This window comes from Schistocerca americana, chromosome 10 (assembly GCF_021461395.2).
Source record: "Schistocerca americana isolate TAMUIC-IGC-003095 chromosome 10, iqSchAmer2.1, whole genome shotgun sequence".
Lineage (NCBI taxonomy): Eukaryota > Metazoa > Arthropoda > Insecta > Orthoptera > Acrididae > Schistocerca > Schistocerca americana.
In genome coordinates, this window is record NC_060128.1 from 115264184 (window position 1) to 115552541 (window position 288358).

General features: G+C 43.8%; 1 protein-coding gene and 1 non-coding gene across 2 annotated transcripts; both read right to left on the reverse strand.

Moving 5' to 3' along the window:
- Window positions 1-86389: 86389 nt before the first annotated feature.
- On the reverse strand, window positions 86390-92398 carry LOC124552704 (ELAV-like protein 1). Its single transcript, XM_047127045.1, has one exon. It carries the CDS (start codon window positions 92342-92344, stop codon window positions 91217-91219), a length of 1128 nt encoding a protein of 375 aa, XP_046983001.1. The 5' UTR covers window positions 92345-92398; the 3' UTR covers window positions 86390-91216.
- Window positions 92399-249779: 157381 nt separating this feature from the next.
- Trnas-cga lies at window positions 249780-249854 on the reverse strand. Its single transcript has one exon. It is a non-coding gene; the product is annotated as a tRNA-Ser (tRNA).
- Between the last annotated feature and the right edge of the window lie 38504 nt (window positions 249855-288358).

Genomic DNA, 288358 nt, shown 5'->3' on the forward strand with positions numbered 1-288358 from the left:
CAGAGATGTTAGCATGAAAAATCAATGCTTCTGATTAACAAAATGGTAATCTAAAAATCCAGTAACAGAAGACCTCACTATCTTGAGAAACAGCTTAAAATTTATTACCATGCGATGTATTTTCATTTGTTATTTATTTTTATGTCTTCCTCTGTAATTAATATTCTTTGTAACTACATTTATAATTAACTCTGCAATTGTTTACGTCTCACAGTTTTCCAATTTCCAGAATTTGATGCCTTATTTGTGCATTTTATGCATGCAGCCGGATAAAGCACGAGCTCTCTACTATCATTCAATATTAGTAACCAAATCCAAACTGTAATTAATTACGTAACCAAAATAATACGAGAGACAGTATTGCAATTAAAGTTCAGAATGATTTTCTTGTGGAATCTTTACTATAAAAGATTGTCATTGAATATTGTATTTTATGCCTTATTCGGCTGTAACATCAGTTTCTTCACGTTTTGTAAATTTTAATTCTAACATCAAAATTGCACAAAATTAATAATGCTTTATTTTGGAAGTTATTGTTAAAATTCTATAAAAAGCGATGCAGCGATGGTGCGGGGAAAGTCAGTTTTTGAAGTTATTTTTGGAAGTGAAGGAGATGAGTGAAGTCTGTCCGTGTTTTTTTTACATGACGAGTGCGCAGTTCGGATGTCAATTAATATGAATAAATTTTGTAACGCACGAAAATTTCGCGTTCATTCATCAATGAACCAGCAAAAGAATCTTAAGTTAACCCTTTCAGGGGCAAAATTAATTTTTAATTTTACCTTGTGTTTACTGTATTAATTTTTATACAGTGAGACAGAAGAATGTAAAAATTAAATGAAATATACATAAACTGAACGCATACAGGGTCGTTTCAAATGGAACCACAACATTAACGGAAATAAATGCATTATTTTGGTTATTATTGCAGTACGTATAGTATTAAAGTAAACCGAACAGTATTTTGCATTTAATACATGCATAAATTTACCTAATACAGAAGAAAACACTCACAATTTGAAAACAAAGACGTTCGCTCACAGCGTACAAAAATGGCTATCCAACTCGCCTCACTACTTGCTAATATTTACAGATTTTGAAGCGGTTCCAGTGACAGCCGCTAGAGGGCAGCACCAACTAGGCTGCTGAATGGTGTCCCAAATGTAGCCGCTGCCCTTTTGCCACAAAATGAGAAAATTGTAGGTGGTTTCAAACGGAACCACTTCCCCTGAAAGGGTTAAGTAACATTCAACGTGAATCGTTACAGCACTGAAGTGGAAGTGCGCCTCATCTGAGAAAATTTTTCTTTTTATGAAATTCTCGTTCTCCGCTTTCGAACCAACACCCACTGAACAAATCGATGTCATTCGATCATCTGCAGGCCTCAACTATTGTGCAAGTTGAATCTTGTACGAATCTTATGAAAAGATGGATCGTAGATAACAAACAAGAAAAACCGCGGCTGCCAACCGTCATATAACAAAATGACGCGAATTTCGAATTCATCCTCGCTTCCCGGACACCCGTTAGAAGGGAAAGTATGATAGGATCTGTGTCTTAAAGTAAATGAAAGGGGCAAAAATGATAGAGGAAGACACAAATTGAAATGAACATGGCGTAGACGATAATTGTTCAGCCGGCCGAAGTGGCCGTGCGGTTAAAGGCGCTGCAGTCTGGAACCGCAAGACCGCTACGGTCGCAGGTTCGAATCCTGCCTCGGGCATGGATGTTTGTGATGTCCTTAGGTTAGTTAGGTTTAACTAGTTCTAAGTTCTAGGGGACTAATGACCTCAGCAGTTGAGTCCCATAGTGCTCAGAGCCATTTGAACCATTTTTTTGATAACTGTTCACACGTTATCACAGTAGTGTAAGTCAGTGGGTAACAGCCTAGTATAGAAACAAAAGAGGATGTTCAAGAGGTGAAAGTGGCTTCTGATACAGCAGGGAGCGCCATGGAATCGGTGAACAAGCCACCAATCAGAGAGCCGATGGTGGCCAGTTGGACATCAGTAGGAGGGAGAAAAATGGTTCAAATGGCTCTGAGCACTATGGGACTAAACATCAGAGGTCATGTCCCCTAGAACTTAGAACTACTCAAACCTAACTAACCTAAGTAGATCACACACATCCAGGGTGCCCGAGGCAGGATTCGAACCTGCGACCGCGCCTAGTAGGACGGAGGGAGGGAGGAACCAGAGACCACGAACACCACACGACAGACGCTCTGCACACGTCGCTGCTGCCAGCACACGATTCTACTCCCCGCGCCCTAATGGTCAGTTAGAAGCAGTGTGGCGAAACCGTGTCTGTCAGCGCCCTTTCCCAGGGCAAACGCCCTTTACGCTGAATTTATGGTTGAATCCGGCACACAGACCACGGGACAAATCACGGAGTACTGGCTGTGAATTGAGGTGTGAATAGAAATTTCTAATTAATAATAAAATTTCTAATTAACAGCTTCTAACTAACAATAAAATAACAATGAACAAAAAATAAAATAGGCAGGGTTTCGCAAAGGTCGATCATGCATCAGGCCGCGCGGGATTAGCCGAGCGGTCTCAGGCGCTGCAGTCATGGACTGTGCGGCTGATCCTGGCGGAGGTTCGAGTCCTCCCTCGGGCATGAGTGTGTGTGTGTTTGTCCTTAGGATAATTCAGCTTAAGTATTGCGTAAGCTTAGGGACTGATGACCTTAGCAGTTAAGTCCCATAAGATTTCACACACATTTGACATTCTTTTCGATCATGCATCAAACAGATACGAAACTTGAAAACAACTTCGCAAATGAGAAGGTGTACAAATACTGTGGTAACTTTTGTCGATTTTAAAAACGCTTACGATCTAATAGGTAGACGAACATCATTCCACACTTTAGAGTAGTTCAGGAAAGACAGGCAAACAAGGTCAATCATTCAACAGGCACTAACAGATAAAACCTCCAAAGTTAAATTCATGGGATTAACTGTTGTTCACCACGGAGATGGAATGTCCATCTTTCTATTTAACATGGTTCTGGAAAAAACTGTGAGGGCATGGGAAAAGGAAATAAAAGGAATTCAGCTTGGGATTAATAAAGAGCAGAGAATCAGGGTAAAGTGTCTGGCATTCGCGGACGATCTTGCCATTCTAACGAACAATAGAGAGGAAGGCAAACTTGCATTGGAAAAACTACACGAAATCTCACAGAAAACTGGGTTACAAACCTCCCACGAGAAAACACAGTATATGGAAAACAAGCATGTAGATAATCTCCCCATTACTACCCAATACGAGAAAGTGGTGCAAGTTGCCCACTTCAGATATCTGGGAGAGATAATCCAAACACCAGGGTTGAAAAAGATAGAACCTCCAGATTACAAAAAGCATATGAGGTCACTTGGAATCACTATAATAAGAAATCTACTTCTGTCAGTGCAAAACTAAGGCATTACTACAGAGTAGTTCTACCAGAAGCACTTTCTGCTGCGGAAGCTACAGTGATTCATTGTCGTACGAAGATCAGGGGGATTGAACAGAAGGAAAGAAAAATTCTGAGGTAAATACATGGACCAGTGCTTCGGGAAGGAATTTGGATGAGGAGGCCAGCTAGAGATATTTTCAAAGATATAGAAATAATAAGAGACACCATTAGAAAGAGAAGGATGAAATTTTATGGACATATCAGCAGGATGAATAAAAACAGGCTCACAAGGCAAATCTTTGAGATAGTAAACAAGAGCAAAAACAAGACAAAGTGGATCACTGCAACAGAAGAAGATATTAAAGAACTGGGGACTATTCAAGACAACATAAACAATAAGAACAATTTAGAAACATCATACAGAAACACACACTTAAACAAGAACACACGGATAGGAGAACGGGAAAAAGATGGTCGGAAGAACGCAAGAGAGAACACATCGAACGTATGAAGAGAATGTGGGAAGTACGAAGAAAGACTACTCAAGTTCAATTGCTCTCTTAAAAGGGAATAATCTAAAATAATAATAATAATAAAATTGTCCCTGTGCCTCCTCATACTGGAGGTGGCTTGCCGCATCGGTCGGAAACGCTCGGTTCAACTGTATCCTGCAAATGACAGCTTATCAGAGCTGGTTTAACTTTCGTGTGGAGCCACGGTCATATACAACTTTTTAAGAGGTATTACCGCCATCTGACTGTACAAAAGGTTTTATTCCACAATCTAGATTTCGGCCTTAGGCCATTACTCAGTGTCACAAGTCAATCACAGGTTTTAAACTTCGCTACACTGAGTCTAAACAACCGTGCAGCAGCTGTTTAGACACAGTGTAGCAAAGTTTAAAATCTGTGATTTGGTCATCTATTTTATTCCAGAACCGCATCAAGTGAAGAAGTCATGCTAATTCCAGTAATGTAGCTTGTTACACAAATGTTCTCGCGTTTACTGACAACATTGGTTGATATAACCGAATATGCATGGTTTCACGATGACTCGCGTAGAGCACAGATCTAGTAGTTTGTAATACTTGATAATGGTGTAAGGCTGAAATCTACATTGCGGAATAAAACCTCTTGTACGGTCAAATAGCTATTATATCTTTTAAAAAATCAGAGGTGAACTTGTGGGAGTGAACACCAACGAAGAGCTCTACGCAGCAATTAGTACGGATGACCCCATTATTGTTAACACACCGGGAAACTTCCTGGCAGATTAAAACTGTGTGCCGGACCGAGACTCGAACTCGGGACCTTTACCTTTCGCGGGCTAGTACGCACACTCCGCTGCACAGTGAAAATCTCATTCTGGAACACGCCGGGATTTTTACATTCGGTGTGGCAGACATTTCTTCGACGATATCAACTTCCTAACGATGTTGGAGACACGACTTTCCAGCATTTGCTGTATCGAAGTAAGATTCCACACAATAAATGAATCTGTAAAAATTTTATTTATTTTCATTTTTACCGTTTTCTTAGTCCATTGCTTGTGTTCAGCTGTATTTCTTATAATAGAAGGTCGTTCATGCTCTTTGCGCATTTGTAAAAATTAAAACGTCTGCCCTTTGCTGTCGTTATTTATGACACTGCATCATATGTCGACCATGTGATTATGCAGCTCTATCCTCTTCACAACTTAAAGGCAGTAGAGTACTTTTGGCATAGTCGATAACAGACAAGATTTACTCAGTTAACATTATTTACTTTTTTAGTTAGTTATTGGATTTTCCATAAATCAATTGAACGATTCCTTTATCGAGTGGTATGGAATACGTCAATTCGCAGGACATCTGCAACTCATTACTGTTAACATTAATAAACATATTTTTTAGCCCTACTCATTCGCCTAAACTTCAAACTTCGATTTTCTTTTTAAAAGCTACCAGTTTTTTTTTAAAAAAAAAGCTCTCTCATAGAGTAGAATGTGTCGAAGAGGAGAAATAATTTTAGGCTAGATTTAAAACTTTACTTTCTACCTATCATGCATTTTATTACACTGGACAAACGATCAAAATTTTTTGTTACTAAGTATTGCACATTGCTCTGGACCACAGACAGCTTTACAATCGGGAAATAAATGTCTGTTTTCCTCTAGTTCTGTAGGCATGGCCATCAAATTTTCGGGAGTTATTCGTGGCGAATTTCGTTTGAGAATATTTTTATTATGCTGGAACAGTTAATATGACTAGCTACTTGAACACGACGACGGTAACTGAACACCGCATATTGTTCTTATTATTCACCTTTGTCCTGTAAATACTTTCTAAGTGGTGAGTTATACAGACAAGTATTCGATAACACATTACTGAGTCGAAATATGACAGGAGGTTTATTCGTTTCTTCCAAGATTAGCCATTATACGAGGAGTAAAAGTAGCTGTACTTAATAGTTTGAGCATCTAAGTAGTTTACTTCTTCCACTTAAAGTTTTCATCAACATGTATGCCTACACAAAAATATGGAGTATTCTACCCTATTTACTGACACCTGCTCCTGTACTACATCAGTTGTTGGTATGATTCTATTTGTTGCAGAGATCCGAGTATAGTGTGTTTGCACAAAATATGGCAGAGTCCATTTTGAGAGGACCACTTAGTAATTCTTTGAAAAACATAATGAACAATCTGTTCTGTCGACGCTCATTATTAAATTCATTTCTGGATGCATTTATAAAATAATGATATAACTTGCACACTATTCTTCTTTTGTCAAGACAGTTTGTAACCTCTTTTGTTCTGTAATCTCATAGGAATGTGTTAGTACCGCAGAATGAATTAACAGGAGTGGGCATGACTCTGATGGAAACTGACGTGTTTTTAATTTTTGGAATAATGATGTAATTTTTGGTTTTATGAAAATGGAGACTGTGGAGTTGGTATGATATAGAAGAACGACATAAAATTAAAATAGTCATAGAAACTGAAACTATTTTACTCTGTCAACTGGAACCAATGAATTGAAAATTGCAGCCTCAATAATCTACCTCTGGACAACGAGAAAATGAAGATAAGTAAAAAAGGAATTGTATATCTTACGCCTCTCGAAGCTATTGCAGCTAGTGATGAGACTGAAAAGTTACTGGTGACGTGTGGGAGGGTAAGATTACACCAGTCACTACCATATTCTCCCCTTCGAACACGTGGGATGAAGCAGTACATTGGTTGACTCCTCTAAGAACATACGCTCTCGGAGTTTTGACAGTAGACCACACCCGTGATGCAGAGCGCCTCTCCTGCAGCGTCTGCCACTGGAGTTGGCTGAGCGTCTCCGTGCCGCTTCTGCGCTTACTATCTGAGTCTGTAACGAAACGCGCTGCTCTTCTTTGTATTTTCTCTACCAACCCTGTCTGGTTCGGATTCCATACTAACGAGCAATATTGAAGTACTGGTCGAACGAATGTTTTGTGAACTACACTCCTGGAAATGGAAAAAAGAACACATTGACACCGGTGTGTCAGACCCACCATACTTGCTCCAGACACTGCGAGAGGGCTGTACAAGCAATGATCACACGCACGGCACAGCGGACACACCAGGAACCGCGGTGTTGGCCGTCGAATGGCGCTAGCTGCGCAGCATTTGTGCACCGCCGCCGTCAGCGTCAGCCAGTTTGCCGTGGCATACGGAGCTCCATCGCAGTCTTTAACACTGGTAGCATGCCGCGACAGCGTGGACGTGAACCGTATGTGCAGTTGACGGACTTTGAGCGAGGGCGTATAGTGGGCATGGGGGAGGCCGGGTGGACGTACCGCCGAATTGCTCAACACGTGGGGCGTGAGGTCTCCACAGTACATCGATGTTGTCGCCAGTGGTCGGCGGAAGATGCACGTGCCGCTCGACCTGGGACCGGACCGCAGCGACGCACGGATGCACGCCAAGACCGTAGGATCCTACGCAGTGCCGTAGGGGACCGGACCGCCACTTCCCAGCAAATTAGGGACACTGTTGCTCCTGGGGTATCGACGAGGACCATTCGCAACCGTCTCCATGAAGCTGGGCTACGGTCCCGCACACCGTTAGGCCGTCTTCCGCTCACGCCCCAACATCGTGCAGCCCGCCTCCAGTGGTGTCGCGACAGGCGTGAATGGAGGGACGAATGGAGACGTGTCGTCTTCAGCGATGAGAGTCGCTTCTGCCTTGGTGCCAATGATGGTCGTATGCGTGTTTGGCGCCGTGCAGGTGAGCGCCACAATCAGGACTGCATACGACCGAGGCACACAGGGCCAACACCCGGCATCATGGTGTGGGGAGCGATCTCCTACACTGGCCGTACACCACTGGTGATCGTCGAGGGGACACTGAATAGTGCACGGTACATCCAAACCGTCATCGAACCCATCGTTCTACCATTCCTAGACCGGCAAGGGAACTTGCTGTTCCAACAGGACAATGCACGTCCGCATGTATCCCGTGCCACCCAACGTGCTCTAGAAGGTGTAAGTCAACTACCCTGGCCAGCAAGATCTCCGGATCTGTCCCCCATTGAGCATGTTTGGGACTGGATGAAGCGTCGTCTCACGCGGTCTGCACGTCCAGCACGAACGCTGGTCCAACTGAGGCGCCAGGTGGAAATGGCATGGCAAGCCGTTCCACAGGACTACATCCAGCATCTCTACGATCGTCTCCATGGGAGAATAGCAGCCTGCATTGCTGCGAAAGGTGGATATACATTGTACTAGTGCCGACATTGTGCATGCTCTGTTGCCTGTGTCTATGTGCCTGTGGTTCTGTCAGTGTGATCATGTGATGTATCTGACCCCAGGAATGTGTCAATAAAGTTTCCGCTTCCTGGGACAATGAATTCACGGTGTTCTTATTTCAATTTCCAGGAGTGTAATTCCTTTGCTGATGGACTACGTTCCCTGTGGTTTCTTCCAATGAATCTCAGTCTGGGACCTGCCTCACATGCGACTAAGTTTATGTGGTCGTTCCACTACAAATCCCTCCGTACGCATTCTGCTACATACACATCAGGTCATTAAAATTGCTAAACGAAGAAGAAATGCAGATGAGAAACGGGTATTCATTGAACAAATATATTATACTAGAAATGACGTGATTACATTTCTACGCAATTTGGGTGCTTAGATCTTGAGAAATCAGTATCAAGAACAACCACTTCTGGCCGTAATAACGGCCTTGATACGCCTGGGCATTGAGTGAAACAGAGCTTGGATGGCATGTACAAGTACAGCTACCCATGCAGCTTCAACACGATACCACAGTTCATCAAGAGTAGTGACTGGCATATTGTGACGAGCCAGTTGCTCGGCCACCATTGACCAGACGTTTTCAGTTAGTGAGAGATCTGGAGAACGTGCTGGCCAGGGCAGCAGACGAAAATTTTCTGTATCTAGAAAGGCCCGTACAGTACCTGTAACATTCGGTCGTGCATTATCCTGCTGAAATGTGGGGTTTCGCAGGGATCGAATGAAGGGTAGAGCCACGGGTCGTAACACATCTGAAATGTAACGTCCACTGTTCGAAGTGCCGTCAGTGCGAACAAGAGGTGACCGAGACGTGTAACCAATGGCACCCTATACCATCACGCCAGGTTATACGCCAGTATGGCGATGACGAATACACGCTTCCAATGTTCGTTCACCGCGATGTCGCCAAACACGGATGCGACCATCATGATGCTGTAAACAGAACCTGGATTCATCCGAAAAAATGAAGTTTTGCCATTCGTGCACCCAGGTTCTTCGCTGAGTACACCATCGCACGCGCTCCTGCCTGTGATGCAGCGTCAAGGGTAATCGCCGCCATGGTCTCCGAGCTGATAGTCCATGCTGCCGCAAACGTCGTCGAACAATTCGTGCACATGGTTGTTGTCTTGCAAACATCCCTATCTGTTGACTCAGAGATCGCGACGTTACAGCCATGCGGATAAGATGCCTGTCATCTCGACTGCTAGTGATACGAAGCCGTTGGGATCGAGCACGGCGTTCCGTATTACCCTCCTGAACCCACCGATTCCATATTCTGCTAACAGTCATTGGATCTCGACCAACTCGAGCAGCAATGTCGCGATACGATAAACCGCAATCGCGATAGGATAAAATCCGACCTTTATCAAAGTCGGAAACATGATGGTACGCATTTCTCCTCCTTACACGAGGCATCACAACAACGTTTCACCAGGTAACGCCGGTCAACTGACGTTTGTGTATGAGAAATCGGTTGGAAACTTTCCCCATGTCAGCACATTGTAGGTGTCGCCACCGGCGCCAACCTTGTGTGAATGCTCTGAAAAGCTAATCATTTGCATATCACAGGATCTTATTTCTGTCGGTTACATTTGGCGTCTAAAGCGCGTCATCTTCGTGGTGTAGCAATTTTAATGGCCAGTAGTGTATTTAATGGAAGCAACTGGGTCTTTCTCTCTATGTATTCTCAGTACTTTACATCTGTTTATGTTGAGTGTTAGTTGTCACTCCCTGCACCAAGAGTCGATCCTCTACACGTGTTCCTGTATTTCGCAACCATTTTCTAGCGTCGCAGCCTCTCTCTTCCCAATAGTATCATCTGTGTAAGGCGTTAACGGTATTTCCAGCATTATCGTTTAGGTAATTTATGTACTGCATGTCACTTTCACGCCTGAAGACTTCTATACATTCAGAATGACATGCTGTGTTCTGTTTGCTAGAAGTCTTCAGTCCGGTCACACTGTTGGTCTGATATTTCCGAGTTCCGCTTAATCTGTCAAGGATCCACTACACACAGGAAGTGGCGACACGGGAAGCGATGCCTGTGTGTGATGGCCTGGGCGGTTGTTTAGGTTACAAAAAATGGCTCTGAGCACCATAGGACTTAACTGCTGAGGTCATTAGTCCCCTAGAACTTAGAACTACTTAAACCTAAGGACATCACACACATCCATGCCCGAGGCAGGATTCGAATCTGCGATCGTAGCGGTCGGTGTTTAGGTTACAAGGTCTCGGGAAAGTGCAGAGAGGACTTTAGTTTCAAAGTGTGCAGTAGGAACGCAGGAAGAGGGTAGACAATGTAACAATCAGTACCGTATCTCAAATCGTACTAACAAGGGGAGGCCGCCAATTGTGAAATTCAGATTCGATTCATACTGCGCATAATAAAAGCTCATGGCCAGAGGTGTAATGTGGCAAAGCACCAAGATGCACTTCTCTGCCGTTGTCGAGAAAATCGACAGTTAAAAGAAACCGTTGCGGTGAAATACTCTCTACGATTAATAATTTTGCACAGCGTCGGGGCGCAGCGGTAAGCGCTCGGGCTCATAATCCGAAGGTCGCCGGATCGAATCTCGCGCCATGCAACCTTTTTTTTAGTATTTGTTTTTTGTAATTAAAATATATATATATATATATATATATATATATATATATATATATATATATATATATCGTGGGGTCTCTATTCTAATTCGAACGTTTGACTTACACTATAGGTATTCATTTCGGAATATCGTTTCTACGTCTTCCGTTAACTATACGTGGTAAGCATTATGAAGACAATAAGGCAATAACATTTGTGAAATACAACTTTGCGGAAAACATAATGATGTTCGAAGTCGCCAGTTTTTGCACGACAAACGACTTTCAACAACTTATTATATACATAATTGTTGCAACTGATTGCCGGGAATTATATATATATTCCCCGCAATCAGTTGCAACAATTATGCATATATATATATGAATTACAAAAACCAAATACAAAAAAAAAGGGTTGCATGGCGCGAGATTCGATCCGGCGACCTTCGGATTACGAACCCGAGCACTTACCGCTGCGCCACGACGCTATAGAAAATTATTAATCGTAGAGAGTATTTCACCGCAACGGTTTCTTTTAACTGTCGATTTTCTCGACAACGGCTGAGAAGTGCATCTTGGTGCTTTGACACATTACACCTCTGGCCATGAGCTTTTATTATGCGCAGTATGAATCGAATCTGAATTTCACAATTGGCGGCCTCCCCTTGGAAGCACGGAAAGCTGGTTAAAGGACCTAAATGTGTTAGGAAAGGATACATTAAACGCAGTTGGTGGTTAAGTGTTCATTTCTGTCAGAAGTAGTTTACCTTGCGGAAAAACTGAAGTAGATGGTTCTCGTGAGTTAGTAGGAGTACAGATCGTACTTGACAACCGTAACAAAATGATAATTACAATGAATGAAATCACAATTAAATCAGACCTTTAGCTGCTTACAGGCGTCGATAAATAGCAACGGGGACAGTTGAAAATGAATGATATAGATAAGACTTACCGGCCAATGATCTTCTTCAGTGTGGATGCACTTAGATTGCTGGAACTCTTACGGGAACGGTAGATTGACTGATGCGAGTAATGAGTATGGTAGCATTGGCACTTCGAATCTAGCCGGCACGGTAGCTCAGCGTGTTCTAATAACAAAAACTAAGTAAAGAAATCAACGATCAACTTGAACGGATGTTTTGTGACGTCCGCCCACACCAAACGCAACGAACTGTATCGAACAAAATGAAAGGAAAAGAAAGTCGGATAGAGAGTCTGCCAAGTAAGCAGGAGGTCCCGAGTTCGAGTCCCGGTCGGGGCACACAATTTTTCCAACTGCGCCCGTTGATATTTATCAAAGCCTTAAGCAGCTGAAGGTCTAAATGTCATTATAATTTCATTCTTCTAGAGCTGAAAGATCACCAGTGGTATCTGTACAGATACTAGCTTCATACACAGGGTGGTCCATGGATCGTGACCGGGTCAAATATCTCACGAAATAAGCGTCACACGAGAAAACTACAAAGAACGAAACTTGTCTAGCTTGAAAGGGAAACCAGATGGCGCTATGACTGGCTCGCTAGATGCGCTGCCATAGGTCAAACGGATATCATCGCCATCTATCACAAAGCGAAAAAAGTGGTCCAACTAAAACATTCATATTTCTTTGCGAACTACACGAATATGTAATAAAAAATGGGGGTTCCTATTTAAAAAACGCAGTTGATATGCGTTTGTAACTATGGCAGCGCCATCTAGCGGGCCAACCATAGCGCCCTCTGGTTTCCCCCTTCAAGCTAGACGAGTTTCGTTCTTCGTAGTTTTTTCGTTTGATGCTTACTTCGTGAGATATTTGGCCGAGTCACTATCAGTGGACCACCCTGTATATAAAAATAATAATTGGTTACTTTTACCGACCCCGTGATTCAGATAATACAGTTGCTGAACAGTTCAAAGAAAACCTGAATCTCATATCATACCCCACACTCATACAGTTACAGCTAGTAGTGACTTCAACAACCCTGGATATGCTAGTGAACATACATGTTTAGAGACGCTGTTGAGCATAAAACGTCGTCCGAAATTTTACTCAAAGTCTTCTGAGAACTTTATTTTGAATAATTAGTTCAAGAGCCCACTGGAAGTGTAAACGGCTGCGAAAACATACTTGATCTCTTAGCAACAGATAATCCTGAGCGAATACGGAGCGTCATGAAGGATACAGTGGTAAATTCAAATGGCTCTGAGCACTATTCGACTTAACTTCTGAGGTCATCAGTCGCCTACAACTTAGAACTAATTAAACCTAACTAACCTAAGGACATCACACACATCCATGCCTGAGGCAGGATTCGAACCTGCGACCGTTGCGGTCGCTCGGCTCCAGACTGTAGCGCCTAGAACCGCACGACAGTGATCAGTGACCACAGTGTTGTAGCCAGTCTGAATACCCTAGTATCCAAATCCACCAAAAATAAACGCCGACTACATCTATTTAAAAAAACAGAAAAAATATTCGGTTGAGACCTTCGTAAGAGACAGTCTCCACTACGTTCAGTGTGACTGTGTAAGCGCATACCAGATGTGTTTTGAATTTGAAGAAATGATATCGACGGCAATTGATATATATATATATATATATATATATATATATATATATATATATATATATATATATATACAGGGCTATTACAAATGAGCCGGCCGTGTAGCCGTGCGGTTCTAAGCGCGTCAGTTTGGAACCGCATGACCGCTACGGTCGCAGGTTCGAATCCTGCCTCGGGCATGGATGTGTGTGATGTCCTTAGGTTAGTTAGGTTTAAGTAGTTCTAAGTTCTAGGGGACTGATGACCTCAGTAGCTAAGTCCCATAGTGCTCAGAGCCATTTGAACCATTACAAATGATTGAAGCGATTTCATAAATTCACTGTAGCTCTATTCATTGACATATGATCACGACACACTACAGATACGTAGAAAAACTCCTGAAGTTTTGTTCGGCTGAAGCCGCACTTCAAGTTTCTGCCGCCAGAGCGCTCGAGAGCGCAGTGAGACAAAATGGCACCAGGAGCCGAGAAAGCGTATGTCGTGCTTGAAATGCACTCACATCAGTCAGTCATAACAGTGCAACGACACTTCAGGACGAAGTTCAACAAAGATCCACCAACTGCCAACTCCATTCGGCGATGGTATGCGCAGATTAAAGCTTCTGGATGCCTCTGTAAGGGGAAATCAACGGGTCGGCCTGCAGTGAGCGAAGAAACGGTTGAACGCGTGCGGGCAAGTTTCACGCGTAGCCCGCGGAAGTCGACGAATAAAGCAAGCAGGGAGCTAAACGTACCACAGCCGACGGTTTGGAAAATCTTACGGAAAAGGCTAAAGCAGAAGCCTTACCGTTTACAATTGCTACAAGCCCTGACACCCGATGACAAAGTCAAACGCTTTGAATTTTCGGCGCGGTTGCAACAACTCATGGAAGAGGATGCGTTCAGTGCGAAACTTGTTTTCAGTGATTAAGCAACATTTTTTCTGAATGGTGAAGTGAACAGACACAATGTGCGAATCTGGGCGGCAGAGAATCCTCACGCATTCGTGCAGCAAATTCGCAATTCACCAAAAGTTAACGTGTTTTATGCAATCTCACGGTTTTAAGTTTACGGCCCCTTTTTCTTCTGCGAAAAAAACGTTACAGGACACGTGTATCTGGGCATGCTGGAAAATTGGCTCATGCCACAACTGGAGACCGACAGCGCCGACTTCATCTTTCAACAGGATGGTGCTCCACCGCACTTCCATCATGATGTTCGGCCTTTCTTAAACAGGAGATTGGAAAACCGATGGATCGGTCGTGGTGGAGTTCATGATCAGCAATTCATGTTATGGCCTCCACGCTCTCCCGACGTAACCCCATGCGATTTCTTTCAGTGGGGTTATGTGAAAGATTCAGTGTTTAAACCTCCTCTACCAAGAAACGTGCCAGAACTGCGAGCTCGCATCAACGATGCTTTCGAACTCATTGATGGGGACATGCTGTGCCGAGTGTGGGAGGAACTTGATTATCGGCTTTATGTCTGCCGAATCACTAAAGGGGCACATATCGAACATTTGTGAATGTCTAAAAAAACTTTTTGAGTTTTTGTATGCGTGTGCAAAGCATTGTGAAAATATCTCAAATAATAAAGTTATTGTAGAGCTGTGAAATCGCTTCAGTCATTTGTAATAACCCTGTATGTATATATATATATAAAGTCAATTAATTAGAGATGGTACTGACACTCCATGGTACACCCAAGAGGACATAATTGTTGTAGAAGGAGCGGAAAATGCATACCGAATTTGAAAGAACGCAAATTGCTCAAGATTGTCGAAGTTTTACAGACGTTCGAAATCTTGCGCGACTTTCAGGGCGAAGCGCTGTTAATAATTTTCACAACGAAACTCTCTCTCGAAATCTGGCATAAACGCAAAGAGATTCTGGCCGTATCTTAAGTACAACAGCGACAAGAGACGATCACTACCTTCGCTAAGCAATGACAATGGTGATATTAATGATGACAGTGTCACTGAAGCATTCTCACTAAACATGGCTTCCCGGTTTTCCTAAATTATTTCACAAAAGAAGACAAGTGAGTATTCCGGAATTCTAATCAAGCAAACTGCCATCATGAGTAACTTAAAATAGACGTCTTCGGTGGAGCGAGGCAGCTTAAATCACTTACTAAAAGGAGGGCTTCTGGTCTATAATGTGTACCATTCAGGTTCCCTTCTGAGTGTGGTGATACAATAACCCCTACTTAACAGTCATATACAACCACTCACTTGTCAAAAGATCCGTCCCCGAAGACTGGAAGGTAGCCCAGGTCACATTAATACCCAAGAAGTAAAATAGACGTAATCCGCTGAATTACGGACACGTAACACTGATGTGGATTTGCAGTAGGATTTTGGAACATATACTGTGCCCGAAAATAGTGAAATACCTCCCAGGTAACGGTCTATTAACACATAGTCAGCACGAATTCAGGAAATATCTTTCTTGTGAAACAACTAATTCTTTATTCTCACAAAGGAATGAGTGTTATCGACATAGGACGTCAAATAGATACCACATTTTTTAGATTTCCAGAACGCTTTTGAGACCGTTCCTCACAAGCGACTTCTAATCAGTTTGCGTGGCTATGGTGTATCATCTCAGTTGTATGACTGGATTCCTGATTTCCTGCCAGGAAGGTTACAGTTCGTAATAACCGACGGAAAAATTATGGTCTAAAACAGAAGTAATATCTGGCGTACCCTCTGCTATCTCTGATCTACGTAAAATATTTAAGGAACAAACTGAGCAGCCTTCTTATATTGTTTGGAGATGATGCGGTCATTTACCGTGTTGTGAAGTCATGAGATGACCAAAACCAACTGCCAAATAATTTGGACCAAGTATCTATGGTGCGAAAACTGGCAGTTCATCCTCAATAATGGAAAATGTGATGTCATCCATATGAGCATTAAAATTAATCCGCAAAATTTCGGCCACAGAATTAATCACACAAATCTAAAGGCAGGGAATTTAACCAAATACTTAAGGATTACAATTACGAATAACTAAAATTGGAGCGATCACATAAATAATTTTGTGGAGAAAGCAAACCGAAGACTGCGATTAATTGGCAGAACAACTAGAAAATGCAAGAGATCTACTACACAGACTGCTTGTACTATGCTTGTCCGCTCTCTTCTTTCATATTGGTGTGCGGTGTGGGACCAGAATCAGACAGGATTGACGGAGGATATGGGAAAGTTCAAAGAACTGCAGCTCGTTTTGTGCTATCGCGAAATATTGAAGGAGGGGGAGAGCGCCATCGGTATCATATGCGAATTGGGGAGGCAGTTATTAAAACAAAGGCACTTTTCTATGCGAGAGTATCTTCTCATCAACTTTCTCTTCACAGGGTGAAAATACTTTGTTGGCTCTCACCTACGCAGAGAGAAATGATCATCACAATAAAACGAAAGAAATCAGAACTCGCGCAGAAACACGTGTTTTTGTTTCTCCCGCGCGCTTTAACTTTAAGGTGGTTCGATGACCTTCTCGAAGACACTCGATTGTGAATTGCAGAATTAGCACGTAGATGTACATTGAAGAGCTGAAGACTCTGGTACGCGTGCCTAATATCGTGTAGGGTCCCCGCAAACACGCAGAAGTGCCGCAACACGACGTCGCATGAACTCGACTAATGCCTGACGTAGTGCTGGGGCGAATTGACACCATCAATGCTGCAGGGCTGGAGATCTCTTCTGAACAGCACGTTGCAAGGCATCCCATATATGCTCAATAATGTTCAGGTCTTAGGGGGGGGGGGGTTGGTGGTCAGCGGAAGTGTTTCAACTCAGAGAAAGTTTCAAGAGCAACTCTGTAGCATTTCTGGACGTGTGTGGTGTCGCAGTGCCCTGCTGGAATCACCCAAGTCCGTCTGAATGCACAATTGACATGAATGGATGCAGGTGATCAGACAAGATGCTTACGTACGTGGTACCAGTCAGAGTCGTATCTGGACGTGACAGGGGTCCCATATCACTCCGACTGCACACCCCTCGCATCATTACAGAGCCTCCGCCAGCTTGATCAGTCCCTTGCTGACATGCAGGGTCCCTGGATTCACGAGGCTGTCTCCATACCCGTACACGTCCATCCGCTCGATACAATTTGAAACGAAACTCGTCCGACCAGGAAACATGTTTCCAGTCATCAACAGCCCAATGTCGCTATTGACGAGCCCAGACAAGGCGTAAAGCATTGTGTCATCAGGGTACAAGAGTGGACCTTCTGCTCCGAAAGCCCATATCGATTATGTTTCGTTGAATGGTTCTCACTCTTTTTCATGGCCCAGCACTGAAATCTGCAGCAATTTTGCGGAAGGGTTGCAATTCTGTCACGTTGAACGATTCTCTGCAGTCGTCGTTGGTCACGTTCTTGCAGGATCTTTTTCCGGCCGCATCGATGTCGGAGAGTCGATGTTTTACCGGATTCTGATACTCACGGTACGCGCGTGAAATGTTCGTACATAAAAATCCCCACTTCATCGCTATCTCAGAGATGCTGTGTCTCATCGCTCGTGCGTCTACCGTAAACAACGTTCGAACTTACTCAGATCGGTTACTTCTGCTACAATGTCAGGCTATCAAGATTTAACAACTGCGCCAGACACTTGTTGTATGATATGGGCGTTTCCGACCGCAGCGCCGTATTCTGCCCGTTTGCATACCTCTGTTTTGAATACGCATGCCTATATCAGTTTCTTTGGCGCTTCAGTGTAGATGTAGATATTCTTGACGTTAGTATTTTGTTCATTAGGCAGTAGTAGTTGGTTGGTTGTTTTGGGGAAGGAGACCAGACAGCGTGGTCATCGGTCTCATCGGATTAGGGAAGGATGGGGAAGGAAGTCGGCCGTGCCCTTTCAGAGGAACCATCCCGGCATTTGCCTGGAGTGATTTAGGGAAATCACGGAAAACCTAAATCAGGACGGCCGGACGCGGGATTGAACCGTCGTCCTCCCGAATGCGAGTCCAGTGTCTAACCACTGCGCCACCTCGCTCGGTAGACAGTAGTAGTATTAGAGTTATTTTTTGAGAATGTATGTTTAGCACATAGCATTACAAGAAACAGAGTCACATGGGAAAACGGGAAAAGAGGCGTATCGCTGCGTTTGAGACGTGCTGCTATAGGAGGATTTTAAGTATTGAGAGACTGACACAATAGCAAACGAAGTGGTTATCAGCAGAGCCGGCATCGTACAATATGCGTTAGATGAGCATGTGCCAATCAAGATCGTAAGAGATGGAAAACAGCCACCGTGGTACAACAACCGAGTTAGAAAACTGCTGCGGAAGCAAAGGGAACATCACAGCAAACATAAACATAGCCAAAGCCTTGCAGACAAACAAAAATTGCACAAAGCGAAATGTAGTGTAAGGAGGGCTATGCGAGAGGCGTTAAATGAATTCGAAACTAAAGTTCTATGTACTGACTTGGCAGAAAATCCTACGAAATTTTGGGCTTATGTCAAAACGGTAGGTGGATCAAAACAAAATGCCCAGACATGCTGTGACCAAAATGGAACTCAAACAGAGGATGACAGACTAAAGGCCGAAATACAAAATGTCTTTTTCCAAAGTTGTTTCACTGAGGAAGACTGCGCTGTAGTTCCTTCTCTAGATTGTCGCACAGGTGACAAAATGGTAGATATCGAAATAGGTGACAGAGGGATAGAAAAACAATTGAAATTGCTCAAAAAAGGAAAGGCCGCTGGACCTGATGGGATACCAGTTAGATTTTACACAGAGTACGCGAAGGAACTTGCCCCCCTTCTTTCAGCGGTGTGCCGTAGGTCTCTAGAACGCAGCGTTCCAAAAGATTGGAAAAGGGCACAGGTCATCCCCGTTTTCCGGAAGGGACGTCGAACAGATGTGCAGAACTATAGACCTGTATATCTAATGTCGATCAGTTGTAGAATTTTGGAACACGTATTATGTTCGAGTATAATGACTTTTCTGGAGACTACTCTGTAGGAATCAGCATGGATTTCGGAAAAGACGATCGTGTGAAACCCAGCTCGCGTTATTCGTACACAAGACTCAGAGGTCCATAGACACGGGTTCCCAGGTAGATTCTGTGTTTCTTGACTTCCGCAAGGCGTTCGATACAGTTCCCCACAGTCGTTTAATGAACAAAGTAAGAGCATGTGGACTATCAGACCAAATGTGTGATTGGATCGAAGAGTTCCTAGATAACAGAACGCAGCATGTCATACTCAATGGAGAGAAGTCTTCCGAAGCAAGAGTGATTTCAGGTGTGCCGTAGGGGAGTGTCGTAGGACCGTTGCTATTCAGAATATACATAAATGACCTTGTGGGTGACATCAGAAGTTCACTGAGGCTTTTGGCGGATGATTGGCTCTGAGCACTATGGGACTTAACATCTATGGTCATCAGTCCCCTAGAACTTAGAACTACTTAAACCTAACTAACCTAAGGACAGCACACAACACCCAGTCATCACGTTTTGGCGGATGATGCTGTGGTGTATCGAGAGGTTGTAACAACGGAAAATTGTACTGAGATGCAGGAGGATCTGCAACGAATTGACGCATGGTGCAGGGAATGGCAATTGAATCTCAATGTAGACAAGTGCAATGTGCTGCGAATACATAGAAAGATAGATCCCTTATCATTTAGCTACAAAATAGCAGGTCAGCAACTGGAAGCAGTTAATTCCATAAATTATCTGGGAGTAGGTATTAGGAGTGATTTAAAATGGAGTGACCATATAAAATTAATAGTCGGTAAAGCAGATGCCAGACTGAGATTCATTGGAAGAATCCTAAGGAAATGCAATCCGAAAACAAAATAGTTTACAGTACAGTTGTTCGCCCACTGCTTGAATACTGCTCACCGGTGTGAGATCCGTTCCAGATAGGGTTGATAGAAGAGATAGAGAAGATCCAACGGAGATCAGCGCGCTTCGTTACAGGATCATTTGGTAATCGCTAAAGCGTTACGGAAATGATAGATAAACTCCAGTGGAAGACTCTGCAAGAGAGACGCTCAGTAGCTCGGTACGGGCTTTTGTTGAAGTTTCGAGAACATACCTTCACCGAGGAGTCAAGCAGTATATTGCTCCCTTCTAAGTATATCTCTCGAGGAGACCATGAGGATAAAATCAGAGAGATTAGAGCCCACACAGAGGCATACCGACAATCTTTCTTTCCACGAATAATACGAGACTGGAATACAAGGGAGAACCGATAGAGGCACTCAAAGTACTCTCCGCCACACACCGTCAGGTGGCTTGCGGAGTATAGATGTAGATGTAGAAGAGGAATATGTGGAGCATACTGCCAAGACAAGCGGTTCTAGGCGCTTCTGTCCGGAATCGCGCGACTGCTTCGGTCGCAGGTCCGAATCATTCCTCGGGCATGGATGTGTGTGATGTCCTTAGGTTAGTTAGGTTTAAGTAGTTCTAAGTTCTAGGGGACTGATGACCTCAGATGTTAAGTCCCACAGTACTCAGATCCATTTGAATCACACTGCCAAGAAGGATGATAAGGAAGATAGGACATGTTTTAAAAGACAGGAAATAACTTCAGCGGTACTAATAAAAAATGCAGAGGGCAAAAACTGTAGGGAAATATATCCAACAAATAATTGATGACTTGGGGGTGCAAATGCTACTCCGAGATGAAGAGATTTACACAGAGGATGGAGTTCTGAGGGCCTGCATTAAACCTCTCAGACGACTTATGACCGGAAAAGTCACGACAATTAGTAAGCCGCTTCTGATGAAGGTGAAGCGGGGAAAACGGTCGAAAGGACGAATTTAAGCTCTTTTTGACAGGGATAGAAGACCGAGAAACATTTTACACAGCTTTCGCAAAGTGCGGCGACTTTTCTCGGAATCTGAACTAATTCCGCTATTATGCGCGCCCCGCTTTTCAGCGTAACTGCGGGCCACCATAGCAGCGGGACGACGAATTTTCGCCTGTATTTTCGGCAATAAAACGGATTGCAACAGTAATACATTAATGCCCGTACTCTATTAATTAGGTTGAAGGGTCGGGCGGCAAAGGGATCCACAGGGGATGAAGCCGGCACGCCCTCTTCGCGCTCAAACAAAATCCTCTACCGCAAATGGGCTTCGCGGAACAGAGAATAAACCGAAAAAGGGGGGGGAGGAGGGGTGGAAACGCACAAAACAGCTCGCCGGCCCACGCACGCGGTAATTAGCTGGTACGGCGCCGTTGTACAAATTGTAAGCCCATCGACGAGTATGTTCGCAGATTAAACAGCGACCGCATGATTTGCCTACTGCCGCCGCGATTCAAAAGGCGGGGTCGTAAATTAATAAGCTACGCCACCAAAGGTATCAACAGCAGCCGAGTCTTGAGAGCACCGCGGCAGTACTGGGAAACAGACACGTAACAATTGTTTTCCATTTTTACGGAAAAGGAAACTACATCTTCGGTTCGCATCTGCACTCCGTGGGCCACTGGATGGTGTGTGAGAGGATACGAATATCGCTATAGATCCTGGACGTAGCTCTGAAATTAAAGCCAAAGTGTATGGAGTACCTCAGGGACCTGTGCTTGGTGAGATAGTATTCAGTCTTTTTATAGACACTACAGAAGGCAAATGAGAAGGAATGCAGTGTGGTGCATCTTAGCGATCTATACTGGTTCACTATCATTCCAACCTTTTTGTAACTATTATCTAAGCCGCTGAGAAGGAACGCTGAAAGTCAAGGATCTGTACTTGCTCGACTATTACTCAACCATACTGTGTGATAAAGACATAATAATAGCGAACACAGAAAAAATTTGTAAGCGCTTGAAAGAAGCATTTTAATTTTGAAACATCCCCTTAGCAAAATTTATGAATTACTGTGCTGATAAACCTCTTATATTATTTGATTTTCAAACAGCTGAGCAGAACTTACTCAGCCATTTCGCTCTTTACCTACTCTGATCAACACTAAACTGACACACAATATTTTTTGCGCAACGCAATCTGACTTTCAATAATCTCTACAAAAGAATGGCCCTGACTAACAATAACGTATACCTTTCATGAATTACTTACCTCACAAAAATCTTCGTTACTCCAACTACTGCAATACAGCGAGCGCCAATACTGCCAGCTAAATAAAAGATTCTCACTACTGAAGGCACTAACTACTGATAGGCATAGTTAGCAAATGAAAGATTTTGATAGAGAACAAACGATGTATTTACCTTCATAGTGTTCAAAAGTCGTCATATATATATATATATATACACCAGTTCATGATATCCAGTCTTGCCAGCCGCTGGTGGCCGAGCGGTTCTAGGCGCTTCAGTCCGGATCCGCGCGACTGCTACTGTCGCAGGTTCGAATCCTGCCTCGGGCATGGATGTGTGTGATGTCCCTAGGTTAGTTAGGTTTAAGTAGTTCTAAGTTCTAGGGGACTGATGACCTCAGATGTTATGTCCCATAGTGCTCAGAGCCATTTTTTTGAACATCCAGTCTTACAAATTTACACACGTCCAGATGGTCCGCACTCAAAACTCCGCCATCTCTCTCCTCACATCCACCACTGCTAGCGGCTCACCTCCAACTGCCCAACGCTACGCGCTGTTCACATCCAACTGCCCAACACTACAATAGCGAATATTCCAACAATGCAAACCAGGCACAGACAGCACACAGCACCGTCAGTGATTTTCATACAGAGCGCTACATGGCGTTACCAACATAAGAACCTAAACAGCCTACTTACAATTTCAACAAATAGGACAATGTGCTTGTCATATGTACTGACTTCATTATAAATTAAAAAATGGGCGGTCTTTGTGAGCCATGCTGCGGCTCGCGTTGATGCTGTTTGTAGGATTCCTCCCTCTGTACCAGGCTAGCATCCTCGATTGTAGGCCGGTTGGAGATTCATCCACTCTGGTGGTACTGATTCCTTTCTCGTTCTGGGCGCTCTAAGCACAGTATTCTGGGGACGTAGGGGAAACCGCCGGTTCCGGCTTTGGCGTATTGTTCCATCGTCGCATTTCGTTTATCGGAGGTAGCTTCAGCATGATTATCATTAGTCATTAATTAGACTGCCACTAGGCTGAGTTAACATCTTGTGAAGTGAATGCAACTCTTGGCTGCCTATCTCATCGCTTGCAAAAGTGTTTGTTGCCGGACCTTCAAAGAGGTCGATTCCTGGAGCCACCGTCTGTGGCCCCTTGGTTCTTGTAAGACATGTGTGTTCTATAAGGAGGTCTGATGGCCAATAGTTCAGTGTAACGCTCCTTCAGTCCACGCCTTCTGCGGGTATAATCTGCCTCAGTACCCTATAAGGAACTTATGTACTGGTCCTTGTGTTTTATTATTGTATTATTTATTACAATACCTTGTAATACCTACATTAAAGGTTATATATGCCTAGTTAATAGTTCTGGTCGCCTTCTGGAATAAATCTAGCAGCGTAGTGTTCAGTGGATGTTAAGGATTCTGTTACAAAGTTTACTATCATCTTATTTCACCCGTTTGCTGATCAGTTGCTTGTTTTTTAATTAACCTTTGCTATTATATTTGCTGTTTTACAGCACGTTTCTAATTATTGCCGTTCCTGGCGTGTCACGCCTTCAGCCGTGACTGTGGTCATTTGCCTCAAAATTCTAGTTTGTTATTTGTATTTTAGCAGCAACCCTTAAAACCTTATTTACTGCCATTCCTGGCGTCTGGTGCCTTCTGCTGTGTTTGTGGTAACTTGCCTTTAGTATTTCAATACCTGTAAATTGTAAATTGCACCGAGTTTTAAACAATTCATAATTTATTGCCGTTCCTTGCGTGTAAGGCCTTCTGCCCAGATCACAGTGGCTTGCTTTATCTGTTTTTAAAGCTAATTTGCTAAATTGTAACTCACTGAAAACACTATTGTTTACACAGTTGTTAAATCCTTCATTAATAACGTATGGTAAATCCTTGGGTAACAGAAGAGATATTGAATTTAATTGATGAAAGGAGAAAATACAAAAATGCCGTAAGTGAAGCAGGCAGAAAGGAATACAAACGTCTCAAAAATGAGATCGACAGGAAGTGAAAAGTGGCTAAGCAGGATTAGCTAGAGGACAAATGTAAGGATGTAGAAGCATGTATCACTAGGGGTAAGATAGATACTGCCTACAGAAAAATTAGAGAGACCTTTGGAGAAAAAAGAACCACTTGCATGAATATCAAGAAGTCAGATGGAAACCCAGATCTAAGCAAAGAAGGGAAAGGAGAAAGGTGGAATGAGTATATAGAGGACAATTTTATGGAAATGGAAGAGGATGTAGAAGAAGATGAAATGGGAGATATGATACTGCGTGAAGAGTTTGACAGAGCACTGGAAGACCTGAGTCGAAACAAGGCCCCGGGAGTAGACAACATTCCATTAGAACTACTGACGGCCTTGGGAGAGCCAGCCCTGACAAAACTCTATACAAGATGTATGAGACAGGCGAAATACCCTCAGACTTCAAGAAGAATATAATAATTCCAATCCCAAAGAAAGCAGGTGTTGACAGATGTGAAATTACCGAACTATCAGTTTATCAAGCCACGGCTGCAAAATACTAACACGAATTCTTTACAGACGATTAGGAAAACTAGTAGAAGCCGACCTCGGGGAAGATCAGTTTGAATTCCGTAGAAATATTGGAACACGTGAGGCAATACTGACCCTACGACTTATCTTAGAGCCGCGCGGGACTAGCCGAGCGGCCTCAGGCGCTGCAGTCATGGACTGTGCGGCGGGTCCCAGCTGCGGTTCGAGTTCAAAATGTTCAAATGTGTGTGAAATCTTATGGGACTTAACTGCTAAGGTCATCAGTCCCTAAGCTTACACACTACTTAACCTAAATTATCCTAAGGACAAACACACACACCCATGCCCGAGGGAGGACCCGAACCTCCGACGGGAGGACCACGCGAACCGTGACAAGGCGCCCGAGACCACTTGGCACAAGCTAAATGTAGCATGTAAGTTTGGTTCCTGCATGAATTGAATGCTCGGGAACGGTACAAAGTGAATCAAATCAACAAAAAATGAGAACTCGAAATCAACAAAAAATGAGAACTCGAAATCAACAAAAAATGAGAACTCGAAATCAACAAAAAATGAGAACTCGAAATCAACAAAAAATGAGAACTCGAAATCAACAAAAAATGAGAACTCGAAATCAACAAAAAATGAGAACTCGAAATCAACAAAAAATGAGAACTCGAAATCAACAAAAAATGAGAACTCGCTTTCAAAAATCTAGCTTTATTCGGATTTTAAGTGCAAAATACATGTTTTGTGAGTTTTTTTACGTTCGCCGCTTCTGTGTTCCACACTTGAGAGATTCGCTTCAGATTTTGTAAGGACGTAGACAAATAACTGTAATTAATGGTCGTGCTGTGCTTTTGTCTTTGCTTTATCTGAAGCCACGATATAAGCAAGATGGTTCCGAAGACAATAAAAAAACTATACCGGATCATTCGCCACGCGAGTCAACAAAGATGTAAATCGGTTGCCTAGTCACGTCAGTCTGATGTCAAAATCATGGCGGAGTAAAAGTTGGGCAACGGAATGAAGAATACTCCTATGATAGCACAAAAAGGGCGAGTATGTTGTGCGCAGAGCTAAGGATGTGAAAGCAGGGAACTAGCTTTCCGATCTTCTGGCAGCTTCAGAGAAATTTAAGTCAAAACATCTTGACATGTGTGAGCCTTTTTAGGTGCTGAGCCTACTTTAACAGTGCATCCCCCCGCTACATGTCTGGCGAGTGGTATAAGAATAAATAGACACAAATTTGTATGCTTCGTCTACAGTAGGAAGTATCCGAAAGTGAGGGTGTAACCATAACTGGAAGTATCCCGAAGTGGGGAAGCATGCGTCTTGAAGTTTAACGTCACGCTGAGTCATATTGCATGACTTGACAAATGCCACGTTGGTCGACACGATGGCAAGTGTCGTGTTGTCAAAATGACATCAAGTATCTTGAAACTTTACATGACACTATGCATTATATTACGAGTACATGACTGGGTAGTAATACTAACAAGTAAAAAAGCGCGAATATGTGAAGATGTTTCGATCTAAACGTCTATGAAGCTGCCAGGTGAGTCGAAGTTCCGTTCTTTTACATCCCTAAATCTGCCCAGGACGTATCTGCCTTTTTCTGTGCTACGATAAGTGCATTACCCATTCTGGTTAACTAAAATGTGGGAAACCTCTGGAGAATTGGTAGAGTATTTAATAAGAAACAATGAAGTTCTGAAAGGGTACAGTACCGCCCGACATTGAAGATAGGTACAACATACTTCATTATTTTTGTCAGAACAACACATTTTTTTTGTAAAATAACTCAATTTCAATTAATACAGCGAAGCCGGATACCAGTGTGGGAAAGAATGACAATTTATTTATTTAATTGATCACATGTGCACTCCCACAAAGTAAATCCCTACATCCAGTTTGGTGAGATCTGTGAAATGAATGAATGTATGGTCGTCTGCTAACCGCAGATAGTGAATGTGAATATATGATCATCTTTGAGTCGATCCTTTGGCCACCTTTGGTGGGACCAAAGAGATGAAATTTGCCTGAGCTTTGAGCGCCTGAAATGTGGCTGACCAATGCGGTAGAAAGGTGCTCCCCCCACTTCAGCAGAGGTGGAGAGGACCTCGAGAACGGCCATGTTTCAGCACTCTGCCGCTGGATCCTGTGCTGTTAAGACCTGTTTCAGTTGTGCTCCGTAATGACGAAAGAGTGGAGACATGGTATGCATGTGGAATATTTAAGAGTAGTTTGAAATATTAATTTCTCTATTTCAGGAACTTTTGTGGGGAGAATTAAATGTCAGGCAGGTAATATTAATGGGATTGTAGTAATCTTCGGAAGTGACGAACGGTCACAATGAAACCACGTGTAGCAATAAGTTGAAATACTTCCGTGTGCTTAAGTTAAGCTGAATTAATAGCGTGTGTACAATAAGTTGAAATTTTTAAGAAATAGCGTGTGTACCATAAGTTGAAATATTTAAGAAGTGGTGTGTGCAGGACTTGAAATTAGAGACGAGTACTTCCACGTGGTGAGTACTGTGTGAGTCTCAAACTGTGTATGAGACAAAAGATAAAGAGAAGTACTCGTCCATGGTATCAGTTGAGGACTCGCGTTTGTGATGAATACGTTCTTAATATTACCTTGCGTGATATAATTCCGTGTGACGCTAGATTCAAACTCTGAGAGAGAAGCAAGGTGAGTCAGCCGTCTATCCAGCAACGCCACTTGGCTTGCATTGCACAGGAAGACGTGCATATATCTCCAGAGTTCATAGTAGGAAAGTAGAATTACGAAGTGGGGCAGTGTCGTGTGAAACTGGGATAAATACTAATTGAAGTGGGAAAGCTGAAAGTGATAATGTTGTGACTATTCTCTGTGTAGTATTTCATATTGTAGTGTGGTGTATGTCATGTAATTTGGGTATGTGTGGTTTGCGTGGGAGAGTAGCGAGGTAGTTTCAAAAGATTAGTGGGTTATGCTTGTTCCTTCGGTACCGCTCGGTCTGGAGGAAAGTTTAGTGATGATGATTGTGAGAGTCGAAGTGTGAGGTATAATAAAAGATCCCTCATCCTATCCAGAAAGTGCACTGTAGCGTTATAAATAATTACGAGACCATAATATAATTCACAAATGTAAAGTCATGCCCACTGGGCGGAATTTCTCATGTGTTATTGTTGTAGGTTATAGAATTTGTGTGTCTAGGTTAGTGAATTTATCGGAATAAATAAGATAGTGAAAAGAAAAAGATTGGTGGACTTTTCCTTCGAATTGTATGTTGTCATAATGTCCCGAATTTATAATGTGTGCACCATTCATATTCAGTGCAGTGGCCACGTGTTGACAAAAGCCGTTAAATAAAAGACAAAAAGGAAATGTGGTATTGCCAGTGCGTAGTGTACAGTCAGAGTTCTGTAAATTACAGATAGTCAGATGCGTCTTTCCATTGCGTATTAATCATATAGGAGGATAACTTATAACTTAAGTGTGAGTACTAGAGTTCATGTTACTCGATAAATAAGAATGAGTCCACTCGCTTGGCAGACCACTCATCTTGCAGGCCTGACTGCTTGATGCCACAGTATGAGCAAGGCATGTGGGTGCCTCTCAGTTCATACATACATACATATGGACAACAATTTTATTTTCTTATTTACAGACGCTTTTTTGTTTTGAGTCTTACAGCTTGATTCTACAGGTATTTCTTCTTATCAATATCTGTCTTTTAATAATTAAACGAAATCCTCAAAGTGTCTACCATTAGCTCTAACACAGGTTTCTAAACGCTGCATTATTGTTTTTCTTACTGGCTTTCATATTCCAACTGTCTGCTCGATCCTTCTTCAACACGCTGGTGAAGAAGGGCAACATTCGCAGTTGCTTCCAAACACACAGGGTCCTTCGAAGGTTCTCAAGACAAAAATCGAATAAAATGAGATCAGGAGATTGAGTAGGCTACCATTTTTCTTCCCCCGAGCTATCCTTGTATTTGGGAAACGCTGTTTTAAAACTGTTCTCGCTTGCAGAGCTAAACGAGGCGGTGCCTCATCGTGCATGAACGATATGTCCTGATGTAAGTGTAGCAGTATGTCTTTCAACAATATGTTTATATGTTTGATTAAAAATTCGCTATATGAGGCTTCACTCACCTTTCCATGGAAAATGAAAGATCTCCAATTATACCGGCTGATACAATAATACTGGAATGTTGTTGATATTTTGTTACCAAAACTGCCCATACACGAGTGTTGTGAAAATTCTGCACTCCATTCCTAGTAAACATTACTTCATCAGTGAATAGCATGGCAGACATATAACGTGGGTCCTGAGGGCGCTAATCGAGTAACCACGTACAAAAAGCTTTTCTGCACTGAATAACTGTTTCAGTAAGGCCTTGCGCTCTTAGTTAGTTGATTTGCGGGACGGGACCGAACAGCGAAGTCATCGGTCCCATACTTGCGTACTCTGAATATGGTTTGGATAAAGGGATTGCTTTCGTAACACTTTCCACTCTGCTGTATCACTCACATTCCCACTTTGTGCTGTTTCCCTGGCACTGATGACATTATTTTCCTCAACATGATGATGTACAGGATGATGTAAATCAGATCATAAAACACTATTTGGTTCTCCACAATGAAATCACCTATTCTCTAAAGAGCCTGTCTCCGCAAGACGTTCATGTACTTTTTAAAACTTCTTACTGTTCGGTAAATATCTATTAAGATATCTGTCAGGACTCGAACGTCTAGCTTCAGACACGCTGCAGTTTATAATTTCATGCAACCGGTCCATGTACGCCGTGTGCTGATTAGAATACATTCTAATCAGAAATGTACTAGTGCAATAAGAATACGGCCGACCACACGTCACGCTCGTTTCTGCAAGTCTGACGTAACACGTTGCACTTCAGCTGAGGTCGCTAATACATGCTTCTTCGGTGCGTCCCTCTTAGTAATTTCGATTCCTGGTGTGGGAAGAAGGTAATAAATGTCATGTGACTAGGGCCTCCCGTCGGGTAGACCGTTCGCCGGGTACAAGTCTTTCGATTTGGCGCTACTTCGGTGACTTGTGCGTCGATGGGGATGAAATGATGATGATTAGGACAACACAACACGCAGTCCCTGAGCAGAGAAAATCTACGACCCTGCCAGAATCGAACCCGGGCCCTTGGGATTGAAATTGTGTCGTGCTGACCGCTCAGCTACCGGGGGCGGACAGGAAGAAGGTTCAGTACACAGTAAACATAGCGCAGTTGAAACTGTAGACTAAGCTACCACTAATGACAGAGTTATCAATTTTAAAAGGATTTGTTTGTTTACTAGTGCCATGGCAACTAACTAAAACATAAAGCGGCTTCGACTTAACGCTTTCCAAAACAAGTATCACTCGAAAAGAAAAAGCATCTATAGAACCACGTTGAAAATTTGAAAACAGAAGAAACTAAGCAAGCGTGGAACAACAATAAAGTATCTGTGACTAAGGAAATAAAAATAGTTGGCCATACGTGTATGTAAGGCGATTCAGCTGCCCCTACCTATTCGTTTTAAGCAACCTGCATGACACCAGTGTCAGGAACGGTTAAATCCCTCTCAGAGTTTTGGCCTTGTTGGCTAACGAAATTATACAGTAAAAAATATAAGTGAAGATTGGCCATGAGTTACACAGTTTTTTTGGATGAAGATATACGTTATTTCTGTCGTATTTATCGATGTGTTTCCAGACTTACTTTGTGTAATTAGTGGTGTAGTCATGTAGGTTTCGGATGCCTGTGTAAGTTTATTCGGTTTATAGTAATTGATCTTTAGTAAATGGTTCAGAAATGTTGCCTTATAAAGTGCGTTTCACCACCGAACACAACGAAATTAACGAAGGTATCAAAATGGGAAGTATGGAAGTAATAAATTTTCAGAGCATACCTGTGAACGATTTACGAAAGATTATGTGTACTATAAACGGAGTAAATTTACAGGCATCCAAAACTTGTATGACTACAGTGTTAATCACACGAAGAAAGATTGGTGAGACTTAGTACAAAAATACAGTGTAAGTCATGGACAAACCTCACTTGTATTTTTTTTTTTTTTTTTTTTTTTTTTTTTACAGTGTGATTCTGCCTGGAGCTTGGAGAGGAACCTGTTACGTGGCTGTCGCCTGTCTAGATACCGTTCCTGATACAGATGTAGTGCGGGCTGCATAAAACCAATCAGTAGGGGCAGCTGAATCACCGTCTATGAAACCTTTTACTTCTTTCGAAGTCCTCTATCCATACCCTGGCGTTTCCCACACATTATTTGACACCTTTTTATATCCCTTAGCACTAGAAAACCACTGATGCGATGCAGTATCTCCCAAAATTTGTCAGTGAGGTTCCGACAAAGGCTTTAGTACACAATGTCCAGTGTAAGGTTGTGCAGAGCTACCTCACGGTCTTCGACGGCGCGGTCGCAGCACCGTTTCGTAAGAGGTTAAAGGTAGTCGCTGTAAAAACGCAGTGGCCTTAGAGCAGTGGGCGGGGCTACATAGTGAGAACGTAGCGTCGCCACAGACGCGTAACGAAACGGCGGGCGTGCTCGAGGGAAAGGCGGACGGGCTATCCGGCGCTCGTTGCCGCGTTTGCTTAATATCCGCTATAGCTGTGCAAACAACGCGTATTATACCGCGGCAGCAGCCACCAGCTAGCAGGTACGGCTAAGATGGATGGCGTTAGTCGCTGGCTACGGGCACATTTAATTACGCAGCCGGCACCCGTGTGTGTAGGCACGAGCGCAAATACGGCGACTGCCCGCGTGTCTGTGTGTGTCTGTGCAGGCGCGCGAGAGCGCGGTTTTTGCGGGCAGTTTGCACAGCGGCGGCCGTGCGCCTGATGGATTCGCAACCGGCGCGACGTCCTCTGTTTGTACACTCGCTTCACCCATCCTCTCACTCAACCCACTGCCTTTCCTCTCTAACTTACCCTCGCTACTTTTAAAATTCTTTGCTGGCGCGCTATCATTCTCTCTCTCTCTCTCTCTCTCTCTCTCTCTCTCTCTCACACACACACACACACACACACACACACACACACACACACACACACACACACACACACACTTTTCCTTTGCCCTCCCACTCCCCATCCTAACTCTCTCACACACACTCTCACTCTCTCCTTCTGTGTGCTCCTCTCCCTCTAGCTGTTACAGAAGACTCACTCAGTGACACACACTAATTTCTCCAGCTCATGTTGACCATCGTAGGAAAGAAGCTATCTTCGTTATGTAACTTGCTAGATATTTACACTTATTGAAGCACAGGCCCGCCCTCCCTCCCTCCCTCCCCCCCCCCCTCCATCAGCACCCTCTCCCACTCACTGTCTACCTTGTGAAGATAGGTCCCTTTGTAATTTCTCGAATTTATCCAGCTGATACTGAATGAGTGAGGAAAAAAGCAAGCTTTATCATTTTACTTGCCACATATTTAAGTTTAAAAAGGCACCTAATGCATACGATCACTAAAATACCACAATACACATGGGTTACCAGAGAAAGTCTCTTTCCGTTACAGTCTTAATTCTTCAGAATTCACTCTTGCATCCCTGAGAACAAACCACCCACCCTACCGTCCTTTTTACACCTCCAATTACGCTCCCTCGATTCTCCCTAGCTTTTATTGACACAGTGAGGACAGATGTTGTGTACATAGTTCCGCGTAGTCAGCACATACACAACTTTCCCACTAGAGCGCGCCCCGCTAAGCAGGCGCAGCGCTCGTCTGTCTCCGCACTATGAGATGGCGCTGCCATAGAGATGGACCAAATTCTGCTTCCGCCGATCCGCGTATTAATACGTAACGCAGCCAATGAGATTCATGCTAACGTAAAACATTTTCTCCTCGCGGATCACACTCACGCAGTGATACATGAACGCGCGAGGTATTATAACGAGTGTACATACCTCCGATTAGTCAGTCTGCATTTGTCTGCATTAGTCTGTACCAGTCTGCATTTGTCTGTACCAGTTTATAGTCAATTTTCAGTCTGCGCCTAATAACATTACCATATTCCGGTACATAGCCATGAAGATAAATGAATAGACACTTTGTCAAGCATCAGAAATATGTGAGAATAAGATTAACGTACCTAGACCAAAGGAACTTCAGACTCTCAACTGCAAACAGCATCCAGAATCAAGTTACATAATGTCTATGCTTTTTATTATTTTAGTAAATGTGTGTGAAAATTAATCAAGTTCTGTTTAAAGTTTGTCACCGTCAATGTGCTACTCTAAGTGTGCAAGTGGCATTTTTATCGTCTGACGTAACGGCAGAAGATAAACACGTCACAATAAGACCACGAGACATATTGCTGACACTCGCCTACTTCGTTAGAGCGACAAGTCAAATAATCTGATCGTGTGTGTGTGTACCGAAGGTCTTACAGTACGCATACCACAACAGAATAAGCCTTTGTCACACCGACTCCCTAGAAATTTGGACTGAAACTGTCATTTAGTAAATACTACCACCAAAGAAACGCTCTGTGGAAAGGGCGTCAGAACATGATATTCTTCCAATACTTATTTTAACTTTCAGAGGACATTCCGTCGTCCCAAAAAAATGGTCATCAAACAAACTCTTTCGTATTTACTCTCGGAACTGCGCCCACACATAATCTCTAATGCTTTAAGTGTTTCCTTCGTCGGATGGACATTTTACCTTGAAATTCAACGCTTGACATCGTGCAACGTAACGCCCAGCGCTGTTTAAGCTTTAGAGAGCGGCTACCGAACTGGAAACGTAGATTGCGAACGTATATGTCAGACCACATGCTTAGCAATTTAACGTAAAAGCTATGAATTGATACAAATATAGAGAAAGTCTTTTTTCTTTTGGCCTGAAGGCTATACAGCCATCTCTCAATCTCCTAGGAATTTTCGAGAATTTTATAGCGTAACGCCAGATCTATTTAAAAATTTCGTAAACAGATTTAAAACTGATATGCCAATGGTGAATATCGAAAAACTTTTTATGGTTCTGAGTTACGAGTGCTCTCGTATCCCGATACACAACTTGTAATACTTAACAGAAAACTGATTTCAAAGAAGGGCAGCACGTTTTGTATTATCGCGGAACAGGGGTGAGAGTTTCACTGAAATTATACAAAATTTGAGGTGGACATCATTAAAACAAAGGCGTTTTACGTTGTGCTGGAATATTCTCACGAAATTCCAGTCACCAACTTTCTCCTCCGAAGGCGAAAATATTTTTTTTGACAGCGATGTTACTTGCCACATATTTAAGTTCAAAAAGTCACCTAATGCATACCATCACTAAAATGTCACGCTACACATGGGTTACAGAGAAAAATAGGGAAAAACGGTCATCAAGATAAAATAAGGGAAATCAGAGCTCGTACGAAAAGATGTGTGTGTTCGTTCTTTCCGCACGCTATACGAGTTCGGAATAGCAGAGAGTTGTGAAGGTGGTTCACTGAACCCTCTGCCAGGCAGTTAAATGTGATGAATATCCATTCAGATGTACATGTAGACTTTAACACTTTTATCCATTATGGACATGGAGCACTGCGGCTGTGACGAACAGAGGTTTCCAGAGGCAACTGTAACCAGTCAGCTTCAATTTTCGTTTCTCATGACCGGTTTCGAATCGCCTAACGAGTCATCGTCAGATGCTTCATACTTGTAATGAATATATGTAGCACTTTGGGATACATGTAGAGTTATTAGGTTTATCCGCAGTGCACACATTATTCTGGAAAACAATTTATGCTTGCCATCTACCTATAGCGCTAAACAAACTTTGCCACAGGCAGCAGCCACTCCAACGTGCTTCACGGAATGCAAACAAACCAAATTCGTTTGTCGTCTATGTGCACTATTATACCATAGGGGTTTTACGAGCAATAATACAGAGAAGTTGTTTCGGCCTGGCGTTCCAAATAAAACATTTCGCACAGGTGTGTCGATACCTCACGATGTCTTACGACTGAGCGCCAACTTCATCAGGCAATCTATCATTGCTCTCCTCAGCGTCTGCAGATGAACCAACAGCGACAATTTCTTCATTAGGAACCATCATTTTCAAATAAGTCTACGATTTCATTTCGGTTAGTCTTCTAGTCTGAAACCGTTGAGCTTACAACACCAAATTCGGCAACAAGTGTTTTCAGTTGTTCCTGTTTACCCATGCTGTGGTGTGGATTATCTTTGGGCCCGTAGACTGTACAACCTTCTTTCTGTCGATTTCATTTTACATTCGCAACAATCGAGACCGTACCTTATAGTACGGCTCAGGGTCAACTTGTTACCTGCCACCGTGCCAGGTTCCTTGTACGACGGTTGGCTGGATTTAAATTTGAGGTTGTCGATTGTTGCCGCTATTACATCCGCAATATCAAATCTAGAGCGTCACCGTAGAGGAGACTGTTTCAGCTTGTAGCATCAGCGTTTCACCTCTAGCCAGTCCTGCAACATTATTCCATTTTGAAATCATAGAATTCACTTTAGGAAGCTACTGATTCACGTATGTTCTACATTTGTAATAAGTAATTTTGCAAGCAATTTTGTAAGCTTGCTTTGTACACCCTGATAAACACTACATGTATACCCTTATTATGCAGGGGCCTGAGGATAGCACAATGAAGTAATGAAACTGGTAGCCTTCAAAACAAATTAAATAAAGTTACACAGCTGTTGGTGAATTTCATTGACATTGACAATTACTTAATCAGCTGATGTACCCTGTCCACAACGGACCAACACACTAATGAACTGAATGCGTTTTGAGCAGAAGGGGTAACGGAAATTTAGCTATGGAAGAAAAGCTGACTCAAGATGTGATATTAGGATGTGCTTTCAACCCGAAGGACTTGAGCATCACAAAGAACAAACGCCTACAACTCTCATATCTTGGATTGAGGATTCCAAGCAGAATTCGCTGACAGAAGCCAACAACACAACGCTTGTAATATCACGAATCTGCAAGTCACATAGGCCGGCCGAGGTGGCCGAGCGGTTCTAGGCACTACGGTCTGGAACCGCTCGACCGCTACGGTCGCAGGTTCGAATCCTGCCTCGGGCATGGATGTGTGTGATGTCCTTAGGTTAGTTAGGTTTAAGTCATTCTAAAGTTCTAGGGGACTGATGACCTTAGAAGTTAAGTCCCATAGTGCTCAGAGCCATTTGAACCATTTTGCACGTCAGATAAAATCATCTTCGTCAGAAAACAACAGTCCAAGAAGCTAGTTATCATTTCTGTAATGTTCCAGACGGCTCAGAAGAAAATTTCAGCTACATCATCGGTGGCAGATACTACTCCGACACACTCCACGCCCTCGACAATGTCAGATATCTGTGCTATTTCTAAAGACAGTGATTCCAACCAAACTGCAGCAAATTCTTGTTAAGAAGTTTTGTTAACTGGCTTCTCGTTTATCTTCTCAAATCAGGGCGCTTATTTTATTTCTTTGCTCCCGTACAGAAGATTATTTTTGTACAGTGGACCGTCCTAGAACTCTGAACATTAAACTGATGTAACGGAGCATTATAATATTCGACTTTTAATTAATTTTGTTTTTACGGGAGAGTAACACAGACTTTTAATTTTTTATACTGTAATTTTCGCTGCTGGTCAGATAAACAGCAATTACTTTTTTGTTTGGTAAAAATTACAGATTGTCCTTATCTCACTTTTAAAAAAAACTTTTTTCTAAATGAATTTGATAATACGGCAGATCCCCAAGCATTTCCAATTATGGAGATCCTACTGGAGTTTCGAAAGAGCGCTGTCAATGTTAAATGTTAAAAAATGCACCATCAGTACTGGTGTGATTACTGTCTTATTCAAACGAAACTAGGATTCATACACACTGCACTGTGAATAAATGTGGTGGCACTAAGGATAGGTAGACTGGTTAAAACCGATACCGTTATTTTCGTTCTGAATAACAGGCGTTTTTCAGTATTTATTTGGTCTCTGTTATAGCAGGTATTTTTTTTAATAGTAAATCTCAATTAGCCATAGTAGCAGCGTTAAAATTTTTCGTTTTTTAATGAACCTTTTTCAAAAAAAGGAACTATTTTTATTTGTAAAATTTGCATTGGTTTGAAATATTGAGTTGTAGAATTTGGGGAAAGCGGTCAATGCTGTTTTGATAACAATACCGAGCAGCAAACACGTGGCGTAACAGCTGATACGGCACTGCTGAGACAATAGCGTCCCTGCTGGGTTGCCGTCTGTCGCGATATATCAGTACCGTCACCGTTATGAACATTCTTGTCCCGACATCTGAACAGGACACAATTTTGCTCAGATTTTGTAAAATACTGTTACGAGCTTGTCGCAAGTATTGAAGTAACGCTATCTGTTAGCGCAACGTGTAAATGCAGCCTCAGTTAATTTTATTTGTCAACAAGTTCAGGTTGACAAGATCGTCTCACAGATTGTAATGTAGCAAGTTATTAGGAGATAATATTCAATGCAGTAAGGCACACAGCCACGTAGCACGGTGGCTTCAGGATGGCTACGTTTTTTTCTTCGCGCTGACTCACAGCGCAGCTGACGTTACCAGCCGTGAGAACGGTCTCAAGTAACATTCAGTCAGTACGCAAATTCATACCCCCTACGAATCTAAATAAACCACAGTAATTATCGTCCGATTTTGTTCAAACTTCTACGCAATCTTTTGGTATTAAGGAAGGGATCCTGTCAAAATTTCAGATTTTTATCTATAATAGTTACAGACATTGATAAAATTAGTTAAATATCCTAAAATCGACACTTATTTTTCAAAACTCAGTTATGAACAATAACCAAATGTCTTTATTTATCATCTGAAGTCGTAACAAAGCTCACAGTATATAAAATCACTTAACTGAAATTTTCTTTTCGAAACTTTAATTACTCTATATTATGTTGTATAAAAAATCATTCAAAATTATTATTGGCTTATTATTTTTGGTGTGAATACATAGGAATGTATGAGAGTGTGTCTGCGGGACATACGTTAAAATTTAATGTAGTTTTATGTAAAACATTGTAAAACTGAACAGTGGGAAAATTGTGTTGCAACCACGATTCTGATGACGTATGTCGATGTGTGCTTGCTTTTGTAGGAGAGCAGCCAGAATAAAAAAGTCTGAAGCGGAAAAAGTTTCTGTATTAATTTTAAGAATATTTTGCATTTCGTTCTATTTTATTAAACAATGTATTAGAAATTGAAATTGTAATGACGTAAAAGACTATCTGATTAGTGACTGGCTAAGGCAAGTTTTGCCGCGAGAATGATTTGGAAGGATCATTCTGATTGGTCATTCAGATCTACAGCCAATCAGAATTAAGCGGTTCCCGCGTGCGGGTAGTGAGATAGGCAGAGAGGAGAGGAGCATCGAGAGACTTGCTCGCTAACCTGCTTCCTAGTAACACCGTGGTAGATGTCTCCGCGAAAATAGTATGTAAACTGAAGAACTAGGAAGTTCACTGTGTTTAGAACGTCTCGTTACTTCAAATGGTTCAAATGGCTCTGAGCACTATGGGACTCAACATCTATGGTCATAAGTCCCCTAGAACTTAGAACTACTTAAACCTAACTAACCTAAGGACAGCACACAAAACTCAGTCATTACGAGGCAGTCTCGTTACTAAAACGGCTTTAAGTTACGAACATTTTGATGAAAATGTGACATTTCTGACTGTGGCCGAGCGGTTATAGGCGCTTCAGTCTGGAACCGCGCCACCGCTACGGTCGCAGGTTCGAATCCTGCCTCGGGCATGGATGTGTGTGATGTCCTTAGGTTAGTTAGGTTTAAGTAGTTCTAAGTTCTAGGGGACTGATGACCTCCGATGTCAAGTCCCATAGTGCTCAGAGCCATTTGAACCATTTTTTGATATTTCTGAATTAATCAGTTGAAGTTTTGAGCGTGTGAAATTTTCGGTCATAGTGACAATTCCGAGTGGCAAATTCCGTGATCTTTGCGAGCACTTCTAACACAGAAGGCCACTGAAACGACCGAATCTTCAACTCGCTAATAGTGGTGGGTCAATGACTGTCAGATCGCAGAATTAATCGGGTCGGCCTTGCAGGAATTCTGGCTGCTTTTTTCGTGTGAAATATGTTGTATAGACGGTGAACTTATAATGATAGAGCATTTGCCTTATTAAATACAGACTTGACAGTCATTTCATGTGCTTCCTTATGAATAAAAAGACGTTAATAGGATTTTCAAATGCTGCATTCTCTTACCGCCCGAAATTTGTGAAAATGAACTTACAGGAACTGATTTGCAACTTGAGTTACGCGGCCTCTATGTGGTAGGTATTAGCTGGTGGTTTCATCGACACTGCTTTACACTGCCTAGCGTGTATTTACTACTGCAGAGTGAAGGGACGTCGGAAGGAAGAAATATAGAGGTAGGTGAACTGTTCGATGAGAGTTACTGGGACAGAGAGTAAGGAGACGAATGAACGACAGAACGACCCCACCCCGCTGCAAGATGACGTTGAATGTTGCGTATTCCATATCGAAGAAGCGAGCGCTATCTAGATCCAGTGCTACCATTCGAGAAAATACCAAACTTCTCCAGTAGTACAGGGTTGGACCTAACGGGTTGTTCGGAAAGTAACTACGCAGTGCCATGTAGTGATGTGCTAAGTAATGACTGATAGGATTCTCAATTATTAATGCAACATTTTCCATTGTTTAACATTTCTGAGCCATATTTGACCAGGTGTTCGCAGGTTCAAATGCTTCAAATGGCTCTAAGCACTATGGGGCTTAGCATCTGAGGTCATCAGTCCCCTAGACATAGAATTGCTTAAACCCAACTAACAGTATCACACACTTCCATGCCCGAGGCAAGATTCGAACCTGCGACCGTAGCAGCCGTGTGGTTCCGGACTGAAGCGCCTAGAACCGCTCGGCCACAGCGGCCGACTGTTCGCAGGTCCGGTCTGATTGAAGACCAACGTCTTGTGTGACATCATTGTGATCCAGGACATCATGCAGACGGTTGAACAAAGAATGTTTCTTGTGGAGCATGTGTTCCGCAATGGAGAAGTTTACCTCAGCAGTAGAGGCTGCATTTGCAGCAAAGTCCCCAGGAGTGAAGATGCCTAGCCGCAGTGCTGTACGGAATCTCATCAGCAAGTTTTGAAACACCAGAAGCGTTCATAATGCTCCGTTCATAATGCTTCAAAATCAGGCAGGCCATCCACATCCGAAGATAAGGTGGCGGAGGTGCAAAACACGTTGCTGCGAAGTTTAAAGAAATCGGTTAGACAACTAGCTCAGCAGGGCCACGTGTCCGTGGGTTCTGTTCACAATATTCACCGGAAGTCACTGTCCATGTATCCGTGCAAAATGTCGGTCGTGCATGAACTGAGAGAAACTGATCGCCCGGCGCCTGTGAACTTTTGGAACTGGTTTCTGTCCTTCCTGCAGAACAATGGTAAAGGGATTCTTGACACAGCGTTTTTCATGACTGAGGCGCGGTTTCATCTCTCCGGTTACCTTCTAACATTCTGCCTGGTGTCTGTTTGTTCTAAGTCGTGTCTCCCTACCACTTTCGCGCTACGACGCTCTGAGCGTGTTTTTTAGGGAATTGACTAGTTTGAACCTGGGACCTGTTGCTGGTCAGTAGACGCCAGACCACACATGACATGTAGAATTCAGAAGAGTTCAGTGAGACTAGCGATGATATAACCAAATACCTAATGATTTCAGCGTCAGCTCCACTGCACTCCCTGTAAAAGAATCTTAATACTAACTAAATTTAGTGGAAGGGGTTCAAGGCTTTCCTATTTTTAGTTAGCTGGTAAAATAACGTCGAAAAAGCAGTTAAGTTTACCATTGGAAATTTTATTCTACTGACAAAACATTGTTTATAAATTGCACTATAGATAAAAGGAAATGTTTTAATACAGGATGGTAAAGACCAACTGCGTTCAACAAAAATGTGAACGAATATTCCCTGAATGGGTTTCCAAGTTCTATAATGGATCGAAGGATGACCTATGCCATATCACATCTATAATCTAGGTTTAAATTACGTTTCACAAGAGAGAAAACTATCAAAATGGTCTACAGTGACCCTCAATTATTTTTAATTGCTTATCTAACTTGTCGTAAATTACAGTGGCTGATGTGGCTTCTCAATAACTATATAACAGAAAAATCATCGCGTTTCAGATTTTTACTTCAAGTGGCAAATGTGAACACCATGAGCTTTAATTGACGATCGACACTAGTATTACTCAAAAAGGGGGTGTAACAGATGAGACTTCTGCAGTTCTGAGTGAAGCCTGATGCGCTGTTATGCGGCATCGCGTCCGTTCATTACCTTGTCGGCGTTCGTCGGGGGGCAGCGGGCAGCACAGCTCTGCTCACCTCGCCGTCTCCGAAGCAACTCTCTCCTAACTTCTCCTTACTACAATTTACCGAAGTTGGTTTAAAAAAAAAAACTATCTGGCTGTGTTTTCATCTGACCAATCAGGGTCTCAATGTTAACCTTAAGCTCCGCCTACAAAAATTCTGCCTATCCAATGAGAAACGTTATACTTTTCGTGGTGGGGCAATGACGTTTGCAACATAACAGAGACGCGAAAAAGTCTCACGCTAAAACTTGCAGCTGGTGTGGTCCTTTTAGCGTTATCGTAAGATCTATACTGTTCTTCTGGAGGGCTCTATCTTTTAACATGGGCTGGGGGTGGTCCTGACGTAACAGAGATGAGAAAAAGTCTCACGCTAAAATCTTGCGGGTGGTGTGGCCCTTTTTGTGTTATCGCAAGATCTATACTGTTCTTCTGGAGGGCTCTAGCTTTTAACAAGGGCTGGGGGGTGGTCGCAGCGGTTAGCTGGCGACGTGGGTGTCCGTCTCTTATCGTAGGGCCTTCTCGCTTAACACGGTTCTGCTCTCGGCTTCTATTCTCGTTTCTCCCCTCGGAACTGCGTCTGTCTCACGGTGGGAAGGTATGACATGCATTTAGGCATTCTTGTGTTAGTCTGTGGTATTCCATTTGCTCACTCCTTAATCGTATTACTTTGGTTAATTTAATGTCACGATTTATTCGGAGCTGTGTGACATACTACTGGATTTGCTTATCATGTCAGGGTTTTCATGGAAGGTGTTGGATTTGCCTGACACCTTACAACCTGAATAGCGAGAATAGTCTTGTGTGGACCACAAAGAAACCGCATCAATTTGAGGTGTCTCCACAGCATGAACAAAGTGACTCGTAAACGCATCATTGGGTGGATCTTCTTTCAGGACACTATAAATGCAGAAAGGTACAGCACCTGAGTTCTGGAGCCCTTCCTAGCTGAGCAGAATGAGGACGAAATTGAGAATGCCTGGTTCCAACAGGATGGGGCGACTGCACACTGTGACGTCGCCTCTCCCCTTTTGTTGTTGTTGTTGTTGTTGCTGTTGATGTTGAGCCGCTACTGCTACAGCTCGGTCCGTGAAATGGAGACGCGACGCGCAGTGATGGTTGTCTGTCCCCATCGGATAACGTGAAACAGCACTTGAAAATCTGTTGAGCCGCGTCACGGCTCAGCATATTTGATTTACCCGCGAGATTGTTTCACTTGTTTTCGCCGCAGCGATAGGGGGCGTGGTCGCTGAGCGTTGTTGGTGCTGGTGCTCGAAGCAACAGTTTTTGGGGGGACGGCTCGGTCGGTATATGGCGACAGGACGGAAGCGGCGGGGAGTCAACTGGTGCCTGCCGGTTAAGGATTGCGATGAGTGTGGCTGTTTGCGAGCATGTGGGGGGGGACGGAATGCTCGCTTGCTTAGCGTGGTTCTCCATGACCAGCTGTTGTTTGTTGGGCCTAGCACTCCAGTGTAACAGGAAACCGCATTGGTGTGGTTCTCGTCATCTGGCTAAGGCCGAAATTTTCATATACTTTATTATATTTCATGATCATTACTTTATTATGGGGTTGCTACTTGGCAGCCAACATTTTGTGATTTGAAATACTTCAGAGAATATCATCACGTGCCAAGTGTCTACTGGGAATAATTCTTAATTTGTTTCATAGTGTATGGCACGGTATCCACTATCATCGATCATTTTATGAAAGTTCTGTCCAAATTATTATTACATTAGACTTTGTTAAAATTGGTGCGTTTAAATTGCAAATTTCCTAATTCTACTAATATTGCCTGGGATAAACCCATCTATTTCTTGATATTGCCATATTTGTGTATTAAGTTGTTTCTTCTCGAGACTGACTGAATTGATTTTGGAACACGTGGTGGGGGGGGGGGGGTGTATATAAAGGATAATTTGCTAGATAACACAACCGTCGTGAAATTGAAAAATTATTGACAATGTTTACTCATGTCACCAGTCGTTAATGGTATTTCTGACTTGTAGCTTACTTAACTGATATAAAATGATTTAGAAGAAATTTTGTTTATTTGTCACGAAAGGTGACCTGATGTCACAAGAGCCGGCCGAAGTGGCCGTGCGGTTAAAGGCGCTGCAGTTTGGAACCGCAAGACCGCTACGGTCGCAGGTTCGAATCCTGCCTCGGGCATGGATGTTTGTGATGTCCTTAGGTTAGTTAGGTTTAACTAGTTCTAAGTTCTAGGGGACTAATGACCTCAGCAGTTGAGTCCCATAGTGCTCAGAGCCATGTCACAAGACATTGACATTTGTGTAGGGTTTACGTAAGTGAAATCAAGAGGAAAAAAAAAAAAACGGATTATCATTGCTACATCTTTTTAGCAGGCAGTAGTAGCTAAAATTACAAGTGCAATGTTTTTCTGGTGTAATGGTTAATATTAGTACATGTTGCACTATTGTACGATATAATACTCCCTTTACTAACAGTACCTTTATGAAATGTTTCAGAGTGGGCCTGCATGTTCTTCTAGAGAATGTATTTAAAAAAAATTTTATTGCTAAAATTTCCTATAAACTGTTAATTATATTAACTTGTACGTATAACCAATTATTGTTTAATAATAAATTTGAGTCAACAAGGCTTGGACCAAATAAATGTGCCTACACCTTCCCCATCCTGGCTCTGCTACCGTCAGTACATCACATCTCTAAAGAAAATTGTTCCTCGCCTAATGTATGAAAGTCAGTTTGCAAGTCCGCACTGGCTTCTCAGCGATGCGAACTGCTTATTTTAATTGTCTGTTATGGTTTTATGATGATTTGCTGTGCCCGGTTAGTTAGTTATTGCAGTATTGAGTGAATCATTCATCACCGCCGTCGTTTCACACCACTGAAGCGAGAAAAAATTCATTTGCAGTTGAGTATCAGTAGTCGTTGTTAAGTTGCTGGCCAAAAATGTTCACTACGGCACGATGAAAATCCAGAGATAATCTATAATGCTATCGTGCGTCGTGATATTATTTCGGCAAAACACTCCTTTCAATGCTCAATGCTCATCAAGCGACTCTTTCAATTAAAATGTTCACAGTTAATTAATTTTGATCATCAACTATCACACAGTTCAATTAACGATGGAGCCAACACGTGAGATTTCAATTACTGACGAACAATTTTATTGTTTCTTCTTAGCAGTTACTTTATAATCACACCACACGCACACCGATGGATCACATCAATTACGATTCTTTTCAGTTCGGTGATCGTGACAATTACGACAACTTTTACAATCGGCGTATATGTATTATCTTCGTGTGTTCGTATTAATGTTTCCTACTCCAGGCTAATTAGGTACTGCAGTCTTCGGTACTATGTCCATTCTTCGTTGTAACTGTTCACTTTGATATATCTCCAATAATTAAAGTTCATTAACTCGTCGTTCAGTATCAGAATATGGCTTCAGTTCAAGTTCTCAAGTCAAAATAACTGAGAACAAAGTCCGCGCATCTCTATCACACAATATTTTTTTTTTAAAGAAACAATCTCGTAGCGTTCGGTTTGTAGTACTATAACAAACGGTGCTCTCTATCGACTTGATAGCTAACAAGCTAGGAAGCGACTAACTTTTCCATGATCGAGCGTTGTAGACGCATTGAATTTCCTTTTCGCCGCGTTTACAACTCTCTTTCACAGTAAATGATATCTCCGACTGACATATTACTTTGGACTTAACTTTCGTCGTACTGATTTGCAGTTATTACTAAGATGTTTGATAGCTAATTAAAAATAACCTTTCTTTCTTTCCAGCTTTATATCATGACATACTCAGTAATTACTGAAATTGGTGTTCATCAAGAAGGGATCGGTTGGTAGAACATGTTCTGAGGCATCAAGGGATCACCAATTTAGTATTGGAAGGCAATGTGGAGGGTAAAACAAATGGCAGGAATGGGGGAAAGAAATACAGTAGAAGAAGAATGGGTAGCTTTGAGGGATGAAGTAGTGAAGGCAGCAGAGGATCAAGTAGGTAAAAATACGAGGGCTAGTAGAAATCCTTGGGTAACAGAAGAGATATTGAATTTAATTGATGAAAGGAGAAAATATAAAAATGCAGTAAATGAAGCAGGCAAAAAGGAATACAAACGTCTCAAAAATGAGATCGACAGGAAGTGCAAAATGGCTAAGCAGGGATGGCTAGAGGACAAATGTAAGGATGTAGAGGCCTATCTCACTAGGGGTAAGATAGATACTGCCTACAGGAAAATTAAAGAGACCTTTGGAGATAAGAGAACGACTTGTATGAATATCAAGAGCTCAGATGGAAACCCCGTTCTAAGCAAAGAAGGGAAAGCAGAAAGGTGGAAGGAGTAGGAGGAGGAGATTAGTGTTTAACGTCCCGTCGACAACGTGGTCATTAGAGACGGAGCGCAAGCTCGGGGTACGGAAGGAAGTGGAAGGAAATCGGCCGTGCCCTTTCAGAGGAACCATCCCGGCATTTGCCTGAAACGATTTAGGGAAATGGAAGGAGTATATAGAGGGTCTATACAAGGGCGATGTACTTGAGGACAATATTATGGAAATGGAAGAGGACGTAGATGAAGATGAAATGGGAGATATGATACTGCGTGAAGAGTTCGACAGAGCACTGAAAGACCTGAGTCGAAACAAGGCCCTCGGAGTAGACAACATTCCATTCGAACTACTGACGGCCTTGGGAGAGCCAGTCCTGACAAAACTCTACCATCTGGTGAGCAAGATGTATGATACAGGCGAAATACCCTCAGACTTCAAGAAGAATATAATAATCCCAATCAGAAAGAAAGCAGGTGTTGACAGATGTGAAAGTTACCGAACTATCAGTTTAATAAGTCACGGCTGCAAAATACTAACGCGAATTCTTTACAGACGAATGGAAAAACTAGTAGAAGCCGACCTTGGGGAAGATCAGTTTGGATTCCGTAGAAATATTGGAACACGTGAGGCAATACTGACCCTACGGCTTATCTTAGAAACTAGATTAAGGAAAGGCAAACCTATGTTTCTAGCATTTGTAGACTTAGAGAAAGCTTTTGACAATAGTAACTGGAATACTCTCTTTCAAATTCTGAAGGTGGCAGGGGTAAAATATAGGGAGCGAAAGGCTATTTACAATTTGTATAGAAACCAAATGGCAGTTATAAGAGTTGAGGGGCATGAAAGGGAAGCAATGGGTGGGAAAGGGAGTGAGGCAGGGTTGTAGCCTCTCCCCGATGTTATTCAATCTGTATATTGAGCAATCAGTGAAGGAAACAAAAGAAAAATTCGGTGTAGGTACTAAAAACCACGGAGAAGAAATAAAAACTTTGAGGTTCGTCGATGACATTGTAATTCCCAGAGACAGCAAAGGACTTGGAAGAGCAGTTGAACGGAATGGACAGTGTCTTGAAAGGAGGGTATAAGATGAACATCAACAAAAGTAAAACGAGGATAATGGAATGTAGTCGAATTAAGTCGGGTGATGCTGAGGAATTAGATTAGGAAATGACACACTTAAAACAGTAAGTAAAGTAGTAAGTTTTGCTATTTGGGGAGCAAAATAACTGATGATGGTCGAAGTAGAGAGGATATAAAATGTAGACTGGCAATGGCAAGGAAAGCGTTTCTGAAGAAGAGAAATTTGTTAACATCGAGTATAGATTTAAGTGTCAGGAAGTCGTTTCTGAAAGTGTGTATGGAGTGTAGCCATGTATGGAAGTGAAACATGGACGATAAATAGTTTAGACAAGAAGAGAATAGAAGCTTTCGAAAGGTGGTGCTACAGAAGAATGCTGAAGATTGGATGGGTAGATCACATAACTAATGAGGAGGTGTTGAATAGGATTGGGGAGAAGAGAAGTTTGTGGCACAGCTTGACTAGAAGAAGGGACCGGTTGGTAGAACATGTTCTGAGGCATCAAGGGATCACCAATTTAGTATTGGAGGGCAGTGTGGTAGAGGGAGACCGAGAGATGAATACACCAAGCAGATTCAGAAGGATGTAGGTTGCAGTAGGTACTGGGAGGTGAAGAAGCTTGCACAGGATAGAGTAGCATGGGGAGCTGCATCAAACCAGTCTCAGGACTGAAGACCACAACAACAACAACAAAACTTTAATGTGTTATATTATTGTCAAAGTTGTCGTACCTGTCAGGATAACTCTGTCCCCTACTTCAAATTATCATGACATTCTTATTTGGGTTTTCGGGTTTCTTGCGGTGTTACAACATACAGGCGGTAAACCTTTCAAACGACATCTTCGGTGACCTCATCATATCTCGAGGACTCTGGCCTCCGAGTTCACCCGACATGGCTCCAACGGAGTACTTTCCGTGGCGTACGTTGAAGAGAAAGGCTTTTGAAGACAGTCCGCACACCGAACAAGAATTCCAAGCTGCACTGACACGTCACATTCGGAACATCACCCCCGATGTTCTGCACAACGTCTTCAAGAACACGCAGAAACGTGTACAACTGTGTCTTCAAGTTCAATGCAATCACTTCCAGCATTTCTTATAACTTCCATGTCTTTAATACGGCAAGTTATGAACTGGATAGTTACTTGTTGAACATCAGCGCCACTCTGAATAGTCGAGCAGTTCTATTTGAATAGAGATCTGGGAGGCGATTCTTTCTAAACCTAATAAGAACAACGAGTGCAACTTAGTAATGTTTGAAGTGCGAGAACGGTAACGATAAAGTTTTGTGCTATCCCCACCACGTCGTCCCAGCTCTAACAAGGCGACCAATGAAATGTCAGACCTGGAAGGCAAGTCAGAAAGCGTTGTGTTCCAATCACGTGCATGTTTATTTTCCTTTTCTTACTGAAGTTGTTTTTACCGCACTGAAGATTTATCACAAACGTGTCATCCTTAATAGCATTTCTTATAAATAAATATCAGCGAACAACGCATCGAGACAAAGACCATCAGAATATTTTAACATGAAAAATTACTGTTTCTTTTAGCCAACGTTTGCTTTGGCTCTGTGGCCAGAGGCAAGATATTACCGTGTAGAACGTCACAGGTTCGCAGCTTGTTGTACGTAAAATTTTGTTTATTTTTTTTCCATGTCCGCGTTTATGACGGATTTTAAGATCGGCAATGATATTTGTATTCTTACTTCCCAGAAGCTTTCGACTTTTTTTTTTTTAACTATTTGCGGTTTTCGTGAGTGTGGTTCGGCAGGCACCAAAGACAGAACTTCAGTTGCTGTTATTTAACGAGCAGCTATGACATTTAGACAGTATAATCGCTAGAAGTCGACCGCCATTTCGTTTTTACTTTAAAAAAATTGGAAATAGTAACAAAATATGTTTTAAATGGATGTATGTGTTATGCACCACTTACATTTTAGTAAAAGGAAATAAAGGAAAAGATCCATAATGAAACTTTCACTCTGCAGCAGAGGGTGCGCTGCTACGAAACTTCCAGGCAGATTAAAACTGTGTGCCGGACCGAGACTCGAACTCGAGACCTTTGCCCTTCGCAGGCAAGTGGTAGAGCACTTGCTTGCGAACGGCAAACGTCCCGAGTTCTAGTCTCGGTCCGGCACAGTTTTAATCCGCCGGGAAGTTTCAAAGGAAAAGATATTACGAAAAAAATATTTCAAGAAAACTTGACACTTAGCGAGTTCCAAAAATAGCTGCAAAAATCGCCTCCATGTACAAATAATCAAAATAGCACTAACCAAAATTAGAAGAAGATATTAAACCGGAGAAAACATGATTTAGTTTCAATGTAGGTATAACATAACACCTTCCAGGAAGTTACAGAATTAGTGCCTTCTCTTCGCTGAAACCAAAAGCCCTGTTATGGGATGTTTCTGTAGGATTTATTTCTGACACTTTCGTTGGTGCCGTTTAGCAACTACCCCACATTTTTCCAGAAATTTTGTCTCTGAATGGGTGTTCAATGTCATTTCTCTTTGCTAGGTGTATACTCATTCTTCACACGTCATTACGAGTAAGCATGAAAAAAAAAACTTAAATAGAAAGAAGACACAAAAACGGTTTTCTTCAAGATCCTCACCCAAAACTGTAGGTCTGTCTGTTTCCGTTTTTGCTGCTAGCTCAGGTGTACTGAACATCCTGTTGGACACCCTCACAAGAGTTATATTTGGAACATTGAACTGTTCACTGGCCTCCTTCCAACTCATTTGTTTTTGAACTACATCAATAACTTTAGTCATTTTAGACAGAATTCACTTTCTTCCATCAACCCTCCCTGTTACCCTCTTGGAATCAGCAAGAGAATTCAAGAGAATTGGAGTGTGTGCTAACAGAAGAAGACTTTAAACGTGAAATGTAAGGGGTCCAGTTCAAGCAACTTCAGGAGGTTCGGTATACGTGACTGAAGCCTACATTTTGTAACAGAATAATTTTGTAACCAAACATTTAAATCACTATCTGTATCAGTTTCTTAAACAACAAGTGCGTTTAAGTACAAGACATACGATGTGTGCGGATACCGTATCATACATTGCTATGATAAATACCAGTTTTCCACGTAGTGCTATGGCATTACACTCTGTGTAAGTAACTGCACTTCAAATAATTTATTTGGCGCCCATCTGATGGCATTCACGATACAGGCCTTGTTTTTACCACTGCGCTAACGAACATTCAGCTGTAAACTACTCCACACATTTCTGATAGAAATTGTTGTAAAAGCTGCAGATATCATAGCTTACGAAACTGCCTAACAATGGAAAGTGAGAGTGTCACTTTTCGGATGATTACACAGAATTGTGGTCTTTTGTCAACAAAGGACGCACCGATGGGGAAGCGTTGTGCGAGATATGTAACCGTTTCAGGTCAGTAATTCACGGCGATAAGGCAGATGTGAGGCATCATATTTCTGCAATGAACCATACAAACAGATTCATAGCAGCATCGGCATCAAAACCTATTTCCAAATTCACGATTAACGAAGATACTCCGGAAGAATTGCTTGCTGCTGCTGCAGACTAACAATAGCTTATAAAGTTGTCAAGCATCATCAGTTCTATTCCCCATGACTGTGTATCCCGACTCCAAAGTCGCCGCAAAGTAGTCTACAGCAGGACCAAAGATACAGCCATTGTTAAAAATATTCTCGCACCGCACTCCGTGTCTGAATGCATAAAACAACTGCAAGTAGTTTCATTTTACGATGTACGCACCGACGCATCGAACCACAAGACTGAAAAGATTTTTCCTTTAATTGTTCAATGCTTTACTAAAACAAACGGAATTGAACAGGAGGTGTTGAAGTTTGATTGGCTGAATAACGCAACATCCCAGAGAACTCCAAAGTTTTGTCAAGACAACTGTTAATTTCATTAGATAAATTAATCGCTTTTTGAGGAGACAGTACCAATGCCAACTTCGGAGGGTTTCATCGACGCGGCCTGGGGAGTGTGTTTCACGGAATCAAGGGAGAACTAGGAATAAAATGTAGAAGGAATTGAATGCCCTGCCCATATTCTCCGCAAAGCTGTATCACGCGCTGGTGGATTCTTAACTGTCGAAATCGAAATAATCGTCATGAAAATATTTGATTAGTTTTCAATATATACGGTAAGGACACAGAAGCTGACGGAGTTCTACCTGTAGGTTGACGTCAATCATCAGATTCTTCTACCTCACTCAAAAGCAAGAGGGCTGTCGTTAATGCCCGCAGTTGAAAGAATTCTTAATGTATATAAATCGTGGAGAGGGATAGTTTCGATAACTGAAGTAAGTAATATATTAATCGACAGTCAAAGATGTCTTAAATGAAAGAAAAGCCTGCCGATTTTATTATCATGCAAACCAAGATGAATTTGAACAAAATTAAAAATGAGAGCCCCAACCAACAAATAATTAATATGACTACGAAATTTGAGGAAGAGGCAATGGCTTTCTATACTATAGAATTTGATTATTTAGAGAAATGGGCTATTTCTTGTAATAAATATCAAGTATTTGATTGTATGACGCTAACTGAAACTCAACACTGGGTGATGATTGAAAACACTATTATACACCTGACTAAAAAGGATGTGGAGATTTCAGGCAACAATTGTTTTCAGGAATATATGTATCTAAAGAGCTATGAAGAAACTAAGCGTGTCTAGGAAGAATGCAAGTCTAAACAATCCGTGGAAGAAAGGTGGATTTAGTTTCATAAGGAAACCCAAAATCCTGAAAGCAAATGCCAGCTGCTAAAAATTAAATTTCTGTCCCTCCCTCCCCCCCATCCCCCACCCCCCACAACGCCACTGTGGAAAGAGTATTTTCGCTGCTGACCGCCCAGTGGACTGACGAAAGACATCGACTCCTGCTGGAATCAATCTTACAGCGCCAGTTTAATTACATGCTGTCATGCGCGGAGTTTTATAACTACGTAAAAGGGAAAACAGACTTGCTGAAAATGGCGAAATCTTCCGAAAAAATATGGTTTACAAACTACTTCTGCCGCAACAGGTTTCATGTAATAGTATTCTAGAGAAAAAGTAATTATATTAAATAATTTTTTTTACTTCATTTCTACATCCCCATCTCTGTGTGTGCCGACGATGTCCCAGCTAGAGATGGTAACCCTAGTTGTGTTGAAAAATGGCAACAATCACAAACTGAAAATGTTCGTAAGAATTGACGTAGCAATGTAGTACAATTCTTCATTTTCTTTAAGAGATTAAAGCTTTGCCTGGCTCATCTATGAAATTACAAAAGATTTAGGAAATTGGGGTAACAGTAATAAATCAAAAACTTAACAACGATTCATTCATAGTATACAATGAAAAGTAGTTGAACTGCTGCCTCTGGCTACAATAGAAACCTTTATCTGCTTGTAGCATTTCGAAAGGGATTAAAATTAACATGACAAATAGAGTTCTTCATCTTCAATGTTCACCCTTTAATAGTGCCTTTTCGTTATGCCCAAACAGTGGTACGATGCCTGATTACCACACGAGTTTTGAGCAGAGCTCCAACAGAATGAGAATTAATACGAGATTACAAGTGATCTTTTGTAGTATTCAACCAACCATCACTTTTCGAATAAACCAGCAATCTGTGTATGGACTAACATGTCTTTTACTTGCCTATTAAATTAAATATTTTGATTGTATCTATCTTGAAACTGAGAAGAGTTTCAATGTTTGTTTTATTTCTATGACTATTAAAGGAAGTGACAGGAATAAAAAACCGGACACTGATTATTTTACAAAGTGGTTTTTTGAGCGGTTTTAACAGGTTAAACTGGGGTGAAAAAAACGATATAACCAAAACTCCGTTGTTTCGGAGCGTAGCACGATTTCTCTTGTACGCCGTTACAGTCTTCGCTTTCTGTTAACACGACGCTGCTGTATAGCGTATCCCATACGTCAGATGAGTTGATGTTTCTCATAAATATTTTTGTTTCTTCGTTGCTCATCACAGTAATTTTCGTGGTTAATTCACATCATGCAACGTACACGTCTCAATGTAAAGGGGTATAATCCGTGACAAACAGCTGGAGACTGTGACATTCATTTTTTCTGTAGCATCTTTCGTTCTCCTGTATCGCCAGCGGATGGAGAAAAGAACGGCTATTTGTCTTAACTTATTCAAGCGCAAGGACGTATTGTAATTTCCGGAGACGAAGTCTGATATCAAGGAGGAAAGAACGCCATATAAAAGTAGATTATTACTTAACGACTGCCGTAGGTGTTTACAAGAACTTTGGGTGGCAACATATAACAAAAAAATTGTCTACAGGCCTGCTCTGTCTTGGAAATGCACGTTTATATTTCACAATACAATATCTGATTTCTTCGTATAAGCCATCAGTTGTAGTGTTCCTCGAAAGTGAAAATTATCACAAGAATTAGCTTCCCTCGTTCCACTCGTATCATTCCTGAGTAAAAACACTTCAGTCGCCACTCCGCCCAGGTAACAAGCACGCTTTTCCAAGTAATAAGATGTCCGTCACAGAGCGCCTAAATAACGGAATACCTCGAAATTAAGGAATGTTACTGGAAACGGACAAAAGTAGCGCTTGGTGAAGAATATTAGCGGCGTCCATAAACTCTCATTGACAAAAGAACTGAAGAAAAGGTAATACACGGGCCGAGGCCTATTCACGACGGCAGAATAACAACGGCGAGAGAAGTGCCAGTACGGGAAATCCGCGAATATACAAAGGGCATTGAAATAACGGCAGAAAAATATATTCTTCATAACAATAAAGACGATGTAAAAATTGAAAACAAGCTCTTATACGGAAGATCTGGAAGCTAAATAAATCTGAGATTTTCCATTGCGAAAACAGCATGTATACATTTTTTAATGAATCCTGGAGCATGACAGGTGGAAGAGAGAGACTGGTGTGGACGTGGGAGGGGGGGGGGGGTCATGGAAGGATTGTGGAATGGAAGGGGGAGGGAGGGAGTTATCGGCAAGAAATTGAAGAACGGCACGAAGTAGAAAAGAGTGAAGAGGAAGTATAGAATCAGGTCAGCGAATAAGATAGCATCCTACGAATGACAGAACGGTGCTCGTTATGGTAAATGTGTTCAATAAATACAAATGCAACAGTACCTCTTTTTTGCCTACTTCGGGATAACTCTTCCAAATGTGCTCAGAGCCATTTTGAACCAAGAATGGAATGGTTGAGCCTACACCAAGGAGTAACTATCCGACCTGCGCACATCGATAAAAGGTAATGTTATGCATCTGGCGGAATAGCGACCGTTTGGCATACTACGAATTGCTTCCCCAGGGTGTAACCACATCTGCTGAGATTTACTGTCAACAAATGAGAGGTATCGCAGACGCAGTCGAAGAACAACGACCAGGAAGGCTTCGTGAAGTGACGCTATTCCACGATAGCGATCGTCCGCATTCTGCTATGCTGACACAAAACACTATGCACAAGGTAAGCTGCGAATTCATTCCAACCCACCGTATTTACCTGATCTTTCACGCTCTGATTTTCACGTTTTCCGCTCTCTGTAGAAGAACCTTCAAGTAATTTCCTTTCCGAATGCAAATGCGCTCCGTAAGTTCTTCGCCTTAAAACCACTTGATTTCGACGGTCTAGTGAGTAAAATTCTGAATATTTTTTAAACTAGTTAGATAATGTGCAAATGGTTCAAATGGTTCTGAGCACTATGGGACTTAACATCTGAGGTTATCAGTCCCCTAGAACTTAGAACTACTTAAACCTAACTAACCTAAGGACCTCACACACATCCATGGCAGAGGCAGGATTCGAACATGTGACCGTAGCAGCAGCGCGGTTTTCGACTGAAGCGCCTAGAACCGCTCGGCCACAACGGCAGGCTCAAAACTACACAGGTTTCCATATTCAATACAGGTAAAATTGTGAAGAAATTAAAGAAACTCAGTTAATATCCAAGTATCGTATGTTCGATGGCAGAAAACCTCCTTCCATTTGAAGCTACAAGACTGCACGACCTACGTCCACATGTTACAAAAATAGTTTCAAAGCTATATTTATAGTTTTTCTTACTCACCGTGAAATTCTGTAACTGAAGAACTAGCAATACATTACAAATAGCTTCACTATATAATGCAACATTTTTATGTCTAGAGCTAAATATATTCACAAATTTTGCACGAAAGACAATCTCATGCGTTACAACAAAAGTACAACAGAAAATGCTAAAAACTACTTATTGATTTTTCTAGTGGCAAATCTTCATGTGATCCTATAATCTTTCATTAGACTGAATAGAATACCGACCAGGAAACATGAACAGTTCCTAAGTACAATGTCTTTCAGGCACAACACTCTCCCCACTTGTGAAAAAGATTAGTGTAACTAGAGGAAGGGTGTTCCTTTATGTGTCATGATTAAATACAAATTATAAATGTTCTCGTGCAGAAGATTTTGTGCGGCTGAAGACTATGAATAACAGAAATTCTACAGTCTAAATACGTCGTTAATGGATGCTACGAACAGAAGATTTCCAACCGAGAGACCGGGTAAATAAATGTTCTGAATTGAGATGAGAGATAAATATATGTACGGAGGGCCAATTTTGAGTGCAAGTGCTGTCTATAATGTGGTTTACGTTCAAATTTGTAATCCGCCAGTGATAGGAAGCACATCAGAAAAATAGTCGCCTTGCAATGTAGCTGGTCAATGGCCCATTTTCGCAACTAACTGTGTGTGTCAATTCCTAAGGGACCAAACTGCTGAGGTCATCGGTCCCTAGGCTTACACACTATTTAAACTAAGGACAACGTACACAGCCATGCCTGAGGGAGGACTAGAACCTTCGGCGAGAGGGGGCGCGCGATTCGTGACATAGCACTTCTGTTACACGCGACCATTCTATGCGCGCGACTTATTGTACTTATTGAGATACACAAAGAAATAAATTACACAATACACAAAAAATTTCAGAAATCATCAAAAATTGTATTTTTTAATTATAAATAATTAAATTGTGGAGAATTACTTTAATTACGCACAAGAGTAAGAAAAGTATAATGAGGAATTAATTCGAAAAGGTGTGATGAACAGATTGTCCACATTTGGAAAGACGTTCGAAATTATTATTATTATTTCTTTCTTGTCTCAGACGTTATGTCTGGTTAAAAAATGGAAGATAACGCGGACCTTGATCAAGCGTGACTTCCTTTTAACTGTACGGTATATGTCACATTGCATTTAGGAACTTTCGGGTAATTGAACAAGTGTCAATAATTACAGATTTCTGTAGTTGTATATATAAGTTTGGATGTAGCTGTATTGCATTGATGTACTGGTGGATATTGTGTGGTATGACTCCTGTAGTTGATAGTTGACATCATACCAATTATTATTATTATTATTATTATTATTCTTATTATCGATTACTCCCATTTAAGAGAGCGTTTGAACTTGAATTCCTTTATGATGATTGTTTATGTTTTTTCTGAGCCAAAATTTTCTTCATGAATTCACTGTGTTGTTTCTTTCGCTCCGCTGTCCATTTGCATCCTGGTCTCTTCTGTGTTGTGCTGTCAAATTCATGTGCTTTGATGATGTTCCTGAATTCAAATCTATTTACTGCATCGTTTACTGTTATGTGTGCTTGTCTGAGGTCCTCTTCAACTTCTTTTATCCATTTTGTTTTTCCCCTGCCTGAGTTGATGACTTTAAGAATTCGCTTTGAAATTCTGTTTTCATTCATCCTGTGGATATGTCCGTAGAACTGCATTCTTCTTTTCCTTATTGTATCCGTAATCATGTCTGTGTATTTATATAATTCTGATGTTGGTCTCTTCTTCCAGATTCCTTGCTCTTGTATGGGGCCAAAAATTTTCCTGAGAATTTTCCTTTCTTGTTTCTCTGTTTCTTTGATTTTAGTTTGCCCACCTATTTGTGTTGTTTCAGATGCATACAGTGCCTCCGGAAGCACGAAAGTGTTGTAGTGCCTCAATTTTGTGTTAATGGATACGGACTTTTTGTTATAATAGTTCCACGTGAGTTTATATCCTTTCTGTAGTTTTTTTATTCTTTCTTCATTGGCCTTTAGGTTGATCCCTGATGGCTGGATGATTTCTCCCAGGTACTTAAAATATGGTACTTGTACGATTTTCCCATGGGTTGTCACAATATGCAATTTGTCTTGTGGCACTCTTTCTATGTACTGGGTTTTCTCATATGAGATTTGCAGGCCAGTTCTTTGTGCAATTTCGTGTAACTTCTCTATGGCGTTAGTGGCTTCCTTTCTATTATTTGTGAGGATTGCAAGGTCATCCGCAAAAGCTAAACACTTCACATTGAATCTATTATCTTTTCTAATGCTAATTGGGATTCCTTTGAATTGTTTTTCCCATGTCCTGATAATTTTTTCAGGAATGATATTAAAGAGTAATGGTGAAAGTCCGTCACCCTGTCGCACTCCAGTTTGGATTTCAAATGGTTCCGAGATATCCCCCATAAATTTAACCTCGGAGACTGTGTCAGTTAATGTTTCCCGAATGATTGCTCTTGTCTTTCTGTCAATGCTGGCCGGCCGAAGTGGCCGTGCGGTTAAAGGCGCTGCAGTCTGGAACCGCGTGACCGCTACGGTCGCAGGTTCGAATCCTGCCTCGGGCATGGATGTTTGTGATGTCCTTAGGTTAGTTAGGTTTAACTAGTTCTAAGTTCTAGGGGACTAATGACCTCAGCAGTTGAGTCCCATAGTGCTCAGAGCCATTTGATTTTTTTTGTCAATGCTGAATTCTTCCAGCGTCTTGCAGAGCGCTACTCTGTCTACTGAGTCGTAGGCCTTTTTAAAATCTACAAAAGTGACCACTGCGTTTCGGGTGTTTCTCATCTGGAGAATCATTTTCAGATTCCAGATCTGCTCTGTGCAGGATCGTCCCTTGCGAAAACCAGCCTCGTATTCTTCTATTTGTGGGTCAGCTTGTTCTTCTAATCTACTCATGAGAACTTTTGATAGGATTTTGTATGTGACCGGCACGAGTGAGATACCCCTGTAATTATTTGGTTCAGTTTTGTCCCCTTTTTTGTGGAGTGGATGGATGAGTGCGCATTTCCATTCAGAAGGGATCTGTTCTGTTTCCCAAATGTTTAATATGATTTTGTGAATTTTTCCTGTTAGTCTTAAATCATTTAGTTTCCATAGTTCTGCAATAATTCCATCTTCTCCTGGGGCTCTATTGTTTTTCAGTGTCTTGATAATTTCTACTATTTCGTTGATGGTTGGCGGTTTAGCGTCAGGATTTGGTGTAGACGTCTCGTAGTGAATGTCCTCTGTAGGTCTTTCGCAGTTGAGAAGTTTGTTGAAATAGTCTGCGAGGATATGGCAGTTATTCTTCGTGTTAGTTTCTAGTGAACCATCCCGTTTCTTGAAGCAAAGATTGGGTGGCTGGTATCCTGCAATATGTTCTTTAAACGTCTTATAAAAATTCCTGGTGTTATTCTTCTTAAAGTCTTGTTCTATCTCATCTAGTCGCCGTTTGTCATAATTTCTTTTTTCCCTCTGAATAGTTTTCGATGTTTTTTTTCGGATTACTAGAAATTGTTGCCATTTTTCTGATTTTTTGTGACTATTGAAGTTCTTCCAGGCATTGGTCCCTTCTTCTATTGCTTGGTCACATATTATATTCCACCACCTGTGTTTTCTCCTTCTCGGGGGTTGACCCAATTTCATCGTGGATTTGAGGGCGTCCACAAGTTCTGTCCAGTTTGTGGTGTTTATCTGACTAATTTCCTGTAAGATGTTTTCCTTGTTGAGTTTTATGTATCCGGGGTCTGGTCTCAGCACTTTGTTTATTTTATTATTATTATTATTATTATTATTATTATTATTTCTGTAAATTTTTTGATAATAATTTGAAAACATTTGTACAGTCAACTGTTAGTTACACATAATTTTCTCTGAATGTATAGATCGATTCTTGTAATATCTCTGTATTGCAAGACTCACCGCTGGATTATCTTTGTAAGTTTTGGTGCGTGTTAATGGAGTTATGTCGGAGAAGTTATGTAGTTTAGTACCAATCCTGCTTTGTTATAATTTTGACTGTGATGTGCTGAGATTTTCTGGCCAAAGCGACAAATACTGACGATCAAAAAAGGCCGAACAATATTTTATTGTACAGCTTAGTGCAGAAATGGAGAAAATCTGGCGCTATTCTTGTGAAGTACAAACTTACCTAAATGGACACTGGCAGCCAACTGAAAGAAACTTCGAGAAGACTACATAGGAGAGACAAGCTAAGTAACATCGCTCCTCTTGGAGTATCCTGTTTGCTATTCCATTTTATTAACGCTTACGCCTATTGGAAATTTTTTAGTCCATTCCGCTGAACAGTTTTTCGAAAATATTTAAATTTGCTTTACTAACTGGCTCTGTTTTATTTATTAGTGCTTCTGTGGATTTTCGGTGTATTTTTTACATTTGTCACGAATTTTTGTTTCTTCATTTTTGAAATTCTCGGACCCACCTATTCGCTATCTTTCCAGAAGATTTATTTGAGGAACTGCTTCTGTTAGATGTTCTACAGTTCTGCAAAAGCCTAAAAACTTCCAACAATTCTATTTGTTTTCCTTCACTGAATTAGTGGTAGTTCTATGATATTTTGGCTCCAAATTCTAAATCCCTAGAATTATTTTTCGAAGGCGCAGCTAAATAGTAAAGCTGATAAGCGGTTCCCTAGTCTAACACCAGTTTTTATTTCAAATGCCTGAGACACTCCTTCAATCGAACTTTAGATATCATATTTGTTAGAGTTTCGAGAATGATGTTTTCATTTTATAGTATCTGTATTTCATTATTTGAGACTTGCTTGTACGTCGTGTTCTAAAGCTCTCACTCTGGTAATTTATCAAGGTGTGAAGCAGGAACCTGGTCTTGTCAATGGCCACAGCTAGACTGAAATTCTCAATTCGGAACACTCTTGACTCCCGTTTCTCCCTCGCCTACCGTTAAGACTTAACGAACGCTTAACTCTTAACGTAGCATGAGGAGGGTGGCCGGGGCGATGTCGGTTCACGTTTCTGTGGGTGTAAGATGTAGCTAGGGCAGCAGCAGTTCTTGCCTTCAGCATATAATCACGCGGGGGGGGGGGGGAGGGGGGGAGGAGTAAGGGCGTAGGCAATGTGCTTGCGCAGAACCGAGTTATTTCCTTCGTTGTGCGCGTTACATACTACCCGCTCAGCTAAGGCCGTGTCTGAAGTGAGTATGTTCTGTGGTGTTACTCTATTTTCTTTTTCTATTAGGTTCTTCGTTCTGTTTGATATGAACTGTGCCGAACTGACAGTGCGTTTACGTGAAAACGAAATTCAGAAAACTATTTTTCCAAGTATCCAGTAAGATGTTATAAATAGGTTCAGCTCTGTAGAGGAAATGAGGGCATCACTGTCAAAAATGCCATAATCTGTAGCATAATCTTAAAGAGGTCGATTATGTACGAGCTCTCCAGATCAAATTTTTCTTTATTTCCTTAAACTTAGATGTTAGACAGCAGTGCCTGCTTTGCAGTTTATTAAAGCTATTTCTACAGCTGTTCCATTGTATAGCAACCATGTGTCACAAAGAATTGACAGGAAAGCTCGTGAACAAGCACTTAACATACCAGCTTCACTGTCACCGAAGAAGAAAAAAATACGTCAAAGCACAGAAACAGGGAAAGGCCGTAATGAGGATGCAATTAAGAATCTTGAGAAAAAGCTGATAACTCGCAGAAACATATCAGCGTTTAATAATAACACAAAACAGTGCGCCGAGAGGAAGAAACAAATTGCTGACGCATGCTTTACCGAGAAAAGCAATGCCATGCGATATCCTCCAGTTTCGGCACTGCGTTTAAACTAATGAGTAAAATACTTCATATTTTACAAAAAGTCTTGATTGACATATAAATTAAGGGGAGACGTGTCAAAATACATTGCGTACATAAAACACCACGTAAAGTTTACTATTTTGGAGATAATTGAGCCAAATTGTGCAGATTTCCTCATTATCTTATTGGCTATAATCTGGATCATTTTTCAATTTTTTTGTCAAATAGTTTGCTCAGGACGTTGCTGGATACCTTTCGATCTCATACTATCACATGCACTTAGAACTCTCTCAACAATTTTTTAAATTTTTGTGTACGATACAAAGCAATTATTATTTCATAAAAATTCAAATAAGCTTGACAGTAATACACCTCGAAAAATTTTGTAGCACAGAACATTTAGTTATATTACGTACAAAGAGCGTAGCAAATTGCACCTCTTTATCTGCAGTGGTTCAGCAGAAAATGTTCCTTACATCCTGAGAGTTGCGGGAAATACAGAAAAAATATTTTATTAGCATTGATGCCAAAAACAAGTACCTTAATGTTTGACATAATAGTACAGTTCATCTTTTAGTCATCATGTAGCTCTTTTCTTGATATCTGAACGTTCTGGCGTGCCCTTTTGGCAATATCCTTCACTGACATCTCAGCACTAGCAATACGCACATCCGCAATGTTCGATAGGTTTTCAGTGTCGCAACCTGCATAAAATCATAGTCTTGTAAGGGTCACGATTCTTCCCGTGTTACAATCAGTGAACTCCAAGCCAGAATATGACGAAATTTTAACAACGTTGATGATGATGGTGAAGTCCCGTACTCTTTGACAGAGCATAGGGGACGATGCAGGAGACCAGCACCGCTGTATGAGGCAAGGTCCTAGCGGAGGTGGTTTGCCATCGCCTTCCTCCGACCGTAATGGGGATGAATGATGATGATGAAGACGACAGAACATCCAGTCATCTCGAGGCAGGCGAAAATCCCTGACCCCGCCGGGAATCAAACCCGGGACCCCATCTCGGGAAGCGACAACGTTACCGCGAGACCACGAGCTGCGGACATAACAACATAAGATGAACAAAATGTTGTCCTTGGGTTTGTCTTACAAATGAGGTTTTCGTTCAGCTTTTGTGTTCCACCATACGTGCACTTATTTAATGAACCGTGATTAATCACACCGTAAATGGTCTCACACCCTTCTATACTCTATAGACGTCTTCTCTGTTGGCACTAAATGATAAAACATTTTGCAAACGAGGACAGAGTATTGTAGAAAAGTGGGTGTGGCGCCGCGCATTGGTTGAAATTAGATGGCTTTCACACCATTCGTAGCACTAATTGAACGCTGAGAATTAGAGACCGTAATTCCAACGTGCTACAGAAGTACCTGGTTGAACAAAATTCATTTTTTACCGGTTTTTACATACATCCCCGTTTAAATATCTCGTCAGAATGTAAGAAGAGAACGCATTGGAGTCGGGAAGATATAAGAAAAACCTCACTTTCGTGCTTCTTGTCCAAGAAATCTTATATCTGGGTAAGTAACATGTTGTGTATATTATGACCAGGATTTTTGTCTTAAAAATATGGATATCTATTTTTATCGGCATCATGCTGGCATTTTTATTGGTGTCTATTAATCTCAATCTTCTGTATTATTATGTGTGTGACAGTGAAGACAGAAAACATTGAGTAATAGCATAACGCCTAGTACAGTCACTGTGTGTAGCCTTACTCTTGTTATCTAGATCTGCATCCAACTCTATAAACCACCCTGAAATGCATGGCAGAGGGTACGTCTTATTCCACCAGTTATTAGGATTCCTTTCCATTTCACTCACGCATGGAGCACGAGAAGACTGACTGACTGACTGACCGTATGTAATTATTCTAATCTTATCCTCACGATCCCTATGTGAGCGATACGTACGGGGTTGTAGTATACTCTTAGAGTCATCATTTAAAGCTGATTCTTGAAAGTTTGTTGGTAGACGTTCTCGGGATAGTATTAGTCTGTCTTCAAGAGTCTTCCACTTCATTTTCCTCAATATGTCTGTGACACATTCCTACAGACTAAACAAACTTGTGACAGTTCGTGTTGTCCTTTTCTGTATACGTTCGGTATCCCCAGTTGGTCCCTTCTGGTACGGGTCCCACACACTTCAGCAATATTCTAGAATCGGTCGCACGAGTGATTTGTAACCAATCTCCTTTGTAGGGTGCTTGCACTTCCCCAGTATTCTACCAACAAACAGAAGTCCATCACCTGATTTACCCACAACTGAGCCCATGTGATCGATCGATTTCATGCCCTACAATGTGCTACACCCAGGTATTTGTATGAGTTGTCCGATTCCAACAGTGACTCACTAATATTATAGTCATAGGATACTATGGTTTTTCGTTTTGTGAAGTATACAATTTTACATTTCTGAACGTTTAAGGGGAGACGGAAGGCAAGCCTGCTTCAAAAATTGTATGCTTAGATTTTAGCATATTTGAAATGCCTGATCTTTCCTACGTGAAACAGTTTTTGTTTTATATAAATATGACAATTTTTCGTGAGATATGGTGGTTTCCCTGACGCTCTGTGCAATCTGGCATTTAAATGCCGCGCCTTCCTTTTTGCGCCATGCGCAGATAATGCACATCATTCTTTTATTCCTTGTATATTATTTCATGCGTCTATAGTTTGTCCAGAAGAGAATGGGGTCCAGGTTGAGGCGATTATTGAAAGAGAAGTAAAAACTAGTATTGGAAAATGGTAAGAAGATAAGTGGTAAAGGTCGCCTGACAAATGTTGAAATAGATAGATTACAAAATTATTATGGCTTAGCCATAGAAGAAATGTAGGGAATTCAGAAAACATGAAAAAAGCTATATGCGCTATCTTTTTCCATAAGCTTTCCACAAATGAAACTCCAGTGCAAGGTCTTTGCCCGAATGATCTTGACACTTGGTGCACGTACAGGAGAAGTGCCAGATATGACCACAAACATTCTTTACCTGCATCAGTAATGAATGAAATGAAATCTACATTTAGAGACCTTTGTAAAGATACCTTGTTCAAGAAATGTCTTCATGGGAAAATCCAAAATTTAAACGAATGTGTGAATTCTGTCATTTGGAACCGGTTACCGAAAACTGTATTTGTTCAATTTACAACCCTCAAATTTGGTGTTTGTGATGCTATTTTATGCTTCAATGATGATGTAATTTGAAAATTGGATGTTTTGGAATTATTAGGCATAAGACCTAATGGAAATACTGCAAAATCCTTGGTGCAAATAGATGAAGAGAGAATCCGCAAAGCAGATAATGCTAATTTAAAATGCACAAAAGAAGCCAGACAGAAAAGAAGAGCGAGCAAGAGAAGATAAGATCAGTATGATTCATATGATGCCCAGTACGGTGCAGGAAAATATTAGTGGTAAGTAATTCTCAACAATAACTACACTAGAATTGCAATATTAAACTGTAAATTGATTTTTCTCAAAACTACTTTCAGGTACCATTATTTGATAAATTAAAGGGTGTTAGAAACATGAAATTTGGTCAGTTTGTACTGCAGATGGTAATAAGTTATCACAAGTAAATTGAGAACCACCAAACAATCAGAAACTGTTCTATATTAATTAGTTTCGTCGTTGTGTAAATGATTAACAAGGAGTAGTTTAATTAATGCTCACCTGATTCTCGTATTTTGCGTGTGCTGCTTGCGAGTCTAAACTTGACTCTCACTTTTGTCTGTTGATTTTAAGTGCATCGTCAAACACTGAATCCAATTAGTTACTTTTAATTAATTAGTTGGATTATTTCTTTCCTCGTCACGACGCGTATTAAATGGCAAAGTAGAATTGTGGACCTTAACTTGCTATCTCATTTGCGTGGCATCAATAACAGAGTCTAAGCTGTTAACTAATCAAGGCTTGTGGTAAACAAAGGTATTTAAGTATGTTGTTTTAAAATAATATCTGAAATGTGTCCATGATTTATGTTGCGCTAGTTGATTCTGGGGTATGAACGGAAGTGTTGGCACATCTGCCGTGTAAGGGAATCGTGCTAGTTTTGTTTCCGAAACTTCAATTGAGAGAGAAACTAGTGTGGTTTAGTCCTGCCTTGGATTAAGGCTATATTCGGGCTCTGGCATTTGTACTGCAAGCTGCAATATCATCCTATTGTTTCAGGGTTGTTTTGTTCTCAATCTACGTGTCTGCATTAAAAATGCTTTTGGCTTTCGCATTATACTTGGATTTCAGCTGAGTGTTCCGTCTATTGACTGTCGATCGACCTCCACATCGGTAATGGTCAACCTGTCATCAGTTGATTTCAATGCTGTAGTTGGTTGTAAATTAAGACTGGTTCGATTACCTTCTGACCAGGGTTCTTGCTCGACGATTGTCTTTAAATACGCCGCTAACCTGGTTAGCGTATGTTGTGGCTAGCTTAAATTAATCACTGCTCAATATCCCAACTCGGTTTGTCGGCCGTCAGAAGCAGTGTGTGTGTGTTATTTATTCCTTTATTCTAGTCGATCTATAAGCATGATATTCTTAATTTTGTTACTCTAGGTAGCCATTAAGTTGCCGTTTTTAGGGTTTTTTGATGGAGTGCGGCTCCTTTGAGTATAGGTTGGTCAATTTCCAATTTAGTGCTTCTCCACCAGTTTTTAATCGTGGTTATGCGCAATCTAAATGTTCTTTTATTACTATTGAGCTGCACTTAATCTCATATTGTAAAGAAAGGAACTTATTGGAGGGTAACTGTCGCTGTAAGGTGTTGAGGACGGTGCACTTTCTTGTTATTTACCTTAATGTTCTAGTCAATGTGTAAACTTGCTAAGTTCAAAAATGGCTCTGAGCACTATGGGACTTAACATCTGAGATCATCATCAGTCCCCTAGACTTAGAACTACTTAAATCTAACTAACCTAAGGACATCACACACATCCATGACCGAGGCAGAATTCGAACCTGCGACCGTAGCGGTCACGCGGTTCCAGACTGAAGCGCCTAGAACCGCAAGGCCACACCGGCCGGCTAAACTTGCTAAGTACTTTCCCTTTAAATGGAATGTGCCTCCCTTGATGTTATAAGTGACTGTTTGATAAGCAGGTCTTTAACGCACCTACGCGCATATTTATATTTATGCGAGAAAAGTGTGTTCCCATGTTGAACCTTAACCGAAGTGCAGAAAACTGAATCAGGTGTTTATTATTGTTCTAGTGCTATTATCTGTTTCAGTTGTTCCCGTGATTTCCTATCTCCGCATATAATATTTAATTCTTTGATGTAAGACTGAGTAAGCCTTTGTTGAAATATTGGAGGTGCGCGTGCCTCAATTACATTGTCATGAGCAAATTTCAATTAATTTTTTTTTTCCCCTCCCGGAAAACTAATTCACTCACCGAATTCCCTCTTGGTATCCTCCACAGCTTGCTCAAAATACAGGGCCCGGGGGTAAGCTACGATAGTTTCTCAAGCACTACTGAGCTGCCACTTCCCTTCCATGTCCTTCGATACTGGCCGGGCGCATATTGGGACGCAGCTGACGAAGAACAGGGCAAGGTAAGGCAAGGCAGTGAAGGAAATACCTGGCGACATGGAGCGTACTGGGAGGCAGTTCGCACTAACTCGCACACCCAGGGAGAGCACGTGGTCCGTATGCCGCCCGCCAGCTGCCGTCAACTGCGTCACGGACACAACGCGGAGAAGGTGGAAGGGGGCAATGTACTGCACTGCGCCTTTGTTTGCGCTGTTGTGTTTACGCTTGGGATGACGGGTACCGCTGTAACAACCGCTTTTCGGTTATATGCGATTATTCAACGCCAACTTGACCTGGATGTAAAAGCCGTTCAGAATAACCTGTTTCTGAAATCTACATCTACATTTATACTCCGCAAGTCACCCAACGGTGTGTGGCGGAGGGCACTTAACGTGCCACTGTCATTACCTCCCTTTCCTGTTCCACTCGCGTATGGTTCGCGGGAAGAACGACTGCCAGAAAGCCTCCGTGCGCGCTCTAATCTCTCTAATTTTACATTCGTGATCTCCGCGGGAGGTATAGGTAGGGGGAAGCAATATATTCGATACATCATCCAGAAACGCACCCTCTCGAAACCTGGCGAGCAAGCTACACCGCGATGCAGAACGCCTCTCTTGCAGAGTCTGCCACTTGAGTTTGCTAAACATCTCCATAACGCCATCACGCTTACCAAATAACCCTGTGACGAAACACGCCGCTCTTCTTTGGATCTTCTCTATCTCCTCTGTCAACCCGACCTGGTACGGATCCCACACTGAAGAGAAATACTCAAGTATAGGTCGAACGAGTGTTTTGTAAGCCACCCCCTTTGTTGAAAGATTTTCATTAGAAATCGAACAAAGATTTTGACTCTCTCAGTTGCAAGATACGTATCATGAAAATACTAAATTAAACGGGCAAATAAAACAAAACGTGGTGTGTCCGCTATTCGCTGCTTTTCCCGAAACGTGAAATGTGATTCGATACTACAAAAAATCACTTGTATTCTCCCACTGATACCAACTGTTGAAGTTCTGCTCAAAGATCATGCTATAATAGGGGATCGTATCACTATTGGCCCTTTAGGAACAGTCAATGCTAACTGGTGAAAACTGAAGTTGAAGATCTCTATTTTCCGTGTTAACTTGTTCGTTTTCAAGAGCCACATGCAATAAAGGAGTACTATCTAAACAAAGGCAACAGTTCACGTACTTTCAATGTAAACTCTAAGCTTTGAATGAATTCCTAATTTTTTAGTTTTCCGCTTATGCGATGTCGCAAGTTTGTTGTGGATCCTCCCATTCTTAACGTTTTAAAGGCAATGCAGTATTGTACTTCATTGGCACCGCTATTCGTAAAACACTTCCACACTAGGGATGCAGCGATTCTCTAATGATGTCCGACGGCAACAGTGTGAACCTCCCACACAGACCAGGTAGGGCAAGTCTTGAATACTACGTGTACATGCCTAACATGCAGTAGGTAACATCACATGGTACCAGGTGTATCATTCTCTCAACAGTGCGTCACCAAATCTTATCCAATGTGTTTGTTGCTCGGTTCTGTCGGCATTGTTATTCAAAAAAGCGCTGATCCGTTTTCCCTCTTTCCACGCTAACGCAATATTTCTAAGCAATGGAAAATTTACGAACAAAAATTACTCGTTCTTTAAATTGGTTTATTTAAAAAGGAAAATTTTTAGCTCTGCTGCTACGACTAATTGATATTCGGTTTTTTTAATCTGGTTATTAGTAACAAATAGACACCTTTTATAACAGAGTACCGGTTATTTAAAACTAAAGTAACTATATCGGTTTTAACCGTCGTTTTTTTCCATCCCTAGCTCACACTTGTCCTTCGTCGCCTGCGTCCCAAGGTTCGTCTGTACTTAACACTCGCATTCTAATTTCTGCAGAAGATGAAGATTACCTTGCACACTCTGTGTTTTGAGCGTGTTACAGTTAGAATTTCAAAATACTGTATGTATCCCAGTCATTGACGAAAGCTTTATGTAAACCTTTATATGCTATAAACGTAGGTTTGCCTTTGATTAACCTACCTTCTGAGGATGTGGCTCGATCTTCTTTCACGTATTCTGGATTACTCTGGGATCCAATCGGACCTTTCCCGAGCTCGGCTTCTACCAATTTTTGCCGTTCTCCTGTAAAGAATTCGTTAATATTTTGCAGCCATGACTTACTAAACTGATGGTCTGCTGCCTTTTTCGGAATTGAAATTACTACATTCTGCTCTAAGTCTGAGGGATTTTTCCTGTCTCATATCTCAATTGTATCGTTGCTCCCTTTAACAATTATTTTAATCATTACTCTGTAAAATTCTTGTCGCAATATCGTACCTTCCACCTGATCTTCATATACTACTTCCTCCGTTTCTATAAATCTGTCTCCATTTCCCATGTATAGCAAGTGTATGTATTGCTTCGAGCTGTTGCATTTGTGCTCTTGATGTTCATACATCTCTGTCTCATTATCCAAATATCTCTAGTTTTCGTATAGGCGGCGTGTTTCGCTCCGTTGGTAATGTGTGATTCTACAGCCTTGCATTTCTCCTCTAGCTATTCGTGCTTAAACCTTTTGCTCTTTTTCTCCATTTTATTTTTAAACATTTTTATTCATTTTTGCCTGTTTGACTTTCTGAACCTTTTTTTCTTTATTTCTTTCGCCAATCAGATTCCATCTCACGTGACATATAAGGATTTCTGCTAGTTCTTTTCACTTTGGCTGTTTGATTCTCTGCTGCCCTCTGTGTTTCATCTCCCAAAGCTACTGACATCTTCATTGTATTGGTTTCACCTGCTTCAGTCAATTGTTGCCGAGTGTCCTCTTTACAGCTCTCAACATTTTTCGATTTCTTTCCTGTTCTTCTCCTTTATTTACTATTTTTCTGCAGCTTCTTGACTTTTAATCTGCATTTCATAAGCAATAAACTATGGTTAGATTTCACAACAGACTCTGAAAATATTTTTCAACTTTATCAAATGGTTCTGAGCATTTATGGGACTTAACATCTGAGGTCATCACTGCGCTAGAACTTAGGACTACTTAAACCTAACTAACCTAAGGACATCACACACGTCCATGCCCGAGGCAGGATTCGAACCTGCGACCGTAGCGGTCGCGTGGTTCCAGGCTTAAGCGCCTCGAACCGCTCGGCCACAACGGCCGGCGCAGCTTAATCTCTAGTTTCGAAATGTCCGTCTTAACATTACACAGTACGAAACCTTCCTGGGCCTCGAGGTCTGTTCCACACACGCAATTTCTTCCATGGTTCTCAAACCATGTGCTGGCTACTCGACAATACTGTAAACCAATCATATTCTGACTGTAAGGTAAGAAACTTGCAATACTATTGCTTACTGACTAAATATCACTGGTTTCACGGGCGCATGGGTCGAATAATATTTTATTGTACAAATTTGAAGAGAAAAGAGAAGGAAAAGAAGAGAGTGATTTCAGCTGCATCCTAACTTTGTACGGTGTCAGCGACGACGAATGAAAATATGTGCCGGACCGGGATCTGAATCCGTGATCTCCTGCTTACTAAGCAATTACGTTAACCACTGTGCGGACTATCCCGGCACGCCTCTTTAAATTTAAGTACTCGTTTTTCCCGCGTGCCGTTCGACAATGCAACGGTAGAGAGACAGCATGAAGGTGGTTCATTGAACCCTCTGCCAGTCACTTTATTGTGAATAGCAGAGTAATCACGTATATGTAGATGGATGATCCTCCTTCCCATTTAGTGCCACCTATCCGCAGATCCTGTCTTGTCCTCCATGCTCGCTACTATGAGATACCCACAGGAAGTCGAACATAATTGTGCATCCGCACTGAAGGTGGTGAATTCACTGCCCATTGAGGCGAATCAGTTATACGAACGCGTGGTGTCTATTCTTCTGGGCATGTGCGGAAGACCAGACACCGCGCATTCATATAACTACGTGACAGACATGTCCTAGCTCACTTTTTTTTTAGGCGAGAGTTGCACGAAGTCTTCATTATCAAATGAAATGCATTCACCACTCATTTGTGCTATGTGCTTCTGTTTCTGCTTAACGTTTCCTAGAGGCATAGAACAAAAAACTAGCAATTAATGTAAGTAGTTGTTTCTAGATCCGAAACTGCCAAATTGATGGAGTTTTCGTAAAGCTGACACCAACGAATTATTTAATCACATCCAGTCCCTTTGCAGATGGATGTATCCACACTTCTTAAGAATTATGATGTAATCAAACATACTTTATTTTTTGCATTTTGTTTGCACGTCTTCAACATGTTTAGTTCTAAGATGCCTAAGTTTGGTTGACGTAAGGAAGGCAAAGTTGATGCTGTTTGTTGAAATTCTGTCTGTTTATTTTCGGTTATTAAGTTGATCTTGGACAGGCTGGTGTGCCTTTGGAGTAGTGTACTGTAAATATGGGCGGTTTCCGTCTTTATAAATTCTTCCGCAATACACTTGACTTCCAACCGCCGAGCTACGCGTTCAGATGGTAATTTTCTGCGTTTCATTCTCCATCTGCGGTGTGAATTAAGGTTAGGGGGGACTGAAACTGCTTGGAGCAAAGAAAACCAATTGACATGTTATATAAAATAGTCCCCCATTCGAATCTCCGGGCGGGGACTACTCAGGAGGACGTCGTTACCAGGAGAAAGAAAACTGGCGTTCTACGGATCGGAGCGTGGAATGTCAGATCCCTTAATCGGGCAGGTAGGTTAGAAAATTTAAAAAGGGAAATGGATAGGTTAAAGTTGGATATAGTGGGAATTAGTTAGGAAGTTCGGTGGTAGGAAGAACAAGACGTTTGGTCAGGCGAATACAGGGTTACAAATACAAAGTCAAATAGGGGTAATGCAGGAGTAGGTTTAATAATGAATAAAAAACTAGGAATGCGGGTAAGCTACTACAAACAGCATAGTGAACGCATTATTGTGGCCAAGGTAGATACGAAGCCCACGCCTGCCACAGTACTACAAGTTTATATGCCAACTAGCTCCACAGATGAAGAGATTGATGAAATGTATGATGAGATAAAAGAAATTATTCAGATAGTGAATGGAGATGAAAATTTAATAGTCATGGGTGACTGGAATTCGGTAGTAGGAAAAGGGAGAGAAGGAAACGTAGTAGGTGAATATGGATTGGGGGTAAGAAATGAAAGAGGAAGCCGCCTGGTAGAATTTTACACAGAGCACAACTTAATCATAGCTAACACTTGGTTCAAAAATCATAAAAGAAGGCTGTATACATGGAAGGAGCCTGGAGATACTGATAGATATCAGATAGATTATATAATGGTAAGACAGAGATTTAGGAACCAGGTTTTAAATTGTAAGACGTTTCCAGGGGCAGATGTGGACTCTGACCACAATCTATTTGTTATGAACTGTAGATTAAAACTGAAGAAACTGCAAAAAGGTGGGAATTTAAGGAGATGGGGCCTGGATAAACTGGCTAAACCAGAGGTTGTACAGAGTTTCAGGAAGAGCATAAGTGAACAACTGACAAGAATGGGGGAAAGAAATACAGTAGAAGAAGAATGGGTAGCTTTGAGGAATGAAGTAGGGAAGGCAGCAGAGGATTAAGTAGGTAAAAAGACGAGGGCTAGTAGAAATCCTTGGGTAACAGAAGAAATATTGAATTTAATTGACGGAAGGAGAAAATATAAAAATGCAGTAAATGAAGCTGGCAAAAAGGAATACAAACGTCTCAAAAATGAGATCGACAGGAAGTGCAAAATGGCTAAGCAGGCATGGCTAGAGGACAAATGTAAGGATGTAGAGGCTTATCTCACTAGGGGTAAGATAGATACTACCTAAAGGAAAATTAAAGAGACATTTGGAGAAAAGAGAACGACTTGTATGAATATCAAGAGCTCAGATGGGAACCCAGTTCTAAACAAAGAAGGGAAAGCAGAAAGGTGGAAGGAGTATATAGAGGGTCTATACAAGGGCGATGTGCTTGAGAGCAATGTTGTAGAAATGGAAGAGGATGTAGATGAAGATGAAATGGGAGATAGGACACTGCGTGAAGAGTTTGATAGAGCACTGTAAGACCTAAGTCGAAACAAGGCCCCAGGAGTAGACAACATTCCATTAGAACTACTGACAGCCTTGGGAGAGCCAGTCATGACAAAACTCTACCGTCTGGTGAGCAAGATGTATGAGACAGCCGAAATACCCTCAGACTTCAAGAAGAATATAATAATTCCAATCCCAAAGAAAGCAGGCATTGACAGATGTGAAAATTACCAAACAATCAGTTTAATAAGTCACAGCTGAAAAATACTAACTCGAATTCGTTACAGACGAATGGAACAACTAGTAGAAGCCGACCTTGGGGAAGATTAGTTTGGATTCCGTAGAAACATGGGAACATGTGAGGCAATACTGATCCTACGACTTATTTTAGAAGCTAGATTAAGAAAAGGCAAGCCTACGTTTCTAGCATTTGTAGACTTCGAGAAAGCTTTTGACAATGTTGACTGGAATACTCTCTCTCAAATTCTGAAGGTGGCAGGGGTAAAATACAGGGAGCGAAAGGCTATTTACAATTTGTACAGAAACCAGATGGCAGTTATAAGAGTCGAGGGGTATGAAAGGGAAGCAGTGGTTGGGAAGGGAGTGAGACAGGGTTGTAGCCTCTCCCCGATGTTGTTCAATCTGTATATTGAGCAAGCAGTAAAGGAAACAATAGAAAAATTCGGAGTAGGTATTAAAATCCATGGAGAAGAAATAAAAGCTTTCAGGTTGGCCGATGACATTGTAATTCTGTCGCAGACAGCAAAGGACTTGGAAGAGCAGTTGAACGGAGTGGACAGTGTCTTCAAAGAAGGATATAAGATGAACATCGACAAAAGCAAAACGAAGATAATGGAATGTAGTCGAATTAAGTCAGGTGATGGTGAGGGAATTAGATTGGAAAATGAGACACTTGAAGTGGTAAAGAAGTTTTGCTATTTTAGGAGCAAAATAACTGATGGTGGTTGTAGTAGAGAGGATATAAAATGTAGCCTGGCAATGGCAAGGAAAGCGTTTCTGAAGAAGAGAAATTTGTTAACATACAGTATAGATTTAAGTGTCAGGAAGTCGTTTCTGAAAGTATTTGTATGGCAGTGAAAGATGAACTATAGCTAGTTTAGACAAGAAGAGAATAGAAGCTTTCGAAATGGGGTGCTACAGAAGAATGCTGAAGATTAGATGGGTAGATCACATAATTAATGAGGAAGTATTGAATAGAATTGGGGAGAAGAGGAGTTTCTGGCACAACTTGACTAGAAGAAGGGATCGGTTGGTAGGACATGTTCTGAGGCATCAAGGGATCACCAATTTAGTATTGGAGGGCAGCGTGGAGGATAAAAATCGTAGAGCGAGACCAAGAGGTGAATACACTAAGCAGGTTCAGAGGGATGTAGGCTGCAGTACGTACTGGGAGATGAAAAAGCTTGCACAGGATAGAGTAGCGTGGAGAGCTGCATCAAACCAGTCTTTAGGACTGAAGACCAGTCTGTACGCCAAGTATCTGATTCTTCAGTATGTATGCCATACTGAAATGAGAAAATAAAATGCAGCCGTTGTAATACCTCATATTTTGTTATCTCAGCTATTTTTCTACCTATTCGCGCCACAGATTTAAATATTTGTCGCAGCGCCCTACAAGCTTCCCTATGCATTCTGCATATTCATTTGTTTTGACCAAGTCACTAACGTCATCTTCCATTTCATTGTCATTTTCATAGTTTTCTTCTGCCCAAAAAGTCTTCAGTTTCTGGAAGAAGAAAGCGTAAGGTGGATGTTCGGAAACTTCCCATTTAATTATTCGTCAACTCAGTAGAATGCTGGCGACGGTTACTGAGCAAAAGCATAATATCACTAGACAAAAATCCATAATGTATATTCCGATCGGTGTGGCGCAGAGAGTAGGCCACTGGCTCTCGTCTAGGCATGAAGCGTTGTACAGGATGCCATTTCGGACCCAAAATTCTATGGCCATAACCTGCTTGGTGCTCGGAAGTTTTTTGGCTCTCTTTTTTTACGTTTTTTGGTCATCCTTCCATTGACAGACTCTGTTTCAGGACTTTTACGCGAAACTTGGGTCTCCTCATCAGTAACAACGTAGTTCGGAAACTTCCCACCACCCTGTTCTTCCGAATGAGAAACATCAGTGCAGCTCACACTCCTTTATTGTAATGTTCATTTATTAAAATTTGTGGAACCTACCTGGTACACATTCTTCTATAGCGCAAATCACCGCTAACAGTTAGATACAAAACTGATCGTGAAATTTCAGGAAAGCGTAAGCTCAACCCAGTAATAGTGAAACGTTTATCCTCTTGAAATTTTCCTCATTCCTTGATTTGAGTCTGTCAATCACAACTGAAGGTCGGCACGATATATTCGTTCGTCCGCCATTAAATATGATGCAACAGTGTAGAAGCGGAGATTCATTATTATAACTACATCCACATCTATACTCTGCAAGCCATATTTCTGTGTATGAAGTAAGATGCTTTGTGTATGACTGTCACTTGCCCTTTCCCAGAGTGTATTATAGTCAGCAAAAACATTAAGATCGATTAATTACGTTATTTTGCCTTCTGCACTAAAAGCTGTTCAACACTGGCCGTAGTCTAGTTACCATATTGTCCCAAGAAGTAGTATTACTTCAAACCTCTCTGTGTGAAATGCAGCATCTCGTAGCTTCCACCACCTTACTCTGCCGTACAATTTTAGTGATAGCATCTCAGCAACGAGGGACGGCCATAAACATGTGTTCAGCATCGGCCAGAATATTTACCTGTGCTTTGATGAGTCTGGCGTCTTCTTCGGCGCAGCCAACGTGAATTAGCAACTGGTGTTCGGTGGACAGTGCGTTGATATCGATTGTGAGCTGAATTTCGTTCTGTGGTGAACGGTCTTCAGAAGTTGACCTTCACAACATCGGTAAACACTCGTGTGATGTACAGAATTTAACTATGAATAATATCAATTTCAAACACAAGTTGAAATCGTATCCCCTTTACATGACGTACTCCATAGAAGTGTTTCTGAAGGTGGCTGTGTGTGTGTGTGTGTGTGTGTGTGTGTGTGTGTGTGTGTGTGTGTGTGTGTGTGGTAGTAGTAGTAGTAGTAGTAGTAGTAGTAGTAGTAATTTGTCAATTGAAATGCTGACACTGTGAATAATGACCGCACTATCCGTGAGCAAAGTAGGTAACTAGATTGTGGAACAGGATTATCCGTTTAAGTTATGTGTTAACTTATTGTAAATCGAGTTATAATCACGAAAGTAAGGGGCGTAGAGCGATATCGATTGTACTGGAGCCCGGTGCTCACTAATGCTAAAAATTTAACTCAATACTGAACAGTGCAATTGTATCAACCCATAGTACCTACTGAGCCATGTGTTTGAATAAGGTCAGTTTTAAACGTATTTATACAAATGCATGTAAGTGCAACAGACGAAACTGAGGCGGTTGTTTAGGGATGTTTTCTGAGCGTTATGATGTAACGGAACCTTGGACTATACAGTAATTGCATTCCGTTGATTTTTTATCCATATGTATGTACTGCACTCCAAATAACCACACAACAGTGCGAGTTATGCAGTGTTTTGTGTGAAGCGTTTTGGTGATTGCGTATTACAGGGTTTGTCTATATTTTGAAGGTATTCTCTCAGAACCAAAGGCAACTGTGCTAAAAAAACCAAATATATCATAGTTATATTAACACTCTGTAACGAGCCACCAAAGAACCATAAAATATCCTTGGGCAACATCCGAAAGTTCGCCGGTAGTGATCGCGTTCTCCTCGTGCGTATGTAAGCGCTCGCTTCCCCCAGATCGCTATAGTCTCTAATAAGAGCCAACATATTCTTCTATTTGCCTTTCTGATACTCAGTGAGCAATGAAAGATAATTATTAGAATCTTTAATTATCTGGCACTTTGGAAAAAAGTACTAGTTCTGAGGTCCGTTTTCTTTCAGCAGAGCCAGTAGAAAACCTTATCTCTTGGATCAGCAATATCATTTCATTTGACACCGTATCTATCATCTTCTATATGAACTGGGTGTTACGTTGAAGTTAAGTGTACCATACTTACCTGTCTTGAGCTTTGCTCGGCGTACTGTTATCCACCTCTGATGCAGCGTTGAAAGTGCTGAAATGACGTAAGTAGGCTACTGATTGTATAGAGAATTTCTCTTTGAACATTGTCGACAGGTTTAGTAGGTGTGGCGTCATGCGACTTTAATTGCCTGTCATACAATACTACTGTCAGTGACCCTCACCAGTGTCCCACTGTGAAACGGGTCATTCGGGTCACACAACAGCGGACTGTGATCAAACAATTTCATCGTAATGGTACTTGCAATACTTGAAGACTGTACCAACCATAGCACTACGCTAAACATTCTTTGGTAAAATCTACGTATACAACAGCAGGCCTAATACTCACTGAATAATGATTGACACGGTTCGCTACTACGGAACCACGGCGTTCAGCCGTTCTCTCACGGGACGTGAAAACACACGCGGAAGAAGAGCAACGGACGTCACAGCATTGAATTCCACGTTCCACTAGACTTCTGAGCGTGAAATTTTTGAAGAGCACAACACGGGCAGTGAAATACGTCATTGTTTTCCATCAAAAGCATGACATAGCAGCCGCAGTACTGAATGAGGTTAAACCACGTATTTAGTGGGTTTTCTTTCTCGCAGAGTACGTGGTACGAATATAAGCTGTTTCAAAGTATCAGCAAATTAAGAATCTCTCGAAAACACGCCATTCAGCTACGATCTGTTGTAACACAATGATAGGAAACTACTTATCGGCAGGTAATGGCTTACTGTGCTTGATGCTTCTAGTGTTATGACTTGTGTGTCACGAATATTACGGAACAGTGGTGATCCGTCAAAAGCTCGTCTTAGCGCCGCTATTTGCAAAATTACTTACGAAATAATGATATATGTACCGGGTGATCAAATAGTCAGTATAAATTTGAAAACTGAATAAATCACGGAATAATGTAGATAGAGAGGTACAAATTGACACACATGCTTGGAATGACATGGGGTTTTATTAGAACCAAAAAAATACAAACGTTCAAACAATGTCCGACAGGTGGCGCTTCATGTGATCAGAATAGCAATAATTAGCATAATAAAGCAAGACAAAGCAAAGATGATGCTCTTTACAGGAAATGCTCAATATGTCCACCATCATTCCTCAACAATAGCTGTAGTCGAAGAATAATGTTGTGAACAGCACTGTAAAGCATGTCCGGAGTTATGGTGAGGCATTGGCGTCAGATGTTGTCTTTCAGCATCCCTAGAGATGACGGTCGATCACGATACACTTGCGACTTCAGGTAACCCCATAGCCAATAATCGCACGGACTGTGGTCTGGGGACCTGGGAGGCCAAGCATGACGAAAGTGGCGGCTGAGCACACGATCATCACCAAACGACGCGCGCAAGAGATCTTTCACGCGTCTAGCAATATGGTTTTTTTTTTGTTCTAATAAAACCCCATGTCATTCCAAGCATGTGTGTCAATTTTTACCTCTCTATCTACAGTATTCCGTGGTTTATTAAGTTTTCAAATTTATACCGACTTTTTGATCACCCGCTAGATACAGGATCTACAAAGTGTATATCATATACGGAAGCTATAGTCGAGCCGGTGTAAAAAGATCCCTGACGGCTAACAACATTGTCGGTAGCCGCCTTTGGGTGCGTAGCGCTGACGGCTGCAGGGGAAAAAATAGTCGTCTGTACAGGTGAACATTAATAAAACCGCCGAAGTCCAGGAATTTCCTGGCCGGAAAAGAAGGAAAGAAGGCCCTAAGAACATGCCACGGTAGATGGCGCTGACCAATGGCAGCTGTTCTAATCACGTGCTGTTGTGCCCCTTGCGTATTGTAGGCTGTGTGATTGAGGTAGCGTACTGTAACAACAGAAAGGTCCGGTATTCACGTCGGAAACAAGCTGGGTGTACGGTCAAGCAGATGAAAGCAATCGAGAGGCAGCACAGCTATACGAAAACAAGTACTTTTACAGACACCAACCGCGTCACACAACATTTGAAGGCCTGTGTGTGTGTGTGTGTGTGTGTGTGTGTGTGTGTGTGTGTGTGTGTGTGTGTGTGATCATGGATGCTTTCACACAGACGAACGTGCAGGGAGGTGGCGGACTGTGCGTAGACAAGATTTGGAGGATCAGTTTCTCCGAGATATCGAGACAAACACTAGTACAAGCTCCAGGTAAATGGCCCGCCAACGTGGTCTAGTCCAAAGTACCATTTTGTATATTCTGCATGAAACCGCTAGTATCCCTGTCACCTGTAACTACTGCGAGGATTACCAACAGTGGATTTCCCCTCTACTGGAAGGATTTTATCCATGGTTTTTGACCGCACTCCGTCCATTTCCCGGACACATGTTCATAGCACCTTTTTTCCCCTCCGTTTCCAGTCAGAAATCCTTCCCTGAGGTTTTCCCTTTCACTAACGTTCACCCCTGCATGGATACGAAGACAATGAGGCGTTGCTTTAGACACGTGTACGAATTCAGGTTACGTGTTTCCATGAGGTAGATACTCGAATCTGCGCCGCCCAGCCCATTGCAGCTGTGAGGGATCAATTCAACTGAGTCAGCTATAGGCTGGTGTATTCAGTCTCTACCGCAATTGATAGCGTTGTGTGCTGATGAATTGTGACGAGAGTTGTGGCAGATTCACTTCCACGTCTTTCCATTTTTTTTTTAAATTTAAGGTTCTGCGTCTTCCTTACTGATTAGATGAAAGTATTATGTCAAATTTCGGCGTTGTGTATTGTAAATAATGAATTTTCTGCAATTCTTGCTGCTAAGGCCAACGACTGTAAAGTCTCCGCAATAGCCAAGAATCTCAAAATGGCTGCTTGTCTCTGTCTGAAAATAGTCCAAGTTTCATACTAGAAGTTTATGCCATTACGAAACTTTCTGTAAAATATGTAAATCCATCTCGGAGTTTATGAACTGGGTCATGTTTGTATTTTCCTGGGAAATACCTTTTTCAGTGATGATGAGCAAATCTAAAAGCATGTCCTCTTCTGTTCGAATGAAATTACGAAACGAATCTCGGCCTTGAAAACTGTGTGACGAAGTACGATACTTCGGAGTACTGGTAGCCACTGCAACGTCGAGAATACGAATATTATGCATGCGCTAGCTGTTATTAGACACTGTTCAGTTTCAAATAAAAAATGAGGTCAAAATAAAATTGAGTTATCGAACAGATTCTACTAGTATACACTCCTGGAAATGGAAAAAAGAACACATTGAAACCGGTGTGTCAGACCCACCATACTTGCTCCGGACACTGCGAGAGGGCTGTACAAGCAATGATCACACGCACGGCACAGCGGACACACCAGGAACCGCGGTGTTGGCCGTCGAATGGCGCTAGCTGCGCAGCACTTGTGCACCGCCGCCGTCAGTGTCAGCCAGTTAGCCGTGGCATACGGAGCTCCATCGCAGTCTTTAACACTGGTAGCATGCCGCGACAGCGTGACGTGAACCGTATGTGCAGTTGACGGACTTGGAGCGAGGGCGTATAGTGGGCATGCGGGAGGCCGGGTGGACGTACCGCCGAATTGCTCAACACGTGGGGCGTGAGGTCACCACAGTACATCGATGTTGTCGCCAGTGGTCGGCGGAAGGTGCACGTGCCCGTCGACCTGAGACCGGACCGCAGCGACGCACGGATGCACGCCAAGACCGTAGGATCCTACGCAGTGCCGTAGGGGACCGCACCGCCACTTCCCAGCAAATTAGGGACACTGTTGCTCCTGGGGTATCGGCAAGGACCATTCGCAACCGTCTCCATGAAGCTGGGCTACGGTCCCGCACACCGTTAGGCCGTCTTCCGCTCACGCCCCAACATCGTGCAGCCCGCCTCCAGTGGTGTCGCGACAGGTGTGAATGGCGGGACGAATGGAGACGTGTCGTCTTCAGCGGTGAGAGTCGCTTCTGCCTTGGTGCCAATGATGGTCGTATGCGTGTTTGGCGCCGTGCAGGTGAGCGCCACAATCAGGACTGCATACGACCGAGCCACACAGGGCCAACACCCGGCATCATGGTGTGGGGAGCGATCTCCTACACTGGCCGTACACCACTGGTGATCGTCGAGGGGACACTGAATAGTGCACGGTACATCCAAACCGTCATCGAACCCATCGTTCTACCATTCCTAGACCGGCAAGGGAACTTGCTGTTCCAACAGGACAATGCACGTCCGCATGTATCCCGTGCCACCCAACGTGCTCTAGAAGGTGTAAGTCAACTACCCTGGCCAGCAAAATCTCCGGATCTGTCCCCCATTGAGCATGTTTGGGACTGGATGAAGCGTCGTCTCACGCGGTCTGCACGTCCAGCACGAACGCTGGTCCAACTGAGGCGCCAGGTGGAAATGGCATGGCAAGCCGTTCCACAGGACTACATCCAGCATCTCTACGATCGTCTCCATGGGGAATAGCAGCCTGCATTGCTGCGAAAGGTGGATATACACTGTACTAGTGCCGACATTGTGCATGCTCTGTTGCCTGTGTCTATGTGCCTGTGGTTCTGTCAGTGTGATCATGTGATGTATCTGACCCCAGGAATGTGTCAATAAAGTTTCCCCTTCCTGGGACAATGAATTCACGGTGTTCTTATTTCAATATCCAGGAGTGTAGTTCCGCAGTACCCCCACTGTATAAATCAATGTCATCTCGGTTCCATTTCCCCAGAGTGAATGCTACCATGCCGTCCATCATTCCTCGGTCACTGACCACATGTACTGTGTAAGCGAAAGTTGCCGGCCGAAGTGGCCGTGCGGTTAAAGGCGCTGCAGCCTGGAACCGCAAGACCGCTACGGTCGCAGGTTCGAATCCTGCCTCGGGCATGGATGTTTGTGATGTCCTTAGGTTAGTTAGGTTTAACTAGTTCTAGGTTCTAGGGGACTAATGACCTCAGCAGTTGAGTCCCATAGTGCTCAGAGCCATTAAGCGAAAGTTACCAGGAAACACTTAGTAAATTTCAATCGCTCATCGATCCATCTGAAGTCTTGTAGTTAGTTTCCGGCGCACATTTTCATTGCTCTGGCGTTACCGCAAGCGCCGGAACAAAGATGAAGAATGGAAGTGAAGAGGAGGCAGTGAAACGACGTCGGACAATGATGCGCTGATTAGGACCGCACCATGATACGAGCGGCGTCTAGCCAAAGTGAATATAAACACCGCTACTGCCAGCCTCGGCCAGACATAAGTGGACAGTATCTGCAGACCATTAGCACGGCCTGGCAGAGAGTGCTACGAGAACAGTTATTAGTGATCCACATCCATTACTTGTTTGGACTTTGTCCATAGCGAAGGACATTACTGTTTGCATGTCGACCATTGCTTGTGACACTTGTTCTAAATTCAAAGTCAAGTATTGTCAGTCTTTTTTATTGAAATATAGCTGCTACTGTTATTTGCTTGAATTGTTGTATAGCATTCCAAGAACGCAGCATCCCTTAGGCGCCATATGAGAGACGAGTGGGAACGACCCCACATTTGGCGTTGAGGACTCAATGTGATATAACCTGAGGCTAGAGTCAATTAATATATCTCACTTCAGAGGACTTGGCACTCAGGCAGAGTATGTTGAGCGCTGTTTTGTTCAATAGGAAACTCGCAGCTATGGAATGTCTCTGTCCTTGGGAAAAAGATCGCCCCATCAAAGAACCTGATACCCCAGTATTTAGGCGTATTGTATAGTCAAGAAATAATGGAAGTCTTTTAACGTAAATGGAAAACATATGTCAGTGCAAAAGCGTGTTGCAAATTCAAGCACCTGATGTACAGAATTTCCTAACTCCAGTGTTTATTACTCATTTTGACTCACCTGTAACTGACATGGTCACTAGCGAAAATGTGTGACTAGTCTTCACTGTTATTTCTCCTATAATGTTAAGTATTTACGCAGTGTTCACAATTTCGTAACGTTTCTTTATCACAATTAACATTTAGGCACAAGACTTCTGAAATATTTATGAGTTAGTTTTAATTCTGTAATGCCACGTCTTCGTACTAGTTGTTGATAGTAACTCCAGACGAGGGGAGAGCGGCTTGCAGCCGTTGTATCACTTTTTTCGAGTTCCTCTGTTGTGTGTGCAGAGTATTTAAATGCTGAAAGATGTGTGTGAGGAATACCACAACCTTCCACTACTACATCGAGCCTCTTTCTCCCTGCAAATGACTCTGTGCTGCTTTGAAATTTAATGGCAGATGAAAACTGTGTGCAAGGCTGAGAGTCGACCGTAGGACCTCTAACTTCGAAAGTAGGAGAGAGAAGTAATGGTACAAATATGGCTGTGAGGCGGTGACCAGAACTGCGCCTGGTTAGTTCACTCAAAAAGAAGGGTTCCTGGTTCGACTCTCGGCCCATCACACAATTTGAAACTGCCAGCGAGATTTAGCCCATCCTGTTGCACCTGCACTGATTACGCCATATAATTTTTTTAACTTGTCACAGAGGCTTCTTGGCAGCACACATAAGTTCAGTAATGGATGACTGAAATTATATCTTTGATGTCCAGTCAATATATCCCTTGTTTACAAAAAAGAGTGCAGGAAATGCAGTTCCCATTTCTAAGCTGTGTGAATTTGCACTGTTCCAGCTATTGAGGACAATGTAAATAATGTGTGAATCTCATTGTTACAACCTAGGAACTTTTTCAGTCAAATATATAGCAACTCAATGACATTGGCTGTGTGTGTGCTATCTGAAACAGAGTAATTTATCGTAGATAAGTTGATCGAGTGCTATGTACTTTGTTCAAAATGTCTCTCACAAATGCTCACATAGGAATTGAGAAATCATAATCTATACTTGATTTCATGGAATTAGTCGTGAACGCTTTTCAGCTTTTCCAACATGGCGTTTTTTCAATGGTAACTCCACTTTAGGAATCAGAAAATCATCGTGAGTACACAATAGTTCAACGATTTCGAAGTGCGTTTCTTTCCTCCTCCTTATTTGGCAGATGCCAAAGCTGCAAAATTTTGTCCACCAGTGGAGAAAGTTTTCGATAACCTCTTCAATACGCAATACAGAGTTTAGCAGCCACCATTTGCCTTGCAATCATTCTATAGTTGAGAGGATTTCCTTGCCTATTGGACTCCACAAATCGTTCTCTCTCCCTACTTTCTTTGCGCTTTCAGTCAGTAACTTCAGTATCTGGTTTCATTTCAGAACACATGACAAATGATCATCTTTTTGCAGCCCATTTTTACAAGTCAGTAATTTTGTTTCAAATCAGAAGCTTTCGTCTCTACATAGAACATAAATGGGGTGCTTTGACATCCGATTACACGCACAGTGCAAGTCAAGAAACGAACATTCGTGTTCTAGTTCTGAGTAGGGTCTGAGCAAGTGTCCCCATTACAGCAGTATACTTATCTGCCATCATACCCATTTCCTATATTCTGAACTATTTTTTCCACTTTTACCATCAATTGCAGCAAATTGTTACATGTGCAACGTCTAAGCGATGCAGCAGGGTAAGAGTAGTATTTACTTGAATGTTTCTTGTCTACCGTGAAGGTGAGGAGAAGAAATAAAACTAGTGGAGTATTTTCTCCACGCATGCTGTCAACCTGGTATATAGCACACATCATGTTGCTTGCCGGAACATTAACTATCTGATGACTTGCATCATTGGGGAGCACTTCGAATCATGTTTCGTCATCTGTTTCTGGTCCCTTCATTTCTGTAAATATCATTTGCAGTTTTCAGAGAGAAGAGCCGCAATTATTAAGACACTGGAAAGGTGGACTTAAAATCCTGTCCAACCAGCTCGATGTAACCTCTCAGTTGTTTTCAGGAATGATTTCAGACATGTACTGCGATGGTTCCTTCGATTATTTCATGGCATTATAAATGACATTTCTCATGGATTTCCTTCTACACCTTAGTAAACACTCGAACAGACTCCCTCTCGAACATAATCTATTTTCATATCCTGAGATGGTATTCCGTATGTACATCGTGGAGAAATGGATATCTGATTATCCGTCCATCATTTGTACAGCCATTTATCATCACTGACTCATCTTAATGGAAACATAAATGAACTGGACATTCAGATCTGTTATGGTTCTCAGTTTTTTCTGTACTGAATTTCTGTCAACCCATCTGTTGGGATTCCTGTCCATGGATTTGATATGCACCATAAAATTTTCTTCTCTTTAGTTCAGTTTCACGTTCGTATTTTTTCAAAATTTATATGTAACTCAGCATTAGTTTTCATTATAGTAACATGTTCTTCAGTTTTCTTCACAGACACAAATGCCACATCACTATTGCTCTTAACAGACACTGATCACTAACGATGTGTGTACATAATTTTTCGTTCTTGACTTTTACTGATCTCCAGTTCAAGACGCTTTTGGGTTCATGTATGCCATTTTGTTTTACTGTCACTGAAATAATTTTCAAGCCAATTTAAGTCTGAACATTGGCTGATTTTAATGGAAGCATTCAGTTATTGTGCCCATTATTACGTCTGGAGATGCTTCAGGAATTACAAGAACAATCGATTCGAACAACAACTTTATATTCATTTTAAAAATGTAATTTCATCATTTTTCTGATATTCAGTATTTTTTATAATCAGTCTGCCTCCTCATTTCCTGCTCACTATAGTTACATTTTATATTATCGTTTTCATATTAATTGGAATGAAATATTGTGTTTATTCTCATACTCATTGTACATCTATGAAATCAGTTTTTAGACTGAGGTGTTTCACTGGTGGAACGATGTATGTAGGCCGGTGGAATAATTTATATTTGTAAGATTATTTATGAGAATAACTGTAACCTTTACTTTGGTCTTAGATTTCTTTTTCATACACTGTGTAGTTCTGTCCTGTTTCAAGATAATGCATTGAATTTGCAAGTATGTTAACATGATGGACATTTGACTGTGGCCCACACTGCAGACTGTTTCAGTCTTCGTGAGCAGTGAAAATATTGTTTTAATTTATGGCATTGCATTGTTGTCTCTTCCTTGATTACACAAAGTAGGTATAAAGCTCTGTATCTAGAAAAACACACCTTGTACCTTTTGTTGCCTTAAAGGTACTGCTATCTACCAAACCAAACATCACTGTATTGTCATTTATGATTTTAGTTATGAGTAAAATTTCAGTTGCCACTTTTAATGTAACTTCACTTGTTATTCATTTTAGAAACTGAAAGAAATTCACAAACTTCTTAAGATCCCTGTCTTAAATAGATTTGCAGTAAATCTGATCTTCATAAATGGGCAGATTGTTTGCGGTACTTTCCATACAAAAAATCTGTCTTTTGTAAATCCTCTTATTGGCCTACATATGTTATTTAAGGAAATTTAGTGCACCACAATAATCACAGTCAATTAACTGTAAGACTCCATGAAGCATTTTCTGATTTAGGAAGAAACATTAAGAGAAATATTTCATGAGCAGTTCCAACTTGAGTGCATCTACAGATTTCTATTGACTTGAAACCAATTTTTTTATGTAACTTGTTAATCCTCTGACAATTCATAGCATAACCTGAATGTACAAGATCCTTATTGTTGTGTTAGTGTCTCTTCATTAGATCATTTAACTTGTTTGAAAGTTATATTTATCAGTGATCATTACTGACACTTATGTGTGGAACATGATGAAGCTTCTGCTTATTCTTACATCGTCTATAGCACACATAATAGATCATATGTCAGTCTGTTCTCTCTCTGTCGCTTGTTCTGTTTTGTGCAAATCGATCATAGTTATGCGTGTAAGGCTACTCATTAAAGTACATATTTCTTAATATTCCACATTTCACTTTGAGAATGTACATATTAGAGCATTGTGGCCTGTATTTTCTCTGACAAGTACGTTTCAGTTCATATTCTGTAATAAACAACTCTCCTTGCCATAGTTATCTTCAAATAACTCGTTATACTACAGTACGAATGGCAGTGCCCTTGTTCTACACATTTTCTTTTTGCAGATGTCAAAGATGATGATGATTATTTTTATATGTTCTAAATGTCTCAGTAAAAATTAGTTATTTTTCGGTACAAAATGATTGTCTTTGTGGTTGTTTCACATGAAAATCATGTTTCACAGGATATGTTTTTATATTTTTACACAACTCATTACTTTATGTTAGAACAAGTGGCTTACTTGGATACTACCTATACTGATTTTTGTGTTTCCTACCATACAAATATTTTAAAAATGTCCAGACAGAAAAGGACAAGACAATGGATGGCACAGAAAAATAAACAAGTTATATTTCTCTCTTCTGCATTTATAATTTTGTGGAATGTGCCCTTGACCTAGTCAGATTCATTTGCTACAAACATTGGCAAATTGAAAACACTGTGGAACACTTTTCATATGCGATATTCTCAAGCAGATTATTTAAGTAAAGATAAGAAGTCTTCATGGGCGAACATGTGAGAATAAAACAATAACTTTATACTGAGAAAAAATTTTATTTCATTTTATGATAAAAATCTTTCCCACATGAGCTATTCTATTATTTGTATAACAAGTTAATGTGAAAAAGTGTTTTTAAAAGTAAAATAAGAAGAGTCTCTTTACACAGTAGACCAGTAATACTTTCATGTCGCTGATAATCTCATCTTGTGCGCCCATGCTGCATATTAATTTATCTCTTTAAAGAAGGAGTACATAATCTAATTAATATAGTACAGATCATAAATACATGGCAAGAAATGGGCTGGACTACAGATCTCATGCATTATATTCATGCTCAAATATTGTACTTTTGATGAACATGACAGCTTCCTTCTGCTTTAATTCCAACCCATTATTTTGTTTGCCATTTTATGTAATAAATTACGAACATATTGAAAATGAACTAATTTACATCCACTGAATTTGCTAATGCAATTGTCTCATACAATATGGACTATCAATTACTTTTTATTTTATCTACTACAATAAACATACTAGGATTGGGCAAGATTTACGTGTCTGACATTATAATGTCAGTGGACTAATTGAATAAACAAATAAGCAATTCACAAGTACACATAAGCCAGAAAATTTCTAAAAAATGTATGTAATTATATAAATACGAGTACATATACAAAGAGAGGAAACAAGCATCCCAGTGCAGTCGGCTTGCCTGTACTTCTTGTAAGTTAGGTATTGCTTAGGCCAACAAATGTTATATTTCAGGCAAACCTCAGCACTTAAAACAGTCTCCTGACCACATGTGTCAATTTTGTGTTAAAAACTTCTGCAAGAGAAGCGCAATGAACTATTTCCAGTCAGTCATTATTTCTGTTCAATGACTCCCAAGTAAGTATGATAAACAAATTTAATCTGGAATAACATACATTTTTCCATAGCCATGTTTTCGTGCCATTTTGACACTTCATTCTTTATATCCTTAATGACACGTAAGTACATGTATTTCTTTGTCAATGTCAAATTAGTTACAGGAGTTTTATGAAAACCAAGTCCAGTAAAATCAGTACAACTGAATTGCAGCATGTTTGTAATCCATATGAACAACTGTTCCCCACTAGCAATTTCTCCCTCCCACTCTCATATCAACAAAAACTAGTTGCACACAGAAATAGAAGTGAAATCACTACTAACTGAAATTTTCCTTCCATCCATCCTGCTTACACTCACATAATATTTTTGCTATATTCTGTTGGAGTCATATACACTGACAATTACTGACAGAGGAACATTGCATGAAAGAGGAACTGGCAATATACTAATCGCCTAATGGGGTCAAGACAGTAGATTAAATCACAGGTACTTTCATTGAAATTACTTCAGTATTGCCTGCAGATACATTTTTCATTCAAGTTGCAATCAAAATACATAGCCTATGGTTCATCAACGTGTATTATTGTCTCTTTTAACCTATGTGATTTCATCATGAGCAAACAAAAAATTTTGTATGCTAAAAAACTGAAAGTACAAAAACATGAGAATTATTTCAACAATTTTTCTAAAGTAAGTAAAGAATAATCCAAATGACATAAATAAAAATGACCTGCACAGAAAATCAATATGCAATGTGTTTCATAACTACAAGCCAGGCAACATAACTTATCTGATGATCATGTGTGATATGTAGAAATAGCATAGGAAGTATATCAAAGTTGAGTTCCAGTGCATACTTCCTAAGTTCTCCATTCTTCCCACCTTCACTCCCCAAAATACTCATTTACTCCTCACTGTTTCACAAAATATGCTATGAACAATGAGCAAATACTGTATCAATCACATTAACTTCTGGATTTTATTTTTTACTGGATTTCTGAAAATATCCAATGACATCAACAATTTAATGGAACCTGTAAAACTTCAAAAGTTATGCAAGCTTGATAATCTCCACAGATATTGCCACAATCATAAAGCACATCTGGTCAATGACCACACCACTAAAATATGATTTAAACGTTATCTTTGTTATTAGCTTGTGCTAAAATTCAATATCTTATAAAACAGAGGATATGCACCAATTACTTGTCCCTCAGTCGTTGGAAAAGTCGCAAAAGTTTACTTTTTACAAAACAAATGTCATTAAACAGAGACAAATACTGATAATGTGATCTGTACATTCTAAGGCTACATTTCCCAGGTTTTGGAGAGCGAGTTGACCAACAACTAAGAACATCTGCATATCATAACACCATCCCTGGAGGCTAAGCTGTTACTCTCAACATCTAGATAAATTTTCATTATCAAAAAACATTTCTCTAGACTTTCCCTAGTCTCAGCAACATATATGTATATACATTTTTAAACGTGTAACATTTCTCATTGCGACCATGACAGGACAAAGTACATCAAAATGTTTAATTCAAAAACGCCACAAGAAAGGCATCACTGTGTCTTAAATAGTGTAAGCATTCTTACAAAAATACATTTCTCACATGGAAGAAAAGGTATCGATTTTGGCACCATGCTCTATGGGCTATCTCATTTGTAGTTTTATTATTCAATGGTAACACGCTGTTAGGTATTCGTTTGGTTCTTTGGAAACCGTTTATAATGCTATGTCACTCTGCCGGAAGAGTTTCTCTATAGCTGAGAAAATGAAACTATCTGAACAACATCTAGTAAAAATGGACACGCGACAGGCAGGAAGTACATTGGAACAATACATATTTTTGAAATATTTCAAGGAAAAGCTAGATACTACCAAAATACTCTAAAAATAGTATTATGTTTCATGAGGCAGAATACGAAACAGGAATTCGTACCTGCATCGCAAACTAATATTAGCTAATAATTTTGCGAAACACCCGACATACCGATGTCTTTTAACTGCGATTGACTTTACATTAGTGCCAGTACACATAAATATATTTTTATATTTATAAAAAGGATGAAATGCACCTACTATCGCTGCCACAGACACAGATAGATATAAGTTAAGCAATCTAACTACAAGAAAAGTTGATCAAATAAATAGGCTAGCAACAATACTATTCATAAAGAGAGACATAAATAATTTAGCCCTACACAGATGACACAGAGACTGCACAATGAGAATGATGATGGCTTGTGCAACTTATGAGACAGTATTACATATTTATAAAGAAATTCCCTGCAAGTGACGTTACTCCTTCACTACTGAAACTGCAATGCAGTCAGTATAGCATGGCCTACAAAGCAGAAACTGTGTCATCTTTGACAGAGCACACAATAAATAAATGGGAGTTGAGTACTTCAGTTGTCTGCCTTTTAGGGAAATGCCACAGAAGTGCTGGAAATTTTAGCTTTCTGCAGGTAGCAGAACATGAACACATGAGACCCTGAGATGGGTTATACCTACACTGTGTTTCGTTAGGGGTCCTGTGTTTAGTGGAAAAGGCAATAGAGTTAAAAATGGTTGAAACTGTAGCTTTGTCTCCCACAAAAACCTTTAGACACTAAGTCATATGCATTACTTAAATATATATTTTATGTCGAAGTGAGTGAGACAAACTTAAAGTTTAATAGAAAATATAATATAAGCCAAGACTACCGAAATTACAAGTTAAAAAAGCCAAACTACTGAGTGTAAGGCTGGTATTGCTAATGATTCCACTTTTATGCACAATATTTACACAACTGACCATGCAATCTTCATCAGCTATCACAAATAATGATCATAGTCAAGTAACCACATGTACATGCACACCTACAACACCTGGCGAAGAGTAGTAGGTCAGATGTAATTTGGCACATAACACTGGAATCATAAGCCTAGCTGGACACAGAAAATTATAATTCGGTTTACCAAAGTGGCGAAACTTTGGAACTGACATTTAATTCAGTATAAATAACAGTTATGGGAAAGACAGCAATGAGGCCTAATGACATGTGCTTAAGGTCCCCTGGAGAGCTAGATATTATGCCCTTCCAGAAATTGAACAGTCTGAAAGGGCCCAATTTAAAACTGGAAGCCAATTGATTTTGAAGAAATTATAAATTTGTTTCAAATATTAGGCCTAATACGTTGAAGAAATAAGAAGCCATCTCAAAGGTATTGCCATATATGCACTGTAATGATCTCTGTTCTATACTGGAAAAGCAAGTTGTGATGTAGTATTTTCATCTATGAAGTGGTGTCAAAGACACCAACTAAAGGAGACTTTTAGCAAAGCAGACTTCCTTATTAAATAAATCTCAGATACATGTTGCAGGGAAGTATGTATGTTGAAGTGGGGCTGATCTTGTATGCAGATATTATTGCTGTATGAAGTTCTGGAACATACTATAATTCCACTGTCATGTTACAGCGATTGGTCAGATTATTAAATTGTGTATGGGATTGGAGTGAGTTTGCAGTTGCAACCATCAGTCTGCCTCCAAATACTGAAATATCTATTGGAGAATTTTAGCCACCTTTATACACATAAGTTACTGTGTTATTGAGCTCTAGCATATGCTACAGTTTCAATGACCTATTGCAGAGATTAACCGTGATATCAAATGATACACAGTGGGAGTGTAGAACTGTACCCATCAGCTGGCTTCCAAATCTTCAAATCTTTACAGGCGATAATTAGCCAGAAAATTTTAGAATTTTGGACGGTTTTACACGGGTTGCATAGCAAGTGTCTCACGGGAGATGCCTAAATACTGGTGGGCTTCTGAGGGTCAGAGGAGAGCAGTACAGTACATCCAGCACTCTGGGGAAATTTCCCCAATACGGCAGAAATTGGAGAGGATGGAAAAGGGGCAGTCCGGCCTACGCGTGTTTGACTTTGGCTGTCTTGAAAGACACTTGCAGAACACGGTTACCGAGCGTGTACCCGTTGAGTGACTGGATAGCGACGACTGCCTCGTCGTAGTTGGTCATCGTGACAAAGCCGAAGCCCTTGCACTTATTGCTGTCTGCGTCGCGAATCACCTTCACGTTTTGGACGGCGCCGAAGGGCCCGAAGAGCTGCCACAGGACGTTCTCCTCCGCCTCGGGGGCCAGGTTGTAGACGAAGATGGACCAGCCGGCCGGGTCGCCCGGCAGCATCCCGGCGAGGTAGTCGCCGCCGGTGAGGGGCGAGTAGCGCTGCAGACCCTTGTTCATGGCGAGGATGGCCTTCTCGCCCGTGGCCCCCAGGGGCGAGAGGGGCAGATACCGGAAGCGGCTCCCGGGAGAGTGGATGGGTCCGGCGAAGCGGCGACCGTCGGGCGGGTAGTAGGCTGCTGCCGGGTGGTACAGTCCCAGTTGGGTGGTCGGCTTGTTGGCGAACTTGACCCCGAGGGGTTCGCCGGAGCCGGGCGGCGTGTACCCGTGCATTTCCTCGATGGCGCGCTCCGCCTCGGAGCGCTGGTCGAACCTGATGAAGCCCACCCCCTTGGAGAGGCCGGTCGAGTTGTCGCACAGGATGCGGGACGTGATGATGGTGCCGAAGCGGGAGAACATCTTCTCGAACTCGGCCGGGGTCACGTTCCTCGGCACGCCGCTGACGTACAGGTTGGCCCCCTTTATCGACTCGCTGCTGGGCCGCGCGTGCGACACCTTGATCACCTTGTTCTGGATGCGCAGGCCGGAGAGCGTGTTCACCGCCTTGACGGCGTCCTCCTCGGTGCGGTACTTGACGAAGCCGTAGCCGAGGCTCTGGCCCGTCGACTTGTCGCGGATCAGCTTGCAGTTCTCGAGCTCGCCGACGGTCGAGAACAGCGCCCGCATGTCGTCCTGCGTCATCGTCTGCGGCAGGTAGTTGACTATCAGGTTCGTCTTGCTGTTGTCGTCGGCGCCGCCGCCGCGCCCCGACGACGACGGGCTGTGCGAGTTGCAAGGCGACGAGGCCGGCGGTGGAGGCGCCTGCCCGTTGTGGTGGTGGGTGGCCGTCGCCGCTCCGCCATTTTGCTTCATCCCCGGGAAAAGTGCGCGGCGAGCCGAGGTTGCGGCGGTATCGATCTGCGCGGAGCTGGCCGGCCGCCGGTCGCACGCTCCTTCGTCACCCGTCGGCGGTCACCGGAGAACTGGGGCCCGGGCGCCGGCCGCACCCCGGCCACCCCCCTCCAGCCCCCGTTCGGCGCGCCGAGCGCCCACGGAAACGGCCGAACGGCTGCCCCGCGCGCCCGGGCGGCCGCTCGATACTACTGCGAGGCTCGCTAGCTAGCAAGGCTGCACGCGATGCACGGGCCCGATATCCCCGCCGAACGGGCCCAGAAAATTCTCGCTTCTTTGCGCAGCCCTTCTTTAACTGTTGATAGCAGAATAATTTGCGCAGCCCTTGATAACAGAGTAAGTGGAAAATTCTGTCGCTTAATATTACGGTATATTGATAATTTTTACTTATGGACCGTCTGACAGCAACTGAATAAAACACAATTTTAGTGCCATACGCGTTTCGCCTTTATTTTCTGCAAGGCATCATCAGTGGCAGGTTGCGTGGACAATTTCCTACATATTACGCTCCTGTTGCATTTTTGGTGTTGTTCTTCTTATGAATGCCAATTTGCGATTTTTTCCCCACATTTCACAGTACTATGAACTGAACGCTTCTTGAAACCGCAAATTGGCATTCATAAGAAGAAGAACAACACCAAAAATGCAACAGGAGCGTAATATGTAAAAAATTGTCCACGCAACCTGCCACTGATCATGCCTTGCAGAAAATAAAGGCGAAACGCGTTTGGCACTAAAATTGTGATTTATTCAGTTGCTGTCAGACGGTCCATAATTAAATGTTATCAGTATACCGTAATATTACACGCAACTGAAGAAGACAGGACTACAAAAGTTGAAGATGTCTGTCGCTTAATTATTGTTGCAACTCTATATCAATCCGCCTATCGATATTACCACTGTTTCAACAAGCGTTCAGTTCATAGTGCTGTGGAATGTGGGGGGAAAAAACCGCAAATTGGCATTCATAAGAAGAAGAACAACACCATAAATGCAACAGGAGCGTAATATGTAAGAAATTGTCCACGCAACCTGCCACTGATGCTGCCTTGCAGAAAATAAAGGCGAAGCGCGTATGGCACTAAAATTGTGTTTTATTCAGTTGCTGTCAGACGGTCCATAAGTAAAAATTATCAATATACCGTAATATTAGACGCAACTGAGGAAGACAGGACTACAAAACTTGAAGATGTCTGTCGCTTAATTATTGTTGCAACTCTATATCAATCCGCCTACCGGTATTACGACTGTCGTGAACATTTTATTCCGCCTTCAGTAGACCTCTTTCTCACACGAATTGCTCACTTAATGGAATCAGTACCGCAGAAGTCACATACTTTGGTCCAAATAAGCGCCATTCACTAAGGAACGATAGCCTAACAACCACAGCTGCTTAAGATTTATGATAATTATGCACCTCAGATTTTTGTCTCATATCCCACAACCAAGAGGAACATTTAATGTAGGATCTGTGGAAGTAACGTTAGTATGTCTCGTACCTTTTAATTACGTATTATGTATTCTTGTTGTATGACTTGCTATACATCCATGATTTATCCGTAATGATCGGTAACATTTAATTCGCATTCCGTAAAATTATATTTTATAAGCTGCGACATCGTAGCGAAGAAACACAGTGACCCGTAAATGTAATAAGTTTCCTTTAATTTTCGTCTTTGGTCACAATCTTTTCTGTTTAACAGATTACCGGTTTCGGTCTTTAATGACCATCATCAGATCAGCTCTGAAGATCGGCAGGTCTTGTTACTACCAGATGCATCAGTATTCAAGAAAGAGGTTGAATTAATAGTAGAAAGACGGCGCAGAGATTACATCGCTATAGCGCGCTCTTCGTTTGCTAATGTTTCCAGTGTAGCTCATGGAACATATATTCGTGTTTCTTCTTTGTTCCAGACTTGTCTTCCTAGTCATCATATTAAAGAACGACACTGAATAGATGAACTACATCAGGATACGTCACTATGGTCTGTGATCACGCTGGAAACATTAGCAAGCGAAAAGCGCGCTATACCGATGTAATCTGCGCCGTCTTTCTACTATTAATTCAACCTCTTTCTTGAATACGGATGCATCTGGTAGTAACAAGACCTGCCGATCTTCAGAGCTGATCTGATGACGGTCATTAAAGACCGAAACCGGTAATCTGTTAAACGGGAAAGATTGTGACCATAGACGAAAATTAAAGGAAACTTATTATATTTTATAAGTAGTGACATGTAACTGAATGTCTGTCGTAAATGCCCTGATTAATAAGGAAAAAGAACCATTACTACTTGGAGGCGACATTTCCATGCTATTTCAGCCAGATTCTGAGAGAAAGACGACTCTCACAGCACAATTACATTCCAACTAATGACCGCACGAACTTCTTGCCTCTTCCCAAAACCGTTGATTAACACGTGCAGACCATCCTGTCATCATTTCTGGAGCGTAATTCTATGCTGCACACATGTGTAGGCGCCTCTTGTGGTTTTACGGCTTCTGCAAACATTTTATTCCTGTTTTAGTTTGCGTAATAACAAACTGTAGTAACTTTAACATTTTTCCGCGATTTCCACCAGATCCCTGCCCTAACTGTGGATATTGACCTGCGAATCGTGTAATTCGCCGATCAGTATTCCCAGTGAAGGTAGCGCAGAATATGGTCTGTCTCTACACATCTGTGACCTTGCGTCTTTTCAGAAAGGCTGTTTAACTGAACTAGCAGATGCTCTTCCGAAATCTGACGCGTAAGTAGTTTGCTGCAGCCGTGTTTTATTTCGCTAAGTGATGTTACGATTGTCGTCAACATTTTGTGTCTTACTGTTTCTAAAGACATAGTCGGCAACTGCTCGTATGTTAATCTTAGTGTAATCAGTCTTCCCCACACACAGTGTCCCTCATGTTCGGAAACATATAATTTGTGTTATTTTATACTTAATGTCAACATGAAACTCCAGGTCTGTAGTAAAGACGATGATTAACAAGTACGTACTAATAACTACAACTTTAAATAGCATTGTTATGCAGATTCCGATAGATAACCAGAAACACTACACACCAATATTCGCCATGAGAGGAGTGGAGAAATGTATCTTCCCGTTGCTCATATTTTTCAGTCTTTTTTCATCTTTCCCCAGATATAGTTTAACTCTGGTAACAGGTCCTGATGCGATATCTAACGCGTAATTCTGTTCAGCATCCACGTCTCATTTTCCTTAGTGGAACGCTTCGTTCTTGTTTTCATACACATCTTCGTCAAACCAATCGCTAACCACATGGAACCAACGGCGTACTAAAAATAAGAGCGATCTTCATTATGATTCAAAATCACTTACTCTGATCCCTACAGCTGTCCTCGATTCAGGAACTCCCCAATTCTATTCAATACCTCCTCATTAGTTATGTGATCTACCCATCTAATCTTCAGCATTCTTCTGTAGCACCACATTTCAAAAGCTTCTATTCTCTTGTCCAAACTATTTATCGTCCATGTTTCACTTCCATACATGGCTACACTCCATACAAATACTTTCAGGAACGACTCCCTGACACACTCGATGTCTTCTTCAGAAACGCTTTCCTTGCCATTGCCAGTCTACATTTTATATCTTTTCTACTTCGAGCATCATCAGTTATTTTGCTCCCCAAATAGCAAAACTCATCTACTACTACATTTCCTAATCTAATTCCCTCAGCATCAGCTGACGTAATTCGACTACATTCCATCATCCTCGTTTTGCTTTTGTTGATGTTCATCTTATATCCTCGTTTCAAGACACTGTCCGTTCCGTTTAACTACTCTTCCAAGTACTTTGCTGTCTCTGACAGAATTACAATGTCATCGGCGAACCTGAAAGTTTTCATTTCTTCTCCATGGATTTTAATACCTACTCCGAATTTTTCTTTTGTTTCCTTTACTGCTTGCTCAATATACATATTGAATAGCATCGGGGAGAGGCTATAACCCTGTCTCACTCCCTTTCCAACCACTGCTTCCCTTTCATGTCCCTTGACTCTTATAACTGCCATCTGGTTTCTGTACAAATCGTAAATAGCCTTTCGCTCCCTATATTTTACCCCTGCCACCTTTTCCTAATACGGAACGAAAATGTTTGTTATTCGCGGTTGAACAAAAACATGCACCCGCCTGAAATCGGCCTTTTCACGCACCAGTTTTTTTTTCTTTCGGAGGACGTGTTATTGTACCGGTGCTTTGGAGAAAACACACAAAATTCAAAAGAACGTTTGATTGCGTATGTTTGAAAGTTAGTCCCCAAGCATTTACATTCTGGTGCGAAGATTGTGGAGACTGCGACTTTCCTGGCAGTGAGCAGCTACAACAAAGGGTATTCAGCAATTCTGAAGATTGTGACAACGATGGACGTCACCCTGGGACTCTATTCGACGTAGTTCGCCAAGCGTTCGGACGACCACCGGATTCAAGCGGCCGATAACCGCTTGTCACCGGCCGTACGAGCGGCTCTGGAGCAGCGAAGGATGGCCCAGATCGAGAAGAACGCCCTCTGTGAGGAATGGGAAGGACTAGTTTATGGCTCCGGAATAGCAGATTGAACGTAAGTTGCATAATATGCATTTATATGTAGTCAAAACTTCAAACGCGTTTCTCGAAATGACTTTTTTTCTATCGCGCGGTATGGTAACTTCAAATCTACTGAACCGATTGACATGATTCTTTGTTTCCGACGAAGCTAACTAAATTGTCTAGGAGTTGTACCACTTTTTTCCGATCGATAAACTACAAATATTTTTACTTGGCCGACGAAGTCGAAAAATCGATGAAGAAACCCTTTTTTTTCAAATGGCCGCCATTTTGTTTCGTATGGTCAAAATAACTTAAGCGAGGTCCAACTCCTAAAGAATTTTATATACTTCGCTAACGTCGACTCTGTTTTGATTTCAGACGAGCCACCTGACCTGTGACGTACCGCGCGTGGATGTCTACATCGAAATTTTGTTTCGTTCCGACGGCACTTCCGCCTCTGCCCTTCGACATTTCCCGTTAAAAAATTCCAGTATATAGAGGAAATGTCAATGAATAGTTTGACCAAATTTGACATTGATATCTATAATACATCCCGAGAAAAAAATTCTCAAAGAACATGCTTTCTTCGGGAAAGATAGTAAACCTCCCCTTAAGATAGACATTTCTCCCTTCGTAGCTGACAGTCACCAAAAAGTTTAGTATTCGAAGGAGAATGTACAGCACTGAAATTTGCTGAAATACTCTCGCCGCAATTAAAACCTTTTTTATTTGAAGGATTTCACTGTCGAATCGCCTATCACATACGTGCCAGCATTTTCCATTTCGCGAAAAAACTAAACGAGCTGCCCTTCTATTAGCTTTTTCGCCAATCCTGCCTGGTAAGAATCTCAAAGCGCGCAGCAGTGCTCCAGCAAAACACAGACAATAGTAGTGAAGGCAGTCTCGTTAGTAGACCTGTTCCATCTTCCAAGTGTACAGCTAATCGAACGCAGTCTTTGGTTCACCTTCCCCACAACATTTTCTGTGTGATGGTTGTAGTTTAAGATTTTTGTAGATGTTATGCTTAGGTACTTAGTTGAACCGACAACCTTTACATTAGTGTGCTTTATCGTACAACCGAAATTTTGACGGAATTTTTTTGGTAGTCACTTGGAAAGCCTCTCAATTTTTATCGTTAGCGGTCAATTGCCACCTTTCAAACCATGCAAATACATTGTCTACATTTTTTTGTAATTCGTTTTGGTCTTGTGATGATTTTACTTGACGGTAAACGACAGCAGTATCAGCAAAAATTCGAACAGAGCTGTTCTGATTGTCTCCTGACTTTATACGTATTATAACAATGAAGCTGTATGTATATATAGTCTTAAGTAAGAGCGTCGTTGGCATTACACACAAGTGGTGAAAGATATAGCCTCATTTCTTTCACAGCCCAACACAGGAAACCTTTGTGGTTCATAAAAATGCCCATAAAGGACTAGCTTACTTTGAATTCCTGACTGGGATACACAAGAAAAGACACGAGTATAGTTTACGCATCACGAATATCGAAGATGTTTGGTGCCGACTGCCAATTGTTGGTTCATCTACAAAAATAAAGATTCGATATTCCAGGAGGACAATGGCACCACAGGAGACTGCAGCGACTGGAAAAAGGAGAAAGGTGTGCAGGTATGGGGTTTGCCCTCGGTCTCCTGACTATAACCCTATTTAAAGTGTATGGCCTTAAATGAAGTAAAAGCTGCAGGGAAGAAAGATCTTCACTTTGAAACAGCTGCCTACGGAAATTCGACGCCATTTGGCGGGCTCTTCCACGTGAATTCGCGGAAAACTTTGTTTCTGGCATGTCTCGGAGAAGCCAAACAATTATCGACGCTGTGCGTGCCTGGGCGTATTACTACTATCACTGCATTTTTCTTTTGTCGATATTGATGTATGTATATGTTTTAGTTTGTTGCCAAATACATTTTTCTACTGGCTAACCTGATCACGGTCTTACTTAACAGACTGTGTTCCGCATCTCCTCCTAAACCACTGGACTAATTTCAGCCAAACTTGGCACACACATCACTTACTGTCCGGAGAGAATCGCTGTGGGGGTAACGAACATATACCTCTCAATATGAAACCTTTATGAGACTTTTCCTCGCTCAGAACCCATACGAAATGAAGAAAGAAAAAATGTTTATCGCTTACTACAGCTTCACTGTCCATGCAGCGAAACTGTCGCTTGAAGCACGGCGTTTTAATTTATTGCTTCTTTACTACTATAGTTTGAGTCACGAACGATGATGGTCGATTTTAGACTCGTTCTGCGCGGCGACGTCTCGTAGTCCTCAACAGCCAGTGAGCGTTCGGAGTTTTCTGACCTCTCGCTAATGCGAGCATTAAACGTGATCGCAGTGAGTTGCTTACTGCATTTCTATTTCATTTTTTGCTAGTTGTCATCGCTGATTGTGGTGGTAAATAATAAATTCTGCAAAAGCAAGCGAGAGACGTAATTTGCAGCTTGTACGCTTTCTTCCAGCGTAAAGCATGCGCAGGCGCGTATTGAAAATGGCGCTTAGAATCGCCAACAATGTCGTCTCCGTCCGTGCCTCGATATGTGCGAACCGCCATCGTTAGTGGATCGGACTATAACTGTGTTCGCGGCACGTTTTGCAGACAGTGTTCACAAACACTACTGAATGTTCCAGCTAACGTAAGTCACTGTATGTCACATAGTTCAGGAGAAATGGCGTGAGAAACACTGAGATGCGTGAAAAACTGCCGCAGCAAGCATATCAATTTATTACTTCTTTGCCATCAGCTCTAGTCACAACGCATTTCGCGTATACCATTGAAGTTTCATAAAAAATTATCACTGCACAACACACAGTTCATGAGATACGACGTCATAAACACTGAGCTGCGTTAAAATGTAATTATCGGACGAAATTGGCTAGAGGCACATGTGAAATATGCGTTCAAATACGTGTGAAGAAGTTAAACATAAATTAAATATATTTGACATGAGCGTATTCTGCCATAGTCACGGGTTAAAAGCTCATGCTAATCTCCTGGAAGGTCTTCAGCCAAATTTGGTACATATATTAGTTACGATCTGAGAAGAAATACTGTGGGGATGAGAACCAGCAGCCTCCCATTAGGACTGGAGTGATAGGATGGAGGGGGGAGGGGGAAGGGGAAAATGGCAGGCAGAGGGGGGAAAGGAAGAGATAACTACAGATATTGGAGCAAGAGGAGGTGGACACAGGGAGTGGGAGGACGAAATGGAAGGGAAGAGGAGGAAACTGACAGAGAGAGGAGCGAGGATGGTATGGACAGAGAGAGGAAGTAGGGAGAGACGGACAGAGAGAGAGAGAGAGAGTAGGGAGATCAAAAGATAGACAGCGAGAGCGGGGGTGAGGAGATTGACAGAGGGGGAAGGAGCAGATCGACAGAGGGGACCGAGGAGATGGACAGAGAGAAGAGGGAAGAGAGAAAATACAGAGGGAAGTGTAAAGGACGATATACAGAGAAAAACGTCGATGTAGAGCTAATGCTTAAACCTTCCTCTTTCATTTGCAGGTGATTCCTTTGTTCTCCGGTAGTTCGTGCCAGCAGACGTTCCAAAATGGACCCCGTATGGACGCGCCTGTAAAACAGTGTTGTGTCATTGGATTGCTCACTACTCAAGAAATTGCGCCGATTGAAACCCATAGACGCTTGCTGAAGGTGTATGGAGACGACGCAATAGACGTGAGAAATGTGAGGCGGTGGGTGTGGCATTTTCAACGCGGTGAAAAAGGGTGTGCATTCAGGCCACTGCCCGGGTCGACCCTGCACAGCTGTCGTCTCTCGCAGTGAAGAGCGTCTTGATCTACTCATCGTTGCCCATCAAATGGTTCAAATGGCTCTAAGCACTATGGGACTTAACATCTGAGGTCACCAGTCCCCTAGACTTAGAACTACTTAAACCTAACTAACCCAAGGACATCACACACATCCATGCCCGAGGCAGGATTCCAACGTGCGACCGTGGCAGCAGCGCGGTTCCGGACTGAAGCGCCTAGAACCGCTCAGCCACAGCGGCCGGCTCCGTGCCCATCAGCAGATAGTGTCCAGATAGTTGTGTGCAAAGCTGAATGTCTGCTATAATGGAAACAATGTTGCATCATCTTGGTTATCACAAAGTCTGTGTGAGGTGGGCCCCGCGGATGCTTAACAGAATAACATAAAACTCACCAAATAGAAATTTGTCGGAACCTGCTGGACCAGTATCAAGCAGAAGGTGACAATTTTCTGAATAGCATCGTCACCGGAGGTGAGACGTGGTGTCACCACTGCGAGCCGCAATCCAAAAGACAGTCCATGATATGGCGACATTTCAACTCTCTGTCAAAGAAGAAATTCAAGACACAGCCGTCTGCAGGCAAAGTGATTTGTACGATCTTCTGATAAAGTCAGTAGTCTTTTGGATGTCCTGGAGCCTGGAGAAACTGTCAGTCTAGCACGCTACAAGACGACACTGAGTAAGCTGAAAGCCCGAATTAGCGTTAGGCTACAGAAGACGACCGACTTTCACCAGCAACATGATAACGGCGGATTTACGACAACACAACTCATTGCAGAATTCGGCTGGACTGTCTCACCACGTCCGCCATAGACTCCCGATTTAGCACCTTCAGATTTCCATCTCTTTGGGCTCTAAAAGATGGACTACATGGCGAAAATTTTCATGACTCTGACACTGTTGTCGACGCTGTAAGAAGTGGTTAGCAAAAATGTGTGTGAAATCTTATGGGACTTAACTACTAAGGTGATCAGTCCCTAAGCTTGCACACTAGTTAACCTAAATGATCGTAAGGACAAACACACACGCCCACGCCCGAGGAAGGACTCGAACCTCCGCCGGAACCAGCCGCGCAGTCCATGACTGCAGCGCCTGAGACCGCTCGGCTACTCCCGCGCGGCGAAGTGGTTAGCCTCAGCTGGTTCTTTTACAAGCGCGGTACGCAGGCTCTGGTTCATCGTTGGCAAAAGTGCATTACGAATGGTGGTGACTATGTGGGAAACTGACATTGTGTAGATGAATTATTGCTCTATTTAGCTGTGCTATTGTGATTTTGTATCTCCTGTAGTTTTCGTGAACAAAAATAGTAGGAATTACTTTCGGAAAGATCCTCGTACACATCTGGCCAACATCTGGTACTCATCTGGTTGTTTAATTTATATCACGAATAGCAGAGGGCCTCCAACAATCCCTTTGGTACCCTAGATATCATTTCGGTTTCACTAGTTGACTTCCCATCAATTAGAACGAACTGTGTTTCTTCTGACAGAAAAATCACGAACCCAGCCACGCAAGTGACACACGATCCTCCACAGGTACGCAATTCGATAGGCAGCTTGATAGGAATGATTTGGGAAACATGCTGGAACTGAAGAATTGTGGAATCGATTTGATATCCCTTGTCGATAGAGCTCATAAATTTGTGCGAATAAGGAGTCAGTAGGAATAATGGATTTAAGATGATAGGGATTATGGGTCGTACAGAGGCACAAGAACAGTCATTTTTCACACGCGAATGGAACACGATAAACACGATGTCAAATCAGTATCATTGCTCTGAGGTATCCTAACTGTGCAGTGTACTGTAATGGAATTCAGTACGGTGTTGGCCCACCCTTAGCCTTGATGACAGCTTCCACTCTCGCAGGCTTGCGCTCAGTCAGGTGCTGGAAGGTTTCTTGGGGATTGGCAGCCCATTCTTCGAGGAGTGCTGAGCACGGGGTCCCCGGTTCGATTCCCGGCGGGGTCAGGGATTTTCACCTGCCTCGAGATGACTGGGTGTTTGTGTTGTCCTCATCATTTCATCATCATCCAGGAAAGTGGCGAAATTGGACTGAGCAAAGATTGGATACTTGTACGGGCGCTGATAACCACGCAGTTGAGCGCCCCACAAAACCAAACATCATCATCATCATCATCGAGGAGTGCTGCACTAAGGAGATGTATCGATGTCGGTCGTGCCAATATTGAAATTCGGAGGCTGTGGTGTTATCATGTGGTCGTGTTTTTCATGGAGCGCACGGAGTTGGCTTTCCAAAACATTCCAAAGGTGTTGTGCCGAATTCAGGTCAGGACTCTGTGCAGGCCAGTCCATTACAAGGATGTTATTGTCGTGTAATCACTTCGCCACAGGCCGGGCGTTATAACAGGTGCTCGATCGCGATGAAAGATGCAGTCGCCATCCCCAAATTACTCTTCAACAATGGGAAACAACTGTCATCTGACAGTGCCACTCAAAACAATAAGTGCTGCAAGCCCCCACCATGAAAAACACAACCACACTATAACACCACCACCTCTGGATTTTACTGTTGGCACTACACACGCTGGCAGATGACGCTCAGCTTGCATTCGCTGTACCCACACCCTGCCATCGGATCGCCACATTGTGTACGTGATTCGTCACTCCACACAACGTTTTTCCACTGTTCAATCGTCCAATGTTCACACTCCTTACATGAAGAGAGACGTCGTTTGGCATTTAGCAGCGTGATGTGTGGCTTATTAGCAGCCACTCGACCATGAAATCCAAGTTTTCTCAGCTCCCGCCTAACAGTCATAGTACTTGCCATGGATCCTGATGCAGTTTGGAATTCCTGTGCGGTGGTCTGGATAGATGTCTGCCTTTTACCCATTGCGACCCTCTTCGACTGTAGGTGGTCTCTTTCAGTTAAAATGGTTCAAATGGCTCTGAGCACTATGGGACTTAACATCTGAGGTCATCAGTCCCCTAGAACTTAGAACTACTTAAACCCAACTAACCTAAGGACATCACACACATCCATGCCCGAAGCAGGATTCGAAGCTGCGACCGTAGCGGTCGCGCGGTTCCAGACTGTAGCGCCTAGAACCGCTCGTCCACCTCGGCCGGCCTTTCAGTCAACAGACGAGGTCGGCCTGTACGCTTTTGTGCTCTTTCCGCTTCACTATCACATCAGTAACAATTGACCTAGGGATATTTAGGAGTGTGGAAATCTCACGTACAGACGTATGACAAGTGACACCCAATCACCTGTCCATATTCGAATTCCGTTGAGTTCCACGGAGCGCCCCATTCTGCTCTCTCACGATGTCTAATGACCACTGAGGTCGCTGATATGGAGTATCTGATAGTAGGTGGCAACAAAATGCACCTAATATGAAAAACGTATGTTTTTGGAGGTGTCCGAATACTTTTGATCACATAGTGTATGTGGATATGGAAAAGTCGTCAATTTTTTTGTTTAACGCTACTGGTTTCGGCATTACAGTATACCATCTTCAGATCCCTCTGTGACTTAGAGATCACGTTGATCCCTATTAATCACTATTATACTTTCCGTTGAACGGCCAAAATATCGGCACCCCCTAAAGGGAAGCTTCTTATCGACTGGCTGTTGGCAGTTCATCGGACGCCGATGTTTTGGACCTTCTACAAAAAATATAATAAAGATCCTCCGGTATTAACATTGTCACTCAGAATCGTCGTGGATCCTGAAGACGGAGTATTGCGACACTGAAACCGCGTGTGTTTGTATAAAACAGTAAATACATTTTATGTATTACCTTTACGACATGGCAGGTACAGTAATAACTGTTGTTCCGGTGTCCACTATAGATGGATGTACGAAGATGTAAAAGGGTCGTTATTTTTTCCAGAATGGAGGGGCCTCTAGAACTTGTCAGTGACAGATCCTGCCAACGTAGAAATTTAAGGTCCTGACCTGTGTAGTGTCCCTGAAATGTAAATGTAAATGTCGTGCGACCAGGGCCTCTCGTTGGGTAGACCGTTCGCCGGGTGCAAGTCTTTCGATTTGACGCCACTTCGGCGACTTTCACGTCGATGGGGATGTAATGATGATGATTAGGGTAACACAACACCCAGCCCCTGAGCGGAGAAAATCTCTGACCCTGCTGGGAATCGAACCCAGGCCCTTAGGATGACATTCTGTCGCGCTGACCGCTCAGCTACCCGAAGAATTTCGAAGACTGCAGTAAAAAGTCGTGGTTACTTGTTGCGGCGCAAAGTTTTATTTAACTCTCCACAACAATTACCAACGCAGGGAAGGTGTCCGGTGGGCAGCCAAGCGGGTAAAAACCTTTTGTACGGGCGACAATCGGCGGATACATAAAAGCCAGCTGTGTTGTAACTGTTGCGTTTCCAAGCGCTGGCTGTAGAGTCTCTGTATGAACGGTTTTGCCTATGTTGTGCTACACACGCACGCTAAGATCATCGGTGAGGTGGTTGATGGGAGTAGCTTCTTCGACTTCTACTAAACTTCAAGGTTCCTGAGGGAGCGTTACGTGAGAGAGACTGCAGCATAATCCTAGCTTACTTAATTAGTTACAAGTTCTTCCAACTTTACAGGGAGGCTTTCGTGGGATTTTCCAGCCTGCCCGTGACACTCTCCTGCGGATGAAACAAAGACTTGACTATTCCTGCCGATTCTGTTAGTAGACGTTCACTATCATGTGTATGTCCCCAACACCCGAGCAATGTTTTAGGATTAACCGCACGAGTGTTGTGTTTGCAATATGCTGTGAGGATTCCATTTTCCAAGTCTCCTCCTGTGAAGCAAACAGACGCGCCTGTATTACGTATAACTGACCCTGTGAGATCATCCAACAGGGCTACTGTAAATGGTTCACTCCTTTTCAGGGCTCTTTGGTTTCCAATGTGTTACATGTACATATTTGACTGATGCATGAGCCGGCCGCGGTGGCCGTCCAGTTCTAGCGCAGCAGTCCGGAACCGCGGGGCTGCTACGGTCGCAGGTTCGAATCCTGCCTCGGGCATGGACGTGTGTGATGTCCTTAGGTTAGTTAGGTTTAAGTAGTTCTACGCTCTAGGGGACTGATGACCTAAGATGTTAAGTCCCATAGTGCTCAGAGCCATTTGAACCATTTTGAACTGATGCATGAACAGAACTGTGAACTCATCAAGTCTGCATTTTGCACTCTACACGTATTCCAATATTTGAATGACCCTCTGGTCACACGACACGCGTCTGAGGGGTAGTCAAGTTCGTCCTGTATCTTCTGTACCAACATCCTGTCAGCGCTCATCAAAGCACTGATGCACTGTCTCAGGCGTTCCAGTGCTATTGACAGTGGGGGTATATAAAACACGATCCTTAATGTACACCTGAATGAATATATCCCAAGGTCAGGGGACGTGGGAGGCTGAGGGAACACAGTCACATCATCTTCACCGCTACGCCCAATCCAGTGATGTGACGAACATTGATGTCCCCGTGAAGGGCAGCACCGTCTTGGTGGAACACGAAATTTTCGGAACCACAAGTGCAGCATACCTAGGTAAGAGTTCCCAGTCGGAGTAATTACACAGAAGTAAAACGGCCCGTACAGGCTCGCCAGTGACACTGCACAGAAAACTTTAACCTTTGTCGAATCTTGCCCATGCTGCACAATCTCATGACCATATTCTGTCTCCCACACCCTCGCACTGAAGTGAGTAACCTTTCACGATACATGGATGGCTGCTTCGTTTCTGCATATCACGTTGCTGGCGAAATGTTCAGTCTCAAGTGCTCGATGCACAGTGATCAGGTCATAATTTTCCGGTTTTGATTGTTGCACGAGCTGCAGACTGTTACAGTTTGAAATGTAACCGCCGTCACAAACACTTTCACCCTGTTTTCTGCGACATTTCCGAGTTAGTGGATTCCCCGGATCCTCAGTCTTTTTGGACTGCTTACCAAGTATCTCTGATTCATTCCACGACTGCATCTGGCAAGCGTAGTGGATCGATAATTCTCTCATTAAAGAGAGAGCCAGTATCCCTAAATTGTCGATAACAGCGTACAGTGCTCTGTTCACATTTCGGTTCCTTCTGAATTCACGCTGTACTGTTGTAACACATACACATCTTGGATATTCCAAGACACAAAAACCCTCTTTTTGCTCTCTCGACACTTTGTAAAGGCACGGCACTCGTGAAGTTAGGTGATGGGCACAATGGAAATCCAGTGAGTTTACGATTCTAGTCATGGATCAGTTATATTTGTACACGCAGTACTATGGAATATATAGAACTCTGAAAACGAATTAATCGTTTAACGTTGCCTTGTACTTCATATCTCTACCAGCTGCTAGACACAGGTGATTATAAGCGTTGACCGATTGTAGTTGCCGGCCGGGGTGGCCGAGCGGTTCTGGGCGCTACAGTCTGGAACCGCTACGGTCGCAGGTTCGAATCCTGCCTCGGGTATGGGTGTGTGTGATGTCCTTAGGTCAGTTAGGGTTAAGTAGTTCTAAGTTCTAGGGGATTGATGGCCTAGGAAGTTAAGTCCCATAGTGCTCAGAGCCATTTGAACCGATTGTAGTTGTGACTCCTAGATATTGTAGTCACGGGATAGTCAGTTCTTTCGTTTTGTGAAGGGCACAGTTATACACTTCCGTCCGTTTAAAGGCAGATGAATATTTTTGCATCGCTATGTTATCATTTCAACATCTGACTGGCCACTTTTGCTGCTTTATTCTGACAGTACTTTATTATTGATCTGTGCGTCATTTTCAAGATGTGTTAGTATTAAAATTGTTTGCCAGGTCATGAAACAACTAGATGAACAGCAAGAGTTACAACAAGGAATGCCAGATTAAATTGACAATATTGCAAAACGTTGCCAAAGGTAGAGATTTGCTGGGATGAAAATGAACACAGTAAAACACCTAGTATACAGTATTACCGTATGGCGCGTTACAGCTTTTAATGAATGTTTGCATCTTGCCAACTTCAAATTACAAACGAATGCACGAATGTGTTTCTACCGTATCGACACTTACATTTGTTTCTACCGTCAGAGCATAGAACATTCATGTGACAGGACTCTTACCACATAGGTATTGCTGCATGGAACTGCCATTATCCTTTTGATTATTTTGCAGATCAATAAATTAGAGACATGAAAGAAACTCTGAAAAGACGTAACCACTCTTCCTTCGGTACCCAATTCAGAACATGGGGCTGAAATACCGAACAGCTCGATGAAAACAACCAAGCACCTCGAAACGCTGCGCGTGGTACAGCGAAGCTACTTGTGTTCCCAGATCGGGTTTAAAGAAAACCGCAACTCTAAGACTGGTGGTTGAGATTACTGGCAGCACAACGACCGAAAAGTCGGGAAATACTAAATAAAATAATTACGCAAACTTTCAGTGATTAGATAAACCATCCTCTTAAGTTTCCAGCCTCTGGGATGAATCTGTTTGGAACTTAACCTCTCTCCCTTCCCATGTGCTCCCACCATTCTACCCCATTCAGTCTGTCCCCGCCTTCTCTCTGCTTGACACACTCCTTCACTCCTATGATCCAACTGCCTCTCGCTCTTTCTCGAAGTCTCATGCCCCTTTATTGTCGTTTCATGAGCCTGTCTCGGTATCCTGTCAACGCGCAATCTTTTAACATGTCCACACCATCTTAATCTTCTTTTATTCTGTGGTCTCTTGTATGGCCTTCTATTTTGCTACTCCTCTCACAATCTCATTCCTTACTATATCCATTCTTCTTAGTCCTACACTGCTTCTTTGTAATTTCAACTGGCAAGACTGTATTCTGCTTACCTGCCTTTTCTTCGTTACCCATATTTGCGATGGGGGTGAGAGTAATGGTGCATAATACAGCGAGGCAACAAAACTCATGGGATAGCGACATGCATGTATAAAATGGCGATGGTATCGAGTACACTAAGTAGTAAAGGGCAGTGCATTAGTGGAGCTGTCGTTTGACTCAGATGATTCATGCGAATAGGTTTCAGACCGAATGGCGGGAATTAACAGACTTTGAATGCGAAATGGTAGTTGAAGCAAGACGCATGGGACATTCCGTTTCGGAAATCGTTAGCAAATACAGTTTTCCGTGATCCACAGTGACAAGAATATGCCGACAAAACCAAATTTCAGGTATTTCGTCTCACCGCGCACAACGCAGTGGCCGACTGTCTCCACTTAACGACCGAGAGCAGCGCCTTTCGTGTAGGCTTGTCAGTGCTATCAGACAAGCGAAACGGCGTGAAAAAATCGCAGAAATCAATATGGGACGCACGGTAAACGTATCCCTTAGTACAGTGCTCCAAAATATGGCATTAAAGGGCTACGGCAACAGAGGACGGAAGTGAGTGAGTTTGCTAACAGCATGACGTTCGCTTGCAGCACCTCTCCTGAGCTCGTGACCGTATCTGGAGAACCGTAGCCTGGTCGGACGAATCCCGATTTCAGTTGATAAGAACCGGCCGGTGTGGCCGTGCGGTTCTAGGCGCTTCAGTCTGGAACCGCGTGACCGCTACGGTCGCAGGTTCGAATCCTGCCTCGGGCATGGATGTGTGTGATGTCCTTAGGTTAGTTAGGTTTAAGTAGTTCTAAGTTCTAGGGGACTGATGACCTCAGATCTTAAGTCCCATAGTGCTCACAGCCATTTTCAGTTGATAAGAAATGATGACAGGGTTCAACTTTGGCGCATACCCCAAGGAGCCATGGACCCAATGTGTCAATAGTGGATTTTGCAAGTTGGTGGTAGCTCCATATTGGTGTTGCCCGTGTTTACATGGAATGGACAGCGTCGTATGGATTTTCGGCTACTTGGAGATTACTTGCAAGCATTCGTGGACGTTCATGTTCCCAGACACAGGTGGAATTTTTTAAGGATTTATTGGCGAGTGGTTTGAACTTTCTGGACAGTTCGACTGAATGGTTAAGCCACCCAGATCGCCTGATACGATTCCTACCGAACATTTATGAGACGTAATCTGGAGGTCAGTCCGTGCACAAAATCCTGTACCAGCAACTCTTTCGCAATTATAAACAGATTCAGAGGGAGTATGGATCAGTATTTGTGCGAAGTATTTCAAGGACATGTTGAGTCAATTCCACGACGAGTGGCTTCAGTTATCCGGGGAAAAGGAGGCCAGACAGATGTTATGAGGTATCCCGTGACTTTTGTCACCTAAGTTCATACTGGGTGTAAAACTGGTGTGGTCTACTGTGGTGCATCCTTGCTCTGTAGCAGGCTTCTTAGTATCTGCAAGAATTCATGGGCTTGCCTCCCCTTCAACTGAAGTCTGCATCATTCTTCTCACTGTCTTGTATTACGCTCCCCAAGTTATAATTAACTTTTCGCTACTTGAGCCAATGTAGACTGAAAGCTATTTACCTTAAGCGTAACCATCATTATACGAATGATGTCCAGACAGAACGCTGTTCGTGTTGTTGGTAGTGTTTAGTGTACCGACAAGCCTGTATGTGCCTGCAGTGGTTAGGCAACGTAGGGTTGAAACTCAAGCATCTGTGGGCATTACAGTTGCGAGACAATCTACCTGAGTCTGGACAAGGTTCAAACGGCTCAGAGCACTATGGGACTTAACAGCTGAGGGCATTAGTCCCCTAGAACTTGGAACTACTTAAACCTAACTAACCTACGGACATCACACACATCCATGCCCGAGGCAGGATTCGAACCTGCGACCGTAGGAGTCGCGGCAGTTCCGGAATGAAGCGCCTAGAACCACTCGGCCACCGCGGCCGGCTCTGGACAAGGTGAGCGAGGGTTTACTCGTGAAGCTGTTTTATCGAAACAAGAGCAATAGAGCGCCAAAAATTGTTGAAGTTACTATTGTCATGGCTGAGAATTATTCTGAACGCAATGTTCGATATTCAAACAGTGGAGGAGCCAACATCCCATGGTGCACCAGTCGAAACTGTGCTGTGAACAACAAAGAATGGTGTCTAGTGTTGTTCCGCGCTGTTGTGGTTGCAGACGGTCGCCACATTGAGCAACGTTTGTAACCTGGAACGTAAACATGGTACGAAATTAACGGAAGTTACCGTCTCACGTGGTTTATTCCTTATTTCTCTTCCACATACCCTTAAAAACGTTAACATCTGGAAACGACCCTGTACTTGCCAGTTAATACTTAGACCGGTTGCTGCTGTCCTTGTATTCCTATTTGGATCACTTCACTCTTGTTTTCCTCGTATTTCAATCCATACTTTTCTACCACTTCCAAATATTGTCGAAAGAAGAGGCATCGACTAAACATGAAGCCACTTCCTATGTGTCCCTGGAAAATGTGTTGGGACCTTCGCTTTTAATGTCGTATATTTATGACTAATCTTAGCCTCAAAAGTTTTGTTGATGATGTAGTTATCTACAGCGTGAGAGAAATGAAACCGATGCCAAAATCTTTTCAATAAGACTGGCGTGAGATTGACCCTTGTTCACGAACGTCACGTAAGATCTTGGAAATGACGGTTATTTATGTCGATGCATCACTGTGCTCCATTTACGAAACTGTGAGACACGTGTAGTAGCTGCATCTGAATGACGGCAGCAATACCGTTTTCAGATTTCTGCTGTAGCTCATCGAGCGTATAACGATAATTTGTGTACACCTGGCCCTTCAGTTTGCCACAGGTAAAAACAGCAGTTTCAATAATGACTATGTGGACGATGTGGCCTATTCTAAACCTTATATGGCTACGAAGTCTTTCGCGACGTATTTCTTCAGTAAAAATCTCTCGGTGTACATGCCGCGTCAATTCAGGATAAAACTCCAAGCTTTCGACCACTACCTCCATGGTCGTCGTCAGGGCTAAAACTGACTGTCGTGAACTAGCGAGGTTCCCACTTTTATATGCAATGGATGGCTTCTGATTGGCTGGAATACGTCATAGCAGCAGCGATATGGCGCGTAGTGAAGTGGTGCCCACTTCTTCCATAGATGTAGCTTCTATCCCGCGTTGCTTGCAGCGCCATCCCTTGAATCAGGAGGTAAAGTGCGGAAAGTTTTTTTCTGCGATTTTTCTTTATCCAGTGCACTCTTCCAAGCGTTGCTAAGTGCATAGCCGCTGTCTCTATTAACATTATTATCACTAAGTCTAATTTCGACTGCTTCCCGGATCACAGAGTCCCAGTAATTAGATGCGTGAGCTATTACTCTGGTTTCTTCAAATAAAATCTTATGCTTGTTAAGCAGGCTATGTTCAGCCACCGCTGATTTTTCCAAATACCTGTATTTCAGGCGGCGCTGGTGCTCGATGCAGCGGTCGGCAACGGTTCTTACAGACTGGCCCACGTAATTCTTGCCGCATTCGCAAGGAATAGCATAAATTCGCGGCACTCTTAAGCCGAGACTATCTTTGACCTGTCTCAACATTTCCTTAATTGTCCTAGGTGGTCGGAAAACTGGTTTTATTCCTTGCCTCTTCAGGACTCTGGCTATCTTGCTCATTGTCGCACCGCAAAAACGAAGCCGCGCTATGTGTTGGTCCTCTTCGTGTACGTGGCCGGCATCGTGTCTTACTTTCTTGGACAATACTGATTTAATTTCACCGGCAGAATAACCATTCCTCTTGAAAACAGTCGTCAAATGGTTAATCTCGGGACCGAGGTGGTCCTTGTCGGAAATAGTCCCGGCTCTGTGTACTAAAATATTCAGCATAGCTCTCTTCTGAGACGGGTGATGGAAGCTATGGCTACGCAGATATAAGTGTAAGAAAGATCTGAGGATGAATTCATATTGTGATCAAAGACTGGAATAAAAAAACAATTGAATGTACATTGAGATCTACAACATGAGAGTATGAGATATTGTAACAACGGAAAAGTAAGTCTAGTTGCAGTATATATCTCTGTATCAATGACATGCACGTCAATTATAACTGCTTTATAATCTTCCGCCTTATATTGATCTTCAGAGGCAAAGACCATGTGGATACCTTGAGCAGAACTACAGTCATGTCTACGTTAGTGTGTTACGATACGAAATCCGCCCTACCTCACAGTACGCAGACTGTCGTGTATGACACTGCTGCTGTTACCTCTTAGGCAGTCAGATTTCTTTGTCGTATTTGACAGTATTCTCATGTACTGTGCACGTGAAACTGACAGGTAGGTCGGAGGGTCCAGTTTACACGTCATTCTTTTTAGCTCTGTGATCACATTTAGATGTTAAAAAGACGTGCATTGTTAAATACAGGGTGTTACAAAAAGGTACGGCCAAACTTTCAGGAAACATTCCTCACACACAAATAAAGAAAAGATTTTATGTGGACATGTGTCCGGAAACGCTTAATTTTCATGTTAGAGAGCATTTTAGTTTCGTCAGTATGTACTGTACTTTCTCGATTCACCGCCAGTTGGCCCAATTGAAGGAAGGTAATGTTGACTTCGGTGCTTGTGTTGACATTGTACTCATTGCTCTCCAGTACTAGCATCAAGCACATCAGTACGTAGCATCAACAGGCTAGTGTTCATCACGAACGTGGTTTTGCAGTCAGTGCAATGTTTACAAATGTGGAGTTGGCAGATGCCCATTTGATGTATGGATTAGCACAGGGCAATAGCCGTGGCGCGGTACGTTTGTATCGAGACAGATTTCCAGAACGAAGGTGTCCCGACAGGAAGACGTTCGAAGCACTTGATCGGCGTCTTAGGGAGCACAGAACATTCCAGCCTATGACTCGCGACTGGGGAAGACCTAGAACGACGAGGACACCTGTAATGGACGAGGCAATTCTTCGTGCAGTTGACGATAACCCTAATGTCAGCGTTAGAGAAGTTGCTGCTGTACAAGGTAACGCTGACCACGTCACTGTATGGAGAGTGCTACGGGAGAACCAGTTGTTTCCGCACCATGTACAGCGTGTGCAGGCACTATCAGCAGCTGATTGGCCTACACGGGTACACTTCTGCGAATGGTTCATCCAACATGTGTCAATCCTCATTTCAGTGCAGATGTTCTCTTTACGGATGAGGCTTCATTCCAACGTGATCAAATCGTAAATTTTCACAATCAACATGTGTGGGCTAACGAGAATCCGCACGCAATTGTGCAATCACGTCATCAACACAGATTTTCTGTGAACGTTTGGGCAGGCATTGTTGATGATGTCTTGACTGGGCCACATGTTCTTCCACCTACGCTCAATGGAGCGCGTTATCATGAATTCATACGGGATACTCTACCTGTGCTGCTAGAACATGTGCCTTTACAAGTACGACACAACATGTGGTTCATGCACGATAGAGCTCCTGCACATCTCAGTCGAAGTGTTCGTACACTTCTCAACAACAGATTCGGTGACCGATGGATTGGTAGAGGCGGACCAATTCCATGGCCTCCACGCTCTCCTGACCTTAGCCCTCTTGACTTTCATTTATGGGGGCATTTGAAAGCTCTCGCCTACGCAACCCCGGTACCAAATGTAGAGCCTCTTCGTGCTCGTATTGTGGACGGCTGTGATACAATACGCCATTCTCCAGGGCTGCATCAGCGCATCAGGGATTCCATGCGACGGAGGGTGGATGCATGTATCCTCGCTAACGAAGGACATTTTGAACATTTCCTGTAACAAAGTGTTTGAAGTCACGCTGGTACGTTCTGTTGCTGTGTGTTTCCATTCCATGATTAATGTGATTTGAAGAGAAGTAATGAAATGAGCTCTAACATGGAAAGTAAGCGTTTCCGGACACATGTCAACATATTTTCTTTCTTTGTGTGTGAGGAATGTTTCCTGAAAGTTTGGCCGTACCTTTTTGTAACACCCTGTATGAAACACCATATTTGTGCTATTAATGTGTAGGGGTGGACAATACAAAAAGCATAAAATTGTAAAATAAATGGTGATTCAAAATTAACTATACACACTTCGTGCGTGTAATGTATAACCGAAGCAAGAATAAAATGTTAAATGAAGTTTTATATGAAGATGGTATCTGTTCTTTCATGACCGAAACAACAGATACAATCGACGACCGTGCAGCTCTCTAGAATGAAATGATAATTAAATCAAGACCCTAAGCTGTCGAGAGGCGTTGATATACATCAACGGGGACAATTGAAAATGTGTGCCCCGACTGGGACTCGAACCCCGGATCTACTGCTTACATGACAGACGCTCCATCCGTCTGAGCCACCGAGGAGACAGAGGATAGTGCGACTGCAGGGACTTATGCCTTGCACGCTCCCCATAAGACCCACATTCCTAACTTAATGTGCGCACACTGCATTCGTAGTGCCCCGCCATTTACACTCATTACTTGCGGCAATCTTACCGAGTTCAAAAATGGTTCAAATGGCTCTGAGCACTATGGGACTTAACTGCTGAGGTCATCAGTTCCCTAGAACTTGGAACTACTTCAACCTAACTAACCTAAGGACATTACACACATCCATGCCCGAGGTAGGATTCGAACCTGCGACCGTAGCAGTCGCGCGGTTCAGGACTGAAGCACCTAGAACCGCTCGGCCATCCCGGCCGGCAATCTTACCGAGTCCCGTTAGAGTTCGGGCAATCCGTGTGCATCCAGCACAGAAGAAGGTCAATGGCCGGTTAGACTTAACTAATGAAGATGGTATCTGTTCTTTCGGACATGTCCAAGATAGCTAACTTTTGTGCTTTCAGAAGCAGGCCTACCAGTACGTGTTGTCAGTTCGTATTTGGATACAATGGTGATCCAACATATCCTGTCCAATCAGATGTTTCTCGTCGGCCAACGACTCAGAAAATTGTGCCACCTAGTTGATTACTATTACTGCCCGGTCTTCAGTTCGCTTTGTCGAGCAATAAATGACGATACCTGAGTACGTTTACCATTCAGGATACGGGATAGGAAATAACTGGGTAAGTGCCTCGCAGTACGTTTGAGGGAATGAGGTGCTCCTCGGGAGCCCTACTGCCTGCAGCGAGGCACGGTCCAGCTCTCGTAGTTTTGCACCTGCTTTTGTTCTCTGGACTGCTTAAGAGGCCGGCCTCCGTACGAGAGGGAAGGAGGGGGTGAGAGGGAGGGAGGGTGAATCGATTGCGCGGCGCCGGACTTTGATAACAGGCGGCTCGGTGGCGGGCGCTGCGCTGGCCGGATATAGCCTGGCGTGCAGTTTAAAGGTCACGCCTGATGATGGCCGCGGAGTTTCGAACGCGACGCCGCCAACTGCGGGTCGATAATCGGCGAGCGCGAGTCGCCAGCCAGCTTATTGATGTCTTGGGGTGAACTGAATTTCGCGCAAGGGAGGGCGCGAACACTACCCTCGAAGTTTGGAAAGTTGCTCGAGGAAATTTTCTCACTACTTCACCCCTAGGTTAGTACGTAAGATCGTAGTCTTTTTGTTTTGTCTGTTGGAATTCCAGTTGCTATAGGTTTCCTTATCGATTGTCTTTTTTTGCTTGCCTTTCACTGTTGCTCTTTGACTTGACGTTTTTTCACTCTGTCATTTGGAGATGGTGGGTGGAACTGTGGACGCTAGAAAATGGAAATTGTATTATTTATTTATTCGAATGGGTCATATGCAGTTTAAAATTAAAGGTATGTAACATTAGTAATACTATATACAGGGTGGTCCACTGATAGTGACCGGGCCAAATATCTCACGAAATAAGCGCCAAACGAAAAAACTACAAAGAACGAAACTCGTCTAGCCTGAAGGGGGAAACCAGATGGCGCTACGGTTGGCCCGCTAGATTGCACTGCCATAGGTCAAACGGATATAAACTGCGTTTTTTAAAAGTAGGAACCCCGATTTTTATTATATACTAGTGTAGTACGTAAAGAAATATGAATGTTTTAGCTGGATCACTTTTTTCGCTTTGTGATAGATGGCGCTGTAATAGTCACAAACATAAGGCTCATAATTTTAGACGAACCGTTGGTAAAACGTAGGTTTTCTAAAATTAGAATACAGAACCTAGGTACGTTTGAAGATTTTATTTCGGTTGTTCCAATGTGATACATGTACCTTTGTGAGCTTATCATTTCTGAGAACCCTTGCTGTTACTGCGTGATTACCTGTAAATACCACATTAATGCAATAAATGCTCAAAATGAAGTCCGTCAACCTGCATGCAGTTGGCAAAACGTGTAACGACATCTCTCTCAACAGCGAGTACTTCGCCTTCAGTAATGTCCGCACATGCATTAACAATGCGCTGAGTCATGTGGTCAGGCGTTGTCGGTGGATCACGACAGCAAATATCCTTCAACTTTCCCCACATAAAGAAATCCGGGGACGCCAGATCCGGTGAACGTGCAGGGCACCTGTCATGAAATATGCTATTCATGCATGCGGGCTATGTGCCGGACATCCATCATGTTGGAAGTACATCGCCATTCTGTCATGCAGATTGTAGTAACATCGATAGTACATTATGTACGAAATCAGCATACATTGCACCATTTAGGTTGCCATCGATAAAATGGCGGTCAATTATCCTTCCTCCCATAATGCCACACCGTACATTAACCCGCCAAGGTCGCTGATGTTCCACTTGTCGCAGCCGTCGTGGATTTTCCGTTGCCCAATTGTGCAAATTGTGACGTTTTACGTTACCGCTGTTGGCGAATGACGCTTCGTCGCTAATTAGAACGCGTGCAAAGAAATCTGTCATCGTCCCGTAATTTCTCTTGTGCCCAGTGGCAGAACTGTACACGACGTTCAAAGTCGTCGCCCTGCAATTCCTGGTGCATAGAAATATGGTATTGGTGCAATCGATGATGGTGTAGCATTCTCAATACCAACGTTTTCGAGATTCCCGATTCTCGCGCAATTTGTCTGCTACTGATGTGCGGATTAGACGCGACAGCAACTAAAACACCTACTTGGGCATCATCATTTGTTGCAGGTCGTGGGTGACGTTTCACTTATGGCAGAACACTTCCTGTTTCTTTAAATAACGTAACTATCCTGCGAACAGTCCGGACAGTTGGATGTCGTCGTCTAGGATACCGAGCTGCATACATAGCACACGCCCGTTGGGCATTTTGATCACAATAGCCATACATCAACACGATATCGATCTTTTCCGCAATTGGTAATCGGTCCATTTTAACAGGGGTAACGTATCACGAAGCACTGGCGGAATGTTACGTGATACCACGTTCTTATACGTTAGTGCCTATTACAGCGCCATCTATCATAAAGCGAAATAAGTGGTCCAACTAAAACATTCGTATTTCTTTACGTACTACACGAATATTATTAAAAAATGAGGATTCCTATTTCAGAAAACGCAGTTGATATTCGTTTGACCTATGGCAGCGGCAACTAGCGGGCCAACCATAGCGCCATCTGGTTTCCCCCTTCAAGCTAGACGAGTTTCGTTCTTTGTAGTTTTTTCGTTTGACGCTTATTTCGTGAGATATTTGGCCCGGTCACTATCAAGAAGAGAATGAGACGTAAAAGATAAGACACATCTTTGTTTTCCTGCATAGTTTCCAGGTCCATTGAGCCATTTGTCATACCGCTTTATAAGCTTCAAAAAGCCTTCGAGGAAAAAATCAGGGCGTTGCATACGGAAGAAGCGTTGAACGTCTTTTTTGACGTCAGCACTGCTGCCAAAGCACCTTCCGCCGATAGTCTTCTTCAAAGCAGGAAACAGAGGGAAGTCGCTCGGTGTGATATCAGGACTGTAAGACGGATGGGGTAGCCGCTCCCAACCATGAGTTGCAATACAGTTTTGCGTTGCCGTCGCCATACGTGGTCTCTCATTGTCATCCAACAGCAGAACGCGAGATCTGCCAAGGCCAGGCCGCTAATTCCGAATCACCTCTTTCAATTTCGACAGAGTGGCACAGTACCGCGCAGCATTGATGGCTGCATACTCCAGAAAGTCCAGCAGCAAAATTCCTTTGGCGTCCCACAAAACGGTGAGTAGGACTTTACCTGCAGACGGAGTGCTTTTGAACTTCTTTCGGACAGGTGATGACGGATGTTTCGACTCCACGGATGCGGCCTTCGATTCGGGCGTGTAATGGTGGAGCCACGTTTCATCCCCCGTCTCAGACCGAAACAGAAGGTCATTGCCAGATTCATGGTAACGCACGAGCTCTTCCAGGCTGAACGCCATGCGTTGTTGCATGTGAGATGGAGTTACAGTAGAACCCCTCTAATCCGACCTTGGATGGTCCTTCACTCCGGTTAGTCCGACTATACTTAGGCTCGCGAGCCTGTGCCGACTTGTCACTGACTGGACGCCTGACGCCTGTCGGGCCATTGTTGCGGGGTCTATCGCTGTGCATATTGTTATACTGTACGTTATTGTGCAGTTTTATCCATTGTTGTCCGCCCCCGGTAGCTGAGTGGTCAGCGTGACAGACTGTCAATCCAAAGGGCCCGGGTTCGATTCCCGGCTGGGTCGGAGATTTTCTCCGCTCAGGGACTGGGTGTTGTGTTGTCCTAATCATCATCATTTCATCCCCATCGACGAGCAGGTCGCCGAAGTGGCGTCAAATCGAAAGACCTGCACCAGGCGAACGGTCTACCCGACGGGAGGCCCTAGCCACACGACATTTCATTCATTTTCATCCATTGTTGGGATTAAAAAACTTCGTTGTTTGCTTTATTCCGCGTTCTCTACCGTACTTATTACTGTAGATTCACTGTGTGTACAGTTGTCTGTTTTTGAACATGTCTGGATTCGAACGTCAACACGTAACTCTTTCACTAAATGAAAAATTAGCAGTACTACAAAGACTGGACAAAGGAGATTCGCTCCAAAAAATTGCAAAGAAACTGAATGTAGGTGTTACGACAATTAAGGACTGGAGGAAGAATCGGAAAGACATTGATTCCTATACAGTTACGATTGATGGTGAAAACACACTGAAGAATCGCAAAACATTAAAAAAGCCTAAACTTGAACTGCTTGATAACGCATTGTGGATGTGGTTTTGTCAAGAAAGAAGGAAAGGAACTCCAATATCCGGGCCAATTCTCAAAGAAAAAGCGATAGTTTTGCACAAAAAGCTCGAAGGTAAAAGTAAATTTGCTGCCAGTGAAGGCTGGATTGATGCTTGGAAAATTCGTCAAAAATGTATCCCTGACTTTTTTTTCAAGTAATTTGTTTTCGTTTTTAATGTAAAAACAATGGATACATATAATTATTTCTTAGTTTATACATACAATAGTTTATTTCTTTTTCAAAAATTACTTTTTATATACAGTGCTATAAACATTTTTTAGTTTACAGTATATATCGTTTATACGTTATTATGTACAGTACAGTACTGTAATTTGTTTGTCGTTTTACCTTTTAAATCAAATACATATTATAGTGTGTGTAGACCTTTTTAAGTTAATATACTGTTCAACTCTGTGTAAAAAACATCTTTTTATATTACTGTAGACATGTTTTAGTTCTTAAATCGTTTAATTTTTTGTACTAAATGTCTTTTTATGTTTTTTGCGATAAATATTAGATTTTTCGGATAATCCGACCTTTTTCTCGTTCCGACCATAATCCCGGCCCCGAAGGTGACGGATTAGAGGGGTTCTGCTGTAGTTGCCGGGGCAACCATCGCGCTGACACCTTCCTCTATCGAAGAATGTCGTGGATGATCTTGTGAGCTCGCTCATGTCCGATTCCAAGCTCTGCCGCTACTCCATCGACAGTGATACGCTTGTTCGCTTCAATCGTGTCATCTACCTTCCTGACAGTTGCATCTGTAGTGGTCGTGCGCGTCCGTCCAGGTCTCGTTATGTCCTGCACTTGCCGACGTCCATCACTGAATTGCTGGCACCATTTCCGCACCATTTGCCTCGTCGTCACACCTGACCCACACACCTCAACAAGGCCGTTATGAATTTCTGTGCCTGATACTGCAAGTGCCCATTCATAGCGGATAACAGCTCTCACTTCCGCCTTTGACCACGACTCCAAAACGCACCTTCTCTCCATAGCTCCGGGGCTGGCCTCCGCCTTCCGCAGGCACTGTGACAGCGCCATCTGCTTGATCGCTGTCGACCTCTGCCCAGTGGTGTATCGGTGTCTTGCACGAGCGCGTTCACCTGCCATGTCGTCTTTCGCCCATATCACGCAACTCTGCTCACAGTCGACAGGGGAAACTTATTTTCCAACTCCCCCTCGCTTATAACAGGAACAAAAGAAAACAAAACCAATTAAATGTCAATATCTAGGTTCCTAGCCGATATGAGAGCCGTATCATCAACTTTCATGTGGTCGCTCCGGCTCCTCTGGGAGATACGCAAGGGGCGTTCATCTCTAATGTGCTTGATTGTCTGTTTCTGAGTCCCACAGTCTCAAACTGGAGACTCTGTAGCCGCACCTCATTTGTAAAGAGAGTCTGCGCGTCGTCCGTTCCCAGTGAGAGATCTGTTCAATTTGACCCACAGCTTCCTGTCGAGTTTTGTGCCAGCAGTATCACAATTATACTTGAAACTTCCTGGCAGATTAAAACTGTGTGCCCGACCGAGACTCGAACTCGGGACCTTTGCCTTTCGCAGGCAAGTGCTCTACCATCTGAGCTACCGAAGCACGACTCACGCCCGGTCCTCACAGCTTTACTTCTGACAGTACCTCGTCTCCTACCTTCCAAACTTAACAGAAGCTCTCCTGCGAACCTTGCAGAACTAGCACTCCTGAAAGAAAGGATACTGCGGAGACATGGCTTAGCCACAGCCTAGGGGATGTTTCCAGAATGAGATTTTCACTCTGCAGCGGAGTGTGCGCTGATATGAAACTTCCTGGCAGATTAAAACTATGTGCCCGACCGAGACTTGAACTCGGGACCTTTGCCTTCCGCGGGCAAGTGCTCTACCATCTGAGTTACCGAAGCACGACTCACGCCCGGTCCTCACAGCTTTACTTCTGCCAGTATCTCGTCTCCTACCTTCCAAACTTTACAGAAGCTTTCTTCCGAACCTTGCAGAACTAGCACTCCTGAAAGAAAGGATACTGTGGAGACATGGCTTAGCTACAGCTTAGGGGATGTTTCCAGAATGAGATTTTCACTCTGCAGCGGAGTGTGCGCTGATATGAAACTTCCTGGCAGATTAAAACTTTCTAAAACACACACTGTTCGGGATTCCCAGTAAGTTGACAGCTTTGGTTCCACAGGTCTCTCACCCAAGTATTACTGGTACCTAACTCTTCTGCCTGCCGTGATGGTGGGTTTCTTGAACGGAGTCTATTTCGTCGTAAACTTGGTATGTCTTCCTGCATGGGTAATTCCAGGTTCTCCTGTATTTTGCTTAGGCAAGGCCTCGCTTCGGCGGATTGTGGGTGGATAGACGTTACTCAGCAGAGGAAGCCAATAAATCGGTGTTGGTCGGATTGCCCCAGTTATTAACCGCATAGTGTGGTTGAACTGGACGTCGATCAAGTTGGTATGGCAGCTGTTTAGCCACACCGGGCAGAGTACTCAGCTGCTGAGAAGACCAGCGTAATGGATGACGTGCGCAACGTATCTGCTGTAGCTCCCCACGTTATTCCATACAATTTTTGAATAGTATTTTTGGGATGTTTTCTATATGAAAGGGTGGGGTCAAGAGTGTCACCAATGTGCATAGGGTACTTGTTATGGCAAAGAGTGTTTCCCTTAAGTTTCACTCTGAGATCCGCATTAGCTTATTTGTTAGTCAGATGGAATGTACATACTTCAGATTTACTGGGTTTAAGTCGCCACTTGCTAAAATAGGTCCTAAAACGGCTAGATCTTCTATGAGAATTGTCTCCACTCCTCCTAGATTCTTGGTTTTACAAGCAAGAACGACATCATTCCTGTAGTATAACTTTGTTGAGCTGGTTTTGGGGAAATCGGGGATATATAGGCTCAGTAATAGGCGCAATAGAACGGAGCCCTGTGGTAGACCATAACTTCATTTCCTCTCCTTGCTCAAAAAAGTGGTTCAAATGGCTCTAAGCACTATGGGACTTAACATCTGAGGTCATCAGTCCGCTAAACTACACTACTAGCCATTAAAATTGCTACACCAAGAAGAAATGCAGATGATAAACGGGTTTTCATTGGACAAATATATTATACTAGACCTCACATGTGATTACGTTTTCACGCAATTTGGGTGAATAGATCCTGAGAAATCAGTACCCAGAACAACCACCTCTGGCCGTAATAACGGCCTTGATACGCCTGGGCATTGAGTCAAACAGGGCTTGGAAGGCGTGTACAGGTACAGCTGCCCGTGCAGCTTCAACACGATACCACAGTTCATCAAGAGTAGTGCCTGGCGTATTCTGACGAGCCAGTTGTTGGGCCACCATTGACCAGACGTTTTCAATTGGTGAGAGATCTGGAGAATGTGCTGGTCAGGTCAGCAGTCTAACATTTTCTGTATCCAGAAAGGCCCGTACAGGACCTGCAATGTGCGGTCGTGCATTATCCTGCTGAAATGTAGCGTTTCGCAGGGATCGAGTGAAGGGTAGAGCCACGGGTCGTAACACATCTGAAATGTACCGCCCACTGTTCAAAGTGCCGTCAATGTAAACAAGAGGTGACCGGGACGTGTAACCAATGGCATCCCATACCATCACGCTGGGTGATACGCCAGTATGGCTTCCAACGTGCGCTCACCGCGATGACACCAAACACGGCTGCGACCATTATGATGCTTTAAAAAGAACCTGGGTTCATCCGATAAAATGACGTTTTCCCATCCGTGCACCCAGGTTCCTCTTTGAGTACACCATCGCAGGCGCTCCTGTCTGTGATGCAGCGTCAAGGGTAACCGCAGCCGTGGTCGCCGAGCTGCTGGAAACGTCGTCGAACTGTTCGTGCAGACGGTTGTCGTCTTGCAAACGTCGCCATCTGTTGACTCAGGGATCGAGACGTGGCTGCACGATCCGTTACAGCCATGCGGATAAGATGCCTGTCATCTCGACTGCTACGAGGCCGTTGGGATCCAGCACGGCGTTTCGTATTACCCTCCTACACCCACCGATTCCATATTCTGCTAACAGTCATTGGGTCTCGATCAACGCGAGCAGCAATGTCTCGATACGACAAACGACATGCGCGATAGGCTACAATCCGACCTTTATCAAAGTCGGAAACGAGATGGTACGTATTTCTCCTCCTTACACGAAGCATCACAACAACGTTTCACCAGGCAACCCCGGTAAGCTGCTGTTTGTGTCTGAGAAATCGGTTGGAAGCTTTCCTCTTGTCAGCACGTTGTAGGTGTCGCCACCGGCGCCAATCTTGTGTGAATGCTCAGAAAAGCTTATCATTTGCTTATCACAGCATGTTCTTCCTGTCGGTTAAATTTCGCGTCTGTAGCACGTCATCTTCGTGGTGCAGCAATTTTAATGGCCAGTAGTGTATATATAAGCGAATTTTATTTGCCGTAGAGTTTCATCTGAATCCCTAGGATACTATCTGGTGCTCTAGTTGTTTCACACTATGTGACTCCAGAGAGAACATTAAATATAAGTGTGAAATTGAGACGGCTCTCTGCCCCGAAAACATGCTTACAAAATTTTTGGCTCTCGATGTGCACATTCTCTCTAGATAGTTGACGTACTCAAATGGCTCTGAGCAGTATGGGACTTAAATGCTGTGGTCATCAGTCCCCTAGAACTTAGAACTACTTAAACCTAACTAACCTAATGGCTTCACACACATCCATGCCCGAGATTCGATTCGAACCTGCGACAGTAGTGGTCGCGCGGTTCCTGACTGTAGAGCCTAGAGCCGCTCGGCCACTCCGGCCGGCGGTTGACGTACTAAACTACACAATTTGGTATTCAAAAATATTCCGATTCAGCTAAACAGGGCTATTACAAATGATTGAAGCGATTTCATAAATTCACTGTAGCTCCATTCATTGACATATGGTCACGACACACTACAGATACGTAGAAAACTCATAAAGTTTTGTTCGGCTGAAGCCGCACTTCAGGTTTCTGCCGCCAGAGCGCTCGAGAGCGCAGTGAGACATAATGGCGACAGGAGCCGAGAAAGTGTATGTCGTGCTTGAAATGCACTCACATCAGTCAGTCATAACAGAGCAACGACACTTCAGGACGAAGTTCAACAAAGATCCACCAACTGCTAACTCCATTCGGCGATAGTATGCGCAGTTTAAAGCATCTGGATGCCTCTGTAAGGGTAAATCAACGGGTCGGCCTGCATTGAGCGAAGAAACGGTTGAACGCGTGCGGGCAAGTTTCACGCGTAGCCCGCGGAAGTCGACGAATAAAGCAAGCAGGGAGCTAAACGTACCACAGCCGACGGTTTGGAAAGTCTTACGGAAAAGGCCAAAGCAGAAGCCTTACCGTTTACAATTGCTACAAGCCCTGACACCCGATGACAATGTCAAACGCTTTGAATTTTAGGCGCGGTTGCAACAGCTCATGGAAGAGGATGCGTTCAGTGCGAAACTTGTTTTCAGTGATGAAGCAACATTTTTTCTTAATGGTGAAGTGAACAGACACAATGTGGGAATCTGGGCGGTAGAGAATCCTCACGCATTCGTGCAGCAAATTCGCAACTCACCAAAAGTTAACGTGTTTTGTGCAATCTCACGGTTTAAAGTTTATGGCCCCTTTTTCTTCTGCGAAAAAAAAAAAAAAAAAACGTTACAGGACACGTGTATCTGGACATGCTGGAAAATTGGCTCATGCCACAACTGGAGACCGACAGCGCCGACTTCATCTTTCAACAGGATGGTGCTCCACCGCACTTCCATCACGATGTTCGGCATTTCTTAAACAGGAGATTGGAAAACTGATGGATCGGTCTCCCGACATAACCCCATGCGATTTCTTTCTGTGGGGTTATGTGAAAGATTCAGTGTTTAAACCTCCTCTACCAAGAAACGTGCCAGGACTGCGAGCTCGCATCAACGATGCTTTCGAACTCATTGATGGGGACATGCTGCGCCGAGTGTGGGAGGAACTTGATTATCGGCTTGATGTCTGCCGAATCACTAAAGGGGCACATATCGAACATTTGTGAATGCCTAAAAAAACTTTTTGAGTTTTTGTATGTGTGTGCAAAGCATTGTGAAAATATCTCAAATAATAAAGTTATTGTAGAGCTGTGAAATCGGTTCAATCATTTGTAATAACCCTGTACACGTACCAACAGGTTGTTGTCAAATATTTTTATATTTCACCCCTTCTCAGCCCCACCTTCACCAAAAAGGGGAGCCCGGATTTTCTACTCGCGCAGTCTGTTTATACAGATAACGAGTCATGTGTAAATCAAATTTGGTTGAAAGTGCTCAGCTGTTCCTGAGTTATGCTTTTATGTCTCATTTTCTCAGCTCCGGCCTTAGTCACAAGGCTGGTTAGTTGGTCTGGCCGTCACAGTAATTCTATAGATAAAGACATATCTGTGCCAGTTTTGGTATGATTGTTTTCACGCGTTACAGAGATATTGCCAATATGTTACCGTCTAGCCATAGATGCACCAAGAAGCGACTGGCTTCTGCTTCTTACACTTAGACGAATTCTTTGACATTGTCGACTTCGACATTGAGCCGTGGTAAAAATTGCTGTTTCGAAGAGCGCGCCGCAGCGCGTGGGGTGAAGCAGTCGCCCTCTGTTTCTGGCGGTGGCGCCGGCAATCGCAGCTTTGGTGTCTCCCTCTGGTGGGAAAGGGGAAAGGTAGCCTGTTCACGTGCATTTAAGGGGCGCTATGAGCTCGCCAGTCGGTCAGTCTGGGTCAGTCTCTCGTCCGCATTTGTTAGACAGTTAGTGTCTGTCTGTCGTCGGAGTGTTAGTATGTCTGTCGTTCGGATCAGCCTTTAAAGCCGGCAAAACGAAAGTCTTTCCACTTCACCAGTAAGGGAACTCAGTGAGTGGTTGCCCGGTCGGGGCTTAGTTCCTGCATCTGAGTCTGCACGTTAGGCCGCCAGTCTGCTCGAATTTGCTCAGGCAATGTTCATTGGCGGTTGGATCGATCGGTTGATCGGTCGTGCACTGAGACACGAGATGCCTTGTCCGTCTTGAGCGTCAGCGCATGTGAGGTCGCCACGTGAGTCCAGTGGGCCGCGCCGTATAGCGAGGGGCAGTGGCTTCGCGGTCGACACGAGAGCAACAGGAATCAACCCACGATATCGGTCTGGCCGGTGCGAACTGCGACGCCGGGAGAAGGGAGATCGGCGCGCCTTCCTGCGTCCGTTGAAGCGGCTGGCAGCGGACGGTTCGGGAGAGCAATTTGGGGGTGCTGCGCCAGGTCTTCTCGAGAAATCGCAGTTTATTAGAAATTAAGTGATTGGTGATATGTTGTTTGATTTACTCTTGTTAAATGCTAACTATTTTCTTGGTGAGGTCACCAGCCGTTTTGCTTTCCGGACATCCCACCATTCTTCTCAGTTCGCTCACCCGCGGGAAGGTGGTTGTTTATAAATTGGTTGGTCCGTTTTTCCCTTGTGGAGTAGGGGCGGGTTACAGCAACCTGCTGTTTGGGTTGTTCGGTAATCTCCTTATCAATCTACCGTACGTTAGTAGCTGCCTCTGTCATGTTTGTCGGATTTGGTGTGTTAACGAATTTATTGCTCGGAGTGTAACGGCCTAATAGCTGAAATATGTTTTGATCTTTGGAAACTGATATTATTGCCTATGATCTTGAGAGGCGGTATCTGTGTACTGTAGAGCATCTTAACTATTCAGTAATTAAAACTTCCGGGCTAAGAGGCCGTGGTCCAATAGTAGAAATACTTCTCCCCGACGTTTCGTTGCCAGCTGCGGGCAACATCATCTAGAGGTGAGTCTACGACTGGCTGCTAGGCCGTGGAGGTCCTGTTTATATAGAGCGCGTAGAGGGCGCCACCACTCGTCACGTGTTGTCAGCAGTAAAACTATCTCTGGCTGGCGTCATTACTCTTGATCGAAGGTAATCGATTGTCACATATTTGGCACAAAGTCGATCGCCATATCTTATCTAACTTCAAGCCTTCTTCTTTCCTGTTAAAATTATTGTGGTGTTTAAAAATCTCTATAGCCTCTCTATAAATACGTGCATAATAATGAGATGTCTTAGCTAGCACGCTCGTCTCACTAAATTTTATTTCATTGTCATCCGTTTCAAAAACATGTTCCGCTACAGCCGATTTGTCCGTGTGTCCCAGTCGACAGTTCCTTTTATGTTCAGTTAGGCGAGTATTGATACTTCTTTTTGTGGTTCCAATCTACACCTTCCCACAACTACACGGAATCTTATACACACCAGGAGTAGCTAAAGGGTGCCGTGCATCTTTCGCCGATCTTAAGCATTCACTAATCTTCTTGGTGGGTCTGAAGATTGTTTCAACTCTGAACTTTGCCAGCACTTTCCCGACACGGTCCGTAATATTGTGGATGAGTGGAAGAAAAACTTTCCCCGCCGATGGTTGTTGTTGTTGCACGTTTTCGGACATTTTTCTTCTGGGATGGAGTGCTCTATCTATCTCCTTGCCAGCGTACCCATTTTTCTGGAAAGCGGTTCGCAAGTGATTTAGTTCCTCTTGCAAATAAGCTGGCTCACAGATTTTATTAGCCCTGTCCACCGATGTCTTGATAATACCTCTCTTCTGCCTGGGATGATGGTTTGAATCCTTATGAAGATAACGATCGGTATGCGTATCTTTTCTGTAGACACTGTGACCCAGAGTCCCATCTACTCGCTTAATCACCACAATAATTTTAACAGGAAAGAAGAAGGCTTGAAGTTAGATAAGATATGGCGATCGACTTTGTACCAAATATGTGATAATCGATTACCTTCGATCGAGAGTAATGACGCCAGCCAGATGTAGTTTTACTGTTGACAACACGTGAGGAGTGGTGACGCCCTCCACACGCTCTATATTAACAGGACCCCCACGGCCTAGCAGCCAGTCGCAGACTCACCTCAGATGATGTTGCCCGCAGCTGGCAACGAAACGTCAGGGAGAAGTATTTCTACTATTGGACCACGGCCTCTTAGCCCGGAAGTTTTAATTACTGAAGACGCCGGGAGTGAAAGCCTACACGCATCTTAACTATTGTTTGGCCAACCTTGTAGAATTTTTTATAAGATTGCATTTCATGGGCTTTTATTTAAATGATCATTTTAGTATATGAAGTTGCCACCCTTTGACCGTAAGACTTTTCTTAGAAGTTAAAACCATGTTGCACCTTCGGTGGCAGGGTTAATATTTAAATTGTTAGTGTTTTGTATCTCTTATGGAGGGGGGGGGGGGGGTGCATAGTTTGTGTGCTTGTGTAAATTGTTAAAACTCTTAGTTTAAAGTTATCTGGTGTGTTGCAGATTTGCACCAGTGTAGTCTTTCAGAGGCTGTTGTGAGCGGTCGTGGCAACAGGGAGCGGCAAGGTTCTCTGCCCGAAAGCTCATACAGTCAAAACGTGTTTCTTTCTGCCTCTGAATAAATTGTAACTTTGATATTTAGAGGGTGCTTTCTGATTATAATTTTAAATCTGTTTCTTTTAAAAAATGCTTTAGGCACTATTAAAGTGAATAAAATTCTCTGCTTACATAGTGTGATTAAATGTGTTAATGTTCTTGATGAATCGCCAGTAAATAAAATAAATTCTCAAGAATATTCTTTGAAAATAATAATAAATACCAAGATTAGCAGCCTAAATGTCTCACCAAATGCAGTGCAATGGTTTCGCTTTTACCTGACGTCTCGCCAGCAGTGCGTTATGTCGGGCATCGCGAGGTCACAGGGAAGGCAGGTGTATCCGGCGTCCCCCACGGTTCGGTATTAGGTCCTATACTCTTTTCGTTCGTGACTTCGAGATTAAATCAGGAGAAATCGCAAAAAGCAGGGACACGAAGGAGATTGGACGCGAACAAATTGAAAGAACTAGAGCTTGCTAGCGGTTTCAAAGGGAGCACTGCGCAACGATTCACTGACACATGTGATTGAAATGCATCAAGTTGTGAGAACACGACACTGTTGTAAGGACGTGGCGTAGAAGCCGCTAGAGGTTGGGAAGAGGTGGCGTACGCACGGGGAAAAGCTCGGTAGTTGCCGACAAAGCAACAACAGCTTTACGTAGCGGCTTCCTTTGAAAAGTTCCGCACCTAAGAAACTACATTAGAGCCGCCCCATTGTCAACTCCCTCATTACCAGGGAACCGTGGCCACGATCAAAATAACGAGTTTCCGTATCTACATGTTTATAATACCCGTAAGTCAGTTTGCAGCACGTTACGAACGACAACCCGTGTCAATATTAACGAATATGCGATTAGACGAGAGAAAAAATAGTGCCCGTGCGGCTCTTCCCTCGTCCTTTGCTACACCGTCCGACACAAGAATATTTTTAGGATTATTAATTATTTAGGTGCTCCCCTTCTGTTCGATGAGAACAAAAGAAGTATGCAGGTAGCAGGATATTCTGCCATTTTGGACTTTCTAGACCAATGGTTCCCAATCTTTCTGAGATTATTAACTCTGAGTGCAATCAGATATTGATTATTACTCACCCTCTCCCTCCACTTAACAACATTAGCACCTTACTAAACCTTAGAATCAGAAAGAATTTTCTTTGAACACTTTTATTTTTTAAATGATGGAAGTAAACTACTGGCCATTAAAATTGCTACACCACGAAGATGACGTGCTACAGACGCGAAATTTAACCGTCAGTAAGATGCTATGATATGCAAATGATTAGCTTTTCACAGTATTCACACAAGGTTGGCACCGGTGGCGACACCTACAACGTGCTGATATGAGGAAAGTTTCCAACCGATTTCTCGTACACCAACAGCAACTGCCCGGCGTTGCCTGGGACACGTTGTTGTGATGCCTCGTGTAAGGAGGAAAAATGCGTACCATCACGTTTCCGACTTTGATAAAGGTCGGATTGTAGCCTGTCGTGATTGCGGTTTATCGTATCGCGACATTGCTGCTCGCGTTGGTCGAGGTCCAATGACTGTTAGCAGAATATGGAATCGGTGGGTTCAGGAGGGTATACGGAACGCCGTGCTGGATCCCAACGGCCTCGTATCACTAGCAGTCGAGATGATAGGCATCTTATCCGCATGAATGTAACGGATCGTGCAGCCACGTCTCGATCCCTGAGTCAACAGATGTGGACGTTTGCAAGACAACAACCATCTGCACGAACAGTTCGACGACGTTTGCAGCTGCATGGACTATCAGCTCGGAGACCACGGCTGCGGTTACCCTTGACGCTGCATCACAGACAGGAGCGCCTGCGATGGTGTACACGACGACGACCCTGGGTGCACGAATGGGAAAACGTCATTTTTTCCGATGAATCCAGGTTCTGTTTACAGCATCATGATGGTCGCATCCGTGTTTGGCGACATCGCTGTGAACGCTCATTGGAAGCGTGTATTCGTCATCGCCATACTGGCGTATAACCCGGGGTCATGGGATGGGGTGCCATTGGTTACACGTCTAGGCCACCTCTTGTTCGCATTGACGGCACTTTGAACAGTGGACGTTACATTTCAGATGTGTTACGACCCGTGGCTCTACGCTTCATTCGATCCTTGCGAAACCCTACATTTCAGCAGGATAATGCGCGACCGCATGTTGCAGGTCCTGTATGGGTCTTTCTGGATACAGAACATTTTCGACTGCTGCCCTGGCCAGCACATTCTCCAGATCTCTCACCAAATGAAAACGTCTGGTCAAAGGTGTCCGAGCAACTGGTTCGTCACAATACGCCAGTCACTACGCTTGATGAACTGTGGTATCGTGTTGAAGCTACATGGGCAGCTGTACCTGAACACGCCATCCAAGCTCTGTTTGACTCAATGCCCAGGCGTATCAAGGCCGTTATTACGGCTAGAGGTGGTTGTTCTGGGTACTGATTTCTCAGGATCTATGCACCCAAATTGCGTGAAAATGTAATCACATGTCAGTTCCAGTATAATATATTTTCCAATGAATACCCGTTTATCATATGCATTTCTTATTGGTGTAGCAATTTTAATGGCCAATAGTGTAATATTTACTTTTTGTAATTATCTTGTTAAACACCGAAATAATCAACTTTTTGTTAATATTTACAGAAACATGAAGTAATTGTCAGTGCATTGCGAGTGCTACCTGTAACTACTGCTTAGAAGAGAAAGCTAATTATCTAGATTGAGGTAGATACATACTACGAAAGTGCTTTCTCAGCGCCACTCGTGTCCTTAGAGCTTTTTGCTTCACTCACATACTGCGACACCATTTTAAGATCAACCAAGTCATAGTGTGTACACATTACCTACTCCTTGTGTACCGCTAGATTCCTGGACTGCTTACCCGTGCTATGGTAGAAACTGGAAAACCACGCTGTCAGTGTTTTGAGTCTCACCACTGCCGTATAGCAATGCAGTTGCCATAACATAATTACAGCTACGTTGTGATCTTAATTAGATCGTTTATTGTAGCGAAGTGAACAATAAAGCAGTTTCAGGTCCATTGTGGGAATTACATGAAACTCGAAGAAGAGCATTTTCATGAGATATATGCATCAATTTTACTGTCACAGATTGGTGTTACGAAGTATATGTGCAGTAGGTGGAACAAGGAAGAAGCAGTTCATATGTTCGTTTCACAAACTGTAACCTCCACCACGTTGCCTTGCACGTTAATGCTCGTATTTCAAATAAAAAACGTAATTATTGGTAACTGACTTGTCCGGTATTACAGTCCTACGATATAGTGATGATAATAATAATAATGATTTTTGAAAACAGTTCAGTTTTGAAACTCTAACACTACTGAACACTGAATTTTTTATCCCTTAGAAAATTTCATTTTTCCCTCAGGGGTAGTTGCCAACAGGCTGGAACCACTGTTCTAGACTGATTGCAACTAATCTAAAATAATCGCCAAACGTTAGGTGGTACTTACTGGCAGATTAAAACTGTGTGCTGAACCGAGACTCGAATTCGGGACCTTGGCCTTTCGCGGCAAGTGTTCTACCAAGGCATGAGATGAGGTACTGGCGGAAGTAAAGCAGTTAGGACGGGTTGTGAGTCGTGCTCGGGTAGCTCAGTCGGTAGAGAAGTCGCTCGCGAAAGGCAAAGGTTCCGAGTTCGAGTCTCGATTCGTCACACAGTTTTACTCTGCCAGAAAGTTTCATATAAGTGCAGACTCCGCTGCAGAGTGAAAATTCCATTCTTATGGTAGTAATTGCGCCCGCCCTTCCTCTGGGTATCTACTAGTAGGTTCAAGCTTATTTGAACTGGTTGTAGCCGGCTGGCGTGGCCGAGCGGTTCTAGGCACTTCAGTCTGGAACCGCGCTTCTGCTGCGGTCGCAGGTTCGAATCTCGCCTCGGGCATGGATGTGTGTTATGTCGTTAGGTTAGTTGGGTTTAAGTAGTTCTAAGTTCTAGGGGACTGATGACCTCAGATCTTAAGTCCCATAGTGCTCAGAGCCATTTGAACCATTTTGAACTGGTTGTATTTTCGCTAGCAGCATTGTTAAGACACCACGCACCCTGGTATAGAGTGATGCTGAAGTATTTCTTTCCAAGTTTTCGTTTTTGTGAAGTTATTTGCAACGATATAAAGCTGCAATAGTGTTACAATGATAATAATAATAACCATAAGAATCTTAATTGCAACTGTTCAAGCAGGCCTAAAAATTATGAAATGGTTCAAATGGCTTTGAGCACTACGGGACTTAACTGCTGAGGTCATCAGTCCCCTAGAACCTAGAACTACATAAACCTAACTAACCTAAGGACATCACACACATCCATGCCCGAGGCAGGATTCGAACCTGCGGCCGTAGCAGTCACGCGGTTCCGGACTGAAGCGCCTAGAACAGTTCGGCCACCGCGGCCGGCAAAAATTATGAATTATGGAGGTTCAAGAAATGAGTTTTTTATTCTGTGAGTCACATTTGCTGGAAATGGCGAGGCAAAATTTGTTAGACGAAGATATGCTTAGGATGCTCTCCTCTGAACATAAAAAAAGATTCCGACGAAAGAGAAATATTGACGCAATGTAATAGACGAAGATGCGTGCAGTAATGGTAATCATGTTGAAGAGGATGTGAAAGTCGATACTGAAGTGGTATTTTGGTAAAAATAACGTAAGTACACGCCCTAAATGTCCGTATGCCCCCACTATACATTAATTATCCCGTGAAAACTGATTCCACAGTTCAACTGATTCTTAGCAGCACTTTCGTAACAATGAAACTTTAATTTCCACGATTGGAACAGTGATTTTAGTTTTACGAAGCACGATATTATTTGTAGAGATTGTCTGTAGACGACTGTGATTGCTAAAATAAGAGAGAATTCAGGAACCAATGCAACAAATATTTTTTCTCGACCAATTTCGGTTGAAAAAAGGCGATAATTTTTGTTGGACGTCGTGGAGTATTCCCGCTTCTGCCCATATAGTTTCATGAAGTATCGATAGGTGGCAGCGCTATAAGTAGTCTCCAAAATGGCGTCTGTGACAGAGGTGCGTTATAGGCACGGAGCTGTCACTGAGTTTCTTTTAGCGAATAACCAGAGCATCGCAGATATTTATAGGCGTTTCCAGAATCGCTACGGACCTGGCAGTGAGCAAAACCACGGTGACTCGTTGGGCGAGGCGTCTGTCACAATTGCAAAGAGGTCGCGCAAACTTGTCCGATCTCAAGCGTGCCGGCCGCAAACAGCTGTAACTCCTATGCTGGAACGTGCAGACATTCTCGTTTCAGGTGATCGACAGATCACAATCAGATATCTCGCTGCACAATTGGACGTCTCTTTTGGCCCAATGACGGATACACTCTGCGTAAGCAGTACGCGAATGATGGAGAGGTTATTGATGCGGCAAGGCGTTGGCTCCGACGTAGCCCAGTAGAGTGGTACAAAGTGGGTTTCGTAGCCAAAAGAGTGAGGAATGATATGGTGTATTGTAATCCTGAGTGAAAGCAACCTACTTTCGGACAAAGAGTTCCGTTACTTATTGAACGCCTCTTGTAGTTAATTTCCTTTATTTTCTCTCAGGTAGCGACAACCGACGTACCCTCTATTTTTTAACGAACGAATTTCCCTTGTATAAAACAGCGTCAAACCTCTGATTACTTTAGAAATTAATTAGCGTGTTAAATATTTGAGGTCAGCGTGTGACAAAAATTTTAGAAATGGTTTGAAATTTGGCTTAAAGTTAGTTCGAAGTGGGGTGTGTTGCGAATAAATCGCTCTAAGCACTATGGGACTTAACATTTGAGGTCATCGGTCCCCTAGACTTAGAACTACTTCAACATAACTAACCTAAGGACATCACACAAATCCATTCCCGAGGCAGGACTCAAACCTGTGACCGTAGCAGCCGCGTGGTTCCGGAATGAAGCGCCTAGAACCTGTAATGGATATGTGCGTTCCCTTCACGTGTTTAAGCCAAGTATTATGCATATTTACGCGATCGGGAATGCTTAGCAATAGCAAGGCTACGTGTACATTTAACAATTAAGCGTCAGCAAGCAGCATTAGTGATGAGATCATAGGAGGCAATGTTGTGCAACCTTAGTAGGGACAAGATCCGATTATTTGGCAGTAGGATCTTACAATCTTAGACAGTGTTTCGAGACAAACTTCCGTCACAATGTCGGCAAACGTGACGTCAGATCCGCCTAGCAACAGCGATCTGAACGCCCATTGGCTGAAGGTTTGGATATATATGTAGGGAACGAGAGAAGTGTCCTTATTGGCTCATGGAGAAAAGGCGGGGTGGTCTCTCTCGTCCTTCGGGAAGACAGGGAGAGTAGGTCGCGAGGAGCCACTCAAAACGCACGGTCGAGTAACCGCGGAAGCTCTAAAAGAACGGTCGCGAGTAAATACCGGGTGATCAAAAAGTCAGTATAAATTTTAAAACTTAATAAACCACGGGATAATGTAGATAGAGAGGTAAAAATTGACACACATTCTCGGAATGACATGGGGTTTTATTAGAACCAAAGAAAAATCAAGGTTCACACAATGTCCGCGCGTGTTGTTTGGTGATGATCGTGTGCTCAGCCGCCACTTTCGTTATGCTTGGCCTCCCTGGTCCCCAGACCTCAATCCGTGCGATTATTGGCTTTGGGGTTACCTGAAGTCGCAAGTGTATCGTGATCGACCAACATCCGACGCCAAAGCCTCACCATAACACCGGACATGCTTTACAGTGCTGTTCACAATATTATTTCTCGACTACAGCTGTTGTTGAGGAATGACGGTGGACATATTGAGCATTTCCTGTAAAGAACATGATCTTTGCTTTGTCTTGCTTTGTTATGCTAATTATTGCTATTCTGATCAGATGAAGCGCAATCTGTCGGACATTTTTTGAACTTTTGTTGTTTTTTTGGTTCTAATAAAACCCTATGTCATTCCAAGCATGTGTGTCAATTTGTACCTCTCTATCTACATTATTCCGCGATTTATTCAGTTTTCAAATTTATACTGACTTTTTGATCACCCAGTATTTCAGCTGTTAAAAAAGCTAGAAAGTGAAGTTATTAGTTATAAGAACGCCACGTGTCGTGAGCTGTGTCTATCATTATGTCAGAAAACGGTGTTAATGTGTGTAAAGGGTCGAATATAACGGCATAGCCAAAGCCGCCATATTACAAATGCTGATTCTGTGACGTGTGTGACAAAGCAATTCCTGTATTAAAACAAGTATAGTACAAACGTTGTTGACAATTAACAACTGGCATACCGAAACACTCCACTTCAGCAGGATCACCACCTACATGGAACCTGGCAACTGAGCGCTACTACTGTGCGACGAGGGACTACCGAAGCAGCGAGACACCAGGTTAGTGATACCGGCCAAAGAAGTATTTCCTTCTCGCTACAATGCCACTGAGGGTGTTGTAAACCGCTTGGCCACAGCGGCCGGTTGTTGCGAATACAGTTAATAATAACGAAGTAGTAAGTTAAGACGTCATGTCTAACGTTGAAGCTTTACTCTGCACCATTTTAAATAGAGACTAGATTTCAAATGGCTCTGAGCACTATGGGACTCAACTGCTGAGGTCATTAGTCCCCTAGAACTTAGAACTAGTTAAACCTAACTAACCTAAGGACATCACAAACATCCATGCCCGAGGCAGGATTCGAACCTGCGACCGTAGCGGAGAGACTAGATTTCACGAATATAAATGTATATGACGCCATATCTCCAGAAGTGTAATAATATGATTTCGCAGGTTTATTAGGCGTAGAAGTAAATACGGTCTGCAAATTGTGCTGCAACTAGTATCTGTAGTACACAAGCAATAAATTAAAACACCGTGTCTGACGCTGACGTTCTACTGCATGAATTTACATCACTTTGTGAAAGGTTGTCGGTGAGGAATAGTTATGTAAACGCTTGGAATTACTTGTTCGGAATTACTTGTAAAGTTTGTTGGAAGTCGCTAGTTGCTCTTATTTTGAGATACTGGCAGAATGAAGTCCGGGTATTTGCATGGATGACCTGCGTTGCCTCAAGTTTCTAATTGAATACTTTTCTTCTGTTAACCACTGGACATGAGAGTATCTCTCTTAATGAGTTGATTACGACAGAATTCTGAATTTTTAAATTCTGTCAATAATTACGTGAAGCAAGATCTGACTTTAGTTTGGGTTGCGAAGATAAGTCTACTTGTAGGTGTTGGTGTGGGGGGAGGGGGGGGGGGGAAGGGGGGGGGATAGCTTCCCATGTTCGCCTCTCACAAGTCAACCCATCCATGTCCCATGGATCCATACTAAATTTTTGTTGCCCTTGGAAGCCCTTACACACTCAACTTGCAAATGATACCGGGTTTCGGGATAGACGCGTAATAGTGAATAGTCTTCCTGTGCAGCAACTGCATCGGAAGGTGGGTGTTTAGGACGAAACGGCTGATCACAGAAAATAACTGTGGATTATGTTGAAAAAAAAAATGAAACTCTTGATTCTCACTATTTTGTGATTGGAATATACAGCTGTCTAGTATGGTATTCAAGGCTAGTGCACGTATGTACACTCCTGGAAATTGAAATAAGAACACCGTGAATTCATTGTCCCAGGAAGGGGAAACTTTATTGACACATTCCTGGGGTCAGATACATCACATGATCACACTGACAGAACCACAGGCACATAGGCTCAGGCAACAGAGCATGCACAATGTCGGCACTAGTACAGTGTATATCCACCTTTCGCAGCAATGCAGGCTGCTATTCTCCCATGGAGACGATCGTAGAGATGCTGGATGTAGTCCTGTGGAACGGCTTGCCATGCCATTTCCACCTGGCGCCTCAGTTGGACCAGCGTTCGTGCTGGACGTGCAGACCGCGTGAGACGACGCTTCATCCAGTCCCAAACATGCTCAATGGAGGACAGATCCGGAGATCTTGCTGGCCAGGGTAGTTGACTTACACCTTCTAGAGCACGTTGGGTGGCACGGGATACATGCGGACGTGCATTGTCCTGTTGGAACAGCAAGTTCCCTTGCCGGTCTAGGAATGGTAGAACGATGGGTTCGATGACGGTTTGGATGTACCGTGCACTATTCAGTGTCCCCTCGACGATCACCAGTGGTGTACGGCCAGTGTAGGAGATCGCTCCCCACACCATGATGCCGGGTGTTGGCCCTGTGTGCCTCGGTCGTATGCAGTCCTGATTGTGGCGCTCACCTGCACGGCGCCAAACACGCATACGACCATCATTGGCACCAAGGCAGAAGCGACTCTCATCGCTGAAGACGACACGTCTCCATTCGTCCCTCCATTCACGCCTGTCGCGACACCACTGGAGGCGAGCTGCACGATGTTGGGGCGTGAGCGGAAGACGGCCTAACGGTGTGCGGGACCGTAGCCCAGCTTCATGGAGACGGTTGCGAATGGTCCTCGCCGATACCCCAGGAGCAACAGTGTCCCTAATTTGCTGGGAAGTGGCGGTGCGGTCCCCTACGGCACTGCGTAGGATCCTACGGTCTTGGCGTGCATCCGTGCGTCGCTGCGGTCCGGTCCCAGGTCGACGGGCACGTGCACCTTCCGCCGACCACTGGCGACAACATCGATGTACTGTGGAGACCTCACGCCCCACGTGTTGAGCAATTCGGCGGTACGTCCACCCGGCCTCCCGCATGCCCACTATACGCCCTCGCTCAAAGTCCGTCAACTGCACATACGGTTCACGTCCACGCTGTCGCGGCATGCTACCAGTGTTAAAGACTGCGATGGAGCTCCGTATGCAACGGCAAACTGGCTGACACTGACGGCGGCGGTGCACAAATGCTGCGCAGCTAGCGCCATTCGACGGCCAACACCGCGGTTCCTGGTGTGTCCGCTGTGCCGTGCGTGTGATCGTTGCTTGTACAGCCCTCTCGCAGTGTCCGGAGCAAGTATGGTGGGTCTGACACACCGGTGTCAATGTGTTCTTTTTTCCATTTCCAGGAGTGTATATTATTGCAGGATTACGAAATCAGGTTACATTTAGAGAATGTTCACAGAGATAGAGGTGCTAATGGAACATTGTTGGATGGACATGTGGTTTCTGTCCGCTCCCGGTAGCTGAATGGTCGCCGCGACAGAATATCAATCCTAAGGGCCCGGGTTCGATTCCCGGCTGGGTCGGAGATTTTCTTCGCTCAGATACTGGGTGTTGCGTTGTCCTAATCATCATCATTTCATCCCCATCGATGCACAAGTCGCCGAAGTGGCGCCAAATTGAAAGACCTGCACCCGGCGAACGATCTACCTAACGGGAGGCTCTAGTCACACATTTACATTTACATGTAATTTCTTCCGAAAGTACTTCCAATAAATGCAGATAATTTAATATCGATCCATGGAACATGGATGGGTTGACATGTGAGAGGCGGAGATGGGAAGCTGTCTCCCCCCCCCCCCCCCCACTTCACCACTCCGCCACCACCTACAAGTAGACCTATCTTCGCAATCCAAACGAAATTCAGATCCTGCTTCTTCGCCCCCTCAATAGTATCATTCATTATTATTGTAAATGGATATTAATCAGTATCAAGACTATGCAGAGCCGTTGGACGCGAAAACTCAGATCGGCGGATGCTACTATACCAATAGGAAGCAAAGCATCAGACCCCTGTTTGTCTGTTCCAAGAGGAACCGAAATCAACAGACGTGGTTCGTCTGCTGCATGCCTGAGAAATATTTTCGCACGCTGAATTCTTAACGTAGGGTACAGCTGGGCTATGCCGCACACGGGACTGATCTGCCTCAAATAAGAAATGTTGCAACAGTCCGCTAGTTCTTCACAGAGCCAAGGCTGTTTTGCCTTCCGTGTGTGCCAGTATCTCTGAGTCGCCGCATATGTTTGTAATGAGGGTGTTTCTTGTTACATTATTGACAGGACACAAAAACGAACTCTAGAGGTAAGCGAACTGTGATGGATTACTCCCATAGTTAAAGAATATAACCTTAGAAAATAAGGTGGACATCTACATGGATACTCTGCAAATCACATTTAAGTGCCTGGCAGAGGGTTCATAGAACCACCTTCACAATTCTCTATTATTCCAATCTCGTATAGCGCGCGGAAAGAATGAAAACCCATATCCTTCCGTACGAGCTCTGATTTCCCTTATTTTATTGGGGTGATCGTTCCTCCCTATGTAGGTCGGTGTCAACAAAATATTTTCTCATTCGGAGGAGAAAGTTGGTGATTGGAATTTCGTGAGAAGGTTCCGTGGCAACTAAAAACGCCTTTCTTTTTATGATTTAGAACCCAAATCCTGTATCATTTCTGTGACACACTTTCCCATATCCGATAATACAAAACGTGCTGCCTTTCTTTGAACTTTTTCGATGTACTCCGTCAGTCCTATCTGGTAAAGATTCCACACCGCGCAGCAGTATTCTAAAAGAGGACGGGCAAGCGTAGTGCAGGCAGTCTCCTTACTAGGTCTGTTATATTTTCAAAGTGTCCTGCTAATAAAACGCAATCTTTGGTTAGCCTTCCCTACAACATTTTCTGTGTGTTCCTTCCAATTTAAGTTGTTCGTAATTGTAATACCTAGCTATTTAGTTGAATTTACGGCTTTTACATTAGACTGATTTACCGTGTAACCTAAGTTTAACGAGTTCCTTTTAGTACTCATGTGGATGACCTCACACTTTTCGTTATTTAGGGTCAACTGCCACTTTTCGCACCATTCAAGTATCTTTTCTAAATTGTTTTGCAGTTTATTTTGGTCTTCTGATGACTTTATTAGTCGATAAACGACAGCGTCATCTGGAAACAACCGAAGACGGCTGCTCAGATTGTCTCCAAAATAGATAAGGATAATTAAAGGGCCTATAACACTACCTTGGGGAACGCCAGAAATCACTTCTGTTTTACTCGATGACTTTCCGTCAGTTACTACGAACTGTGACCCCTCTGACAGGAAATCACAAATCCAGTTACATAACTGAGACGATATTCCATAAGCACGCAATTTCACTACGAGCCGCTTGTGTGGTACAGTGTCAAAAGCCTTCCGGAAATCCAGAAATACGGAATCGATTTGAAATCCCTTGTCAGTGGCACTCAACACTTAATGTGAATAAAGAGCGACTTGTGCTTCACAGGAACGATGTTTTCTAAACCCATGTTGACTGTGTGTCAATAGACCGTTGTCTTCGGGGTAATTCATAATGTCCGAACACAATATATGTTCTGCTGCATATCGACGTTAAGGATATGGGCCTGTAATTTAGTGGGTTACTCCTACTACCTTTCTTAAATATTGATGTCAACTGTGCAACTTTCCACTCTTTGGGTACGGATCTTTTGTCCAGCAAACGGTTCTATATGATTGCTAAGTATGGATCTCATGCATCAGCATACTCCGAAAGGAACCTAATTGGTATACAGTCTGGACCAGAAGATTAGCATTTATTAAGCGATTTAAATTGCTGCATTACTCCGACGATATTTACTTCTACGTTACTCATGGTGGCAGCTGTTCTCGATTCGAATTCTGGAATATTTACTTCGTCTTCTTTTGTGAAGGCATTTCGGAAGGCTGTGTTTAGTAACTCTGCTTTGGTAGCACTGTCTTCGATAGTATCCCCATTGCTATCGCGCAGAGAAGGCATTGATTGTTTCTTGCCGCTAACATATTTCACATACGACCAGAATCTTTTTGGATTTTCTGCCAGGTTTCGAGACAGAGTTTCGTTGTGGTAACTGTTATAGGCATCTCGCATTGAAGTCCGCGCTAAATTTCGAACTTCTGTAAAAGATCGCCAAACTTGGGGATTTTGGGTCTGTTTAAATTTGGCACGTACTTGCAAAATAACGTGAAAAACTTTATACTCCTAGTGTTACTTCTATAAGAACACTGGTTATGCAGTGCGTATCAACAAATATTGCCGACTTTGTGGAAAAAGGTCTGATTTGCCGCGACTTTCAAAATACCTGCACATGGGGCTATTCCGCTGCGTACACCTGGGGCTACTTCCGCTCAGTCAAATTAGTAGTTTCCCTGACGTTTTACTGCGAATCTGTAGAGGACATATTTCCCTTGGTCTCTTTTCAAATGGTCTGTACACAAAAAATGAAAAAGCTAAGTGCTTCATGGTCCGAAGACGAAATACACGGCTATTACAAATGATTGAAGCGATTTCATAAATTCACTGTAGCTCCATTCATTGACATATGGTCACGACACACTACAGATACGTAGAAAAACTCATAATGTTTTGTTCGGCTGAAGCGGCACTTCAGGTTTCTGCCGCCAGAGCACTCGAGAGCGCAGTGAGACAAAATGGCGACAGGAGCCGAGAAAGCGTATGCCGTGCTTGAAATGCACTCACATCAGTCAGTCATAACAGTGCAACGACACTTCAGGACGAAGTTCAACAAAGATCCACCAACTGCTAACTCCATTCGGCGATGGTATGCGTAGTTTAAAGCTTCTGGATGCCTCTGTAAGGGGAAATCAACTGGTCGGCCTACAGTGAGCGAAGAAACGGTTGAACGCGTGCGGGCAAGTTTCACGCGTAGCCCGTGGAAGTCGACGAATAAAGCAAGCAGGGAACTAAACGTACCACAGCCGACGGTTTGGAAGATCTTACGGAAAAGGCTAAAGCAGAAGCCTTACCGTTTACAATCGATACAAGCCCTGACACCCGATGACAAAGTCAAACGCTTTGAATTTTCGGCGCGGTTGCAACAGCTCATGGAAGAGGATGCGTTCAGTGCGAAACTTGTTTTCAGTGATGAAGCAACATTTTTTCTTAATGGTGAAGTGAACAGACACAATGTGCGAATCTGGGCGGTAGAGAATCCTCACGCATTCGTGCAGCAAATTCGCAATTCACCAAAAGTTAACGTGTTTTGTGCAATCTGACGGTTTAAAGTTTACGGCCCCTTTTTCTTCTGCGAAAAAAACGTTACAGGACCCGTGTATCTGGACATGCTGGAAAATTGGCTCATGCCACAACTGGAGACCGACAGCGCCGACTTCATCTTTCAACAGGATGGTGCTCCACCGCACTTCCATCATGATGTTCGGCATTTCTTAAATAGGAGATTGGGAAACCGATGGATCGGTCGTGGTGGAGTTCATGATCAGCAATTCATGTCATGGCCTCCACGCTCTCCCGACTTAACCCCATGCGATTTCTTTTTGTGGGGTTATGTGAAAGATTCAGTGTTTAAACCTCCTCTACCAAGAAACGTGCCAGAACTGCGAGCTCGCATCAACGATGCTTTCGAACTCACTGATGGGGACATGCTGCGCCGAGTGTGGGAGGAACTTGATTATCGGCTTGATGTCTGCCGAATCACTAAAGGGGCACATGTCGAACGTTTGTGAATGCCTAAAAAAACTTTTTGAGTTTTTGTATGTGTGTGCAAAGCATTGTGAAAATATCTCAAATAATAAAGTTATTGTAGAGCTGTGAAATCGCTTCAATCATTTGTAATAACCCTGTAGAACAAGCAGTACAAATTGTTATAGGCAGCTCCTCTGGATTATGTTCCACCAATGTGTTACAGGTTTTCATGAAGTGTGTGTGGATGCAAAAATATTTACTTGTGATATAGACACTAAAATACACTGGGCGGAATAGCTTCTCGACTCCATTTTCATAAACTGTGATTTCTGCCTTTAAAAGATGTTCGTTTAATTCGTCGTTCGTGTAAAGGAATTTGGGCCTTTTATACACTGCAATGTATACATAATTAAGTACCATAGCTGGGAACCGAACCCGGGCCCTTAGGATTGACATTCTGTCGCGCTGGCCACTCTGCTACCGGGGGCGGACAAGTTTCAGCTGATATGAGCGGAATAGCTCGGATGTACCTTAACCTTTTTTGTTGTTATCCAGGTGTCGGTTCCATCATTACAGTAGGACTGCGAACAGGTAGGAACATATCCAACAAATAATGGAGGACGTTTACTATTGGTTCCACTCTGAGGTGAACAGGTTAGTGCAGGGCAGTAAGTCTTGGCGGACAATACCATACAAGTAAGAACTCTGATTCGTCAGCAGTTTCCTCCCAGATAGCCCCCCCTCAGCCATGGAGAAGATCGCACGGCTTCTGATTTGGGTGGACTTCGAGAGAATGGGACTAGGGATGTTCCGATAGAAGTACTTGATACTGTTGTTTCTATACCGACTAGTTTTTGAATCGCATCATTCTTTCAGTACTTAGTCGGTAGCGTAAGAGAAGTACTTGTATCGAACCGGTTTCATCCCTAGTCGAAGCTGCACCAGATTTTGAAAATAAACACTAACTATAGGCACATATGTTGCATCGACGGTAAAATACTGTTGAGCATATTTCTAAAAACACGGAAAAATCACTATCACGTCTTCCCAGTCTGCAAAAGGATTGCTTTTTCAAAATATTACAGGGTTTGAGAAATAAAGAGATAATTCGTCACTTTGGTGGATGTCCATGTCTTTTAGCGGTTATGCAGTAGCTGTTTATGATGTTTCCAAAAGCCGTATTCTTGTGTTACAGCAGGCGAAGTGCCATCGTCCTCGAGTCACTTGGGCTAAGCTGTTGCTCGTAAATCACACTGCCGAGTCTTTGTATAGCTCGCCCGCTTGTTGGAGGATCTTGAAAATGCAGGTTCTTAGTATCCAGCAGAGTAACAAGGGCTGCATAATCTCTTACTTCAATTGATCAACTTCTTTTCTTAACGTCTCTCAATAAAACGTACTTGCATTTATGACAACTGGCGAGAATTGCGTGATAAACTATATTGACAAACAATCACTGGTATAATTTGAGACTTCTAACATACTTTAGTCCAGACGCTTCTGTTCTGTCATATTCAAAACGCTTTAATGAAGCTTTACTTTAATGAATCTGTAAGTTGGTTGAATGTCTCCATCTCTGGAGCAGTGTAGAAACACGCTACGTGCTGAATATTTACAGCACCTTCTCATTCTAGGGAACCTTCAAAAAGGTGACATTTTTGTTTAAGGGTTATCATTAATAAAGAAATAAAAGTCTTTAATGCGTTTTGTTAGAGTACGTAAATTAAGCAATCAAGTAAAATTCCATACAAGCTGAGCAGTACTTCATTTATTGTAAAAATTTCGTCATCATTGGTTGCTGCTGTCATTTGTCATCGACCGCTGATTAACCGAGTCTTCTACATTTTTTTGCATGCTATAGGCAACCTGTTTTCCCCTGCATGTTTCCTGTTTTATTTTAAACCAACTTGGAAAGTCGCTGTGGAATTATTTTCAGCGCAGGAAGGTGAATAAATGGGAAAGTAATATTGCTGTCCCGCCTTTGGATAGTGAACGCCATCGCCGGCTGCGGTGGTCTAGCGGTTCTAGGCGCTCAGTCCGGAACCGCGCATGGATGTGTGTGATGTCCTTAGGTTAGTTAGGTTTAAGTAGTTCTAAAGTTCTAGGGGACTGATGAGCACAGATGTTAAGTCCCATAGTGCTCAGAGCCATTTTTTTTAACGCCATCACTGAATTTCCACGAGTTACTTTTCCGTGAAGCTACGGTACCGAATCTGATATTACACGTAGAGCAGAGTTCTACTGATATTTGTAGTTTCACAGTACGGTAAGTGGGTGCGCTTTGTAGTATTGCGTGCCACTAATCATGATCCCGTGTGTTCTCCTTGAGTACCTCTGTCGCGAAGCAATATCTGAAATTTAATATTCGAATTGGTACTGTTTCTCTAGTTCTCTCGAATTTGTACTCTGCTGATGGAGAGCAAACTAGAGGCACTATTTATCAGTTACTTAGGTAATCTATACTAATAGAAAGCTGAAATGGTGCACAGTACACAATCCCAGTTAGAGGGTAATTATCTAATGACTTCCAGGCGAGTCAAAAAATTTATTTTCGACAGTTAATTTGATTATTTAGCGATTTTAAAATGCCACTCATTGTTAGGTATAGGCTTGTATTATAGGTAGAACCTTGTAAGAGAAATATTACAGGTAGACAAGATGGCCAGAGTAAGTGTGAAATCTTTTAAGGATGTTGTAGAATAGGTTGCCCTGAGAATAACGAGAGTAACCAAGTTTATTCTCAAACATTTTACATTGTATGAACAGTGGCTTACTAAATTTATAAAAAAACTGATCCAGCTACTCCGTTCATAGTCTTATGTAAGTTATCTAGGTTCCACAACAAGCTAAAAACCTCAGTTGCAGACGAAGGTGTTGGATGACGCGTTAAAAACTAGTTAAAACTGAAGCTGGAACGTAAAATAAAATTTGGTAACAGATTTTAGAATAGCCTTCCTTTGATTTTATCGAGATATTTGACTGATAACTTTTATTTATTTATTTAAAATTTGGCTAATCCGTAAACTCAGAAAAATATTTGAAGTATATGAGTTAAACGTAATGAACACACTCTTTACATTTATGTTCACGTAAACTCACCAATTACACAGCATATATTATCATTGGGACGATGGTTAAAGTGATCGCTATAGCAAGCAGAAACCTACTAATACCAGTATTGCTGGCCTTTGGTTTGACCAGAACCTATGTGGAATCTTCCTCTACGTCGGTCGGAGGCCCGAAGATGGCGTAGTAAATCGCCTAAACAGGTAGCCAAATAAAGTAAGTTTGGAAACTTGACGGCTGAAAGGAGTTTCATTTGACATCCTGTCGAGACTTCTGTGCCGGCCGAAGTGGCCGTGCGGTTCTAGGCGCTGCAGTCTGGAACCGCGAGACCGCTACGGTCGCAGGTTCGAATCCTGCCTCGGGCATGGATGTGTGTGATGTCCTTAGGTTAGTTAGGTTTAACTAGTTCTAAGTTCTAGAGGACTAATGACCTCAGAAGTTGAGTCCCATAGTGCTCAGAGCCATTTGAACCATTTGAACCATTTTTTTTAGACTTCTGTCTGTCTGACACTGAGCTCCAATCTCCAACGGCGAAATTATTTCCCAATAACTTTCAAGTCCTTCGTCAGGAAGTATTCAGTGGCCTCTGCATCTTTACAGCTTATGGACCAGTCGTCGGCATATTCGAACTTCTGTGGGTCTGAGGCGTAGTTGTACGAGCATATAGGCTGAATAAGAGGGGAACCGAGCCACATCCGTGCGTAACGCCTTTGTTCAGGTTAATCTGAGTGCTGAGTGTATGACCCATGATCACATGAAAGCATCTATTAGAGAGCATGGGACTGACAAAGTTGATGGTAGTTTTGCAGTGGACTACTCTCATGAGTTAACATCACGCCTTGCCTCCAAACTGTGTCGTACGCTGCTTTAAGGTTGATAAACACTGCTGATATTTTCATTCGTTTTTGGTAGCTCGCTTCTGTGAGCATTTTTAATTAGAGAACTTAGTCGAGCAGCTTCGTTAAGGGCGAAATCCTGCCTGTTCAGTTGGCGCACGTTGAAGAATCACAAGACGATCCTGTTATAGGGTAACCTTTCCGGAAGTTTGTAAATTAGAAAATTAGGGAATTAGATTATGAAATGAAACACTGGAAGTAGTAAATGAGTTTTGCTGTTTCGGAAGCAAAATAACTGAGGACTGTCGAAGTAGGGAGGATATAAAATATAGACTGCCTATGGCAAAAAAAGCGTTTCTGAAGAAGAGAAAATACTTTCCTGAACGTATCTGCGAAGAGTGTGAAACATGGACGATAACTGGTTGAGACAAGGAAAGAGTAGAACCTTTCGAAATGCAGTGCTACAGAAGAATGCTAAAGATTAGATGGACAGATCACGTAACTAATGAGGAGGTACTGAATATAATTGGGGAAAAGAGGAATTTGTGGTACAACTTGAGTAGAAGAATGGATCGGTTGGTAGGACACGTTCTGAGGCATCAATGGGTCTCCAATTTAGTATTGGAGGGAAGCGGGGAGGCGAAAAATTGTAGAGGGAGGCCAGGTGCTGAATACAGTATGCAGATTCAGAAAGATGTAGGTTGCAGTAGTTTTTCGGAGATGATGATGATTGGTTTGTGGGGCGCTCAACTCCGTGGTCATTAGCGCCCATACAAAGCCCCAATTTTTTCACAGTCCAATTTCTGACGCAGTCCAATCTAGCCTCTGTCAGGAATGATGATGATGATGGAATGATGAGGACAACACAAACACTCAGTCCCCGGGCAGGGAAGAAATCCCCAAACCCGGCCGGAAATCGATCCCGCGACCCCGCGATCCAGAGGTAGCAACGCTAGCCACTAGACCACGAGCTGCGGACATATCCGGAGATGAACAGGCTTGCACAGGACAGAGTAGCGCGGAGAGCTGCATCAAACCATTTCAAATGGGTCTGAGCACTATGGGTCTTAACATCTGAGGTCATCAGTCCCCTAGAACTTAGAACTACTCAAACCTAACTAACCTAAGGACATCACACACATCCACGCCCGAGGCAGGATTCAAACCTGCGACCGCAGCGGTCGCTCGGTTCCAGCCTGAAGCGCCCAGAACCGCTCGGGCACTCCGGCCGGCTTTGCAGTTACGTACGTGCAGTATTCCTTACTTTGTTTCTATTTTGTTATCACGTGATTATACTGTGAGTCTGGAAAAGGTTCAAATGGCTCTGAGCACTATGGGACATCGGAGGTCATCAGTCCCCTAGACTTAGAACTACTTCAACCTAACTAACCTAAGGACACCACACACATCCATGCCCGAGGCAGGATTCAAACCTGCGACCGCAGCAGTCGCACGGTTCCAGGCTGAAGCGCCTAGAACCGCTCGGCCACAACGGCCGGCTATCAAACCAGTCTCTGGGCTGAAGACCACAACAGCAGCAAATTTGTAAATCATGCTTAGCAGTGCAGTTGGTCTGTAGCGTTGTGGGAAATCATTTCTTTTTCTTGTTGGCCTTGATCTTAGCTCTCATTGAATTGGTGTGGAAGACCGCCTGTCTGCATATCGGTGAAATATCTAACCACTATTTTATATACACTCCTGGAAATGGAAAAAAGAACACATTGACACCGGTGTGTCAGGCCCACCATACTTGCTCCGGACACTGCGAGAGTGCTGTACAAGCAATGATCACACGCACGGCACAGCGGACACACCAGGAACCGCGGTGTTGGCCGTCGAATGGCGCTAGCTGCGCAGCAAACGATTTCAAATGGTTGATAGGACACGTTCTGAGGCATCAATGGGTCTCCAATTTAGTATTGGAGGGAAGCGGGAGGCCGGGTGGACGTACCGCCGAATTGCTCAACACGTGGGGCGTGAGGTCTCCACAGTACATCGATGTTGTCGCCAGTGGTCGGCGGAAGGTGCACGTGCCCGTCGACCTGGGACCGGACCGCAGCGACGCACGGATGCACGCCAAGACCGTAGGATCCTACGCAGTGCCGTAGGGGACCGCATCGCCACTTCCCAGCAAATTAGGGACACTGTTGCTCCTGGGGTATCGGCGAGGACCATTCGCAACCGTCTCCATGAAGCTGGGCTACGGTCCCGCACACCGTTAGGCCGTCTTCCGCTCACGCCCCAACATCGTGCAGTCCGCCTCCAGTGGTGTCGCGACAGGCGTGAATGGAGGGACGAATGGAGACGTGTCGTCTTCAGCGATGAGAGTCGCTTCTGCCTTGGTGCCAATGATGGTCGTATGCGTGTTTGGCGCCGTGCAGGTGAGCGCCACAATCAGGACTGCATACGACCGAGGCACACAGGGCCAACACCCGGCATCATGGTGTGGGGAGCGATCTCCTACACTGGCCGTACACCACTGGTGATCGTCGAGGGGACACTGAATAGTGCACGGTACATCCAAACCGTCATCGAACCCATCGTTCTACCATTCCTAGACCGGCAAGGGAACTTGCTGTTCCAACAGGACAATGCACGTCCGCATGTATCCCGTGCCGCCCAACGTGCTCTAGAAGGTGTAAGTCAACTACCCTGGCCAGCAAGATCTCCGGATCTGTCCCCCATTGAGCATGTTTGGGACTGGATGAAGCGTCGTCTCACGCGGTCTGCACGTCCAGCATGAACGCTGGTCCAACTGAGGCGCCAGGTGGAAATGGCATGGCAAGCCGTTCCACAGGACTACATCCAGCATCTCTACGATCGTCTCCATGGGAGAATAGCAGCCTGCATTGCTGCGAAAGGTGGATATACACTGTACTAGTGCCGACATTGTGCATGCTCTGTTGCCAGTGTCTATGTGCCTGTGGTTCTGTCAGTGTGATCATGTGATGTATCTGACCCGAGGAATGTGTCAATAAAGTTTCCCCTTCCTGGGACAATGAATTCACGGTGTTCTTATTTCAATTTCCAGGAGTGTAGATACCGAAGTGTATGGGGAATAAGGTACGGATGCCATCGCAACCAGGCCTTTTCCTAATTTCATTTCTCGAAGAGCTGTTGTGATTTATTCCAATCTTTCAATCTGAACGTGGCTGCTTTGACGGTCTCTATCTCTCTGTTTTTATCTTTCTATTACCTGAGTCTTTGGATTATCGGCCTTCCATCCCAAAGTTACCTCGGATAAAAGGTGTTTTAGTCTATTGATGTTTTATCGTGATGTGAGACGTTAGGAGCACTGTAACATGCCAAGTTCACATTATGTCCGTCCTGTAGCTCTCCTTTAGCGCATTAGGTGCGTAGTTTGCGGTTCGTTGGCGGTAGGCAGTACATCAGGCTAACAGCGGGACAGGGTTAAGCAGCTGCGTAAATCACCCTCAGCCACACGCCGCTGGAAGTCTCGCAAATCCCCGGTGGAGGTACTAGGTACTGCGCCGAAGGAGAAGTAAGGAGTAAGGACCGGAGGAAGTAAGGTAGGGAAGGGGTGGGTGGAGGCGGGTGGGAGGTGAGTGGCGGGAGGCGGTGACGGGGACAAGCACTGAGAGGGGCAGAGGGGTGGGAGTGGGACGGAGGGAGGGAGAGGGAGGGAGCGAGGGAGGGGAGAGAGAGAGAGAGAGAGAGAGAGAGAGAGAGAGAGAGAGAGAGAGAGAGGACTAAGAATGCTACATGCTGTTTGTTACTAGAATATGACAGAACAGCGTTACTTCAGTTCCATGGTCAGTACTACGCTAGGTTTTGGACGCAAAATATTTATTTTCGACTTCCAATAATTGTTCAGTAAATATAGGGTGAACGCCTAACAGCTGCATCTCAAATAACTTCTGTTAAATATTGATAATTTACTGAACTGATGGTAGGAAAGAATAGCAGAACCTGGGTTCGAATGCAGTTAGCGAAGTAATGGGAAACAGTACAGGATATCCGTGTCATATCTCACACATTTCGAAGGTCCAGAGAAGAAACCAACGGTCCATGCGATAATGAAATTGCATCATATGCTAGAGTACTCCAAAGAATTTATTTAATAATCTTCAATACACTTTTAATGTGAACCATTTGTAGCACGAAGAACATGGAGTCTATATTCAGTTTGTTGCCTTGTTCTTTGCAACATGTCCTCTGCCACTGTTTGCAATCACATCAGGAACATAAGAATATCGTCCACTTTCTTCACATAAAAGTGATAGTGGCAGCTTTAAGAGTACAAGAGTTCGGCATTTACGGTAATTTTTCTTTCGGTGTTGTTAAACTTAATGTGGATGCGGTAATCCGAAATACACAACAATAAATCTACCACGCTATGCTATATTACTATTCCTTTACACTCCGTGAAACATGGCGTCAGGGTGGGGAGCACACCTTCAGTTGTGCACATTTTAAGGCGCTTTTGCCCATACACAACTACTGTGACCTAATTGCCTTGTGGGCCAAATGCATAGGGATTTGATAAACAACGTGCACGATTCACGGGGTGCAATGTTGGCCCTTACCGCTCAACCACAAGTTGAGTTCAACGCCACCAGATGGTAGCACAGTGCGGCAGAGTTTTTCCCCTTTCTTTTGGCGTAAATCCCGCTAGACGGTAGCACGTTCCGCAGTATGCCGTTTCACTCACTATATAGTAAAATTAGATTGGAAATCAGTTAATGTAATAGTTATACTGATAAAAAACAAATCTTGTGGGATTCTGAATGAGATATAGTATATTAGGTTGTGGATTTTATCATACAGTTATCCATATGAGGTGCTTAGAACCATGAAGCACGTAAGTCAATTGTAAAACTTTATTATTTATTCGTGCTTCCAGCATCTGCTGATCTTATTCTGGGCCAGGCGTATCTATGCTGTGGGCCCACACTGTATGTATGAACATTCACGAAAATCTGTCTCATTCATTGCTCTGATACTGACTGAAATGTGGGATCGACGATGGTGTGCTTTAGGCCCTTATGGGCCTCAGCGTTTATTTTTGTTCCAGTCTCGTGACCGTTTTGGTAGACGGTACTTTCCACGAACGGCAGTGTGTGTTCGTAGTCGGTTGTTTGTGGTGCATAAATCGGCTTCGTGTGCAGCATTAACATGAACTCCGTTGGATCTGTTTTAAGTGCTACCAGAATAGAAAATTACCAGGAGAAATTAACCACAGAGAAACTAGGGCCCCTAAGGGCAGTTATGTTGATTAAGAAAGTGACGAAATCAAATGAACATGAGTACAAGCGAACATTTAACAAAGTAAATCTCTAATAAGCATTAAGTTTTTGTATATGTAGGGCAGCGGTAGCGCTACCACGCAGTGTGGTCGGGTTCGATTCCCAGGAGGGCACTGCATGTTGTGTGTCCATCATCATCGACACGCAAGTCGCCGAAGTGGCGTCAACTAAGACGACTGGCAATACGGCGGCCGAACCGGAAGGTGATGTCTCGGCCAATAAATGCTACGTATGGCATAGATGCAACTTAAGAATGTGTGATTTTCAGCTCTGAAGTTAATCCTTTAATTAATACCTTCTTGTACATCGGTCTGAAAAAGAAAGCATGAAAGGTCCTACTTACACAAAAATGCGAAATGGAGAGTGGCGAAAGCTTAATCATTTCGTTCTTGCTGTAACTGTACATAGGCAACGATCTTGCTGCAGTGGATACACCGGTTCCCGTGGGATCACCGAAGTTAAGCGCTACCGGGCGTGGTCGGCACTTGGATGGGTTACCATCCTGGCCGCCATGCGCTGTTGCCATTTTTCTGGGTGCACTCAGCCTCGTGATGCCAATTGAGGAGCTACTCGACCAATTAGTAGCGGCTTCGTTCAAGAATACCACCATAACGACTGGGAGAGTAGTGTGCTGACCCCACGCCCCTCCTATCCGCTTCCTCCACTGAGGATGACACGGCGGTCGGATAGTCCCGAAAGGCCACTCGTGGCCTGAAGATGGAGTGTAACTGTACATAATTGGCGCACAAAACAACAAAATTCCACAAAAACAATTCATTAAGATAAGCTATGCATATTGTTATTATTGGCTGTTGCTGTAATTGTGTAAATACGTTAACAGGCATAACTTTATATGGCAGGTGCTATTAATTTCACAGTCTTTTTATTTACTTCAGTCTCAAAATTTATGAACAAGCAGAATGTATACTCACAAGCTGCCACTGGTGATTATGATTCTAATTTCAAGATTTATCTTTTAACTTTTATTTTTTGGATACTTATTTTAGTGATATTATTTTTCGTTTACTTAAATAGCTTATCGAATCCCCACCAGAGGAAATCAAGCGGGGTGATGTCTTAGCGAACGTGGTGGCCAGGCAGTGGGGTCCTCCGCATACGGGGCCAAAGAGATATCCGGGCCCTGCAAGGAACTTGTGACGTCACACTAGTCGTCTTGTCCGCAATGCTTTCCGAACGCTCAGCTCCACGTAGGGCCCACGGGAACTCAATATTTAACTAAGAAAGTACCCACTAAAGATCCTAACTTGGCCGTGTGCTGCCGAGAATTTCCATGCATTTAAACACGCAGTCAAGGATTATTAAACTCAACTAAAGTAAGTACTCTTTCCCAGCCAGAGATGGTTTCTTGCCCTCATAACACCTGTGACGTTCGCGCCGCTGCCTGTCTTTCTCACCGGCCTTGTCCACGTCCGATGCAGCGACTCTGGAATTTCATATCCGGGAACTTCCGAAGAGTCCTTGACCAACGCGGTGGATCATCATCTTGAAAGATGATGATAGAGTGTATGTTTTGTATCTGAGGATATTCAATTTGCTTCAACATGTCCCCATATTTGGTCCATTCACTAGTGTTTTCTGCAAAGAAGGACAGTCCAACAATCCTGTCGTGCAACATCCCACACAAAAAATTCAGTTTTGGGGTATACAAACTTGTTCAATGATAGAGTGCCGATTTTCCGAGCCCCAAATCCGAATATTATGCCGATTATCCGCTCCTGATACATAGAAGGTTGCCTCGTACCAGAATAAATATCTTTCCAGGAAGTTGGCGTTAATGTCAATATACTACAACATCGCCGTAGCAAAATTACTGTCTTCATTGTCTGTCGTTCGGCATCAGATGTTGCAGAATCTGCACTTTGTAAGAATAAAAATGAAAACTCTGGTATACTAAGCGGTACGCTGCCTAGATAGCTGCCCAGTTGACTTACGTGGGCTTTTTGGAAATGTTTGTCGAATATTTAAGGTTAAGTATCAAGTGAACTATTGATATTCTACTGATTTATGTTTATTTGTAGCGACTTTTCCGCTTATTGTGCCCTTTTTAGGAAAGTGCGAGGTCATTCCACATGGGTACTAAAAGAAATGCGATAAATTTTGGGCATACGATAAATCGCACAAATCTAAGGGCTGTCAATTGGACTAAATACCTAGGAATTACAATTACGAGCAACTTAAATTGAAAAGACCACATAGATAATATTGTGGGGCAGGCGGAACAAAGACTGCGCTTTGTTGCAGGACACATAGAAGATGCGACAAACCCACTAAAGAGACAGCCTACATTACACTTGTCCATCCTCTGCTGCAATATTGCTGCGCGATGTGGGATCCTTACCAGGTAGGATTGACGGAGGACATTGAAAAAGTGCAACGAAGGGCAGCCCGTTTCGTGTTATCGCGCAATAGGGGTGAGAGTGTCACTTGATATGATAGGCGAGTTGGGGTGGCACTCACTGAAACAAGGGCGGTTTTCTTTGCGGCGAGATCTATTTACGAAATTTCAATCACCAACTTTCTCTTCCGAATGCGAAAATATTTTATTGACACCCACTTACATAGGGAGAAATGATCATCATAATAAAGTAGTCGGCCGGTGTGGCCGTGCGGTCGAAAATAAGCCTCGCAATGGACGTGAAAAATAAAAAAGACACCTCCCAAAGTCGATTATATCATATATAATTCGGCTGTAATGACAAAGAGAATTTAAAGAAAAATATAACGTAGACATTCACGTTTCCACTGTCAAACGACGCTTGAAACTCTAGGGAGTACACGGACGAAGACCGACGGAGAAGTCTTTAGTATCCACAAATAGCAGGGAGGCCAGACTTGTGTTTGCAAAACGGCACAGATCATGGTCAGGTTGACATTGGCCTAAAATTCTGTGGAGTGACAAGAGCAAACTTAATTTAATGTTATCTAATGGTATCAAGTATGTTCAATGTCCTGTAAATAAAAGATGTGACTTTCTGTACGAAATTCCCACGGTCAAACATGGAGGTGACAGTGTGGTGATTTGGAAATGTTTTTCACGTTGGACCGTTATTTCGAATTGGATCGGTTCGTTTACGAAAAAGTGTTGGAAAATCAAATGCTATCGTACGCTAAACACCACATGTCAGCTGGATGGTATTTTCAACAAGATAAGGATGGCAAGCACAAGTTCATTAGTGATTTTTTAAAACGCAATAAAGTCAGTGAGGCTGTCACAAAAGCCGAAGGACAGCCTACAAAATATTGATTTTCTTATTACGGTAGATGATAATTATGTGTTAAAACCGTTTTTTTTTCAACAATGTCAAAATACATTTGGTCCACCATTGTCCTCATTAAAGAAAAATTACACTATTATGTTGCAAACAAGGACTATTTGGTCACTATTCTGTGGAACATTGAATATTCACCAATGAGATACTTACAAATTACTGATTTTCATGCCTCGTATTTGTTGTTAATTCATCATCATTTTCTTTTGGCCTTAGTCCCACTTAACGCGGGGTCGGCCTGGTTACTATGCATTTGGCAATGTTAGCGTTGAAGGGTGGCTGGATGCCCTTCCTGTCGCCACCCCATACACCATGCTTCTGTGTCTGGTGTAAGCCATGAAATAGTGCGAACGTTTTCGAATGTCTGCGAGTCGTGTAACTGAGGTGTGCCGTGGGGATCACCCCGGTATTCACCTAGTGGGATGTGGAAAACCGCCTGAAAGCCACATCCAGGCTGGCCAGCACACAGGCCCTCGTCGTTAATCCGCCGGGCTGATTCGAACCGGGGCCGGCGCGCCCACCCGAGTCCAGGAAGCAGCGCATTAGCGCTCGCTGCTAACCTGGCGGGTTCATATTACTTTTTTAATTAAGCCAATTAATATGTTTGTCAAAATACTTTTGAGTGCTGTTGGACGACGAGATATGCATGGTTTCAGGAGAACTACCTGGGATAAAAGCAGCATGGATACACCCGGAATGAGGGCTGCAGTCGGCATTTTTTGCTACTTCGCGGTAAAGAATGTAACAAGAGTAGTGGAACAACACTGACAGTAAACTGGAAAGCAGGTTGCAGGTTGGGGGGGGGGGGGGGGCTTCATGCATATCAAACAGGAGTGTTCAAGATTTATTTTCATACCACTTTTACTTTCAAAACAGTGACTGGTTGAAGACTGTAGTATATTATTAGAGCGTTTAGTTTATTTGCGGATGTTATTACGAATGCGGACTTCGCGCCACCGTAATGGATATCCTTTGCGAGTAAGTGAACCAAAGAATGTACGTTGACCTAAAACATTTGTGTTCCCTGCTGCTAATTGCTTGGACTTGTTGACCGAAAACGCTACTAAAACTAAATTTCATTCGATCCCTGACTTACTTCTACTGCTCGCTTCATCCGTTTACCCCTTCCTAGGAAAGGTATGATTTGTACTGAATAGTGAATATAAATCAGTGTCTACCAGATATTTTGAATGATTTAAATTATCAAGTCATCACACAAGGGTAATTAATTAGTGACGCAGTGCGCCAGATGCACAGTTTTTTGAATGGCCAGCACTTCCATTGAATTATAGTTTATCCAACAGCTTCCAGCTATTAAAGTCTAAACTTCCGGAAGTGTCTTGTCCTCTAATGGACGAATGATACTGCGGTGTTTAGTGCATCGCTTCGGCACCTGGTGTGTTTTTATTACGATTGAGAACGTGCGCTGTGTTTTCACGAGTTCGACACGAAGTGTATTTGCATTTAATGCAGAGCATTAGAAAACACGATTAAAGCCAAATAACCAGGACGATGGACGTGGACATTACAAGCTATAGAAACTGATGCATTTCTTTCGCTCGTAGCATAATTTAGCTCAGGTTCACATAAAAGTGAAAAACTCATTGGCGTACGTAGGTCGCTCTTAAAGATAAAATAAACAATAACAAAAAAAACAATAGTTTTCGCGAACGGAATTAGAAAATATGTTCCTGGGAATTAATCGAGATTTGAATGATATTTATAGAGCACGGAAAGAACTGTCCACCAATTTCAACGTGGGACATTGTGGAAATAATGATCATAATATTTTCTACTTTACTAATTGTTGCCTTATAGTTTCCGAAAGAACTGCTTCACTGCGTTTAAGAGATACGAGAAAAAAGTAGGAGCTGTGTTCAACTGAACAGATGTTTATTATTGTCCTTTTTAATTGCAGGTAGAGACTGAATGAAATACTTGTAATATTTGAGGTTACGTTCAGTGCAGAAGATAGGATTGCAACGAGTTAGTCGTATATACGGGAAGCAACACGAGCATGAAAAGATATACGTGCAAAAGTAGCAAACATTTGACATCAACAACAGTTTCGAATAGCAATGAAGAGACAAATAGTGACAACTGCGTGTATTGGATCTACGGCCATTCAACATCGTTAGTGGAGAAGTGTTTATTAGCCTTTTAGAAGAACTAATCGATATTGGTACCAAGTACAGGACAGTGAGAGCCCACTAGATTTTCCCTTCTCCGAGAGCTGTCTCTCTACATACAGAAGATATTGCCGATCGAATGAGAAGTGAGACCTTCCCTCAAGTAAAGAAATCTACTGACCAGAACGAGTGTTCTATGTCCTGCCATTTTTCGACTGACACTTATCGCGAAATACATTATCTGACTGCCACATCTAGTGTTCCTGTCGACTTTGAGGACAAGTGTGAACTGAGGAACGATGTGCTCCTCACAATGTATTTTCCCGATGTTTCAAAAATGAAAATATTCTTACAGACTTATGAAAAATAGTCTGAGACAGACATATCTCCTCTGGAACTAAGCAAAATGACATTTGTGATTGATCAAGGGCCGAAAATGATGATAGCTCTTCAACAATTTATTGACACGTAGTCAGCACGGTCTCAGAAAATATGGTTCTTGTGAAACACAACTAGCTCTTAATACTCGTGAAGTAATAAGTGCTATCTACAGGGGATGTCAAATTGATTCCATATTTATAGATTTCCAGAAGGTTTTCGACACCGTTCCTCACAAGCGTCTTCTGACCAAACTGCGTGCCTACGGAGTATCGCCTCAGTTGTGCGACTGGGTTCATGATTTCCTGTCTCAAAGGTCACAGTTCGTAGTAACAGACGAAAAGTCATCGATTAAAACAGAAGTAATATCCAGCGTTCCCCAACGAAGTATTATAGGCCCTCTATTGTTCCCGATCTATATTAACGACATAGACAATCTGAGTAGCCGTCTTAAATTGTCTGCAGATGATGCTGTCATTTATCGTCTTGTAGAGTCATCAGATGATCAAAACGACTTGCAAAATGATTTAGATAAGATATCTGTATGGTGCGAAAAGTGGCAATTTACAATGAATAAAGGAAAGTGTGAAGTTATTCACGTGAACACTAAAAGAAATCAGCTAAATTTCGATTACGCGATAAGTGACACAAATCTGAGGGCTGTAAATTCAACTAAATACTTAGGGATTACAGTTACAAATAACCGAAATTGGATCGATCACATAGATAATGTTGTTGGAAGAGTAAACCAAAGACTGCGATTCATTGGCAGAACACTTAGAAGGTGCAACAGGTCTACTAAAGAGACTGCTTACACCACGCTTGTCCGCCCTATTCTGGAGTATTGGTTGGTTGGTTGGTTTTGTAGGATTAAAGGGACCAGCTGGAGTATTGCTGTGCGGTGTGGGATCCGCATCAGGTGGGACTGACGGATGACATCGAAAAAGTACAAAGAAGGGCAGCTCGTTTTGTATTATCGTGAAATAGGGGAGATAGTGTCACAGACATGATACATGAATTGCAGTGGCAATCATTAAAACAAAGGCGTTTTTCGCTGAGACGGAATCTTCTCATGAAATTTCAATCACCAGTTTTCTCCTCCGGTTGCGAAAACATTCTGTTGACACCTACCTACATAGTGAGAAATGATCATCACGATAAAATAAGAGAAATCAGGGCTCGCACAGAAAAATTTAACTGCTCGTTTTTCCCGCGCGCCGTTCTAGGGTGAAACGGTAGACAGACAGCTTGAAGGTGGGTCATTGAACCCTCTGCCAGGCACTTTATTGTGAATAGAGTAATCACGTAGATGTAGAACACCACAAAGCGTTAAGAAGAATTGCCTAATATTTATGAATGCATTCAGGCAGTGCGTACAACTATAGGATAAACAGGTTGTTTCCATAAGAGCATTCAAACATGTAACAGGATGTAGAGGATGTTCTACTGAACAATTCCAAGCAGGGAACCTGCGTTCGGAGAAGACTCTTAAGGAGATAATACGAATAAACTCACATTACTGTGTACATTTTATTTACACTCCTGGAAATTGAAATAAGAACACCGTGAATTCATTGTCCCAGGAAGGGGAAACTTTATTGACACATTCCTGGGGTCAGATACATCACATGATCACATTGACAGAACCACAGGCACATAGACACAGGCAACAGAGCATGCACAATGTCGGCACTAGTACAGTGTATATCCACCTTTCGCAGCAATGCAGGCTGCTATTCTCCCATGGAGACGATCGTAGAAATGCTGGATGTAGTCCTGTGGAACGGCTTGCCATGCCATTTCCACCTGGCGCCTCAGTTGGACCAGCGTTCGTGCTGGACGTGCAGACCGCGTGAGACGACGCTTCATCCAGTCCCAAACATGCTCAATGGGGGACAGATCCGGAGATCTTGCTGGCCAGGGTAGTTGACTTACACCTTCTAGAGCACGTTGGGTGGCACGGGATACATGCGGACGTGCATTGTCCTGTTGGAACAGCAAGTTCCCTTGCCGGTCTAGGAATGGTAGAACGATGGGTTCGATGACGGTTTGGATGTACCGTGCACTATTCAGTGTCCCCTCGACGATCACCAGTGGTGTACGGCCAGTGTAGGAGATCGCTCCCCACACCATGATGCCGGGTGTTGGCCCTGTGTGCCTCGGTCGTATGCAGTCCTGATTGTGGCGCTCACCTGCACGGCCCCAAACACGCATACGACCATCATTGGCACCAAGGCAGAAGCGACTCTCATCGCTGAAGACGACACGTCTCCATTCGTCACTCCATTCACGCCTGTCGCGACGCCACTGGAGGCGGGCTGCACGATGTTGGGGCGTGAGCGGAAGACGGCCTAACGGTGTGCGGGACCGTAGCCCAGCTTCATGGAGACGGTTGCGAATGGTCCTCACCGATACCTAATTTGCTGGGAAGTGGCGGTGCGGTCCCCTACGGCACTGCGTATGATCCTACGGTCTTGGCGTGCATCCGTGCGTCGCTGCGGTCCGGTCCCAGGTCGACGGGCACGTGCACCTTCCGCCGACCACTGGCGACAACATCGATGTACTGTGGAGACCTCACGCCCCACGTGTTGAGCAATTCGGCGGTACGTCCACCCGGCCTCCCGCATGCCCACTATACGCCCTCGCTTAAAGTCCGTCAACTGCACATACGGTTCACGTCCACGCTGTCGCGGCATGCTACCAGTGTTAAAGACTGCGATGGAGCTCCGTATGCCACGGCAAACTGGCTGACACTGACGGCGGCGGTGCACAAATGCTGCGCAGCTAGCGCCATTCGACGGCCAACACCGCGGTTACTGGCGTGTCCGCTGTGCCGTGCGTGTGATCATTGCTTGTACAGCCCTCTCGCAGTGTCCGGAGCAAGTATGGTGGGTCTGACACACCGGTGTCAATGTGTTCTTTTTTCCATTTCCAGGAGTGTACATGGCTTTCAGTTAAATGCAAATATCATAACTGACACATTGAACGTGGCGTTTACATTGTACGTACGTCACAAAATGTGCTGAAACTGATGGCCACCACACTCAAACCAAGCATGACGTGGGCGATCAAGATTCTGACGCACCCTGGCAAATAGCTCTGGTGTGTTTAGAATCACAACACGGGCAGTTACAATTCTGGCAAGTAAATACATGTCTGTAACCACTGGGATCTCTAACAATATCCCCATACGAAATAATCAAGGGTATCCAGGTCAGGTGATCTCACAGGCCATGGAATAGGACCTCCCCTAGAAATCCAGCGACCAGGAAATACTTCATAGTAATCAGGCTCGTCCTCCTCGTTTCCTTGCAGAAAATAAAGAATGTATATGTGAATAAACGCACAGTACGTGTAAATTTGTACGCATGTTAGTAATAAATAAGCTGCAAAACGGTAGTGCTAGACAAAACGACAGACATGTTTACTTCCAAAATCTCCTTATGCTGGCTTCTCCGAACCCAGGTTCACTATCTGAAATTGTTCAGTGGAGCATTCTCTATGTCGTGTTACAGTTTTGCACGCTCTCACGGAAACAACTTGTATGAAACGCTGCTGTGTGGTGGGATGATTAGGAAAAAGGGATTACATCAATATGTTGAACTGAGATCGAATAGCATCTACACGAGGTTTCATTCACAGGAAACTGAAAATGAGAATTTGCTGTTGAAAAAAAGTGATGATATCTTCCTATGAGGCTTATGTAATGGAGGCCGAAATTAAATTCCTCGAACCTTCTGTAGAGGACAAAAATGACCTGGAAGGTGAAACAGAACCGACACTAACTTTTGCGGTGATGAGGGGTTTAGTTAACTAGATACATGCCTAAGTGAAGATGGTAAAGCAGTAGTTAAATTGCTGGAAGGATGTGCATATACGTACCAAGAAAAAAAAATGTCCAAATGTGTGTGAAATCTTATGGGACGTAATTGCTAAGGTCATCAGTCCCTAAGCTTACACACTACTTAACCTAAAAGATCCTAAGGACAAACAGACACAACCATGCCCGAGGGCGGACTCGAACCTCCGCCATGACCAGCCGCACAGTCCATGACTGCAGCGCCCGAGACCGCTCGGTTAATCCCACGCGGCACCTACCTAGAAGCAAGTCCCTATCGAACTACAGGATTCTCGTTACAGGGCTGCAGTTTTTCATCCATATGTCAAGGAACTCTTAGTACTTCGTGAAGAGAAGAGGGCTGTTCGTCAGAGGCTAAATAATGTATTCGTGGAAGATGAGAAACAAGATCCCATTCAATGTCCCGTAACGAAGTAACGGAGCAGGCGTTCATGAAAGGCAGCCTTGAGAAATATCTGAAGGTGGAAACCCCAGCTGATAACGTCAAGAACGTTTTGTCATGGTGGAAGAAATGCCTGTACCCGCCCCAAGCTCTCTAAACTGGCGAAAGAAATCCTCTGCACCCCGTCTAGTAGCGCGGCAAGCGAAAGAAATTTTATCAAGGCAGGCTTAATTGTATTCGAGAAGCGTTGCTGTATCGACCCAGAAAGTGTCAACGAATTTTTTTTTAATTCATACAAATAAGAGGGACGAGGAAATTATTTTATGAAGACAGTCATATCATATACAAGATGAAACACAAATAGTCTGTACAAATAGCCTCCGCTTGTAAAATGTAAGTGTAATATACAGGTTTGTACTCGCAAGTTCGTTACCAATAGATTTTTGCGTCTTATGCACACAGACCTCATGTACGGTGTTACGTTATCTTCAATCTCTACTTCATTAAATGATACCATTCGTTCATTCATTACTCTGGCAGGTTTCGTCCAATTTTTCATTTAAGTATAAAGAATTTTACTTCTTCCATTGTCCGAAGCTCGTGGTCGTGCGGTAGCGTTCTCGCTTCCCGCGCCCCGGTTCCCGGGTTCGATTCCCGGCGGGGTCAGGGATTTTCTCTGCCTCGTGATGACTGGGTGTTGTGCGATGTCCTTATGTTAGTTGAGTTTAGGTAGTTCTAAGTTCTAGGGGACTGGGGACCACAGATATTAAGTCCCATAGTGCTCAGAGCCATTTGAACCATTTGGACTTCTTCCATTAGAGCGCCATGAAATGACCTAATAAATTGAATTTGATTATAGCAGAGGGAAGTTTTACTTCTCGGCGCAGCGAGTGAATCGAGTAACCATTTGCTCCTCCTACGATGTTTCTAAGCAAAACAGCACGATAGTGTAACGAGCAAAATATTATGAAGATGGATAACGAATTCATCGAACGTTGAAATGTGTCTGTGGAATCGTTTCATAAGACGTTCGTCTCATTGGATTCTGTGCGTCCTATTCTGTCAACCACCTGACTGCGGTTTAATTTATTGACTCTCCCAGAAAGACTGAGCAATCAAACTAAGGCTTATTAAATGATATTATGTGTGATTTTTTTGTGTTCCATAGTTCCATTGTGATTCATGACCTGTATTTATTACGTTTTTTTCCTTTCATCCTACCCTATGTGTGCTTGAATGTGACTGAATGAGTGTTTTTAGTGGTTTCGGGATACTGTTGTGGGGGACGCTGAGTTAGTTGTCGTCTGCTAAGAGCAGGTGATGTTTGCTTCTCGTGGTTGTGATGAACAAAAGTGGGAGGAAATATCAAAGTGAACGGATGTACTGTCTCAAAATTAACGAATTCACATTAAATTAAACAAGCTCATTGATGTACGACACACAATGCTGTTCGTCTGGTTAATTTCTTTGGAAAATTTGCATTCTTATAATTAAATTCTTAATTTCATTAAACTGATAATTTCCAGCTCGGTCATTTCCTTAATTGTTAGGAAGGGCTTGGACTGGTAGCGACCCTGTAATTTTTAAATTTATAACTGTCCCTGTGAGGTGGCTTAACCAGAAATTGCGCACAAGGCTTACATCTCCACTATTCTTGGTACGTAAAGTATGTCGAGCCATGGCTAGGATCCGTTTACAGTTCTATATACATACTTTACAGCATGTGCACATCGTACATGCAGTTTTCACCGCATGCCTTTGATTGCCACACTTGAGTGATCTCGCGTCCGCTACAATTGTCGAGCCGAAACACGATGATCCATGGCCCCGCCTACTGGGCCGGGAGACCGCACCGGTCGCAGAAATGGAAAGCAACCCTATTGCCAAATCGTTTCCTGCCGGAGAGTATAGTTTGATGGTCGCGATGGTTAGCGGTGGACGGCAGGTCCGCTATTTCTCAAGCGAGGGAATTTGTTGTTCGTGTGCGGGATTACTTTGAAAGCGAGAGGCGTAATGAAGAACCTATTCTCCCTGTGTCAAATGTAGTGCGAGGACAGCCGATGGGCTTGCTATTGGAACTGTGTCTAAGGAAAAACTTATGGGCCCTGATAGTGGTGGGATAGACTTAAGCTCAGCACGCCAGGTAAACGCAGAAAAGGTACAAAGCGAGTGGTAGCTATTGACAATTTCAGTCAGTGTGCTATTCGGGACCATATTTACAGTTATTACTGTAAAGGTGAATTACCAACTAGGAAGGAACTTATTGTTTCTCTTCGTGAAGCAGGGTTGTTTTCCGGCGGTAAGACGTCGCTTTCTTCAGTTCTGAATTCTTAAGACTTCAAATATAAAACATACAACAATCGTGAATTTGTAACGGAGAGGATGGACATAGTACTTCTGCACTGCAGTTTTCTCAGAAAAACGTGCGCTACTGACTTTGACAAAGTCATATTTACGGACGAGGCTTGGATTAATACAAACAACAGTTTTTCACACATTAGCAATGACGACACGTGGACTTCTTCAGTTCTACGACAACCAACCGGGAAATGCGGCAGATTGTTTGCCACGCTGGAACAAGTGCAGGATTAATAAACGGTGATTTGTGGGCTCTCGCTTCGAAGAAGCCGGGAGATTTCCACGAAGAAATGAATGCCGCGAGCTACATCTCATGGTTTCAGGATATTCCTACCGAGTGTATTATAATGATAGGTAATGCACATCATCATTCTACTCAGGTGGACAAGGCCCCGGCTATTTCAAATAGGAAAGACGATTTGTTAGATTGCACTGCCGAAATGAAAAAGGCAGAGCTGCTTCAACTTGTTAAGCTTAAGAACCCACAAACTCTTGTATGAACGGTCGACGAAATCGCTAGAGCTGCCGGACACAAAGTTAGTCGTTTGCCACCATACCATTGCACGTACAATGCGACTGAGCTTATTTGGCCTCAAGTGAAAGAAAATGTAGCAAGAAATAACACGCGTCCACCTTTCTCACAAAGCAAGGTGTTAAAATTGCTTCATCAAGCTTTGAATGCAGTTGTACTAGATACGTGGTGATCCCCGGTTCTACATACGAAAAATATCATTGAATACGCTCAGGAGAGAGAAGGAATCATGGAGACAAGTGCCAGCAGCAGCTCTGAGGAAGAGATTACAGCTGATCGTGAAATTTCCAGCTCCTGCTCCGACTACGAGAATCTTGGTGTGTCTTCTTTATCGGATAAACGAGATACATGTTTCACAACTGAGTTATTCTGATTTAATATTCCCATGCAGAAACGAGATCTGGCTTCTTATGTGAAGTGCTTATTTCATTTCTTTTACGGTAAGATTTTAATAAACGATACAACTTAATAATATTCTTTGATGCTTAACTACCGCAGTTTGCAAGTGATTCCTCGACAGAATATACAGGGTGTTACAAAAAGGTACGGCCAAACTTTCAGGAAACATTCCTCTCACACAAAGAAAGAAAAGACACTCCTGGAAATTGAAATAAGAACACCGTGAATTCATTGTCCCAGGAAGGGGAAACTTTATTGACACATTCCTGGGGTCAGATACATCACATGATCACACTGACAGAACCACAGGCACATAGACACAGGCAACAGAGCACGCACAATGTCGGCACTAGTACAGTGTATATCCACCTTTCGCAGCAATGCAGGCTGCTATTCTCCCATGCAGACGATCGTAGAGATGCTGGATGTAGTCCTGTGGAACGGCTTGCCATGCCATTTCCACCTGGCGCCTCAGTTGGACCAGCGTTCGTGCTGGACGTGCAGACCGCGTGAGACGACGCTTCATCCTGTCCCAAACATGCTCAATGGGGGACAGATCCGGAGATCTTGCTGGCCAGGGTGGTTGACTTACACCTTCTAGAGCACGTTGGGTGGCACGGGATACATGCGGACGTGCACTGTCCTGTTGGAACAGCAAGTTCCCTTGCCGGTCTAGGAATGGTAGAACGATGGGTTCGATGACGGTTTGGATGTACCGTGCACTATTCAGTGTCCCCTCGACGATCACCAGTGGTGTACGGCCAGTGTAGGAGATCGCTCCCCACGTCATGATGCCGGGTGTTGGCCCTGTGTGCCTCTGTCGTATGCAGTCCTGATTGTGGCGCTCACCTGCACGGCGCCAAACACGCATACGACCATCATTGGCACCAAGGCAGAAGCGACTCTCATCGCTGAAGACGACACGTCTCCATTCGTCCCTCCATTCACGCCTGTCGCGACACCACTGGAGGCGGGCTGCACGATGTTGGGGCGTGAGCGGAAGACGGCCTAACGGTGTGCGGGACCGTAGCCCAGCTTCATGGAGACGGTTGCGAATGGTCCTCGCCGATACCCCAGGAGCAACAGTGTCCTTAATTAGCTGGGAAGTGGCGGTGCGGTCCTCTACGGCACTGCGTAGGATCCTACGGTCTTGGCGTGCATCCGTGCGTCGCTGCGGTCCGGTCCCAGGTCGACGGGCACGTGCACCTTCCGCCGACCACTGGCGACAACATCGATGTACTGTGGAGACCTCACGCCCCACGTGTTGAGCAATTCGGCGGTACGTCCACCCGGCCTCCCGCATGCCCACTATACGCCCTCGCTCAAAGTCCGTCAACTGCACATACGGTTCACGTCCACGCTGTCGCGGCATGCTACCAGTGTTAAAGACTGCGATGGAGCTCCGTATGCCACGGCAAACTGGCTGACACTGACGGCGGCGGTGCACAAATGCTGCGCAGCTAGCGCCATTCGACGGCCAACACCGCGGTTCCTGGTGTGTCCGCTGTGCCGTGCGTGTGATCATTGCTTGTACAGCCCTCTCGCAGTGTCCGGAGCAAGTATGGTGCGTCTGACACACCGGTGTCAATGTGTTCTTTTTTCCATTTCCAGGAGTGTATGTTACGTGGACATGTGTCCGGAAACGCTTACATTCCATGTTAGAACTCATTTTATTGCTTCTATTCAAATCACATTAACCATGGAATGGAAACACACAGCAACAGAACGTACCAGCGTGACTTCAAACACTTTGTTACAGGAAATGTTCAAAATGTCCACTTTAGCGAGGATACATGCATCCACCCTCCGTCGCATGGAATCCCTGATGCGCTGATGCAGCCCTGGAGAATGGCGTATTGTATTACAGCCGTCCACAATACGAGCACGAAGAGTCTCTACATTTGGTACCGGGGTTGCGTAGACAAGACCTTTCAAATGCCCCCATAAATGAAAGTCAAGAGGGTTGATGTCAGGAGAGCGTGGAGACCATGGAATTGGTCCGCCTCTACCAATCCATCGGTCACCGAATCTGTTGTTGAGAAGCGTACGAACACTTCGACTGAAATGTGCAGGAGCATCGTGCATGAACCACATATTGTGTCGTACCTGTAAAGGCACATGTTCTAGCAGCACAGGTAGAGTATCCCGTATGAAGTCATGATAACGTGCTCCATTGAGCGTAGGTGGAAGAACATGGGGCCCAATCAAGACATCACCAACAATACCTGCCCAAACGTTGACAGAAAATTTGTAGAGCAATTAGTCGCATGCCAACACAAGCACCGAAGTCAACATTACCTTCCTTCAATTGGGCCAACTGGCGGTGAATCGAAGAAGTACAGTACATACTGACGAAACCAAAATGAGCTATAACATGGAAATTAAGCGTTTCCGGACACATGTCGACATAACATCTTTTCTTTATTTGTGTGTGAGGAATGTTTCCTGAAAGTTTGGCCGTACCTTTTTGTAACACCCTGTATATTACAAGAACTGTCAGTCATAATTTTAGCGAAGCCTAATTAATATGTTGTCATAACTATTTACTCTCTGGTACTGCTTTATTAAACCACCAGTTTCTTAAGACACGCACACGTGACCCTGGACTTGTTAATAAGGTTTATTATGTCCATCAGAGAAGCAGCACTTTTAACAACTGCCAAACGAGACGGTGCAATGACAACTATCATTGCTTAACGTTGGAAATTTTAAGAATAAATAATAACTCAAGAATGTTGAATGCTATCACGGTAGCAACTCACTTTATCGATAAATATCCTTTAGTAATAATCCTCCTTGCACGTGATATAAAACAAAAAAATGAAAGGAAAGACACACAAAATAAATTCAGAAAGTGTCGATCATGGTTTCCCATCCATCCTGCCGTATGTGTCCCGTGGAAAGAAATTCAATGTAAACAAAAGTAAATTATTGAATATGAACTTCGTGATTGTTGTTTTGTCCAATGGCACAGGCACAGCTATTCAGGCGTGTGTTTCAACAAAGCTGAGTACCAGCCGTTGTCTGACGGAACTGGTTAATGTGGAAAGCGCAGCCTAACGCATGTGCCTCGGGCATGGATATGTGTGATGTCCGTAGTTAGGTTGTTTAGGTTTAAGTAGTTCTCCGTCTAGGGGGACTGATGACCTCAGATGTTGAGTTCCATACTGCTTAGAGCCTTTTATTGTTAACTGTACAACAGCTATAACGTGACATGTACGACAATAATTGGAGACAAATGCACTAAAAATACGTATTTTTCAATTTATACTCTGTAAAATGCATGTTGTAATGTTTACGAACAGTTGTACACGTGTCAGCCTGATAATTTATTGAATAATACAGAAAATTAAATTGTACATGAAATGGGTGTCAGAAGCGATTCGGAATATGGATTAATGTGTGTGAAATCTTATGGGACTTAACTGATAAGGTCGCCAGTCCCTAAGCTTACACGCTACTTAGCCTAAATTATCGTAAGGACAACCCGAAGGAGGACTCGAACCTCCGCCGGGACCAGCCGCACAGTCCATCACTGCAGCGCCTCAGACCGCTTGGCTAACCCCGCGCGGCTTCGGAATATGGACATACGTCCTGTAATGTCGTTTGTGAGCTCTGCAAGATCCGTGTACTAATTTATATTTACGTGACAAACCCTAATTCTAGGTCTATATTTCATTTTTGACTAATGGATCGATGCCGACATTTGTAAAAACGCCGATGGTACATTAGTCCTTACTAATGTAAAATTGCCACCTTCTGAAGAAGACAAATTTATATTTTTCGAAACCTAGGAAAAGAATTCTTTATCCATTGCAACTGGTCGGCTGTTTATAATTTTATTATTCCTGTAATGTTCTTTGTTTCTGATCAGTGTTCCTGTCCTTTTCCTGAATACTGACCATTCCTGTGTAAGAACGATGACAAGGTCCTCTTTGTCAGTCCGTACATTGTTCCACGTATTTTGTACTGCTTTCAGCATCAACACAAGGGCTTCCGCGCAAAAATTTTCTGCTCGCTCGGCATTCCGGAGCAACATTTCGTGGCGAGGCCTGAGGAATGACAAGTGAAAAGGCTCGTGTCGTGGAACAAGTTGCTTTGAAAAACAAAACTTGTTTCCTCCTTTCTCCTATTTTCCGCGCCGGACCCAACAGTAGAGAAAGCCCGTAGTACAGTTTTGGGCGCCGGGCGCTGCCTACGGACTGAATGCACTCCACTTTCCGTAACCGTCCGACCGGAAAGCGCTCCAACTTCAGGAGTTGGGCGCTCCGTGAAAGGTTGGCTCGGCGCCGTTCTGGCACGGCTATCGGCGCTGCGAATCTCGCGGGACGCAGTGCCTCTCACAAAACGGCGGCAGGACTACACCGGCTCTGACGCGCAACTGCCTCCGTGTGGGAGCAAAGGTCGAGCGTTTCGCTAAATTCGCCCTCCGGCGCCGTAGGGCTTCGTAGTAGGCTGTTTTCAGTGGGCAGGGGCCCTTTCTGCTGGTCCGCTCGACCTCCGCCTGTTTTAACGAACGAGAAAGGAGTTCGCCGAGTGGCGGACCAGATCTGTGACTCGATGCGGGACTTCCTTGTAGATGCAACTCTACACGTCGTTCTTAACCTCCTCAGTCCTCACGTACCAAGGAGTGAAGTAAAAAAAGTAACGCAAATTCCTAGTCTTACACGATGGTGGGGGTAAATTTGCACGTCGTTATTGAAATGAGAAAAACATACTCGCCATTCTGTTTGTCTTCCTTATTTAATGGCATACATATACAGAGAGTACCTTGAATAAAAAGGTTCTCGGGTTTCCAGCCGCGTCAATTGCTTAAAACTACACGAGCTTTCGGCCAAGCACTCCTTGGCCATTGTCAAGAGATATGACTGCCAGTGGGCTGTTGGTGTGCCCTTATACAGGGTGTTACAAAAAGGTACATCCCGTGGTCTAGGGGTAGCGTCTTTGATTCATAAACAAAACGTCTTCGGTCCCGGGTTCGATCCCCGCCACTGCCTAAATTTTGATAAATAATCAGCATTTGCGGCCGAAGACTTCCGGCATAAGAAGTCAGCCTCATTCTGCCAACGGCCTTGTCAAAGAGGGCAGAGGAGCGGATAGAGGTTCAGGGCACTCTCTTGTCCTAGGGGTGGGAAATTGCCCCTAAAGGCGGAAGAATCAGCAATGATCAACGACATGAGGATGCAGAAGGCAATGGAAACCACTGCATTAAAGACACGTAACGTGTATCCACAGGACATGTGGCCTGTAATTGAAGAAGTGTCATGATGATCTCTCCATTGGCAAAAGATTCCAGAATAGTCCCCCATTCGGATCTCCGGGAGGGGACTGCCAAGGGGGAGGTTACCACGAGAAAAAGATTGAATAATCAACGAAAGGATAACGTTCTACGAGTCGGGGCGTGGAATGTCAGAAGCTTGAACGTGGTAGGGAAACTAGAAAATCTGAAAAGGGAAATGCAAAGGCTCAATCTAGATATAGTAGGGGTCAGTGAAGTGAAGGGGAAGGAAGACAAGGATTTCTTGTCAGATGAGTATCGGATAATACCAACAGCAGCAGAAAATGGTATAACAGGTGTAGGATTCGTTATGAATAGGAAGGTAGGGCAGAGGGTGTGTTACTGTGAAAAGTTCAGTGACTGGGTTGTTCTAGTCAGAATCGACAGCAGACCAACACCGACAACGATGGTTCAGGTATACATGTAACGTCGCAAGCTGAAGATGAAAAGATAGAGAAAGTGTATGAGGATATTGAAAGGGTAATGCAGTATGTAAAGGGGGACGAAAATCTAATAGTCATGGGCGACTGGAATGCAGTTGTAGGGGAAGGAATAGAAGAAAAGGTTACAGGAGAATATGGGCTTGGGACAAGGAATGAAAGAGGAGAAAGACTAATTGAGTTCTGTAACAAGTTTCAGCTAGTAATAGCGAATACCCTGTTCAAGAATCACAAGAGGAGGAGGTATACATGGAAAAGGCCGGGAGATACGGGAAGATTTCAATTAGATTACATCATGGTCAGACAGAGATTCCGAAATCAGATACAGGATTGTAAGGCGTACCCAGGAGCAGATATAGACTCAGATCACAATATAGTAGTGATGAAGAGTAGGCTGAAGTTCAAGACATTAGTAAGGAAGAATCAATCCGCAAAGAAGTGGGATACTGAAGTACTAAGGAATGACGAGATACGTTTGAAGTTCTCTAACGCTATAGATACAGCAATAAGGAATAGCGCAGTAGGCAGTACAGTTGAAGAGGAATGGACATCTCTAAAAAGGGCCATCACAGAAGTTGGGAAGGAAAACATAGGTACAAAGGAGGTAGCTGCGAAGAAACCATGGGCAACAGAAGAAATGCTTCAGTTGATTGATGAAAGGAGGAAGTACAAACATGTTCCGGGAAAATCGGGAATACAGAAGTACAAGTCGCTGAGGAATGAAATAAATAGGTAGTGCAGGGAAGCTAAGGAGAAATGGCTGCACGAAAAATGTGAAGACATCGAAAAAGATATGATTGTCGGAAGGACAGACTCAGCATACAGGAAAGTCAAAACAACCTTTGGTGACATTAAAAGCAACGGTGGTAACATTAAGAGTGCAACGGGAATTCCACTGTTAAATGCAGAGGAGAGAGCAGATAGGTGGAAAGAATACATTGAAAGCCTCTGTGAGGGTGAAGGTTTGTCTGATGTGATAGAAGAAGAAACAGGAGACGATTTAGAAGAGATAGGGGATCCAGTATTAGAATCGGAATTTAAAAGAGCTTTGGAGGACTTACGGTCAAATAAGGCAGAAGGGATAGATAACATTCCATCAGAATTTCTAAAGTCATTGGGGGAAGTGGCAACAAAACGACTATTCACGTTGGTGTGTAGAATATATGAGTCTGGCGACATACCATCTGACTTTCGGAAAAGCATCATCCACACAATTCCGAAGACGGCAAGAGCTGACAAGTGCGAGAGTTATCGAACAATCAGCTTAACAGCTCATGCATCGAAGCTGCTTACAAGAATAATATACAGAAGAATGGAAAAGAAAATTGAGAATGCGCTAGCTGACGATCAGTTTGGCTTTAGGAAAAGTAAAGGGACGAGAGAGGCAATTCTGACGTTACGGCTAATAATGGAAGCAAGGCTAAAGAAAAATCAAGACACTTTCATAGGATTTGTCGACCTGGAAAAAGCGTTCGACAATATAAAATGGTGCAAGCTGTTCGAGATTCTGAAAAAAGTAGGGGTAAGCTATAGGGAGAGACGGGTCATATACAATATGTACAACAACCAAGAGGGAATAATAAGAGAGGACGATCAAGAACGAAGTGCTCGTATTAAGAAGGGTGTAAGACAAGGCTGTAGCCTTTCGCCCCTACTCTTCAATCTGTACATCGAGGAAGCAATGATGGAAATAAAAGAAAGGTTCAGGAGTGGAATTAAAATACAAGGTGAAAGGATATCAATGATACGATTCGCCGATGACATTGCTATCCTGAGTTAAAGTGAAGAAGAATTAAATGATCTGCTGAACGGAATGAACAGTCTAATGAGTACACAGTATGGTTTGAGAGTAAATCGGAGAAAGACGAAGGTAATGAGAAGTAGTAGAAATGAGAACAGCGAGAAACTTAACGTCAGGATTGATGGTCACGAAGTCAATGAAGTTAAAGAATTCTGCTACCTAGGCAGTAAATAACCAATGACGGACGGAGCAAGGAGGACATCAAAAGCAGACTCGCTATGGCAAAAAAGGCATTTCTGGCCAAGAGAAGTCTACTAATATCAAATATCTGCCTTAATTTGAGGAAGAAATTTCTGAGGATGTACGTCTGGAGTACGGCATTGTATGGTAGTGAAATATGGACTGTGGGAAAACCGGAACAGAAGAGAATCGAAGCATTTGAGATGTGGTGCTATAGACGAAGGTTGAAAGTTAGGTGGACTGATAAGGTAAGGAATGAGGAGGTTCTACGCAGAATCGGAGAGGAAAGGAATATGTGGAAAACACTGATAAGGAGAAAAGACAGGATGATAGGACATCTGCTAAGACATGAGGGAATGACTTCCATGGTACTAGAGGGAGCTGTAGAGGGCAAAAACTGTAGAGGAAGACAGAGATTGGAATACGTCAAGCAAATAATTGAGGACGTAGGTTGCAAGTGCTACTCTGAGATGAAGAGGTTAGCACACGAAAGGAATTTGTGGCGGGCCGCATCAAACCAGTCAGTAGACTGATGAAAAAAAAAAAAAGAAGGAACAAAAAGGTACGGCCAAACTTTCAGGAAAAATCCCTCACACACAAAGAAAGAAAATATGTTATGTGGACATGTGTCCGGAAACGCTTACTTTCCATGTTAAAGCTCATTTTATTACTTCTCTTCAAATCACATTAATCATGGAATGGAAACACACAGCAACAGAACGTACCAGCGTGATTTCAAACACTTTGTTAGAGGAAATGTTCAAAATGTCCTCCGTTAGCGAGGATACATGCATCCCCCCTCCGTCACATGGAATCCCTGATGCGCTGATGCAGCCTTGGAGAATGGCGTATTGTATCACAGTCGTCCACAATACGAGCACGAAGAGTCTCTACATTTGGTACCGGGGTTGCGTAGACAAGAGCTTTCAAATGCCCCCATAAATGAAAGTGAAGAGGGTTGAGGTCAGGAGCGCGTGGAGGCTATTGAATTGGTCCGCCTCTACCAATCCATTGGTCACCGAATCTGTTGTTGAGAAGCGTACGAACACCTCGACTGAAATGTGCAGGAGCTCCATCGTGCATGAACCACATGTTGTGTCGTACTTGTAAAGGCACATGTTCTAGCAGCACAGGTGGAGTATCCCGTATGAAATCATGACAACGTGCTCCATTGAGCGTAGGTGGAAGAACATGGGGCCCAATCAAGACATCACCAACAATGCCTGCCCAAACGTTCACAGAAAATCTGTGTTGATGACATGATTGCACAATTGCGTGCGGATTCTCGTCATCCCACACATGTTGATTGTGAAAATTTACAATTTGATCACGGTGGAATGAAGCCTCATCCGTAAAGAGAACATTTGCACTGAAATGAGGATTGACACATTGTTGGATGAACCATTCGCAGAAGTGTACCCGTGGAGGCCAATCAGCTGCTGATAGTGCCTGCACACACTGTACATGGTACGGGAACAACTGGTTCTCCCGTAGCACTCTCCATACAGTGACGTGGTCAACGTTACCTTGTACAGCAGCAACTTCTCTGACGCTGACATTAGGGCTATCGTCAACTGCACGAAGAATTGCCTCATCCATTGCAGGTGTCCTCGTCGTTCTAGGTCTTCCCCAGTCGCGAGTCGTAGGCTGGAATGTTCCGTGCTCCCTAAGACGCCGATCAATTGCTTCGAACGTCTTCCTGTCGGGACACCTCCGTTCTGGAATTCTGTCTCGATACAAACGTACCGCGCCACGGCTATTGCCACTTGCTAATCCATACATCAAATGGACATCTGCCAACTCCGCATTTGTAAACATAACACTGACTGCAAAACGACGTTCGTGATGAACACTGACCTGTTGATGCTACGTACAGATGTGCTTGATGCTAGTACTTTAGAGCAATGAGTCGCATGTCAACACAAGCACCGAAGTCAACATTACCTTTCTTCAATTGGGCCAACTGGCGGTGAATCGATGAAGTACAGTACATACTGACGAAACTAAAATGACCTCTAACATGGAAATTAAGCGTTTCCGGACATGTCCACATAACATCTTTTCTTTATTTGTGTGGGAGGAATGTTTCCTGAAAGTTTGGCCGTACCTTTTTGTAACACACTGTATACGCTAGCTGCCGGCTGTGACGTCACTGGTGTCCGTGTCATTGCCATATATGGGCATGTTTTGAGTCGGCGTTCGATGTGCCTTCTTCAACCGCGTGGTCGCTGGATCCCACGCAGCGCTGAGCTCCAAGCCACCGTCTCTATTCAGGGTGTTTGCGGTAATTTTTATTACAATAGCTTCCTTTATTAAACTGTCCCAGAAGCCGTTAGTGCGAGCCACGACAGAGGTATCGTCGAATTTTATGTGGTGACCGTTTTCTAACACTTGCTCAGCTAACGCAGATTTCTCTGGATAGAGTAGGCGATAATACCTCTCGTGTACTTTCCTGCGTTGTTCCACAGTGCGCACTGTTTGTCCGTTGTACTTCTGCCCACACTCACAAGGTATTTCGTAGACTCCAGGTGTTCTGAGACCTACTGCGTCTTTAACTGGTCTCAGTAATTGACAGATTTTCATTGGAGGCGTGAAGACTGATTTGATCTTGTGTCTTTTCAACGGGCGGATTATCTTGCCCGACACAGAGCTACAGAAGGCCAGCAAAGCAAGTTTCTTTTCCTGCTCTTCGTCGGTGGTCTTATTCTGATATTTCGCAGAAATCACTTCTTTCACTTGATGGGCGCTGTAGCCGTTATTACTGAAAACCTTGCGTAGGTGGCTCAGTTCATGGGGCAGGTTATCGTCGTCTGATATTACTCCTGCACGATGCACCAATGTTTGTAATACTGTGCGCTTCTGTGCTGGATGAATATAGCTGGTGGCGTGCAGGTACAGCTCTGTGTGGGTGGGTTTTCTGTAGACAGTGAGCATGCGTTAGAAAACGGTCACCACATAAAATTTGACGATACCCCTGTCGTGGCTCGCACTAACGGCTTCTGGGACAGCTTAATAAGGGAAGCTATTGAAATAAAAATTACCACAAACACCCTGAATAGATACGGGGGCTTGCAGCTCAGCGCTGCGTGGGATCCAGCGATGACGCGGTTGAAGAGGGCACATCGAATGCCGACTCAAAACATGCCCATATATGACAACGTCACGGGAACCAGTGACGTCACAGCCGGCAGCTATCGTATATAAGGGCGCACCAACAGCCCACTGGCGGTCATATCACTTGACAATGACCAAGGAGTGCTTGGCCGGAAGCTCGTGTAGTTTTAAGCAATTGACGCGGCTGGAAGCCTGAGAACATTTTATTCAAAGTTATCGACGCGAAACTCTGTATTCATACAGAGAGTACCATGTTTGTCAGCACATAGTAGTTACTGTTAACCCAACATTTGTTTTAGTGAACAAAAATCTCCGAAAATATTCTAGAAAGAAGTAATGCTGTTTAACAGGAAGTGTCCAGAAGCTTGGTAATAAAATTAGTATGCATGCTACCACTCCACCCACTTTAGAGACTGACTCCAATCTTCTTACGGTGGATTATTGTGTATCTCAGTACAGACTAGACAGTGAAATGTTCGCGGATTTTCCGTTAACATATTTGAGTTTTGCATTGCTTTCTTTTATTTGCTTGATTATAATCAAACAGTGTGCTCTGGTTTCTTTCTTTCTTCTTTCTCTTAATTAGGATTCTACTTGCTTCTTGAATGATGATGATGATGATGATGATGATGATGATGATGATGATGATGATGATGATGATGATGATGATTTTGGTTGAGGTGGCGCTCGACATCACGGTCATCAGCGCCCTGCGAAAAATCAACATGATATCTCATGGGTTGGGGCGAAGGCTGTCTCCACATGCGGAGCAGTTTATAATGTACCTAAGTCTGCCGCCCTTCCACATCAGTTTAGGGATGAGGCCTGATAGTTCACAAAATTTCATCACTCCGTTAACAATGGTATCGGTATCTGCGAGTATGGTTGGCAGATCCCCAACGAGACCGACGGCTGCCCTAATATCAGTATACAGGACACACGTAGCCAAAATATGCTGAACTGAAAGCGCCTCGCCACAAACTTCACAGAATGGTGGATCTTCCCGCCGGAGGAGGAAGCCATGCGTGAAAGGGCTATGCCCGATGCGCAATCTGGCAAGCAAAACCTCCTTTCACCGCCAAGGATGAAACCAAGACCGCCAGGCCTTTGTGGTCGATTTGAGCAACCGCAGTATGTTGTCTGTCACCTGCAACCATTCAGCCTCCCACTGACGAATGACGCGTCTGTCAGAAAATGAGATGATGGCGTGCAACGGGATGGGACATTGATGGACCGCACCATCCCAACATGCTTCCTCGGCAGCTTTGTCAGTCACGTCGTTACTCTGTATCCCAACGTGGCCAGGTACACAGCAAAAGCTCACCTCCTTTTCGTTGTGTTGGAGCTGCTGTAAGGAGTCAGGGATGGCCTGAACCAGCGGGTCTACCGGATACATTTGGTGAAGTGCTTGCAGTGCACTAAGAGTCGGAACAGACAAGAAAACTCGTACAGTGATGTCTTTTAACTCTCTCCAGTGTCATCAGTAATTTCTTTTGGGAAATGTATGTACTTGGTCTGGTTATGGCTCATTTGTAGCTGCCTGTCAGCTTTGGATCTGGAGGGATCCACCTTCAACTGTCGATGCATAATTAAAATTGTAACTGTGGTCTGTAACAGTCGGAGACAGGGTATCTTCCGTGGTGAGTATGTGGTGATCGGCTGGTAAATTCAGCGTCAAGAAATTTTCCTCGGCAAATGTGTGACGACCGATTCGATAAATTCCACATATCTGTAACGCCTTTTGTTGCCTTCATCATGTGGTCATATCTTGATAAGCGGGTCTAAACAGTTCAGCAACAAATTATTGCACAATTACATATCCATGGTGGTCAATTTGCCTTTGATCACTTTGTTGTGAATACAACTCGTTCAAGAACTTGAGAAAGCACTGATACGGTGGCCGCTGCAGTTTTTGGCTGTCGCGTGGAGGAGTGGTAAGCACATCAGCGTTGTGGTCCTTACAATGAAGGACGGTACTCAGAGTCGAATGTGATGAGTGATTTTCCAAAATGAACTTGAGTTTCTTCTGTTAGCTGTGTATACACTGATCAGCGAGAACAATGGCCCTGATCTACGATCAATATAAACCTGTCTAGGCGATAGCAGTGTAGTGGCACCACCGTTTAGGATAGGGAAAGCTATTTTTGTTCAATATTCTGTGCAGAAGTTACAGCCAGGTGCGGGCTAGATTGCAGTGAGTTACGCATGCCAACAGTTGCGAAGTACAATAGAGGCCACAGGGCCATCAAATTGCTGGAAGTGTATATGTAGTGGTTTTGCATGTCGCAAATCACAGGCAGAAGGGGCTCACTGGCCAACCTAGTATGTTAGGAGTACGTGACGCGAAGCGGCGCATATGGCAAAACAGAGGTGCCCAGCTGCGTCTAAATAGGTGCGGGTTTCTAACGAGATTCATTCAAGTGTGGCAGCTCTCCTGGACGCCAGAGCGTGTCGTACCACCAGCTACATGCAGCAGCAGATGGGGCGCCAGCGTTCCATTCCACCGCATGTTGCTGGTTCGACCCTCTGAGGCCGACGTGGGGTCTGTAGCCAGCCAGTGGTGTGCCACTTCACAGTTCGCTACTGCGGGCAGTGGTCCTGGCTTCCAAGACACACCAGAGACATCCCGAAGCGCGTTGCGCAGCTGTTAGCGCCAGGAGAGCAACCAAACTACGGCGACCATAGGTCAGCCACAGAGGTTGTTTCGTATCCTGCAGAGTGACCAACTGCTGGATTGTTGAAACTGAGATGTACAGCGCGGTTGAGAAAACTAATGAGGCTGATTTTTTTTTTATCTGCCATTTAGGTATTTCTATTCAAACAAAGTTTTTTTTTTGTTTCGGTTTTAGGGCGCAAAACTGCTGTGGTCATTAGCGCCCGGTCCGTGACTTAGGAAACAGTAAAAAACCGAAAATGGAAACCAGCAGCAATGGGAACGAAAGTTATAAAATTGGAGAAACTAAAAGCAGAAGGAAGGCTTAAATATCCACTACAGAAAGGGGTTGGTTGTCCCCAAAAAAAAAGCTTCAAATGACTGACGTCATTTCACTGGCACTAATAAAGTCGAGAACGCGATCGGCTGAGCGCGTGTCATCTGCTAAAATCGACGATATATCAGGCGATAGCTGTAGATAACGGGTTAAAATAGGGGCACTCAATTAAAAGGTGTCTTACCGTCCACAGCTGAAAGCAGTGGGGACAGAGTGGGGGAGGATCGCCGCTTAAAAGATGTCGATGGCTAAAAAGACAGTGCCCTATCCGGAGTCTAGCTAAAATTACCTCCTCCCGACGACGCGTTCGGGAGGAAGAGGTCCAAGCACAAGGAAGAGCTTTCACCTCCCGCAATTTATTATGGGGAAGTGTCGACCAATGTGCGTGCCATAAATGAAGAACACGACGACATAAAACGCTCCGTAGATCGGCGAAGGGAATCGATTGAATAGCTGGCCGAAGAAGAGAGACTGCAGCCTTGGCTGCAATATCGGCCGCCTCATTTCCACAGATACCAACGTGTCCTGGGAGCCAGAGGAACGCCACCGAGACGCCCCCCCAGGTGGAGCAAGCGCAGACAGTCCTGAATCCGGTGGACCAGAGGGTGGACAGGGTAGAGAGCTTGGAGACTGAGGAGAGAGCTGAGAGAATCTGAACAGATAACGTACCGTATCCGCTGATGGCGGCGGATGTAGTGGACAGCCTGGAGAACAGCGTAAAGCTCCGCAGTATAAACCGAACACTGGTCGGGAAGCCGAAAGTGATTTGGGGTGTCGCCAACAATATAGGCACTCCCTACACCTAACGATGTTTTCGAGCCGTCGGTGTAAATAAATGTGGCTTCTGTCATTTGTGCACATAGAGCAGCAAATGCCCGACGATAAACAAGTGAAGGGGTACCTTCCTTGGGAAATCGACAAAGGTCACGGAGCAGGCAGATCCGGGGACGGAGCCAAGGCGGTGCTGTACCCCAAGTTGTCAAGAAGGTTTTAGGTAAGCGGAAGGAAAGAGAATGGAGCAGTTGACGGAAGCGGACTCCCGGTTGTAGTAGGGAGGAGGGGCGGCCTGCGTATCCTACATCAAAGGAGGCGTCGAAAAAAATGTCATGGGCTGGATTAGCAGGCATAACGACTCAGAAGGACTGCTCGCCGATTGGACAGCGGAGGTTCAGCAGTCTCAGCATAAAGGCTTTCCACAGGGCTGGTGTAAAAAGCTCCAGACACTAAACGTAATCCACGGTGGTGGATAGAGTCGAGACGCCAAAGAATAGATGGCCGAGCAGAGGAGTAGACTATGCTTCCATAGTTCAATTTCGAGCGCACTAAGGCGCGATAAAGGCGGAGAAGGACCACTCGGTCCGCTCCCCAGGAGGTACCATTCAGGACACGGAGGGTGTTGAGGGATCGCAGACAGCGAGCCGAAAGATAGGAAACATGGGTGGACCAGCACAGTTTTCTGTCAAACATAAGACCCAAGAATTTAGCGACGTCTGAAAACGGAAGGTTGACAGGACCTAGATGTAAGGAGGGCGGAAGAAACGCCTTACGTCGCCAACAATTAACATAAACGGTCTTACTGGGAGAAAAACGGAAGCCGGTTTCGATGCTCCAAGAGTGGAGGCGATCGAGACATCCTTGAAGACGTCGTTCAAGAAGGCTGGTCCGTTGAGAGCTGTAGTAGATCGCAAAATCGTCCACAAAGAGAGAGCCCGAGACATCAGGAAGGAGACAATCCATAATTGGATTTATGGCAATGGCAAACAGTACAACACTCAGCACGGAGCCCTGGGGTACCCCGTTTTCTTGGGAGAAAGTACGGGAGAGAGTAGTGTTCACCCGCACCCTAAATGTGCGCTCTGCCATAAATTCGCGAAGAAAAAGGGGCAGCCGACCTCGAAAGCCCCAAGAGAACAGTGTGCGGAGGATGCCTGTCCTCCAACAGGTATCGTATACTCTCTCCAGATCAAAAAATATTGCTACTGTGTTCGCGTTTCCGGAGAAAATTGTTCATGATATAAGTGGAGAGAGCAACAAGATGGTCAACTGCAGAACGATGCTTTCGGAATCCGCATTGGGCAGGTGTTAAAAGACTGCGGGATTCCAGCCACCAAGATAAACGGTAATTCACCATACGCTCCAAAACCTTACAGACACTACTCGTGAGAGAAATGGGGCGATAGCTAGAGGGGAGATGTTTGTCCTTTCCAGGTTTCGGAACAGGAACGACGATAGCTTCCCGCCATCGTCTGGGAAAAGTACTGTCGGTCCAAATTCGATTATAAAGGCGAAGAAGGCAACGCAGACTATGGGTTGATATATGCAGCAACATTTGGACGTGGATACCATCCTGTCCTAGGGCGGAGGAGCGAGAAGAAGAGAGTGCATGTTGTAGTTCCCGCATGGAGAAAACAGTATTGTAGCTTTCGCGATTTTGAGAGGAGAAAGCTAGAGGTCGCACTTCCGCTGCACGTTTCTTCGGGAGAAACGCTGGCGGGTAATTTGAAGAGCTCGAAATCTCAGCAAAGTGCTGACCCAATGAGTTAGAAATTGGGACGGGGTCCACTAATGTATCATGCGCGACAGTGAGCCCAGAGACCGGGGAGAAACTAGGCGCGCCTGAGAACCGTCGAAGCCGACTCCAAACTTCCGAGGAGGGAGTGAAGGTGTTAAATGAGCTAATAAAGAATTTCCAGCTTGCCTTCTTGCTATCGCGGATGTCGCGACGGCACCGCGCACGGAACTGCTTATAGCGGATACAGTTGACCAAAGTAGGATGGTGTCTGAAAACGCGAAGAGCACGTCGCCGCTCACGTATTGCGTCACGGCATGCCTCGTTCCACCAAGGAACTGGGGGGCGCCGGGGCAACTCGGAGGTGCGTGGTATTGAACGTTCCGCAGCTGTGAGAATAACGTCGGTAATGTGTTTGAGCTCATCGTCGACGCTGGGAAAGTGACGGTCATCGAATGTCGCTAGAGAGGAAAAAAGCGCCCAATCGGCTTCGCCACTTCCAGCGTCGCGGACGCATGTATGGCAGTTGAGGCTGCAGTCTAAGGACACATGGAAAGTGGTCACTCGAGTGTGTATCATCAAGGGCGAACCATTCGAAGCGCCGAGCTAGCGAAACAGTACCGACCGAAAGGTCCAAATGAGATAAATTTGTCGTGGAGGCAGACAAAAATGTAGGGACCCCAGTGTTGAGGCAAACTAGATCCGCTTGGTGGAAGACGTCTAGCAAGAGTGAGCCACGTGGACAAGGCTGTGGAGATCCCCAAAGCGGGTGGTGGGCATTGAAGTCCCCAATCAGCAAATAGGGGATGGAAGCTGACCAAGAAGATGAAGGAGATCACCTCGTGCCATTGGTGTGGACGATGGAATGTATACAGTACAAAGAGAAAAGGGATATCCAGAAAGGGAAAGACGGACGGCGACAGCTTGGAAGGAAGTGTTTAAGTGGATTGGGTGATAATGGAGAGCATCATGAGTCCTCCATGGGCTGGAGTGCCTTCAACAGAGGGGAGATCATATCGGACAGACTGAAAATGAGGGAGAACAAAGCAGTCATGGGGACGCAGCTTTGTTTCCTGAAGACAGAAGATGACCGGCGAGTAGGATCGTATGAGGACCGACAATTCATCCCGATTGGTTCGAATGCCGCGGATATTCCAGTGGATAATGGACATAGGGTGAACAGAAAATGGAGGAATGTGACCAAGGTCGCTGTCAACTCAACGACTGCTCAGAGCTTGCGACCGACAGCATGGAATGGCATTCAGCCGAAGGCAGAAGATCCTGATCCATAGGTTGTTCAGCGGCAGCTCCTGCCACCAGCGATCGGCCGGTTGATCGGCCGCCAGCAGTGCGCCTCGGCGACACAGAAGACGGCCGAGGGCGATTTCCGCCAGGTGGTGCTGCAGATGGGACACGCCTTGGTGGAGAAGGAGATGAACTGGGTTTCTTTGTAGCCTTCTTGGAAGTATGATGTTTAGATGAAGGAGGAACCGATGGGTGTGAAGTTGAGGTATGTAAAAAATCTTCACGAGTATGCTCTTTTTTCGAAGTCTTGGTGTCAGACTTTTGGGCTCGAGATTTAGCAGAACCCGATGAAGGGTGAGCCATAGAGTGGGCAGGCGAAAGTGGTGAGGTTGAACGGTCGATCTTTGCGCTGGGCGATCTGACGACCGTGGCACTAAAGGTGAGGTCGCAAGTCTACGTGGCCGCCTCCTTTGTTGGCCGAGGAGAAGCAAGGACAGTGCTGTATTTTCCTGTCTGAGGCACGGTGGGCTGTCCACTGGCGAATAATTTTCGAGCAGCAAAGGTCGACACCTTTTCCTTCACTCTGATTTCCTGGATGAGCTTTTCGTCTTTAAAAACGGGGCAACCTCGAGAGGAAGCAGCGTGGTCACCCATACAGTTGATGCAGCGAGGGGATGGAGGTGGACAAGCACCCTCATGGGCATCCTTGTCACACGTAACACATTTGGCCGGATTGGAACAGGACTGGGTGGTGTGACTGAACCGCTGACACCGATAGCAACGTGTAGGGTTTGGTACGTAAGGGAGAACGGAAATTATCTCATAGCCTGCTTTGTCAAATGTCAAGAAGACAGTGCGGGTTGGAATGATGTTTGTGTCAACCCTTTTCATAACCCTATGAACAGCCGTTACGCCCTGGTCAGACAGGTAGTGCTGAATTTCTTCGTCAGACAATCCATCGAGGGAGCGTGTATAAACGACTCCACGCGAGGAATTTAAAGTACGGTGCGGTTCCACCCGGACAGGGAAGGTGTGTAGTAGTGAGGTACGCAGCAATTTTTGTGCCTGTAGGGCACTGTTTGTTTCTAACAACAGGGTGCCATTCCGTAATCTGGAACAAGACTTTACAGGACCTGCAATTGCGTCGACACCTTTCTGAATAATGAAAGGGTTGACTGTGGACAAGTCGTGACCTTCATCAGACCGAGAAACAACAAGGAACTGTGGCAACGATGGAAGAACTGTCTGTGGCTGAGACTCAGTGAACTTACGCTTGTGAGCAGACATATTGGAAGGTGAGGAAACCATTTTGGAAGAATCCCCCATGATTACCGGCGTCTCCGATGGCGCGCTCCTCCCTTGTGGGGGCCCCTCTCTGAGGGCACTCCCGCCTTAGGTGATTGTTCACACCTCAGGTCACACCTCCCGACAAACGGACGGAGGGACCAATCGGCACTTTCGGAAGGTATCAGCTCGGGTAATCACCCCTCCCTGGGCCTGGCCGTTACCAGGGGGTACGTACGTGTCCTACCTGTCTACCTGGGGCGGGGAATTACGCGTTACCCCGTCACTGGCTACGCATGGAAGTGCGTGGGTCGGCCTTCAGACATGCACAGGGAGGAAAAAAGAGAAAGGAAAAGGAAGGGTCTCAAACGCCGCAGCGGAGAAAAGGGCAAAGAGAAGAGGGAAGGAAAAGAGAAGGACAGAGGAAGGACGAAGACTTGCAAGTGTAGAAAGCAAGGAATTTGTAACAGTTTCGAGCGTCCGTCTCCGGACGTAGGCACAAACCATACTCCCAGAGGGGGAGAAAGGGAAGGAAAGAGCCAGAGGGGGGGGGGGGGGCGAAGATGGGGGACGGGGAAGGATGCGGAAAGGGAAGGTATGCAGCCCGGAATTTCAAACAAAGTATTGTCCCCTTCAATCTAATTCCCTTCGGTAGCCATACACTGGCTTCCCAGTCTTAGGACTGAAAGGCATCAACTGGTATGGCCGTTAACATTCGGTCACATTCTTTTGAATATTCTCCAACGTCCCAAAATGCCTTCCTTTTAAGACGTTTTTCAATTTTAGGAAAAGGAAAGTCAGAAGGAGTCAGATCAGGTGAATGGGAGGGTGTAGGACAACAGGAATGACTTCTGAGATCAAAAATTCAGTGCTGGAAGTGGCCGTGTAACATGGGGCGTTATCATGATGCAGCATCCACTTATCTGCAATCTCTGGTCCCACTATATTCGACGTTTCCCTGAGCCATCAGGATTCATCACCTGTGATCAGACGACTCAACCATTCGTGGTCATTGGCTGTCTTCTGAAAATTATCAACCAACACATTTCTTCGATTATCGTTCTGTTTGATTGCGAGGTTTGTGGTGTAAGTAGGCTGTATATGTTTTCTTCTTGGCAACGTTACGTAGCGCTCTGTATGAAAATCACTGGATGTGCTGTGTGCAGTCTGTGGCTAGTTTGCATTGTTGTCTGCCATTGTAGTGTTGGACAGCTGGGTGTGAACAGCGCGTAGCGTTGCGCAGTTGGAGGTGAGCCGGCAGCAGTGGCGGATGTGGGGGGAGAGATGGCGGAGTTTTGAAATTTGTAAGACTGGATGTCAGGAACTGCTATGTATATTATGACTTTTCAACACTATTAAGGTTGTTTGTTCTCCATCAAAATCTTTCGTTTGCTAACTATGCCTACCAGTAGTTAGTGCCTTCAGTAGTTTGAATCTTTTATTTAGCTGGCAGTAGTGGCGCTCGCTGTATTGCAGTAGTTCGAGTAACGAAGATTTTTGTGAGGTAAGTGATTTGTGAAAGGTATAGGTTAATGTTAGTCAGGGCCATTCTTTGTAGCGATTACTGAAAGTCAGATTGCGTTGCGCTAAAAGTATTGTGTGTCACTTTAGTGAATGTTTGAGTACGTTCAGTTTTGCTCAGCTGTTTGAAAAGCAAATAATGTAAGAGGTTTATCAGCACAGTAATTCAGAAATATTTCTAAGGGGACGTTTCAGTGGCATCATTTTGGGACAAACCTTTCACATTTGCAATACTTGGGCCAAAATTTGATGTACCGTGAAAGCGTTTACGTTCAGCACGTCACCCTTAACCCTTATCTTTAAACGTCGGTCTGATCTCTCAAGACCAGGCACAAATTCGACCATATCGTCTTTTTCTATAGTTGCAGGTCTCTCTGAGCGAGGTTCATCTTCAATGCGGTGTAAGTCTTCGAGAAATGGTGTACACCGGCGAAGAACTTGTGCTCTTGATATGGAATGTTCCTCATACGCCTGTTTCAACTTTTCAAAGCTCACACTAGCGGATTCTGCAGAATTGCATACCGTTGCTCTGAATTCCGCTGTCCCAGTTTCGTAACACACAACATAAACGTAACTTCAGCCATGGCGCTCTTGAAAATCATGTAATGGCTGTATGGAGCTGGAACTCTGACAAGTAGAACAACGCAGCATTGCCAGATCACTCGCAGTGTTGACAGTCTGATTACTTTTCTCACAGATCTTGTATGCGTTGCTTTGCCGTGCACAGTCTTACACGCCACGCCACGCCACGCCACGCCACGCCACGCCACGCCACGCACTTATCCTACTCTATTGTGCACGCTACATCCAATCTGTGCTTTCTTATAGATCAAGGAATTAACTGTACATGCTGTGCCTGATCGTAGCGTTTACTTTACACCGGGTGGCTACCGTGTATCACTTGCTTTCGTTTCTGTAAGCTCACAGTAGGTTTTAGCCTCTGATTGAAGAATATTGCAGCGTTAGCATGGCTTCCAAAAATAAAAGTAATTTTTTGCTTGTTTTTGGCAATTTTGAACTAGAATGTGTTTAGACTGTGTGTAATATGCCTGTGCAAGTAAGTCGCACCCTATCCTGATCAGTCACTGAAATAAGTAAATGCAAATATTTATTAATAAAAGAAATTATATTTAGTATAGTAGTAACAGAGTCTAGCTCTACAGTAAAAAAATTCGACTTCATTATGCACAGAATGGCCAGCTGTAAAATATAAATAGCAGATATTGTCTTCCTCAGATAACTTTTTTTTAAATTCTTTATTTTACAAAACTTCTTGGAGGAGAATGTTAGCATTTGTTATGTAAGCATCGTATACTTTTTGACTGTAGGCGACTTTAACACAAAAATAAGTATCAGTGGATGTTCGAACTCGTGGAAAAGCCATGTTTAACGTCCATGAGCAAGCAGTAACGGAAACAAAAGAAAAATTCGGAGTAGGTATTAACATTCATGGAGAAGAAGTAAAAACTTTGAGGTTCGGCGATGACATTGTAATTCTGTCAGAGACAGCAAAGGACTTGGAAGAGCAGTTGAACGGAATGGACAGTGTCTTGAAAGGAGGATATAAGATGAACATCAACAAAAGCAAAACGAGGATAATGGAATGTAGTCGAAGTAAGTCGGGTGATGCTGAGGGAATTAGATTAGGAAATGAGACACTTAAAGTAGTAAAGGAGTTTTGCTATTTGTGGAGCAAAATAACTGATGATGGTCGAAGTAGAGAGGATATAAAATGTAGACTGGCAATGGAAAGGAAATCGTTTCTGAAGAAGAGAAATTTGTTAACATCGAGTATAGATTTAAGTGTCAGGAAGTCGTTTCTGAAAGTGTTTGTATGGAGTGTAGCCATGTATGGAAGTGAAACATGGACGATAACCAGTTTGGACAAGAAGAGAATAGTAGCTTTCGAAATGTGGTGCTACAGAAGAATGCTGAAGATAAGGTGAGTAGATCACGTAACTAATGAGGAGGTATTGAATAGGATTGGGGAGAAGAGAAGTTTGTGGCACAACTTGACTAGAAGAAGGGATCGGTTGGTAGGACATGTTTTGAGGCATCAAGGGATCACAAATTTAGCATTGGAGGACAGCGTGGAGGGTAAAAATCGTAGAGGGAGACCAAGAGATCAATACACTAAGTAGATTAAGAAGGATGTAGGTTGCAGTAGGTACTGGGAGATGAAGAAGCTTGCACAGGATAGAGTAGCATGGAGAGCTGCATCAAACCAGTCGCAGGACTGAAGACCACAACAACAACGTCCATGAGAGAACACAGGTTCTGGTAAATACAAACCTGCCCTTTGAAGCGTTTGATGTTATACCTTGTTGACGACCATAGCGAAGGCTAGTTTTATTGGGAATTTTTGTGTTATTTGGAAACGCATGGTTTGACCAGAAGGTGCGAGCTTAATGCGTGGTACGACTACAGTTTCAACGGAGAAAATGAATTTAACAGTGACGAGGTACTCGCGTAAGTGGATTTCCAGTGTGTTACCTCTAATCTCACAACATTCATTGATACCAGATTAGAGTTGCGATTTCAAATTAACGTAACAATAGCATTTTCTTTAAAAGAAGTTGATAAAATGGTAAACCAGACTTATTTAAACAGTTCAAAAATTCTGCAGTGTACAACTGAAGGGTACTTATGTCTTCAAGTTGGACATAATCAGAACCGAGGTAATCATTGCCTCTTCAGGTAGCAAACTGGAAATTACACATGCGTTAACTGCTGTACGGTCGTCATGTTTTAAACGTACAATCGCCGTTGAACAGAACTGCGAAACATTTCGTTAGTTGATTTCGGTGGTATTGAACATGGTGCTAATGACACTATCGTAATTAAAATAACATTGTTTAGGAATTTTGATGCAGACTAATGGTACTGTGGTTGGGAGAAGTTTAACGTATAGTCGCAAATGCAGTACAGTAATGACGAATTAATAGTTAAATAAATTAGGTTATAAAAGTAAACGGTGCTTACCTGTCACGATGAACGTTGACGTAATTCAGCTTATTTGTGCTGTACATAGTGCTTGCATAAAGAAATAAAACAATTCCAACCTCTGTAGAGGTTAACAGTAAAATTAGATTGTCAACAGATGGCACCTTCTACGTTGGATTTATAAAATTGACTTCAAACAGTTTTTTAACGAAAAAAATAACTTTAATTATGTATTTTTTGTCATTAGCAATCAAGCAAATCTTGAAAATGATGCCCCAATCATTAATTTTGGTTAAGAAATACGGAATATATGGCATACCCACAAAAGAGACCACAGTTGAGAAATTATATATACTTCACGCTATCAAATAAGTGACATTCGGTAACGACCTGTACTTTCACATTCAGAAGAGAGAATACAGCAGCTAGAAGAGAGCGAAGAGGAACGGGAAGACTACGATGCCAAAGATGGTACATTCCGAATCAGGAAACACCCCAGAACACGAAATCCTGTGCCATCACCGTCAGCAAGAATTTTCTATGATACGGCTCTGAGACAATAAGTAAAACCCACTAAAGTCGTTTCAGGTGTGCGTCGTCGGAAATCTGCGACTGCTGGGAACCAGTTCTTCGAATACCTAACATTGTCGTCTATACGCTGCCTGTGGCCTTCTTTCCCGACCGGCATCAAGGCTTGTTCAAACCGTTGACACTACTTCCCTACCTCTGGACGCAATATTTACTTCGGTCCACATGCCAACAGAGTTCTACATCTACATCTACATCTATACTCCGCAAGCCACGTGACGGTGTGTGGCGGAGGGTACCTTGAGTACCTCTATCGGTTCTCCCTTCTATTCCAGTCTCGTATTGTTCGTGGAAAGAAGGATTGTCGGTATGCCTCTGTGTGGGCTCTAATCTCTCTGATTTTATCCTCATGGTCTCTTCGCGAGATATACGTAGGAGGGAGCAATATACTGCTTGACTCTTCGGTGAATGTATGTTCTCGAAATTTTGACAAAAGCCCGTACCGAGCTACTGAGCGTCTCTCCTGCAGAGTCTTCCACTGGAGTTTATCCATCATCTCCGTAACGCTTTCGCGATTACTAAGTGATCCTGTAACGAAGCGCGCTGCTCTCCGTTGGATCTTGTCTATATCTTCTATCAACCGTATCTGGTACGGATCCCACACTGCTGAGCAGTATTCAAGCAGTGGGCGAACAAGCGTACTGTAACCTACTTCCTTTGTTTTCGGATTGCATTTCCTTAGGATTCTTCCAATGAATCTCAGTCTGGCATCTGCTTTACCGACGATCAACATTATATGATCATTCCATTTTAAATCACTCCTAATGCGTACTCCCAGATAATTTATGGTATTAACTGCTTCCAGTTGCTGGCCTGCTATTTTGTAGCTAAATGATAAAGGATCTATCTTTCTGTGTATTCGCAGCACATTACACTTGTCTACATTGAGATTCAATTGCCATTCCCTGCACCATGCGTCAATTCGCTGCGTATCCTCCTGCATTTCAGTACAATTTTCCATTGTTACAACCTCTCGATACACCACAGCATCATCTGCAAAAAGCCTCAGTGAACTTCCGATGTCATCCACAAGGTAATTTATGTATATTGTGAATAGCAACGGTCCTATGACACTCCCCTGCGGCACACCTGAAATCACTCTTACTTCGGAAGACTTCTCTCCATTGAGAATGACTTGTTGCGTCCTGTTATCTAGGAACTCCTCAATCCAATCACACAATTGGTCTGATAGTCCATATGCTCTTACTTAGTTCATTAAACGACTGTGGGGAACTGTATTGAACGCCTTGCGGAAGTCAAGAAACACGGCATCTACCTGTGAACCCGTGTCTATGGCCCTCTGAGTCTCGTGGACGAATAGCGCGAGCTGGGTTTCACATGACCGTCTTTTTCGAAACCCATGCTGATTCCTACAGAGTAGATTTCTAGTCTCCAGAAAAGTCATTATACTCGAACACAATACGTGTTCCAAAATTCTACAACTGATCGACGTTAGAGATATAGGTCTATAGTTCTGCACATCTGCTTCACGGTGAATCTGCGTGCAACCCAGACATTTTGTCCAAAGAATCGTAGTATCACGCTGGCTTTATCTTTGGAGTACATGAACAGTTGCCGCTCCATTCCATTCCATTATTGATACTGATCTGTTACCCATCCTGGAACAGAACTGCGTCTGCAGGACTACCGGTACACGAACACTCTTCTGGCAACGAGTCGCCCTTGTTGGGGGGTAGTCTTAACGTTAAACGACATGGGTAACTTACCTTTCAAAGTCCCTACGTATATCGTCAATTCTGCGACTTTTATGCAACCGTGAAAAGAAACCTTTTTTTCTGCGAAACAAAGATACATACTGCACTTAGTACACCACACATAGGTGAAACCCTTAATGTTGGGGTTGAGTTGTTTGGGGGAGGAGACCAAACAGCGAGGTCATCGGTCTCATTGGATTAGGGAAGGACGGGGAAGGAAGTCGGCCGTGCCCTTTCAAAGGAACCATCCCAGCATTCGCCTGGAACGATTTAGCGAAATCACGGGAAACCTAAATCATGATCGCCGGAAGCGTGTTTGAACCGTCGTCCTCCCGAATGTGAGACCAGCGTGCTAACCACTGCGCCACCTAGCTCGGTCCCTTAATGTTGGTCCGAATGGAAAAATGATTCACAGGAAAACGAGAGCTAATGAAAACGTTGATACAATGATTAAAGTACCGGGAGTATGGAACAGAAATATAAAAAATTGCATTTAAATCAATTCTTTGAGTGAACCAATTAATTGAATCAAAATAATGGTCAAAATCGTTTAGAATGATATATAAAAATTGATTACTTTGATGCACCTGAGGAAATCCGAAGCCACAATACAGGGTGATTCAAAAATAATACCACAACTTTAGGAATTTAAAACTCTGCAACGACAAAAGGCAGAGCTAAGCATTATCTGTCGGCGAATTAAGGGAGCTATAAAGTTTCATTTAGTTGTACATTTGTTCGCTTCAGGCGCTGTTGACTAGGCGTCAGCGTCAGTTGATGCTAATATGGCGACCGCTCACCAGAAAGCTTTTTGTGTTATTGAGTACGGCAGAAGTGAATCGACGACAGTTGTTCAGCGTGCATTTCGAACGAAGTATGGTGTTAAACCTACTGATAGGTGGTGTATTAAACGTTGGTATAAACAGTTTACAGAGAATGGGTGTTTGTGCAAAGGGAAAAGTTCTGGACGGCCGAGAACGGGTGATGAAAATGTAGCACGCATCCAGCAAGCATTTGTTCGCATCCCAGGAGATGTTAGAGAATTGGCTGTTCCCTCAGCTCGAACAAGAAGCACAACAATTCATATTTAAGCAGGATGGAGCGCCACCACATTGGCACTTATCTGTCCGTAACTACCTGAACGTCAACTACCCGAGGCGATGGATCGGCCGCCAGGCAGCCCGTGACAGAGCACTTCATCACTGGCCTCCAAGAAGCCCTGATCTTACCCCTGCGATTTTTTCTTATGGGGGTATGTTAAGGATATGATGTTTCGGCCACCTCTCCCAGCCACCATTGATGATTTGAAACGAGAAATAACAGCAGCTACCCAAACTGTTACGCCTGATATGCTACAGAGAGTGTGGAACGAGTTGGAGTATCGGGTTGATATTGCTCGTGTGTCTGGAGGGGGCCATATTGAACATCTGTGAACTTGTTTTTGAGTGAAAAAAAACCTTTTTAAATACTCTTTGTAATGATGTATAACAGAAGGTTATATTATGTTTCTTTCATTAAATACACATTTTTAAAGTTGTGGTATTCTTTTTGAATCACCCTGTATTCTGCATGTGAGGCCCTATCTACTACGCTACGCAACCCCTTGCGACAACAGTACTAATTTAAAGCTATTAGGAGACACACGAAATCCTGAAATTTTTTTCCATTGATTACTCTCAAACGAGGGCCCACCAGGATGAATGGTTGCAGGAAGTGCTATCTGGGATCTTAACCTACATCACCGAATGGATTGTATAAAAAAAATCCATCTCACCGCTGACGACCTCTTCTTGCAAGAGCCAGTTTTCTGCAATCTGGATGTGACAACACTACCTATAGGGCCGCTACTGTATGCATTATATGTAAGTGGTCTAGCGGCTCCGTGAGGCTGTTCGTGAACGATGCAATTGTCTGTAGGAAGACCCATAAGGTATTGATGACTCGTGCAGGGAGTGGTAGCTGACTGTGAGCGCAAGCAAATACAAGGTATCCCTCATAAATAGGGAAAAAGACCCACAACTATTCGATTACACTATTGGCGATACATGACTGAACGCAGTGACTACTGTAAAACACTTTTGGGTAACCATCGGGAGCGACCTAAAGTGGAATGGCCACGTAAATCAAACATTAAGAAAAGCAGATATCAGACCGAAATACATCGAGAGAATCTTTAGGGAATGTAAATTATCTACAAAGTAAGTGTCTTAGAAAATACTGTGACGACCAATTATTGGGTATTGTTCATCAGTGTGGGACATTTGCCAGACTCTACTAATAGAAAAGACAGAAAAGATCGAAGGAAGAGTGCTGCGTTTCGTCACTGATGGTTACTGAGATGAAGAAAATTTAATGCAGACGCTGCAAGACAGGTGTTGTGCATCACGTTCCCGGAAGAAAGAATCGGGAAACACATTACTTCCTCCCACGTACTGAAGCGCTGAAAAGTATTTTGTCATTGCGATGTTATGTTGTCAGAACTAATGGTCGTAATAGACCACAAATTACGCCGCTGTCGTTACATGCCGACCAAACAAGCTATGTGATACAACAACGATAAAAGTATCTATTTCGTCAGCTCTAAAATGTTTTGTACACTACTGCCCATTAAAATTGCCACACCACGAAGTTGACGTGCTACAGACGCGAAATTTAACCGACAGGAAGAAGATGATGTGATATGCAAATGATTAGTTTTTCAGACCATTCACACGAGGTTGACGCCGGTGGTGACACCTACAACGTACTGACATGAGGAAAGTTTCCAACCAATTTCTCATACACAAACAGCAGTTGACCGGCTTTGCCTGGTGAAACGTTGTTGTGATGCCTCGTGTAAGGAGGAGAAATGCGTACCATCACATTTCCGACTTTGATAAGCCTATCGCGATTGCGGTTTATCGTATCGCGACACTGCTGCTCGCGTCGGTCGAGATCCAATGACTGTTAGCAGAATATGGAATCGGTGGGTTCAGGAGGGTAACACGGAACGCCATGCTGGATCCCAACGGCCTCGTACGACCAGCAGTCGAGATGACAGGCATCTGATCCGCATGGATGTAACGGATCGTGCAGCCACGTCTCGGTCCCTGAGTCAACAGATGGGGACGTTTGCAAGACGACAACCATCTGCACGAACAGTTCGACGACGTTTGCAGCAGCACGGACTATCAGCTCGGAGACCGTGGCTGCGGTTACCCTTGACGCTGCATCGCAGACAGGCGCGCCTGCGATGATGTACTCAACGACGAACCTGGGTGCACGAATGGCAAAACGTCGTTTTTTGGGATGAATCCAGGTTCTGTTCACAGCATCATGATGCTAGTTTAAAATATAACTTATTTCATGATAAACTTGTAAGAGAATTTGAAATCTGTTTCCCCAAGAAAGTAGTTAAATCTAATTATAAGAAACTATGCAAAAAACCCTAGGCTTACTATAGGAATAAAAATATCTTTTAACCACAAAAGGGAACTGTATCTAACAACAATGAGTAATGACCCAGAGACATCCAAATATTATTAAAACTACTGTGCTACATTAAGTAAGGTTATTAAAAAGTCCAGAAACATGTGCATCATGTCTGAGATTAACACCACTGATATCAAAATCGAAACAATTTGGAATATTATTGCAAGGGAGACAGGAGAACCAAGAGTACAGGATGAAAGCATCACCATCAAAGCGAATGGAAACTTGATAAACAACAAGCCGGAAGTCGAAAACATTTTGAATAATAATTTTTAAATGTTGTAGAGAAAATATGATCTAAATGTTCATTAGAGGAAGCAAGGCAGTTAATGGAAGAGGCCTTACCCCCACCATTTGACACAATTGAAATTCCACCCACCTCTCCATCTGAAATTAGGAAGATAATAAACTCTCTCAAGAATAAAAGCTCACATGGGATTGATGGCATTTCCACCAGGATAATAAAAGCTTGTTCCCAAGAAATAAGTGGGATTCTTAGCCACATATGTAATAGCTCTCTGAAGTATGCCATTGTTAAACCACCGCATAAAAAAGGGGATACGTCTGATGTCAGAAACTACCGCCTACTCTCTCTTCTGACTGCCTTATCCAAAATTCTTGAAAAAGTAATGTATTGTAGAGTAGCTTCACACCTTTGTAAAAATAAATATACTCTCACTAATGAAATATTAAATTCTCTGAGTAACCGAAAGTCACCCGTTGGGATTTTTTGTGATCTATCAAAGGCTTTTGATTATGTAAATCATGGAATACTTCTAGATAAGCTCAAGTACTGTGGTATAAATGGGAAAGTGCTCAAATGGTTTAAATCATACCTAACTGGAAGAGTGCAGAAAGTTGAAAAAAAAAAACAGTTCACATAATATGCAAAAAACTGGTGATTTCTCAAACTGGGGAAGAATCAAGAATGGGGTGCCGCAAGGTTCGGTCTTGGGTCCTCTGCTGTTCTTAATATATATAAATGACTTGCCATTCTATATTCACGATGATGCGAAGCTGGTACTTTTTGCCGATGATACAAGTATAGCTATCACACCCGACAGACAAGAATTAACTGGTGAAATTGTAAACGATGTTTTTCAGAAAATCATTAAGTGCTTCTCTGCAAATGGGCTCTCATTAAACTTTGACAAAACACAGTATATACAGTTCCACACAGTAAATGGAATGACCCCATTAATAAATATAGACTTCGATCAGAAATCGGTAGCTAAGGTAGAATATTCAAAATTTCTAGGTGTATGCGTTGATGATGGGTTGAACTGGAAAAAACACACTGAGGATCTGCTGAAACGTTTGAGTTCAGCTACTTATGTTATTAGGGTCACTGCAAATTTTGGCGATATACACCTGCGTAAATTAGCTTACCACGCCTATTTTCCTTCTCTGCTTTCGTATGGCATCATATTCTAGGGTAACTCATCTTTGGGTAAAAGAGTGTTCATTGCACAAAAGCGTGTAATCAGAATAATTGCTGGAGCTCATCCAAGATCATTCTGCAGACACTTATTTAAAGAGCTAGAGATCTTCACTGTAGCCTCACAATATATATATATTCACTTATGAAATTTGTTATTAACAATCCGAACGCATCAAAAAATAATAGCAGTGAACATGGCTACAACACTAGGAGAAAGGATGATCTTCACTACTCAAGGTTAAATCTAACTTTGGCTCAGAAGGGGGTAAATTATGCTGCCACAAAAGTCTTTGGTCACTTACCTAATAGCATCAGAAGTCTGACAAATAGCCATATAGCATTTAAAAGGAAATTAAAAGAATTTCTTAATGCCAACTCCTTCAACTCATTAGATGAATTTTTGGATATAGTAAGTGGGTAATTTCCCAAACCCCACAAAAAGAAAAAAAAAATATTGAGTGTCATGTAATATTTTGTCTAATGTAATATCTTGTATAGACACCTTTTATTAACCTGACACGTTCCACATCATTATGAAGTGTCGTATTCAAGATCTATGGAACAACTACTAATCTAATCTAGTCGCATCCTTTGGCGACATCGCGGTGAACGCCACGTAAATCACTCAAATTCATATGATAGGAAGGCCAGTGTAGAATTTGCAAAGAAACATCAAATTTGAAATGCTAGAGATTTGTCAAAGGTATTATGGAACGATGAAAGTAAATTTAATGTTTTTTCTTCTCCTGGTATGCAGTATACAGGGTGGTCCATTGATTGTGACAGGGCCAAATATCTCACGAAATAAGCGTCAAACGAAAAAACTACAAAGAACGAAAATTGTCTAGCTTGAAGGGGGAAACCAAATGGCGCTATGGTTGGCCCGCTAGATGACGCTGCCGTAGGTCGAACGGATATCAACTGGGTTTTTTTAAAAATAGGAACGCCCATTTTTTATTAGACATTCATGTAGTACGTATAGAAATATGAATGTTTCAGTTGGACCACTTTTTTCGCTTTGTGATAGATAGCGCTGTAATCGTCACATGGCTCACAATTTTAGACGAACAGTTGGGAACACGTAGATTTTTTAAATTAAAATATAGAACGTAGGTACGTTTGAACATTTTATTTCGGTTGTTCCAATGTGACACATATACCTTTGTGAACTTATCATTTCTGAGAACGCATGCTGTTACAGCGTGATTACCTGTGAATACCACATTAATGCAATAAACGCTCAAAATGATGTCCGTCAACCTCAATGCATTTGGCATTACGTGTAACGACATTCCTCTCAACAGCGAGTAGTTCGCCTTCCGTAATGTACGCACATGCATTGACAATGCGCTGACGCTTGTTGTCAGGCGTTCTCGGTGTATCACGATAGCAAATATCCTTCAACGTTCCCCACAGAAAGAAATACGGGGACATGAGATCCAGTGAACGTGCTTCGTCGACTAATCCACCTGTCATGAAATATACTATTCAACACTGCTTCAACCGCATGCGAGGTATGTGCCCGACATCCATCATGTTGGAAGTACATCGACATTCTGTCATGCTGTGAAACATTTTGTAGTAACATCGGTAGAACATTACGCAGGAAATCAGCATACATTGCACTAATTATATTGCAATCGAAAGCACCATACATTAAACCGCCAAGGTCGCTGATGTTCCACTTGTCGCAGTCATCGTGGATTTTCAGTTGCACAATACTGCATATTATGCTGGTTTACGTTACCGCTGTTGGTTAATGTCGCTTCGTCGCTAAATAGAACGCCTGCAGAAAATCTGTCATCGTCCAGCAATTTCTCTTGTGTCCAGTGACAGAACTGTACACGACGTTCAAAGTCGTCGCCATGCAATTCCTGGCGCATAGAAATATGGTATGGGTGCAATCGATGTTGATGTAGCATTCTAAACACCGACGTTTTTGTGATTCCCGATTCTCGCGCAATTTGTCTGCTACTGATGTGCAGATTAGCCGTGACAGCAGCTAAAACACCTACTTGGGCATCTTCATTTGTTGCAGGTGGTGGTTGACGTTTCACATGTGGCTGAACACTTCCTGTTCCCTTAAATAACGTAACTATCCGCCGAACGGTCCGGACACTTGGATGTCGTCGTTCAGGATACCGAGCAGCATACATAGCAGACGCCCGTTGGGCATTTTGATCACAATAACCATACATCAACACGATATCGACTTTTTCCGCAATTGGTAATCGGTCCATTTTAACACGGGTAATGTATCACGAAGCAAATACCATCCGCACTGGAGGAATGTTAAGTGATACCACGTACTTAGCTGTGACTATTATAGCGCCATCTATCACAAACCGGAAAAAATGGTCCAACTAAAACACTCATATTTCTTTACGTACTGCACGAATATGTAATAAAAATGGAGTTTCCGATTAAAAAAAAAAAAAAAACGCAGTTGACATCCGTTTGACCTATGGCAACGCCATCTAGCGGGCCAACCATAGCGCCCTCTGGTTTCCCCCTTCAATTTAGACGAGTATCGTTATTTGTAGTTTTATCGTTTGTTGCTTATTTCGTGAGATATTTGGTCCGGTTACTATCAATTGACCCCCGGGATACATCGATCAAAAGTCCAAAGGGACAACAAAATGTACCAGGCACGGAGCATTGAGCATGGTTGTAGCAGCGTCATGGGGTGAGGATGTTTTTCTAGATGTGAAGTCTAGTCTAGACAGAAGGCAAAATCGATAGTTTACTGTACAGTGACATTCTATAAGAGAATATGGTCCTACAAGGGAATAACAATATGCCACAAAATTGGCTATTACAGAGGGACAACGATTCAAAACACACTCCTGGCCATTTAAAAAAAAATTGTTTTCAGACAAAGAAAAAACAAAGTTTTGGAGTCGCCAATCCGGAGTCCGCATCTAAATCCAATTGAACATCTCAGGTATGCATTGGATCGACGTGTTCGTCATAGAAGCTACTCGAACAAGGATCAGTTTCTTACTGTCTTGCCGGACTAATTCTCAGAACTCTCACTTGACGTGTTACAACAGCCTGTGGATTCAATGTCAAAAACATGTGCAGCTACGATCTAATCCCATACTGATTCATTCTTCAAATTCGAAAATAGTTTTGTTTTATTCTTATATATTACGCACACAAATTACTTTTGACACAAAAGAATTATTACTTATCTTCTGATGTAAAATAACTTTGTTTAACTAAGTATAGTTTTTCACTAGGTGGATTATACGAGAGTCGTCCGAAAAGTAAGTTTCATTTCTATTTCTATCCGCGGCAGCGCTAGGATCGCAGTTTCGAGCATGCGCGGCTGTTACTCTGACTCAAGGAGAAGACATGTACGCCAGTTTCAGATCTTTGCTGCCGACGTGTGCTTTGTAGCGCTTATTTATAATGTCAGCCGTAATTGAAAATGCCGCCACGTGTGAAATCAGATCTGTGATTCGTTTTCTAAATGCAAAGAAAGTTAAACCAAAGGAAATTCATCGGCAAATCTGCGAGGTTTCCGGACAAAATGCCATGAGTGATTCAGTGGTTAGAAGATAGGTCAGACTGGTCAATGAAGGACGTGATCAAGTGCACGATGAAGAGCGAAGTGGACACCAGTCTGTGGTTACTGATGAACTGGTTCACCAAATTGAAGAGAAGATTAAGCACAACCGTAAGTTTACACTTAGTGCCCTTCGTATGAAAGTTCCGCAAATCTCACGATCACTAATTCACGAAATTGTTACTGAAAATCTGTAATTTCGAAGACTTTGCTCATGTTGGGTACCCAAAATGTTTCCTGAACAACACAAAAAAATGTGAATGGGCAGTGCACTTCAGTTTTTGACACGCTACAGTGAAGAGGGCGATGATTTTCTTTCTCGAATTGTCACGGGGATGAAACTTGGGTATCGTACGACACCCCTCAAACAAAACGGCAATCAGTGGAATGGAGGCATCCTTCAGCCCCAGCGAAGGTTAAGCCTAAGCAAATCTTGACACCTCGAAAAGTCATGTGCACCATTTTTTGGGACAGAAAAGGCATATTGCTGATTGATCTCTTACCACGAGGCCAAACAAACAATGTAGATGGTTACTGCGAGACCATTAAGAACCTGCGCCGCGCGATGCAGAACAAGCTCCGAGGATTACTGTCAAAAGGTGGTGTTTTTTCCACGATAACGCCCGACTTCACACGGCGAATGTGACCAAACAACTCTTAGGGGAATTTCACTGGGACCTCGCTCCTAGCGACTTTCAGCTCTTCTTACACCTAAAATCTCTCGTTGGTGGTCAGCACTTCAACGATGATGACGAGCTGAAAAAACATGTTACACAGGCGGCAACCTTCTATGAAGAAGGCGCACAAAAACTTGTGTCACGCTGTGACAAATTCCTACAAAATTTCGGATGCTATGTAGAAAAGTAATTTAACAGTTGTAGATTTTTGTACAGTAAATATTTTTTCTGTTTTTGTACACGTTTGTTTTATATAACCAAACCGAACTTACTTTGTGGACATACCTCGTAATTACATACTTTTCAAGTATCCACTGGCAGTTCATCATATTAGACATTTGTCATTATGTAATAGTAACAAATGGTTTCTACAGACGTGATGTTTGCGTACAGAAAACAAATGATTTCAATTTCAGAACAACTGGATGATTTATTGAAGATAAAGAGCTTCACAGCTGACCAAGTCAGTGACGCTTGGTCCACCTCTGGTCATATGCAAGCAGTTATTCAGCTTGGAATTGATTCCATAGAGGAATTTTTAGATATAAATTAAGACAAAGAAAAAGAAAAAAACAAAACAAAAATATAAAAAAATTAAAATATAAAAAAATAAAAAATTAAGAAAAAACACAAAAAAATAAAGTTGTTATATTAACTTAAGTATGTTGTTAAATTAACCTAATTATGTCATGTATTGGAAAATTCGACTCGTTCCACATCATTACGAAATATCGTATTCATGATCCATGGAACTAGTATTAATCTAATCTAATCTAAACCTCCTGAGGGATATCGAGCAAATTATGTCCAACTGGCGTGTTAGATCGTGAAAAATCCCGAGCTGTTTGGTGGGCCCTGCCCATAATGCTCCAAACGTACGCCATTGGGGCGAGATCCGACAACGTTTCTGGCCAAGCTAGAGTTTGGTAAGCAAGAAGAAGAAGAAGAGAAAAAAAAAAAAAAAAAAAAGGTTCAAGTGGCTCTGAGCACTATGGGACTTAACTTCTGAGGTCATCAGTCCCCTAGAACTTTTTTTTATTTTTTTATTTATTTTTTTTTTTTGAAAAAAAAAATTCTTTATTCTCAATATTCTTATATCATACAAACAACCCACCACCTTATACAATTAGTGGGTCCTATTTGATACATTTGTATTTTATATTAGTACTACAGCTAACACAATTTGTTACTTTTCTGTTGCTCACACTATGGGCACTTCTGTCTATCTTCCTACATTGTTTTATTCTACTTATGCTAAGCTACTTCTACCTGCAGCGTTTACATTTGTGCCAGAATAGTATAAACCTACATTGTTGGCCCTGTTCACCGAGCTAATCCCGGTGAACGTGCCCCTGGCACCGGGCTGGCCGGAGTTACGATACGCTGCAGTACTATACTGATGGTTTCTATCCTAGCTTATCCTACGTCTACTCTATCTTAACCTAGTGTCAAAGTTAGTGAGTGTCTCAAATCGGTAGTTGGGCGCACCCCACCTCCTAATCCTAGGCATGGCGGATTCCAGCCGTGAAGCGGCTGGCCAAGTCCTCGCCTCGGCGGAACAGGTCAGGTGCGCGGAGTCTAATTTGGGAATAGTTAGATCTTAATTGTTGTTCCTTAAATAGTCCCTTATCACTTTGAGTGATATTTCGTTGGATAATTTATTCAGGATTGTAAAGTGGTCCTCATGCCTGAGCAGGTGATACGTGTCATGGTTTGGTAATTACTGACGAAGTTGCGCGGCTACATCGTCGAAGAGGTGGCACTCATACACCACGTGTTCCGGGGTGCCTGGTGTGGCCCCACAGTCACACGCTGGTGTCGCCTGTTTCCCGAACCGGCATAGATATGCCGGGTAGGGTCCATGACCTGTAAGGAAGTGCAGCAGTCCTCGTGATGGTGTGAAGTGTTTTAGTTGTAACCTTTCCCTAATATTGGGCAGCAGTTCATGTGTTCGCCGACCGGTTTCCTCGTTATCCCATTGTTCTTGCCAAAGTTCTTCCCCCCTTCGTTTGATTTCAATTTTGTTCCCCACGTATATCCCCATCAAGTCAACTACTTTGTCCCTGTTTCCCTTTTTTATCCAGTACCATGCTGCCTGTTCCCGGATTTTAATGTCGAGCGGGCAGAGCCCCATCAGTACTGTTAGGGCTCCTCCAGGTGTAGTTCTGTATGCTCCCACTGATCTTAGTAACATGCTCCGCTGCACTCTTCTCACAGCCATGGCAGGCATAACCCTCGTGAGTCTGTGGGCCCAGATTCCTGATCCATATCCTACAATTGAAGTCAATATGCTATTATGGTATAATTTGATTAGTTCTGGTGGTAAGTGGAATCGCTTATGTCCAATTGCAATGAGATGATTTAATGTTTCCAAAGATTTTTGTGTGACGGTATCTATGTGTGATGCATATGTCCACCTCTCATCGACTACTACGCCCAGGTATCGCGCTTCATGGCGTCGAAGAACTGGTGAGCCGTCTATCCTCACAGTTGGATTTCTAACTAGTTGTCCTTTTAGGAGTAGATATGTAGATTTTGTTGGAGAAATCTTCATTTTGGACAGGTGGCACCATGTACTTAGGATTGTTATGGCCCTTTCAATTTTCGGCTCTAAGTCTTCGCGGCTACGGCCACCAACCAGCAGAAGGAGGTCGTCCGCGTAGGCTATGCCCTCTAGCACATCGTCGCTGTTCTGAAGGTTGTCCAAAAGAGGTTCCATATTAACATCCCAAAAGAGTGGCCCCAGGACTGACCCCTGTGGACACCCCTTGGTGATCTTTTTGCTTACTCTTCCGCTAGGGGACGATAGCCAGACCTCCCTATTCTCACAATAGCTCCTGAGACAGCCATATAGCGACGCTGGGCACTCCTTCTCTCGCAATCGAGAGAAGAGCGAGGGCCACCACAGGTTGTCAAAGGCGCCACTGATATCCACCATGATGCCGACCACGTATTTGTGCGGGGTAGAGGCGCAGACATCCGCAGCCAGGGCGATGGCGTCAGACGCCGATCTCCCGGTCCTGAAACCGAATTGTCTGTTACTCATCCCGCACAAAACTCGATGTGCTGCCAGTCTGTCTGCCAGCAACCTCTCAAAAAGTTTCCCCAGTGTGTCTAATAGACATATGGGCCTGTAGGATTTGGGTTCTCGTGGATCTTTGTCTCGACTTTTCTTGATTATTACAACTGTAGCCCTTTTCCATATTTGGGGGAATTTCCCGAGCCGCAGACACTCGTTGTACAACTTTGTGAGAGGTGCCACCAATTGGGGAGCCAGGAATTGCACCACCTCTGCGGTGATGCCGTCTGGGCCTGGAGCCTTGCCTCTTTTAAGGGCTTTTATTTGTGTAGCTACTTCTTCCTCGGAGAAGGGATATACCATATTGTTGTTTCGGTATTCCTCTAGATCTTGTCTCCGAATCTGCTGTTGTGCCTCAGAGTCATCATTTTCGCCATCGTCAGGCAGCAGGACACGGAGGAGGACCTCAGCAGTCTCCTGCCAGGTTTCCGTCATCCTGCCCTGATCCCTGACGGTGGACAACACCATGGGTGACCTGATCTTTTCCCGCACTAACTTGTATGGTACACCCCATGGGTCTGTAGCTAGTTGTGTTTGTACATATTTTTCCCAGCTCTGTAGCCTCACTGCTTTAAGCTCTTGCTGGAAGTACTCCTTAGCCTCTCTATATCTCAGCAGCCAACGTTGCTTTTCTTCCCAGACGACACTCCGCTGGTAGTACCTCCTGGCTCTCCTGACCGACTGGCGCATCTGTCCCAGCTCGGTTGACCATGGTGACGGAGAGGCCGCTACGGCTCTCCTCCTGGTTGGTACAGCGGCCTTTACCGCCCTTACGACTGCTTTCACCAGCTCCTCTGCGTATCCTTCGACATTTTCGTCACCGTCGGGCAATGTCGGTATTTCACACTCCCTCGCCAGGCGATCCCAGTCAGCTCTGTTGTAGTTTAGCTGTGTCTCCCACCCCATGTCCCAGCGGCATTCTTCGTCTCCCAATGAGAATGTGATGAGATTGTGGTCACTGGTTGTTACCCGGTCCCAGACCATCCAGTTTGTTACTCTGGTGGCGAGATTGGGCGTGACCAATGTAACGTCAATGTTAGTGCCCTCGCCCCCACCTCCTGCGTAGGTGGGCGGGTTTCCTTGCTTATTGGCGACCATTAGCTGTAGCGCCGTGATGGTCTCTTCAGCCTTTTCTCCTCGGTCATCTCGTGTGCCGCTGAACCACAGGGGGGACTTGGCATTTATGTCTGCTGTAATAACACATCGACGTCCCCGCAACGCCGTGGTTACTTGTGTAAGCTTGTCTAGGAATTCATCTATTGTCCGGCCGTACTGGAAATACATGTTTATGATATATAGTACTCCAGCTGGTGTTTGTAGTTCCACGACGTTGCAGTGATCGTCGGAAAACTGGGAGAGAACTGTGGCTCTTAGCGCTTTATTGATGATCATTATAGCTGCTCTGGGTTCTGCTCCGCTGTGAATGACTTGCCAGCTTGCTGCCGCAAATGGGATTCGCCCAGCCAGGGAGTATGGTTCCTGCAAACAGAGCACATCCAGACTCCTCTCCTCCACGACTCTGCGGAGTTCCTGCATGACTAATTTGCTGTTATGTGAGTTAATCTGTCCTACGTTTAAATGGGTCTCGTGCATAATATGTTCTAATATGCGATTCGGGCCAGTTCTTGTTCCAGTCGTGGGCTATTCTTCCATTTGTTATGACAGATTGACTGTAAAGTTCATCTAGATCGAATTTCTCATTTCGTCTATCAAATACTTTTTTGATCAGGTCACGCAGGGCTCCAAAGTCGGTGGGGAGATTCATTGTCTTCAGCTGTATTCTGTCGACAGCCTCCATCACCGAGAAGGTGACGTCTCTGCCGTATTCATGACCGACACGTACCACGTGCCTCAGGGCTGTGGTGAGGACCGCCGGCTCCTCCAGGCGTGCTAATTGTAGTGCGTGTTCTAGGTTGGGGTATACCCTATTGGGATCTACGCCCAAACCTTTTTGTATGCCAGAGTTGGTAGAGGAAAATGTACTGTTTATTATGTTGACTTGTATGTCTTGTTTCTCTGGTACTTTCGTCTGTGGTTTTGCCACAGGATGCCCTTTTGGTCGTTCTAGCTCTGTAAGCGACCCTAGTCCCCGTCTTAGGGGAGAGGCAGCACCAATGTAACCACAGGGGTCCGTTTGTACACCAGCATCTTTTGTATCTACTTTCATGATTCGGATATTGGTAACTCCTTGTAAGAACTCCCTAAATCTGCTGGCCCTTAGTGCACCCCTCACCCTTTTACTCGGAGACTTTCTCTTAGGCTTCCTGCCGCCTGATATGGACTCAGCCATAATCAGTTCTCGAGATAAGTCTTTGTTCTAATAACCTATATGTGGGGCAATTTCTTCCCGTGGCATTACAGTTCTTTTTTCCTCGTCTTGTACAAGGGATACATATCCCTGTTTTGCCACAGGTTTTCCTGGTGTGATCTTCTGCACCACACCTGGAGCAAGCCGGCTTTCGATCACAGTGTTTGTGAACATGATCGAGGTCTCCGCAATTATGACATCGGGGAACTACAAGGTAGTCCCTAACGTTTATCGAATGGAACCCCATGTAGATTCTGCCCATAGTAGTGAGCTTACGCCACATATTCCCCGAAACTTCAGCTACATGGTGTACAACATCGCGCTCTCTGGGTCCAGTTCTAAAGCGTAATTTGAACTCTTTTTTGAAATTGTCCAGACTCATGTTCTCAAAATTTTGTTGATTTATTGTCTCATAGATGTCGTTCTCGTTTATTGCAGTGGGCACGTCGTATAGGATTACTAAGGGATTCCGCTTTTTGGGCGGTTCACACTTGACAACCTTTTTGAGTTTCCCTAGAACTTAGAACTACTTGAACCTAACTAACCTAAGGACATCACACACATCCATGCCCGAGGCAGGATTCAAACCTGCGACTGTAGCGGTCTCGCGGTTCCAGACTGTAGCGCCTAGAACCGCACGGCCACTCCGGCCAGCCAGAGAGAATCTCCTTTGTAGCTGTGATTTTTCATTAGTGTACAGTAAAACAGTTGTGGCATGCATGTACATTAGCACCAAGTATTTCGCAGCCGCGCTTGCAATTAATTGGATATTATTTTCAGTGCTATGTTAATGTGTTTTCTTAGTTTGCTCTTCAAATTGTGCTTTTCTGTGTTACCGTTTGAAATACTTTGGCAATTACGGCGTGTGAAAAACGTAACACTAGGCTGCAAAGTAAATTGAGAAATGACAGTGGAGACGAGAGTAGTGTGTTAGCGCCACCGTGTAATGAATTGAGAAATATTCAAAATAGTAATTTGGTAATTATGGATAGGGAAATGGACCAGGTAATAAATAATGGTGTAAACAGTGAAACAGCTAGTGAACAGGGTAGTATTGTCGATCGATCGGTCCGCAACAGGTCGCCCCAGGAATCCGAAATGACAGTACACAATCTTGCTAATACTGTAGATTCAGGTTTGGCGTCATTACCCGTCTCTCAGTCAAGTCAAGACACATTTTCTGCTTTTCAAAATGCGAATGTTGACGGTGCAAATGCACTGCCGAAAAGTACAGAGGAACATGTTTCAGACACCACTGCATTTTTATTACAATTAATGCAACAAATGGGACAACAGCTTCAAATGTTAGACTCAACGCTTGAACAAACACGCAAAGATTTAACTGCTGAGTTACGTAACATCGAATGTGAATGTCAAAAAGACTGTAATGACGCAAAAACACAAATTTGTGAGCATTTTCAACCTGTTTTTTCGCGGCATGAAAATGCTTTACAGAATCAATAAGCAGCTATAAAATCACTGCAAACTATTGTTCATGAAAGTCAGGACACCTTGCGGGCTAAAATTGACTCAGTTGCGTCTACCGCTTCGGTTACGCAACTTGCAACTGCAATAATTTGTGTGTCTGTAAATACGCATCACGTTTAATGATACCCGTCCGATTCGTGTAATTCCTTGTAAGTAGGCTGTTTAGGTTTTTATATTGGTAACGCCACGTAGCGCTCTGTATGAAAATCACTGACTGTGCTGTGTACTGTCTGTGGCTTGTTGGCATTTTTGGAATATTCGCTATTGTAGTGTTGGGCAGTTAGATGTGAACAGCGCGTAGCGTTTGGCAGTTGGAGGTGAGCTGCCAGCAATGGTGGATATGGGGAGAGAGATGGCGGAATTTTGAGAGCGGACGATCTGGACGTGTGTCCATCAGAGACAGTACATTTGTAAGACTGGATGTCATGAACTGACATATATATTATGACTTTTGAACACTATTAAGGTAAATACATTGTTTGTTCTTTATCAAAATCTTTCATTTGCTAACTATGCCTATCAGTAGTTAGTGACTTCAGTAGTTAGAATCTTTTATTTAGTTGGCAGTATTGGCGCTCGCTGTATTGCAGTAGTTCGAGTAACGAAGATTTTTGTGAGGTAAGAATTCATGAAAGGTGTAAGTTATTGTTAGTCAGGGCCATTCAGTTGTAGGGATTATTGAAAGTCAGATTGCGTTGCGCTAAAAATATTGTGTGTCAGTTTAGTGTTGATCAGAATAAGTAAAGAGCGTAATGTCTGAGTACGTTCTGTTCTGCTCAGCTGTTTGAAAATCAAATAACGTAAGGGATTTATCAGCACAGCAATTTATTAATTTTTCTAAGGGGACGTATCATCCTTTGTGGTGCGGCGGTTTTTGTCTGAGAGTGTACTTTTGAGCGCTTCTGTACCTCTCGTGAAATGATGTGGAGTATGCTTGTCTGAAAGTGTTCTAGCTCTATGGACTACACATTTCTTAGCAGATGAAGGAGACCCCTGGGTTGATGGTCGAAACCTTGTGCACAAAATCGGAACAAAAACTCAGCTGATCACCAGGAAGCACTCCGTTGATCAGTCACTCTCAAAAAACCTGTGCGATCACATAAACGAAGTGCAGCATCAGAAAATTGTAGCGAAATGCAGGAAGATCTGCAGCGGATAGGCACTTGGTGCAGGGAGTGGCAACTGACCCTTAACGTAGACAAATGTAATGTATTGCGAATACATAGAAAGAAGGATCCTTTATTGTATGATTATATGATAGCGGAACACACACTGGTAGCAGTTACTTCTGTAAAATATCTGGGAGTATGCTTGCGGAACGATTTGAAGTGGAATGATCATATAAAATTAATTGTTGGTAAGGCAGGTACCAGGCTGAGATTCATTGGGAGAGTCCTTAGAAAATGTAGTCCATCAACAAAGGAGGTGGCTTACAAAACACTCGTTCGACCTATACTTGAGTATTGCTCATCAGTGTGGGATCCGTACCAGATCGGGTTGACGGAGGAGATAGAGAAGATCCAAAGAAGAGCTGCGCGTTTCGTCACAGGGTTATTTGGTAAGCGTGATAGCGTTACGGAGATGTTTAGCAAACTCAAGTGGCAGACTCTGCAAGACAGGTGTTCTGCATCGCGGTGTAGCTTGCTCGCCAGGTTTCGAGAGGGTGCGTTTCTGGATGAGGTATCGAATATATTGCTTCCCCGTACTTATACCTCCCGAGGAGATCACGAATGTAAAATTAGAGGGATTAGAGCGCGCACGGAGGCTTTCCCGCGAACCATACGCGACTGGAACAGGAAAGGGAGGTAATGACAGTGGCATGTAAAGTGCCCTCCGCTACACACCGTTGGGTGGCTTGCGGAGTATAAATGTAGATGTAGATGTAGAAGTAGCAGGACTACTTTAGCTGCTGCTAATGCACGTCCGTTTACCACGCAGGTGAGGTGGAGGAGCAATGGCTGAGAGGCTGTGTGAGTGAATTTTGGCGAGCTTTATCTGAACAGCAGAGCGGAGCTAAGGGAAAATGAAAAGCGTGCCGAGGCAGCGAGGGCTGGGATTAAGAGGTGCCCTGGAGAAGGGGTGGGGGTTGAGGGTGGGGTTGGACTGTGTTTGTAATGACGCAGGCTGGACTTACCCTGCCGCCCCCCTTCACCGACCCTCTAACCGGCGACAATCCCGGGGTCGACAAACCCCCCCCCCCCCCCCTGGTCGATCCTATTGCTCGTCTTATTAGCCGAGACAAAATATTTGTCGTGCCAGAGCCAACGTTCGTGTACTCACATCTGCATAATTCTAATGGATCGGAGGTGTTGTCTGCGGGGAAGGCGATGGATTAGGGAATGACACGTCAGAGCGGGTATTAAATGCTGCCTTCCAGTTCTGTATGTAATTAACCCCACGTTAGCTCATGAACCCGGCAGCACATGGCAGGGTTCCCGCGCTTTCGGGCTGAACCGGAGTGAGACATCCGTTCGTCAGGCGGATGACTCCCGTTTTTGTCGCTGGAGTGCAGCACTGGACGACAAAGTAACACCAATTTACGCCTTTCCACCACGTTGAACGGTAATAGATAGCTGCTTACTGTGATTCAATGAAATTACAAAACCATCAGAGTTACACAAAATTTTGTTTTTATTTAAATGGGTACTGGTTTCGGACTTTTGTTCATTATAAAGTCGTCCACATAGTAAGTCCTGCCGAAGCACAGTAAGGTGTGTATGCTGGCCACATTCCTTGTGTGAGTGGACAGTCGCACGTAAGTAGTATCTAGCACTTAGCCATTCACACAACCCATGCATCAAGTGTACACGTATTATGGTGCTGTAGCAGGACTTACACGGATGACTTGACAGTGGACAAAAGTCCGAAACTGGTCAGTGCTCAAATAAAAACAAACTTTTGTGTAAATTCAATGATTCTGTAATTTTTTTAAAGACGATTTCCTGTTACTATCGGCAGGTGAACAGGAAAGCTGGTCTATCGAGAGGGGAGAGGTTCAAAATAAGGTTCAAGTGGCTCTAAGTACAATGGAACTTAACATCTGAGGTCATCAGTCCCCTAGAACTTAGAACTACTTAAACCTAACTAACCTAAGGACATCACACACATCCATGCCCGAGGCAGAATTCGAACCTGCGACCGTAGCAACCACATGGTTCAGGACTGAAGCGCCTAGAACCGCTCGGCCACAACGTGTGCCGAGGGAGGAGAGAAAACACCGAGAAGTCAGTTGCAGACTTTGTATTTGGAATGAATGTATGTCATGGGTGGACAGTGGGATTTGAGTTTTTTTTTATTATGATTTGGTTTTGTGTGCGGTTATGTTTTTGAAGGAAGAAAACTAGAACCAAATCTTTTGAACAATAAATATTCTCGTCATATTTACGCGCGTTAAATACTCAGAAAAATATGTAAATGTAGCTTGATTGTGACTGTCAGATTCCCGTTTTTGTCGTAATTATTACTGTTAAACAAAAATACAGTATTAATTAACATAACAGTGGAAGTTTCTCGTATTATTTTAATTTTTTTCAGGTACCTCCTATCAGTATTACTAAGTCACTACCCCGTAAACCGTAACCCAGAACACAAGAGCAGTCCCAAGTACCCTACCTAACGACTTCCAGGGACAACAAAACTCTGATTTTCAGTATTTAGCGTACTTACTGACCGAATTTAAAAATTTTAGATGCTGTCATGATCTAGCCATTAAGATATAATCATATACTAAAAGTTTAACACATTGACACGAGTATTGCAGCTAGAACCCGTATATTTGTCTTGAGACAGGGTGATTGACGGTGTACGAACATACGAAATTCATCCGTCCACTTTTTGAGAATGGAAGCATTTAGTGACTTCTAGCAAACTTTGCACATAATTTCAAACTGTTCGGAAACTAATTCTCACTGGCACCATCAACAAATAATGAAAGAGAAAATGACTATCGCTCACTGTATTTTCGCTGTTCACGCACTTAAAACTTGTTGCTTCTCTTCTATTAGCAACACGTTTTGCAGATACTGAATGCACCTCCAAAATCGTATCAATGATTGTAACATAGTTCAGGAGATATAAGATCGAAGACATTTAGATGTGTGGAAAACTCTATTCTGCTTAAAATGACGTGCAGTGAAACTCCAACATCATGTATGTCAGACCAGTTTATTACTTCTTTACTACTAACTCTATTCGCAACAGAACCTAAATATCTCACTGAATGCATCTGCAATATTGTATTACTGAGCGAAACATAGATCAGGAGATATGACGTACACGTTGAGAGGCGTGAAAAACCTGCCTCTGCTTATAATAGAGTACAAATTACTCAGACTATATTCATACAGTGTTTGGTAGTAAGAGCACTTAGCGACTTCGAACAAATTTTAAGCGTAATTTCAAACCTTTTGTAAACTTGTTCTCTCTTACATGTTTAACGTCCAAGATTTAACACATCAACTCATTTGTAAAGTAATCCGACGTCTGAAACTATTTTATATAAGGGAGTGAGTTAAATTATATACAGAATAGGAGGTTTAGTGTTTATAGCTAAATTAATTTACTTCATATTATCGATAGTATGATGGCAAATAATTACCGATTTCGAAGTTCATGATGAGTAGCTTATTGTCAGTAACGAACATAATATATTCATCATTCTCCAAATGAAACTAATGGGCCAGTAAGATTGAAACGTAAAACAGTTTAAGATTTTTTTGTGTAATTGGTGGCCTTTTCGGGGTACTGGTTTTATTTTAATGTAAAAAAAATGAGTACTTTTTGGTGAGGTCGAGTTGGTTTTCGGTGTAGGGTGTTACATTCTTCTGCCGCCAACAACACAGCGCTAAGTATTACGTTACTGACAAGATTTATGGAGAAAAATTAACCGTCATAAGTCCTGAATTGAAAGAAGTAACACATTACTATTATGTGCACGCGTTTCTATTTTTAAAGTTTCGAAAATAATAGAGCACTGATACAGAGTTGAGGGTATTTTCGAACTGTGAAGAATACACTTTAAGTAATTCTGTTTCACTGAACCATATTTTACAAATTGGCACAAGAGTTTTATCTACGTGTAATGATCCACTGTAGTTACAAGAGTTGAAGGACATGAAAGGAAAGCAGCGATTGAGACGAAGTTGAAAGCCGTCCCCAAAGTTAATATGTACATTGAGCAAGCTGTGAAGGAAATAAAGGAGAAATTTGGAAGGTGAACTAAAGTTTATGGAGAAGAAACAGAAAGTTTGAAGGTTGCTCATGACATTGTAATTTTATCAGAGACGGAAAGAACTTGGAACAGCGATTGAATGGAATAGATTCTACCTTGATGAAGAATTATAATACAGGCTGGGGCAGAAGTAAGACAAGGGTAATGAACTGTAGTAGACGTAATTCGGGTTATGCCGATATAATGAGATCACGAAGTGGGACACTGAAAGAAGTAGATGAATTTTGCTATATGGGTAGGAAAATGCCTGATGATGGGCGAAGTAGAGGGATATAAAATGCAGACTCACATTAGCAACAGCTTCAGAGTAAGAATGAATTTGCATCGTAGTGCAGTTAAATGATTTTCAGTTTTATTTTAACGTAATCTGTTTCAAGGCTTTTAACTTCATCTTCAGATGTACTTGATGTATAAACATAAAATTGGTGTATGTTATTAGCTGCACGTAACTGCAGGACAAATGACGACAGCAAAACACGATCCTAAGCTAAACGTGCCACACACTCCACAGACGATTTTATGCAAACAGGTTGATCGAGCTTCCCCAATCTATGGGTTTCATGCACTCCGCAACGCCTTCCAGTATCACAGACAAGATTTTTATATTCTCTCACTCGCTGTGCGGAAACTGTTAGTCGTGCAGGAAAAATGAATAGGATCCTTTTGTAAGACATTTAATATAGTTAAATATTCTACTCGGATACAAATTATCTACGAGATTGTAGTTTTCGAATCATTCAATAAAAACGTACAAGAGTCACCTCCAAACAATTTTTTTTATAACTATAAAATCGTGGCCTCCAGCGGAAACGTATTCCAGAATAAAATTTAGCTACATTTAATTTCATTCATAAAGTTCCTGTCCATTTTTTCTGTAGTATTAGTAATTTGGTTGTAGCGAGCGACAGAGTACGAAAAACTCGCGAGTGGCTATTGAAGGTGTTGCAGGTTGCATAAAACCTGTTGGTAAGGGCAGGTGAATTACCTTGTGTGTATAGAGTCCAATGGCGGGCGAAGTTAGAGGCCTCGAAATCGATAATGTTAAAATAAAGCTGAACATCATTTAATTTCAATCTGGGGCAATTCGTCCTTACTCAGTTCATCATTCTACTACATTTCCAGGTTTCTGTCACGAACAGAAATTTTAAACAGCAAGAAACGCATTCCTGAAGAATAGAAATGCGTAAACACTAAATTTAAATTTAGATGTAAGGAAGTGTGGTTTGCAGATATTTTTGTCGAGTGTGGAATTGTATGGGCGACCGACAGTTCACAAAAAAGAGAATATAAGCCTTTAAAATGTGATGCTACAAACGAATGTTGAAGATTAGATGGATACATTGTATCACTAATGAATAGGTTCTGAATCTAATTGTGATAAAAGTAATGTATGACACAACTTGACTGACAGGAGAAATCGGTTATTTTGACACATTCTGAAGCATCAATGAAACATTATTTTGTTAATGGAGGGCAGTGTGTGGCATAACAATTGCAGAGGGAGACCAAGAGAGAAGTACAGAAACCATGTCAAGGGATATAGGTTGCAGTAATTATTCGGAGATGAAGAGGCTTGCACCGTATACACTGGTTTGAGAGCTGCGCCAAACCAGTCTTCGGACCAAAGACCACAAAAGCTACGATATATTCAAATGCTGTGAAATACTACCAACATGGGCTGCAGTATTTTCGAAGGAAATAATATGACTGCCTAAAAATCGTGTGTTTATATAACATCGCAACAACAACAAAGCTGTAGAAAACAAAGTGTCCAACAAATGGAATACTTCCAAAACCTGATTTACGTTTGGTGATAATCTATCTTTATTAGTAGAGCTGGCTTCCCTTCGTAAACCGAGACAGGGAAAATAATGGAAACCTTAACAATTCAGACTATTGGTGCATTGCATTTTTTAGCTATGCCAATCTACATTCCACACTCTCTTGCAATATCAACGCGTCAGAAATCAGATTCGCAGATATGCGTCTCTGGCACGTCAGCATCACAGTGAACCTGCTTACACAGCAACAGAGAGACTTGCTGATGAAGCTTAATCTTTGGAAAGTCCAAGGCATGGACGAAAACATGGGAACACCAAAATCAAGACATATTACGATGCCTAATGCGGTGTAGGGAAACCGTTCGCATTTAAAACAGCTTCCAGTCTTCTCTGAAATATTCAAAGAAATCTCACACCATTCTTCCTAGAAAGTAGTGGCAAGTTAAAGCAATGATGACAGAGGCGGATAAGAATCACGCATTCGTATCTCTAACGTACACCACAAAGATGCAATAATATCGAGATACGGAGACTATGATGACCAAGGGGCGTTGCGACAATCCGTCCTTGTGCTCGCAAAACCAGTCATAGGACGGAGCGACCTGTGTGATCAGTGGCCTTCCTGAGTATTCACGACGAACATTGTATAACACGATATGGGTACCCATATGACCAAAATTCCTCCGTGTTTCACTCTTGGGATGTAAACTCGGCCAGAAATTGGAAACAACGTGAATCAATACTCACCTGAGCAAGTGAAATTCTTCCACTGCTCTATAGTCCACACTTTATTGCTTAGGTAGCTTGTTAACCGGTTATGGGTCCTTGCATCAATGATGAGTGGTTTTTCGAATTAAAGCTCTCCCTGTAATACCCTGCATATGGAGATCCATTCCTGTTATTTTGGTGTTTAGAGAATTCGCGACTACGATACTCACTTTCGCAGTGACTTTTCAAACTGTCGCTCTCTTATTTTTCATCACAATTTAACTTAAACGACCGCCTGCCACGCCCAGCGAACTTTTATCCGCATTGGGAGTTGATGATATTTTTCCACTTTCTCTGTGTGGTCCAAAAACTATGTGATCAAAAGTATCCGGGCACCACAAAGAAATACGTTTTTCATGTTAGGTGCATTGTGCTGCCACGTACTCCATATCAGGGACCTCAGTAGGCATTAGACATCGTGAGAGAGCAGACTAGGGCGCTCCACGGAACTCACGGACTTCGAACGTGGTCAGTTGCGTGGGGGTCACTGGCCTCATACGTCTGTATACGAGATTTCCACGCTCCTTAACATCCCTAGATCCACTGTTTCCAATGTGATAGTGAAGTGAAAACGTGAAGGGACACGTACAGCACAAAAGAGTACAGGGCAACCTCGTCCGTTGACTGACAGGGATCGCCGAGAGCTGAAGAGGGTCGTAATGTGTAATAGGCAGACATCTATCCAGACCATCACACACGAATTCCAAACTCCATGATGATCCACTGCGAGTACTATGACAGTTACGCGGGAGGTGAGAAAACTTGTATTTAATAGTAAGCGGCTGCTCATAAGCCAGACATCACGCCGGTAAATGTTAAGCGACGCCTCGCTTGTTGTAAGGAGCGTAAACATTGGACGATTGAAGAGTGGAAAAAGGTTGTGTGGAGTGACGAATCACGGTACGCAATGTGGCGATCCGATGGCAAGGTGTAGGTATGGCGAATGCTTGGTGAACGTCGTCTGCCAGCGCGTGTAATGCCAACAGTAAAATTCGCAGGCGGTGGTGTTATGGTGTGGTTGTGTTTTTCATGGAAGGGGCTTGCACCCCTTGTTGTTTTGCGTGGCACTATCACAGCACAGGCCTGCATTGATGTTTTAAGCACCTTCTTGTTTCCCACTGTTGAATAGCAATTCTAGGATGGCGATTGCATCTTTCAACACGATGGAGCACCTGTTTATAATGCACAGCCTGTGGCATAGTGGTTACACGACAGCAACATCTCTGTAATGGACTGGCCTGATCTGAATCCTACAGAAGCCCTTTGGGATGTTTTGGAACGCCAACTTCGTACCAGGCCTCACCGACCGATATCGATACCTCTCCTCGGTGCAGCACTCCGTGAAGAATGGTCTGCCATTCCCCAAGAAACCTTCCAGCACCTGATTGAACGCATGCCTACGAGAGTGGAAGCTGTCATGAAGGCTAAGGGTGGGCCATCATCATACTGAATTCCAGCATTACCGATGGAGGGCTCCACGAACTGTTGAGTAATTTTCAGCCATGTGTCCAGATACTTTTGATCACATAGTGTATCTTCGATACAGTGCGTCTTGAGCCAGCAAACACTTCGGCTCCCTTGATCAAGGAAGCATCTACCATAGTAGCACAAAAAAGTTGTTCACATTGGAATTCACTTATTTCGTCCACAATGCACTCACAACTACACGGGACACTGTTCTGACACTTGCAGCGTATTTAGACATCGCGCAGTTGCCGTTCGTGGTAAAATGCAACCTGTAAGCTTGGTTGGAGTTTGCATTGATGTTCAAGCACGCATTTCTCGCCGTGTTTCCATACTTTCGTCCAGACCCTACGACTAAAGACATACAGAAGATAGACCCATGTCAGTGGATAAAGGATCTCTGCAAGATTTTAATCTTAATACAAATCCTTCTGCCTCCATATACGCTGCACCTTCTCCCGCGTGTCACGGAGTTTTATGTATCAACCATAAACTGGTTTGTCGCTTGGAGTTTTAGCACATTGGTACGAAATCGTCGCTTAGCCGCCACAACTGACTAACATTTAGCGAATTCAAGGACACACAACAAGCGCATCGCTCCGTTATACGCCATGTTCTGACACGCCGGCCCCGTAGTACCGTATTCTGCAGACAAAGCTACGGTGCGTATTGCGAAACGACTGATGTGTGTCATGTTTCTGTGTGTCTCGCAGCTCCTGTCATTTGACAACGCAGATGTACTTATGAACAACCAACCATAATGGAGCACCCCACCTTGCTCATCTGTCGTAAGGCAATCAGAGCACTGCCAAGTACACATTGAGGAGAAGCCGTAAGAAATGCATGCTTGAACACAAATGCAGATACTCGCCATGTCTGCAGGTTGCACTGTTGTATTTGACCGCGGATGGCCCCTATGCAGTGTCCTCAACACTCTGCAAGTGTCGCTCGTAATCAATACTATGTTCCCTGTGCTTGAGAGTGCATTATGTTGGAGCTAAGGGGATTAGAACGTGGGAAAATTGTTGGTGCTCATAAGATCGTTGCTTCCATAACCAAGATAGTGGAATTATTTGGTGTTTTAGGAAGCCGAATTCGAACATTTATACTGTATACGGCGAAAGCTGCCGGCCGGTGTGGCCGTGCGGTTCTAGGCGCTACAGTCTGGAACCGAGCGACCGCTACGGTCGCAGGTTCGAATCCTGCCTCAGGCATGGATGTGTGTGATGTCCTTAGGTTAGTTAGGTTTAATTAGTTCTAAGTTCTAGGCGACTGATGACCTCAGAAGTTAAGTCGCATAGTGCTCAGAGCCATTTCAACCATTTGAACGGCGAAAGCTGGAAAAACCCTCCGACAAGTAACAACACGATTGAAAGTGTGTTCTGAGTGGTCCTGATGGACAGTCACTGAGGGGGGGTTGTGACGAAAAGTGAGAGGACAGATGCAAACTGCACTGCAGAACTGAATGTCGCACTCGCAAAACTTTGCAGCGCTACAACACAAAGGGAGCTCCGTAAGAAGGGATTCCAGCGCTAGCTAGAATTCCAAAACCACTCGTCACTGATGCAGATGCATAAAAGAAATGAAAATGGTCAGTAGGTCATATGAATCTTCTTTCAAACTGTTTCTCACCTCGGGACAAGTTTACGTCCTATGAGTGAATCATTCCAGGGGTACGGTGTGTTCCATGGGTCGCATAGGTATTCTGCAACATCGCGTTACTGCCAAGAATTATGCGAACATTTTAGAGCACTGGCGTAACACAGGATTTGGAGTGGACATCATTAGAACAAAGGCTTTTTCCGTCGGGTTGGAAACTTCTGACAAAATTTCAATCACGAACTTTCTCCTCCGATTGCGAAATTATTTTGTTGACGCCGCCCTACATAAGAAGAAACGATCATATCATAATATAAGGGAAATCAGAGCTCGCACGGAAAGATACAAATGTTCGCTTTTCTGCCCGCTGTTCGAGATTGGAATAATACGCAATTGAAGGTTGAATAACACTTAAGCGGTTTTTTATTCTACTGATTTTTATTTGTATGAAGTAGCTTTCGGTTTATTAGGCCTTCTTCAGATAAGTACTGGCTATTGTTTACAAAGAGCTTGGGTTCTTACGAACCAGACATTCTGGGCGAAGATACATCGCACTTACATACGATCTTTAGTTTTCTAATAACAAAATGTAACCTCCAAAGAATATATGGCTGTTGTACAATCAACTATTAATGTGCAGTGCAATTGTTCACAACAAATACAAAAAAAATTTTAATTTGTAATATGTTTTGTAAATAAAAATGCCTTTTCCTAGCAGCAGGAAAACAAGTATTTATACGCTTGCTGCGGAGGATGGCCACACAAACGTATTCTAAATAATTCTAATTGTTGTCATACATGGTACGGACAAACCATAAAATGAGATTTTTGATGTTAAAGAACAGTTTTACAGAACCAAAAGTCAAAAGACCCGTTCGACAATTCCAAAGACAGTAACACAACTAAAGATTGTATGTAAGTGCGTTATATCTTCGTCCAGAACGTTTGGTTCGTAAGAACTCAAGCTCCTTGCGAACAATAGCCAGTAGTCACCTGAAAATGGCCTAATATGCCGAAAGCTAGTTCACAGAAATAAAAATCAGTAGAACAAAAAACCGCATAAGTGTTATTCAACCCACAATATGGAACTGTCTATCAAGAAGCGACAGATGAATCCATAAATAATATTAATACGGAATTATTGTGAACGTGGTTCGATGAACCCTCTGCCAGGCACTTCAGTGTGATTTGCTGAGTATCGATGTAGATGTAGGTGATCAAGTTCATCCCATGGTACCATGCTTGTCCCCAAATGGTGATCCTTCGTTCCAAGACGGCAGAGCTCCCGTTCTCACAGATCGCATCTTCCAGGACTGGTTTTGTGTGCACTAGGATGAACTTTCGCATCTCCCCCTGGCAGCACAGTCACCAGATCTCAGTATTATTCAGCCTTTGTCATCTCTTTTGGACATAAGGCTCAGTTATCGCCACCCGCCTCCATCACCGTTACCTTATTACGACTATCTTGCGAGAAGAATGGTGTAAGATTCCAATGAAAACCATACAAGACCTGCATTGATCTGCTCAGAGACTACTGGAAGGTGTTTCAAATACCGACGGTTTCCTTACACTGTGTTGAGCATAACGATGTATTGTGTTTTTGGTGTTCCCATGGTTTGCTCAACGGCTGTTTATCAGGAGAGAATACTGTGGCAGTCCATGATGACACCACATGAGACGGCTAAAGTACACTACTGGCCACTAAAATTGCTACACCAAGAAGAAATTCAGATGATAAACGGGTATTCATTGGACAAATATATTATACTGGAACTGAAATTTGATTACATTTTCAAACAATTTGGGTACATAGATCCTCAGAAATTAGTACCCAGAACAACCACCTCTGGACGTAATAACGGTCTTGATACGCCTGGGCATTGAGTGAAACAGAGCTTGGATAGCGTGTACAGGTACAGCTGCCCATGCAGCTTCAACACTTACGTGAGTGGCCTATTGTGACGAGCCGGTTGCTCGGCCGCCATTGACCAGACGTCGTCAATTGGTGAGAGATCTGGCCAGAGCAGCAGTCGTACATTTTATGTATCCAGAAAGGTCTTTACAGGACCTTCAACATGCGGTCGTGCATTATCCTGCTGAAATGTAGGGTTTCGCAGGGATCGAATGAAGGGTAGAGCCACGGGTCGTAACACATCTGAAATGTAACGTCCACTGTTCAAAGTGCCGTCAATGCGAGCAAGAGGTGACCGAGACGTGTAACCAATGGCACCCCATAAAGTCACGCCGAGTGATACGCCAATAAGGCGATGACAAATACACGCTTCCAATGTGCGTTCACCGCGATGTCACCAAACACGGATGCGACCATCATGATACTGTAAACAGAACCTGGTTTCATCCAAAAAAAATTAAGTTTTGCCATTCGTGTACCCAGGTTCGTCGTTGAGTACACCATCGGAGGCGCTCCTGTCTGTGATGCAGCGTCAAGGGTAACCGCAGCCACGGTCTCTGAGCTGATAGTCCATGCTGCTGCAAACGTCGTCGAACTATTCGTGCAGATGGTTGTTGTGTTGCAAACATCCCTATCTGTTGACTAAGGGATCAAGATGTGGCTGCACGATCCGTTACAGCCATGCGGATAGGATGCCTATCATCTCGACTGCTAGTGATACGTGGCCGTTGGGATCCAGCACGGCGTTCCATATCACCCCCCTGAACCCACCGATTCAATATTCTGCTAACAGTCGTTGAATCTCGACCACCGCGAGCAGCAATGTTGCGATACGATAAACCGCAATAGCGATAGGCTACAATCCGACCTTTATCGAAGTCGGAAACGTGATGGTACGCATTTCTCCTCCTTACACGAGGCATCACAACAACGTTTCCCCAGGCAACGGCGGTCAACTGCTATTTGTGTATGAGAAATTGGTTGGAAACTTTCCTCATGTCAGCACATTGTAGGTGTCGCTAACGGCGCCAAACATGTGTGAATGCTCTGAAAAGCTAATCATTTACATATCACAGCATCTTCTTCCTGTTGCTTAAATTTCGAGTCTGTAGGACGTCATGTTCGAGTATAATGAGTTTTATGGAAACTAGAAATTTACTCTGTAGGAATCAGCATGGGTTTCGAAAAAGACGATTGTGTGAAACACAGCTCGCGCTATTCGTCCACGAGACTCAGGGGGCCATAGACACGGGTTCCCAGGTCGATGCCGTGTTTCTTGACTCCCACAAGGTGTTCGATACAGTTCCCCACAGTCGTTTAATGAACAAAGTAAGAGCATATGGACCATCAGACCAATTGTGTGATTGGATTGAAGAGTTCCTAGATAACAGAACGCAGCATGTCATTCTCAATGGAGAGAAGTCTTCCGAAGTAAGAGTGATTTCAGGTGTGCCGGAGGGGAGTGTCGTAGGACCGTTGCTATTCACAATATATGTAAATGAACTTATGGATGACATCGGAAGTTCACTGAAGCTTTTTGCGGATGATGCTGTGTTATATCGAGAGGTTTCAACAATGGAAAATTGTACTGAAATGCAGGAGGATATGCAGCGAATTGACGCATGGTGGAGGGAATGGAAATTGAATCTCAATGTAGACAAGTGTAATGTGCTGCGAATGCATAGAAAGAAAGATCCATTATCATTCAGCTACAATATAGCAGGTCAGCAATTGGAAGCAGTTAATTCCATAAATTATCTCGGAGTACGAATCAGGAGTGATTTAAAATGGAATGATCATATAAAGTTGACCGTCGGTAAAGCAGATGCCAGACTGAGATTCATTGAAAGAATCCTACGGAAATGCAATTCGAAAACAAAGTAAGTAGTTTACAGTACCCTTGTTCGCCCACTGCTTGAATATTGTTCAGCAGTGTGGGATCCGTACCAGATAGGGTTGATAGAAGAGATAGGGAAGATCCAACGCAGAGCAGCGCGCTTCGTTACAGGATCATTTAGTAATCGCGAAAGTGTTACGGAGATGACAGATAAACTGCAGTGGAAAACTCTGCAGGAGAGACGCTCAGTAGCTCGGTAAGGGCTTTTGTTGAAGTTTCGAGAACATACCTTCACCAAGGGGTCAAGCAGTATATCTCGCGAAGAGACCATGAGGATAAAATCAGAGAGATTAGAGCCCACACAGAGGCATACCGAAAATGCTTCTTTCCACGAACAATATGAGACTGGAATAGAAGGGAGAACCGATAGAGGTACTCAAGGTACCTTCCGCCACACACCGTCAGGTGGCTTGCGGAGTATGGATGTAGATCTGCGTGGTGCAGCAATGTTAATGGCCAGTAGTGTAATTCCGGATGGAGTTCAAGTGCTACTTTCAACTCGCGTGCTACAGATGGAGCGCCACCCACTTTAGCAACCCCACCTACAAACCCTGGTGCCCCGGAGGCGTGCAGGCACGTCTGCGGTGGCTCACGCACCACGCGGCACGCACAGAGCGGGGCGCCCGCACGCAGCGTGAATATTCAGCGGTCCCTACTGTGTCCACACAGCCCGAGGCGTGGATTCGCAGACACGCATCTGCATCTGTCGCTGCTCGCCGATGGCTGCCCCCGGGCCGCCAGGCGCTGCCCTTGCACAGCTACGCGATGCAAGCCCGCGCTACATTCCATGCCAGACCCACTCACGGTCTGGATCAGTTAGTTACGCAGCCCGCGGTTCTCAGCCGTATTTCAGAAGGTGCCTCTGGTAATTTCAGTCTCGAAAAGTAAAAGAAACAAGCATTATAAACAAATTACCTTCACTGGTCTTCGAAGTAATCATCATCAGTTAAAACACGCTCCTGGCATCCGTTGTAAAGCGGTTAGAAACTCGAAAATGAGATTTCCACTCTGCAGCGGAGTGTGCGCTGATGTGAAACTTCCTGGCAGATTAAAACTGTGTTCCGGACCGAGACTGGAACTCGGGACCTTTGCCTTTCGCGGGAAAGTGCTCTACCATCTGAGACGAGGTACTGGCAGAAGTAAAGCTGTGAGGAGGGGGCGTGAGTCGTGCTTGGGTATCTCAGGTGATAGAACACTTGCCGCGAAAGGCAAAGGTCCCGAGTTCGAGTCTCGGTCCGGCACACTGTTTTAATCTGCCAGGAAGTTTCAGTTAGAAACTGTCAGCAAACGCTACTTGTGAAATCGCTCGAAGCACCTTGGTGACGCTGGAAATTTGTAAGAGTAAGCCTCTCTGGAAAGAAGTCTGTTAGCGCCAAATCTGGAGAATAAGGAGGATTGTGAAGAACACTTCCTTGCGTTGAGCGATTAAGTTCAGCACGCAGGCGTTTTGGACGTCAAAGAACGCGTGAGGTACTTGTAATAATTTCACAAGAAACGTTTGCTGACAGTATCCAACAACCTCTGTCGGAAGTGTGTTCCAGCTAATGGTGATTACTTTGAAGGTCAGTTAAGGTATTTCGTTTGCACTCGCTCTTTGTACACTGAAGAGACAAAAAGACTGGTACCCCTACATCCTATCGTGTAGGTCCCCGCGAGCACGTGGCATGGACTCCACTAATGTCTGAAGTAGTTATAGAAGGAATTGACACCCATGCTTACTGTAGGGGTGTCCATGAATCCCTAAGAGTACGAGGGGGTGGAGATCTCTTCTGAACAATACGTTGCAAGGCATCCCAGATATTCTGAATGATGCCCATGTCTGGGGAGCTTGGTGGACAGCGGAAGGCTTTACACTCATAAGAGTCCTCTTGGAGCCGCTCTGTAGCAATTCTGGACGTGTGTGGTGTCGCATTGTCCTGCTGGAATTGCCTAAGACTGTCGGAATGCACAATAAACGTGAATGGATGCAGGTGATCAGATAGGATGCTTAAGTACAGTGTTATTACAAATGATTGAAGCGATTTCACAGCTCTACAATAACTTTATTATTTGAGATATTTTCACAATGCTTTTCACACACATACAAAAACTCAAAAAGTTTTTTTAGGCATTCACAAATGTTCGATATGTGCCCCTTTAGTGAATCGGCAGACATCAAGCCGATAATCAAGTTCCTCCCACACTCGGCGCAGCATGTCCCCACCAATGAGTTCGAAAGCATCGTTGATGCGAGCTCGCATTTCTGGCACGTTTCTTGGTAGAGGAGGTTTAAACACTGAATCTTTCACGTAACCCCACAGAAAGAAATCGCATGGGGTTAAGTCGGGAGAGCGTGGAGGCCATGACATGAATTGCTGATCATGATCTCCACCACGACCGATCCATCGGTTTTCCATCGGGTGTCAGGGCTTGTAGCAATTGTAAACGGTAAGGCTTCTGCTTTAGCCTTTTCCGTAAGATTTTCCAAACCGTCGGCTGTGGTACGTTTAGCTCCCTGCTTGCTTTATTCGTCGACTTCCGCGGGCTACGCGTGAAACTTGCCCGCACGCGTTCAACCGTTTCTTCGCTCACTGCAGGCCGACCCGTTGATTTTCCCTTACAGAGGCATCCAGAAGCCTTAAACTGCGCATACCATCGCCGAATGGAGTTAGCAGTTGGTGGATCTTTGTTGAACTTCGTTCTGAAGTGTCGTTGCACTGTTATGACTGACTGATGTGAGTGCATTTCAAGCACGACATATGCTTTCTCGGCTCCTGTCGCCATTTTGTCTCACTGCGCTCCCCAGCGCTCTGGCGGCAGAAACCTGAAGTGCGGCTTCAGCCGAACAAAACTTTATGAATTTTTTACGTATCTGTAGTGTGTCGTGACCATATGTCAATGAATGGAGCTACAGTGAATTTATGAAATCGCTTCAATCATTTGTAATAGCCCTGTATGTGTCACCTGTGAGAATCGTATCTAGACGTATCAGGCATCCCATATTCCCTCAACCGCACACGTCCCACACCATTACAGAGCCTCCACCAGCCTGAACAGTCCCCTGCTGACATGCAGGGTCCGTGGGCTCACGAGGCCTACATACCCGTAGATGTCTATCGGCTCGATGCAATTTGAAACGAGACTCGTTCGACCAGGCAATATGTTTCCAGTCATCAACAGTCGAATGTCAGTGTGACGGGCGCAGGTGAGGCGGAAAGCTTCGTGTCGTGGAGCCATGACGGCTACACGAGTGGGTCTTCGTCTCCGAAAGCCCATATCGATGATGTTTCGTTGAATGGTTGACACTTGATGGTCCAGCATTGAAATCTGCAGCAATTTGCAGAGGGGTTGCGCTTCTGTCACACTGAACGATTCTCTTCAGCTGTCGTTGGTCCCGTTTTTGCAGGATCTGATGTTTTATCGGATTCCTGATATTTACGGTACACTTATGAAATGTTCGTACGGGAGAATGCCCACTTCATCGCTACCTCGGAAATGCTGAGTCCCATCGCTCGTGCGTCGGCTATAACACCACGTTCAAACTCACTTAAATCCTGATAACCTGCTAATAACAGTTGCACGAGACACTTGTCGTCTTATGTAAGTATTTCTGACCGCAGCGCCATATTCTGCCTGTTTTCTTATCTCTGTATTTGAATACGCATGCTTATACCAGTTTCTTTGGCGCTTCAGTGTATAATGATGCGCATGTAGCAACTAACAGCAGAGTTCAATAACGTCAATTAGCGTTAAGATGTTCTTAGAGCGTCCTTTTCCTGATCGGTAACAAACAAAAACACATATTTTAAGACGTGCTCACCTTTAATTCATGTTTCGAGTTTTGGATGGAGCCCATCTTGAGCAAGATACAGTTTTATGTTTTCCCGTATTTCCCACACATGTTTCGCTGAAGTTCCAGTATCATTGGTGGTGTTTCATTTTCGTTCTTGTTCGCAAATACTGTGGTTTTCCTGGGCATTATGTTTTTTAGTGCACTTGTTTTCTGTCACAGTTTGTCATTTTTCCTGGTTTCCTCGTTATCTTCACATTGAAGACTTTTAGTACACAACTCTGACTGACACTGTTTAGGAACGTTTTGTAAACAACGATACATAGCGCAGGTCTTCGCAGTGAAAATAATAGGTAAACTGGAGAAAATGACAAACTGTGAAAGAAAACGAGTGGTTCAATGTGGATGCAGTAAGACAAAAAGGTAATATACGAAAACTGATTGATAAATTGAACAGATACGAAAGTGTTATACACAGACTCGTTGGAGATAATAGAGGGGCAGTTAGCAAGTCTAAGTCGACGTAGGCTGAGTTAGCTATTCAGTGATGAAGTGGCTTGCACAAGTTACAGTAGCATTGGACGCTGCATCAAACTCGCGTTCAATAGGCGACGACGACAAGAGGAATGGAAAGCTGGACGTAACGTTATTTGGAGAAACCCCGTAACAGTAACATAATGATGATTGTTACAGTCTGTTTTAGCAGTTGTTGTACAATGGGAACCTGTTTCGTTCCATTAGACAATTCATTTGTTCTTTCTTTCTCGTTTCCTGGTGCTGACTCACGTAGGATGCCGAACCTATGAATCGTACGCAACGTGGTAAGCAGTGGAAGCGAACTTCGTAAAATGATACCCTGATTCGGAATGAACATTACAACGTCTGTTACGTGTAAAGGGAATAACCGGTCTCTGTGTACTGGTCTCCACCAGCAGTCGGTGTCCACACGACATTTCGCAGTAGAGCAGCCTTTGCACCATAAGGTTTTTTAAGTCTTCGTTGAAAGATGTCCATATTTCCTTTTCGAAAGCGTCACGGAGATGATCATCGAACTCCAGTGGCAGGCTTATGAACAATAGCTGTTCCCAGGCACTATGTACGACGGTGATGCCATTTTGAGTTTTGTAAGTTATCTATGTGCAAGTCAGAGAGACAGCAAGTTATGTTGAACTATCTTTGATCTCGCGTGGCACAATCTTTGCCTCTGCTCACTGTGATACATTATTATTCGAAATATAGTAGGTGATGGATGTATGCAATAGTGCTGCGTTGACTTGTGATTGTATATGTTAGATGAAGAAAGATTTATTGTAAAGGGCAGGAAGGATGAATATGATGTATCTAGCGGAAGGCGAAAGGAATAAAAATTTTGAATAATGTTAGTATTTGTCAAGAGAAAAGGTTCGAGCTAAGACTACTGCACTGCGCAGCTAGTTTGTAGCAATGAATGTTGTCAGCTATTTAACATTGTTCACTTGCTGAGAGCTGAGAGCACCCCACTTGCCTGAATCACGCATTAACATATCAACTGGGTCAACTGTTCGGATTTTATAGAAATTATCTGTTAATATTGTACTCTTTTCAAATGATTGTTCAATTTGTTAAGCGTAATATAGTTCAGACTAAAGTTGTGAGTGACGATTACGCGAGCTTTTTCTTCTGAATACATGCTTCATTCTAAAATCACTGACTTGGAATGTCATTTCATAGGAATAGCTACTCTCCTCATCGCACTGTTTAAAAAAAGTTTATTATTACGCATTACTCCAGTGGACTATATGGTACGCAAGAGTTTAAATATTATTTAGAAATTTTATTTAAGAATAGAATTCTAGCTTAACCGCTGGCTGTTTGCTGTTTTTCTCTCGAGAAATGTGCCACGATGTTGTCAAGATGCGAGCTAGTGGAGATCTTGGTTAGGCCAGATAATTGTTTTACTCCAATTCAGCATTTCATATAAAGACAATTTTGTCAATTTGTATCCAGACCAGTTACAGTTCAGTTCAAATTATGTTGTGTGTAGCCAAAGGTTAGAGTACGCGTTGGGTAACAGTTTGTGGGTACATAGTTTTGGCAGTACGTAGATTTTTTTATAGTACGTGAGATAAATTTGAGCTAAATTTCATACAGGAACACGTAACGGGGCGCTTACAAATATTGCCGACTAGAACGGGGAAGAAGGGGAAGTGACCGTGACTTCAGAAGTACCCACCGCTACACACCGGAAGGTGACTTGTAGAATATACATGTAGATACACACACATAACCGCATTTATCGTAAGATTTTGGAGCTCGCTATGTTCAGAATATTAGTCTTCCATAATCTGTTGCCATCCCAGTGTGTTAACTACTTTCCACCAGGAAACACTCCCCCCCCTCCCCCCCCCTCCACTCACGACTCTTTCAAGAATCGAACTGCCACGTATGAAAAAACCTCAGTCATCTGATTACTTTACAAATTTTAATTCATTTCTTCTTTTTCGATCATTATCTTAATGGAGTTAACGTTTTAAGCACGTAGGCGAATAACAACGGTCCAAAATTATGTTTAAAGTCTGTTGTAAGTTGCCAGCTCCTCTGGTTATGGAACAATGAATGAATATAGTATGGATAATTTTGGTCAGTTTTAAGAAAAATACTGTATTTTCACGCATTTCAATCTTTATGACGTCATATCTCCTGAAATATGAGTCGCTCACTGGTATAATTGTACAGGTAAGTTCAATGGTACACGCGGAGACCGTCTGCAACATGTGTTGCAAATAGAAATAGTGTTAAAGAATAAGAAATTAAAATGTCTTGCCCGATTCGACAGTTTTCTTCATGAACAGTGAAAATTTATTGAGTGCCAAACACTTTTCGTTTCAACATTTTTAGGGCTTGTCACAGAGAAAAGAATTCGTAAATCTTTGATATGTGCAATGTTGCTTTGAAGTCGCTATGCGCTCTCATTCTTTAATGGTGGATGAATATCTGAGTAATTTGCGTTCGGTGAGTTACGGTGACTCAAAGCATATACAAAGTTTCTAACCGCAAAACGTGTCTTTTTGTGCCAAAATTTTAATATAAGCTCATACCTCATAATTAGTAGATGAGACAGCATTTTAACTTTAACTCATTGGCAGGTTAAACTTCTTTGCCGGACAGAGACTCGCACTCGGGACCTTTGCCTTTCGCGGGCAAGTGTTCTACGAACTGAGCTACCCAAACACGACTCACGACCCGTCCTTACAGCTCTACTCGTGTCCTACCTTCCAACCTTCACAGAAGTTTCCCTGCAAAGCTCGCAAGACTAGCACTTCTGCAAGAAAGGATATCGGGGAGACACGGCTTAGCCACAGCCTGGGGAATGTTTCCAGAAACTTTATTCTGGAAGCATTTTAATCGTTTAAATTCGGTGAACAATTATTACGTGTACAACTTTGCTTCTCGATGTTAGTAGCTTTAATTGCGGCAAACGTACAAAAAATTTGCTATTCGAAGTACAGCAAAAACTCGATTAACCGTCACTATTTAAACCGTCAGTTTCTGTTAACCGTCACTGCTGTAACAGCATAATAATACTGTAATAACAAAATGCTCTAAGGTGCAGTGACGCGTTCCCTTTGTTTATTTACTCTATTTTAGTGGGAAGTGAATGTACCCGCCCGCCGTAGAATGGTACATAAAATACGACCTTCAGTTGACGTGCCAACACATCTCCCCCTTTTCTTGTCTTTGTCTCACTTGTGAGTCAACATTCACCACTGGATCGGTTTCCAGTTGTGACGAGAAGACTGTAATTGTCGCAGTGTATCTAGCGGGCTGTGCCGTGTTACGTGTTTTCCACTTGAATAAGCTTTATTGATTAACATTTTGCACTACCGTATTTAGTGCAGGTGTGTGTGATACAGTTGTTGTTGTGGTTGTTGTTGATGCAGATCTCCATGCTACTCTATCCTGTGCAAGCTGCTTCATCTCCCAGTTCTTATTGCAACCTACATCCTTCTGAATCTGCTTAGTGAATTCATCTCTTGGTCTCCCTCTACGATTATTACCCTCCACTCTGCCCTCCAATACTAAATTGGTGATCCCTTGATGCCTCAGAACATGTCCTACCAACCTCCTCATTAGTTATGTGATCTATCCATCTAATCTTCAGCATTCTTCTGTAGGACCACATTTCGAAAGCTTCTATTTTCTTCTTGTCCAAACTATTTATCGTCCATGTTTCACTTCCGTACATGGCTACACTCCATACAAATTCTTTCAGAAACGACTTCCTGACACTTAAATCTATACTGGATGTTAACAAATTTCTCTTCTTCAGAAACGCTTTCCTTGCCATTGCCAGTCTACATTTTATATCCTCTCTACTTCGACCATCATCAGTTATTTTGCTCCCCAAATAGCAAAACTCCTTTATTACTTTAAGTGTCTCATTTCCTAATATAATTCCCTCAGCATCACCCGACTTAATTTGACTACATTCCATAATCCTCGTTTTGCTTTTGTTGATGTTCATCTTATATCCTCCTTTAAAGACACTGTCCATTCCGTTCAACTGCTCTTCCAAGTCCTTTGCTGTTTCTGACAGAATTACAATAGCATCGGCGAACCTCAAAGTTTTTATTTCTTCTCCATGGATTTTAATACCTACTCCGAATTTTTCTTTTGTTTGTTTTACTACTTGCTCAATATACAGATTGAACAACATCGGGGAGAGGCTACAACCCTGTCTCACTCCCTTCCCAACCACTGCTTCCCTTTCATATCCCTCGACTCTTATAAGTGCCATCTGGTTTCTGTACAAATTGTAAATAACCTTTCGCTCCCTGTATATTACACCTGCCACCTTCAGAGTTTGAAAGAGAGTTTTCCAGTCAACATTGTCAAAAGCTTTCTCCAGACAAAATGTCTGAAAAACGTAAAAGTGTTGTTTCAGGACTAAATCAAAAACTTGAAATTATAAAACGCTTAAGAAAGGACGGAACTTCGACAAGTGTCGCGCTGATTTATGGTATTGGAAGAACAACAGTTGACGATATAAAACGTGATGCTGATAAAATAGAACACCATGTGTCAACAATGCAGAGCATGGATGGATATGTGCGAACAAGAAAGACAATGAAACCTGCAAAATATGATGAATTGGACACTGCAATGTACCGATGGTTTATACAAGCAAGAAGTCAGGGGATTCCACTTTCAGGGCCTATAATAATGGCCAAGGCTGTTGAAATGAACAGCAAACTTGATGGTGACTCGTCTTTTAAAGCAAGTATCGGATAGATCGACAAGTTTAAATTTCGTCATGGCATTCGCCAACTTGATATCAGTGGAGAAAAACTCAGCGCGGATAGCTCTGTAATTGCTGAGTTCCGGGAACAATTTAAAGAAAAAATGGCTGAATTGAATCTTGTTAGGGAGCAAGTTTACAATTGTGATGAAACTGGGCTTCAATGGAAGGCTTTACCACGAAAGACATTAGCATCACTCTCTGAAAAAGCTGCTCCAGGTTTCAAGGAACAAAAAGATCGCATCACTGCTATGGTTTGCGCAAATGCGACCGGCAATCATAGGCTACCCCCACTTGTGATTGGGAAATCAAGAAAACCTCGTGCATTCAAGAATTTGAATTTGAATGCTCCCCCTGCACAATACGACGCCCAGAAGAGTGCTTGGATGGATCAATCAATTTTTTCTGACTGGTTTCACAAACAATTTGTTCCTCAAGTTAGAGCACATTTTGCTGAAGAAAAGTTGCCACAGAAAGCGCTATTGCTATTAGACAATGCCCCAACGCACCCTACTTGTGAAATGAAAAGTGATGACGGCAACATAACATGTCGCTTCCTTCCAGCAAACACAGCTTCACTTATACAGCCCATGAATCAGGGAATCATTGAAAACATGAAACGTCGTTATAGAAAAATATTTATCGAAAGTTTGCTCTCATCTGATGAATCAACATCTGTAAAACAGTTTTGGAGTTCTTACAGTACTAAAGATGCCATTTTCAATGTTGCCAGTGCATGGAGTGATTTGTCAGTGTCAAATCTCAAGAACGGCTGGAATAACCTTTGGCCTCAACCTAGAGGTGAAGAATCGGAGGAACCTGAGTGTGACAGCTCACGAGATGGTCAATTTGTGCAATAATTTACAAATCAGCACAAATTTTACGTCAGAAGTAGTGTCAGAGTGGTTAGAGTGTGACAAAGTCGACGGGGGTTTTCAAATTTTGAGTGATGACGAAATTGTTGCCAGCGTAAGTGCCACCAAAGGAGAAGAAGAGGAAAAAGGGGCTGATGAAGACGAGTGTTCAAACCATGAAGAAAAACAAACTATTAGCCATTCAGAGGCCGAAACAATGCTGTCCAAGTGTATAGAATGGTTTGAAACTCAAGAAGAGGCTAATGCAACGCAGGCACTACTCCTCCGAAAAATATGAAATATTGCCGCGGCGAAAGCTCGATCTTCAAAAAGGCAGAAGAAATTGACTATTTCCAAGCTAGATGAACTATTTCACCTGTAAGTTTATAGTACAGTACAGTGCTGCACATTAAATATTTTGCAACTTTTGTAGCTACTGTAGGGATGTTTTTATCATGTAATAAATAGTTTTATTTGTTATTACAATCGTGTTTAATTTGTTTTCACACCGAAATATTATTATATTACAGTGAGAGTAATATGTGCCTATACATAAAATAATTGATTGAGGTTATGTTTTGGAGGAATACAGTGTTTCTGTTATCAGTCTATTCGCTCAACCGTCACGACCACGGTCCAGAAGATGACGGTTAATCGAGTTTCCGCTGTATTTGGCACTCATTTTTCGGGCAGTATCCGAATCCCGTGGCTGAAGAACGGGGCGTCTTTTGAGGAGATCAGTGAATCAGTCCAATTTTGCACTTGTTCGAACGACCAGAGGTTCCGGTCAGCCATGCCTTGTGCCACTGATCGAAAAATGTCGTAGTCACAGGGAACAATGTGTGGAGAACCAGTTTCCAAGCATGTTTTGAAACATGGGGTCCCGCTTTGTCTCACTGCGTCATCTTTTCACGTCTATCGCCGTATTACGACCATTTGTCTTTCAGTGCTCGGCTCAAACGCATCAACAGCTTTCGATATCGAACAGCTTTCGATATCGATCTGCTTTTATTGTTTCCGTCGGTTTCAGTTACTTCTGAAAACTTCCTCTTTTCCACCTCCACGCCGGGCTTCGACGTCAAAATCGCCTGTCTTGCAGCCCTGAACCCACTGTCTGTACGTTCGTTCGCCAACAGGGGCCTCACCATCGGTCTTACCCGGCATTTCATGAGCCTCAGCCGCAGATTTCTTCACCTTAAAGTAGGAAGTTAAAAAGGCCAGCAAGCGAAGAGAACTAGTCTCGTGAACTGACATATGATTCGTATACAAATTGACTAATATTTTGATAGCGTTACGTTCACAATTGCCTAAGCTTATTGTAGGACAGTTAGACGTACCACCTGTACCATCACTTAGAGCCACTGAAACTTCCTGGCAGTTTAAAACTGTGTGCCGGACCGAGACTCGAATTCGGGACCTTCGCCTTTCGCGGGCAAGTGCTCTACCAAAAGTAAAGTAAAGCTGTGAGGACTGGGCATGAGTCGTGCTTCGGTAGCTCAATTGGTAGAGCACTTGCTCGCGAAAGGCAAAGGTCCCGCGTACGAGTCTCGGTCCGGCATACAGTCTTAATCTGGCAGGAAACATATCAGCACACACTCCACTGCAGAGTGAAAGTCTCGTTCTACTTAGAGCAGGGCCGGCCAGAAATTCTGCACGCGTGCGGTGCTCCTGCACATGTGCAACTTCCGGGTCACTGCGTGCACGCCGCAGCCGTCAGCGTTCATGTAGTGCTTGTTTCTACGCACAGATATCGCTTTATCCACTTCCTGGGATACTCTGTACCGGCGCATTCTAGTGCTTTTCCACAGCTTGCAAGCCAACCATGGGAAGGTATTTCGCGTATTAAACATTTAAAATACTGTCACAGTCTACTCATTGAGAAGTCTACTTTTATGTTAACAGTTTAACCCAGTAAGACAAGTAATACAGTTAACAACCGTGGGTTTTTATTAAGACAGCTTGACTGGCGGTACGTAAATACGAGTAATGTTTTTGATCTAGTATTTAAGAAAGAGAGCACTTAGCGACTTCCAACGAACCTTATTCATGATTTAAAATAACTTTAAACTAAAGCAAGGTTTCGTATAACTAATTCTCGGTGCCCTCAGTTACACCCACATAATTTCTGTCTCACTGACCTCTGAACAGAATGATAACCGCGGACCTCTCGATGATCACCTGTTATTTCAATACCATTATTGGTACATCTTTCATCAGTTCCGTCTGAAATATGCATAATAACCGACAATTAGATGAATGTTACGTTTTATCGACTTCAGCTGAGCGTAGTCCTTCACACACTAAAAAAAAAAAAAACACCCTAAATGTAAGTATACATTGGAACAATCGGTTTAATGACCAAGTTTCATGATAATAATGTAACATGGAGCAGAATGAGGCACTAATGCACAGTTGGTAAACAATAATTTTTAGTTACGAAAGGAATAAATCCAAACACTTTCATCACTGGTCATGAGAAATGACAATCGAGTTGATGTGTCTCATCCATTTTGTTAAGGACATTTAAATTTGCTTGCCGTTCTTCACTCTTGAGTAAACTATACTCGTCTTTGTGATATATATTGTAGTGTCTTTCAATTGAAAACTTACGCTGGCCGCGTATTATTCGGCGGCGTAGCAAACACTGTGAGTTTTCACCAACGGCTACAAAAAAAAAAATTGCAGTTCCCAGTAATTTTTAAACGACTGAGAACATAGATCTTCCGTCCTTTGCTTTTTCACAGTACCTGCCACTTCTCAGTACTTCTCTGTTAAGGGTACGGTTGCCAGGGGTAAACGAGACTGGGTATGTTGCGCTCATGCTTGTACCACATAAACAGGGAAGTGGAGCCGCCGCCGTTCATTTAGAACACAAGTCTAATAACAGATGTCGCTGTCGCACACGTACGCACATGTGCAGCACTTCCGCACGTCTGCACGCTGTGCAGCGTTTGGCCAGCCCTGACTTAGAGACAATGCTAAGTATTGCAAAACGGCGGAAGTGTTGAAAAACGAATTTTTGTTGCCCTGGATGCCTTTAGGCAGCCAACCGCTCCGTGCATGGTACACTGGGTTAGGCGTTTAATAATACAGACTCTTCAGAATGTTAGGTGGTATCTATTGTTGGAACAGTGATGAGAAAGTAAGCAGGACTATTACGAAACGAAAAGAAACAACGAGCTGACAAAGAAAAACTTTGGTGGAGTTGCGGTGACATGAAGAGAACAGCTATAGACGCTGACTTATCATATGATCCACTAATTATTTGAAACAGTAAGTCAGAGGCATCAGAAGATGAGAAAACGTAGCTATTCACCTGCGCCACAGGACCTATGTAATTTCTGTGACGTTTCGTCACATATTTTGGCCCAGTTTTAATCTGACAACTGGTTCAACACGTGTTTCCTGTAGTAGTACTATAAAAGCCTGAGAGTTGTTAGTTTAGGACAGAAGAATATGCAATATATTCAGTAACGGTTTGAAGTTATAAACGATACTTTTAAGGCTTCTGTGCTCTGTACCTCTTAGTTGTCTGCAGTGCCAACGCACCGTCCTTTGAACTCTTCTGTTACGGTATCACCATATGTGGAGCTTCGGCTCACTGTCTATTCCTTACAACCCATCTTGAAAAGATTTCCTCCTAATATCTAAGAATTTAAGGCATTGAGACATGTGGAAAAAAATAATGCTGAAAATATACTTACGATTGAAGAAGCTGCGGAGGGGTAACGCCGATTCGACCATAAATGTAGTCACTCACCTTTTATCGAGAACAAAAGCTTTTGATCAGAAGTCTGGTATCAATCGTACTCACCTACAACAGAAGAAAGAAAAAGATGTATCTTTGCTGTTTATTGCATGGAGGTTGTTAACAATGTACACACACACACACACACGCCCACACACACACACACACACACACACACACACACACACACGCCCACACACACACACACACACGCCCACACACACACACGCCCACACACACACATGCCCACACACACACACGCCCACACACACACACGCCCACACACACACACGCCCACATACACACACGCTCACATACACACACGCCCACACACACACACACACACACACGCCCACATACCACGCCCACACACACACACACACGCCCACACACACACACGCCCACACACACACACGCCCACACACACACACGCCCACCCACACACGCCCGAGGGAGTACTCGAACCTCCAACCTCCAACGGGGATCCTCTCGGACCGTGACAAGACACCCTAGACCGCTCGGACAGTGACAAGACACCCTAGACCGCGCGGCCAATGGAAGAAGACATCTACATCTAGATGTAGGCATTAATTTATTTTAAATTCTTGGGTGCTGAATATCGTGGTCATCAGCGCCCTTTGGTTCAAAATGGTTCAAATGACTATGAGCACTATGGGACTTAACTGCTGAGGTCATCAGTCCCCTAGAACTTAGAACCAATGAAACCTAACTAACCTAAGGACATCACATTCTGAGGTTCACCGGTACCTTTCGCACTACGGCTGTATAGGGATTTCTGGTGATTCTCGGTATATATCTAACGGGTATCGTGGTACGTTACAAGGCAGCGCGGTATTGTTGGTGCGTGAGCTATATGATAGTGTGTATGTGATCACAGGATCTCCGAGTACTGATAAAAGTCATTTATGAGCCTCGAATTCAGATATTTGGCGCCGGCCGTTGTGGCCCAGCGGGTCTAGGCGCTTCAGTCTGGAACCGCGTGACCGCTACGGTCGCAGGTTCAAATCCTGCCTCGTGCATGGATGTGTGTGATGTCCTTAGGTTAGTTATGTTTAAGTAGTTCTAAGTTCTAAGGGACTGATGCCCTCACAAGTTAAGTCCCATAGTGGTCAGAGCCATTTGAAGCATTATTGATTATTGGCAGTGTGACTCGGACACTAGGAGCGCTGTAAGGCGTGTTTACAGTATATGCCCAAGCGTCAGGGACAGATTCAAACTGCGCGACATCGCCCCAACTCGAGCATGGTCATGTATCGAAGTGAAACATTGGTGGTAAACAGTTTAGACAAGAAGATAATAGAAATTTAAAAGTGCGGTACTACAGGAGAACGCTGAAGGTTAGATAACTTAACTAATGAGGAAGTACTGAATAGAAATGGGGAGAAAAGTAATTTGCGGTACGAAGCGACTAGAAAAGGGTACCGGTTGGTAGGGCACATTCTGAGACATCAGGGGGTCACCAGTTTAGCAAATACAGCAAACAGATTCAGAAGGATGTAGATTGCAGTAGGTACTGGCGGATGAAAAAGCTTGCACAGGATAGAGTAGCATGGGGAGCTGCATCAAACTAGTCTGTGGACTGACGACCATAACAACAACAACATTGAGTTAATGACCGTCTCCTATAGTACTCCAGGCCACGAGTGGCCTACCGGGACCATCCGACAACCGTGTCATCCTCAGTGGAGCATGCGGTTAGGAGGGGGCGTGGGATCAGCACACCGCTCTCCCGGCCCTTATGATGGTATTCTTAACCGAAGCCGCTACTATTCGGTCGAGTAGCTCCGCAATTGGCATCACGAGGCTGAGTGCATCACGAAAAATGGCAACAGAGCATGGTGGCCTGGATGGTCACCCATCCAAGTGCCGACCACGCCCGACGGTGCTTAACTTCGGTGATCTCACGGAAACCGGTGTATCCACTGCGCAAGGCGTCTCCTATAGTGTTTCATGTTATTACAATTAATCCGATCAGTGTACTTACGTAACGTGAGAAATTACATTTATAGGGAGGCAGTTTATTATATGACTATAGAACAGTTCACTGCGTTCGTTGCTCTAATTTCTGGATATTTCTTGTAGACATTTTGACTAATTAAAATCTGGAAGTATTCGAAACGGCTGCAGCAGATCTTTTTCAATTTTTCACGAAGCTAAATCTAACAAAAGAGGTGGGGGTTTTAAATAATACGAATTAATTGATTCAAAATAATCGCCAAGGGAAGGAATGTTAGGTGATACATTTGTACATTCGGGTTTAGAAGTCAGTCTGATCTGTAGTACTAGGCGCCATATATGGAAGTGTACCTGACTCTTACTTGGGGAGACATCTGGGCTCTTTCTCCCTACGAGTAGCGTGCCCACTTTCCCCGGTCGGACGCCGTCTCGGCTTTAGTGGTTCACAGACGAAGCTATCAGACCGAAAGAAATAACGAGGATCTACAAAATGGTTCAAATGGCTCTAAACAATATGGGACTTAATATCTGAGATCATCAGTCCCCTAGACTCAGAACTGCTTAAACCTTGAACGTCCCCTTAGAAAAATTAATGAATTACTGTGCTGATAAACCTCTTACATTATTTGATTTTCAAACAGCTGAGCAAAACTGAACGTACTCAGACATTTCTCTCTTTACTTATTCTGATCAACACTAAACTGATACACAATATTTGTAGCGCAACGCAATCTGACTTTCAATAATCCCTACAAAAGAATGGCCCTGACTAACAATAACCTATACCTTTCATGAATCACTTACCTCACAAAAATCTGCGTTACTCGAACTATTGCAATACTGCGAGCGCCACTGCTGCCAGCTAAATAAGATTCTACCTACTGAAGGCACTAACTACTGATAGGCATAGTTAGCAAATGAGAGATTTTGATATAGAACAAACAATGTATTTACCTTAATAGTGTTCAAAAGTCATAATATATATATGTATCAGTTCATGACATCCAGCCTTATAAATGTACTGTCTCTGATGGACACACGTCCAGATCATCCGCTCTCAAAATTTTGCCATCTCTCTCTCTCCCCACATCCACCACTGCTGGCGGCTCACCTCCAACCGCGCAACGCTACGCGCTGTTCACATCCAACTGCCCAACACTACAAAAGCAGATATTCCAACAATGCAAACCAGCCACAGACAGCACACAGCACAGTCAGTGATTTTCATACAGAGCGCTACGTGACGTTACCAACATAAAAACCTAAGCAGCCTACTTACAAAAGGACATCACACAAATCCATGCCCGAGGCAGGATTCGAACATGCAACCGCTGCAGCAGCGCCAAGGATCTCCATTTGTAGGCCAAACGATGTAGTTTGAACACTGGTACTGTAAGAAAGTATCACACAACGTATGAGTGAGGTAACAAGAATAAAATACATGACTTACCTGATGTCCGACGACTGAAATTCAGAGAAGTCTTCACTAAAAAATAAGTCAACGAGCTTCCTCGCTCAAACTCAGTGACAACAGCGATGATGTGTATCAGGCCTAGTACAACCACTTCTCCCCAGGCAGTAGCACTGGTCAGAGTAAAAATTATGCAACGGCCACTTTCTCTACTCCTCCTCACCTAAAATTTATCTACAGCATGAGACTGCAGAAATAAACCTTTCGTTCCCTGTGGTACAGCCTCGTAATACTGTTTGTCCGCTATCGTCCCGTCAGCAGCCATTTCCGAAGACCGTAAGATAAGCAACAGCCTGGAACCGCGGTCCCGAGACAGTCCTTTGTGGTCATCGGACAAAAAAGGTGACCGCCACCCCTCATCCCTCCACTGTTTTCCATACACCCCCATCTCCTCTCCCCCTCCGCTCCACTTACAATCGGCACGACACGAGTTTTTATGCTCCCCGCTGCCCATGTCCCTGTTTACAACTTCTGATGGCCACATCGTTTTATAGAGCAGAATTTTTTTTTATAACCACAATAAATGGGGCTCGTGTTTTTCCCCGCCGCGTCATTAGACACGTTTTCGGACGAGCCGGCCGAGCTACTAACGATTTTTATCACGAGCGCCCTCCAGCGACTGATCCCCTTCCTGCCCGCGGCATTTATCAGCACGCCCGTCTTTCCAATGGCCGACCGTTCTAATTGGATTTATACTCAAAGAGGCACGAGAGATTTTACAGCCGATTTCGCCAACGTTGGGACGATGCAGACAGAAATTTTCTTTTCTGTGACTCCTCACGCTAAGCAGCGATACAGCAAATACAGCCGACCCTCTATAATTTGACAATAATTCGAAAAACTCAACAATATGAATTTTTTATGGTTCCATGAAAATACACAATAAATTATAAAAATCGAACTGTTTTAGTCACCTCGGAAATTTGAAGTTATTGCAGTGGTGAGGGCATTTCGGCAATACTTTATGGTTTGAAGTCAGGGCAATTACACGCTATTTAAGCTGAAGCCTCCTATCTCCGTGATTACCACTGTGTCCCCAGCCCCCCACCACCACTACTTCCGTGATTCCCAGTAGAGGTTCAGACCACCTGTGCTTATCTCTCCGACGTACACTGAAGCGCCAAAGGAAATGACAAGTAGGCATCCGTATTCAAATACAGAGGTATGTAAAAAGGCAGAATACGGCACTGCGGTCGGTAACGCCTATATAAGACAACAAGTATCGGGGCAATTGTTTTATTTTTATTTAGACGGCAAGTTCCGTAGGACCAAATTGAGAATGGTTCAAATGGCTCTGAGCACTATGGGACTTAACTGCTGAGGTCATCAGTACCCTAGAACTTGGAACTATTTAGACCTAACTAACCTAAAAACATCACACACATCAATGCCCGAGGCAGGATTCGAACCTGCGACCGTAGCGGTCGCGCGCTTCCAGCCTGTAGCGCCTAGAACCGCTCGGCCACTTCGGCCGGCCCAAATTGAGGAGCAAATCTCCAAGGTCGCGGAACGTGTCAGCACATGAAATTACAACACAAAAGTAATAACAGATAAAAATAAAATGTTTATGAACCCGAAAAGAAATCAAGCCGCAAATTTAAGTAAAAGCAATCAACAATACAACAAGAATCAGCTTAAGTTTTCAAGGAACTCCTCCGCAGAACAGAAAGGAGTGACCCATGATGAAACACTTTAGTTTAGATTTAAAAGCGCGTGGATTACTGCTAGGAGTTTTGAATTATTGTGGTAGCTTATTGAAAATGGATGCAGCAGTATACTGCACACCTTTCTGTACAAGAGTAGCTTTGATTTTTGCTGAGTATTTACCGAGTGAAAGCTGCTTATTCTTGGGAATAAGCTAATAGTGTTAACAAGAAATGACAGTAAGGTATATATATATATATATATATATAAGCCAAAGTCAAAATACCCAAACTCGTGGAATAGGGGTCGACATGACGTTCGTGAACTTACACCACTTACTGCCCGAACCTCCCGTTTCTGAGCCAATAATATCCTTTTAGAAATGGAAGAAATACCCCAAAATATAATACCATACGACATAAGCGAATGAACATAAGCAAAGTAGACTAATCTTCACGTCGAACGATCACTCACTTCAGATACCGTAAGAGGAGCGTAATATGAAGAAAATCGTCCACGCAACCTGTAAGTACTGTTCAAAATATTACAACTTAATAGCAAAAACCAACCACCAGAACTGATTATAACCTATAGATACAGTGACCAAAATGTAAACTAAATAGCAAAAATATGTACATATTCCAGGCAACTGAAGATACCTTGCAGAAAAAGGCGAAACGCGTATGGCACGAAAATTGTGTTTCATTCAGTTGTAGTCAGACTGTTTATAAAGCAAAAATTATCAGTATACCGTAATACTACACGTAACTGAGGAAGACAGGACTACAAAAATTGAAGAATCGTTCAACAACAATGAACAAGTGTAAACGTGCGAACCATTCAACGAAACATCTTCGATATGGGCTTTCGAAGCCGAAGACCCACTCGTGTACCCTTGATAACGACACGATACAAAACTTTACGCCTCGCCTGGGCCCGTCAAACACCGACATTGGACTGTTCATGCCTGGGAACATGTAGCCTGGTCGGACGAGTCTCGTTTCAAATTGTATCTAGCGGATAGACATGTATAGGTATGGAGACAACCGCATGAATCCATGGATCCTGCATGTCATCAAGGGACTGTTCAAAGTGGTGAAGGCTCTATAATGGTGTGGGGCGTGTGCAGTTGGTGTGACATGGGACCCCTGATACGTCTCGATACGACTCAGACAGGTGGCACGTACGTAAGCATCCTGTCTGATCACCTGCATCCATTCATGTCCATTGCGCATTCCCACGAACTCGGGCAATTTCAGGAGGGCGGTGCAACACCCTATACGTCCAGAACTGCTACAGAGTGGCTCCATGAACACTCTCTCGAATTTTAACACTTCCACTGGGCACCAAACTCCCCAGACATGAACATTATTTAGCGTATCTGGGATGCCTGGCGTCGTGCTGTTCAGAAGAGATCATCACTCCCTCGTACTCTTACAGATTTATGGACAACCCTGCAGGATTCATGATGTTAGTTGCCTCAAGCAGTACTTCAGACTTCAGTCGCGCGTCCGTGTCAGATCTTGTGGCGGCACTTCTGCCTGCTCGCGGCGGTCCTACACGATATTACCAGATTCTTTGGCTCTTCGGTGTACATCTCATTCAGTCTGCTTTGCTTTCATACTGTGCTGAAACCTATCTCTGTTTCTTGAAACTGAAGCTTGTTATTCAAGCTGTGGAGAGTGGAAATTCGAAAAAGGTGTTGCAAAAGAATTCGCTATTTTTCTACCTACCTTGTCGATGATTTAAAAAACATATAGATCGTATCACCAGGAGTATTCCAGGCACGGGAAGGAAAAGGTCCCGTCAAGTCGAGTACCTGCGTCTTCAAGAGTTCTTGGTCAAGTGGATATACCAGTCTAGAGGGCGAAACGTTCCCATTGGTGGTTTCATGATGATGGAAAAAGCCAAGTCTTTTGCTAAGTCTCTAGGGATTCATAGCATTTGTGGCAAGTCACGTCATCACGTTAAATAAAAGCTTCCGAGAAAATGGCAGTGTAGACACTTTCCTTTGCACTGAGTGGGCACATGAAGCAAAACAACTGTTGAATGGCTACTTTTCATGAAACATATTCAGCACAGACGAAAGAGGGCGCTCTGTAAATATCTTCCTTATTGCACCACACCTTTCAAACACGAAAGCTGTCCTGGCGGAAATCTGAACAAGGACCGAATAACTGTCCTTCTGGCCGTTAACATGGACGGATCTCCGAAGTTGAAACCACTCATAGCAGGGAAATCTGCGAAAGCACGCTGTTTCAAGGGAATAAAATAGCTTCCCACAATTCAGCACTCAAAGAAAAACTGTCACTGACGACGACGGAATTGTTTGATGAATGGCTCTGTTAGTAGTGATATGAGAAAGGTAATTGCAAAAGTTTGCTATTTTTTGGTCAACTGCACCTTGTATAACAATCCATCATCGAATTACGATAAATTAATTTTTCGCACCCAAAACGTGAAGATGGCAACAACTGGACCAGGGCATAACACAAAATTTTTGAGCACTCTGCTGCAGAGAAATTGTTATGCTTGTGCAAGAGGGCGCTGACAAATGTGAGAATGAGAACGTTGTAGTGCTGCTCACTAGAACCATGACAGATAAGGCCTGGCAAAATAATGTTCAAATGTGTGTGAAATCTTATGGGACTTAACTGCTATGGTCTTCAGTCCCTAAGCTTACATACTACTTAAACTAAATTATCCTAAGGACAAACACGCACACACACGCGCGACACGCGGGCGCACGCGCACGCGCACACGCACACGCGCACGCGCACGCGCACATGCCCGAGAGAGGACTAGAACCTCCGCCGGGACCAGCTGTACAGTCCATGACTGCAGCGCCTTAGACCGCTCGGCTGATCCCAAAAAAATGTAGCTCTATCCCTCTTTGCAAGTGCTTCAAAAAGTGCGGGTTTGTAACGCAAAGAGGAAACGTGGAGCAACCATCAGACTTGCGAGAACTAACGAATCCAAACCAGCAGCCTTATTGTGGGAGCGTCTACCCAGCTGTGGCGACTTGAACTACCTTGTCAGAACGAGGACGAGGAAGATAACGAACAGCCGCCAACTCCAGACAAACTGAGCGAGGGGAAAGACATCTACCCACACCCTAGCCTCCTGTGCCCTCAGAAGGGAAGCAAGTGATCACTGCTTCTAAGTTCTAATCACGTTCGAAAATTCGCTTTTCGCTGGACGATAGCAAATGGAATCCGCTCTTTCGAAAGAAAATCACCGACCATTTTACAAACAAACTGGCGTGGCTGGTGTGTTGTTCACTTAATCTTTATATTTACTAGCTCAGCTGACGGACGTTGTCCTGTCCAAGTTTCAATAAATTTGTTTGGAATAGTTTTCTGAAATTTGGTGATGAGTTATTGAAAAATTCTATTTCAATCCTGTACAATGTGGGCACACAACTATCACCGATCCAATAGCGCCGGCCGCTGTGGTCTAGCGGTTCTAGGCGATTCAGTCCAGAACCGCGCTGCTGCTATGGTCGCAGGTTCGAATCCTGCTTTGGGCATGGATGTTTGTGATGTTCTTAGGTTAGTTACGTGTAAGTAGTTCTAAGTCTACGGGGTTGATGACCTCCCATAGTGCTCAGAGCCATTTGAACCATTTAATCCAATAGCAAGACATTGGTCTGCACTGTAATCAACTGTACGTTGTAACGGAATGCAACTCGAGGAACGTAGAACGCAATAGTTGTTTTCTTGAACAATTATTCAAATTCACAATCCCACGTTTCGTTTCTATGACCGATGACGTCTCATTCGATGGGTCTCATTTTCGTTTGCATTTTCTTTCATTTTAGGCACGTGGCGAACGTGTTTGCGATTATGGGCAGCGTTCAGTTTCATTTCGTTCTTCGCGTAGCTTCAGAATTCGTAGCTAAATTCTTAAATTTACTTAAGATCCAACGACGAAACCTAATTCATTTCAAGAAATCACTGCGTGGATCTTACAACACAGTCACAATTCAAATGAAATTAAACAACTTAATCAGTTTATCATCACTGTGTAACCTATTGGCTTGATTCACAGTGTGACAATCAGCTGTCAAACGACACTCTCGCACCTAGTAGCGACGTAAATTGTAATCGGAATAAAATGAGTACCTTTGTTGGAGAGATCGCGAAACAACACCAAAGTAAAACCAGATGTTATTTTATTTCATTTTAGGTTTGGCTGGACAAAAATATGGAAACTCAGCGAGAGATGCGTGATTGAACATGAAAACCGATGTTAGACAAGTCCGCGGGTTGCGCAGTTCTATTTGACCACAAACGGCACCTCTGAAATGTCATCAATTCCTTGAAAGTCAGTCTCGGTCTGAATAGTGTTCTATGTAGTTTTGAGTGCATTATGTCAGTACCAAGTGGAGCAGAACGAGGGCAAATTGTTGCCGCAACAGAACCAAGGCAACAGAACGAAGGTAACAGAACCACCACATTGAAAATTTATATCGCACACAGGAAAAGCGGAAAAATTCTTCCGCTAAGTGAAAACGTGGACGAAAGTTTGTGTTGAATTATAGTGAACAATTCAAGCGCATTGTGACAAGAAGTGAAAAAGCGGCAGCTGCAGAAACCAGTACAGAACTGAATGTAGCACCTGCGAATCCTGTCAGTACCAAAACAACACGGAGAGAGCTCCATAGGCTGGGAACTGCAGCAGGGCAAGGTGGAATTCCACAACCACCTATCATTGATGCAATTGTTAGTAACCAGGGAGTTTGTGACGAAATTATAAAACCTGGGCTGTGGAGAAATGGAAGAATGTACTTTGGTCGGATGGGTCTTATTTCACACTGTTTCAGACTTCTGGACCAGTTTACGTCCAGAGAGTGAAACAAGACGGGGATTCGGTGATAACTTCGTCAGCCATATCGTAATATTCCGCGAGCCCCGTGGTGACTCTGCGAGGCCGCATGACTGCGAAGCATTATGTGATGATTATGGCTGGTCAGGTCCATCCCACGGTACAATGTTTCCTCCCCAATGATGATGCTGTCTTCCAAGACAAAAGGGCCCTTGTTCACACAGCTTGCATCGTCGAGGACCGGTTTTGTGAGTTCGAGCGTGAACTGTCGTATCTCCCCTGGCCACCATAGTCATCAGACCTCAGTATCAATGGGCGTTTCTGGTCTATTTTGGAACTAAGGATGTATGATCGCCGTCCACCTCCATTATATTTATCGGAACTTGCCACTATTTTGCGGGAGAAATGGTACAATAATGCCGTGAAAACCATTAAGGATCTGTTTTTATCAGTTTCGTGACGACTGCTAGCTGTCTTTGGCGTCATTGTGTTCGTTACACCGTATTGGGCATGGTAATATGTTGTGCTTTTGGAGTTTCGATATTTTTGTCCACTCCATTTCTTCCGCCGAAAATATCTCGTAAAGGTAAAATTAGAAAGAATCGACCACGCCTACGAAAGAGCGTCATTCCTACCCCCCATTCGCAGCTGCAAGAGGAAAAGCGAAAAGTGATATTGGTACACGAAGTATCCATTGCCACACACCATAACGTCACTCGCAGGACAGACATGCAAATAATGAAAATGAAAAGAGTTTTTGTAAGGACTTATTGTATCTTCCATGTAACACATACAGAAAACTGTATAGTCTACATAGAGGAGGGAGAGAGAGAGAGAGAGAGAGAGAGAGAGAGAGAGAGAGAGAGACGGAGGGGAGGGGGTGAAGCAGTAACAGGAAGTACTGTGGAAATCATTTCCATGCAAATGGATCCCCGTTGCACACCTATGTGGAAGCAGTAACATTTTGCAAGGTAAAGTTGGCAAGACTGCTGACGGGGTCGCCACTTTTTCTTTCCGCGAGACTGTCTCAGAAGCGCTGAGGCAGGGAATACGAGCGACGGATGTAGGGGCCCCTCAAGTGACTTGCGGACGCACGTGTGCGGCGGAGAAAAACGTCTTCTCCGAATTTCAGCTACGTGGGAGGTAATATGGGGGAAAAGGGAGTGGTGAGGGAGACGTCACTGCGCTTTGGGGCGGTAACCAGGTTACGCTAAGCGGGGAAGATGTAAACAGGGCGAACCGAAAACACGCCACGTAATACGGTGCGCGCCGCGGAGTCTCCAGAATCAAATCTTCGTCTCGCAGAGTCTGCAGGGCGGCTTTCTTCTTGCGCGCCTAATGGCACAGATGAGTCGGATCTCTTATTTTCTCGACCTCTGACGGAAATGAACGTGAAAGTGTTGTTTGAATGCCGCCTAAAGAGGTGAACTCTGGAAGCAGCATGACGCTGCTCCGGCACCAAAACCGGCGGAGACTTCTTTCCTCTTTCTTTTAGAAAGTATCATTGCGAGAGAATAAAAAAAATTAATACTGGAGATTCCCCACAACGCACAAATGACATAGCCGCATAACTAACTCGAACGGTTACATTTAAAGGACGACGTACCTCAAAAGACAAAGCTGCAAATACTCCCAAATTCAATAAACTTAATTCACGCGGAAGATGTATTTCCGGAATGTGCTCCGATTTAACAGTCCTTGTAAATCGAAACTTTGCCTCCTGCTACGCTACGAGGCCAGCACTCGTGACGAAAAGGTTCGCATCTCTCTCCAGCCACCCCGATGTTAATGGCCTAACAACAGCGCGAATGTACTACGATCGTTACTGAAAAACTTAACTACTGAAAAACTGCTATTCACCGCCTGAACATCCACGAATGTGTTTGGGGGCTAGATTAAAGAGGAGCAGATAATCAGGTTAAAACTACTAGCTGTGCTCGTCAGTCCTAAAACACACTGGACTATCCTGTGCAAGCCTCTTCATCTCCGAGTATCTTCTGCAACATGCATCCACTTTACTCTCTTTACTATAAACTTTCTGAAAAAATATTTATTTAAAAACAACCGGTTTTGACAGACTTTGCTGTCATCTTCAGGTCTTCAAAAATCTTTTTCTTTTGAAACCTTCACATTTTAAGTCGGACCTTACACCAAGTTGTCATGTGGGTAAAAACAGCACCTATCTTAAGTGCCGTTTAAGGCGAATTTTCAATGTTTAGAATATTTCCAACTTACATAAACAAATGTGCTACGGTGCACAGTATTTTCTGACGTAACAGTCATCTATAAGTGGTAGATGCATATAAGGACATGGTCATTTGCACAAGGTGCTTTATGTTTTTAAATATTTTAGTTGTGATAAATCTCTTACAATTTTCTGTTTTCATCACCATGACAACTTGGCGTGAGGTCCAACTTAAGAAGAACACGGTTCATAACAAAAATATTTTTTGCGACGTGAAGATGGGAGCAAAGTCTGTCGAAATAGGTTTTTTAGATACAGATATATTTATGCGAGTTTGGCTTTAGAAAGTTTTGAATAAGTAAATTAGATCGTTCCCTTCTGTCTTCTCGAAATGAGAAAATTCAGCTGAATCTGTTTACTGTATTATTCCCTCGGCCCCCTCTAACACACACACACACACACACACACACACACACACACACACACACACACACACACTCTTCCCTCCATTAGAGAATCAACGATTCCTTGATTCCTTGGGATGTGTTCTATCAACCGACCCCTCCTTTTTTCCCCATTTCGATGCAGTACCTGATCAGTTATTCGATCTACCCATATTATCTGCAACCTTCTCGTGTAGCACCACGTATCAAAAGCATTTCTTCTCTTCTTGTCTGAACTGTTTATCGTCCACGCTTCACTTCTGCACAGGGCTACACATAAATTAGAAAATCATCAGTTTTATACCGCTCTTGATGAAATTTTGCACGTATCACCTTGAAGACAAAAGGAACCGCACTGTCTATATAAGATTTCGTAATCTGACTTGAAACACGTATGTACGTAACATGTATGGAAGAAAGGATGTTAAGAAAAATGTCTAAAAGTTCTTGGCCAATTTATTTCAAATTTTTACAGGATCCTTGAAAGAGCATTTGGGTGGCCATTAGCTACACTTTTTTAAAATGTACACAATGTATAAATTATGAATGACATGTGTACCACTTTAATTTGTAGTTTAAAAAGGACTTCAAGCGTTATCAGTGATGAAATTGTTATTACTAAACTTCTCGACTGAAACTGCTATATATTTACGAAAGTCAGAACCAGAAGCAGAGAACCTGATTTTTATTAATGAATGCCGCAGATGAAGACGTATTCGTTCAAATCAAATGGTTCAAATGGCTCTAAGCGCTATGAGATTTAATATCCGAGGTCATCAGTCCCCTAGAACTTAAAACTACTTAAACCTAACTAACCTAAGGACATCACACACATCCATGCCCGAGGCAGGATTCGAACCTGCGACCGTATTCATTCGTTGCACTCCTTTGACACCCAGTAATACGAAGATGCTCTTATATTTATGCTAACAGTATCAACAAAGCACATGGACAATCACTTCGGGTGGCAAGCATTAAACATGCCGGGCAACACCAGGCACTGCAACTATTACTCAACAACATCGCGGAGAGGCTACAACGCTGCATCGCTCCTTTCTCAACCAGTGCATTGCTTTCGCGTCCTTCGGTTCTTGTAACTTCAGTGCGGCATCTGTACAACTTGAAAATTACATTTCGCTCCCAGTATTTTATCCCAGGTTGATCAGAATTTCAAACTGCGGATTCAAACTGACCCCGTGGATTGTTTTCTTCAAATGTATATATGCTACAAACATAGTTTTGCATTTCTTCAATCCGTCGCCTAAGTAAGTCGTAGGCTCAGTATTTCCTTGTGTGGTCTTACAGTTCTTCGTAAAGCACACTAATTATCTGCCAGACTTAATTACTTCTGTCAATAATAGGTGCTAATCCAGAATGAGAACTTCACTCTGCAGCGGAGTGTGCGCTGATATGAAACTTCCTGGCAGATTAAAACTGTGTGCTGGACCGAGACTCGAACTCGGGACCTTTGCCTTTCGCGGGCAAATGCTCTACCGACTGAGCCACCCAAGCACGACTCACGCCCCGTCCTCACAGTTTCAGTTCTGCCAGTACCTCGCCTCCTACCTTCCAAACTTTACAGAAGCTCTCCTGCGAACCTTGCAGAACTAGCACTCCTGAAAGAAAGGATATTGCGGAGACATGGCTTAGCCACAGCCAGGGGGATGTCTCCAGAATGAGACGAGGTACTGACAGAAGTAAAGCTGTGAGGACGGGGCGTGAGTCGTGCTTGGGTAGCTCAGTTGGTGGAGCATTTGCCCGCGAAAGGCAAAGGTCTTGAGTTCGAACCTCGGTCCGGCACACAGTTTTAATCTGCCAGGAAGTTTCATACGTGCTAATATTCTGTGAGCATGACTGACTAGATATATACATGAAATGTATTCGCAGCTGCGAATAAGGACAACCATCAGCTATATAATGGAACGACGACAATGAAAATTTGTGCAGGGCTGGGACTCGAACCCGGATTTTCTGCTTACCGCGAGCGGTCGCCTTATCATTCGGCTACCCGTGCACGACTCACGACCAGACCCAGACATCCATATGTCGTCAACCTTGCGTTCCTAAGCTGTACTCGTACATCCACTGTGTGTATTCCCGTACAGGGGAGATATTTTACTTCAAAATCACATGCCCGGTGTATCCGCCTGTGTTCTTCCGCAATACGATGCACAGGCCCTGCAGTATCGTATAGTAACTATATATACGGTTATGTAATACTCAGTCTCTTACCAGCTACCTTCTTTGGAAGTAGGGTTGTAACATTCCTCTTGAAGTCTGAGGGAATTTCGCATGTCTCATGTACCTAGATTAGCGGGTGGAGTGTTACGAAGGTCGACACTACCAAGGGTCTCAATAATTCGAACGTTGTATACACTGCTTTAGGTGCCTTGTTTTGTCAAGCATCCTTTCTAAATTTCTTCTCTCAGAATCGTATCTCTCACCTCATGTTAACCTGGTTCCTCATCCTTTCCCATAAAAGACAGTTTCCTTCGTATAATCCTTCTACATAGCAACTTCACAGAAACTAAATCCACACGTCGCCCTACGTTATGACCATTGCGCAGCATTGTCGGAAGGGAATACATGTTCCGGGACTCCTGTACGGAGTTCTGATGCGGGTGGATCACTGTGCGACTGAAATTACGCGCTACTGGAAACGTAGTCCAAACATGAAGCGCACTCGGCAGTACAATTCTTGTGAGCAAACCGTCTTGATTTCACCGTGAAATTCTGGCGGTGTTCGGACCAAATACAGTGTCGCATCCACTCGTAATGAAATGGGGACTACAAAATGACCGATGCCGCATAGACGTACGCATTTGTGGTCGGAATATCTAGGTCTTACACAATGTGATTTACATTTTTCGGCAAACCGAAGGAATATGTGTGGGGATGGGAGATTTCCTAACGATGGGGGCGTACACACAGCGGTTCTGGAATACCTCCGTGACAAGGAGTGGATTCCTGTCTTTGTTGAATTCAGTGACTGCGTGACTAAGCAAGTAGTGATAATTATAATCCCCTCTTGTTTTGCCACTTGCCTCCTTAAATTAGCTTTTTCAGTTTTAACTAATTACCATTCATATATGTGAATCTAATTTGCTTTTTCATATAAGAGAAAGACTGGCCCTCAGTTTTAAACAATTTAACACCAGATCTAATTTTGTGCTTAGTTTTAGGTATGTAATGGATTTTCTAATTTATTTTGACTATTCCTAGTTAGCATCTTTCGTAATAGGGTGAAATCAGTAATTTTATCGTAACTTAAATCCTACTGTTGACGTATAAACAAATATAAATTCTGTACTAATTATAAACATTTGGAAGACGAAATACCAGTAATCTTAAAAGATCTATTTGGCTCTATTGGAAAACATGTTAGCAAAAGGAGCTCTGAATTAATTTCAAGCTAATTAACAGTTTTATCAAAAGTATTGTTTGCGTAATTCTATTTGTTAATTTCATGATTTAAACAAATAATTCGGCCTAACTCTTTCAGTAGAAGAAACTGTTAGAGAGAGGCAATATTTCGACGTAGTCAGTTAATTTGAAGAGTTAAGTTTTCATTGTAATTTCTGTCAATTAAACTTCGAACAATGTGTAGTTTCAGCACCTATTATTGTGAAGATATATAAGGGCCCGGTTTTTGGTCGAAAGACAGTCAGTCCACGGTCGATTTTCAGGCGAGTAACCTGTACCGGTTAGAGCAACAACAATGCTTCAAATTAACTCTGGAATAAGTGCTAAACAATTAGTCCGTGTGTAAAAACAGTGACAATGTCTGCTCCATACGCTCCCGATTATTCTTCAAGATCTGTGAACTTTGTGGTTAGGTTTTACTGCTCATAGATATTCAACCAGAAAATATTGTAACAGTACGTGGAGTTTCGCCAGCTAACTATTAATGAGGCTTATCAAAGGTTAAATAATAGTGCACTGGCCATATAACTCTCTATTATTTGGGGGTTGCGCAAAGTGAAATTAAAGTACGGTGAAACGAAACCGTGCACCTGTCGGCTACATAATTTACAGTTGTCAGTGTCAGAAACCACAACCCATATTTTTCGGCCAGTGTAGCAACGCAGTACGTCGACGCCGAGGACAACAATCAACAAACTAAGAGTTAAAAGCAGGCGGAACGGTTTTCTACTAAGTGTTGTCTGTTTGCCAGTATGATCCTTTGTTGTTTTTCATTAGTTCGCCTCTCAAAGCCACCCATCCGTCCTCCATTGTACTCCTTTCCCTGCTTCAGTTACTTGTTGCCTAATGCTCACTTTGAAAGACTTTTGAGCCTCTGTCTGCTGCGTCATTTCTTTAACTGTCAACCTACCTGCAGTTTCTTTAATTTTAATCTCCAGTGAATAAGCAGTTAAAATGGTCGCATTCGACATCTTCCCCTGGAAACATTTGGAGATAGGAGCATAGAACTTGTATTCCTTCTTACCAGATTGCTTGCCTATTGAGTATCGTTTCAGTCTTGTGACTGCATTCGTAATTCCCTGTTACAACGGTCACAACTCGAAATAGTTGACAGAAAGTCATCAAGTAAAACGGAAGTAATATCTGTAATAATAACGTAGTGTTATAGGTCCTTTGTTGTTCCTGATCTGCCGGCCGAAGTGGCCGTGCGGTTAAAGGCGCTGCAGTCTGGAACCGCAAGACCGCTACGGTCGCAGGTTCGAATCCTGCCTGGGGCATGAATGTTTGTGATGTCCTTAGGTTAGTTAGGTTTAACTAGTTCTAGGGGACTAATGACCTCAGCAGTTGAGTCCCATAGTGCTCAGAGCCATTTTTGTTCCTGATCTACATAAACGATTTGGGAGACGGTCTGAACAGCCCTCTTTAGAGTGTTTGCGGATGATGCTCTAATTTACCGTACTGTGAAGTCATCACATGAGCAAAACAAACTGCGAGACTATTTCTACAAGGTACCTGTAAGATGTAAAAGGTGACAGTTGACTAACATATATACGGTGTGTGTCCGAAAGAACAGACATTTTGTTCCTGCGTCCACTATGAGTCAAGACACACAGGAATTCAAGTCATTAGCTGCCAATGGGCAATGATCTCTGTATGAATGTGTCAAGTTGAAAATTTGAGCCAGACCGGGATTTGAACCCTGGTCTCCTGCTTACTAGGCAAATGAGCCGACCACTACGCCATCTGAACACGTGGTCACCACAACCTCATCGACTACAACGGCACGCCTCCTTTCAAACCCAAATTCTCAACTTATACCACTACTGATGTACGCACGTCAAAAAAGGTTTAGCATCAACCCGGTTCCCAGAACTGCTGAAGATAGTCGTTGACTGTGGATATCGAATCACAGACACAGACCCTTTGACTGTTCAGAGATGTCACTAAACCCGCCCAAAGATGTAAAAAACCATCAATGAACAGTGCGTATTACACGGAGAGGGTCCGACAGCCAATCAGTTCCAGTCATTACACCAGGAAGGATGTGCACGGCTCGTGTTGTCTGTAATTCAACCATGCCTAGGTGGTCAATACCGTTGTTCGATCGCGTCCGCATTGTCACTTTGTGCCAGGAAGGGCTCTCAACAAGTGAAGTGTCCAGGCGTATCGGAGTGAAACAAACCGATGTTGTTCGGTCATGGAGGAGACACAGAGAGACAGGAACTGTCGATGACATACCTCGCTAAGGCAGTCCAAGGGCTACTACTGCAGAGGATCACCGCTAACTACGGATTATGGCTCGGAGGAACGCTGACAGCAACGCCACCATGTTGAATAATGCTTTTCGTGCAGCCACAGGACGTCGTCTTACGAATCAAACTGTGCGCAATACGCTGCATGATGCGCAACTTCACTCCCGACGTCCACGGCAAGGTCCACCTTTGCAACCACGACACTATGCAGCGCGGAACAGACGGGCCCAACAACATGCCGAATGGACCGCTCAGGATTGGCATCACGTTCTCTCCACCGATAAGTGTCGCATATGCCTTCAACCACACAATCGTCGGAGACGTGTTGGAGGCAACCCGTTCAGGCTGAAGGCCTTAGACACACTGTCCAGCGACTGCAGCACGGTGGAGATTCCCTGCTATTTTGGGGTGGCTTTATGTGGGGCCGACATACGCCGCTGGTGGTCATGGAAGGCGCAGTAACTGCTGTACGTGAATTCCATCCTCCGACCGATAGTGCAACCATATCGGCAGCATATTGGCGAGGCATTCGTCTTAATGGACGACAATTAGCGCCTCCATCAGACACATCTTGTGACTGACTTCCTTCAGGATAACGACATCGCTCAACTAGAGTGGCCAGCATTTTCTCCAGACTCGAACCCTATCGGACATGCCTCGGATGGATCGAAAATGACTGTTTATGGAAGGCGTCACTCACCAACCACTCTCAGGGATCTACGCCGAATCGCCGTTGAGGAGTCGGACAATCTGGACCAACAGTGCCTTGATGAACCTGTAGATAGTATGCCACGACGAATACAGCATCAATGCAAGAGGACGTGCTACTGGATATTAGAGGTACCGGTGTGTACAGCAATCTGGACCACCACCTCTGAAGGTTTTGCTGGATGGTGGTACAACATGCAATGTGTGGTTTTCATGAGCAATGAAAAGTCGGAGATAATGTTTATGTTGATCTCTATTCCAATTTTCTGTACAGGTTCCGGAACCGAGGTGATGAAATACTTTTTTTGGTGTGCGTAGTTTGTGAAACATTATTATCTGCAATGTTCATTAATTATTGTAAGAATCATTTCAAAGCATATAATTAGTAAAACTAGCGACTGAGTTCTCAGAAATCTATTTGCTTACATGTACGGCATGGTAGGAAGCCAGTTGCAGATGTGCTTACAAACTTGTGTATTGATTTTATCAGACTTCAAATTGGCTCTGAGCACTATGGGACTCAACTTCTGAGGTCATTAGTCCCCTACAACTTAGAACTACTTAAACTTAACTAACCTAAGGACATCACACACATCCATGCCCGAGGCAGGATTCGAACCTGCGACCGTAGCGGTCTCGCGGTTCCAGACTGCAGCGCCTAGAACCGCACGGCCACTTCGGCCGAGACTGCAAATTCAAATGTGTGTGAAATCTTATGGGACTTAACTGTTAAGGTCATCAGTCCCTAAGCTTACACACTACTTAACCTAAATTATCCTAAGGACACACACACACACACACACACACACACACACACACACACACACCCATGCCCGAGGGAGGACTCGAACCTCCGCCGGGATCAGCCGCACAGACCACGGCTGCAGCGCCTTAGACCGCTCGGCTAATCCTGCTGACACATCAGACTTAAAGAAGAATATAATAATTCCAATCCCAAAGAAAGCGGGTGTTGACAGGTGTGAAAATTACCGAACTCTCAGTTTAATAAGTCAAAGCTGCAAAATATTAACGCGAATTCTTTAGAGACGAATTTAAAAACTGGTAGAAGCCGACTTCGGGGAAGATCAGTTTGGATTCGGTAGAAATATTGGAACACGTGAGGCAATACTGACTCTTCGACTTATCTTAGAAGAAAGACTAAGAAAAGGCAACCCTACGTTTCTAGCATTTGTAGACTTAGAGAAAGCTGTTGACAATGTTGACTGGAATACTCTCTTTCAAATCCTGAAGGTGGCAGGGGTAAAATACAGGGACAGAAAAGGCTATTTACAATTTTTACAGAAACCAGATGGCAGTTATAAGAGTCGAGGGGCATGAAAGGGAAGCAGCGGTTGGGAAGGGAGTGAGACAGGGTTGTAGCCTTTCCCCGATGTTATTCAATCTGTATATTGAGCAAGCAGTAAAGGAAACAAAGGAATAATTCGTAGTAGGTATTAAAATCCATGGAGAAGAAATAAAAACTTTGAAGTTCGTCGATGGCATTGTAATTCTGTCAGAGACAGCAAAGGACTTGGAAGAGCAGTTGATCGGAATGGACAGTGTCTTGAAAGGAGGGTATAAGATGAACGTCAACAAGAGCAAAACAAGGATAATGGAATGTAGTCGAATTCAGTCGCGTGATGCTGAGGGAATTAGATTAGGAAATGGGACGGTTAAAGTAGTAAATGAGTTTTGCTATTTGGGGAGCAAAATAAGTGATGATGGTCGAAGTAGAGATGATATAAAATGTAGACTGGCAATGGCAAGGAAGGCGTTTCTGAAGAAGAGAAATTTGTTAACATCGAGCATAGACTTAAGTGCCAAGGAGTCGTTTCTGAAAGTATTTGTGTGGCATGTAGCCTTGTATGGAAGTGAAACATGGACAATAAATAGTTTGGACAGGAAGGGAATAGAAGCTTTCGAAATGTGGTGCTACAGAAGAATGCTGAAGATCAGATGGGTAGGTCACATAACTAATGAGGAAGTATTGGAAAGGATTGGTGAGGAGAGAAGTTTGTGGCACAACTTGACTAGAAGAAGGAATCGGTTGGTGGGGCATATTCTGAGGCATCAAGGGATCACCAATTTAGCACTGGAGGGCAGCGTGGAGGGTAAAAATCGTAGAGGGAGACCAAGAGATGAATACACTAAGCAGATTGAGAAGGATGTAGGTTGCGGTAGGTACTGGGAGATGATGAAGCTTGCACAGGATAGAGTAGCATGGAGAGCTGCATCAAACCAGTCTCAGGACCGAAGACAACAACAAAAACAACAACAACAACAACAACAACAATGTAGGAAATGTTACTGTGAATCGCATCTACCTTGATTTGTGTCTTAAAATATCAGGAACGTAAATCCACAGGTGACAAATGCTAACTGAACTCAAAACCAGCAATGAAGGCCAGTGCCTCAATGGGCACAACGTTACTAACTTGTCGGATGATAAATCAAGCCTACCATCTTAAAAATGTAAAAATGGTTTTGTTTCTTATCAGAGAAACTGTATGCAATATACGGGTTACAATAGGTGTAAGTGCTGATATCTTTACATGTGGTACCTTAATATGTACACATGTCCATGTGTTGGTTGTTTTTTTCTGCACTGGACAGTCCACTCACAAACACGTCGGTGTTTTCTGCATGGTCGTAATAGCACTACTAAGTGGAATGCACCTGTCGGTATAGATGAACTGTTTGGCGTGCATGAGTCCACATGCGACCCAGGGGAAAATAAGCGTTAATGATTTGCTCCGTGCCAGGCATTCTACAAATGATAAATACACTGCTGGCCACCGTAAATGCAACACCAAGAAAGACAAGAGGTAGCACAACCAAATTTATTTTGTAGATAACATGTTGACCAAGTATCAAATGATTACGTTTACAGACGTCTGTGACATGTGGTTCCTGCCAGAATCAGTAGCCAGAGTAGCCGCCATTGTTGGAGATCACCGCTGCCACACGTCTCGGCATTGAGTCAAAGAGACGCTGGATGTGTTCCTTGGGTACAGCAGCCCAAGCAGCTTCCACACGTTGCCAAAGATCATCTGGTGTGGCAGCTGGGGATGTAATCTGGGACACTCGTTGAGCAACCATGGACCACATGTTTTCTATCGGCGAAAGATCCAGAGAGCGAGCCGGCCAGGGAAGCAATTCAATCTGGTTATTGACGAAGAACCTTTAGACAATGCGTGCCACGTGTGGTCGCGCATTATCCTGTTGAAATATGGCTGTGGCTGAGCCCTGAAGGTAAGGAAGGACAACTGGCTCCAGCACCTCGGATATGTAGCGCCGGCTATTTAAAGTACCGGCAATGCGTACTAGAGGCGTGTGAGAGTAATATCTAATACCGCCCCATACCATAATACCCGGTGCAAAACCAGTGTGGCGGTGCATAATGCAGCTGTCCAGCATCCTCTCTCCACGGTGTCTCCACACTCGAATCCGACCATCGTGGTGCTGCAGACAGAAGCGTGCCTCGTCAGTAAAGACAACGTCATTCCATTCTGCCGTCCACATCCGTCTGTCATCACACCACTGGCGACGGAGACGTCTGTGGTTCTGCGTCAATGGTTGGTTGGTTGGTTGTTTGAGGTTAAAGGGACCAAACAGCAAGGTCATGAGTCCCTTGTTTCAAATAGACTCCATTCTGCTAACGGGACATCTCAGTATAGTCAGAAAAATAAAACGGATAAAGGGGAAACGTAAAAGGGCAGTCACGTTGTCATTAGTAAAAACAAATGAGGGAAGTTGGCAAGAGAACGAACCCAACACTATGCTGAAACAGCATAGGCAAGACCACCTGTGACTTAAAAGGTACAACTGCTATAATGCAGAAAGTACGTATGGGAATAGAAAAACTAACCAAGCCTTAAAAAGAAGGGGTAAAAACAGAGTAAAAGGGAAAGAAAAGAGGATTCCGGTCAGGGAGGTGAATCGGGAATCTCTGAACACTGCCTACAGTGGGAGACACCCAAACACTCACCGCCCTGCCCCAACACCAGAGGGAGATTAAAAACTTTAAAACTGAGAATAAAAACCACTCTCCCGGAGGAAACCTAGAACCAGAGAGACCATCCGGGAATCGTCAGCCAACATCAAAGGTAAAGTGTGGGGGAGTCTGTACTTAGCACGCAGAGCCAAAAGAAGGGGGCATTCAACCAAAATGTGGGCCACTGACTGGAAGGCTCCACAACCACATAGCGGGGGTGGCTCATCACGCAAAAGGAAACCATGGGTCAGCCTGGTATGGCCAATGCGGATACGACACAGTGTGGTCGAGTCCTTGCGGGAGAGGCTAAAGGAAGAACGCCATGGGCCTGTATTCACCTTAATGGCACGAAGTGTATTAGACAGTGGAGTAGCCTCCCAAGAATTGGCCCATGACTGTGCAAAGTGGGATTTGATGTGAAGCCGTAAATCCGCTGCAGGAGGGGTTACAGAAAACGGGGGGTAAGTAACTGCTCCCCCAGCCAAACGATCAGCGAGCTCATTACCCGGGATACCCACATGGCCCGGGACCCATAGGAAGTCAATGGAACAAGCAGCACGGTGAAGATCAGCGAGATGGTCATGGATGGCAGAGACCAAGGGATGGCGCGAAAAACACCGGTCAATAGCAAGAAGGCCACTCATCGAGTCCGTACATAACAAAACGCGGTTGTGTTGGGATTGTTTAATAAAGGTAAGGGCCCGGGAAATTGCCATCAATTCCGCAGTAAACACCCCACATGAGGGTGGCAGTAGATGATTTTCCGTTCCAACAAAGGACGTGAAGGCATACCCAACATGATCAGCAGATTTAGAACCATCAGTGTAAAAAACAACAGCATCCCGAAACTCCCATAAAATTTGGCGGAAAAAGGAACGGAACACCACCTGGGGGATGGAATCTTTCGGACCGCGGCGGAGATCCATCCGAATTCGAGGCCGAGGAACTAACCAAGGAGGGGTGGAGGGGAGGGAGCGAGGAAGACAGGACAAAGAAGGAAGCCGAAAATCACGGGTAAGAGACGCAAGGCGCAGCCCAACCGGTAAACCCGCCCGAGGGCGGGAGTCAGGCGGGCGACGTCCATGGTCTGGGAATAGGATAGAATAGGAAGGATGAGCGGGAGAAGAACGGATAGTAAGGGCATAAGACACCAGAAGCTGGGACCGCCGAACAGAAAGGGGGGGGGGGGATCCCAGCTTCAACCAGGAGACTATCAACAGGGCTAGTAGGGAAGGCACCGGTGGCCAAACGGATACCACGATGGTGGACTGGATCCAGCACGTGCAGCGTGGAAGGAGCAGCTGAACCATAAACTTGACAACCATAGTCCAAACGTGACAGAACTAGAGCACGATAAAGACGGAGGAGGAGGGAACGGTCCGCACCCCAGGAGGAGTGGGCAAGGAAGCGAAGGACATTGAGTTTACGGAAACATCCTACCTTCAGGAGTCTGATATGGGGCAGCCAAGTGAGCTTGTTGTCGAAAAGAAGACCTAGGAAACGAAACTGTGGAACCACAGGCAATCTTTGTGCAGCGAGATAGAGCTCTGGATCAGGGTGGACCGTAGTACGGCGACAGAAGTGGACCACCCGCGATTTTAAAGGAGAGAATTGAAACCCGTGGGAGAGGGTCCATGCAGAGGCACGCCGTATAGCCACCTGGAGCTGCCGTTCTGCAGATGGCATCGAGGAGGAACTAACCCAAATGCAGAAATCATCCACATACAGGGCAGGGGCGACCAAGGGACCGACAGAGGCCACAAGTCCATCGATAGCAATGAGGAAAAGAAGGACACTCAAGACAGAACCCTGTGGGATGCCCGTCTCCTGGGTCCGTGGAGAACTGAAAGCAGTACCAACTCGAACTCTGAATGACCGATGGATCAGGAACTGGCGGATAAAAATCGGGAGTGGGCCCCGAAGACCCCACTGATGAAGGGTTAGTAAGATGTGATGGCGCCAGGCCGTGTCATAGGCCTTGCGAAGGTCAAAAAACACTGCAACCAAATGGCGGCGATGGGAAAAAGCCTGCCGAACTGCGGATTCCAAGCGAAGCAAATGATCGATTGGAGATCGTCCCTCTCGAAAGCCACACTGGTAAGGGGACAATAGATCCCGAGATTCGAGGACCCAAGTGAGCCGACGGGCGACCAGCCGTTCAAGTAACTTACAACCAACATTGGTCAAACTAATTGGCCGATAGCTGTCAACAGATAGGGGGTTCTGACCAGGCTTAAGGACAGGAACCACAATGCTATCCCTCCACTGAGAAGGGAAGTCACCCTGGAGCCAGATACGGTTAAACACCCGAAGAAGATGGTGCCGTTGTGGAGCACTGAGATGTTGAAGCAGCTGGTTATGAATGGAATCTGGGCCAGGAGCCGTATCATGAGAAGCAGATAGAGCAGAAAGAAATTCCCATTCAGTGAAAGGTTCGTTGTAAGATTCTGACTCACAAGTGGTGAAACATAAGGTGACAGCTTCAGCCTGCTGTTTTTGATGAAGGAAAGCAGCTGGATAGGAGGCCGACGCTGATGCCACTGCAAAATGGGTCGCAAGATGTTCTGCGAGAACTAATGGGTCCGTACAAATGCCATCTGGGAGGTGAAGGCCTGGGAGGGTGGACTGCCGATGGCAACCTTGGAGAGCGCGAAGTGTAGCCCATACCCGTGACAGAGGGACAGTGGAACCAAGGGAAGAAACGAATCGTTCCCAACATATCCGCTTGCTCTGTTTGATTAAATAACGGGCTTTAGCGCGAAGGCGCTTAAAGGTAGAAAGGCTGGCTACAGATGAGTGCCTCTTAAAGTGTTGCAAAGCTCGACGGCGATCACGGATGGCAATGGCAATGGCCGTACTCCACCACGGGACTTGCCGACGACGAAATTGTCCAGATGAGCGCGGGACAGCAAGGTTAGCAGCGCGAACAATCGCGTCAGACACGTCACGTAGGACGTCATCAATACAACCCGACAAAGAGGGAGAAAACTCGACCTGTGCAGTATATAGAGGCCAATCGGCGCGGTGGAAAGACCAACGAGGTAACCTGTCCATCGGGGAGCGGGAAGGGAGCGTGATAATCAACGGGAAATGGTCACTATCACAAAGGTCGTCGTGTGGCGACCAGTGTAATGAAGGGAGGAGAGAGGGAGAAGAAAGAGAAAGATCAATGGCAGAAAAGGTACCATGACCAGCACTGAAATGAGTAGGGGAGCCATCATTAAGAAGGCACAGGTCGTGGTCTGCAATAAATTGGTCGATAAGAAGACCTCGTCTAGATGGAAAGGCACTGCCCCACAAAGGATGATGAGCATTAAAATCCCCAAGGAGGAGGAAGGGAGGAGGAAGTTGCTGAAGAAGGGTGGTTAAGACAGCAGGTGTAAGAGTTCTGTCAGGAGGGAGATAAAGATTGCATACTGTGACTGCAGAGTCTAAGTGGACCCTAACAGCAACCGCTTCCAATGTAGTTTGGAGAGGAATCCACGTGCTAGCAATGTCTGTACGGACCAACGTACAAACGCCACCAGAAGCCCGCAAGGGTCCGACCCGATTTCGACAGAAAACACGGAACCCACGGAGGGTCGGTGAGTGAGCATCAGTAAAATGAGATTCCTGGAGAACCACACAAGCTGCTGAGTAGGACGAAAGAAGGGATTTCAATTCCGGAAGGTGACGATAGTAGCCATTACAATTCCATTGGAGAACCACAGAACGATGGTTTAAATGAGGGCTGAACACGCTAAATCCAGTCATACCGCCGGGTCCCCACCCGTCACCGACAAGGAGGGGGCGACATCCATAAACGACAGGTCAGAATCCGGTTGTGAAGCCGGGGAAGGGACCTCCGGTGACACCAGAGGCTCTTTGTCCCGGGACTTATGTTTCTTCTTCTTTTCAGGCTGAGATCGAGGAGGGCTGTGTGGCATAATGGAGCCAGCTGCAGCAAGATCAGGAACAGAAAGAGACCGGGCGACCTGGGGGCCGATAGACCGCGGCTCTCGCGGTCGCCGCGCTGCAGCAGACCTTTGACCTGGAAGGTGCCGGGAAGGGGCATCCCGGGAGAGGCGCCCTTGACCGGCAGACGCCGAAGGAGTGGGACACTTCTCCGGCTGGGGAGGGGGAGCGGCGCCCAGAGGAGAAGGTGTGGGAGCCGCAGGGGAGGGGGGAAGGAGAGGGGTCCGGGACGGGGGTAAGGAAGGGGGAGGAAGGGATGAAGATGTAACCAAGGCGTAACTAGATGTCATGGACACAGGGTGCAATCGTGCATATTTCTTACGGGCCTCTGTGTAGCTTAAACGATCAAGAGACTTATACTCCTGTATCTTTTTTTCTTTCTTATAAACTGGGCAATCTGCTGAACGTGGAGAATGACTACCATGACAATTTACACATATAGGAGGGGGAACACAGGGACTCCCCTCATGGAGTGGACGTCCACAGTCACCACAGAGAGGGTCCTGGGTACAGCGAGAAGACATGTGGCCAAAACGCAAGCACTTAAAACACCGCATAGGAGGTGGGATGTACGGCTTCACATCACAGCGATAGACCATAATCTTAACTTTCTCAGGAAGGGTATCCCCTTCAAAGGCCAGGATAAAGGCACCAGTATCAATACGATTATCTTTAGGACCCTTCTGAACACGCCGAACAAAGTGAACACCCCGCCGTCCGAGATTGTCCCGAAGTTCCTCATCAGTTTGAAGGATGAGGTCTCTGTGAAAAATCACACCTTGTACCATATTTAGAGACTGGTGAGGGGTAATGGACACGGGAATTGTGCCAAGATGGGTACAGGCACGAAGGGCCGCAGATTGGGCAGCCGAAGCAGTTTTTATCAGTAATGAACCCGACCGCATCTTGCTCAGGGAGTCCACTTCGCCGAACTTGTCTTCAATGTGTTCCACAAAGAATAAAGGTTTGACACTGGTGAAAGTATCTCCATCAGTCCTGGTGCAAACTAGATAACGGGGGAAAGGTTTTGCCCCTAGACGACGGGCCTGACCCTCCTCCCAGGGGGTAGCCACGAAAGGGAAGGCCGAAGGGGCAAGAGAAGCAGCACTTGAGGAATCAGTACCACGCAGAGAGCCGGCCGCAGAAGAGCGGCCAGAGGTTTGGACCCTTATGCGTTTCATCTGCATAGCGTCCGCCCTGATACCACCCACTCCGATCAGGGGCTCTCCTCACGGGCGCCACCCAGCCACAGCAAGGGCCGTCTGGCACGGCGGCCATTGCCGGGAGTTCCGATGCTCCAGGATGACGAGCAACCACTCCAAGGCATGCATGAGGAGGTCACAGCTCAGGTATCAGAAGTGTGATCCCTGTGTGTTCAGGGGGCTCAACGAAAAGGGTACATAGCGACCCCACCACACGGGCTGGCTACCGTGCTGGCTATGCACCCTAGCATCAGACAACGACGTAGAAGAAAAGGTGGAATATACTAGGAGGGCACACGTCGGAGACACTAGGTAAGGTGCTCTTCCCCAAATGGCTCACACTACGGAAGAGAAATTTTGGAATGGAGGTCAAACCCCAGAGGGGGACCAAGGAATGCCAAAAGGAGGAGATGATTACGCAACAAAGCCGGAGTGTAAAACCAACAGAACCAGGAGGATAGCGGGGGCCAACATAAGCAAGGACACCAATAGAGGGAGAGGAGAGGGCGAGGGGAAAGGGGTATGGAGGGGAAAGGAGGGGAAGGGAAAGGAAATGCAGCCCGGGAGAGAAAGAAGGCTGCAATGGCTCGGGGCCCCGTGCTCGCCACGCACGTATCCACGAAAGAGTTGTGGACCCCCTGGGGGGTGCGTCAATGGTAGACGAAGCAATGTACGTCTTGCGGACAGACCACTCTGCTGTAAACGGCGTCGAATGGTACGCGCAGACACTGGATGATGCGTTACAGACGCAATGTGCTGTGCTATGGTTCGGGATGTCACCGAGCGATCCGTCACTGCCATGCGCACAATTTGCCTATCAGCACGTGCAGTGGTGCACCGAGGTGAACGCGATCGACCACGTTGGTCCGTCGTACCCTCCTGCATCCAACGGTCACATATCCGCATTACAGTTGTTTGGTTTCGTCCAACACGACTAGCGATTTCTCTGTATGATAATCCACAATCTCGGTGAGCCACTATCCTTCCTCTGTCGAACTCGGATACTTGATCAAACGATGTTCGCTGTTGTCTACGAGGCATAACTGATCGTCTTGCGAAACAACCACAAGGTAAACACACGTGCCGAACGTACACTCGTCGAAATCGCCAAGCCTTAAATGGCGCTATGAGGTGGCGCCACAGGCGCGCGTGATGTGCGTCTGCGCTGAAATTCTAATCAGTTGCATATCTCATCGCTGCAAACTCATGGTGTAAATTTCACTTGATTCGGATGCTTCCTTCAGGGTGTTGCATTTACGGTGGCCAGCAGTGTACTTACGTAATGTACCTTAGAACACCGTCCTCACTCAACAGTAGTAATATCGGCACTCACATCCGTTAGAGCACGTATTTACACCAGGAAAATCGATTGTTTGTAGTAAACACGGCAATAAATACCATTTACGGCCAGTGGTGTATGTACTGGGCAATGTCACTTAAAGGGTTAAAGCAATTACCTACCTTTGCATCACTTTCAAGTATTATTAAGTTCTGGCTGAATACTTGTGGAGGTTTTCTCAGACAGTACATTATATATGTCATCTGCGAAGGTTCCGATGTTACTGCTTAAGTTGTCCGCAAGGCCATTGCCATAACCCTTAAACAGCTGTGGACCAAAAATCCTTCGGTGGAGCATGCCTCGAGTTGCTTCTACTTACGTCGATGACTCGTCCTCCGTACCATGAAATCCTCAGTCTTCCGCCTGATATTCTACTTCGTCGTACTTTCAGTGGAAAAAGTAGGCCTGGTACTGTATCAAATAATCTTCAGTAGTCAACAAATATAACATCTACCTGACTGCCTCGATCCATCGCTCTCAGGATGCCATATGAGAAATCCGCGACTATGGTTGCACAGGATTACGTACAGGGTTTCGAGGATCATATCACTGTGTTCGACATACTCGTACATGAAACTTCCTGCAGGTTAAAACTGTGTGCCGGACCGAGACTCGAACTCGGGACCTTTGCTTTTCGCGGGCAAGTGCTCTACCATCTGAGCTACCCAAGCACGACTCACGCCCCGTCCTCACAGCTTCACTTCTGCCAATACCTGGTCTCCTACCTTCCAAACTTCACAGAAGCTCTCCTGCGAACCAGTTTTAATCTGTCAGGAAGTTTCGTATCAGCGCACACTCCGCTGCAGAGTGAAAATTCATTCCGGAAATATCCCTCAGGCTGTGGCTAAGCCATGTCTCCGCAATATCCTTTCTTTCAGGAGTGCTAGTTCTGTAACGATCGCAGGAGAACTTCTGTGGAGTTTGGGAAGTAGGAGACAAGGTACTGGCGGAAGTAAGGCTGTGGGGACGGGGCGTGAGTCGTGCTTGGGTAGCTCAGTTGGTAGAGCACTTGCCTGCGAAAGGCAAAGGTTCCGAGTTCGAGTCTCGGTGCGGCACACAGTTTTAATCTTCCAGGAAGTTTCATATCAGCGCACACTCCACTGCAGAGTGAAAATCTCATTCTAGATACTCGTACATCATTATGTTTGACCACGTAATATTCGCCAATACGCATGTAAAATAGTGTATTCTACCTTTATCCATATAACACGCAGTAATAAATCAATGGTTATTCGTAATTTTTTGATCCGCAACAGCAATCTGCTGTTCTGCTGTTCTCAGGTGACTTACTGCTGCCTCACCAACTTTCAATAATCACTTCGAAAAAAATAATGCTGCACATTTCATTTTTGTTTCCTTACAGGTAATGAAGAAACTGACAAAAGAAGAATTTGAAAGATTTAGTGCACTTTCTGGATAGGTACGGATATCCACTACCTACACTCACTCACTCACTCACTCACTCTCTTTCTCTCTCTCTCTCTCTCTCTCTCTCTCTCTCTCTCTGTCTCTCTCTCTCTCTCTCTCTCTCTCTCAGAAGCCCATTCATTAACAACCTAAACAATTTACTAGCGGTCATTCAAAGAAAATTCTTGCTTTTTGGTACTGTACTTGTAACTAAGGCCCCACATTCAAATGACACACATTAAACATGTAAAACAAAACAGAATAACCGACTTCAGCCAGTACGTATCCAATCTTACCCACAACAAAATTTCAACCTAGATTAACAAGTCACAAACCTTCGGATCAAATTTCACACGTAACCTTTCCTATGGACCTGCCACGTACTCTGGAGGATTTATGCTCATCTCCCACTGCAATGTAACCCTCATTGTGTTGCTGGGGAGATGGTTAACTCACCTTTTTTCTCTGTCAGAGTATCAAAATTTGTAAAAAAAAAAAATGGCTCTAAGCACTATGGGACTTAACATCTGAGGTCATCAGTCCCCTAGAACTTAAAACTACTTAAACCTAACTAATCTACGGACATCACACACATCCATGCCTGACGCAGGATTCGAACATGCGACCGTAGCAGGCGCGTGGTTCCGGACTGAAGCGCCTAGAACCGCTCGTCCACAGCGGCCGGCTCAAAATTTGTAACTTACTTCCCATGTATGTAATTAGTAACGGCAATTTTGGTATCATGATTACTAAGTTATCTCACACACTGATCCTCAACTGGAACTTTGCACAAGCACTTCTGTTTCCCATTGTCTCTCTGTCAGATTGAGACAAAGTCAGTACTCAACATGTGGAAGTGCTTGTTCTTATTCAAACTCTGCATACGCAGTTCTTAAATATTCTCAGCTTAAATTTGCACACGCACGAATCTCAGCTTAAAATTGCCTCACGCAGGTATCTCAGCTCAAAATTACCACACGTGGTTTCATTGTGACCATTGGTCACTACCAAAGAATCCTGAGTTCCCCGTAAATTTTATCTTCTTACCTTTACATGAATCTCCCACCAAAAAGTTTTGTTATCGTCGATAATCTGAAAAGGGGAAATCATTACTTCTAGTTACTCTTAAATATTCCACATGCATACTATTCCCACATTCTATAGTTTTACGCAACACACTGAAAGTAAGTGTTTCAACTTCAGAGACCAGCTACGGCGTGCCGGAACATGGCTGTTCACCAGGCCACCCCACGATTCCTCAGAAGTGGGGGGAGGATCCTGTTACCGTACTGGTCAGCCTCACTCCAGGCCCTCTAGTACTCTGGAACACTTCCTTCCTTTGGTTCAGCTTAAGGTGACCAGAGGACTGCTCAAAGATAATTACAGATTCTACATCCACTAACTGTGATCAGCAGGCCACAAACCATTCACTCATTTCTCAAGCATCACAAAACTGGACATAGGGACCTACTATTGAAGGAAGTGGACATATCAATAATTAAATACACAAATTGTCCTTTTCTACATCAGTATCCGTTTCAGTGTAGTGAATAAAATTGTGTTACCGTTAAAACGCTGTTTTGACAGGAACAACGAAGTATGTTGTTATACAACGGGTATTACTGTATCCAAGGAGGCAAATCTTTTATATGTCCGGTAGTTCAGAATGGTTGAAATGGCTCTAAGTACTATGGGACTTAACATCTGAGGTCATCAGTCCCCTAGACTTAGAACTACTTAAACCTTAAGGACATCACACACATCCACGCTCGAGGCAGAATTCGAACCTTCGACCGCAGCAGCAACGCGGTTCCGGACTGAAGCGCCTAGAACCACTCGGCCACAACGGCCGGCTATGTCGGGTAGTACTGTGCCCGTGTACTAATAAACTGACGCACTGCTTATTTCTCGCCTAAAAATAGAAAATCTTTGCTCATTAGGTTTACATCTACCGCTACATGATTACCGTGCATTTCAAAATTAAGCACCTGGCAGAGAAGTCATCGAACCACCTTCAAGCTATTTTTCTGCCGTTCTACTCCGTGACATCGCGCGGGGGAAAACGAACATTTTCCGTGTCACTCTTTCCCCTATTTCATAAAAATACCGAAGTGAACTTCCCTTCTTTGGAGTCTTTCGATGTGCTCCGTCTATCCTGTCTGATACGGATGCAACACCGCACAGTAGCATTCTAGGAGAGGGCAGACAAGCGCGGTGGATGCAGTCTGTTGGACTTTCTAAGTGTTCTGCCAATAAATCGCAGTCTTTCCTTTCCCCACGACACTATCGTCCCCGTTTAAGTTATTCGTACTTTTAATCCCTTAGTATTTGATTGAATTTACAGCCCTTTGATTTGTGTCATTTACCGTGTAGCCAAAATTTAGTGGATTCCTTTTAGTACTCATGTGTATGATACCAAACTTTTCATTAATTGAAATGAACTGTCACTTTCCGCATCACACAAATTTTCTTGTCAAAATCGTATTGTAGCCGGTTCTGATGACTTTACATGACGGTAAATAACAGCATCACCGGCAGAGCTGCTCAGACAGTCTCGTGAATCCTTTATATAGGTTAGGAACAGCAGAGGACCTACAGCGCTTCCTTGCCCTGTGTGACCTTTCTGATAGGAAACCACAAATCCAGTCACGCAACTGAGACGATGCTACACAGGTTCGAAATTTGATTAGAAGTAGGTTGTGAGGAACGGGGTGAAAAGCGTTCCGCGAATCTAAAAATATGGAATCCATTTTACATTTCCTATCAGAAGTATTCATTACTTGCTGGGAGATAATTGCGTTTCACGAGATGGATTTTATCTGAATCCGTGTTGGTTATTTTTTAATAAATAGTTTCCTTCGAGGTAATTCATTATGTTGGAATGTGTTCAGCCACATGGGAAACGTCAACCACGACCTGCAACAAACGATGATGCCCAAGTAGGTGTTTTAGTTCCTGTCGCGGCTAATTCGCACATCAGTAGAAGACAAATTGGGCGAGAATCGGGAATCTCAAAATACGTCGGCATTGAGAATGCTACATGAACATCGACTGCACCCGTACCATATTTCTATGCACCAGGAATTGCTTGGCGACGACTTTTAACGTCGTGTACAGTTCTGCCACTGGGCACAAGAGAAATAACGGGACGATGACAGATTTTTTGCACGCGTTCTACTTAGCGACGAAGCGTCATTCACCAACAGCGGTAACGTAAACCGGCATATTATGCACTATTGGGCAACGGAAAATCCACGATGGCTGCGACAAGTGGAACATCAGCGACCTTGGCGGGTTAATGTGCGGCGTTATGGGAGGAAGGATAATTGGCTACCATTTTATCGATGGCAATCTAAATGGTGCAATGTATGCTGATTTCCTACGTGATGTTCTACCGACGTTTCTACAAGATGTTTCACTGCATGACAGAATGGCGATGTACTTCCGACATGGTAGATGTCCGGCACACAGTTCGCGTGCGGTTGAAGCGCTATTGAATAGCATATTTCATGACAGGTGGATTGATCGTCGAAGCACCATACCATGGCCCGCACGTTCACTAGGTCCACCGACAACGCCTGACAACATGCGTCAGCGCATTGTCAGTGCATGTGCCAACATTACGGAAGGCGAACTACTCGCTGTTGAGAGGAATGTCGTGACACATATTGCCAAATGCATTGAGGTTGACGGACATCATTTTGAGCATTTATTGCATTAATGTGCTGCGCCATCTATCGCAAAGCGAAAAAAGTGGTCCAACTAAAACATTCATATTTCTTTACTTACTATACGAATATGTAATAAAAATGTGGGTTCCTATTTTAAAAAAACCGCAGTTGGTATCCGTGTCAACTATGGCAGTGCCATCTAGCGGGCCAACCATAGCGCCCTCTGGTTTCCTCCTTCAAGCTAGACAAGTTTCGTTCTTTGTGGTTTTTTCGTTTGACGCTTATTTCGTGAGATATTTGGCCCGGTCACGAGCAATGGACCACCTGTACACTTTAAATTACACGCATTACTGAAGACGTTGCTACAAATACTGAATTTTTTATGACGGCTGATGTACTTCTTTGTTCCTTAATTTACTGTTATCTTACATCTAGGGCCGCATATTAACTTCACTGTTTTTATCTGTTTCAGCATCTGAGACTTACTGTGTTTGTATCTTGGCATTCCAGTTCTCCTGCTCCCGTGTTTGTGTGTTTTCTCATTTTTGTGCATATGATTGATTTTGTTTGTCGCAGTTTCGAATATGGTCCAAATGGCTTTGAGCACTATGGGACTTAACATCTGAGGGCATCAGTCCCCTAGAACTACTTAAACCTAACTAACCTTAGGACATCACACACATCCATGCCCGAGGCAGGATTCGAACCTGTGACAGTAGCAGTCGCGCGGTTCCGGACTGAAGCGCCTAGAACCGCTCGGCCACCGCGGCAGTTTCGAATATGAACAACCATTAGCTGTATAACGGAATGCCGACAGTGAAAATTTGTGCCGGATCGGGACTCTAACCAAGATTTCCCACTTACTGCTTGCGATCACCTTTCCATTAGCTTATCCAAGCACGTTTCACTGCCAGACCATAACTTTCGTACATCGTCAACCGTGCTCGGATAGCCTAATAGTAAGGCGACCGCTCACCATAAGCGGGAAATCTCGGTTCGAGTCCAGATTCGGTACAAATTTTCACTGTCGGTATTCCATTACACAACAGATTGTTGTCCATATTCGCATGTGCCAATACGTTTCTTGTATTTCATAACGGCTGTAGTCGGCGCCGTGTGCGTTCCTTCGGACATGCATGCATCATACTCCGGAATAACACGGACACTGCAATATCGTATTATCGCTTATGTCATTCAGTACGCACCAATTGTCTGGCTGTTCTAGAATTTGTCCTATATTGTCATACTCAGTTCGAGGTGGTATGTGGATCTGTCCCAAGATCGAAGTGAGACGTTCAGGAATTATGACACTCATGCACATAAAGTAAGGATTATGTCCATACATGGTGACACAACGCTCTGGGCGGCTTGTGGGTTTGAATCACCTCGGGGTACGACCATGCTGTGCATTTGACCTGCGGACGTCGCACTGTGGCGCTGGCAGCAGTCCACATATGAGGGGTAGAATACTAGGGCGACTGGAGGCTGGTCAAACACAGCAGATGGCAGCACGGGCCCTCCGTGTGCCACAAAGTGTGATCTCAAGATCATGGCAACGATTCCAGCAGACAGGAAACGTTTCCAGGCGCTACAGTACGGGACGTCCACACCACAAGAAGACCGATATCTCACCATCAGTGCCCGCAGACGGCCACAGAGTACTGCAGGTAGCCTTGCTCGGGACCTTACCCCAGCCGCTGGAACAGTTGTCTCCAGACACACAGACGACTGAACTGACACGGTTTATTCGCCCGGAGACATGCAAGGTGCATTCCACTGACCGCTGGTCACAGAAGAGCCCGTAAAGCCTGGTGTCCAGAACACAGTACGTGGGCATTGGAACAGTGGTCCCAGGTTATGTTCACGGACGAGTCCAGGTATAGTCTGAACAGAGATTCTCACCGGGTTTTCGTGTGACGTGAACCAGGAACCAGATACCAACCCCTTAATGTCCTCGAAAGCGACCTGTATGGAGGTCGTGGTTTGATGGTGTGGGGTGGGATTACGATTGGTGCACGTGCACCCCTGTATGTCTTTGACAGAGGAACTGTAACAGGGCAGGTGTATCAGGACGTCATTTTGCACCAGTATGTCCTTCCTTTTCAGGGGTGCAGTGTTCCCACCTTCCTACTGATGGTTGATAACGCACGGCCCCACTGAGCTGCCATCGTGGAGGAGTACCTTGAAACAGAAGATATCAGGCGAATGGAGTGGTCTGCCTGTTTTCCAGACCTAAACTCCACCGAGCACGTCTGGGATGCTTTCGGTCGACGTTTCGCTGCACATCTTCAAACCTCTACGACACTTTAGGAGCTCCGACAGGCGCTGGTGCAAGAATGGGAGACTATACCCCAGCAGCTGCTCGACCACCTGATCCAGAGTACGCCAACCCGTTGTGCGCCCTTTGTACGTGTGCATGGTGATCATATCCCATATTGATGTCGGGGTACATGCGCAGGAAACAGTGGCGTATTGTAGCACACGTGCTTTGGGACGGTTTTGTCAACTTATCACCAATACCGTGGACGTACAGATCTGTGTCGTGTGTGTTCCCTATGTGCCTATGCTATTAGCGTCAGTTTTGTGTAGTGCCACGTTGTGTGGCACCACGATCTGCAATTATCCTTGATTTATGAGCATGAGTGTAGTTCTCCACAAGTGCACGCAGGTCTTCGGCTGACCAAACAGATGGAGGCGTTCTGGGTATTGATAAAGGCCCGTGATGAACTGAACCATGCCACTTACGGCATTCGTTCCTTAATGCTTCGGCAAAATGTGTAGACGCGACTCCCGTTTTCTGCCAAACCCCATTCTCTGGGTCATGTATAATTTCGCCAATAGTTTAATTCGTGCCTTTCCGTGGTGCTCTCTTCTACAATACTGGCCATTAAAATTGCTACACCACGAAGATGACGTGCTACAGACGCGAAATTTAATCGACAGAAATAAGATGCTGTGATATGCGAATGATTAGCTTTGCAGAGCATTCACACAAGCTTGGCACCGGTGGCGACACCAACGTGCTGACATGAGGAAAGTTTCCAACCGATTTCTCATACACAAACAGCAGTTGACCGGCGTTGCCTGGTGAAACGTTGTTGTGATGCCTCGTGTAAGGAGGAGAAATGCGTACCGTCACGTTTCCGACTTTGATAAAGGTCGGATTGTAGCTTATCGCTATTGCGGTTTATCGTATCGCGACATTGCTGCTCGCGTTGGTCGAGATCCAATGACTGTTAGCAGAGTACGGAGTGGGTTCAGGAGGATAACACGGAACGCCGTGCTGGGTCCCAATGGCCTCGTATCACTAGCAGTCGAGATGACAGGCATCTTATCCGCACGGCTGTAACGGATCGTGCAGCCACGTCTCGATCCCTGAGTCAACAGATGGGGACGTTTGCAAGACAACAACCCTCTGCACGAACAGTTCGACGACGTTTGCAGCAGCATGGACTATCAGCTCGGAGACCATGCGGTGCTTACCCTTGACGCTACATCACAGAAAGGAGCGCCTGCGATGGTGTACTCAACGACGAATCTGGGTGCACGAATGGCAAAACGTCATTTTTTCGGATGAATCTACGTTCTGTTTACAGCATCATGATGGTCGCATCGCGACATCGCGGTGAACGCACATTGGAAGCGTGTATTCGTCATCGCCATACTGGCGTATCACCCGGTGTGATGGTATGGGGTGCCATTGGTTACACGTGTCGGTCACCTCTTGTTCGCATTGACGACACTTTGAACAGTGGAGTTACATTTCAGATGTGTTACGACCCGTGGCTCTACCTTTCATTCGATCCCTGCGAAACCCTACATTTCAGGAGGATAATGCACGACCGCATGTTGCAGGTCCTGTACGGGCCTTTCTGGATACTGAAAATGTTCGACTGCTGCCCTGGCCAGCACGTTCTCCAGATCTCTCACCAACTGGAAACGTCTGGTCATTGGTGGCCGAGCTACGGGATCGTCACAATACGCCAGTCACTACTCTTGATGAACTGTGGTATCGTGTTGAAGTTGCATGGGCAGCTGTAGCTGTACTCGCCATCCGAGCTCTGTTTGACTCAATGCCCAGGCGTATCAAGGCCGTTATTACGGCCAGAGGTGGTTGTTCTGGATACTGATTTCTCAGGATCTGTGCACCCAAATTGCGTGAAAATGTAATCGCATGTCAGTTCTAGTATAATATATCAGTCCAATGAATACCCGTTTATTATCTGCATTTCTTCTTGGTGCAGCAATTTTAATGTATAATTTCAAAGACCCTGTCGCGATCGCCTTTCTTCAGCCACTACCGTGCCGCTGGCTTTATGTGAGTGGGTCGCACCCATTTGCTGCCGCAGCTTTCCTCGCGGGCGCAACTTTTCCGTTTGCCGGCCCGCACGCTGCAGACTTTTATCTGCGCGCCGCTGGTAGTTGGCTCGCAGAGAGGGCGTAACAGCAGCCGGTTCCGGGAGGGACGAGAAGTCGCTGCCCGCTGTTTACAGCGTTCTGCGCCGAAGAGGGCCGCTTACGGCGCGCAGTGGGTCAGTCGGGAGATGGCGACTCGGCGAGAGCGGACGGGCAAGTAGTAAAACAAGTGCCGTTAAGGCGGGGGCGGAGGCAGTCCGGCACACGGAATTATACTGGCTGGAGGAGGGGGGCGGAGACGCCGCCGCCATCAGACGAGAGGGCGCGGAGGACCACACGGCGGCGCCTGTCTGCTGGAAAACACGACAGCCACGCCCCCCCAGTCCACGTGTGTCCGTCCAGTATCTGATCAAGGGTGTCGGGAGACCTCAACGTAGCTCTGAACTGACCACTGAAGTCACGAGAGGTGCGCCCAATGGTTCAACAGCAGGCATGGGAGTATTATGTTTCCAGCGCTGCAGAGTGGGTCGGATAGCCGCGCTCATTGGCTTCAAAGTGGAATAGTCAGACAATGTAACAGATGCGTCAGGTACATTTCAATCCGTCTAAAGCTGCATAGACCAAGTACTGGTGAAGTGGAAACGCGAAGGAACAACTACAGCCGGCCGTGGTGTCCGAGCGGTTCTAGGCGCTACAGTCTGGAACCGCGCGACCGCTACGGTCGCAGGTTCGAATCCTCCCTCGGGCATGGATGTGACCAGGCAAACCACTCGGCCTGACGCACAGGAACCACCGAGAATTGTACAGTATGACTGTGAAAGAAGTCGTGTTACGGCGTGAATTCCGCGCCGGTACGCCCGTCGGGAACGACAGAGAAGAGAAGGCTCTGAGAAAAAGAGCCAATCGCACGCTGACTGACCTCTCTCCAGGACAACAACGCGACAGCAGGGGCTCCTAGATGAAGAGGGCATAAGCGCCGCGCCCAACTAATGGCAGCCACTTTGATAGTAGCTTCGATGTTAGCCACTCTCTACGTAGCACAGACGTGTATTTGTCTATTCTGAAGAAGACTGGTTATTTTTCATGTCGCCCTTTGCTTGCGACGCATATCAAAGTTAAGTAATTGTAATTCTCTTTTGTAATAAAACTCATTAATACGAGTTGTTTGATTGTTTGTCTAGCGAGCCGAGTATGCAGGATTCCTTTACACAACAAATGGCAAGGAATCAAAGCAAACAATCACTGCTTAATTCCGAAGTGGTACGAACCGTTCCGCTGGACTGTACGTATGACTTGGAAAACAGTACGGTACTGTGCTATCGTCCAGAGCTCGCACCGCCACACCAAAGTCGGCAACGCGAATCGATACCACAAACATTAGCGAGGAGTCGCTGACGTCCTCAACAACGAGTGGGATGCACTCCATAACACCGAGCGAGGTGGCGCAGTGGTTAGACACTGGACTCGCATTCGGGAGGACGACGGTTCAATCCCGCGTCCGGCCATCCTGATTTAGGTTTTCCGTGATTTCCCTAAATCACTCCAGGTAAATTCCGGGATGGTTCCTCTGAAAGGGCACGGCCGACTTCCTTCCCCATCCTTCCCTAATCCGATGAGACCGATGACCACGCTGTCTGGTCTCCTTCCCCAAACAACCAACCAACCACTCCATAAGACCTCGTCTCCTCTTCAGCATAGGAGCACCCTCACGATGAGGTCAATATACAGGGTATAAGTTGACAAACCAGAATAACTCGAAAAATAAGCTTCACACGAAAAAATGTGTAGAATCCAAAATTGATTATGTTCGAGGGTGACATGTGCTGGTGCTAAAATTAGCCCGCCACATAAGCCCCAGGTGGTGGGGCGGGAGGCAACTTTAAAATTTCAAGTGGGAACCCCCATTTTTTATTTCATAATCAGATTCAACATAAAAAACTACGTACATTTTGTCTTAAACATTTGTTTTGATTCTTGGTAGCTGGCGCTGTAATTGAAGAAAATCCATGTTTTCATTTTTGCGTGGAAAAATTTACTTCGTAAATTTTGATTCGCTAAAACTGAAACTCTCCCTCTCTCCCCATAGGGTTGGGTTTCAGAGTGAGGAATTAGAATTTTACAAATGTTGACCACGAAACAAACAAAACTTATCCGAATCTACGAAAAAATTAATATTTGGGTCTACATTTGTAACACACTGATTCATCTCTCTCAAACCCCACCCTATGGGGGGAGAGGTAGAGTTTTAGTCTAAGCAAATCAAAATTTATTAAGTAAATAATTACTTTTTATTTATCCATTACCATTTTCCACGCAAAAATGAGAACATGGATTTTCTTGAATTACAGCGCCAAACACCAGGAATCAAAGCAAATGTTTAAGGCGAAATGTACATAGTATTTTTATGTAGAATCTGATTCTGTAATAAAAAATGTGGGTACCCACTTGAAATTTTGAAGTTACCTCCCGCCCCACCCCCAGTGGGAGGGCTAATTTTAGCACCAGCAGATGCTCCCCCTCAAAAATAATCAAGTTTTGATTCTACACATTTTTTCGTGTGAAGCTTGTTTTTCGAGTTATTCTGGTTTGCCAACTTAAAACCTACACCCTGTAGTGTCGCGCATGCGAGAACTCAGCAGTTTGTCGCCTCATCTGAAGGAGTCAACATCAGATTGTAGGACCAACAAGTTGTTATAGTTTCTGATGAACTCGTACTTTAGTAAATGTTGAAAACTGTACTTCAGGAGAACAGTTTGTTAATTAGTGCATCAAGTAATGTTGTGCTAGTCACTGACAGATGTAAATTATCCAGTATTCCTGGCACAAACAAGTGTGTCAGTTACGTAACTCCTTTATTCATTTATGTACTAAAGTGAAAGAATATTTCACGTGTTCTCGTTTGATAAGCCTTCTTCCAGGGCAACTGAACAACATAGCTATGGATGGAAGAACACACTAAGTGGGAAAAAATATGAAAATTTCTGAGGTTTCAAACCACTTTATGACTACTATCAGAAGAGTCTAAGTAGGATCCTGGCAGGGTCGCCATATCCAAGATGCTACTCCAGGCAGGTGTAAAAATGAATGTACACAATTGAAAATAATAAACGCTAAAATGATCATTTGTCCCTGTCTGACTACCTTCTGGAAAAGATTAATCTTGTCTGGTTGGAACAGCTACAATGGCCTAAGTGTTATGGCGTAGAGTCAAGCGCCGGAACGCCAGTCGGAAATGTTAGAGCAGAGAGGGCTGTAATTTGTCGTCAGCCAACTGCATGCTGACCGACTCCTCTCCAGGACGACAACGCAACAGCCGCGCACTGTACGCGGAGAGGACATAGGCACCGCGCCGACTTGTTGCGGCCCCGTTCTACAGAAGCGTCAAGGCCAGCGACCTGGACTGAAGCATCCACTGTACTACTCCACTCGTATTATAATCCTTATACTGAAGGACACTGATAATATTGAATTTCGCCCTTTGCTAGTGACGCATCTATGTATTCCTCAAACTCAAGTATTGTCATTGATTCATTTTGTAATAAAACTCTGTAATATGATTTGCTTGAATTGTCTAGCGATCAGAGAAGCAAGTTTCCTAGACACCACATCTTTGACTACTGGGCGTGATACATGTACAACAGTAAGGGCTCTTCATAAGCCACACATCTATGTATCAAGAGGTAAATGTCGCTTTAGGCGGTGTAAAGAGCGAGGCCACTGGGCAGTGGATGACTGGAAACGAGTGGTTTTGAACGATAAATAACGTTCTGCAGTGTGATAATCCTCATGAAAGTTTTACCTGCCATCACGTATAGTGCCAAGAGCGAAGTGCAGAGGAGGAGCTGTTGTGGTATGGGGGAGTTTTTGGTGGTTAGGGTGTGGTCTCCTTATTGTGCTTAAGAAAGCGTTAACTGAGGAAGAATAGGAACACATTTTACAGCATTGTGTAGTGCGTACAGTAGAGGAACAGTATGGAGACGATGGCTAATTGTATCAATATAACAATGCACCTTGTTATAAAGCAGGGTCTGTGAGGTAAAGCTTTGTGGACAATAACGTTCTTGAATGGGCTGGTCTGTCCAGTTTACCGGCCTTTATAAAGGCGAAGGGAGGACTCACTTCATATTGATGCCCACTACTTGGTGTCCAGATACTTTCACTCAAACAGGGCATATGGTGTGATATACAAGATGACACATAAACAGCGAAGTTTTATTGTGCTGCTTCATCTTTGGGTCCTGAGCGCAAATGTTCTTTACTTCCTAACACGAATTCGCCAACGGCATTGCCTCAGTCTTAAAACCGGTTCCCATCAGAGTTAAGAACTGGAAAGCTTCGCTAGCACTTGAATGTGTCACCGTCCGGGCCTGCTGATGCACTAGCTCCATACTTAACAATCATATACAACCGTTCGCTCGACGAAAGATCCGTATCCAAAGGGTGGAAAGTTGCACAGGTCACACCAATATTCAAGAAAGATAGTAGGAGTAATCCACTAAATTACAGGCCCATATCGTTAACGTCGATATGTAGCAGGATTTTAGAACATATATTGTGTTCGAACATTATGAATTACTTCGAAGAAAACGGTCTATTGACATACAGTCAACATGGGTTTAGAAATCATCGTTCCTGAGAAACACTAATAGCTCTTTATTCACATGAAGTGTTGGATGCTACTGACAAGGCATTTCAGATGCATTCCGTATTTCTGGATTTCCGGAAGGCTTTTGACACTGTACCACACAAGCGGCTCGTAGTGAAATTGCTTGCTTATGGAATATCATCTCAGTTATGTGATTGGATTTGTGATTTCCTGTCAGGGAGGTCACAGTTCGTAGTAATAGACGGAAAGTCATCAACAGAAGTGATTTCTGGCGTTCCCCAAGGTCGTGTTATAGGCCCTTTGCTGTTCCTTATCTATATAAACGATTTTGGAGACAGTCTGAGCAGCCGTCTTCGGTTGTCTGCAGATTACGCTGTCGTTTATCGACTAGTAAAGTCATCAGAAGATCAAAACAAACTGCAGAACCATTTATAAAAGATATCTGAATGGTGCGAAAAGTGGCAGTTGACCCTAAATAATGAAAAGTGTGAGGTCATCTACATGAGTGCTAAAAGGAACTCGTTAAACTTCGGTTATACGATAAATCAGTCTAATCTAAAAGCCGTAAATACAACTACATATCTACGTATTACAATGACGAACAACTTAAATTGGAAAGAACACATAGAAAATGTTGTGGGGAAGGCTAACCAAAGACTGCGTTTTATTTGCAGGACACTCAGAAAATGTCAGAGATCTACTAAAGAGACTGCCTACACTGCGCTTGTCCGTCCTCTTTTAGAATACTGCTGCGCAGTGTGGGATCCTTACCAGAAAGGACTGACAGAGTACAAGGAGAAAGTTCAAAGAAAGGCAGCACGTTTTGTATTAATGCGAAATATGGGAGAGAGTCTCACAGAAATGGTACAGGATTTGGGTTAGACATCATTAAAAGGAAGGCGTTTTTCATTACAACGGCATCTTCTCACGAAATTCCAATCACCAACTTTCTCCTCCGAATGCGAAAATATTGACACCAACCTACATAGGGAGGAACGATCGCCACGATAAAATAACGGAAATCAAAGCTCGTACGGAAAGATATAGTTGTTCCTTCTTTCCGCGCGCTATACGAGATTGGAATAATAGAGAATTGTGAAGGTTTGATTAAAACTGTGTGGCCGACCGAGACTCGAACTCGGGACCTTTGCCTTTCGTGGGCAAGTGCTCTAGTATCTGAGCTATCCAAGCACGACTCACGTCCCGTCCTCACAGTTTTACTTCTGCCAGTATCTCGTCTCCTACCTTCCAAACTTTACAGAAGCTCTCCTGCGAGAGTTCGAGTCTCGGTCGGGCGCACAGTTTTAATATGCCAGGAAGTTTCATATCAGCGCACACTCCGCTGCAGAGTGAAAATCTCATTCTGGAATTGTGAAGGTTGTTCAATGAACCCTCTGCCAGGCACTTGAATGTGATTTGCCCAGTATCCATGTAGACGAAGATATAGATATTGGCAAGTGGCGAGCACTCAGTCCTTGCGAGGCCAACTGAGGATCTACTGAATTGAGAAATGGAGGCTCCGGTCGAGAAAATTGGCAACAGGACAGAGAGCGGTGTGCTGACCACATGCCCCTCCATATCTGCGTCCAGTGATGGCTGAAGGCTGAGGATGACAAGGCCTGTTCGTACAGTGTTGTTAGTATGATTTTGGATCATCAGTTTGAATCTCACTGGACAAGCACATTTCACAGGGTAGTCACAAAGTTCTAATCATCACCTCGAAGAAATGAGCTTACATTAGTGACATTTTAGTCACTTAAATGGGTCTATGTAGCTCTTGTAGACACTGAATTTTCCTCGCCGAAGTATCTTAGCTAGGTGCCGGAGTAGGCAAAATGAAACCTCCACTTTATCATGTGCATTATTTTGGTCCCTCAGTCGGCTTGCTACGATACCGTGGCGCGTGGAATTGAAGATGTACCATGACTGCTGGCAACAGTGAAACAGCAATATTAACACTACCCGACTTTAGCAAAGCTTATAATAATGTCAAATTTGATAACTGCTCGGAAAATTGCGACAGTTGAATTTGTCAGATAGTGCGCTGAAGCCAAATTTGGAAGGTAGGAGACGAGATACTGGCAGAAGCAAAGCTGTGAGGACGGGGCGTGGGTCGTGCTTGGATAGCTCAGTTGGTTATCATCTTCAGTTCGAAGACTGGTTTGATTCAGCTCTCCATGTTATTCTATCTTGTACGAGCCTCCTCTGATCTCCGAATCACTGCAATCTTCATCTTTCTGAATCTACTTACTGTACACACCTCTTGGTCTCCTCCTACAATTTTTACCCTCCACACTTCCCTCCAATACTAAATTGGTGATACTTTAATGTCTCAGAATGTGTGCTACTAATCGATCCCTTCTTCTAGTCAGGTTGTACCACAAATTTCTTGTCTCTCCAATTCTACTCAATACTTCCTCATTAGTTACTTGATCGAACTGTCTAATCTTCAACATTCTTCTGTAGCATCACATTTACGAAGCTTCTTTTCTCTTTTTCTCTAAACTGTTTATCCGTCATGTTTCAGTTGTATACGTGGTTACACCCCAGACAAATATTTTCAGGTAACGGTTCATAACACTTAAATCCATATTCAATGTTAAAAAATTTCTCTTTATCAGAAACGCTTTTCTTTCCATTGCCAGTCTACATTTTACATCCTTTCTACTTCGGCCATCGTCAGTTATTTTACTGCCCAAATAACGAGACTCATCCACTACTGTAAGTTCTAGTTTCCTAATCTGATTCATTCAGCATTATCTGATTTCACTGGACTACATTTCATTATCATCGTTTTGCTTTTGTTGATGTTCACCTTATATCCTCCTTTCAAGACACAATTGTGTTCAACTGTTCGTCCAAGACCTTTGCTGTTTCTGACAGGATTACAATGTCGTCGGCAAACCTCGAAGTTCTTGTTTCTTCTCCCTGAACTTTAATTGCGACTCCTAATTTTCTCTTAGTTTCCTTCACTGCTTGTTCAATGTACATATTGAATAACATCGAGGAATCGAGGATGGGAAGGTGTGTTTCTACATTTCTCCGGAATCGCAACTGATCTTGCTATGTAATTCAACACGGCGCGAGTAATGAGAAGGTAAGACGAATAGAACTAACCTTACGGCAAGAAAGGAAGAATGAATAGTTTGTTTGTGTTAATAACGATCATCTTCATTTACCTACTCTGCAGTACTGCAGATGAAGTGTCACTGAGAACATTTGTTCTGTGCATGCAGTATACGTTAGGCGCCTAGTTGTTTCCACTGCACTGTGTGGAATACGAAGGTTCTGTTATAGTTCACTAACCTGCTTTCTTCAAGTTGATGTCGCCAGCGCAGAAAACAGCACGCAGGTCGTAGGTTCTGCATCTTGAGGATGAAACTGACTTTTAGCGAGGTTCTGTTCCGAAATAATGTATCTCTTCACTGGGATGCAGCTCGCGTATTTTAATATAGCCACACGAGAAGACTACATGATCTTAATACAACACCTTTTGATACAGCAAAGTACATGATCAAACACAATGTTTACGAAAATGTATCTTTACACTATTTGTGGCACGTCTCTGTGCCTCATGACTGCCGGAGCGAATCTTTTAATACTGAATACTGGCAAACACATCCTGCCAAAGACTACATGACTGTACATCTCGACTGTCTAATACAGAGTGACGAACAGCCCGAAACACTTCGCGCTCCACACCAGAAAATGCGTGACCCGAACGCTTCCGAAATGCTTCGTCTGCAATTTCGTCAGTCTTTTGTTTTTGATTTAAATTGTTTTTAATAATTCTAAAATGACTGACAGTCAGCTGTTGAGAGATATTTATATTAAAAAGTGAAGTTATTCCAATGAGTAGTATAACTAATAATAATAACTATACTTTTACATTTTGGCGCCCTTGCTCCGAACACAGCAGCCAATCACAGAGCAGTAGCATTATGCAGACGGTCTTTCTCACGGGAATGGTACCGAATGACATCTGTCACAGGTACCTCACACCACATTTCGTCATCTATATACTTCTTGCATCTCCACTGCTCTGGGAACAGCTTCTTGGAGCATAATATGATGGCTGACTACGCCAGAAATATTACTACCTCGAATGCTTGTAGGTGCTAGATATGCCAACATTTGCAGCATTCATCGGTATGACAACGTCAGGGCTCCATATGCCCAGTTACGGTGGTTGCGACCTGACAACTTATAAGATTACCTGACGGAATGTCTGTGCGCTTTCTTCCAAGAATGCTAGTCCAGCAAGATATGCAGAAGTATTTCTGTTAAGTTTGGAAGATAGGACGTGAGGTACAGGCGCAAGTAAAACTGTGAAGACGGGTCCTGACTTTTGCCTGGGCAGCTCAGTTGGTGGAACATTTGCCCGCGAAAGGCAAAGGTCCCGAGTTCGAGTCTCTGTCCGGTACACAGATTTAATCTGCCAGGAAGTTTCGTATCAGTACGTACTCCTCCACAGAGTGAAAATTTCATTATCTATTTCACCGACTCCTCAGTGTACAAGCACCCGATTACCTAGCATAAAAGATTGAACACCTTTCGTGCCATCATTATCGAAACCCAAGGTCCCCTTTATCTAGTGACTTAGCTGTGCCCAGTCACAAAACAAAATCATCCCGAAGCTTCTTCGCTGTCGCTGCTCTCCGCTTACGGAACGAACTGCCACGCACTCTCCACACTTAAAAGCCCCGCCGCTTTGAAGAAAATCTGAAGCTCTTCCTCGCATACCCGTCACAACGTTGTCTTCAAAAATCAACGTGTAAGGCGGACTTCCCTCTGTCAAATAGCTAAGCTAATGCTATCTTCTCCCACTTATGGTCCCTTCTCTTTTCCTTCCTCTTTCAGTCACGCCACGCTCTTTTGAGCTGGATTCTTTAACCTTGTTATCACGGTCTGTTTTTACTCCCTTCTCCACCTCTCCTTATCATACCCTCACACCCACTGCTCCTGTAACATAACAGAACACACATCTCAACGTAATTTCTGACTATCGCTGTATTTATCTTGGACAAATACGGAGAGAGAGAGAGAGAGAGAGAGAGAGAGAGAGAGAGAGAGAGTATCATATATCTTTGTATTATAATTATCTTTAAGATATTTTATTCGTTCATCTTTTCTTTTTCTCCTGCTGCTTTTTAGCGTCTGTTCGGCAGTGTAAATGATAAAATAAAAATAGTGGTTACAGTGCTGTAGCATTTACGCGTCGGCTGAGATAGCGTTGTAGATACAACTTGTTACGGAATGGGATATTTAATTTCATTCCGCTCGATTTACTGTCTTCCCTGTCTAAATCATTAACATTCTCCTCATAACAGTGTTAAGTGAGGTTTTCATAGAGATTTTTTGATGCCGTGTTCCCCACACGCCATTAGAAGCCGAATGTTCTCTGTGACATTTGCTTATATTCAAGTTTCTACTGTTCTAAATTTTCAGGACTATTTATATTTAGCTTCTTAGGCAAGAGGTATTGAATAATGAATCTTTTTATATTAATTGTTAATCAGTTTAGAAATGCTTTCAATCAACGTAACTGAGAAAACCTGTAATGTAGCGGTTTTGCAAAATGATAGTGAGAAATTTGTCTTCTATTTATGGTCCTAATAACAAAAATAAAAAATGACGCCTGACATTCAGCTTCTGGTGAACAGTAAAAGTTGCGTACAACACCGTCGCCGGCCGGTGTGGCCGTGCGGTCTAGGCGCTTCAGTCTGGAACCGCGTGACCGCTCCGGTCGCAGGTTCGAATCCTGCCTCGGGCATGGATGTGTGTGATGTCCTTAGGTTGGTTAGGTTTAAGTAGTTCTAAGTTCTAGGGGACTAATGACCTCAGAAGTTGAGTCCCATAGTGCTCAGAGCCATTTGAACCATTTTGAACGAACATTGTCGAATACACTTTGCTGTAACAGACGCTGCGCAGAATTTCAGACTTTTTTTTATTTAGGCATAGCGTTTCTCCTTTGTTGCGAATCCACAGAAGTTACGCATAAAAGGAAGTAGAGTAAGACCGAGTCAGGATGCTATAAATAAATAAAGAGAAACCACGTCGACACGTGTTCCATCGGTAGTAAATGGTTGCGAATGGAGAACGGAAGCTCGTTAATAATTTAGGAACATCCACTCAGCATTTTCGGCACATCTAGGACTCGGTAAAAACTTTCCCTCGGACATATTTAAAGACCTTTAAATATTCAGGCAAGAGGTATGGGCTTGAATTTGCTTGCTAAACAGGAAATGCTCACTATTACTAACTTCCAAAGGCCACTGTTCTATATACAACTCGCTGTCTTTTCCATTTACTTTTAAATTTTGACGTTTTCTTATTTTAGATAGTGCTTTACTTGCGAACATTATGTCACTGCCCAGCGGAGCTTGAAATTTGCATTCAGATTAACACAATGTGCCGGATTGGGACTCCAGGGCGAAGCCTTTCGGGGGGTCTATGTTGAGAATTCTGCTGTTGTACTGATGTTTTCCTATGCCTATCGTAGCTCATATATGAAAGCCAACGGCCTTGCCCAGGTGGTAATACCAGTTCCCGTCAGATCACCGAAGTTAAGAGCTGTTGGGCTTGGCTAGCACTTGTATGGGTCACCGTCTGGGTCTGCAGAGAACCTTTGGCAATCGGAATGCACTCAGCCCTTGTGAGGTCAATTGAGGAGCTACTTGATTGAGAAGTAGCGTCTCCGGTCACGAAAACTGACAACGGCCAGGAAAACTGTGTGCTGAGTACATGCCCTCCCATATCTGCATCCGGTAAAGCCTAAGGGTGAGGATGATACGGCGGCCGGTCGGTACTGATGGGCTTTCCAAGGCCTGTCCGGACGGTGATCCATTGTGTAGCTCGTACTAAGGTAACGCAGGTATTTATGCACTTTCTTGCAAAGAACGCCTTCGTGAGTTTCTAATTCAGTGAGTTCTTGGTTAAATATCTGTAGACTGTAGTAGTGAATGAAATATTATTCGCATATCCATGTTACTTTTAATGCTAAAGATTCATTCTAATCCAGATTAGGGGGACAAAATCTCCTTTTAATATGGGAGGAAGAAACGTATCCCCAGGCTTAGCAATTCACCGTGATACAACATCATTGTATTTTCCGTTCCTGTGGTTGTCGCAGATGATATTCTGTATATTTATGTCTTGCAAAGCGTAACTTGTGTATAGGTATCTTTGACTCTGATCAAAACTGGAATTTTAAAGTATGGTACGTTCTGAGAAGTACTTTTTCTATTTGGCAGCAAAGAGGAAGAATGGCAGGGAACCATTGTTTCAGCCAAAACAGTTGCAAGTAAAATTGCACCGCCTATCTGTACCACAGACACCAGCGAGTCACAAAAACAGAGCGAACTGGCGGAATGGCTAGTCGCTAGCGACTAGCGTAGAATCGCTTAAGGGCACAACCAAACCCAATTTCATAATTTTTTTTTGGGGGGGGGGGGGGGGGCGGGCCGTGGGAATGTGGATCATCAATATTTCTGACTCTTTAAAAACATCAGGAACATAATCCTCAGAAACACGTTTCGGAAATGAATCTGCCATCATGTGGATGTCTATCTTGATCTTACTTGAACTTGCACATAAACAGCAAACAAAAACAAAAAATGAAAACAAAAGCACTAATTCGGACAAGTAGTTATCTTACTTTAAAAACGTCCCCACCTTATCCTCTGCTCGGCTTAGTGATGTTTTACTGCCCATCCACCAAAGCTTTACTTTCCAATACTCGTAAATATCAAAAATGTTCAAATGTGTGTGAAATCTTATGGGACTTAACTGCTAAGGTCATCAGTCCCTAAGCTTACACACTACTTAACCTAACTTATCCTGAGGATAAACACACACACCCATGCCCGAGGGAGGACTCGAACCTCCGCCGGGACCAGCCGCACAGTCCATGACTGCAGCGCCCTAGACCGTTCGGCTAATCCTGCGCGGCTCCGTAAATATCAATCGCATCAACTTCAAGTACCGTTAACTGCCTCTCCGTCTTGAATAAGCGGAGCAGAGAATCCAGTGTCACCATAAGACGTGGAAGTCGTATCCGAATAACTTATCTGTTTTTGTTTTTTGACTTCGTTTGCTTCTTTAGTGCATGTTTACCCAGGATTGACGCAGACAGCCAGATAATGGTAGCTTTCTGGCAGCTTGACTCCTGTAAGGCATTCCTGAGGAATATATTCAAAACATGAATGGCTGTATGCCATAGTAATTATAAGGATTTCTTCCGCAACTGCTATCTGCGGTCCTTACGATAGACGGTATCAGACATCTTATCACTGGTTCGATGTTACCCACTGCGATATACTCTCCATCTGGGAGTAGTACTTAATCCTGATTCCTGATTCATTTGTTGGACATGCTCTAATCTGTGTCTTATGCACATTTTACCGTCTCAGCCCCCACAAGTAAGGTATGGGGCCGTAATATCGCCCTTTCTCCTAATTTCGTCGTCATAGGAATATTCAGTTTCCACAGTTAGCGAGCTGCGTATACTTTCGTGACTGCTGTCCATTTTAATGCTGAAAGAGTACCTAGTGTGGAGCACGTGTAGCGCACGTGTAAGAAGCAGTAAAATTAACAGCACTGGCTTGTGTTCACATACTGAGCTGTATTTCAGCAGTATGTTGTAGATTCTGGTGTGTAATCGTTCTAGTCAAGGGTCTGGCGTACGCTGCTGTTGCGAACAATGTAATAGATATGGGGATGTTACTAATTTCGTCAGCCGGCCGCGGTGGCCGAGCGGTTCTAGGCGCTTCAGTCCGGAACCGCGCGACTGCTACGGTCGCAGGTCCGAATCCTGCCTCGGGCATGGATGTGTGTGATGTCCTTGGGTTAGGTAGGTTTAAGCAGTTCTACGTCTATGCTTAAATCACGAACACACAAAGAAATTCATATGGTATACGTCTTTGGAAGGCTAAAAAAGTTTGAGAAGGTTGTTTAGTCAAAATATTCAAGTGATTCATAGTAGTGAAACTGCGTGACAATTTTAGAAACGAAAAGTGCTTTGGACAATTTTTGTGAGGGGCGAAGTTACGAAGACCTTTTTTGTATTTCTGTTTTTACAATGTTACCGTTTATGTCAATTGATAA

Bases quoted from the DNA above. Each gene is read 5' to 3' on its own strand.
- LOC124552704 (XM_047127045.1), bottom strand. From the start codon at position 92,344: ATGAAGCAAAATGGCGGAGCGGCGACGGCCACCCACCACCACAACGGG.